This window comes from Acartia tonsa, chromosome 2 (genome assembly GCF_053477335.1).
Source record: "Acartia tonsa isolate MP-2025a chromosome 2, ASM5347733v1, whole genome shotgun sequence".
NCBI classification, from domain to species: domain Eukaryota; kingdom Metazoa; phylum Arthropoda; class Copepoda; order Calanoida; family Acartiidae; genus Acartia; species Acartia tonsa.
Genome location: NC_137261.1, coordinates 23,322,689 through 23,611,046, shown reverse-complemented (window position 1 = coordinate 23,611,046; position 288,358 = coordinate 23,322,689). Strand labels below are relative to the sequence as shown.

At 33.4% G+C, this 288,358-nt stretch overlaps 9 protein-coding genes across 17 annotated transcripts; 5 read left to right on the top strand and 4 right to left on the bottom strand.

Moving 5' to 3' along the window:
• Window positions 1-89,367: 89,367 nt before the first annotated feature.
• On the bottom strand, window positions 89,368-139,209 carry LOC145306941 (uncharacterized). 4 transcript variants are annotated; one of them, XM_080149295.1, is made up of 15 exons: window positions 139,009-139,209; window positions 133,770-133,919; window positions 132,941-133,045; window positions 131,953-132,049; window positions 126,889-126,953; window positions 116,273-116,347; window positions 115,758-115,844; window positions 114,902-115,032; window positions 113,977-114,067; window positions 111,734-111,772; window positions 98,251-98,337; window positions 92,432-92,571; window positions 91,615-91,670; window positions 91,048-91,159; window positions 89,368-89,927 (listed from the first exon to the last, which is right to left on the bottom strand). In XM_080149295.1, the coding sequence occupies exons 2-15, from the start codon at window positions 133,911-133,913 to the stop codon at window positions 89,786-89,788; spliced, it is 1,371 nt and encodes a 456-aa protein (XP_080005421.1). In that variant the 5' UTR covers window positions 133,914-133,919; window positions 139,009-139,209; the 3' UTR covers window positions 89,368-89,785. The 4 variants fall into 4 exon arrangements, with proteins under 4 accessions (XP_080005421.1, XP_080005429.1, XP_080005407.1 ...); XM_080149303.1 differs by lacking the exon at window positions 139,009-139,209 and adding an exon at window positions 138,594-138,975; XM_080149281.1 differs by having other exon boundaries at window positions 89,686-89,927; window positions 111,734-111,785; window positions 113,978-114,067.
• A 2,514-nt stretch (window positions 139,210-141,723) lies between these two features.
• CysRS (cysteine--tRNA ligase, cytoplasmic) lies at window positions 141,724-150,068 on the top strand. Of its 3 annotated transcripts, none has more exons than XR_013875257.1 (15): window positions 141,732-142,430; window positions 142,781-142,870; window positions 143,181-143,276; window positions 143,578-143,710; window positions 143,991-144,107; window positions 144,556-144,746; window positions 145,077-145,199; window positions 145,478-145,949; window positions 146,257-146,361; window positions 146,896-146,994; window positions 147,298-147,556; window positions 147,846-147,949; window positions 148,443-148,700; window positions 149,209-149,446; window positions 149,786-149,914. XR_013875257.1 is itself a non-coding variant. In XM_080149266.1 (14 exons), exons 1-14 carry the CDS (start codon window positions 142,348-142,350, stop codon window positions 149,371-149,373), a joined length of 2,295 nt encoding a protein of 764 aa, XP_080005392.1. In that variant the 5' UTR covers window positions 141,724-142,347; the 3' UTR covers window positions 149,374-150,068. The 3 variants fall into 3 exon arrangements, 1 of the variants encoding a protein (XP_080005392.1); XR_013875258.1 differs by having other exon boundaries at window positions 141,733-142,430; window positions 149,697-149,914; XM_080149266.1 differs by having other exon boundaries at window positions 141,724-142,430; window positions 149,209-150,068.
• A 694-nt stretch (window positions 150,069-150,762) lies between these two features.
• Window positions 150,763-164,854, top strand: Tmem214 (Transmembrane protein 214). Its single transcript, XM_080149256.1, has 19 exons — window positions 150,763-150,894; window positions 151,739-151,833; window positions 152,221-152,329; window positions 152,606-152,728; window positions 153,294-153,380; window positions 153,778-153,885; window positions 154,256-154,370; window positions 154,923-155,011; window positions 155,223-155,327; window positions 155,727-155,797; window positions 156,223-156,313; window positions 156,513-156,570; window positions 157,014-157,135; window positions 157,293-157,384; window positions 159,565-159,701; window positions 161,235-161,419; window positions 163,091-163,144; window positions 163,403-163,489; window positions 164,073-164,854. Exons 1-19 carry the CDS (start codon window positions 150,805-150,807, stop codon window positions 164,244-164,246), a joined length of 1,992 nt encoding a protein of 663 aa, XP_080005382.1. The 5' UTR covers window positions 150,763-150,804; the 3' UTR covers window positions 164,247-164,854.
• A 303-nt stretch (window positions 164,855-165,157) lies between these two features.
• LOC145306903 (uncharacterized) lies at window positions 165,158-168,420 on the top strand. Its single transcript, XM_080149246.1, has 5 exons — window positions 165,158-165,398; window positions 165,777-166,062; window positions 166,499-166,562; window positions 166,948-167,057; window positions 167,497-168,420. The coding sequence occupies exons 1-5, from the start codon at window positions 165,245-165,247 to the stop codon at window positions 168,305-168,307; spliced, it is 1,425 nt and encodes a 474-aa protein (XP_080005372.1). The 5' UTR covers window positions 165,158-165,244; the 3' UTR covers window positions 168,308-168,420.
• Window positions 168,421-171,096: 2,676 nt separating this feature from the next.
• On the top strand, window positions 171,097-194,627 carry LOC145306893 (twitchin-like). Its single transcript, XM_080149238.1, has 12 exons — window positions 171,097-171,598; window positions 171,961-172,070; window positions 173,470-173,521; window positions 173,987-174,137; window positions 187,033-187,106; window positions 187,511-190,639; window positions 191,071-191,167; window positions 191,697-191,791; window positions 192,423-192,594; window positions 193,024-193,131; window positions 193,455-193,551; window positions 194,122-194,627. The coding sequence occupies exons 2-12, from the start codon at window positions 171,981-171,983 to the stop codon at window positions 194,227-194,229; spliced, it is 4,173 nt and encodes a 1,390-aa protein (XP_080005364.1). The 5' UTR covers window positions 171,097-171,598; window positions 171,961-171,980; the 3' UTR covers window positions 194,230-194,627.
• A 10,451-nt stretch (window positions 194,628-205,078) lies between these two features.
• LOC145306882 (uncharacterized) lies at window positions 205,079-221,783 on the bottom strand. The gene is made up of 4 exons (XM_080149228.1): window positions 221,459-221,783; window positions 209,533-210,775; window positions 207,705-207,839; window positions 205,079-207,403 (listed from the first exon to the last, which is right to left on the bottom strand). Exons 2-4 carry the CDS (start codon window positions 210,529-210,531, stop codon window positions 207,281-207,283), a joined length of 1,257 nt encoding a protein of 418 aa, XP_080005354.1. The 5' UTR covers window positions 210,532-210,775; window positions 221,459-221,783; the 3' UTR covers window positions 205,079-207,280.
• Window positions 221,784-231,872: 10,089 nt separating this feature from the next.
• cyst (rho guanine nucleotide exchange factor 18 cysts) lies at window positions 231,873-271,232 on the bottom strand. 4 transcript variants are annotated; one of them, XM_080149193.1, is made up of 26 exons: window positions 271,095-271,232; window positions 270,314-270,383; window positions 267,446-267,536; window positions 266,910-267,095; window positions 265,592-265,693; window positions 264,682-265,179; window positions 264,343-264,405; window positions 258,398-258,577; window positions 257,037-257,200; window positions 255,642-255,798; window positions 254,669-254,773; window positions 252,884-252,969; window positions 252,420-252,490; window positions 251,534-251,668; window positions 250,958-251,095; window positions 250,401-250,514; window positions 245,608-245,735; window positions 245,134-245,260; window positions 244,546-244,787; window positions 244,153-244,252; window positions 243,334-243,531; window positions 242,849-242,931; window positions 242,264-242,336; window positions 236,016-236,324; window positions 235,657-235,842; window positions 231,873-233,934 (listed from the first exon to the last, which is right to left on the bottom strand). In XM_080149193.1, exons 2-26 carry the CDS (start codon window positions 270,372-270,374, stop codon window positions 232,870-232,872), a joined length of 4,662 nt encoding a protein of 1,553 aa, XP_080005319.1. In that variant the 5' UTR covers window positions 270,375-270,383; window positions 271,095-271,232; the 3' UTR covers window positions 231,873-232,869. The 4 variants fall into 4 exon arrangements, with proteins under 4 accessions (XP_080005319.1, XP_080005330.1, XP_080005339.1 ...); XM_080149204.1 differs by having other exon boundaries at window positions 267,467-267,536; XM_080149213.1 differs by lacking the exon at window positions 254,669-254,773.
• A 1,953-nt stretch (window positions 271,233-273,185) lies between these two features.
• Window positions 273,186-285,557, top strand: LOC145306855 (uncharacterized). The gene is made up of 18 exons (XM_080149180.1): window positions 273,186-273,343; window positions 273,961-274,115; window positions 274,213-274,438; window positions 274,717-274,881; window positions 276,098-276,196; window positions 276,547-276,628; window positions 276,809-276,890; window positions 277,070-277,175; window positions 277,551-277,670; window positions 278,015-278,154; window positions 278,433-278,529; window positions 278,677-278,723; window positions 283,162-283,269; window positions 283,470-283,566; window positions 283,848-284,018; window positions 284,363-284,458; window positions 284,705-284,835; window positions 285,290-285,557. The coding sequence occupies exons 1-17, from the start codon at window positions 273,299-273,301 to the stop codon at window positions 284,804-284,806; spliced, it is 1,938 nt and encodes a 645-aa protein (XP_080005306.1). The 5' UTR covers window positions 273,186-273,298; the 3' UTR covers window positions 284,807-284,835; window positions 285,290-285,557.
• Window positions 285,558-286,122: 565 nt separating this feature from the next.
• LOC145312755 (histone H4) lies at window positions 286,123-286,480 on the bottom strand. The gene has a single exon (XM_080152000.1). It carries the CDS (start codon window positions 286,466-286,468, stop codon window positions 286,157-286,159), a length of 312 nt encoding a protein of 103 aa, XP_080008126.1. The 5' UTR covers window positions 286,469-286,480; the 3' UTR covers window positions 286,123-286,156.
• Window positions 286,481-288,358: the final 1,878 nt, after the last annotated feature.

Genomic DNA, 288,358 nt, shown 5'->3' with positions numbered 1-288,358 from the left:
GGTGGCATTTAAACTTTAGAAATATGGGTTGAATGAGTTCCAGGGAGATTTTTCTAGTAATTAATTACAGAATGTAGAAAATTTATTCCAATCATACCTTTTTTTAAAATAATGGTAAGAGAGAATTTGTTGGCCCTGAGCCTGTCATTAAAAAACATTAGTACGAGTCACAGATAATAATTGAAGGGATTTAGCATTTACATTTACAGTAGTGGGACAAAGTGTCTGAAAAGTCAGCCATGTGACGTCATATGACGTTACATGGCTGATTTTTTCCACAACAAGTTGTAGTTAAGAATGATATTATTTGACAGCATACCCATTATATTTATTGTAAAACACTCTAAGATTCTCTATTCGTTTTATTGTGATGAATCGAATGTTAATATTATTTTATATGGTATCTATTATATTTGGTTTCAAACACTCTACTAATCTCTACTAGTTATATTGTGTAGAATGTTAATATTATTTGACAGGCTGTGATTTCTTTACTTTTTTATTGACAAAATAAAGATGCAACAGTTAAAAGATTTCTTTATTTTTTTAATATTTCAAAAACAAATGCAATGTCTGTGTGTTTGTCAGCTTATATGTTACAATAATGATTGTTTGTTATTAATAAGGGCTGGTTTTAAGCTATTTAATCTTTCCCTCCAGATATTAATTTTCAACTGTATAAATGTTTTTTATAACCTAAACTGTTAAAATCAATATAATTCATTATGAAGATTACTTTTATGTATTGAAATTTTATAAAGTTTCTATATAAGCCATAAGTGTTTGTCTGAAAAATAACCTCCTAAGAAAAATAGCCTTAACTGTTAATAATGATAAACACATAGGTGGGTTAGAATTTAGTGGATTTTACAAAAAGTGGTTGGAAGATTGTTTATAATTATATAAACTTTTAAGGCTATTTTGTCCTAGATGCTTTTTTGTCAATGGCTTGTTCATCCATAAGGCTTTTTTTATACATAATGTTTAATACTTCCTACTTTTGGACACAATCCTTCTTGTTTTAATTCTCTCTCCGAAGGTGAGAAAAGTTTTTAGCTTAGTAAAAGTGAAATTGTTGAAAATAGTGAATTAAATGGAATTATCTAAATGCAATTGTGTGTGGATAAGTATATGTGTATTTAGCCAAAAGTTGGGCTTCACAGTGGAAAAATAATTTAAATTTCTTGAATTTTGGTAAAAAGTTCTTAATTTTGAAATAAGATGTGTTATACAAATTTTCAGATTACCATATCCAAATATCCTACTATAGTAATTTTTGTGTTTTCATTGTACTGAATATCAAAATCTTCAATTGAAATAAAATTATTTTTTTTTGCTCATTTGAACATCAGGAAAATTAAATAGCTTAAATTAAGAAACCAATATAGATAAAAATTAAAAAATTGACCAATTTTGAGAAGAATAGCTACTATTATACAAGGGTCTGTCATTATGTACGCCCTCATATATCCTTTAAAACGTCCGTAAATCTGCAAAATTAAATTAACCAAGATAGAGGAGAATTTTTTTTAGTTTAGGTTATTTTGGATGATTCTAAAATGGTTATAAAATTGTATGCCAATAGCTTCCTATTTGCTTATTAGCTGTTTTTATCCATTATTTACTACTAAGCACAGGGGCGTCCAAGCTTTTTTATTTGGGGGGGGTAAAATTTTTTTAAGGGGGGGGGGGTAATTTGCTTTTGGGGGGTGGGTAAAATAGCGCGCCGCAAATTTTTTTTACCCCCCCAAAAAAAATTTTACCCCAGGGGTAAAATTTGCTTGGGGGGGGGGGGGTAATTACCCCCCGTGAAATCTGTTGGCAGGGGTAAATTTTGTTTATCTCCCCCCAAAATTTACCCGGCCCCGGGGTAAAATTTTTGGGGGTGGTAATTTGATAATGTAAAATTGTTTGGGGGGGGTAAATACCCCTTCCTAAATGGTTGGGGGTGCCTACGGCACCCCTAAATTTGTTTCAGGGGGGGGGGGTAATCACCCCTTTACCCCCCTCCTTGGACGTCTATGACTAAGCATGTACTAATTACAACCAAATATTATTTTTGTGTATATTCTTCTAATTTTGGCGACACTAATTTTTTCCCTGCTCTTTTTTTTATCTTAATCTTATATCTATGTATATTTTTCTATTTTTTCCACTGTTGGACTAAACCATGTACAGATAAAAAAACAGTTGAATAGTAGGGAATTAGGGATAAAGTAAGGGGAGGTGGGTGAGGTGGAGAAAAAATGCACTTTTTTAACCTTTGCAACTTATCTGCAAAAAAACTTAGTAAAATCTATTTCTAGTTATATTCTCTTTCTGTGAGTTTTTAAAGATATAACCCGATAGTGTGAAATTGATTCAAGAAGAACAAACTTTCACAACAAAAAATAGTTTTTAAGTGCATGGCTTTGGAAAATCTAAAGAAATCTTCACATAAAATGCATAATATATCATGAATACCAACCTTTTTCCCTGTTTAATAGGCTTTTATAAAATGGCATATATTTTTGTTGGGATCTCTTAAACAGCTAAATCATTTATAGTTCCTGATAGCGGTCAAAGGTATGACATATTTTATTATTAGCTTTTTTATGTTCGCTCTTAATAATAGCTCCATCCTTGCTTTATTATTAGTAGAAATAGACAGTGTAATAAAGTATTCTTAGTATCTTTGGTATAATATAAAAATGATAAGAAAAAGGGTTGCAGGGCTTAATAGCCGCAGTTGGAAGGCCTTGAAAATATCTTTATCAACCCTGTGATAAAAAAGGGTATCGTTTTTTTTTTGCGTATTTTGCGAATAGATGGGTGTTTTAAGACTTGAAAAAAGGAGTAGAACTCTAAAATTTGGTCTCATGTAGATAAACCTATCTTATGTCTTTTTGAAAACACCTAAAAATTCTGTTCTCCTTACCAATTAAGTGCTGTGATAGACTATAGTGATAGCGAATTTACACCAAAATGAAAAATATGTAGTCCCAAACTTTAAAACCTTTATTGTATTTCTTTTTTACTTAGGTAACTTTTGGTTAATCTGCTATGTTATTAAAGTATATTTTTCTAAACGATTGAACAAAATTTTCAAGAGAATGTTTATGTGGTATTTTAATTTGTAAAATTTATTCTCTTTTCGCTTAAGTATTATTTCTTTTAGCTAAAACAATTTTAAAACTAGTTGATTCGTTGCTTGATTAGCTATAGTGTCCCAATGGGGTTGTAGAAGGTTGTATTCTTCCCCATACAAAAATTAAGTGGGAGAATACACCTCCTTTATCCATCTACACCGCAATTTATCATGGCTTAAAATACTTAGGAATGCGGCTGAGTGTCTCTACCCCTTGGTATATATATTGTGAAAATCTTACTGGTAGTTGGCGATGCAGGAAGAATTATGATCAGAATTACAACTTCGCACCCAATACTCTTCCTTAACAACATTTTCTCTGAAACAGTTGGAAAACAGTTAGGTTCATGAATAGATGTTGGTTACAACAACAAAACTATATTCACATGCAGCGTACAGAAAATTAAAAAAAAAAGAAAATACTATAAAAATATTTCACTGTCAAAATTTCTAGTAGGTTGTAAAAAATAGATAGTTAATCATTTATATCATCTCATTTTTATAATGCCATACAAATAATATCATGATATCACAAATAATGTCTTAGTTATTGTTTTTTGTAATGAACCAGCGGCTACGCCCGTAGACACTTTTAGGACCACTGCGATTAAAAATTCCGGGGGATCGACTCTCCACCTAACCTTTTAGTTTTAAAAGGAAGACAAAATATTTTTGAAGGGGGTGGGGATGTAGGATAGAAGTACCCCCCCCCCAAAAAAAAAAAAACCTTTTTCTGTTATAAATCACAGAAGTTTATTTATGTTACTGACCAAATAAAATACAATACAAATAGTTATATATTGATCACGAATTTAGGGATTAGTACATGAAATTGAAGATATTGAGATAATAATATTTGTGTTTCAAATATAGCCTTCAGGGACATAGCTCTACGAGGGAGGGGGTGGGGGTATTTATATAGAAAGAAGGTTTCCTTAAGTTTAATGCAGACTTTACAAAATCTCTTTGAAAAGCTAACCAAGCACTTTTAACAGTTATAAATCTATCTGAACTATAACATTTAAATTAGTAATTACTGCTGCTTTATAAAGAAACTAGACACTATGCGGCGGGTATATTTCAATTGTTTTTCTATTTTATTGTGATTTCTCTTTGGAGGATGGTGGTACCTTCCCCTAAAATAGTTATACACCTTCCCAGGACCTATGAGAATCTACCCTGTTAAGGAGAACCCGATCGGTTCAGTGGTTAGCGAGATCCTTCAGTACAGACACACAGACAAACATCCTGTTACTTAAGTATCCTTATACTAAAGTAACAGGATGTGTATTTGTCTGTGTGTCTGTGTATCTGTGTGTCTGTACCGAGGGATCTCGCTAACCTCTGAACCATCGATTATAGCTTGGTCAGTTTAGAACATGATAACAGGATTTATTTTTTTTCTGGATGGCGCGACATTAGCACCAGATATATCTCTCTCACTGTCTTTCCAATCCTCTTTTTCTCTCTTTCATTTTTCTTTTTCTTTGTTTTTTTTTGTTTCTTTCTTATTCTATAAGTTTTTCCCTTTTTTTTCTTTCAACTTCGTATTTATTCACTTTCTCTTGAAGTATGTCCTATAATGTTAAGCTTATAATTTCAGACAGCTTCGCTAACTGGATGTTTTCATCCTTATTTTCCAAAAAATATTATTAAGTGGTTACTTTTTATGTGACCCAATGTTCTGTATGATCTACAATTATTTTAATATTATTTTCTATCTTGACCCCAACCTCATGATATGTTTTCTTTTTACTAAATCTAATCCTATTTACCAGATTTTCCTCTAAGAAAAAATAATGGAACAATAGATCACTTGTTATAGAAAAGGGTTAATATTAAAGCATCACAACGTCCTCTATGGTATCAAAATGCAAAGTTTGAAATCGATAGGACAATTCTAACACGCCTTAATTAACGATGAGACCTATCCATTATGGACAGATGGTTGGACTGACGTACTGACGGACGAATCAACCTTAATTGTAGAAATGCTATGCTTTAAATAATGTATAAAATAACATTCTTGATTTAACTTCTACTTAAATATTCCTTACATCATACTTTAACCAATTCTATTTTGTTTTTAAACTTAAATTTATATAGTTTAGTTTTAAAAACAATTTTCTTGGTTGCAAAAAAACTTAATATTTTTTGTAGATTCTTTATCTGTCCATCACTAAATAATATTTTCATTTAATAGCTGAAACTTTCCAAAGGTTTATGTTTAAAAAAAAAATATAAGATGATAAAAAGAGACTGACCAACTTATTGAGAATTAAAGGATATTAATGTACTCAATTTAGAATATTGGTACTCTAATACTCTATTGGATTATAGATATTAGGACATCAGCTTCTGTTCCATGTACTCAATTTAGAATATTGGTACTCTAATACTTTATGGGAATCTATATATTAGGACATTAGCTTCTGCTTCATGTACTCAATTTAGAATATTGGTACTCTAATACTCTATGGGAATCTATATATTAGGACATTAGCTTCTGCTTCATGTTCTCAATTTAGAATATTGGTACTCTAATACTCTATAAGAATCTATATATTAGGACATTTGCTTCTGCTTCATGTTCTCAATTTAGAATATTGGTACTTTAATACTCTATGGGAATCTATATATTAGGACATTGGCTTCTGCTTCATGTACTCAATTTAGAATATTGGTACCCTGATACTCTATTAGAATCTAGATTTAGGACATTAGCTTCTGCTCAATGTACTAATTTTAGAATATTGGTACTCTACTACTCTATTGGAATATAGATATTAGAACATTAGCTGCTGCTTCATGAACTCCATTTAGAATATTAGTACTCTACTACTCTATTGGAATATAGATATTAGAACATTAGCTGCTGCTTCATGAACTCCATTTAGAATATTAGTACTCTACTACTCTATTGGAATATAGATATTAGAACATTAGCTGCTGCTCCATAAACTCCATTTAGAATATTGGTACTCTAATACTCTATTGGAATATAGATATTAGAACATTAGCTGCTGCTTCATGAACTCCATTTAGAATATTAGTACTCTACTACTCTATTGGAATATAGATATTAGAACATTAGCTGCTGCTCCATAAACTCCATTTAGAATATTGGTACTCTAATACTCTATTGGAATATAGATATTAGAACATTAGCTGCTGCTTCATGAACTCCATTTAGAATATTGGTACTCTAATACTCTATTGGAATATAGATATTAGAACATTAGCTGCTGCTTCATGAACTCCATTTAGAATATTAGTAATCGAACACTCTATTAGAATCTAGATATGAGGACATTAGCTGCTGCTCCATGAACTCCATATAAAATATTAGTACTCTACTATTTTTTTGTAATTTAGACAAGGAAAAAGAGAGACATTCAGAAATTTTGTTTATTTAAAAAAATAAGAATTTAGAGAAAGAATAATTACTTATCAGTTATCGCATTGTATTAGAAACGGATTTCCAAAAAGAAAATAAAGTCAACTTTAACATTACATCAAAAAATATCAATTCGTAATGTTAATTTCTTTCCCTATTTCTACAGCGGAAATCAATACAGGATTAGAAAACAAGGAAAACAGAGTTTAAGTTATTTTTATACTTTGAGTTATTCTTTAGTTTGACTTTTGACTTCGCCCTCACCTATTTCTCACTTAAGTCTTTAACCTGCCCTAGGCCAAACCTATACATTCTTTAAAATTTTAAGACAATCAGTAAAATAGATTAAATTATGCTTCTTCACATTATATGCAGTTTAATTATTCTATTAAAGTGTAAGTGTGTAAAATTTTTAAGCTGTTTTCGTGTAACATTATAGTTATTTCTCGCATCGTATTATAAACAGCTTTCCGCGGATATAAAATGTAATTGTACAATTATAAGATTAAAACCATTTTTTAGCCCCGAGATGCTGAAGGCACGGGCTAAAAAACTGGTTTTAATCTTATGATTGTACATTATTATATTCGTAGAAAAATGGATATAATACGATGCTAGACCTAGTTTTTTCGTATGCATGAGAACAGGTTCTAATCCACCGGATACTAATCGGTTTCGAACGAATATAAGAAAAAGTGTTCCAATTTAAATTGTTTGTTCCAATTCATTCCATATTTATATATCGCAAAAATAACAAATGATATCCAACTTTTTGGTAATGTTCCTTTAATAGTTCTGGGACCACACTCTACCCCTAAAGCTTATTAAACAACAAATTGAATTTCTAAGAGGGTTCAGCCAAATGCAAAGACTTAGTTTAGGTTGATTGGAATGTTCTGGTTAGCCATGCTTAAACAATGAATATAACATACGTGGATATTATGACAGAGGTAAAATTGTCGTCTATTTAAGTTGCTAACATGGACATCAGTTATTGGTTAGTTCATTCATCCAGTAAGAGGGGAGGGGATGGGGAAAAGTAGGTTTTTTAGCCGGTGCCTTCGGCACCTCGGGGCTTAAAAACTAGTTTTAATCTCATAATTGTACATTCTATATCCGCGAAAAGCCGTTTATAATACGATGAAAGAAATAACTATTCTTTTATTAAGTTTCTTCCACTAACCTCTCATCACAACACAAAAAAGGGGGTTGATTCCTGTGTGTGATCTAGTGATGGTTGAGGGGGAAAGTTCTCACTTTTCTAAATACACAAAAATAAAAAGGAAATGTGGGAAGTAAGTTAGTGTGAAGGTATTACCAAATTACCATAGGATTATGTGAAAATAAAGTCCAATAGTAGCGAAGCTGATTGAAATTTTAAGCACAATATAGGTCAACCATTAGGGGAAAAAGAGAAAGAAGAAGAATTTTTTAAAAAGAATGAGAATATTCTAGTCAAAACTAGAATTCTTATTTTTCATGTAACAAGGATGACAACATCCATAAAATCGAAGCACTGAAACGATAGGACAAACGGACATTAACACTTGTATAGTGTCAGAACTGAATAAGCATAATATATATGTATAAGAGTCAAAGCAAAATTGTAAGTTAATTTGTTGAAAAACTGCTTGATTCAGGATAATGTTTATGGACATACTTACATTTTTAGGACTTGATTATAGAGTTGCTTCGCTTATTACATTATGCTTTGTTGTCCCAGGAATCAATATACCAAAAATCAGATCAATCGGATGATTAGATCACAAAAAATTTGTTGTTAAAAAAGTTAAAAATCAACATGTTTAAAATGGACGTACGGACATTTTGGTGATGATTATAGAGTTGCTACGCTTTCTAAATCGTACCTAACTATTAAAGGAATCACCATGCAAAATTTGAAATCGATAGGACAATTCTAACATGCCTAAATTAACGAAAAAAGCTATCCGTTACGGACGTACGGACGGACCGACCCTAATTATAGAAAAGCTTCGCTTTTAACGACCCTAATTATAGAAAAGCTTCGCTTTTCATAAAAATAAGACCACCATAATATTTAAAACAGAGGAACAGACAGACACAAACACTTATACAATAGCTTCGCTACTAATAAAAACAAAATAGGACGATTTCTAGGTTATTTAATGCTGTTTATCTGGCTAAAACGGATTAAGTTACTTTCATGGTAAATACAAGTAAACATCCACTACAAAAATACATTATTACACTACTAATTTTATGTAATAAAATTCATTTACTGTACATATCATATTTTTAACTTTTTTCCTATCGTGGAAAATATACAAATTATAACAGTGTCTTTAGAAAAGAATTGGGTATTAATGGTATCACAATGATAATTAAACCCCGAACCACTTCATTATGCAATCTACATTTTCCTTGATATTTTGTCTACGGTAGTCCATAAGTGTACAGCTTTACAGTACATTGTTTCTATTTGTTAAAGCAACACGTATGATAAAAGAAAAAGATTCTTTTTAAAGTAAAATGCTTATATTTCAATCAAAATCTATATTTTTTTATTTTTTACCGATCCACGTCTTTATGCAAATCAAAAGAAAATCAATGAGAAAACGTTTTTTTTGCACTTTTCTCCAATTTTAAAAATTATTCTGATAAAATAGCAATATTTTAAGGGATTTATGCATTAATTATAATGAAAAACAGTTTAAGGTAGATTTTAATGATTTTTCTAAATAAGAAATAATTGAAAAAAAGAAATTCTATCCTTATCACTTTAGAGGACAGCTGCTGACCCCCAGTCTTATGGATGAAGCTAAATACATGTTAAAGATAAAAATTACCTGAAAAGTATACAAAAATGTTTTTTGATGTGTTCAAAAAATCCATTTTAAAATCTTGATTTTGAGGATGATGGCCTTTAAGATGCTCTTACTGGTGGTGAAGGTGAGCTAAATGTTATCTAAGTACATGACCATTACAACAACTTGTCTATTAACCTATGTACCATTTTTTGTAGTCATAGCAGCCTCCAGTGGAGCCTCTCGACATGAAATAGAACCATTATCTAAAAACTACATTATTTACTTTATGAATTTTAGTAATTAAAGTTGCAATTTTTTTCTTTTTTAATATTGCTGGGCTGGAGGCTGCTATGACTACAAAAATTGGACCATAGTTCAATATATAAGTTTTCTTCAAGGGCATGCACATTTAGCTCACCATCACCACCAGTAAGAGCATCTTAAAGGCCATCATCCTCAAAATCAAGATTTTAAAATGGATTTTTTTAACACATCAAAAAACATTTTTGTATACTTTTCAGGCAAATTTATATTTTTTACATGTATTTAGCTTCATCCATAAGACTGGGGGTCGGCAGCTGTCCTCTAAAGTGATAGGGATAGAATTTCTTTTTTTCAATTATTTCTTATTTAGAAAAATCAATAAAATCTACCTTAAACTGTTTTTCATTATAATTAATGCATAAATCCCTTAAAAAATTGTTATTTTATCAGAATCATTTTTTAAAAGTGGAGAAAAGGGCAAAACAAACGTTTTCTCATTGATTTTCTTTTGATTTGCATAATGAAGTGGATCGGTAAAAAATACAAAAATATAGATTTTGATTGAAATATAAGCATTTTACTTTAAACAGAATCTTTTTCTTTTATCATACATGTTGCTTTAACAAATAGAAACAATGTACTGTAAAGCTGTACACTTATGGTCTACCGTAGACAAAATATCCAGGAAAATGTAGATTGCATAATGAAGTGGTTCGGGGTTTATAAATATCTGTAATTCTGTAGCAAGAAAATTGTATCTAGTAAAGTTCATGGTAAAATGTTCCTGGTAACGATTATTTCCAAAATCTATGAATTTTAAAGACTGCTAGCTGTCAAACGGCTGAACACACATGTCATGACCGTACACCTCGTTAAGCGGCTTAAGAATAATCTGAAATAGCCAAGATCAATGATGCACAGGAAAGAATTCGCTGAAAAAAAGGCGTAAAATAAGTCTTTTTCGCGCATTTATATGCACTGCGAGACTGTGCATAATTGAGTTATGGCTATTCTAGATTTTTTGCAGGCCTTCTTTTGTCGGTTATATTTTTAAACATTCAACTTTTTTTAGTTGTTAAAGTTAAATGTTGTGCTACCATTAATAAATAGTTATAAGTTGATTGAAACATACAATATTCTCCAAGAATATAAAAATACACATTAAAAAGCCAGTTATTAAGAGATAAGTATTTAATATATATTCATTTCATTTCACTTATGAAAAAAAAATAACTATTTAATTTGTATTCCAGTATGGCTTCGAAACCGATTAATATCCGCTGGATTAGTACAGATTATCAGCCATACTAAAAAATCATCTAAATAAATTTTTCACAAATATTAAAATGAATATAATAAAATTAATACCAGTTTTATTAGCTCGGGCTTTCGCAACTCGGGTCAAACAAAACTAGTTTTAATCTTGTAATTTTTCATTATAATATCCGCGGAGAGTTGTCTATAATAAATTGCGATAAATAACTATTTTATCATTGATGAAACTTCTCTATATTGCGTCCATCCGCCCGTAATAAAAGCTCACCTAACGGAGGATATCTTAATTTATTTTCGCTCCTTATGAAAAATGTCATTATTGTATTTTATAAACAGCTAATTTGGCATTTTTTTTTAGGTTTCCAGAAAAATCTTGTAAAAAATACACATTTGATAATTCTTTTATCTCCTACGAAATGTAAGTAGGACGAGTGGAAAGATACAAGGATGGAGGGAGGAGACATTAGACTGTACATTATATTGATACCCAAAATCTTATAAAACTTTAAATTTTGGGTACCTTATCATGTCTTGTATTGTGTCTTACTATCAGTATCAAAACTTTTTAACCATTTAATTCAAACCGTAGAGAGGGTAATTTTGTGGGTGTTTATTAATTTCTCGCCAATTGACTTATCCCATACGATCCCTGGGAAAGATATCGTTGGTCTTTCTATTTATCCCGAGGCTACAGTAACATATAGAATGATAAATGGAAAAACTTTGATTATCTCGAGATTAAATGATATCTATTTTTGATGTGTGTGTGTGTAACTAAGTTGAGCAACAATATGATTATGCATGTATTATGTATAAACTTATCCATATATTAATAATTTATTTATACTTTATTAAATCATATATCTTCAAAAATCTATTATAGAATCCGATTTGACAGATTTACAAATGAACATTAAACCACATTTTTAAGGTTTAATGGCTGAGCCACTTGCCTATACGGGTATTACGAGTCTGACCAACCTTCTTTTTATATTTATTGTTCATAAGAAAAATTACCTCTATTTAGCTCTATAACTAAATGCTCCCAGAAAATTTTTATAATAGATTAATATAAATGATAAATATCTATAAAACTAATAAATTTCAGACAAGATAAACTTTTAAGAAAGTGAAAAGCTAAAATACAAAATTAGTATTAATGATATTAAAACTCTTCTCTCTATCTTTAATTAACTGGGGGTTAACTAAAATTAACTTAAATCTAACTTTCTTTCTAACAATATTTGGATTAAGAAGAAAAGTAAAAGCTGATATGGAATAGATAAATGTATTTATTTAAGGAAGGATAATTACGGACAATGATAGTTTATTACATAAGTTCCCAAAGTTTTATAGTAAATTTTCATAGGTCGATTCCTTAAGTTCAGTGTTCAAACATTTCAACCACTAATATTAATCTCCAGAAGTGGTAATTTGGTGTATCATAATTGGGGATGTACAACAATTTATTGGCCATTGTCTTATCCCTGTAATTTCTACTATAATGCTAAATCTTATTCCTGAATATGATTTTTTCTTTACATTAATTTATCTCCTTCCCTACCATACTAGACTCTGTATTTGTAAGGTATAAACCATAAGAATATCATATCATATGCATAAAAATATCATACATATTATTTACACAATAAAAGGGCTTGCTAGCCGCATAATTTATAGAGTTGTGGGCTTGTATATAGCTGAGGATTGCTATAAAAAAAGTACCCTTTTCTGACTGATAAGTTTAATTCTAAATTTTTAATATCGACGGATTACCTGATGAGCACTAACCCCCGACACCAGGGGCGTCCAAGCTTTTTTATTTTTTTTTTTTGGGGGGGGGTAAAATTTTAAAGAAAAAAAAGCTCATTTGGGGGGGGGGGGTAATCTTGATTTCATAGAGGCATTTTTTTTATTTGAGGGGGGGTAAAAATTGAAAATCCTAATTTTTTTTTTGGGGGGGGGACTAATCGCCCCTTTACCTTTAGGGGGGGGGGCCCTTGGACGTCTATGCCCGACACATTAAGTTTTTGAATAAATCAAAAAGAAGGGGTGTATAGTTTTTTGTTTGTTGAATTATCGCTTTAAGTTATATGATATACTAGCTAGTCCTGCTGGGTTAAGGCACTGTAGATATAGCTCCCCCCCCCCCTCACCATCAAAGCTATTTAGAATAGGAAAAAAAGTAACAAGGTACATTAAGGGAAAGCACCTTATTTAATCCTTAACAGTCGGGCCCCTTGCCGCACCTTAATCAGTCGGGGGGGGGGGGGGGGGGTTGGCTTTCAACAACAACCCCTCCCCCCCGACCGTTAAGGGCTAAATAAGCAAATATCAAAGACACTCAACTGCGAAAAAATTATAAAAAAAACTGCATGAACGCGGCTGACGATTCCGGGATAATTATTACAGACTCTTGACAATATTATTTTTTCTCAACAAGAAAAGCAAGCACAATTCTACATCATCTGGAATTAAAGGATACATAAATCTTAGAAATACTGAAAAATCATGTGTAGCATCGTATTACAGACAATATAAAACTCGAAGCTATCAAAACTAATCACAAAATGACTATAACGAAAAACATTAGAATATACAAAGGAATAATTTCTTTGTCTCATTCAAAGGCAGACAGTACATTTTTAAGACTTGCTAACAAGGGTCGTGCAATAGTTGTAAAAAATGTAATAAGAAAAGCTTAAAATAAATATTTCTTGTATTATTCTAAAGTCAGAAATAGTGTACGAAAATTTAAAGGATTAATACTTTTTAAAAGCGAAGCTTTTCTATAATTAGGGTCGGTCCGTCCGTCCGTCCGTAACGGATAGCTTTTTTTGCTAATTTAGGCATGTTAGAATTGTCCTATCGATTTCAAATTTTGCATGGTGATTCCTTTAGTAGTTAGGCACAATTTAGAAAGCGTAGCAACTCTATAATCATTACCGAAATGTCCGTACGTCCATTTTAAACATGTTGATTTTTTTACTTTTTTAACATCAAATTTTTATTTGATCTTATCATCAGATTGATCTGATTTTTGGTATATTGATTCCTGGGTAAACAAAGTATAATGTTATAAGCGAGGCAACTCTATAATCAAGTCCTAAAAGTGTAAGTATGTCCATAAACATTATCCTGTATAAAGCAGTTTTTCAACAAATTTACCTAAAATTTGGCATCGACTCTTACACATTTATATTCTGATTATTCAGTTCTGCCACTATGTAAGTGTTAATGTCCGTTTGTCCTACCGTTTCAGTGCTTCGCTTTTATGGATGTTGTCATCCTTGTTTAGACCAGCAATAAATGAATAATATTACATTCTCATTTTGAAAGATAAACTTTTTAAAGTTTTAATATATTTTGAAAAAAGCAAAACAATCCAATTTTTTGAAAACATTTGATTCTACCTTTGTCTCTGGATAATATGAATAACAAATTAATGTTAGAATAGGACAATAACATTATACACAGGTAGAAATACATTTTTTATCCTATCCTCCTGTTTTTTTTTATACCACTCTTGAATAATCATGTACATATGGTAATATAAAAAAGCATATAAAAAACAAGGATGACATTATCTTAAAAGTTACTTTTCCCATTTAAAAATCAAATCATCCTGGCAACATTGTATTGCAAACGAACAGACAGACAGGTGACAAATTGAATCATAGAATAGAAGCTCAACAAGCAGAAGAATTTTCAAAAACATTTTATCTATCGTTAATAAAAGCCGATTCATTTCTCATATCGAAAAAAGTATCAAAAGACTAAAATGACAAATGATTTATAGAGTAGATGTTAAAAAATGGGAACTACAAGAGCAATACATATTAATTTTATGAGAAAAAAAATATTTTAAATTCGCATACTTTGCATAATGCACTATAATTGTACTACTTTAAGCCTAAATTTTCTTTGAAATCTGTCTACATTTTTTGCTTTTTTTATTTTTTTTTATGTAAATTTAACATCAATCTTATCATTTAATGCAAAAATATTTTAATTTTTTTTATGTATTTGCAATATTTAATGTTTAGCTTATTGTAGCATAAATAAAATAAACAAACTTGGCAAATTTTCTTTCAATTTTGCAAACTAAAACCACTTTAAAAGTTTAAATTGAAAATCATTCAAGTAGGAAATCAGTAAAATCATTTTATTTTTAACTTAATTTATGCTTAGTCCCAGAAACGTCCAATGAGGTAGGGTAAAGGGGTATTTACTCCCCCTGAAAAGGGTAATTAAGATTTACCCACCAAAAGGTTTAGGGGTGTGGGATTACCCCTAGGATTATACAAATTAGGTAAATTTTGTACATTTCAAATTTAAGTTATTACCCTTACCAAAAAAATTACAATTAAAAAAAATTAACGCGTGATTTTACTTTAAACTTAAATTACCCCTCCCCCCCCCCGTATTGAGAAGTTGTTGTCATGCAGAATTCTTAATTTTTGGATGATAAACTAATTTAATTCACCAATGATGACAAACAAAATTATCACTCCTTTAGATTAAAAATTATGGTTGGAATGTTTGGAAACTTCTAGTTTAAATCAACCAATTGAGATCAAATAAAAAATGCCTAAAATTTTTAACCCATGAAAATTGTCCCCACCCACCTTCAGTTTTTGTCTACCTCATACAATATAAAAATAAAAGTGGTCATAGCTGATTTTTCCCCCTAATCCTTTGTTGATAAATTTGCAGAAGCAAAGTTTAACAAGGGATGTATTTGGTTAGTATCGGAAAATTGTATGAAAAATAATGTTTCAAATTATCTCTGCACAAAGTGCACTCCAGTTTCAGTGTTCAAACATTTCAATCAAAAATCCTTTTTTAAAAGCGAAGCTTTTCTATAATTAGAGTCGGTCAATAACGGTTAGGACGCGGTTAGTTCTTTTCGTTAATTTAGACATCTTAGAATCGCCTTATCGATTTCAAACTTTAATGCATGATGATTCCTATAACAGTTAGGTATGATTTAGAAAGCGTAGAAAACCTATAATCGTTACCAAAATGTCATTTAAACTATGTAGACTTTAAACTTTTTTGACAATAATCTAACAATTTTGCAACAAATTTACGTACAATTTTGCCAAAACGTATACATTCATATTTTGCTTATTCAGTTCTAATACTCTACAAGAGTTAATATTCATTTGTTTTAACGTTTAAGAGCTTCAATTTTGTAGATGTTGCCATTCTTGTATGAGAGATATTGATTTAGAAATAAATTAGATAAAGAAATAGATGATCAATGTATCTCATTCTCACAGGCTAAGGACGCAGTCAATTTCCAGATTGAAATTTTTTCAGTTGTTTGAAATTACTAGTGGTTTATTCCCTAGTCTTTAGAGTCTTCTCCACAATATTAAGGGGCAAGGATTTAATCTTGTATAATAGTAAAAATCCAAAACTTTATGCTAAAATGAATGAACATCTGATTTTCTATGTATGACTTGATTTTTATCTACAAGAAGTAATTTTTAGAGAGTTACAAATTTACCAATTTATCAAGGTATTTATTATTTAGAATTACACAGATTGAATAGAGGTAAAAGATAAAGTCTAAAATTGTTAGCTTAATTCCAGGTAGGGAGGGGACAATAGACTGTAAATTACATTGGTCACCAAAGTTTTACAACCAGTTATCGAGTCTGAAAAACTTTAAGTACTTTTATGGAATTTGGATTGGTTGGTTTCAAACTAATAGTGTCAAAACTTTTCAACTAACAATTTTAATCTACAGATGATGTAAACTTGTTAAAGTAGAATTCTAGGAAAATACACTGTATTGAAAATATCACTGGTACCCAAAGTTTGATAACATAGTAATCTTAATCGTTGGCTAAAAAATTTGAGAACATTAGGCACTTTTAATGAATACTAATTAGTTATTATTAAACTAGTAATGTCCAAACTTTTAAACCAATAATTTTAATCTACATAATGGGTAATATTTTTAAACATAATTTATTGTATATATATTTATCATTGTCTAATTCCTAACTGAAATATCATGTGCAGAGAGCGAGTAGTGGGATTTGAACATATTTATTTAAGATATATAAAAATAGATAATTTAAACAAACATGTAGGTAATAGTCAACCTTCTATTTATGTAACATATTTAATTTTTTCAATGTTTTATAAATAATGTTATTTGAGAAAAGTTAGATTCAACACATTTATGATAGGAACCATTTTATATTTAGTTAAATAAAAAAATCAAACTAAATTTTTGTACAGAAAGAACCAAGAACAATAATAAACTTCCTTGAAAAATCTGTCCAATAGCTTTTAATTGTTAGACAGTCACTGACTTATAGGTACAGGCTTCAAAATTTTATTATATCAATATTATATTTATATTCTTGTTTGTCTGAGTTGCCTTTTTGGAGATAAACTTTTTCTGTTGCATTATTATATTTCATAGTTCCATTATATTTAATTCTAACCATGGAAGAAAGGGACAATAGTACTGACAATGATCTATCTATATCCAGGGAATAAGGGGACAATAGGCTCTTTATTACACTAGTACCCAAAGTTTTTAATGACGTTTTCTTATTTGTTGGCTTATCAACTTTAGGGTCTTTAACTGAATTTTGATTTGCTTGTTTATTAAATTCAGTGTCTAAATGTTTCAAACACCAATTTTAATTTACTTTTAATCTAGAGAAGGAATAATTTTCTACATCAATTGATTGGCCATTGATTATGCCTTTAGATGGATGACCTATACACAATCTTAAAATAATGAAAAGTCATAATTCCATGCAGTAGAAATTTGGGTAAGATTAATCGTATCCTCCCTCTACATTTCAAACAAGGATGATAGTATCCAAAACAAGAGGCAAAAATTGACAAACGTAATGTAATAGACACATTCAAACATAGGGAATATTATTGCTTAATATGGACTTAATTTGTTTGAAAACAAAATTATTGAGACAAGAAAGGGGGGCTGGAGGTAAATTTTAGGAATAGTAATTTATTGCATCGTATTACAGGCAGCTTTTCGCGTATATTAAATTTAAAAAATTTAAGATTAAAACAATAATTCTTAGAACCAAGGTAACGAAGGCCCAGGCTAACCAAACTATAATTAATTGCCTATAATTCGATTATATATGATTTTTAGCAAGGCTGAAAACCGGTTCTATTCCAGCGGAAAACAATTGGTTTCAAACCCATACTGTATATATCTGACAACCTTAGCATTACTGATAGAAAGACAGACAGACAAAAAGACACCAAAACTTAAAGAGTATCCTCCCACCAAAGAAAAACTTGTCTCACACTTAAGGTAAACTGTATCTCTCATGTTAATGAATACTAATGGCTCTTTTTACGCGCAATTTTATGCAGTATGAATTATTAACAAGCATAAAGATAAAGAGAGATAGATAGATAGATAGATAGATAGATAGATAGATAGATAGATAGATAGATAGATAGATAGATAGATAGATAGATAGATAGATAGATAGATAGATAGAGAGAGAGAGAGAGAGAGAGAGAGAGAGAGAGAGAGAGAGAGAGAGAGAGAGAGAGAGAGAGAGAGAGAGAGAGAGAGAGAGAGAGAGAGATAGGGAGAGGATACACACAGAAAGAAAGAGATAGAGAGGACAGAGTTAGGAGTATCTTAAAAAAAGAAAAATTACCCAACTTAAAAATTTATTTTCCCACTCGCGGCGAGAACTCAATTTTTAAAACTTTGTACTTAACTATGAAGAAAAGGACAAAAATGCTTTTTATTTTTTATAACCTTTTACCTAGTAAGGGCGTGGACCTGGATCCAAATTGTAGTCGTTCATATTTTCTAAACATGTTGCTCTATCACCCTCTGAAATATTATTAAATAACAACCAAACGACAAACAACACTTTGATTGTACATCCTTTGTCTGGAAATCTGGAAAACTGTGCATGGCAATAAAATGAACCTGATTATGGGTAAAATCATTTTCCCTACTCTCACCATTTGTTTTCAGAACTAGAGCTATCTGCAGTTGGTATAATTTTAAAGTCTTTAGCATGACTCGAACCCGACACCTTTTCGACAGCAAGCTTGCACGCTGCAGCTAGACCTAATGTTATATTCGACAATGCTTCTTTAAATTTACATCACTTTCTTCACTCCAAAAACTACAAAATGGTTCGATTTAACACAGAAGAATTGGTGGGTAAAATATAACTTCCATGTACCTGTCATCCTACATAACACATTTTTATGAGATTTTATTATGATTGTCATTTATATAAATAAGAAAATAAAGCAGGCTTTGTGAAACATTGTTTCATTTTACATAGAAAATTTTCGGTACAATAAGCGTTTATTTTTTTGTGTTAAGAATTAACAACCCTTAAAAAAGACTTTGAAAGGTTTGTGGTCTTTTATAGTTAATGATAACATTCGATTCAATATCATGTGCTTTCCCTGAAAGTGCATAGCGAACTTAAAACCCCTAACCTTAAAAAAATCATAATGGGGCAGTTTTTTCTTTATGTCCAACCCTTGCGGAAGTCCCTTAACCTGTGTGACTTATGTCTGAGGTTCTTTTTCCCTTCGGGGCTACCCTGAACCTAACCTGATGTAATGTAAAAGAAAAAACAGAAACCTCCACCGCCCTTCCTATATTTTCCATTTATTTCATCAAACGAAGGTGTGGGGGGGGAGTTGTTCTGTGCTCGACTAAGCAATTTGAGGTAAACAACGCAAAATCTTAAAGAATATATTTCTTAAGTTTAAATAGGGTATTCCTGTCCAGTTTTTTGTTTAGGAATAAATATTTTTATATTTATATATGAATAAATGATGGACCGATAGGTCATCATTTATTCACGAGGGTAAAAAATATTCATTCCTAAACAAAAAACTGGACATGAATATTATTCTCATTTAAACAAAAACTCATTTTTATGCTAATTATATATATTGAAAATAAGTGTTCTTTTCAAAAAATATTATAAATATGAAAAAAAGGAGATTATTTTCTTTCTTTTAGTAATTAATAAAAATTCTAAAATCTTCCAAAAAAAGTTAAAAATCTTCTAAAAATGATACCCGGGATATAAATGATCATTCCCATATAAACAACACCTTAAATAGTGGATGTAAATAATTATTTATTTCCCGGAGGTAATCATTTATTTCCCGGAGGTAGTCATTTTTAGAAGATTTTAAATTTTTTTTGGAAGATTTTTTAATTTTAATTAATTATTAAAAGAAACTTGATATCAGGGATATAAATGATCATAGCCGGGAAATAAATGAAAATTAAAAACCAAAATTAAACCACATTTTAGCATAAAAAAATTAGTTTTTTGTTTAAATGAGAATGATATTCCTGTCCAGTTTTTTGTTTAGGAATGAATACTAAGATATATAAGTTTTCCGGAATTTTAATGTTAGGGGGAGATTTGAAATCTGCATCAAATTTTAAGGATTTTTTTTATAAAATTCGTTTTTTGTATAATTCTTTATCTAAAAGCGGAAATGCATTTTAAGTTAATTAATTTTGACCAATAGGATAGGTGGATTGTAAACTACCTGCGCTCTAATTGGTTGAATGATGTACGCCATCCAATCAGAGCGCAGATTTTTGAAATCCACCAATCACAGATGCCAAAATTAATTAACTTAATTTGCATTTCCGCTTTTAGATAAAGAATTATAGAAAAAACGAATTTTATAAAAAATCCTCAAAATTTGATGCAGATTTCAAATATCCCCCTAACTTTAAAATTCCGGAAAACTTATATATCTTAATGAATACCCCATACCCGGGAAATAAATGAATATTTACATCCACTTTTTAAGGGGTTGTTTATATGGGAATAAAGGTTTTAAGGGTCAATAAAAAATCAATGTTCAATTTAAAATAGATCTTAAACATAAAAATAAGTACATAAATAACGTGATTCGAAAACAATTAATAGTTATTTCTCGCATCGTATTATAAATAGTTTTCCGCGGATATAGAATGTTCAATTATAATATTTAATCTTATGATTGTACATTTTTATATTCATAGAAAGCTGGATATAATACGATGATAGACATAGTTTTTTCGTATGGATGAGAACCGGTTCCTATCCACCGGATTCGAATAAATACGAGAAAATAATTGACACACTTAGTATACCCAAGAACTTAAAGAACCATTCAGTCGCACAATTTTATATGATAATTAATATTTTTGTACTATAAATTAACAAAAAATCTGCTTTTAATAAATTTATATGTTCCATTAAATGGATTGAGACTTGAATAACCAAATATTTCCAATTTCAGAGATTAAGGGAAAGTGCAATATTTAAAAATTTAATATTTTTGTTATCATAAGAATTTTATGAAAAGGACAGATGAACAGATGGACGAGCGGACAAATCCTGATAAAAAGCTGCACTGCTAACAAGGACGATTACGTGAATGATAAGCAAAGCTATCTAATAATTGTAAAAAGGTGAAGGGAAGAAGGGCCTGGTTAGTGCCTGGAGGCGTTGATTTAACAGAAACATAACAAACATTTATTCAGTGACAGATTACGAAGCAGTACATACAATAGTACACCAAGCTACTGCTTAGTACCAGGTGTACTTTACAATTTTTCATAATAAATTTGCATGACTAACACTGGATGTTATGTGTGGCACTAAGTAGGCTTCCCTAAAATTAGGAATATGCGTATCCGAGATGTCTGCATTGCCTGTTTTAGGTTGGCATGAAGTTAACAAGAAATAAAAAATAATAATGTCAAAATAAAAGTAGGTAATATTATTATAGACAGGAGAAAAGGAAAAGGAAAGAAGGGTTACAACAAATTTCAAGGCTAATTTTTCTTCAATTTTAAAACCATTTCTGTAATTAAAAATGTAAGGGTTTCATTACATTCTTCAATATTACATATAGATTTAAAAAGTTCATATTTAAGATTTAATGCAAATGTTTTTTTAGGAAATGAAAATAATGGAAACCTTTCAGTTATCTGTTGATTGATTTGATAATATTCAAAAATAAGATGTATTAATTCTAAGTTAATTTGAAAAATCAATCTAAACAGTTTGTTATTAAAAGTTGAAACTTAAACTATTTTTATTTCAAGATTTATTTTTGCCTTCATTAGATATATTATAATAATATCCGATTGTCCTTTCCGTGTATCCCTGTTCCAATATTGAATTGCATACAAGTGGACAAAGATGCAGGTATGAAGGTGTTCTATCAGTTCCACATATCAAAATTAGTAAACTTTTACACATGACAATGTAATTATTAAATCCGAGAAGAGACCCTCACCAATTGCAAAAGTCTATGCGTGAAATTTTCCATTGGTATTTTTTAAAATTAATTGTTGTATATAAATATAGATTATTATATATATAACTCTATTTCCTCCCTGGATTTAAAAGTTTTAATTTTTTTTTGTAAATACCCATTTCTTCATAATATAATCCAAGTTTAACCCCTTTATATGGCCTATCTTCTTTGGTTTATACCTAACCCTAACCTTAATTGAATTGTCTATTTAAAATTTCGTAATTTTAAACTGTTTCATAAAAATTTATGAAGGATAACCAGTAGTTCAAGAATGTACATTAGTTTTAAAAAGTACAGCGTGTTTTTTTTAATAAGACAAAAATATTACTTAATTTAACCCACTTGCCATTGACAGAAGTTAATGATCTATATCTTAATTTCTTCATTGGGTTAGGGAGTTTTGTATAAGAAATAAATACTTAGAGATTTTCAACAAATTATGCCTTAAAAACCGTTTTTTCCAAAGTACCTATTTTTGGAAGATTTTTGGATCATGACAAATTTAAAGGGTGTGCAAAAATGCATACTTTTTAAAAATTTAAATTGCGCAGCATGTGTTAATAGTAGAAAAATGTTATGCACAACGTTAGAATTGTCATAAACTCAGGTTTTTAGATATTAAAGAACTATTCATGTACTACGCATAGTTCAGGAGCTACGAGGTAAAATGTCCCAACTGACTTAAAACTTTTCAACCTTTCTCACATTTTCCAACGTAGCTTCTATACTACAAATAGCATAAGTATGAAACATATATTTCCAAAAACTAGAGTTAATGACGATTCTTACGGTATGCATAGCATTCTAACACAAGCTGCGCAATTTAATTTTTAAAAATGTATGCATTTTTGCACACGCTTTAAATTTGTCATGATCCAAAAATCTTCCAAAAATAGGTACTTTGGAAAAACCGATTTTAAGGCATAATTTGTTGAAAATCTCTAAGTATTTATTTCTTATACAAAACTCCTCAACCCAATGAAGAAATTAAGATATAGATCATTAACTTTTGTCAATGGCAAGTGGGTTAAATTAAGTAATATTTTTGTCTTATTAAAAAAAACACCCTGTACAAGGGCATGTAAACTGTACAATAAGTGCAGTCAATATTCCATAAAATGGCTATAACATTTGGAAAAATAGTGCAGCTATTACCTTTTATGATACAAATATGGATTTTAATTACCAATTATCTGAAAAGTTTATATCCTTGATATGACATTTTTTTGAAATTTTATAACTCTGCAAACTGGAAATCTTCATGCGGTTTTCAATATCTTTGTTATGATTCAATCCACGCATATAAAGATTGCTTTAATCGTTTTCCAGATCCCATAACTGTGCTGCTAGACCTTTCTTTTTTAAAAATCGGTTCAGAAATAAGGATTTTAGAAGCTATAATATTAGAATATTAGTTGTTTGATCCTTATCCTATTGGGGAGTCTGATGGAGGTCAGGAACAAAGCCTAAAACCAACCCTAAGACATTTATAAACCTTCCCTTAAAAGTGTAACCAAATTGGAACAGTATTAGCAAGCTGTTTTCGTTATCGGCCAGCCGGAAATCGGCCGGATTTGGCATATTAAAATAATCGGCCCACATTTTCTTCATGTTAAATTTAAAAATATCGTATTTGGCTATTCCTCGGCTGATTTAGTTGTTTAAGGTGGCAAAAAAATAGTCCTGGTCGTAATAAATTCAAATCCGTTGACCAATCTAAAATCGGTCCACTGGTTGTTGCGTAATGATGATTTTAAAGTTGTAGACATGATAATAATTGCATAAAATAGAAGTAAAATTTAAAAATACCGTAGCCGGCTATTCCTTGGCCGATTTAGTCGTCCAAGGTGGCAAAAAAATAGTCCTGGTCGTAATAAATTCAAATCCGTTGACCAATCAAAAATCCGTCCACTGGTTGTCACGTAACGATGATTTTAAATTTGTTATAAATGCTGCGTATATTATAAATATAATAATGTCGTCTTCGAAATGAAAATTTTACTCTAAGAAAATTTTTGAACTTCAAATGTGATTTAGATGGATCTTTTAAAATAAAATTACTTTTTCATAAACTAATTATTATTTAACTACCTTTTTTAAAGTAGCTGCACTAATTTTCCACCCAAAAAAAATTATTGACTGCACTTACTGTACAATTTTGCTTCTAAAATATTAATTATCATTGGTTTTGAAATCTCTTTGTTTTATACATTTTAGTTTGTAGACCTTTTTAACATAATAAAACTAATGTGTACAAAATACACATGTATAAAATCGGACCCTCAATTTTCCTATCATTTCTAAGTCACCATAATGTTAATTTCTGTGGGAGGTATAAAACACCACGCTTATTCAGTATTCTGTTATATTCGTTTCTGGTTCTTGGGAATCTTTAAAGTTTTGCAGACGTCGTGGGGGGTTAAAGTTTGTGCTCGAAATTAAAACATTTCTGCAATTAGTCCAAGTAACAAGCAGAGTTAGTGGACAGTTATTCAATGTTTCAAATCTTCAGATGTTTTCTTAGTCATAAAGTTTCTTCAATAATAATGTTTTGGTGCTATTACACAAACCTTCTCTTGATCAGCAAAACCTCCATCCCTTATTTAATGTGATGCCCAAACCCTGCAAGACCCTATTCCTACAGGACTCGTTCAACCTTAACCTATCCTACCTTTTTGTAATTCATATAATGTAATGTATCATACAATAACATAATTAAAAGTTCCTGTCCAGATTTAGAACAATCTAATGCTACAAAAATGTTTATTCTTATGTAATTGTTGAAAATGAAGATTAGATTTATTAATAAAAACATAAGCCTTTTATTAGTTTCAGATATTTAATTCTTATTTTTTGAAATTTTATCTCTATTGGTAACTAATTTTATTGCATAATAAATATTTTAATCTATTTGCAAGGGTAGGCAGCTTTTCTTCAGCCGCACGGATGCCGCTGAATTCAAATTTGCAATTGAAGCCAATTACAAAAAATAAGTTTTCTGCATTTAATTTTCAAAGCAAAAGGCCATCTTACACTTAACATATAGCGATGTCACTATAAGCATATTTAATGAGTTTACTGCAAGTTACTAATCAAAACAGTCCCCTTTTTACAAAATAAAATTAAGATATCTTGGCACTGCCAAACAGGTATTTTCTGTTTTTTTGCTTAAACAATCATAACCTTGTTTAATATTTAATAATTGCATTTCAATCCAAGTTCTTTACAGTCTACACATACAAAAAAATGCTTTACGAAACAAAAAAACTTCACTTTAAAATTACTTTCCGCTTAGCAAAAGCTAACTGCCAAATTGTGGGATTTAAGTGGTGGAAATGTCAAATAAACCTGGTTAATATAAGCCAATATAATTAATCAATGTATAATCTGTTCAATAAAATGTACACAGTTTAGCGTCGCAAATCATTTCTTGAATGAAATCATAGACATACTATTGCAGATTATCACTAACTTAATTAATAGTTTATGTGCTGAACGTTTTAGTATTTATTGATTTATATTTTGAATATTTCGGCCATTATGTAAAACTATATATTTTTTGAGTAATAAAAAAATCTGAAAAATCATGCATACCAGTGTCTTACAGACAATTTTCCACAAATGTCAAAATGAAAATTATAAATCTTATAATAATCTTTATCTTAATATCAGCGAAAAGCTGTCTTTAATACGATGTGATGAAAATCTATTCAAAACACAACCTTCAATTTTTTTAATTATATACCTATGTTCTGGTATTTAAACCTAACTTAGATTTGAATTGTATTAATGTACTGTACAATAATCTAATCATAACTTGCTTTAAAAATTGGGATTTAAACCGCTATAAAACATACATATTAAAATCAAATTTATCATGAATAAGCTTAATAAACAGTTTAGGAATAGTATGTGTAACATTTTTGTTTATTTAAACTTCCTTTCAGTGGAAAATGATCTTAAAAATACAGATTTGCGGAGTTATCAAAATAAAAACAGAATAATACTGCTTCAAGTATATAAACGTTGGTTTCTAATTTTGTTATTTCATATAGTAAAACAACGTTTTTTTACTTCTTTTTTTATCTTTAAATAAAAGTTTCATGTTTTTGCAACTTTCAGAATAAAAAAATTAGATGATTTTTTCCAGGTTTTTAGGGGATTTTCTCAACATATTTAATTTTTTATATGTGTACATAATACATATATTAGAAAAGTAAATAAAAGTAACGCAATCATAAAAATGACAATATGAACGACCCAAGGTGTTTCAAGCTCATAGAACTTATTTCCTTATAGCTACCCATAATACATGCAAGAACAACAATGTATCTAACAGGAAAACTTGAAAGAGAATTGCTGAAATTAATTGAATCTGCGCGAACATCTTTTAATTATATACAAATCACATCACATATAAAGCAAGTAATATGAACATTGCTAAAAATCATATACATATATTTCCCTTGCGAAAATTCCAAATCTAAAAGTTTGACTGAAGTCTTACTTTTACAGAGTGCAAGTCCCCCTCTCATCCCTACCACCCCCCCCCCCCCCTTAATTTTGGTCCGAGAAATTCAGAAAATCTCTCAGAGAAAATGTTTCTATCTTCCGGAGATTCCGAACACACCTCTGATACCCTCATCCCCCGTACCCCAGATCAAATCCCTTTACTTCCTCACGTCCCTTTTCTAAAATTATTGCTGCATCCTGGCATTAAATACCCCCCCCCCCCTCTTCCCAACCCCGGCAACTTATATTTGTGCTATTCTGGCAAGATTCTTGCAAATTTTCATCATTAATTTCCAACTTAAGTGGTGGACAGTTGGTCCAAAGTTTAAGCTTCCTAGTTGTCCTGTTTAGCAATTAGGCCAGCCAACGTGCGGCTACAATAAAGCTTTGTTTTATAGACAATTATTCATTAGAATTCTGGATGTTTGATAAAGTTTGATGCTTACGACCCCCCTGTTACTTGCTATTAAGAAGTTAATGGACATTAACCATCCCTTCCCTTGTAAACAACTTAGAATTTCTGTTTTGACTTTTAATTTATTAGATTTAAGAAGGATGTAAACTTTCTAATTTAATTAGTGGCGCTTCTTTTCAAATATGCCTTTTCTTTAAATATATCATTTGATTCGCCAATGGGCTCCAACCGTGTCGACTTTTATTACTCAAGTAAATGCTAACTACAAGGTTTCGATTTTACGTCCTTTTTTGAAATATTATACTAATTAAACAATGAAAGGGAAATTGACTATAGTTAAACAAGGATGACAACTTCCATAAAAGCGAAGGACTGAAACAGTATGACAGACGAACATTAACTCTTGTAGAGTGTCAGAACTGAATATACAAAATATGAACCTAGTAATACATAGTATCTAACTTTTTATCTTTGTGACGTAACAAAAATCCATCTCTTTTTTAGGGGTTTCCTTTCCCACCTCCCCTCTCATCCTTCGATTTTAGTTACGTCACAAAGATAAAAAGTTAGCCACTATTACTAGGTTCCAAAATATGAATATATAAGTTGACAAAATTATACGTAAATTTGTTGCAAAACTTATTAAATACAGGATTCTGTTTAAGGACATACTGACATTTTTAGGACTTGATTATAGAGATGCGTCGATCAAAATATTGTACCTTATTGTAATAGGAATCAGTAATAAAAAAATCAGATCAATCAGATGATTTTATCACATAAAAACTTGTTGTTAAAAAAGTAAAAAAATCAACATGTTTCAAATGGACGTACGGACATTCTGGTATCGATTATAGAGTTGCTGCGCTTTCTAAAGCGTACCTAACTACTACAGGAATCACCATGTATAGTTTAAAATCAATAGGACAATTCTAACATGTCTAAATAAAAGAAAAAAACTATCCGTTACGGACTGACAGACTGACGAAGGACGGACGGACTGACGGACGGACTGACCGACCCTAATTATAGAAAAGCTTCGCTTTAAAAAAAAAAAACTTGATCCTTGGACTGATATATTGGGGTGTACATAATTTCCCCTGCATCCCGCTAGATCCCGACAAAAAAAAACTATATTTGAGCAAAATTAACAGAATTGCGTGCGGAAAAGGGATACATGATAAATTTGATATTAAAATTGGGTAGAAATGCCATCACCTTCTAAAGTTTTACATCCTATTGAAAAAAACGCAGTTCCCCACACTGATTTGAGTCTTTGAGATGGCTAAATTTCTTCTTTGTTTAAAAAAACTTTATTAAAGAGTAGCTGCATTTCCCAAAATGTAGAGATCTAAATGAGAATGAAGTTGGTGTTCAGCTTTTCTATATAGTTGCAAGTTGTTGATATCCAATAAAAAACAAGGATGACAACACCTATAAAAGCAAATCTCTGAAATTGTAGGACAACCGAACATTAACACTTGTAGAGTGTCAGAACTGAATAGTCAGAATATAAATGTACCACTCGAAACAAAATTGTGAGTAAATTTGTAGCAAAACATACAGGATAAGTTTAAGGACATCCATACATTTTTAGAAGTTAAATATAGAGATACTTTGTTTTTATCATTGTACTTTATTGTCCAGGGAATTAGTATTCAAGACCGAATCATTAGAATAATTATATGAAATAAAAATTTGTTGATAAAAATTAAAAATCAACATGTGTTAGGGACGTACGAACATTCTGGTAAAGATTAAATAGTTACTAAGATTTTAAAAAGTCTAAAATTGATAAGATAATTCTAACCTGCCTAAATTAACGACAAAAGCTATACGTTCCGGACGGCGTACGTAATGACAGAACGAACCTAATTATCGAAAAGCTTTGCTTTTAATAAGGAAATATAAATATGTGGCTTTGGGGTATTTGAACACCACAAATTTTTTATTTATCTCCAATTTTATATTTTCTTGTAATATACTAGACAGATTATTACATAGTTGCTTTACTAATATTTACAGGCAGGGAGACCAAATTGGACCGCAAACTACATTTGTATAAATAGTTTTATAACAATTTTATCTTATTCGTTAGCATAAAAACTTTTGGTTGGCACTTTTTATCGAATTTGATTAGTTTGTTCTAAATCAATACCGCCGAACTTTTCAACCATTAATTTACGGAGAGGGTATTTTGTTTATCATCATTAGGAACCTAAACCAATTTATATTCCATTATCCTAAAAAGATAACTTTTTTTCTAATATTAAATTAACATCTTTTAAACAAGTTTGTTTTGTATATTTCAGTAAATTTAACCTGTTAAAGATATTTACAAAAATTTTGAAAATCCTTATGTTTAAAAAAATAAACTGTACAAAATCGGACCTTAGTTTGGTACAAATTAGTAAAGTATGTATGCTTCAAAATCTGCTAAAGAGGGATAGAGTAAAAATCTTATTTGAAACATTCTTGGAAAAGAATTTATAGTTTTGTGATTCCTGTCCTATCCTGTATTCTAGTAAAAAGGTTTTGTTAATAATTACTTATTTTGCTAGTGATGTACCCTAAGCAGTAAACACCCCTCTCCAACATTTCAACTATTTAATTTCCATCTCTAAAGGAAATTTAAGCCCTGCGGGCTCTTTTTATACTACTAAACCTAGCCACTAAAGATAAAATCAAGATAAATTTCTGAGATCTTAAAGGATAAGACAATTAACGATAAGTAAATACATGTAAATTTAAATTATTTATTGTAAGGTTTAGGCTTAACTACATATAGTTTACAAACAAAAATCATATCCAATAAAACGGGTGAGGAACTAGCAGTTGCAGGATTTTGACAAAATTAATTTCTAGAAATATATCATCATTGATAATCCTCAAGAAAAAGTATGACATTATCCATGAAAGCGAAGCTCAATTGAAAAATAAAAATAAACAAACTGTAGCAATTTTAATGCTTGAGCTCTTTAGAAACATAATATTTTTTAAAAGAATACCTACTGTATATTTTTGAGTTATTTTGACACTTTTTTACAATATGTAAATATTCTATCTCGATTTTTAATGATAATACTTAGAAAGATTGGGCATCAAAGAGGTGACATTATAATACATCCTGTAATCAATGTTAAGAATTCTAAATAAAATTATCCCAAACTTTGAACTCGCTTAAAGTGTTAATGTTCGTTTGTTGGTCCATCCCTTTGTCCATCTATTATAAAGAATAGCTTTTATTATTATTTTCAATCGCCATGTTAGAATCGTTCCATCGATTTCAGCTTTTGCATGATAATTTCTAGTTAAGCCAACAAAAAGCTTAGACGCAGTATTCCTTATCAAATCGCAAGTAAAAAAATAAATCAAAATACAACATTTTTATCAATTCTCCATTGAATAGAAAGTTTAAAAGTTGATATTTTTTAGGACTATATCTAACGTCGTTAGTCAGACAAAATCACACTTAAAATTCTGTGTATTGAGGTCTGAAAATCATATGTGGTAAGACGTGATTATGTGTCACCAGAATCCAGGTTTCATCCTTCCAGGTGTCCAGATGTGAATCTTCTTAAACTCAGTTATCAGTTTTCCATAATGCACAAATGGTAAAAAGGTTTCAATTTAGTGGCGTGCCTTTTTTAACAGGGGAGGGGTGTTACTTACTAGAATAACTTTTATGCTTTTATATTGAACATGTGGGCTTTTTTAACACATAATAGGCTTATCAATGATTAATGATAAAAAAGTTCTCTCATAAGGTGCTAGAATTCTTATAAACATAAGGGGGGTTCTATTGCTGATAAACAGAAAATTAAATAATCTACTCTAGATAAAAATTCTTTGCAAGATTCATATTTACAAAAGGTTTATTGTCAACTATTCCACACATAGAAAATACTTTTGGGGGCGAAGTCATCAATTTAGCTTGCTAACATGAAAGTTATTTATTGGTCAGTTCGTTCATCCAGTAGAAGGGGAGGGGGTAAAGGTAGAATTGTTATTTTGACCCACTACAAGTTTCACTTTATTGGAGTACATGAAAATATAGAAGATCCAAGTAATAACATATCCATTTAATTATATTGAACCATTGCATTGTATGTTACAAGGAAAGGGGTCTTTTGTTGTCTATTAAATCTCACATGATCCCCCTACAAAAAATGCAATCACGCCTAGGTTAAAATTCGAGGATAAATCATTTATATAAAGTTTTTTTTTTTAATAATACCTGAATTTTAAGTATCATACTGTACGTAAGTTTTAGCAATGGTTAAATTAGGCTATTATAAATCCAATATATAGAGGTGCTACGCTTACAATACAATACCTATATCAAGTAATTGATTCTAATACATAAAAAATCATTATAAATTTTTGGGGGTGTAGTCCCTTTCATGGAAACGCCTCTTAAGAGGCGTTTTGACGTTTTTCACAGTAGCTTTTCCCCTATTACTAGCCACTTCGGGGGGCTCTAACCCTTAGGGCCAATTGCCTAACCTATGAAATGAAATATTTTGAAATGAAATATTTATTTTATGACACATACAAAAAAATATATATACATTACATGGTATAATCACAAACAAACAATAAAATTGATCATGATTACTTACAGTTTAATAATAAAGATAATAGTATTCACATTCAAAATTCGTGTCAAAGGACTAAGTAATCTCTCTCGAGGTAATATTAAGTAGCCTTTGCAGATAAGAAAAAAATGATAAAAAAAATATAATAGATAACATGAAACTTAATTATTTAAAATAAGAACTTACACATTATATATGATGGGGATTATAATGTGGAATTGAAAGGAAGGGAATTGGAGGGGAAAGTAACATGATGTGTGTTTGTAATATTGACTATAAACATTTATAATTAATATGAAGGGTAAATCAGTGAAGACTTGTAGAACAGACAGAATAAATGTTTTACATTCTTAGGTGGCAAGAACGGCAAAGAAGTCTATAACATGTTATGTCTATTTTTGCTAGAAGGCATTTTTTTAGCTTACTCTTAAATTGATTTAGGTTTAAGGCATTTTATATATTATCACGGTCGTCAAAACTGTTCCATATCTTTGGAAATGAACAAATAGGAAGCCTCTCTACTAAGTTAATTCGAGAAAAGGGGACAGTTAAATTATTATTGTTTCTCAAAACGAAGTTACCATTTAATTCACCTCGTCTAGGCCACATATTATTAAAAGACCTTGGCAACAAATTATTTTTGTACTCATACATAAATTTTAGTTTGAAGTAATGTGCTAGAGTTTCAAAGGGTAAAATATTGAGATTTTTAAATAAAGGACTAGAATGGCTATAGTAAGTTGCTTGCTTAATACATCTCACAGCCATTTTTTGTTTAGTGATTATGCCAGTAAGATTTGTGGGTGATGCACATGAGTAGATAAGGATTCCATAAACTAAATGACAATGAAAAATAGAGTAATATAGAGCTTTGAGAGCTTTTTCAGTGAGTAGACCTTGACATTTTCGGAGACAAAATAATGATTTAGAGAGCTTTTTGTTTAATTCATTTATATGAACCTTAAAATTCAAGGCTGGATCCAAATAAATACCCAAGAATTTTATAGCTGGAATATCACTTTCATGGTTGACAAAGTCAATTCTATGTCTAAGTAAAGGGTTAGGGTTAAGGGTATTTGGATCATTATCATCAAAATAGAGATTGATTTCATTCCACGGAATAAGGGAGGGAGTAGGATAAAATATAGTGAATTTTGTTTTGTTGGGATGTAAAGACATTTGATTAGCCCTAAACCACTGGGAAATATTTTTGAGTTCTGCATTAACAAATTCAACAAGCTTATTTAGGTTTTTACCAGAGGCTAATATAGTAGTGTCATCACAAAAAAGTAGGACTTTTAAAAGTGTTGACTTAGGCAAGTCATTAAAAAATATAAGAAACAAAATAGGACCTAATATGCTACCTTGAGGCACTCCACTATCTATCTCTAATGGATCAGAGTCAAAAAGGCCAAATTTAACAAATTGATTTCTATCTGTTAAATATGATTCAAACCAATTAAGCAAGTTCCCATTAATACCAAATTTCTGTAGCTTCATAAGAAGAGTATTTTTAGGCACACAATCAAATGCTTTGCGAATATCACAAAAAATTCCAATAGTATACTCCTTATTATTCATAGCTTTACTTACATGATTGAGTAAATGAATCATAGGATGATATGTTGAATTATTTGCCTGGAATCCAAATTGAAGTTCATCAATAAGATTATTATCAGAAAGATAAGCTTGCAAATTAATGGCAATGAACTTTTCTAGAATTTTTGAAATAATAAGAAGAAGAGAAATTGGCCTGTAATCATTAAGATTGAAAGGATCTCCGCCTTTTTTGAAGACAGCTGTTACTTTAGCCATTTTGAATTGTTCAGGTACAGAGCCAAGTTCAATTGATTTATTGAAAATATGACATAAAGGATCTAGAATTTGTGAAACGACTTTTTTCAATAAAAAAGATGATATTCCAAGGTAGTCACAGGATTTTTTTAGGTCAAAATTATTAACAATTTCAGTTATAATTGCAGGTGTGATTGGGGGAATGTTAAATAGGTTGCCAGATTCTTCAAGATAAGAGTTAGGGGATCTCTCAGTAGGGGGTATAGCCTGTCGAATGTTAAAAGCAATGCTAGAAAAATGCCTATTAAATGCCTCTCCTATGTTCTTATCACCAATGATCTCATTACCATCAACAATAATCTTATTAGTTGAAAATTTTCTTTTTGAATTCAAACCAGCGACATCTTTAATAATTTGCCAACTCTTTTTAAGATTGTTTTGGTTGGAGACAAGTAGATTACTATAATATAACTTTTTTGCAGTTTTCAGAACTTTGTTATACACGTTTTTATATTTAGTATACAATTCCTTATTTTCAGTTGTTGGAACTTTTGCTAATCTAGATTGTAATTCAAATTTCTTATTCCTAGACCTTAATATGCCTTTGGTCATCCAATTTTGGATCATGTGGTAGTTTTTATTAAATCGAATTTCCTTAACAGGAATATTTCTCTCAAAAGAAGCTTGAAATAAGTTTTGGAAGATAGCATAGCTTTCTGTGGGGTTATTTTTGGCATAGACTTCATTAAAAGACAAATTACTTAAGTCATCTTTAAAGCTTTCAATATTAACGTCAGAAAAATCTCTAGTGGAAATTACTTTTGGGTTTGTCTTATGTTTATTAGTGCTAATAAAATGAAAAGTTGAGAAATGGTCGCTCAAATAAGTAGTTATTACTCCAGAAACCATTTGATCCTTAATATCATTTGTCCAGATGTGGTCAATAAGCGTAGCTGTATTGTTATGGGCTGAGACTCTTGTAGGGTTAGAGATCAGCTGCAGGAAGCCAGCGCTAAAAAGCATGCTGACAAAATCAGCTGTATAATTATGTACATTGTAAGCAAACAAATCTAAATTAAAGTCTCCACAAAGAATTGCTTTACATTTTCGCTCCGTGATAGAGTCTAAAATGCCTTGAAAATGTTCCAAAAATAACTCTATTTGCATATTAGGTGTAAGATTGTTTAACTCAGTGCTAGGGGGTCTGTAGAAATTACCAATAACAAGTTTTTTCCTGTTGCTAAACTCCAATTCTATGAACAAACTTTCAATAATTTTTTCATGAAAAATAGAATACTCATTTAGAACAGAAAAATTTAAAGATTTGTTAATATAGAAAGCTACGCCTCCACCCACAAAAGTTGTTCTTGTTTTAAATAGAATAGGGTGGTATGATGACGGGTAATAAAAATCTGAAATAGAAATGACGCAAATGACGCAAATTCTGACGCAAATTCTGACGTTTATCTAAAAATGCAACATATAATAGCTATTAAAACAATTTTCAAGCATAACTTTTATCTTATTAGGATAACAATTAAATAAGAAAAATATTTTTACCATATGAAATTCGTGATCAAACACCTAATTGAAAAAAAATGCAAGACATAGCTTTTATTTTAAGAAAGACTGGGGGCAACGGACGCCCCCAAGAAGCCTCTAGGTGTTCTTAAGGTGGGAGGGGGATAAGTCAACCGCCCTTCTACTTTTTAATTTGAGTTTTAATAAGAAATATTTAGAAAAAAAAATTGGGGGTGTGATTTTAAATTGGGAGGGTGGAGATACGCTCTCCCAAAATAGTTAAAAACCTTCCCTGTACCTAAAAAAAAGCTTAATTGCAAAGGAAAACCAAACAGATGTCATTTTTTAACAATTTTATAAAAAAAAACATTGGCGCACTTGTATAAACACCTTATCGCTAACAAGTTTTGGAATAAATAATCCAGAACCATCCAGTTCAAAGGGAATGGAGAAAGAGAGGGGGTGAATCTATCCGAAAATAGTTATGATCGAGATCTTCCTTCATCGGGTGGTATAATAAAGATATTTCAAAAATGGATGGAATAACAATGGAATAACATTCTTGTAAACAAATAATGTCAAAAATAACCCCTTTCTCTTTCCAAAAATGAATTAGATCAGAAAGGCTAGAAAATTTAGAATTAATAGATTGAATATTTAAACTGAGGATAGAAATGTTTTTTGAATTTTTAAATTTTTCACAAAATTTATCAGGAGAATAGTATGAGCTCTGTATGTCTAATTCTCGATAAATATCAACCTCTTCATTTTCTTCAAAAAGCAATCTGTGAAAATTGTTGTTACTTAGATTGTCTGTCCCAAATCTATGAAATGATTCATTCATTTATAATAAATCCAATGTATGAAGAAACAATATACAAACACACAAACCAAAAGTAAGAAAGGATAGAGAGGGGGTGCAGGGAAAGGAGGGACTGGATAGGGGTGGGAAAAAGGGGGGGGGTTGAAAGTCATAAATACATACAGGTGTACAAGGGGTGTAGGGGTTGTAAGAAGGGTAGGAGAATGGGAGGGGGTAGGTATAGATCTTACACTTCCGGTAATACGGACAATTTTTACTATTTTTCATATCCTATATTTGGGGTGTCCAACAAATTTTAAAATATTAAAATCATTAAAGAAAAACAAATGTTTTTTAGAAGAGGTATAAAAGATAGTTTGTATGGTACTGAATAAAATCCTAATTATTATAATAAAATATTTTTTTTATCTAGAGCTAAAATTATTGTATATTGAGAAAAAAAAACAGAGGAATCAGATAAGAATTAATGCTAAATTTAGGAGAAAAAAATAGGGTTTTTTTATTTAAAAGAAGATTCTTGTAGGAATATGTTGATATATCTAATCTTTAAATGAATTTACATTAAAGGTAGAGCAGGCAAGATCATTATCATTTGGCAATAGACCTTCACCTTTTTCAATTTCACCTTTTGTAGCTCCATTCTTTACCTCCTGCCAGCTGCTTTCCCCTGAATCCTTATGTTCTCCTAGGGCTCCACCAGCATGCTGTCCATCCCGACCAGAAAACTGTCCACCACGCCCTCTACCACGTCCTCCAGGAACACCTCCACGTCCACCAGGAACACCTCCACGTCCAGCTGGCACTCCACTACGTCCACCATGTCCAGATGATTGGCTCCAAGGCCCTCCATTGCCTCTAACTGGGCCCTTAGATCTCAGTTGGCGATTATTTGTAGGAAGATCTGCTCTACTTTTTCTGGAGGGTGATGAGTCATTGTGGGAGGCAACAGCTTTGTCAACCTCTGCTGTGGGATCTGTCCTTATATCCTCAACAAAGAATACCTCTGAGAACCCAGCTCCAGTTTCATTAGACTCCTCACCTTTGCTGTCAGCCAGAGAGAATCTCAGGTTCCCATCAAATGCCCAAGCAGCCCTAACCCTAGGGTCTTGTTTCAGGGCCATCAGATATTTATGGTTCATTGCTGTAAGATCAGGAAATGCAAATAAAATTTAACACCCATTGTTGTCTCTGCTGCCGTTGGATTTGGCATAAATTTTCTCTTATATTTGAGAAACAGATTTCTCATATACCTTGACATGAATCTTATGATGATAGTTCTCGGAAGATTATCTCGTTTTTTACCAACAAAATGACCATTTGAAAGGAGATCAAAAACTTTAGGAACAGAGTCAATCTTTGTAGGGCCCCATTCTGTGTTCACATCAGTGTCTTCAGGCTTTGGGGTAAGCTTCCTCAGCACAGGCTCAATGATAGCATTGTAGGCAGTAGTTATGCATGCCTCATCAGCTCCCACTTTCTTAACTAGCTCAGAAGAGACAGATAGCCCATGAATTCTAATGGTCCAATTGCGATTATACTGCTCATTACTGTTGCAGTATAACTTTAAATCACTGCAACATTTTTTGAGGTTTGACTTATCCAGAGATATTTTTGAATCACTTTTGTTAGCATTGCATAACAGTTCTTTTAGTTTTTCTGGCGTCACTTTATTGTCAATGAGAATTTTAGTTAAATCCCCAATATTACTATCACTTTGTTGTTGTTCAACTTGATTTGTAGCCATTGTTAAAATAGAAAATTGTTGGACACCCTGTCACCAATAATTTCTATTTATAGGTCATACGGGATATGTTTATTACACGTCCGTTCAGTCTGGCGGTCAACTATGGGGCAATCACCTAACCCAACTTAACATAACCAAACCTAAAATAACCTATAAAAAAAATGTGAAAATAAAAGGCGTTGCCACGAAAGGGACTATACCCATTTTTTCTAGTATTGCACTTAGAAGGGGGGTTTAAGAGTTTATCAATATACTCCTGGAAACTAATCTTGGAAAGGCGTACCTTACCCTCTGGTTCATCCCCTTAAAGTAACTGGTTGCAACGCTTCCTTGATTATACCTTATCATCACAAAACTATTTATTTTAGGTTGCCACAGTTTGCGGTACTGTTGTTATGATAGCTTACAAACACAACTCAAACTTCTATTCATACAGTGGCGGGCACATAGATTCACCAGGGGATGTGCAGGCTAGTAAAAGTGAAAAGAGATAATGATAGGCCTTCCCTATTTGAATTTGAGACCCCTCCTGCAAGCTTACGGATTTTTATATTTTCTTCTTAAAAATATTTAATTTCTGAAAGTTGCTAAAATATAAAATACTAGCGGCTTTGCCTTTAGCCTCTAGGGGCGTTGCACAAAGAGGTAATTGAAAAAAAAACGAACGAAGTACCTCTGGTGCTGCAACCACCTCATTTCAAATTAACTGCCTAAAAAAAATTGAGGTGAAATTTTTTTTTTTTTGGGGGGGGGGTTCCAACCCTAAAAGAAAATAGCATAAAACCACCAAAAGACCAGATATATTCCATGAACAGTTATAAGATGGTCTAAAATAGGTTTGGTTAGGTTAAGTGTCCACTCCGACGTTTGTCCACTCTGACGTTTGGGACTCCTGCGTTTGTCGTAGGACCGTAGAATCCAATCGGTTCAGCGGTTGCTGAGATCTCAAGGGACGGATAGACGAACATACATCATTCTACTTTGTATTATAGATAAATATGTTTAGCCCAAATCCGTGTCTCATCTGTTCCTAGGATATATTTCCTTGAAAAAACAGTCAAGGGGGATTTCAGTAAAAAGGACATTTTGTTTAAAAATAATACAGCCACAAATCTAACCTTAAGTCATGCTAAGAAAAATTGCAAAATTCATTAAAAATTAAGACTCTTTTAATCTTATTTTTACTAAATTATCTTTTGGTAAGCCCCAAGCTGAAATAGTAGGTGTAAGTTAGGGGGTAAAGGGTTACTTTGAATCTTTACTTAAAATGGTAAATATATTTTTGAAAGTTATGAAATAAGCCCCCTGCAGGGGTTAGGCATGTAAAAACCTATAGGATATTTTAAAATAGGTTAGGTTAAGTTACCACTCCGACGTTTGGCCACTCCGAATTTTGGGACTTCTGCGTTTGTCCTAGGACGCTTTTAGAGTGTCTAGCACTTCCCTCCACCCCCCCCCCCCCACAAGCAATTGAAACTTTAAAATCAAATCAAAGTCTTATGTATTGTCCTTTTGAATTGACAGTTAAATTTCTGTGAATTTTGTAATTATGTAAATGTTTTGTTGGAATTATCACTCTGTTTCATTTTATTCATTCAAATAGAAACATTTGATTTTTATATTAATAGCTTTTGGCGGATTTTCAGAATATTACTTTTTATCAGAGAGAGGGGACAATGGGATGTTTATTACACTAGTCCCCAAAGTTTTATTATAACATTTTCTTATTTGTTTGCATAACAACGTTACAGACTTGATTGAATTTTGATTGGTTGGTTTATAAAGTTCATACGTTTTAACCACTAATTTTAATCTACAGAAGTGGTAAAGTTGTGTGTAATCATTATAAAGATTACATCAATTTATCGGACCTTGTCTTATCTCTTTAGATCCCTAAATAATAATAATATTTTTTATCTGTTGCAGACTTGATTGAATTTTAATTGGTAGGTTTATTAAGTTGAGTTTTATACGTTTCAGCCACTTAATCTAATCTTCAGAATCTGTAATATATGTATTGGGGATTACATAAATTTATCAGCCTTTGTCTCATCCCTTTAGATCCCTGACTTTTCACAATAGGGCAAAAGTTTAGAAATAGGCTGTTTAAGGATGAATAATTTCTCTATAATTTGAAAATTTATTTCTTACTGTGTGATAAAGATTTGATAGTTAACACATCTAACACTATTTTTTACTAGCGGCTACGCCCCCTAGAGGCCTCTAGGGGCACTTGAGAAAAGGGGAGTCGAATTTGATAACCCAATTTCTTATTTTAGATTTAAAAGAAAAAGTGAGAAAAAAATATTTTGGGGAGTAGAAATTTTTAATTTTTTTTTTGGGGGGGGGTATTTTTCATTTTAGGTGGGTTTGAGGTGTCCCATCCTCAAAAAAAAAATAGTTATAAACCTTCCCTTTTAAGGAGAACCCGATCGGATCAGCGGTTAGCGAGATCCTTCGGTACAGACACACAGACAAACAGACAAACATCCTGTTACTTTAGTATAAGGATTTTGTATTCACCATTTCAAAAACGTATTCTATTATATAAAGTAGTAAAGTTTTTTTTTGTCTGTAGCTTCAGATTTCGATAACTACTGATTGAGTTCTTAATTTTATGAAAGCTTCTCATAGGTATCTGGAGGGTATTAGGTTTTTATTAAGTTTGGTTTTAGTCTATTTTCCTACGTTCCTTACTCCTGAGAATACAGAGCTCCTAAATGCTAAAAAGAGTAGCTTGTAGTTAACTAAAATAGCAACAGGAGTGGAATGTTAATCAAAATATCCCAAAAAATGGTGGAACAATTTTCTCTTATTCATTGCCGCAAAACTTTGGATAATATTGCATTTTAATTGGCATGTTCCAAACTTTTAATAAGAAGGGGCAATTTTATTTTTCTTCAATATAGATGTTTTGTTGTCTTGTCACATAAGACCCCTTGTAAACAATTTGAATTTGTGATGTTATGTAGATTTTTTTCCTTGTTTATACTTCTTTAACTAGAACTAAGGAGTTAATGAACTTTAACTAACATTGCTTGAAAACTTTGTAAAGTTTGGCAAATTTGATGCACGGTAAAAAGTCCCTCCGGCTAAATTAAGCTTGTTATATTTTTCAATTTTTACTCTTTTGTTATTTTTTTTATATAAATACTTAACAATGGATGGCATTTAGTATAAAATAAAGGTTTTTCTCAAATCCTTGAAGCAGCTTAAAGTGCTTAATAAAAACTGACGTCATTGAAATACAAATGACCAATGATAGGCCAGTACACATTTCACCATTGCTCAAATACAATGTATACTGGCCTATCAATGTTCATTTGTAATGTATGACGTCATTTTTTATTAGGCACAATAAGCTGCTTCCAAATTTTCTATAGTTTATGTGTTTTATTGTTTTTTATAAGTTTAAAGTTTTTAGATTGTGCATTTTTACAGTGCCTTAGTGAATGTAATATTATAATCATGTTGTTATATTCATGGTAAAATTTAGGTATATAATGCCAAGTTTACTTTACTTTTATAAAAATCTTTCTATCTATCTATTATTTTCTTCATTTTTTTTAAAAAAAAGTACCCCCCCCCCCCCCGAAATAAAAAAGCTTGGACGCCCCTGCAAGCACTGTTTCTTTTCCTCTCATTGTATTCTCTCTTTTGTAAGCGAGTTTTATCCGTTGGACCGTCTATCCATCTGTTTATCTAATTCATAGAAATTTTTTAAAACATTTATCTTATCCTATTATATAAAGTAGTAAGCGTTTTTTGTCTGTCCCGAAAGATCTCGATAACCGCTGAACCGATATTGTTCTCCTTTACAGTGAAGCTTCCTATAGGTCCTGGGAAGGTTTTAAACTATTTTTGGGGAGGGTGTCTTCACCCCCCCCCCAAAAAAAAATATTTTTTACTCTTTTGAAACTCAAATTTAAAATGGGACGACTTTTCCCCTTCCTACATTGAGTGCCCCTAGAGGCTTCTAGGGGCGTAGCCGCTAGTTTATTACAATGTAAATAGTTTGAATTTTATAGAAGTGTAGTTTCTGTATAATTATACCTATATTCAATTGTCCGACCGTTTTCCTCCTTCATATAAATGGCTTAATTTCTGATTTATGACAATTTTACTACCTTTCTTTTTTTATTTTTAAATACCTATTGACATTAATGTCCTTGTTGTTATATAGTATCCATAAACTATGTCCCAAGTTCATTAAGTTTATATCCGGATATGCAGTGAATGTTATTTTACATGCATTTTATTCAAGCAATTGGATCTAGTACAGTTTACAAACATATGTATACTGGATTCAAACGTTCAAATTAATACTTTATAATACTAGCGGCTTTGCATATGTAGGACCTTTAAGTTCGGGGAATAAGGTATCTTTTTCTTTTGGTAGGATGGAGCTGTTATCCCCCAAAATAGTTATTAACCTTCATAAATTTGCAAGTCAAAATTCAATAAAGCACATTTTTTCGCAGCGCGCTTACATGAACTGAAAAGGTCTATTTGCGCGTTTTCTCAAGTCATGCACTTACCATGTATAATTATTAGTAGATATGTTTAGATTATATCAATTTTTGTAAATCATATGTATATTTAGTTGTCAGTCTATAATGTTTCTAGTATATAGAAAAGGTTCGATTCCAGAAACATTTTATCGTGAACTCTACTAGATTTAAGGAATTATTGCATTCATTATTAAATAGTTGTATAAGCATAAGTTAATCCTATTTTGTATTCCGTTTAACCTGTCACCTAATTATAGTTAAAACTTTAATAACAGCATTTACATTGCAATACTTTCAAAAATTAAAGAATATAAATGTAATAATTGTAACGTTGACTTTAAAATGGTGTTTGATATATTTTGATAATTTTTATGCATTTCATGCTGTTTTCGTACAAGTGAATCTTCGGCCGCGGATCAACACGTTGAGCATCCACTCGTCGTCGGGGATGTGATAGGTTCGACTCTTGGCTTAAACCCGCATAACAACTAAAGACGTTAAAAACAGTGACTGCTAATATGTCAGGTGCGCCACATCAATAATAAGAGTAGGGTGAATGCGCAACTTATTACCATGCAAATTTGGAACTTACAAACGAAGGCCGTGCAATCAAAGAGTTGGTTGTCCGTTGTGTGTTACTTAACCTAATAGTATAACTATAAAGAGGGAATAAAAGACATAAAAGGTACAAAAGTCACAAGACCTTAAGATTTAAAACATTAGACCTAATACTAATAGACATAAGACCTAACATTTTTTGTGTTATTTTTATACATTAGGGTAAGGCCCCGCATGTTAGGCCTTCCTGCAGGTTTTATGTATAAAGTTAAAAAATAGGTTTTTGTCCATTGTCCACCGCCGAATGCTATCCTTATAAAAAGTAACAGGATGTGTTTTTGTCTGTCTGTTTGTCTGTCAGTTTGTTTGTACCGAAGGAACTCGATAACCGCAGAACCGATCAGGTTCTCCTTAACAGGGTACCTTCTCATAGGTCCCGAGAAGGTTTATAATTATTTTTTGTGAGGGTACCGCCACCCTCCCAAGAGAAATCACAAACGATTTTTTTACGTAGAGACTTGAACGCAACATAGAAAGGTTACGTATTATTATTTTTTAAAAACATTTAAAGTGCCACTAGAGGCCTCTAGGGGCGTAGCCGCTAGTATATAAAAAAGTACAAAAGACAATTCTAATATAATTTATATGAAAGAGATACACCGATATAAATCGTAAAATAAATCCTTTGCACACGTTTATAAAACATCGACTTTCTTGTCCTGTTAACTACAGTTCAGTTTCTTGGACCTGTAACAAGAACAACAACAAAAATTACACATTAGTTGCGAAGCTTTTTGAGAAAATAGGCTGAAAATTACATTATCCTAATCAAATATTATTTGGGTATTTGCAAAGTGTTAAGTATCAGGGATCTAAAGGGATAAGACAATGGCCGATAAATTGATGTACATCCCAAATGTTAATACATAAAATTACCCCTTCTCTTTATTACAATATATTAGTGGATGAAACGTGATGACACTTTAATTAAATAAACTAATAAAACAACCACTAAAAATTCAATAAAACTCTTCAAAGTTATTAAGGCAACAAATAAGGAAACGTTTGGGGACTAGTGTAATAACAGCCCATTGCCCCCCCCCCCCCCCCAATCTCTCCCTCTCTCTGGGTAAGTCTGGGTAAGTGTAGAGGATGTTAAGAGACGGAGGTGGGGATGGGGGTAAAAAGGGAGGGATGATAAAAAAGAAATAAATATATGAAGGAGTTCTGCAAACTGACCGACAAATGTAAATTAAAAAGTAGCTGCACAGCTAACAAAGTTTTGAAACAAAAAGTTGAAATAAAACTAAACACTTGAACTAATCTAACCATCTCTCTAATCAGGTTCAATCATGGTAGCCAACACATTTTCATAAATATCGTCAATTTTTACATTATTTCCCTCACAGTGACTAGCGATCACAGAAACCCTCCAATCCCTTTATTGTAGTTAGAGGTAAGGGTAATAACAGATCTATAGTATAGATGTATATACAGACAGTTACCTCCCTTTTTTTCAATGACTTTTTTGTCTGCGTCTAAATTATTTTTCTGCTACTTTGCTGTGTTAATATAAGCGACACCATTTGTCGATTTTCAATGACCCAATAGAAAGGTTGCACAAGGTTGATGCGGTGGGGTAATACAGATATTTAACCCTTTCTCCCTCTAGTAATTTACTCTAATAGGGTAGTAGTTCTATTACTATATCCTTCCCACCCATTTTTTCGTATTTATTGATAAGGTATTTTTGTGCTTGACTAGGCACTCTAAGGGTAAAGCCAAAATTCCAAAACAAGGACAGAAATGTAGCAAGAAATACAGAAACAAACATAACTCTCATTAAACAATCTTTTTATTCTGTATTAAAAAGGAGTAACGTTTAAAGATTAAGTTCTCCTTTTTGTGGAAGTTTCACAGAGCTCCTGAGATATCTTTCTGAACCAGTTTCCTGGCCTCTAGGGGCATAGCAGTAAGTAGTAAAATTATTTGAACAAAATGTAATTAAAAGTGTCGATGCATCAAATATTACGACAACCCTGACTAGAATGAAAAAGATTTAATCAGGAGTTTGTTAACCAATCTGGAAAGTCAGTGTAAACACTACAAACAAATTACAAATTAACACGAGATTTCTTAATCGTCTTCTATTATATTAAATAACATTTATGTAATATCAGAAATAAGCCGCCCCCCCCCCCCTCAAAAAAATAATATGGTTTAAAAAAATAAAGGGAAAAATATTTCTTCTCTTTAGTATCAACCATTATGAATATCAAAAAGTGTTTTTAAAAATTTCCATTTCATAATTCAAACCCTACGGAAGCATTCACTTTAAGAGTTAAATTGAAGACTGGCCTTTAAAGAAACTCCCTTTCCATTACTATTCCATTTCATCAATTATCAGTTTGAAAGTAAAATTATTTATTTATAACCTAAATCAAGGCAATTTTTTTTGTAATATCAAAATAAAAAGGTTAAACCTAAAAGTAACTGTATGTATATCTGTCTGTGTGTGTGGTAAAGGATCTCACTAGCTTCTTAACTGATATGGTTTTCCTTTACACTGAAGCCTCCAGTAGGACCAGGAAAAATTTATAATTACTCTAAGGGAGGGTAAGGGAGGGTACCGCCACCTTCCCAAGAGAAATAAATCAGATACGAACCCCTAAGATGTGAACCCCTAAGAAGTTTTTTTTTACTTTCTTCTTTGGCTAAAATAAAAAAAAATGGAGATTCGACTTCCCCCTTTCCTCCCCTTGCCCTCATAGCCGCTAGTTTTAAAAAGTACATTCAAACAACCCTGAAATAGTACAATTCAATGGATATGGTGTAATAAAATGTAATTAAGCCCTGTTGAACCTATCATTCAATGATATATGCCGACTCTTTAACATTATTTATAAGTAAACATTAATATTTTATGTTTTATAGCTGTTTTTCACCCAGCATTGCTACTGAAAACCAAAATATCTACTAATACTTCAACATTGTATAATTTTAATATTGTGTTGATAAAACAACAACACCATGGTTAAACATGGTAGAGTGTTGCTGACAGATAACCCATCCAAACCAGAGCCATTATTATAGTCTAATTCTCATTTAACACAAATGAGCTACATTATTCCAATATTATCTAAATTTAAAAAGATATTTTTTTGTGTTTCAACATATATTTTAAGCAAAACAAGGATGACAACATCCATAAAAGCGAAGCACTGAAACGGAGGACAAACGGACATTAACACTTGTCTAGTGTCTGAACTGAATAATCAGAATATAAAAGTATCGAAAGAGTCGAATCAAAATTGTAAGTAAATTTTTTAAAAACTGCTTGATACAGAATAATGTTTTGGACATACTTACATTTTTATGACTTGATTAGGGAGTTGCTTCGCTTATACTATTGTTCTTTGTTGTCCCAGGAATCAATATACCAAAAATCAGATCAAACGGATAATTAGATCACATAAAAATTAGTTGTTAAAAAAGTAAAAAAATCAACTACATCCCGTAGCATCAAACTTCCACTATCTCTCTCGTATTACAGACAATTTTCCACGTAAACTAAAATAAGATTAAAACCAGTTTGCCCACGAAGGCTGAAGCGGAAAGCTGTCTATAATAATACGATGCGATAAATAACTATTATAAACTTAATATTCTAAAATTAGCTTGTGTACGAAACCAGCCTGATTTTGATTTTAAAATGTTGATGTTTTACATATTTATATAGTAATAATTTGAATCCAAGGTTAATGAATAAATTATTTGCAACAAAATAACCCATTAGGGAAAACTATAGTTTGATGAATTAACCCAGCCGTTATTTCATTAATTATGCTTAAATAAACGAGAAATAGATAAATTGAACTAGATACTCAAACAAATCAATTAATCAATAGAGTGAAACATGTAAGGTAAGTCTTTCCTAGTTTCGATATTTGTAGATTTTCAATTGATTTTAAAATAATTGCATATTCTTGCAACAATAATAATGTATCGCCTAGAAAGCGTTACATTTTTGAATAGAAGATCACTATCTCCATATTAAACACTAGCGAATTCGCCCCTAGCCTCTAGGTTCAGCGGTTACTGATATCTTAAGCTTCAGACAGACAGACAGACGGGCAGACATTATTCTACTTTGTATTATACTATGAATGTAACCCACCCCCCTCCTCCCACACTAATTTAGAAAAAAATAAACCTTTAGGCCCTCATTCTTAAAATAACCAGAAATAAACTTTAATAAAGTATGGAGGTGGCGGATGGGTGTGTAGGGTAGATCTTTTCATGAAAATACCCTTTCTCGAATTTCATTCGGCTCAATACCAGCTGAGTATCCACAAATTCCCCAATAGTAGCTGAGTATCCACGCATATTTCCCAAGAGTAGTTGAATATCCACACTTTTTCCCTATGGTAGTTGAATATCCACAATAGTTTTCTATTGGTATTTTCATTATATCCTTTCATAATGCTGATTCCCATGACAATAAAGCACATTAATGCAAGCAATTCACAGCTATCATATAACTTTAATACAGATTTAGGAACCAAATATTGAAAATCCATAAAAGCAAAGCTCTGAAATGAAAGGACAAACTAACATTAACAGGATAATAATACATAAGCCTATATAAAATTATTGTAATTATAGTAAATTTGTTGCAAATTTGCTTAAGTATATGCTACTGTTTAAGGACATTCTGACATTTTTAGGACTTGATTATTGTACCTTATCGTAATAAGAATCAGTATTCCATAAATTAGATATCCTCAAACTTATAAATAATAAATACCATTTAGATATAAATCAATCCACGTATGTTTTTGTCTTGAATTTAAGTTGTACAAAGAAGCCGAAAAATCTCCACTCACTTATTGCACCTTGAACTTTAAAACATGGATGACAAAATCATTAAAAGCGTAGTTGGGCATACAATAATCAATTTGATTTGTTGGTAATTACATTCTTTATAATGTGCTTTACAGGAATCATAACGCCAAGTTTGATATCGAAGGACGGACAGACGCAGAGACCCTTATTTTTTTAAATGATCAATCTACAGGGCTAATAATCCAATATTTTTTTTTGGACCAAAAATCACTAAAGTCACGATTTTATAGAGTTGATATAATTTCGTAGCAATGTAGAAAAACTTTGCTTTCATTTATTACATTATATGAAAAAAAATTGTTAAAAAGGTTAAAAAGCAACATGTTTAAAATTGACATACGGACTTTCTATTATAGAGTTGCTACGCTTCCTAAATCGTACCTTTTGTATTAATTAAATCGATAGGACAATTCTAACATGTATAAATTAACAAAAAGTCTAACCAAAATAATTGTTTAAAAACTTTTTTTCCCCCAATGGTAGTTAAATATCCACACATTTTCCCAATGGTAGCTGAGTATCCAAAAATGACCCCAATAGTAGCTGAATATCCACGTGGATACTCAGCTGGAATTGAGCCTTTCATTCTTCTGCTAACCTAAAAAGTTACTTTAGGGGCCTAGAAATACATGTACAAAATTTCAGCTCTTTATCTCTACTGGCGACCTAGCGCCAGGCATGTAAAATATCAACAGATAACGGTAGAACGGCGGTTTTAACAATATCTCAGTAATGTGCAGGTTTTAAGCTCTTTTGCATATTTCAATTTAAACACATAAGGCCAAAGATATTATATCCAAAAAATCTTTTGTCAAAGTCTACTCTACACCTAGCGCCAGTCAGTTTTCTAAAATAATGCATTTTATACCTGTGAAAAATGAAATCGCCAGCACTAGGTGTAGAGTAGACTTTGACAAAAGATTTTTGGGATATCATATCTTAGGCCTTATGTGTTTAAGTTGAAATATGCAGAACACCTAAATTTACCTTCCAAGCCATTCTCTAAGCATTTTAAATTTTTTAATGAAATAACGGGATTTCAAAACTGCCCTTTGAAAAGGCCTAAAAAATATCTTTTTTTTGTCCCTTTTTTCACTGTTTATAGTTACAACTTATTAAGATATAATTCTCAGTTAAAAAAAATTGGTGCTTCCAGCACCAAAACCGGCAAAAACAGGCAGTTAAACTTCTGTACCCCTACTTAACCCCCTAACAGACCCCCCCTCTATCTCGGCTCCTGTTACTGATAGAGACATAAAACTTTTTTCTGGTGGTTCATGTGTATTTTTAGAGAAAATTACTTTTTCTAGTCATAGCAGTCAGACCGCTCCTTATCCCCTTTTTAGTGGCCAGCTGCTAAATATTTAAACAGCTGTAGAGCAGCCAATTTTAAAGCTAAGAAAACCAAATTTTATGACAAACTATTATTTTTTATAACAAAATAATATGTTTTCTGATCATCGCCAAAAAACGACAAATAACGGAAACTACCAATTTTGGCGGTAAAACGGCGGTTGGCGGCGCTAAATGATATTTTTATCTGTTTATAGTTAAAACTTATTAAGATATTATTCTCAGTTAAAAAAAAATAAAATTGGCGCTTCCAGCACCCAAACCGGCAAAAACAGGCAGTTAAACTTCTGTACCCCTACTTAACCCCCTAACAGACCCCCCCTCTATCTCGGCTTCTGTTACAGATAGAGACGTAAAACTTATTTCTGGTGGTTCATGTGAATTTATAGAGAAAATTACTTTTTCTAGTCATAGCAATCAAACCGCTCCATATCCGCTTTTTAGCAGCCAGCCGCTAAATATTAAAAAAGCTGTAAAGCGGCCAATTTTAAAGCTAGGAAAACCAAATTTTATGACGATCTATTATTTTTCCTATAAAAAAAAATCCTTTTTCTGACCATCTCCAAAAATCGACAAATAACTGAAACCGCTAATTTTGGCAGTAAAATGGCGGTTGGCGGCACTAAATAATATTTTTATCTGTTTATAGTTGCAACTTTTTAAGATATTATTCTCAGTTAAAAAAAAATTGGCGCCTCCAGCACCAAATCGGCAAAAACCGGCAGTTAAACTTTTGTACCCCTACTTAACCTCCTAACAGACCTCCCTCTATCTCGGCTCCTTTTACAGATAGAGATGTAAAACTTTTTTCTGTTGGTTCATGTGTGTTTTTAGAGAAAATTACTTTTTCTAGTCATAGCTGTTCAGACTACTCCTTATCCGCTTTTTAGCAGCCAGCCGCTAAATATTAAAAAAGCTGTAGAGCAGCCAATTTTAAAGCTAGGAAAACCAAATTTTATGACAATCTATTATTTTTCCTATAAAAAAAAATACTTTTTCTGACCATCTCGAAAAAACGACAAATAACGGAAACCGCCAATTTTGGTAGTAAAACGGTTGGCCGCAGCTGGCCACTAAAAAGTGGATAAGGAGCGGTCTGACCGCTATGACTAGAAAAAGTAATTTTCTCTAAAAATACAAATGAACCACCAGAAAAAAGTTTTACGTCTCTATCTGTAACAGGAGCCGAGATAGAGAGGGGGGGTCTGTTAGGGGGTTAAGTAGGGGTACAAAAGTTTAACTGCCGGTTTTTGCCGATTTGGTTTATAGTTGTAACTATAAACAGATAAAAATATTATTTAGCGCCGCCAACCGCCATTTTACCGCCAAAATTGGCGGTTTCTGTTATTTGTTGTATTTCGGGGATGGTCAGAAAAGGTATTTTTTTGGTTATAAAAAATAATAGTTTGTCGTAAAATTTGGTTTTCTTAGCTTTAAAATTGGCTGCTCTACAGCAGTTTTAATATTTAGCGGCTGGCCGCTAAAAAGCGGATAAGGAGTGGTCTGACCACTATGACTAGAAAAAGTAATTTTCTCTAAAACACACATGAACCACCTGAAAAAAGTTTTACGTCTCTATCTGTAACAGAGGCCGAGAGGGAGGGGGGTGGGTCTGTTAAGTAGTTAAGTAGGGGTACAGAAGTTTAACTGCCTGTTTTTGCCGGTTTTGGTGCTGGAAGCGCCATTTTTTTTTTAACTGAGAATAATATCTTAATAAGTTGTAACTATAAACAGATAAAAATATTATTTAGCGCCGCCAACCGCCGTTTTACTGCCAATTTTGGCGGTTTCTGTTATTTGCCGTTTTTTGGCGATGGTCAGAATTGGTATTTTTTTTGTTATAAAAAATAACAGTTTGTCATAAAATTTGGTTTTCTTAGCTTTAAAATTGGCTGCTCTACAGCTGTTTAAAAATTTAGCGGCTGGCCGCTAAAAAGCGGATAAGGAGCGGTCTGATTGCTATGACTAGAAAAAGCAATTTTCTCTAAAAATACACATGAACCACCAAAAAAAGTTTTATGTCTCTATCTGTAACAGGAGCCGAGATAGAGGGGGGGTCTGTTAGGGGGTTAAGTAGGGGGTACAGAAGTTTAACTGCCTGTTTTTGCCGGTTTTGGTGCTGGAAGCGCCAATTCTTTTTTAACTGAGAATTATATCTTAATAAGTTGTAACTATAAACAGTGAAAAAAGGGACAAAAAAAGATATTTTTTAGGCCTTTTCAAATGGCAGTTTTGAAATCCCGTTATTTCATAAAAAAAAATTAAAATGCTTAGAGAATGGCTTGGAAGGTGAATTTAGGTGTTCTGCATATTTTAACTTAAACACATAAGGCCTAAGATATGATATCCCAAAAATCTTTTGTCAAAGTCTACTCTACACCTAGCGCTGGCGATTTCATTTTTCACAGGTATAAAATGCATTATTTTAGAAAACTGACTGGCGCTAGGTGTAGAGTAGACTTTGACAAAAGATTTTTTGGATATAATATCTTTGGCCTTATGTGTTTAAATTGAAATATGCAGAAGAGCTTAAACCCTGCACATTACTGAGATATTGTTAAAACCGCCGTTCTACCGTTATCTGTTGATATTTTACATGCCTGGCGCTAGGTCGCCAGTAGAGATAAAGAGCTGAAATTTTGTACATGTATTTCTAGGCCCCTAAAGTAACTTTTTAGGTTAGCAGAAGAATGAAATTCGAGAAAGGGTATTTTCATGAAAAGATCTAGTGTAGGGGAATAACAACACCCCTTATTCTATCTTTTTAATTTATCAAATATTTTAAGTCAAAGTTTATCTAAAGCTTCATACATCTATAAAATGAACCAAAGCCCGACCACCCGCTGTGTAACCTCTTTCTTTACAAATTGGACAGCGTCCGGAATTTTAAATCATTTGCTCTTTAGCTCCATTTAAATCATCAACAGAGCTGCCAAATGTACACTGTGGTATATAAACAAAAAACATAAAGTTACATACAAAATCATTCAAGGACAGACGGATAAAGTGAGATATAGAGCAGATGTTTTTGGTCATAAAAAAGAGAGATTGAGATTATGATGTGGTAAATAATAAAACCTTTTAACATTGAATACATGTTATGACAGACAGGACCAAGTAATTTAAATACTGGATGATCTTGATGAAAATCAAAAGGATATTGTAAAATTCAGCCGAGGGAATTCCATTTAACCCATAGCGTTAGGACTGGCGTATGTATTGACATACAACGTGAACTATAGAGTAGATTCGGTGCTATAAATCTAATTTAAACTTAAATGAACTTTTTGTGTCATTTATTAAAAATAATGGAGCCAAACTTGTAAATACATAATTGTAATTTTTAATGTAATTAAAGATATCACAACTAACAAAAATAGTTTAATATTGTTCTAATGTCTATGTATTAGATAGGGCTGTAATTCAACAGTAACCTATAGTTCAGCTTAAAATTGTAAAGGTAAAGAAGGGACAACCTAGGGAGTGGTAGATTTTTTTAGGGTAAGTCAATTGAGAAAAGATTAGTCTTAAGCTAAGCTTCTTCATATTGATTGAAATTTCCAAAACAATTGTATACTGTTTATCAGAATCATATTTCCTTGATATTGGGTATTGACATATGCTTTAATCAATTTGTATTGGATTCTCCTCCTGTCCTTTTTTAGTCGTTCATGGATGACAATCCCCACCCCCATCGCCCTTATATCAAAGGGTCTTCAAGACGACATTCCGTCGGAGTCCAGTGTTGGATGCGGCATCTCGAATGCATTGCGCTTTCTCCGGAAAGTTACAGAAGTTGCTATCTCTTCCGGAACGTGAACGTGGAAAGATGTGAGAATAGTAAACAGAATTTCACATGTCTGTCATCAAAGATCTCCCGTATGGCTGTTCTGTTACATAAATTCAAACCAGGTTCGATAATTTGTTGACTAACGTAAAATTAATTATAGAGTAGATTCTATCACTGTAAAAAAACAAATATCAAGATTTAACGTTTATTGAGAATAAATTATGATTTACATCGATAATGATGTTATTGTACTGTGTTAATAACTTTGGCATTAATCGTATTAATTACATTAAGTATTGTTTGGTTGTGATCCTTCTGGAATATCAATTAATGTGTATTTCGCTGTATTATTTACTTTGTGTAATGTGTTCTTTTTTTGTTTAGACAACGGTTTTCATCACAATAGATTGGTAACCCGCTGGCTTATTCAATAACAGAAAAGTACGTGAATGATTGTCTTGCACCGATCGAACGCACGATAAGATCTCGTAGGAATCAAACACAATTAATATGATAATATATTGAAATATAGGTTAATCTTAATGATAATTATATTTGACATTTAAAGGTCACTGAAATATGTATAAATTAAAGGTACTCCAATTCTTTGTCAAAATAGACTTCTTTTCTTATTGTTTTAAACAATAAAATTAACTTTTTATTTATATTCTATTCATTATTACCTAATAGAGGCGGGATTCTCCTTCGATTTCAAGTGATCATCTAGAGAACCTAAGGGCATCATCCGCTAGTAATTTATATGCAATACTTTAACGCCCATTGGTGGAATTAGGTTAATATCTACTATATTGGAATATTTTATCAGCAGATTGCTTCTTTACTTTTTAGCAATAGGAGAATCATCATAATTTAAAACATTATTTGCAGAATAAAAAAATCAGTCTGACTTCTCATTAATTGCATTTAAAACATATAAGTATATTGAAAAAAATATTGCTTTGTTGTTTCGTGAAAAAAAACAAGGATGGCAACATCAATAAAAGTGAAGCTCTGAAACGGTATGACAGACGAACATTAACTCTATTTGAGTGTTAGAACTGAATTTACTAAATAAAAATAAAAAAGTTTTGACAAAATTCTACGTATATTTGTTGCAAAACTTCTTGAAATACAGAATTCTGTTTAAGGACATCCTGATATTTTTAGGACTTGATTATAAAGATGCTTCGCCTGTAATCTTGCACCTTAATGCAATAGGAATAAGTACTCCAAAAATCAGATCAATCGGATGATTATATCGCATAAAAATTGTTGTTAAAAAGTTAAAAATCAACATGTTTAAAATGGACGTACGGACATTCTGGTAACGATTATAAAGTTTAAACGCTTTCTAAATTGTACCTAAATACTGCAGGAATCACCATGCAAAGTTTGAAATCTATAGTGCAATTCTAACCTGCCTTATTTAACGATTAGTGTAGGTACGTACGTACGGACCTACACTAATTATAAAAAAGCTTTGCTTCTTAAAAAATCTTTGTTTTACATTAAAAAGAGCGTCCCTTTAAGGAAATATCCTACTAACTAACCAGCATTTATACTCAGACATGTAAGGAATGATTTAATTAATTAACCAATACATTGATCAGGGATCAATGGATATGTTTAAGAAGGATAAAGTTACTCTACCCCAAAAAATTACATCTTTATATAGCTTATAAAAATAAAATATACTTAATTTTGTATGCATTCTAAAAGATGATGTCATAAGCTAGGTTAGGTTAGGTTAAAACAAGTTGGGTTACTTTAAGTTTATTATAATCAAGTAAAGATAGCCCCAATTCATTATCATGGTACAGCAAGATTTTGGCTCCCGCAGGGGCTAGAGGCTTGGGTTCAATATTACTTTTTGTAGGTGCTATTCCATTTAAACCTAAAATTTCAATGTACTTTAAAACCTAAATCATTGACTTATCCCTTCAATCCTGCCATTTACTTAATCAACATTAGGTTATAGACATAAATCAAATAATCCCTTTTGATGTTTATACTAATATGATTTATTACGCCTATTGACCATCTGAAGAATGTATGTAAATTACTTTATTCATTGATTATCACCAGTATAGATTACTTCGTTTTTTTCTACATTTTTCCTTTATTTTAGTAGCGAAGCATTTCATAGCTTAATTTTTTTTTGTATGTTCGTCTGTACGACTTCGAAGAAACATTGTTTGGCGCCTGCATGTGCATAACGACGAACGTACAGTCCAATAGTTATTTTGGGAGACTGCCATTTTCACATCTAGCAAATGGATCTACAGTGGATGTATTTTCGCCAGTGTAATTAAAAAAGTATGGATGTTTTTAAGGCAAACTGAGTTTTTACTGTATAAATGAAAATAAAATCGATCCCGTTAGGAACATTGTAGAAGTCATGATTTTATGTTGGGTAATTAGATTTGTTTGATGTTATTTAACAGTTAGGGAGTTGAATCCATTTTTATAGAAGCAGAAACATAATCTATGATTATGGTTTGGACCCTCTAAAACTGTAATCTACCCTTCCACTTTTCCCTCTCTTGGTGAAGATATCTTCAACGCCGATATGATTTTTGAAATGTAAGATTCCACTTTCAATAGAGGCGAAACTGAAATCATACATTCATGTTTACATATCAGCGTATTCATAAACATTGATTTCCTTATTTATATCGACATAATAGTAATGTATCATTCTACTTTCAATAGAGACAAAACTGGAATGATACATTCTAGATAACATATCATATATTTAAAGCGACATAGTAGAAATGGTACATATTAGTTAGTTTTTATTTTTCTATTTTTATTAGTTTGAAGTTTTTAAGAAAAAAAGGACCTAAAAAAAAGGTTGCTAATACTTAACAAGCAGGCCCATTTCCGGACCTTAATCATTCAACGCCCCCCTGTTCCCTGTTAAATAATAAATTTCTGACTTTAAGTGAGACAAAGTCATTTTTCACTTACTTCACCCTTTCATTTAACAACTTTATTTTTTAAGGTTAATTTGTTTTAAAGATATGTATTTCATAAAGAAAAGACATATACATACAGAATTACATATTATAGTACGAGACTTTTATTTACATCAACATAGCTTAGTAGCTAGAAATTAATCAGAAAAAAAGGAATCACTATGTTATTAAAAAATCAAGAAAATCAGAGATAAAATTACTTTCTTGCCCTGCATTTTGTAACAGTTTGAAGGAAAATTGGGTTAGGAGAATTGTATGGGCATGCAGGTTGTTTTTATTCCAATTTGAAATACAGTCTTCTTTGCTTAATTTGAGTGATTTGTCTTTAGCAGCTAAAAAAAGATTGGATAGTTGAGTATATACATTTAACGAGAAATCATCATAATACATATTAAATAGGTAAAAGCTTTCTTTTAGAAAATTAAATTGAGGTTGTCCATTATTATTCTATACCTATATGAGCGATTACTTTTTCTGTTTTTTACCTTATGAATTATTTTCGACATATTTTTTATAAAACGGCTTGCTTTATTGCATCAAGATCCATGACAGATCTATATAGGAAATAAACGTCTATATATGAGCTCGAGTCTTCCAATAGTAGAATGTTTAATACTCATAGTGATCCAAAATTCCATAATAAATTCTCATTGACCAGAACTATAATACCCATTATTTTACTCTATAAACAAAAAATTCTTTTTTTAAATTTCATGTTGCTATTTGAATTATACTAAAGTATTAAATTTCTATTCATAAAATAGAAAATTTAAATTTATAAAATAGTAACTCAAAGAAAACTTAGTTTTAAAATAATTTGATACTAGCGCTGCGTCTGTAATGTGTTCAGATATTAAACTAAAATTTAACATTTAACAAATATTTTAACCCTTTGAGGATGATAATTTGAAACAAAAAAATTCTAGGATCCTAAAATATTTTAAAGAAAGAGAGAAAAAATTATAAATAAGGTTTTAAATAAAAATATTGAAATTTTAAAAAGATGGAAGGAAAGGGAAGTGAGAGAGAGGGACATATAAACTCTAAATAATGATGAAAAAACGAAACTAAAGTCGTAGTATCTTTTTTAAAAATCTTTAAGTGTAGTAACTTTTTTGTAGTTGGGTTGATATTCAGTGATTGAACAATGGAAGAAAAAGATTAATATTCAGAGATAGGCCAATGGAAGAAAAAGATTAAGATTCAATCTAGCGGTATATTCCTCTTAGTATTATTTTTAGCGATTTCGAAAATTTGAGTACCCCCCCCCCCCCAACAAAATAATAATTTAAGTAAACTATTATTAGGTTGGACAGGAGGAAGGGAGGGAGGGTATATAAGGCGAGACACGAGCCTTGCCTTGCCTCCTTAGTCAACCATGCCAACCAGTTTAGGATCTCAGTCCCTCGCTACAAGGCAATCTGTAGTCGACTAACAAACAGCTTCAAGCTTTCAGTCTATTTATATACAGAATTCTTACTGTATTGTTTACCCCTTTCCCCTCCCATCTGACCAACAACCCCCTTATCCCCGCCCCCTTTATGTTCTCCCTCTCGTCCGCTCCGTGTCCGCGTTTTTTAACTGTATTGTTTACCCCTTTCCTCTCCCATCTGACCAACAACCCCCTTTTCCCAGTCCCCTTTATGTTCTCCCTCTCGTCCGCGTATTTTTAGCAAGAACAATTTTATTTGTGGGTTGCGTAGCAATATTTAAAAGAAATAGCCTAACCTAAAATAGTTTTTTGAAATTTAGAAAATTAAAGTACCCCCGACAACGAACATCTGTGGCCGCAGCGCTCGGCTCCCTAGCCTTTAACCTAACCTAACCTAACCTAAAATAGTTTTTTGAAATTTAGAAAATTAAAGTACCCCAGACAATGAACATCCGTGGCCGCAGCGCTCGGCTCCCTAGCCTATAACCTAACCTAACCTAACCTAAAATAGTTTTTTGAAATTTAGAAAATTAAAGTACCCCAGACAAAGAACATCCGTGGCCGCAGCGCTCGGCTCCCTAGCCTATAACCTAACCTAACCTAACCTAAAATAGTTTTTGAAATTTAGAAAATTAGAGTACCCCGACATCAAGTTGTGGACAAGGGAAAAAGGCAAGCTTCAATTTAATTCAATAACGTGTCCATGCTGTGGAGCACGGACACATTATTGAATTAAATTGAAGCTTGCCTTTTTCCGGTGTCCAAATCTTTTCCTCCTCCCGCAGACTATCCAGACTGTCGGGGGGGGGGGGGGGGGAGGTACTCAAATTTTCAAATTGATAAAAAATTTTGTAACAGGATAACGCCAATAAAATAAGAGGGAAATATACAAAAGGTTAATTAAAATGTTAAATGGATGTAATTTCCTTATTTTTGAAGCTAGAAAAATTTTTTTCAGAAAATGTTTATCTTAAGTAAATCTAATATTAGAAATTTCAAAACATAAATTTTCTTATTCGTTGGCTTAACAACTTTGAGGACTTTTACTGAATTTTGATTGGTTGGTTTAACCACTACTATCTATAATACAAAGTAGAACGATGTCTGTCTGTTTGTCTGTCCGTCCATCCGTCTGTCCCTTATGATCTCGGTAACAACTGAACCGATCGGATTCTACTCTTCATGGTATATACCTATTGGTCCTGTTGTGGTTTTAAGCTATTTTCTTGGGGGGTGGGACAACCCCAACCCCCCAAAAAATGAAAATTCCCCCCCCCCAAAAAAAGTTTTGGTGATGCCCATAAATTATGAGCGCAGTACCAGAATTTTTTTTTTTAATTACCTTATGAGGCAAAGCCCCTAGAGGCTAGGGGCGAAGCCGCTAGTACTTAATAACCTAACCATTAAAAATCCAATAAAAGTCCCCAAAGTTTTTAAGCCAGCCAATAAGAAAACGTTATCATAAAACTTTGGGGACTAGTGTAATTAACAGTCCATTATCCACCTCTCTCTCTGCTAGTTTCCAAAGTTTTATAATAACGTTTTCATTCTTGTTTGTTTGGGGACTTTTACTGAATTTTAATTGGTTAGTTTATTTAGTATAGTGTCGAAACATTTCAACCACTGATGGCAAATTACAGTGGGGGTATTTTTGGGAATGTACATCCATTTATCGGCTATTGTCTTATCCCTTTAGATCCCTGGTGGCGATAAACTTGAATTAAAGTACCTAGAGGTTTTAAACCAGCCAAGAAGATAATTTTAGTCCAATGTTCCCTACCTCCCTGGGTACAATAAAGTTGTCTACAGGGAGGGAAAAATGGACGAAAAATTAAATAAATCATGTCTAAAATAACATGAGAAGACAGAATGAGAAGGACAGTAGCACCCTGTAATCGTTATCAGAAAGTCCTGAATGTCCATTTAAAACATTTGACGAAGCTTTTTATATTAAGAGTTATATTATCTATAATACAAAGTAGAACGATGTCTCTCTGTCTGTCTGTTTGTTTGTCTGTCTGTTCGTCTGTCTGTTTGTAGCGAAGGATCTCGCTAACCGCTGAACCGATTGGGTTCTCCTTTACAGGGTAGTTTCTCATACAAAATACATACAAAATGTTATTGCTTCTAAACGACGATTTTTACAAAAAGGGTTGGTAGAAGTCTGTATGTCTAAAATAATCACTCTTATGGTTTGCAGGTTTCTATAACTATGTATTTTTAATTCACTCTCAGCAAAATAAGGGAGGGTTCAAATTTCAGTAGTACCCAAAGTTTTATAAACATTTGTTGGATTTATAAAAGGGGAGGGTTTTAATGCAACCATCTCGTAATCAGTGAGCAAATGGCACTTAGAATTCGAATTTCGAGCTGAAATTTTGCATGGGTAATCCTTGGTAGGTCTATTTTCCCTAAATTGAACAAAAAGTTGGAAAAGTAACGGCTGGCGGCTGCAGCTCAGCCGTTTAGCCGTTTTTGGCCTATTTTTAGCCTATTTTTAGGGCAAATTCATCATTATTTACGTAGGAATCAACTTTTTAAAACATAGTTTTGGTTTATTTCATATTAAATGATAGCAATAACCATTTTTAAAATTTCTAGTACCAGCTGCTAAACGGCTAGAACCGGCTGAAAACAGCTGGGAGCGGCCAAGAGTATGAAGAGTAGATAGGGCTTGTGACATGTCTAGGGGTAGGTTTTTATGGGTGCTGAGCTCAAAAATACTACTAAAAATAGTGACAGCCAATCCATATGGAAGCTGGGTAACAGCTGCAGCTCAGCTGCGAGCAACCAAGAGTAGAATGAGTAGATAGGGCTTGTGACGTGTCTAGGGGTAGGTTTTTATGGGTGCTGAGCTCAAAAATGCTACCAAAAAAAATGGCAGCCCATCCATGTGGCAGCTGGGTAATGGCGGCAGCTCAGCTTGAAGAGGCCAAGAGTAAAATGAGTACATAGGGCATGTGACATGTCCAGGGTTAGGTTTTTATGGGTGCTGAGCTCAAAAATACTACCAAAAATAGTAATGGCCAATCCATGTGGCAGTTGAGTAATAGCTGCTGCTCAGCTGCGAGCGGCCAAGAGTAGAATGAGTAGATAGGGCTTGTGATGTGTCTAGGGGTAGGTTTTTATGGGTGCTGAGCTCAAAAATGGTATCAAAAATAGTGGTGGCCAATACATATGGCAGCTGGGTAACAGCTGCTGCACAGCTGCGAGCGGACAAGAGTAGAATGAGTAGATGGGGCTTATGACGTGTCTAGGGGTAGGTTTTTATGGGTGCTGAGCTCAAAAATACTACCAAAAATAGTGGCAGTCCATCCATGTGGAAGTTGAGTAATAGCTGCTGCTCAGCTGCGAGCGGCCAAGAGTAGAATGAGTAGATAGGGCTTGTGACGTGTCCAGGGGTAGGTATTTATGAGTGCTGAGCTCAAAAATACTACCAAAAATAGTGGCGGTCCATCCATATGGCAGCTGGGTAACGGCCGCATCTCAGCTGTGAGAGGCCAATAGTAGAATGAGTAGATAAGGCTTATGACGTGTCTAGGGGTAAATGGGTGCTGAGCTCAAAAATGGTACCAAAAATAGTGGCAGCCAATCTATACGGCATCTGAGCAACAGCTGCAGCTCAGATGGGAGCGGCCAAGAGTAAAATGAGTACATAGGGCTTGTGACGTGTCTTGGGGTAAGTTTTTATGGGTACTGAGCTCAAAAATGCTCCTAAAAACAGTGGCGACCCTTCCATATGGCAGCTGCAGCTCAGCTGGGGGAGGCTAAGAGTAGAATGAGTAGATAGGGCTTGTGGGCTGTAGCTGTTACCCAGCTGCCATATGGATGAGCCGCCACTATTATTGGTAGTATTTTTGAGCTCAGCACTCATAAATACCTACCCCTGGACACGTCACAAGCCCTATGTACTCATTCTACTTTCGGCCGCTCCCAGCTGAGCTGCCGCCGTTACCCAGCTGCCACATGGATGGGTCACCACTATTTTTGGTAGCATATTTGAGAGTAGAATGAGTAGATAGGGCTTGTGGGCTGTAGCTGTTACCTAGCTGCCATATGGATGAGCCGCCACTATTATTGGTAGTATTTTTGAGCTCATAACTCATAAAAACCTACCCTAAGACACATCACAAGCCCTATCTACTCATTCTACTCTTGGCCGCTCCTAGCAGAGCTGTAGCTGTTACTCAGCTGCCATATATGGATTGGTCGCCACTATTTTTAGTAGCATATTTGAGCTCAACACCCATAAAAACCTACCCCGTGACACGTCACAAACTCTATCTACTCATTATACTCTTGGTGGTGCGCAGCTGAGCTGCAGCTGTTACCCAGCTGCAATGTGGATGGGTCGCCACTATTTATGGTACCATTTTTGAGCTCAGTACCCATGAAAACCTACCCCTAGACACATCACAAGCCTTATCTACTCATTCTACTCTTGGCCACTCGCAGCTGAGCTGCAGCTGTTACTCAGCTGCCATATGGATGGGTCGCCACTATTTTTGGTAGCATTTTTGAGCTCAGCACCCATTAAAACCTAACCCTAGACATGTCACATGCCCTATGTACTCATTCAACTCTTGGCCTCTACCAGCTGAACTTCGGCTGTTACCCAGCTGCCATATGGATGGGCTGCCACTATTTTTGATACCATTTTTAAGCTCAGCACCCATAAAAACCTACCTCTAGACACGTCACAAGCCCTATCTAATCATTCTACTCTTAGCCTCTCGCAGCTGAGCAGCAGCTATTACTTAACTGCCATAGGGATTGGCCGAAACTATTTTTAGAAGCATTTTTGAGTTCAGCACCCATAAAAACCTAATCCTGGACACGTCACATGCCTCATGTACTCATTCTACTCTTGGCCTATCTCGTCTGAGCTGCCTCCACTTTTTTCTTTTTTTGGTAGCATTTTTTTGCTCACCACCTATAAAAACCTACCCCTAGACACGTCACAAGCCCTATCTACTCATTCTACTCTTGGCCGCTCGCAGCTGAGCTGCAGCTGTTACCCAGCTGCCATATGGATTGACCGTCACTATTTTTAGTAGCATTTTTGAGCTCAGCACCCATAGAAACCTACCCTTTATACTCTTGGCGGCTCCCAGCCGTTTTCAGCTGGTTCTACCCATTTAGCAGCTGGTACTAAAAATTTTAAAAAATGGTTATGTTATCATTTAACATAAATTAAACCAGAAATATGTTTTAAAAAGTTGATTCCTACGTAATTAATGATGAATTTGCCCTAAAAATAGGCAAAAAACGGCTAAACGGCTGAGCTGCCAGCCGCCAGCCGTTACTTTTCCAACTTTTCCTATCAAGGATTACTCATGCAAAATTTCAGCTCGAAATTCGAATTCTAAGTGCCATTTGCTCACTGATTACGAGATGGTTGCATTAAAAACCCCCTCTTTGTTTACTTTTATTTAATCTTAATTGGTTGATGAAAACTGGCATTGTCAAAACTAAACAGCCAAGATTAGTTGTTTATTGCATCTGTTTTTCCAGTTTTGTTAGTCCCGAAGGTGCGAAGGCCCAGTCTAACAAAACTGGTGTTTATATTACAACTTTTTACTTTACTATTTGAAGAAAAATGTCTATAATACAATACATTATATGGTTTCAAGTATGGATTAGACGGGTCTGATTCAGCGGATATTAATTGGTTTTGTAGCCATACTGGAAAATCATAAAAAATCATGAAAAGAATGACGGACAGGCAGAAAAGTGAATTACAGAGTACCATCGCATTTTATTCTTTATTAGTTAGTATTTGTATCCAGAGAGGGAGGAGACAATTGACTGCTTATTAAAAAAGTCCCCAAAGTTTTACAATAACGTTTTCTTATTCGTTGGCTTTGATTGGTTGATTAAATTGTGTTTATAAACATTTGAACCACTAATTTTAATCTACAGAAGGGGTTATTTAGTGAGTCATCATTATGGATGTGCATTAATTTATCGGCCATTGTCTTATCTCTTTAGATCCCTGATATGTTTCATAATTTTATTTGTTAGCTTTGCTTAAGTGAAAGCTTTTTATTACATTAAGTTTTAAGTTTTAAGTATGTGTTATAACATATAACATAGGCCAAAGTTAAACTTTATCTGATAGTGATAGGACAATGGCAGATTGGTTGTCATACCTTTTTACATAAAAATGAAATGGTGTGGCAAGGATAATTAATATTCCATTGTCCTTTGCCATTATCCCAAAGTTAATTTAATCTATAAGGCCTTTGAATCTCATTTATTAAGCTATATGAAATATATTTAAATCTATTTTTACAGTTTTAAAGAATCCTGAGATAAGAATTACTTTTACATAAATTCAATCCACCTACAATGAAAGCCAAAATAGATAGGCAAAATTTCTGGATTCTATTTTGTACTTCAGTTTGAATTTTCATTGGTTTGAAATAAATGCACATTTAAAATAGTCTTTGCCTAAGAAAAGATAAATATACCATGCATGATTTTATTTTATAGTATTTTTAAAAAAAAAAAAAAACATCTTTTATATACGCTCTTTGTATGTTTTGTTTATTTAATTAAGAATATACAACAATGTTTTAATTATATATAAAATCTATGCTTTTTTCACAATTGACATAATTTAAAAATAGTATGGTACATTTCTATTATGTCGATGTTAAAACAGTAATGGAAGATTACAGAAACATAGATATGAAAAATGTAAACCATGATTCCAGTTTCGCCTCTATTGAAAGTGGAATCTTACATTTCAAAAATCATATCAGCGTTAAAGATATCTTCACCAAGAGAGGCAAAAGTGGAATCTTATATTTCAAAAATCGTATCGGCGTTGAAGATATCTTCACCAAGAGAGGGGAAAGTGGAAGGGTAGATTACAGTTTTAGAGGGTCCAAACCATAATCATAGATTATGTTTCTGCTTCTATAAAAATGGATTCAACTCCCTAACTGTTTAATACACTTTTTGAGGTTTAAGATATGTTAAGTAGATTATGTAAGCTTGTTATCTACAATTTACTTTTCATATGTGATAATGTGATTATGAGGAAAAAATATTTGATATATCTATAATCAAAGTACAAAGTAGAATGATGTCTGTCCGTCCGTCCGTCCCTTTAGAACTCGGTAACCACTGAACTGATCGGATTCTACTTTTCAAGGAATATACCTACTGGTCGATCCTGTGGGGGTTTTAGTATATTTTCTTGGAGGGTGGCACCCCCAAAATTTTGTGAACAATACCCCCCCCAAAAAAAAATTACCCCTACCTTGGGGGTGCCGTAGGCACCCCCAACGATTTTGGGGGGGGTATTTACCCCCCCCAAACCATTTTGGGGGGGTAAATACTCCCCCCAAAATAGAAAATCTTTAACAAAAAAAATTTTTGCGCGCTTCGCGCGCATTTTTAATACTAAATTTTTTTTTAAAATTTAAATTCCCCCCCCCAAAAATTTTACCCCGGGGGTAAATTTTGGGGGGGGTAAACAAATTTTACCCCTGCCAACAGATTTCAGGGGGGGTAATTACCCCCCCCAAGCAAATTTTACCCCCGGGGTAAAAATTTTGGGGGGGGTAAAAAAAATTTGCGGCGCGCTTCGCGCGCCATTTTACCCCCCCCAAAACCAAATTACCCCCCCCTTAAAAAAATTTTACCCCCCCCAAAATAAAAAGCTTGGACGCCCCTGGTCTGACTGATTATGACGTAACAAAAAAAATAGCCAATGAGAGGACGTTATTGACCAACGGTAAAATTTATAGTGGCCTCTCATTGGCTATTTTTTTTTGTTACGTCATAATCAGTCAGACACTATTACTGTGTTCTAGAACAAGATCGAAAATAGTCAAATATGCTGATATGTATATAGAAGGAGTAAGAGGCGTTACCTACCATATTTGTACGCTAATATAATCTAATAGAATTGACTCAAAAATTTTGATAAATAACACAAATTTTGTTTTGGAAGGAGTGAGTAAATTAGTGAGGAAAACTTATACTTATAGATATGCAACGCTTCTAAAAAGTTATATAAAGTAAGGAAAAGGGTAAAGATATAAAATAGGCAGTACGGTGTAAAAAAGGGAAAATATACAGACAAAAAGAATTCAAGATGCCATTGGAAAATATATAATTTGATTTTGCAGCTATAAAGTCGGCATTTGAATTGCAAACCTGTGTAAAATGGGGATTTGTATTCATGAAAAATGAGAATACAAAATACATGAGATACATTCACAAACATCTATTTTTATTCCAGCTTACACAAGTACATATACATGTTGTATATTTATATGTATTATGCATACATGTATGTATCTTGTTCAAAACAGATTTCTATGTTGCAATTTATTTAAATACTAGCAGTTTTGCCTTTAGCATCTAAAAGGGAAGGATAAAAAAATAAATCTCAAAAAACGCGCGGCTAGAGCTAACTACACATGGAAGAACACACTTCTTTGTAGAAAATATATTTCGCTTTATTCAAGCCTTCTCAATTCTAATTGTTTGAGAGTTTATGTACAACTAATAATCTAAAAAATCTAAAAAAATAATCTAAAACCATTTAAAGACTAGAATTCTTAAATACAAGTTAGCCTTAAACCATCCCAGGACCTAAGTTTTGCAATGAAAGGTTTCAAATGCTATGCTAAAGTCTAACTAACATAAATCAACTCGAAATCATCAAATTTTTGACATAACCACGTTTTTTTTAAATAAAGCGATAGGACAATGGCCGATAGATTGATGTATATCCCCAATATCAAAACACAAAATTACACCTTTTGTAGATTACAATTTGTGGTTGAAATGTTTGGACGAATAAGAAAACGTTATTATTAGACTTTGGGGACTAGTTTAATAAACAGCCCATTGTCCCCTTTCTCTATGGTATTAATCATAAAAAATGTCAGACATATAAAGATTTTAAAGACTTACTATATACTAATGAAATCGTTATAGTATAAAGTACAAAGATGTTATCTTAATTACAAAATTAAATTAAAATTTAACCTTGCACCAATGTTGCATGGAATCTTTCATTAAATCTTGATTTTGGCAGCGCGGATTTTCTAAAACCAGGGTCTTTAAGGCTTATCCAACCATATCGGTTCAGTGGTTAGCAAGATACGTCGGTATAATACACACACATACATACTGTTACTTTTATACAGAGATATCATAAATACTATTTAAGTTATAAATCAAATCTCTTTAATGGCCAGCCATGTAAAAACTATTTTTAGACTGGTTGAGCAAAGTTTGAAATAATAATGGTTCAGTAAACTAATATTTATTTTTAATTATTGCAAATCTTAGATTCTTCTGAATAAGCTATGCTACACATGATATTGCCATCCTTATTTATAATTAAACACATGTAAAGAAAGCAACCTTAGTTGTCGGACAGGGACTTGATTCAACCTAATACTCGCCCCCAGTAGTATCATTAACGAACGGATTAAAAAAGTTGTGCACACTCTAAAGTGCACTATGTAACGGTTGCCAAAGTTTTCACAAGAAATTTGCAAATCTCTGCATTATTAATACAGAATATTTAAAACTTTGTTCTTCTCAAAAATTGGACTGTAGACGTAGGAATAATAGAATATTTTTTAATTAGTTAATTGCACCTTTTTGCACAAAAAAACTTTTATATCTGTATATTGTGTTGTCTATATATCCTGAGTTGCAAAACTACTCTATATTATCAATTATTAAACCTACCGTATGTCTGTAAGCTAGGTTACAGAAAAACGTGAACTTCTTAACTTGCATTAAGATAAAAATCAGATAATATTTAGATTTTCATAACCACTTGGCAATGAACATCCACTATTTAAAACTGCGACTGTAAATCTCTTTTGTTATTCTGAATTTGTTTTATTAAAAGAAACTTCGCTACCTATGAATGTTAATATTCTTGTTTCGAAGAAAAAAATCACCATTTTATTCGATAATAGTTAGTTTCCACACATGCCCTAAATTTTAAATTTTATTGTCAAATTTCCACTGTTTGTGTTGGCAACACTGTTAGTATCCACACATGCCCTAAACATTTCATTTTATTGTAAAATTTACACTGTTTGTGTTGGCAACACTGTTAGTATCCACACATACCCTAAATTTTAAATTTTACTGTCAAATTTCCACTGTTTGTGTTGGCAACACTGTTAGTATCCACACATGCCCTAAACATTTCATTTTTTTTGTAAAATTTCCACTGTTTGTGTTGGCAACACTGTTAGTATCCACACATGCCCTAAATATTTTATTTTATTGTCAAATTTCCACTGTTTGTGTTGGCAACACTGTCAGTATCAACACATGTCCTAGATATTTTATTTTATTGTCAAATTTCCACTGTTTGTGTTGGCAACACTGTTAGTATCCACACATGCCCTAAATATTTTATTGTGTTGTCAAATTTCCACTGTTTGTGTTGGCAACACTGTTAGTATCCACACATTCCCTAAATATTTGATTTTATTGTAAAATTTCCACTGTTTATGTTGGCAACACTGTTAGTATCCACACATGCCCTAAATATTTTATTGTGTTGTCAAATTTCCACCTGCTTTTCATCATTTACACCATATATATATATATATGTATATGCAATGCATTGATTTTAAATAGATGATACTATTTATGATTATCCTATTATGTAAAGTATTACGGTTTTGTTTGTATAAATCTTAAGATTTTAATGACTACTACGTTTGAATACATTTCAGCATGGTTTTAGGCTTTTTATGTATAATTTTGTGCTTTTGAATGGTTTTAGGCTATTTCCTGCACCCTTCTTAATTTACATCCTTATAATACAGAGTCGATTGAATAATGTATACTTCTGATAGAAATTATTTTAAAACTTTAGAGGGCCAAATTGATTTGTTTGTTGAAAAATTAAATTGGAATATCAATAAAGATCTAGCCGTATGCATCAGTGAAGCATATTGATTTGAAATTAGTTTTAGAGATCAAATACTTGTGTAGGTAATAAAAAATTCAAAACTCACAATTCATTAATTGTAATTGTCAGGGGCTGCTATTCAGCCAATTACTTCCATTTGTAAATACCGAAAATTAAATATTTTGTTGGAGTAAAGTTGGAGTAAAACCATTTTTATGTAACTGAAATGGAAGTGGGTAAGAAGAGTAAAAAAAAGGGAAGGGGGTTGAGGGGAAATTTCACTTAGAATTGTTTTTCAGAATCACATTCCCTTTTCCCTATTAATTGTATTATAAGGGAAAGAAAAAGTTTTTTTTTTAATTAATAAATTCATCAGGCAGAATGTAAGAAGACCCGGCAACAGGTCTTGTAAAGGAAATTGACTTCTGAAGGAAGATAATTTAAGTAGAATTTATGAAATCATAACTTTATATACATCTATTATATTCTACTCAATATTATTGCTTGGACTAACCTAAACATAAGATCTTATAAAATGGAAAAAAATTTAGATGATTTGATTTGATGCAAGGTTGAGTAATTTAGTTTTGCATTAAACCTATTAGTATTAAACCAGCGGCTTCGCCCCTAGCCTCTTGGGACTTCGCCCAATGATGAAGTTGGGGTTCCATATCTATAATACAAAGTAGAACGATGTCTGTCTGTTTGTCTGCGTGTCTGTTTGTCTGTGTGTCTGTTTGTTTGTAGTGAAGGATCTCGCTAACCGCTGAACCGATCGGGTTTTCCTTTACAGGGTAGCTTCTTATAGGTCCCGGGAAGGATTATAACTATTTTCTTGGGGGGTGGGACACCCCCAACACCCCAAAAAATGAAAAATATCCCTCCCAAAAAAAAAAAATTCTGTTAAAACTAAAATTTAAATATTGGGGTCGACTACCCCCCCGCCCCCCCCCCCCCAAAAAAAAAAAAAAAAAATTTTTCTTTTCTTTTTTATTTTAAATCTAAAATACGAAAAATTGGTTTGATCAAAGAGGCTAGGGGCGAAGCCGCTAGTATATCAAATATCTATCCCAAAATGAAATTTAACAAATCAGATAGGGGTAAAATTCGTAAAATGAATATAGACAACAGGGGCGTCCAAGCTTTTTATTTTGGGGGGGGTAAAATTTTTTTAAGGGGGGGTAATTCGGTTTTGGGGGGGGGGTAAAAAGGCGCGCGAAGCGCGCTGCAAATTTTTTTTTAGCCCCCCCAAAATTTTTACCCCGGGGGTAAAATTTGCTTGGGGGGGGGGTAAAAATTGGCAGGGTTAAAAATTTGTTTACCCCCCCCCAAAAAATTTACCACCGGGGTAAAATTTTTGGGGGGGGTAATTTAAATTTTATCAAAAATTTAGTATTAATAATGCGCGCAAAGCACGCAAAAATTTTTTTTGTTAGAGATTTTCTATTTTGGGGGGGGTATTTACCCCCCCAAACAGGGTAGGGGTAAATTTTAAATGGGGTGGGTAAAATGAAAAAATTTTTGGGCGTAAAATTCGTTTGGTGGGGGTAATCGCCCCATTACCCCCCCCCTTTGGACGCCTATGATAGACAACCCAATTATCCCCAAATCCAAAAACCTTTATTTAGGGGATAAAAATAACATATCATTATTATTTTATATAATATTATTATTATAGATATGATTCAAATATATAAGAGTAAAAAAAATCATAAGTAAATATTATTAAACTTGGGTCTGAGTATATCCTCATTAAGTTGTTTTTGAATGTTGAAATGTTGTTATTTAGATTAATTTAATAAATCAACAGTTTTGTAGAGTTTTAAAGGGCCAAAATAGGAGAAATTACTTTATTTTCAAAGCTCAAAACATAGAATACAATACCTTGATTTTTGCTTTGTGGCTTCGCTTTTGCAGTTGTTGTCGTCCTTGTTACAATGAATAAATTGCATATTTTCTACTTTTTGTCCATACTGACAGTAGGATGATATTGGTTTTGGAAAGAAAATTTCCTCCTGTAAAATTGAAGTAATATGTTGTAAAGTTGAAGATTGCATTGGGCATACTGATGCTATACAGTTAGGTAAACAAAGGTATTGGGCATACTGATGCTATACAGTTAGGTAAACAAAGGAATTGGGCATAATGATGCAAAACAGTTAGGTAAACATAATGATTCTATACAGTTATTTAAACAAAGGAACTGCGCATACTTATGCCATACAGGTAGGTAAACAAATTGATTGTTATGTAATTTCAATAAATAAAAATCTTATCTGTAAATTTAAATTTATGGTTATTCCATTTACCAAACTTTATAATTAATGCCATACACTAATATTCATTTTTATAGTTATTTATCTTAAATTCTTTTATTTGTCTGTTTTATTGAAATATATAATTTATATCTTTGTGTACAGTCCTGCAGACTGACGAACATCCTATTACCTTTACAGAGTTGTATAACATTCGATGTATATTGTTATATGTATTGATATAGATTATGAAACTTTTACGGTCAAGTTTTGGTATCTTTTCTCTCTCTACATGCACAGATGTAAAATCTACTACAAAATTGCAATAATAATTTGCATTCTTACTTCTTATAAATATGCCAGAAATATATTATGCATGAAGTTTGTTGTTTAATATCTCTAAAACGACAGGGAAGCTTTGTGTTGGCCAAATGATAATTAGTAACTCAATATTAAAAGCAATAATTTGAGTTCCACACTTGTTAAATCTATCTAAATGTCTGTGTGTTTGTCACGAATGATCTCGCTAACCGCTGGGCCGATATTGTTATCCTTTACAGTGAAGCTTCTCATACTTCCAGGGAAGGTTTTCAACTATTTTGGGAGTACCACCACTCTGTAAATGTAAATTGTAAAGTAGAAGGTTAACACCCCCTCTTTCTTAAAGTGCCCGTAGTGGCATCTAGATGATAATAAAACATTTAAAAAATTCTGTAAAAGTTTGGTGTAAACTTTAATTCCGTAAACCACTGAAAAGTATGACAATCAGATACATGAATAGATAACTGTGTAGTTGATGACCTGATGGTATGATACTTGTTTTTTTAGCGGGATTGAAATATTGATGTGTTGATAGATAGCGCGAACGAGGCATTACAGAACTTTGTTTTAAGCCTAGATTTAATCTTGTTGTTAGTAAAAATGTTTCTCTTCAAAATTATAAAAATATTGTTATTGGTGCTTTCCATTAAAGTGCCTAGCGAGCATAGAATTCCACCATCCCCGCTTCCCATTCCATCCACCTAACTTATTTGAAAATAATTTTTGCGAGGGTGGGGCTAACCCTTTTGGGCTACCCTGTACCTCACCAAACCTAAAATTACACACAAAAGTATGATGATATGACTATGTTATCGACTAGGCACATTGAAGGAAACCCCCGTAATATTCGCTTCATTTGACACTATTATGTTTGGTTCACTAAAAGTAACCAAAAATTCCCAATTTTGTTCTTCATATGACTCTGTTCTCGACTTTAAAGGGAACCGTCTAAATATTCGCTTCTTTGGACACTAATGTTTGTTTAACTGAAAGTAACCAAAAAATCCGAATTTTGTTCTTGATTCATGAAAATTCTAATTCTAAAATTAATTTCAAGTTCCTCTTTACAATGCAAATGTACAAAAATTATACATCCGCGCACAGCTCCATAATTTGATGAATACATTTAATTCTCCACACAATGCTTAATATTCCGTTAGTTACGATACATTAGTTTCTTGTGAAATATAAATCTCCTGCTATCAACTTAATCTGGCAAATTTGAATATTTTCATAATTCAACAAAAAAATGGTTGGCTGTATAAAAATGTAGGTTTTGGTTACAACTTTCCTCCAATGTTTGGCTTGTTACGGGTATTTGTATTTTTTTTAGAATTTTACTTTCTAACAACGTAGCTACTATTTAGCTGACTATGGCTGTTTTTCTACCATTCTGTAAGGAAAATTTGATTTACTTTGCTGTTAGGTGCAGTATGATGAAATAAAATCAGCTTTTTAAACTAAGTGTAATTAGTAGGTACGTAGGTACTAGCTTTTAGATTTTTCATAAAATATTTTTGTCTATAGAAAATGTATCAATTAAATTAAATGATATAAAAACGAAATAAATCTAAATTTCATTTATTAAAAAAGTGTGAAGAAAGACTAGATCCAGTCCAAATGCTAAATTAATACTAAATTAGTGGACAATTTCTCACTTTTATAACTAATACAGAAAATAGGGGTGGACCTACCAGTGTTTTGGATGGTTATAAAATGTATTTTATACTAAATAAATTCTTTATGTCTAAATATATGGTATTCAATTATTTAATTAGTTAAACCAGTGCCAAAATTCAACCCCACATTTCAAAATTCTAATAGCCCTAACCATCAAACAAGAATGATTATGTCCCATAATAGTTAAGCTTTCTCTGCAGTAGGGTAAAAGTTTGAATAAATGTGAATTTTTACAAGAATGTCCGTACTTTTATTGAAAAATGTTGATTTTTAAACTTTTTGACAACATTTTGTATGTGATATCATAATCCTATTCATGTGAATTTAACAATATTGATTCCTATTACAACAAGGTACAATCCTAGAAATATTATTATGTCCTTAGACAGTTTCCTGCATTTCAGCAGTTTTGCAACAAATTTACTTACAATTTTGTTTAGACTTATACATTTACATTCTGCTTATTCAGATCTGACACTTTATAAGAGATAATGTTCGTTCTTTCTTCCTACAGTTTCAAAACTTTTATGGATGTTGTCTTCCTTGTTTTTAAATACAGCTTGATATTCCTATTCCAATTTTTAAAGCAGATCCTAAATTATTCTATTGGGACAAACCAACAGACAACTCATAACTTATAAGGCAGCTTCGCTACAAAGAATATTCCCCACTTTGAATTGAAACAAAATAAAGATAATTTTTATCCATTTAGTTTCACTAAACTTATCTCCCCACATTTGTTTTTAAATCCGAATCTTTTCTACAATGATATGGATTTAAATTCAACCTGTCTTTCTGAAATATAAAATTGGTGCTTGAGGGAATAATGTCATGAAATATGACTGATACTTTCTTAGACATTAACTAAGCCATTATTTATTAAAACTAAAAACCCATATTATGAATAATGAAGGTCATTTCAAGTAGATCCATTTTACTATACAATTCTTTTTAAGAAGTTGAATACGTAATTACATATTATAATTATAATTAGTATAGTATAATAGTATAATTAGAAAACTACAAGATAAAAAATGTTTTTCTCTCTATTTAACAAAATATAGCATGCCATGATTATCATGAACATAATTACATATAGTAGTTTTTGTCACATCGTATTATAAACAGCTTTCCGCGGATACAAAAATGTACACTTATAAGATTAAAACCAATTTTTTATCACCGAGATGCCGAAGGCACGGGCAAAAAAACTGATTTTAATCTTATGATTGTACATTTTATATATTGGTAGAATATAATTTGATGCTATATATAATTTTTAGTATGGCTAAGAACCGGTTCTAATCCACCGGATATTAATAGGTTTCGAAGCCATATTGGTATTGTTATTCATTCTTTTGTATTGATTAACATGACATATTATATTTTAATGGAATAGCCAAATTCTTTTATGTAACTTTCCTTTAAAAATATATAGACTATGATTGTTATGGATGATTTGATACTTGTAATTATACATATTCATGTGTGTAGACTAATTTCCATATTCAAAATCAACAGGGATTCAGGGATATGTTACTGACAGAAGAATTATTCCTATTCTTAATTTTCCTGAATTGCTCCTGGGTACAAGTTGTGAAGCATCCGTAGGTTACAGGAAGGCGACAGATTCAAACCTGCGTTTTTAAAAATGTTATAATTTACTGGCTACTATGCATCAGACGGATAATAAGAAAGGTTGACGAACTGGAAAGTATCATGTGTGACGTCATAAAAATAAGTCTATTATCCATCTCTTTTTTAGGAATTTCCTTTCCCACTTCTCTCATTCCTCTTTTTAAGACGTTCTGCAATCAAGGTTAATGTCAATAATAAGCCATGATAAATTTAATCTTTTAATTACTTTCATATACTTGCCCATTTATTGCTCCCTGAAAATCACAGAAAAACATTAAACTTTCCTCCAAATATTTTTGTGTAGAATTGAACAAAGTTTTTAGTTCCAGAGCCAGCAAGGTTAATAGTTAAAACTATTTCAACGGATAAGTAAATTAATAATTTAATCGAAATAATTTTTTTTGTTTATTACTCTCATTTCAGAAAATCTGAAACTTTAACGTCTAATGCAAGGTTTTTTTTAATCATTAGCTATAAATCAGGTCAAGCATTCAGAGAAAGAGTATAATGGAAAAGTATCTTTAATTTTTTTTTTTTTGGGGGGGGGGGCTAGGGTCGATTTCACGGGTATTCTGTTGTAAACCTTCCCTGGATTTTTATATAATGATATACAGCATGACCCTCGAAAAAGTATTTTTAAGCATCTGCAGCCTATATTTCTCAATAAAATATTAAAAGATTCATATGTACTTGTTCTCTATAATTTTCTACATCAAAGGATATCAAAATATTTTTTTTACATCAATTAACAGCCGAGATTTTTAAAGCCAAAGTTTGGAAAAAGTGCTTGAGAAACTGGATATTGCTAAATATTTTTTAGTTTTTTATTAGTATATTACTTTTTATCAACCAGTTAAAAAACAAATAAGAAAGAAGAGCAAGTTTACAATTTTTATTGCATTAAAAAACGTTACTTTTACATATAAAAAACTACTTTTCAAATTTTACTAAATACATTTTTCTTATAACCATTTTCCCTCAAATCTTATAATATCTCCCACTTATTAATATCACCTTAACCCTTAACGGTCGGGGGGGGGGCGTTGAACGCCCCCCCTTCCGGTTTTTTCTATCTCATTTTCTGTGTGTGAAAGATAAAGAGCCCAAACTGCTTGACTTTTTAAGTATGGGTATGACACATAACTGAGAGTTGGAATTTTTTGAATATCTCCATCCTGGCGGGCACAGGATGCCAGCAAACCTGGCAGGGTCATCCAGTTAAAGAGCAAAAATATTTTTTTGACTAAAACAAAGCATTTTATCATACCAATATACTAAAAAATCCACTAGTAGTACATCCTTATATAAAATACAGGTGTTCAAGTAACTTTCAGGTTCCAGGTATGATCCTGCAGGTCCTGATCCTCCAGGTCTCCAGAAATCTTTAAAAGGCTCCTGTGGCCGCAATTTTTGACTTAGAGACTTCAAATTTTAAACTTAAGCTTTTCTTACATGTCTACATAACGTATTAAAATTTCATAAAGATCCGCCGCCGTTTTCCCGCCGACCGCCGACTGCGGCGGCTGGCAGCTGCCAAGTACAGCTGCGGCCGCTGAAATTTATATTTTGATATTTCTAATGTAAAATTTACACAAAAATAAACATTTTCTGCAAAAAAAATTTCTTCTAGCTTCAAAATAAAAAAAATTACAGCCGTTTGAAATTTTTAAGTAAAAAAGGACCTAAAAACAAAGGTTGTTAAATAAAAGGGTGAAGGAAGCGAAAATTAACTTAGACTTATAAAAGGTCGGAAATTCATTATCAAACAGGGGACTTGCACAAAAAAATTTAGCCCTCTAGCTCTAATAGGAACTGAGATAATAAGGGGGGGCGTTGAACGCCCCCCCCCCCCCCCCCGACTGATTAAGGTGCGGCAAGGGGCCCGACTGTAAAGGGTTAAATAAACCCCTCCCCAATTTATGCTCATTACCGGAAGTATTAGCGCAACCTTTACCAATAAATTCACGCCCACTCATCAAATTAATCTAAGACACATAAAAATCATTTAAATTGTTAAATGTTCAATAAAAGTTTGTAGCTGTAACTTTTTGTTTTTTTAACTTATTTTGATAAAATAAAAAGTGTTTGATTTCTGTTTATGTAAACTTTCAATTTGCTACTATTTTTTATAGGATTTCTTTCTGTAAGGGTGTTTCTGCAATTTACACTAATCTAAAAATGCCTTTTGGAGCAAGTGAAAAAAGTGCTTTCAGCATGAAATAAATTTCTTGGAAACATCTTTATATAAGTTTTATAAAAAGTATTGAAATTATGAGGAAAACACGTCATTTCACTTTAAAAAAACATATTTCTTGAAAAGTTACATTTTCCTCAGCCACTTTTTCAAAACTTTGGCTCTAAAAATCTCAGCTGTTAATTGATGTAAAAAAAATATTTTTATATCTACTTATGTGGAAATCTACAGAGAACAAGGACATATACATTTTTTGATAATTCATTGAGAAATATGGGCTGCAGATGCTTAAAAATACTTTTTCGAGAATCATGCTGTACAATATTGAAAAGAATCTTAATTTTTTTAATTTTCGCTTGTTTTATGTATCTATCTGTTTAGCAACCCGCCACCTAGTGCATCTGCCGTCGTTGGGGAGGTGTTTGAATCTCGGCCCGACACCGTGCCTAACTAAAGACGTTAAAAATGATTCCTTGGCCCATAAACAAGTTCAACTCATTATCATGCACAGAGAGGACTTCTTAGACAAATGTCCAACATCTTAGAGTTGGTTGTCTGTTGGATGTTACTTACCCTTATATCCACCAGTAGGCGTTAGAGTATTGCATCCCATTACAAGCGGATGATGCTTTTCTAGATGATCACTAAATCTATCTGTTTCATAAATGATATTAAATTTTTCAATTTGTTTGTAGAGTAAAATAGTTTTTGACTCACTGTGGGCTAGAATTGAATCAAGACAAAAGTAAGTGCCGAGCCCTGGGACCTATGTATGGTGAAAATAGACATAAAACCATGATGATTCCAGGTAAAACCAAAATATTTCAGCGGGGTCTTTTTGTTTTATTTCAATTTTAAGTTCTGAAAAAAAAATGAAAAAAATATGAAAATCTTTAATAAAAAACAAACAAAAACTGTTTTTCAAAATTTTTTTTCACTAAAAGATACAAACAACTTATATACATACTATAAGCTTTACAAAAATCAAAATTTTCAAATTTAGGACTGCCTTTCCAAGGTTAGAAGAAAAATCCTAACAACGAATTCTAACATATTTCTGATCAACATAGCAATAAAACGTCTTTTGCTAAATCTTTAACATCAAAATTAAATAGCACTTACTAAAGACTTTTTTTCATTTAAACTTATACTTTTTACATTATTTAACTTTTAAGATTGTGTTTTTTTTAAAGAAAGGTTGCGTGATTTTTTTCCTCATAATTAATTTATCTTAATATGCTGCATTATAAGTGACTGACATTGTAGGCTGTGATGGCTTAGAAAACTCAATACCAGTTTTGTTAGCCCAGGCCATCGGCCCCTCGGGGCCTACAAAACTAGTTTTAATCTTTTTATTTTTATTTTACTATCTGCTAAAAGCTGTCTATAATCCCATACAATAAATAACTATTAAACATACCAATTAAAGTGAAACAGGGATCTTAAGGGATAAGACAAAGGATGATAAATTGATTACTCCTTCTGTAGATTAATATTATTGGTTAAAAAGTTTGGACTTTGCATGTTTGAACCATCAAATCATTAATCAATTCATAAATTATCAATAAAACATACCAAGACTAATAGTATAAACCAAACAATCAAGATGAAAAATAAAGTTCCCAGAGTTTTTGAACCAATGAATGAGAAAATATTTATAAAGAACTTTGGGTACCAGCAAATTTTACATTCCAATGTCCCCTTGATCCATATTAAATCTACCATTTCATAAATTGAAGGATTTATTTATCAGTATAATATAATTGTAAACAACAAAACAACAGGGAAGAAGGGGACATAAGAACTGTAAAGATTCTTAGAAATAGGAAAAGTTTTCTTTTGTGTGGACACTGCTAGTTTGAACCATCCAATTAAGATTTAATAAAAGACCAGTTAACTAATTAGATAACGTGTCTATAAAAACTTTTGGTACCAGTATAATTTATAGTCACATGCCATACTCGGCGAGGGTGAGGTAATAAAGAGTAGCTCACTTAAGACAGCGGGTCAAGGTATAATATACTTGAGCGTGGAGCTTGATAGCCCTAGTGGCTAAACAAAAGTGTTTCATCCTTCTTCATTACTACTTAGGTCCAAACAATGGCTACACAAACAAATAAACAGTCACATTTTTCCTCCCTTCTTGCCGATTTGCATGTATTTATCATGTATAAAATCAATTATTTATCATACATTGCACACTGGTCCGGAGGGGTCAACAATTCAATTTTTCCTACCCATCAATTTAGACAAAAGTTGACCTGCCAGCCTTCAAAGACATCCTGGGCCACCTATATTTTAAATATCAACCCATGTTGATAATATGTTTTTTGAAATAATTTGGGGCCAAAGCTGCAGAACTCTAAAATCTAAGAACGTATTATTGACATTGTTAAATTGGCTATACTTGCTTAAATCTGATAAAATCAAATATCCGCAAGTTGGAAATTGTCCAACTAAAATAAGTCCTATATAAGTTCAAAAATTATTTATAACACAAAAAATGGTACAAAATGCAAAAATGTGGTTTTTTTTCTTAGTTTTTAAGATAAGGGTAAGTTTGGCAAAATTTTCTTTTTGAGTACTCTCTGAGCTTTTCGCATGTTTATTAAAGAGAATTCGTTGATATTGTAATTGACTTCATATTTCACGATATATATGGCATCCGATTTTGTTCGTTTTGTGCAATATCTTAAAAACTATTAGATCGATTAAATTTCATCGATGTTATAATTTAAAATTATTCCGAACGCGTAGAGGGGGGAAGGATCTATTTTTGCGGAGTAATATCTGAGAAACAAAATGAAAACATACGAAATAGCTAAATAGTATAAAAATCTGTTATATTTCATGTAGATTAGTTAAAATAAATTTCTAAATGTCAATTTTATTGTTTTATATTCATATAATTGATATTATTCTTTCAGCCTACTCTTTATGTGTCTTCGTAAGTCTGTCTGCTACGCTATGCGATTACTTGTGTGTGTGTGTGTGTGTACTTAGACTGAGGTAATACAATACATAGTAATAACCGAGAATACATACACAAATTCAAAACATAAACGATTAACAAACGCATTCATTGGCGCGCTATAGCCTTTACTGCTGCAGGAATAACAATTGATTAAAATGATTTTTAAATGGATTAAATCAAGACAATATAGATAAAATGATCAAGATATTAAAAAAATCGCGCAAATTTGAAATTTGCAGCTAGTGAAAAACTGGTTATACTTACAAAAATTTTTACTTCACATGATAATTAGCCAATGCAATTGTCTACAAAAAAGTATTTCAGAGTCTTCTTGATTTAACAACTCCTTCCCGCCCTAAATGTCCAATAAAACCTCGGGAACGGCAAAAATTAGACTTTAAAGGTCATTTTAACGGTCTTTGACCTTTGAGGTCATGTATTTTTTTTCTCATAAATGGACTCCCTGACCCCTAAAACCCCCAATTTGCTGTATTGGGCATTAAAATCGGCCAAGAGACGGCTGAAAACGAATTGTTGACCCAAAACTGCGTTTTCAGACCAGTGTGCATTGGGAGGTAAGGGGCTTTGGACTGTTTATAACACTAGTCTAAAAAGTTCTATAATAATAATTTATTATTCGTTGGCTTATATTTTAGTAAAAATATTTTGTTTTGTTTATTCTAGGTTTTTTTAAAATGAAACTTATATGGAATGTGTCCCAGAAATAGAGAGGACAATTGACTGTTTAATACACTAGTCTCCAAACTTTATAAAGACATTTCTTATTCTTTGACTTAACAATTATGGGTACTTTTGAATAGTTTTGTTTTTGTTTGTTTTCAGGGGAAATTTAATTTGTATAGCAGCTATTCAAGACAGACGGTTGCATTTTTTGTGAAGATTCCCTAAACAATTTACTTTGTATATCAGTCAAGGTCTATAAATATTAAAATTATAAAATACGCAAGAAAGGTTTCAGGATTTAAAGAAATTCTTTTTAAAACTGCTTGTCCATATTCCCATCTCATCCATGTTATTGATGTTGTCATCCTTGTTTCTTTCTTTTAGGGATCTTAAGGGATAAGACAAAGGACAATAAAGTGATACATGTAGATTTACACAAATTATGACAAGGAAACTAACCATTTCTTATGTAAAATTATTGTTTGATTATATGTTTGTAAAATATTAGTTTGAAACCATTCCATTAATTTTAGTAAAAGTACACAATTTTTTTGAGCTAACGTGGGTACTGGTGTGATTTACATCCCAATGTCCCCTCCCTCTTATAATTAGCAAAATAAATTTTAAAACGGCATTCTGCTTTTCAAAACAGGATATTTAAATAATTTGTATGATAGAACAAAAGATCCTAAAACTCTAGACAAAAAGTAACAGGATGTCTTTCTGTCTATATATAAGTGTATGTTTAACGAAGGAGGGAGGGAGTGAACTGGACATAGAATTGTAAATCATATCCAAAGTTTTATAAACACATTTTCTCATCCTTTTGATAATTTATGAATTGATTAATGATTTGATGGTTCAAACTTGCAAAGTCCAAACTTTTTAACCAATAATATTAATCTACAGAAGGAGTAATCAATTTATCATCCTTTGTCTTATCCCTTAAGATCCCTGTTTCACTTTAATTGGTATGTTTAATAGTTATTTATTGTATGGGATTATAGACAACTTTTAGCAGATAGTAAAATAAAAATAAAAAGATTAAAACTAGTTTTGTAGGCCCCGAGGGGCCGATGGCCTGGGCTAACAAAACTGGTATTGAGTTTTCTAAGCCATCACAGCCTACAATGTCAGTCACTTATAATGCAGCATATTAAGATAAATTAATTATGAGGAAAAAAATCACGCAACCTTTCTTTAAAAAAAACACAATCTTAAAAGTTAAATAATGTAAAAAGTATAAGTTTAAATGAAAAAAAGTCTTTAGTAAGTGCTATTTAATTTTGATGTTAAAGATTTAGCAAAAGACGTTTTATTGCTATGTTGATCAGAAATATGTTAGAATTCGTTGTTAGGATTTTTCTTCTAACCTTGGAAAGGCAGTCCTAAATTTGAAAATTTTGATTTTTGTAAAGCTTATAGTATGTATATAAGTTGTTTGTATCTTTTAGTGAAAAAAAATTTTGAAAAACAGTTTTTGTTTGTTTTTTATTAAAGATTTTCATATTTTTTTCATTTTTTTTTCAGAACTTAAAATTGAAATAAAACAAAAAGACCCCGCTGAAATATTTTGGTTTTACCTGGAATCATCATGGTTTTATGTCTATTTTCACCATACATAGGTCCCAGGGCTCGGCACTTACTTTTGTCTTGATTCAATTCTAGCCCACAGTGGACTCCTACATTTTGGACAACTTATATCTTGCTTTCGCTCTGATACCAATAGAATAGGAGAGATATTTATATTTTAGTTGGGTTATATGTGGATATTAAAAAAATGCTCCTGTAGGGAAAATTTGCTTTTTAGAAATTTAGTTTTTCAAAACATGGTATTTCCTTTTCTCGTATTCATTTGAATCCGGTGGATAGGAACCGGTTCTCATGAATACGAAAAAAACTATGTCTAGCATCGTATTATATCCAGTTTTCTACGAATATAGAAATGTACAATCATAATATTACATTCTATATCCGCGGAAAGCCGTTTATAATACGATACGAGAAATAACTATTAAAGTTTCGTTGTACGTCATAGAAAATTTAAACTAATTATCAATCATTTTTCTATTGTTTTGAGAAATATTAAATCAAAATTTTGAAATGTTATGACGTAATGAAACTGTTAAATTATGGCTTTTGTTAAAAGCGAAGCTTTTCTATAATTAGGGTCAGTCCGTCCGTCCGTACGTAACGAATAGCTATTTTCGTTAATTTAGGCATGTTAGAATTGTCCTATCTATTTCATCGAGTTAGGTACGAGTTAGAAAGCAAAGCAACTCTATAATCGTTACCAGAAAGTCCGTACGTCCATTTTAAACATGTTGATTTTCAACTTTTTTAATATCAAATTTTTATGTGATAAAGTTATACGATAGGTCTGATTTTCGGAATACTGATTCCTAGGACAACAAAGTACATTGTTTTATGCGAATCATCTCTATAATTAAGTCCTAAAAATGTAAGTATGTCCTTAAACAATATCCTATATTTAAGCCGTTTTTCATCAGATTTACTTACAATTTTGTTTGGTTTGACTTTTATATATTTATAGCCTGATTATTCAGTTCTGATATTATACAAGTGTTAATGTTCGTTTGTCCTAACGTTTTAGAGCTTCGCTTTTATGGATGTTGTCATCCTTGTTTACTTATAAATATGAACAAGTTAGATATGCCCATAAAAGCTAAGCTCAAAAATTCAGACAGTCAAACCAACGCTGTTAGACTTGATGTGTGTATTATTTAATGCTATCCTAATTTTACCTAACAGTTACAGGAATATTCATTTAACTAAATTTACGTTTAGAGGTTTCAGTTACGGACGAACTGGCCGACCCTAATTGTATAAAAGCTTCATTTTTAACCTAAACTAGAAATAAAATACACATATGACTTACTGAAGAAAAGTTTCGTTATTAAAAAAAGGAATTTTAATGATTTTATTATGAAAAGTTTGCATTTAATATTATAATGGACGGTGTTTTAGGAGAAAAAGCTGTGCACGCCCTTGTATCCATAGTTGGATTAGTGACATAAAGTAATTAAAACTTTTTCTACTCTTCATTTAGATTCAAATTGGTGGGAGGAAGGTTGGAATAGTATTTTTGGGACACAAACCAGTTGGGAGGTTGAAGATATATTATTTTCTTTAAAAAATATTCCTTATACCTATTAAAGTTAAATGATGTCTGAATGCTTCTGTGTGTGTAGTAAACGATCTAACTGATGAGCCTATGTGGTACTTCCTTTTATTGAAGAATATCAGTGGTCCAGGGATGTTTTATAACAATATTGGGGGCGAGGGCACCGCAACCCTCCCAGACTTTGTTTGGAATTCTTAGTGACTTAAATTGAGTTATTACAACAGAACATTGATGAAAATTGTTATCGTTCTTTGCAAATTAGAGGGAAAAAGGAGAATCTTCAGGGATTTAAAGGGATGAGGCAATGGACGATAAATTGATATTCATCCCCAATGATGATACTCAAGATTACCCAATCAATAGATTACAATTTGTGGAAACAATTGAACACTCACAATTAAAAAATCAACCAATTAAAAATCATTAAAAGTCCCCAAAGTTGTTGAGTCACCAAATAAGAAAAAGTTATTATAAAACTTTGGGGACCTGTATAATAAATAGCCCAATGTCCCCTCCCTCCTTGATTGTCTTTCTAAAGAGAGAAGGATAACTCTCATCCTTTCAACGGGAAATAGCATTATTGTGTGTTGTGTAATAAGTTTGTAATTAGTCATGTTGCATAAAAACATTTTATCAGACTTTTCTAATTTTGCTTTATATGCTATTTGTACTTATATAAAATAATATGATCTAACAAAAATTATAGAGCGCTATAGCTTGAAAAAAACTGCTTAATATCCCTTATTTTTGAAGCATTTTGGTAGAATTATTTAAGGTTTAATTTAAGTAGCGATGCTGCTTTAAAATTAATGAGAAATGTTCGCCTGCCCGTAGGTAAGTTTATTCAAAAAGTTTAACTATAAGAATAAAAAAATTATAAAAATTTACTGTTCCTACTGGGCTCAACTAATCTTTACTTAATTTAAAATAATCATTAAAAAATCAATTTTTGTACATATGCAGCAACATGAGAGAAACCATATCTTATTGAAGGCAGGTTCAACCATAAAATGGGAAGAAGATTTTAGTTTTTAAACATTTTGGTAGAAATATAATAGATTGTTTTACATCATGATCAATATTACATTTTTCAAATTAAAAGAATAATAATATGCATATTTACTTTTATTGAATTATTAGTTTTAGACATGTATGATGAAAAGCTTTAAATGTTTCTGATATTTCCTAATGTATAAACTGCAATAACACAATGCATAAATAGATAAGATAACTTTATTTTGCAAACATAATATTTGTATAAGGTAATATTACAACAGCTTTGTGGATGAAAAAAATATACTTTCATACTTTCCATTGGTATTAGTTTTGGGCCTTTATTGAAAGAAAACAAAAAGTCCAATGACTTTCAGTTGAGAATAGGTATAAAATTTCCTAATATGTAAAATCAACATAGTTCATTTTAACATGTTATTTTTATTTGATGAGTCCAATATACAATGTTTTTTGCTTAAATTTAACAATTTCTCAGTTGGTTTATAAAAAGAACAAGGATGACAACATCCATAAAAGCAAAGCACTGAAACGGTAGGACAAACGGGCATTAACACTTGTATAGTGTCAGAACTGAATAGAGTCAAAGCAAAATTGTAAGTAAAGTTGTTGAAAAACAGCTTGATACAGAATACTGTTTATGGACATACTTACATTTTTAGGACTTGATTATAGAGTTGCTTTGCTTACAATATTGTACTTTGTTGTCCCAGGAATCAGTATACCAAAAATCAGATCAATCGAATTATTAGATCACATAAATTTTTTTGTTAAAACAGTAAAAAAATCAACATGTTTAAAATGGACATACAGACATTCTGGTAATGATTATAGAGTTGCTACGCTTTCTAAATCGTACCAAACTACTATAGGAATCACCATGCAAAGTTTGAAATCAATAGGACAATTCTAACATGCCTAAATAAGTGAAAAAAGCTATCCATTACGGACGGTCATACGGACGGACCGACCCTAATTATAGAAAAGCTTCGCTTTTAAAGATATTGACAATATCTATGGATGGAACATACTATAAATAAAAAATCATTACCTCTCATAATTCTTATTAAACCTATTAAAAATTAAACATTACTTTAAACATGCATGGAAGTTCTATGTATATGTGCATGACAAGTGGAGGTTTTAAGCAATGGCATGCACAAAAAATATTTTTCGTTTTATAAACTTTGAAATTTTGTAATTAAATTAATTTTTTATTTGATACATATGATAATTTTATAATATTCAATTTACACTTTAAAACGGGCTTTTAAAAAAATAGGTTAAAGCATTTTTAAAATCACCGTGTGCTCGGAATGGGTAATTTCTGGATCATGCAATTTCTTTTTGGACTAAACTGGTTACAGCATTAGTACAACGTGATTTTTCCAGTGCTCATTCAAAACAAACATATAAGAGTATAAAGATAAAGTTAGTTTCAAGGGAGAAATTCTTTCTCATCTGCCCAATTTTCTCTTGCAATATAAATTTTATAGACATTAATAAAGTTGCATATTTCTCTTTGCCTTTTATAAAATCGGCAGTTTAAATCTGATTTTTCCACATTGAAAATGTTTAATACACCACTATAATCCGAAAAAAATAATGCTAATTAATTTTAAAAGGAGGTTTTTGTCAGTGAGGGAGGGAAGATTTCATTCTAGACACCAAAGTCTTATAATAAAGGATGATAGCTTTTATTGAATTTTGGTTGGTTGGGTCATTTAGTTGAGTGTTCAAACGATTAAACCACTAATTATAATCTACAGAAGGGGTAATTTTGTGTATCACCATTGGGGATATAAATCAATTTATCGGTTATTGTCTTATCATGTTGATCCTTGGGCTTTTCCATAATTATGGTTTGTAAGTTTCAACAAGAGAAACAATTATAAGAATTGTATTTTTAGGCATGAAAAATTACATGATTGTGCAAAATTTTTCTTTGTAATTATTGTTTGCTTTTAATTGTTATTTTTTGTTGTTAGTGTTAGCTTGACTTCAGCAAAGCTTTTGATACGTACATTTTATGACATAAATAGGAATCGCTGAAAACATGCAAGGCTAATGTCTACAACACTCAGCTGCAGTGTTGCGGAGCCGGAGCCGCAATATTTTGCTGGAGCCGGAGTCGGAATTGTCGTTAAAAAACGGCTTCGGGTCCGGACTATATAAATAAAGAGATTTTTTATAAATTATAATTTGTTGACTCTGTTTTGTCATGTGCAAATGCCCCTATTAAGTTTTTCAAGTCTATTTTTACCAAAAATGGAACTTTTAAAACCTTCAAAAGTCAAAAATAGACGTGGGAAAAAATATGTCGATGTTTTTTCTTGATTTTAGGTCGGAGCCGGAGCCGGAGCCGCACCAAAATCAAACGGCTCCACAACGCTGCTCAGCTGTTATATCCAACACCCAAGGATAAATAAAATAAACATTAAAATCAACAACCAGACAACAAACCCTTTAATTGCAATACCTTTGCCTAATTGTACATGGTAATGAGTTGCGTATGTGTCATGCCAGTCTCAATTTTCTTACATTCTGTTGTCATTATGTCGTTTTATTTTATTTTCTCGTATTCATTCGAATCCGGTGGATTCCTGGAATAAAATTAATCTGAATTTTATCCTAGGGATAATGAACTTGACTTGTGAAAACTTAGATTATTCCCCAGGAAATATTAACTCAAATCTTGTCGGCTTCCTCCCCTCCTCCTCACATAAAATGGGCAAATTATATCTCCCCCTCCCCCATCCAAAGAAACCCTTGATTAACTTTTCATCGGAATTATATTTCAATCCATCATTAACAAAGAACATTAGTTGAAGTAGTATAATTTTTACAACCGTCTGACCATACCATTTTAAAAATGTATTTTTTGGCAATTGTTCAAGGTTTAGATATTCAGCTGAAATTTGCAATCGAGACTATATCTCACTATGTCTAAGCATATTGTCATATTTCTCGTTTTGTCTATCAAAAGTTTACGACTTTTGCATAAATTCTTTGATTTTTGACAGCATTTAAGTCCTGGACAGAAGTCAGATAAAAGTTTTTCATTTTAATGAATAATAGTTTTCTGGAATTTCAGACATATTCGCAAATTAGAATATTAGCAAATAAATGATTCCACTTGTAATGCATCGGCAATTTGTTACATATATTCTATCCATAAAAGAAAAGTAAAATAGAATAATTATGATAAACAAAATTGCCCCTTTTGTGGATTAAGATTATTAGTTGACAAGTTAAGATATTGTTAGTTTAAATCAACCGATTAAGATTTGATAAAAAATATTATTTATTATACTTTTGCTTTAAGTATAATTTCAGTTAAAGTACGTAAAAACAATGGCTGCTATTGTAATAACTTTTTTGGCTTTAAATAATTCGTTTTTCGAGTCTGATTTTGTTGTTTTAATTGTGTGTAGAAAAAAAAATTCAGAAGTGTTTAAACACTTTTTAGAGTCGAGTGTTAAGTCACAACTTAGTCTGAGAAGCGTAGCTTTTTTACAAACTTGGTATGCTTTTCTTCTAGGGACTTGATTTTACCAACCAGGTGAAAAATCCACCAAAACCACATTAAAAATCTACAAAAATTAAACAAAATCATAGAAGGGTTATTAACATAAGATTTTATTTCATTTTTGTAGATTTTTTATGTGATTTTGGAGGATTTTTCACGTAAACAATTTTGCCCCACTAAGCGATTAGTGGGGCAAATTTTATTTAATAATCCACCTCTGATATCAAAGTTCATAAACACTTTTTCACACTCGTTAGCTTTAAAATTTTGGGCTTTTTAATTTAATTCTGATTGGATAGTACAAACTAGACTTATCCACCATTATTCATTATTTAACACAAGAACTGCACTTTCTTTTTTCATATTTAGGGTTGAACATCAATTTATCGTCCATTGTCTTATCCCTTAAGATCTGTTAATATCACAATGTTTATCTGGAAATAATTACTAAATGAAAGAAAACCTTCTGACATATTTAGCAAATGTGAAGTTGAAAAAACACACCAAACAAAAGAGGTTATGTTCTTTTACATTCCACTGTATGGTTTTCAGATAATTCGTCACTTTCATAACTTTCTTGGACGGGCAGACATATTTAGGTTATATCGTAGTTGCGCTGAATGATAAAAATATATGAATTTATTTTACATTTATTAAATATATTTTGCGCGGTAGCAAATTTATTATTAAAGTATGAATTTTTGTCTTTTACAAGATGGTAGTTTTGGTATATATACATAACATAATATTTTTATACACCTGTACATAAACATAAATTCTGAGTATTTGGAAAAAATTCCTTTTTTCGCCAGTGGACAAAACTATACCTCCCCCAATCTAATTTCAAAAATGTATTCTAGATCTTTTCTTTTAGTAAATATGGGTCAAGTAAGGTTACGGTAGGTTTTAAACTACCCGATACAAAAAAAAATTCTAAAGAAAAAAAAGTGAATTTTAGAAGGATATCACACTGGCAAAAATTCTATCGAGTATTTTAGTAAACAAATGGAATAGGATATTTTTATAAAAATTTTAAAAGTATTGCCTATTTTATCACTAACTATTTAACTAAAATACTTAAAATTTGATTCATTATTATTAAACAGATATTTCATTCAGCTAAAGTAAAAACAAATAATTTCGGTTCTAAAAATGTGAGTTATTTAATTTTTTCAAAAACCCATCATACGGATATTTTTTTTGGTTTAGTCTTAAAAATAGTTCTTATTTCTGATTTCAGACTTAAGCTTTTTTAAAATTTTAAAAACTACTTTCCTATTTGATTTTCAAAATGCATTGAAAGTTTACAAAACTCATATTTTTAAGTTATAATTATATTATTTAATTGATTGACAGTTACAGATTTAATTCACACTTATCCCAGAGATAGGTAAATTGGAGTTAAAATAATCTTCAAGCCTTGTTCAAGGACGACCAGAATTCTGACAAATAATTTTAAGTGAAAATCTTCCCACAACCCACTTCATTCTTCCACATCCTTCCTACCCACTTCCCTTAAGTTTCACCACAAATCATTACGCCAGAAGTAAATTAAAATTTTCAGCAATTTTAAGTGGAATTAGTTACTGAATCACAACCCCTGGCCTTTTAAAAGATATTTTATATTTTCTAACTCTGTATTCGAATGAAAGGAAGATTAATTTATCTCCTAATGACCTTTCCCTATATTGCTAGTGTATTGGTAATTATAGGAATGAGAACAAGCGAAATAAATCTAATGTAATATTTTTTTGGGGGAGGGGGCAGATAGAAACATCGTTTTTACTACGATGTATTGCTCCCCAAAATCACGAAACCTTTACGAATTAAAAAATATATTTAGTTGATGGTTACAGATGTGGTGGTTATTTCACAATGACTAGATTCATATGCTAGAAGAGTTTCTTTCATTTGATCGTTTTAAAAATTTTCTAAATGATTTATACTTTTTGTGAACGGTTTTAATTGTATCAATGTCTGTATTGTTTAGTTCTAAGCTCTAGTACAATAATTACGAAACAAGGATGACAACATCCATAAGTAGCGAAGCACAAAGAATAACTAGATGTAGAAACGGACAAAGTGAGTTACAGAACAGGTATTTAGTTGTCATACATAAGGTAGTTTATTTAATTATTAAAAAATGAACAAATTAATTGTATTTTTTGTAGCATAACCGACAGACTGACGGACAAAGTAGATTAATTGCTGGGTACTCTTTGGTAAGGGGTATCTTCATCGAAAAATGAGCATTCTATCTTAAATAGCAACCGAAAAAAAATTTCCTCCATAGCGATATGGACGCACATACTAAGTAAATTATAGAATAGCGGTAGCTTCGCTACTAACAATAGATTTTGTTTTCTTGTTATTGTGTGGGACTTCATTTTGGACGAGATCATGATTCTTGACATGAACTTCATATGTATTCATCTGGCCTTGTAAACCTCGGTCAGGATTTCTGAAATTAAATGGTGATTATTATTTTGTGACAGAGATCACACATATCTGTACACCTCCCCCCCCCCCCCCTCCCTACAAGTATTTACCTGATAAGAACACAGCCATGCCCCTCCACCCAGATCTTGTCACAGAGATGACACATATCTGTGCACCCTCCCCCCCCCCCCCTCCTTGCAAGTATTTACCTGATAAGAACACAGCCAGCCCCCCCCCCCCCAAATCTTGTCACAGAGATCATATCTGTGCACACTACCCCCCCCCCCCCTCCCTGCAAGTATTTACCTGATAAGAATACAGCCAGGCCCCTCCCCGCAGATCTTGTCACAGAGATCGCACATATCTGTACACCCCCCCCCCCCCTGCAAGTATTTACTTGATAAGAACACAGCCAGGCCCCTCCCCCCAGATCTTGTCACAGAGATCACACATATCTGTGCATCCCCCCCCCCCCTCCCTGCAAGTATTTACCTGATAAGAACACAGTCAGGCCCCTCCCCCCCCCCCCCCCCAGATATTGTCACAGAGATCATATCTGTGAACCCCTCCCCCTCCCTGCAAGTATTTACCTGTTAACACAGCCAGGTCCCTCCCCCCAGACCTTGTTACAGAGATCATATCTGTGAACCCCCCCCCCCCCCCTCCCTGCAAGTATTTACCTGTTAAGAACACAGCCAGGCCCCTCCCCCCAGATCTTGTCACAGAGATCATATCTGTGCACCCCCCCCCCCCCTCCCTGCAAGTATTTACCTGATAAGAACACAGTCAGGCCCCTCCCCCCCCCCCCCCAGATATTGTCACAGAGATCATATCTGTGAACCCCTCCCCCTCCCTGCAAGTATTTACCTGTTAAGAACACAGCCAGGCCCCTCCCCCCCAGATCTTGTCACAGAGATCATATCTGTGCACCCTCCCCCCCCTTCCTGCAAGTATTTACCTGATAAGAACACAGCCAGGCCCCTCCCCCCGTATCTTGTCACAGAGATGACACATATCTGTACACTCCTCCCCCTCCAAGTATTTACCTAATAAAAACACAACCAGTCCCCTCCCCCCAAATCTTGTCAAAGAGATCTCACATATCTGGGCACCGCCCCCCCCCCCTTCCTGCAAGTATTTACCTGATAAGAACACAGCCAGGCCCCTCTCCCCAGATCTTGTCGCAGAGATCACACATATCTGTACACCCCTTCCCCCCAACCTCAGGCTGACCGCAACAGTTCCATCGCATGTCTGAAAATAAATGAAAATAGAAATTAAATAGAAAATTTATCTCTCCTTCTAACATATATGGGAACTGAATAATATATTTAGACCTAGCAGCTACGCCCCTAGAGACCTCTTTGTTTCCTTGTTGGAGAGAAAGGGGAAGTGAGCATTCTCTTACAATTTAAGTTCAATCGAAACTTTTTTTCCAGGTTAAAGTTACCCTCACCTTAATTAGTTATCAACCTTCTCTGTAAAGAAGAGCAATGTCAGTTTCATGGTTAGCGAGACCTTTCACTACAGTTACAAACATTTTTTTTATATGCAGATTATAATAATGATTTAAATATATTTTTGTTGTCTAATTTTAGTTCATTATGCTACGCAATTGGAATGCATGATCTTTTAGTATGCCCAAGAATAGGTTCTAATTCAGCAGAAATTAGCCGGATTCGAATCCATACCGGTAGATAGTTTCTTACCATTTATTCTGACTGGTCCACAAGGTGGTGGATTCGTAGAAGATGTGTTGAAAAACCTACAAATATTATATAACATTAGACAGAGTATCTTTATTGTACCTAAAATTGTTGGGTATAACCATTTTTCCAGTATGGCTTCTAAACCCATCAATATCCACTGGTTTAGAACCGATTCACAGCCATACGGAAAAATTAATGTACATCATCATATTATTGACAATTTTTTACGAATATTAAAATTAGTAAAAGTTGTTTAATCTTCATTTTTTCTAATATCCGCGAAGCTGTCTATAATAAGATGCGAAATAACTGTCATCATGATGTCTACAAATATACCAATAAATTACTTCAAATTAGATCCTTAAAATTGTACAATTCACTTCTGTTTTAGTAAATACAAGATTTATTTTGTCACAGAGTATAATACGAATTTAAAACCTTCTAGTGGCGTGCACAAGAATTCACCAGGGGGTGTGAAAACTTAAGAGGCTGAAAAAGGGGAAGGCGGCTATTCCTATTTTGGGAAGTGTAGACACACCCCATCCTCACTCACTCTGCTGGTGCCTTACCCAAGGATGGAGGGGATATATTTATGACACTAATCCCAAAAGTTGTATTATAATATTTTCTTATTCGTTGTCGTAATCACTTTGGGGACTTTTATTAAATTATGATTGGTTTGTTAATTAAGTTAAGTATCCAAACGTTTCAAACACAAATTGTTATCTACAGAAGGGTTTTATTTTGCTTATCATCATTGGGAATGTACACAAATTTAACGGCCATTGGCTTATCCATTTAAATCCCTGTGGCCTACCTGTGACCAGCCAGAATACTGCTTGGAGCTACGAATATAGGAAGAGCTGCCAGCGCCTCAGCGCCGCCAGTGGCTATGGAAATAGCTGTCAGAGCTCCGACTCCGACGGCTCCACCCGCAACTGCTACTCCAACTTCTTTCTGCAAAAAAAAATACTTTTTGAAAGCGAAGCTTTTCTATGATGAGAGTCGGCTCGTCCGTACGTCTGGAACGATTAGTGCGTTAATTTAAACATGTCAGAATTGGCCCATTGATTCAAACTTAGCATGGTGATTCTTGTAGTAGTTAGTTTAGAAAAAGCGTAGCAACTCTATAATTACCAGAAAGTCCGTATGTCAATTTTAAAAATGCTGACAACTGCAAATTTTGGCATTATATAATTACCCTATTCATCTGATTTTTGGAATAATTATTCCAATTACCCTACAAGGTACAATGTTATAAGCGAAGCATCTCTATAATCAAGTCTTAAAAATTTAAGTATGTCAATAAATATTATTATGGAATTTGTCATCCTTGTTAATTAAAAATGAAATCAATTGTCCATATATCCTTATACTAAAGTAACAGGATGTCTGTTTGTCTGTGTGTTTGTACCGAAGGATCTCGCTAACCACTGAGCCGATCGGGTTCTCCTTAACAGGGTAGCGTCTCAAAGGTCCCGAGAAGGTTTATAACTATTTTGGGGAAGGGTACCACCACCCTCCCAAGAAAAATCGCCCCTAGAAAAATATCCCCCCCCCAAAAAAAAAAATTTTAATAATAAATTAGGTTATAAAATTCGGCTATACTCAAAAAACGCCCATCTCAGAAAACGCCTATCTCAAAAAACGCCCATCTCAAAAAACGCCTATCTCAAAAAACGCCTTTTTCATAAAATGCCTACTACATTTTAAAAAAAAAATTAAGCCTAATTCATAATTAGTATTCAATAGAATAATAAAATACTTGTCATTCATGATCTCTTATCTAAAACACAAATAAACAGTTACTAAATCAACCAGTCAATAAACTATGTACAAAGATGGATAAAATGGTAAACTAAAGAGTAGCTTCTATATTAAGAGAATGGGGATACTTTAGATAAATGGAAAATAGGGGAAAGGAGAAAATTATTGGATAGAGAACTCATTAGAGGAAAGGGTTTAATTGTTAAACCTTATTCAAAAGTACATAATTTTTAATCTGATAAAAATAAAGAGGAATATAGGGATTTGTACTTCACCCAACCCAAATTCCACAACATCTTTATGAATGGTTGAGAATAGAAAAATTCTAAAATGTGTTGTAAGTAAAATAACCGGTTTATGATAATAACAATAATAAAAGGGAAATCTCATTATTCACTCTTTTTTTAAGTGCAATTACAAATCCTAGCGATTTTAAAAGACCAAAAAAGGATAAAAAGATTTTAGAATAAAATAAGCATAATATTTGTTTTATCAAATTCAAAAAGATTGTGAAACCTTCCTTCTCCTGTAGGGGTGAAGCCCCAAAAAGGCTAATGGCAAAGAAATTTAAAAAAACAATAAAAAAAGAAAAAAATTTGAATAATATAAATCACTATAAATAAATATAAAAAGTTATAATGAGTTATAAAATAAAGAAAATATCTAAAAACAAAAATGTAAACAAAATTTTCAAAATTCTCCCCTGAAACTTCAGAAAAAAAGCCTCTAGAGGCTAGGGGCAAAGCCGCTAGTATGAAATAGAGAAACTTAAAACATGAATTCATTAGGTAAAAGTTTTTGTTATTCAATTGTGATCAATTTTCAAAAAGCAAACCTTTAGGTAGTATATTATTGCTCAAAATGATTAAAAGAATAAAAAGTGCCTAAGGAATGTACAAGAGTGACTTCAGAGATAGATATTTCAATAAGAAGATTTATAATGTACATATTGTGCAAAATGTAGTAGGCATTTTATGAAAAAGGCGTTTTTTGAGATAGGCGTTTTTTGAGATGGACGTTTTTTGAGATAGGCGTTTTCTGAGATGGGCGTTTTTTGAGATAGGCGTTTTCTGAGATAGGCGTTTTTTGAGATGACCCTAAAATTCGACTCTCCTTAAGTGCCCCTAGAGGCCTCTAGGGGCGTAGCAACAAATTGATAAACCAATTCTTTCATTGACTAAAAAATAATTGCAAATATCTTTAAGATCCATATTGCAAAAGTTAAGTAACAAAGGTTTTGAAATATTAAATTTAAAATTCTGATTCAATTTTAAATTTGTATGCATAATATTTAGAATGTACTGGGTGTCCTTAACACTATATGTACATGCAAATATGTAGTGTAGAGGCTAAAGCATCAATGCAAAAACTAATAATTTATATCAAAGAACATTTGCACATATAGAAACATTGGGAAGATTCGCATTAATTCCTATTTTTATAGTAGAATACTTAACCCTCCCCTCTCCTATCCCCCCTCCCCATTCTACAACCCTTTATGACATACTTCTGATAATTAATGTGTTAGTATAGGTGTATAACCAAGACAACTACCAGGACCCATTGTTGGGGATCTTTTTCGTATGCTAGCATACTGATTTCTGCTCTTTTGTAGCGACTTGACTGTGTTAACATTTTCGACCTTATTGACTGATATGCGAAGACCCAATTGAAAGCCGGCACAGATTCCACAGGGATGAGGACATACAGTTATTTAACCCCTTCCCCCTCTATTTTTTACTCAAATCATCTGATTATTGTTAATATTAAAGATCTTTGGTTTTGATTAAATAGGTCACCTCTATAGAAACTGTTTTATTACTGTTGATTTTAACATTTAATCGCAAATAAAATATAATAAAGCCAGCTTATCAAGGCCTAATAAACAAATTTACAATTGTTTAAAATGTAAATGTAGGGTAATAATTTCACGAAGTACAGTTGGTGCAATGAAAAAGAATAAAACTTCTCTAATTTTGGGTTATATTTACTAAGGTCCTGTGATGGTTTTAGGCTACTTTACTTTCAGATTTAAGTCTTGAGATGGTTTTAAGCCTTTACATGTTAGGGGCGTTACCTCTAGTAATAAATAAATTTACCAAACTAAATGTATTATTTGTAGATCGATTAGTTTTTCTTTTTTTCATGGGTAAAAAAAATTACTTTTAAATATTAATAACCCCCTTAATTCTTTTAAGTTGCAACTATAAAAACGTAAAATTTATCTTTATAATATAGTCTTACAGATTGTACAACAATACTAGTTTTCATGAAATCTAATGCCTTTGAAAAAGGTGGCGAAAGGAAAAAAAACTATATGTCTTATTATCAAATAGTTATAGTTTTTACAGTCGCGTCTCAAGATTCTTTAACTTTCCAAACTTGTTTCAATTCAGCAATCAAAAAATATTTTATAAAACTTTCAAAGAGAGGCAGTGGAGGGAGGGAGGGGGGTGTCAATCAGAGATAAAAGGAAACTGCCCTAAATATCAAGTTCAGAGAGACCTGACATTTCAATTTTATTCATTTAGATTTTTATAATTAGATTGCAACAACCAAAAATGTAGGAAAATTTGGGGAAGTGAGCTGTGCAGTGCATTCCAGATTTTCAATATTTTAAATTTACCCAGTATTTTATACCATGGACATATACATATTTCAAACCATTTATATCAATATAATTCTGTGTATTTAAAGTGAAGCTTTTTTTAGGTTCTGAGATGGTTTTAGGCTATTTATTTAAATAAATAAGTCTGGGTAATGTGTATGGCTTTAGGCTAGTATTATATAAAGTAGTAAGGTTGTGTTTTTGTCTATAGCTTAAGATATCCTAGAATATATAGATGTATTTTTTTGTCTGAAGCTTGTACTTGCTGGTACAAATGGGTTGTACTCTTCAGGATAGCTTTACAAATGTTACTTGGTTGTTTTAGGCTATATTTCCCACCACAGAACTCCCCCCTTCCTCCAATAGGTGCATGTTATACAAAGTAGTAAGCTTTTTTTGTCTGAAGCTTAAGATTTCGATATCTACTAGATGATTGAGTCCCCATTTTTATGGAAGCTTCAAATAGGTTCCGGGATGGTTTTAGGCTATTCTATTTTTAGATTATAAAAATTTTTATTGTTTGAATTGTTCATAAGTACCAATTACTTTAACCCGAATGGTAAGTTTATCAAATAACACATCATCTTTTCAAGTTTTATAAATGTGGCCAAATCTAAAACATTTAAAACTAAAAGAATTTTCTAAATATATTCATTATTTATTACGCCATATTTCACGGCCAATAAATTTTATCTTCAATTTTCCCAGAGAAATCAATTATATTACCAGTGAACCAACCAAATGCTAATTTTTAGTGGTGGGGGGGTTATTTATTTAATTCTTTGAATTATCTTTTGAGTTCTAAAGGGTTAAATATCAGATTATATGAAGAAAGGAGGAGGGGGGGGGGGTCCACTGTCGTAGTATGCGATTCTACCAATTTTTCTAGAAAATGTGCCTAGAAAATCAATCTTTTTATATTAAAATGTAAAAGTATAAAATTTTCTATTGATATGCTTGTCATAAATCCAATGTTATATCCTTTAGAGACATGGATTTCAGGGACAGAGGGTTGTTAAGTCATTTTTACACTAATTTAAAACCTTTAAACAAAAAAAAATTTTCATTCTTAAATTCATGGTAATTTAAGAAAAAGAAATAATTCTAAGTTTAAGAACTTTTCGCCCCTTGCCTGTAAGGACTTCGCTCCAAAAGGGGAGGGAACCTCCGTAACTGTATTCTTTATTATACAAAATATTTATTTTATAGGGGGAAGGAGTAAAAACCACATAGGGGGTTGTTGTACCCCTTTCCAAATAACACAAAACCTTGGATCAGTGTCAAAACTCCTGAAAAATATGTTTAAAACTATATCTTAGCAGAAATACATACAGGCATCCTGTTAGTTTAGTAGTGTAAAGGAGGAAAATCTATTTGGTTTAAAAAATTTTCTTCAACCTGTCCCTTATCTATACGGAAAGATATAAATTTTACATTCTAACTTTTACATAGACTCACACACTTACACACACACACACACACACACACACACTTTTTCTTATACCAACACGCCCACTTACTCATACACACACACAGACAAATAATTCTTGACTAAAGAGATAGGTCAATTGCACATTCAACTATCTTTACCCTAAGTTTCAATTTAAGAATTCTAATGAACATTTAATCGTGCAGATTAGTATTAAAAATTCGACTGCATCTGCCGAGCCCATTTAGTTTTGTAATACATTTCGCTTAATATCGGATGCGCCCCTGGTCTCCCGGAGCTCTAAATTCAAGGGGGAGTGATGGGACAGAAAACTAGTCAACAACCATCCTAAGACTTGAATCTAAAAAATGAATACCATCTAACCTATGTGAAGCTTTCCTAAAATAGAGAACTAAATCGGCTCAGTGGTTTTCGAGATATTAACGGGCAAACAATCAATACTCTACTTTATCAAATACAATTTTAAGATACATGTATTTTCGAATTTTGTAGATGTTTCTTAAATAATCTTTCATTTTCCTATTCCTGTATACCAGACACTACTATTGAAATAAAATGTTATAGTTGTCAGATTACTTTTAATAAATCATTGTGAAAAAGATTTAAAGTCTTCTTTTGTGATCTGGGTAAGAAAACAAGAATGTAATATTTCTAATTAGCGAAAGTTTTTTTAGTACATTGTTGTTGAAAGCTAAAAGACTTGAATTTTGGGGTTTACACTAAGAATACGAGTTTATATGCGGTCAGCAAGATTTTAAGCTTCATACGGACGGTCAGACAGAGTTCTACGTTGAATTATAGATTATTTTACCTTTGAAAACCTTTGTTCTAGTGTACCCGTGTGTCCTTGTTTCTTCCCTCTGTGGCATTTGTCCTCCATCAAGCGCGGGTCACCAGTCTACAAATATTACAAGGATGAAAACAAGGACATCCAATTACGTTAAAAGATGCTGAATTAGTGTACATTAGAAGTATGAATCATACTTATTAGAGGGTTATCAGGCAGGGAATGAGGGGAAAATGGGTTGTTTATTACACTAGTCCCCAAAGTTGTAAAATAACGTGATGGGTTAACACTTTGGGGACTATTGTGAATTTTGATTTGTTAGTTATTTAACTTGAATGTTAAAACGTTTGAACCACTAATCTTCATCTAAAGAAAGGGTATTTTTGTGTATCATCATTGGGGATATAAATCAAATTAGCTGCCATTGTCAGGAAGGAAAGGAAAGGAAAGTAAAAGGAAAAGGAAGGGAAAAGGAAGGGAAGTGAATTTAGTGAAGTAATGGGGGAGACTGGATGATTTATCATTCTAAATTTTTTAAGTTTATTTAAAGTGAAACGTTTCCATTTAGGGTCGTTACGTTCGTCCGATTTAGGAATGTTAGAATTGTCCTATCGATTTAGAAAGCGTAGCAACTCTATAGTCGTCAACAAAAAGTCCGTACGTCAATTTAAAGCACGTTCTGACACTCTTAATGATAAAGTTCGTTTGTACTACCGTTCCAGAGCTTCGATTATATGAATATTGTCATCCTTGTCATTCTAAATTTTTAAAGCTTATTGAAATTATAATTCCATCTCAGCTTCATTGATGGCAAAACTCTGATCCACAGAAAATATCAACATCATTAAACAGCCTATCTTTTGTTCATATAAATCCCTTATTGAACTATAGAGTACTATTGAATGTTACAGGAATCGCCATTTAAGGAGATAGAGGGATTAACGGGTTAACAGAATTTTAGAAATATAGGGTAAATTTGCCAACTCAATTTAATTGTTTATTTTATTTGTAAACATTTCAAATAATCATTAAAATTATATAAAATAACTTAGTGTACAAAATTTGATTAATTATTTCACACAATAATTAATTATGAAAAAGAGATAAAAATGGTGCAAAAAACTTTGGATTTTTTTTTGCAATTTTTAAGAAATTTGTCAAAGTTCACTTTCATTAAAGGTTAATTAATGTTTACCCATTCTCTTTAATAAATAGAAGCGTGGTTACGATTAAATCAGTCAGTCGGTATGCCCTTTCTTGTCTCTTGGAAAATCAACAACAAAAAATAAATTGCAAGAGTTCTTATGATTTAAGCCAATGGCAAATAAATTGATAATCACCCCCAATTGTGATAAGCATAATTAAACCTTCCATTGATTAAAATCATTATTGGAAATATTTGCACGCGGCAAGTTTGTAACAACCAATCATTGTTTAATTTAGAAACATATAGTTATTATTATTATTAGGTCAGCGAATTATAGAAAGTGGTTTGAAATATTTTGTTAAGTATAATTTATATTCCAATGACCGCTCCCTACCAAGTATCCCTACATTATGATATTTTATGTCAATTCTAAAGTGAGTTGACAATTTTCAGGAAAGTTTAGTATTTTTTAGGAAGAAGATAACCACTAAATGACAGCAAGAGTAATACCTCCCCCCCCCCCCCTCCCACCCTAAAAAATTAATTTGATAATTACTCACTCTTGAGAACAGTTTTGAGTAGCCCATTTTTATTATTTTTTTTTTCATTTTATATCCTATCCTATTAAATATATTAATTAGTAAGCTTTTTAGTCTTGGTTTAATGGCTATTTTTCATACCTTCCATATCCTATAAGGGCGCAGCCGCTAGTTAATTTTAAAGCAACGTTTAAAATAAAATTAGGTCAAGATTTATTTTACATCGTTGCACTATAGCGCATTCGAATTCTTTGTTTAGAATTAGAATTATATAAATGTAAAGGAATCAATGATTTTGGCTCCAAAATTTCCTTTCCCTATGTGGTATGCGGCAGCTCTGGACCATGCAGAAACCAAGACATTATAGTGATGCTACGCACCTAGCTAAATCCTGTTATTCTACAATTATAAAGCCACCTGAAAATATGTCAGATAACGGTACTGATTTCATCTCTCAGTTGTCCTGCAAATGGAGGGAGGGGTGTTACCCCTCCCTCTCCCATCTTAAGCACCGGAACCTTCCCCTTCAACCACCAAGTTATCAGCACCACCTCAACCCTGAGGATAAAGGATCTAAACCTGCCCTCACCTGATAGAATCACCCCCACACAGACTGTTGTTGTCACAAGTAATCATCAAACCTTCCCTCTTTAGGACCCAGACCTACCACTCAACCCCTCTATGCTTATCTACCTATTGTGCTGCTCCATGGGCTATCCTGCCTGCCCCAGACAGGGATAGCCATCTACCTAACCATTGCAATTATCTATGTTTTACTGTATGATTTATCTTTAACTATCTTTATTCCTAATCCATATGTATTTATATTATGGTTAACTGTATTCTTAATTCCCCCCACCCTTTCCAGGGATGGGGAATCATGATTGCCCAAACTGACTATTGTATATGTATTATAATGCTTTTATGTTATGATCATTTATTCCTATCCATGTAGTTATTGTTTGTTGTATATAGCTTTAGTATCCTTTAACCCTTCAATAAAGTGACAACTGAAATAGATGTTGATTCTTGTCTAGTGAATGCTAGAGAAGTGTAGCTTCTCTATAGTAAGGTGTCCACGTCTGTTCACACTGCCGTAGTCTTTATTCGAACTCTGGTGTCTGCCATTTACCCTAGGCGGATACCACAACTTTTGGTGACAGCTGTGTGAGATTACGGCGAACCACAAGTGTAGAGCAGACGCGCATCTGAGGCTAAGGTACTCCCAGCAGTGAAACTGGCAAAACTGACACAAGCAACCTGAATTACCCACCCTGGACAGCAAGTCTAACTCTGCATCCGGCAGTTGTGGAAGTGAAACTTGACGAAGAACCGCGAGAAGCGCCGACATCTAACGGAGAATTGAGCGCTCAAAAGGCTGAAACAGGCCTGCGGACCGGCTGAAACAAGCCAAATAAGTGTAAACGGCTGAAAATAGGCCAATTTTACTGCAAGAGATAGCAGGATCCGAACCAGTGGCGCTAGCAGGACGGGACATTCCCTGCCGCCATCAGCTGGATTTGGATAAGCGGCGCTAGCAGGACGGGACATTCCCTGCCGCCGATAGGCTGAAACACGCCACATAGCTGCAAGCGGCGCTAGCAGGACGGGACATTCCCTGCCGCCGATAGGCTGAAACACGCCACATAGCTGCAAGCTGCGAGCCAACATACGAGTGTAGTGCACCAGAACAGAGAAAAACTACGTCAACTCCAAGTATCCTGAGAGGCTACAACGCAGCCACCCATCTAGAAAAACAGATATTAGGTCACATTGCAGGGATTACCACCCTGGTGTGATGGCTAAACAATAGATTTATGAGCAAAGCTTGGCAAACAAATTGTTGTGTTGTGATAAATCTAAAAATAGAACAGGCTTGGATTTATTGTGTATTGTGATAACAGCTAAAAATAGAACAGGGTTAGTAAACAAATCTGTTATGCAATTGTGATAAGGACAAAAATAGAAGCTAGATGTAATATAATAAAGACCCTGATATACAATCAAATCACCTCAAGCCTATAGCACAACAACAATACACCCCTTATTCCAAGGGAAAGGGAGGAGCCCCTCTCCATTGAAGGCAAATACAATCAGGGTGATATAATAGATAAGCCTAGGATTAAGAAGAAAAGGCACTATCACACCAGCACACAGTTACCCCCCTCCCTCACAGGGGGAACGGACGGAGTTACCCCCGTCCCCTCACGCGCTCCCCCCCTACCCACACTAGACTAAGTCCGTCTGTAGTGTGGGGCTAGCGACCGGGAACACAAAGCGCCATTCACGGGTAGCGCAACAGAGTGCGGAAAATATCATAAGTCCAACGGACAAAGCGGACCAACGAGAGAGCGAGTTGAGGGACAAGTGCGCGTTTTATCTGTGTGCGCGGATTGACGGTGCGTAAGCGCGCTGCACGGAAAGGAGATTTCACGCACACACACACACACACACACCCACACAGGAGAGGGGCCACTCTATAGCATACAACAGAGATATTTTTTTAGGAGAAAAACTTGCAAGCTCCTCCCTCCCTGTCTACAGTGTGATAAGGAAAACTAAACCAGTTCCTTAAACCCGCTCAGACCCTCAACATCTCCTAGCCCTGCCAACCCTACTTCAAAGCTGAGTGGTTAGTGAAACAAATATATGTATATATAAATACCCAAGTGATAAATAATGTTGTTTTTTTGTATCATGGGTACAAGCAAGTGAATACTAACCTCACCAAACAACACTGGAAACTGATATGGTAACTGAACGAAAGTACGCCCACCCTGTGGACATAGCCTGACTTGCTGCCCCACACTGGGCAGTGGTGGTGTGTACCTGGACCATCGACCCTCATAGTTGTGAACTATATACAGAGGAAGCGTGATTTTTTTTGGAGCAAGGAGGAAAAGCTAGCTAGCTCTGGGGATATCCCTATACACGTATATATATATATATGGGCGTGTAGCCATGTATATATATAGATAGCCTACCTATCCATATATCTACTAGCGGATACGCTCCTAGAGACATCTGTGGATGCCTAACATATTCCCTGTTACCTTTAAGCTAAGATCCGCTGGTTACCACAGAAATCAAGAGCTATACTGGAAAGGAGAACCACTCAGGCTCAACAGTTAAACAAGACGCTGGCACCAACAGACCAACCCCCTGCTACTTATCATGGGGGCGCGCCAGCCACAGAAACTCTTGAGCCAGGAGGACCGAGCCTACGGCTACGTGGACTACCACCCTAATTACACAGCTATAGTATTTATACTAGGGGTGAGCCGGCTCGAACCTCCTTGCGGCGCGGCTACTCTACTCTGCTTCTATATCTACAAGATACTACTTCTGTTATTACTTTGGCCTACTGTGTTGAGTACAGTGAACATCAAACACATGCCAGGTCACAGACCCCTGGTCCCTGAGATGCCCTTGTCTGGAAGGGTGACTGAATGTCCGCTGCACAGCTCCTGTTCAGTTGGTGCTCAACGTACGAGAAATAGCAATACTGGACTGGGGATTGCTGAACCTGTAGGTGTCCTCCTGGGGGTGTTGAACGATGCAACTGAGCCTAATGAGAAGGTGACAAGCTTCAGAGACTTAGTGGCCAGCCCCAAGATGGACACTACCACCAGAACTGAGACTCCAACGGGGCCCAGCCCCAGGGCCAGTACCACCTGTTTCTGGGGTGGAAAGGTCCTCCCTGGCGCTGGCCTCACCAAGCTGGAGGATGGGGAGCTGTCCCAGGGGAATAGGCTCTTCACCCAGATGCCCGACGCGTACCTGGGGGTGGGGGAGCCGCCACCCAAGCCTCCCTGGGAGCCCCCAGGCATGGAACGACTGGGGACCGGCCTAAGGATGGGGACTGGTGACCTGCTGCAGTGGAAGACTTTACCCAGCACGGAGGGAGCAGGGTTGACCAGCAGCAGTGAGGCTGTTCCCCCACACTCCAAGACCAGATGCCGCTACTCTGTTGAACCACTGCACATGTCCCAGCCAAGTTCCCCCATGCTGCTGAAGATGGAGGCCCACCAGGATGCAGAGCTCCAACCAGGGAAGTCAATAAGAAGGCCACCCCTTGCCAAAACCAGAACCACCGCAGGGGCTCCCCACCAGCAGCTGACGGAGCCTGGCAGGGACGCAATACCAGCTGGCAACTCTGGCCCAACTCAGGTGGCTACCAACAGTCTGCTGACAGTCCGGAATACAGTTCAGGCTACCATCAGTATGGCATCTTCTGGGCCTTGCTGGTCCACCTGTGGGTACCTGTCCACACACTGGCCACAGGTACCCCCCAGAGATCATAGCCCCCTTTCCGACTGGCACCATCAACGGCCTTTGCTACCAACCACCTGGCATACCCAGAGGCAGGATCCCTCATGTGGAGAAGCACCTGCAGAAGCTAAGGCCGAGGCTGGCCTCGCCACCCAGGGGAGGAGAGCCGCTGTTGGATGGAAGGAACCTGTGTGTATGGGGAGGAGGCTGAATGTAACCAAGGAGCCACCACAAGCAGCCCAGCACCGCCTGACCCCTAGTAGGGGAGACCCTGTTTGTCAGCTGGTGCCCCAACTGGAGGAGGAGAGACCTGGCAGGTTGATACACCCTGAGGAAGCCGGCCTGATGGGACCCAGCTGGACGAAGGGGCGCTGCCGCTTCAACGGCCACACAGCCGCCAAGTGTAGAACCGGTTGGGACCGGGCAATGAAGAAACACCAGGCCGCCCAACAACCTGCATGCAACCAGTCTGCCACCCAGGTCCACCTGGAGGGAGATGCCCAGCCGTCACCCCAACTAGCTGCCGCCGCTGGGGCCGCGGCTACCCAGGAGTCTGTGTCTCAGATTGGGACCATGGTGGCCAGGATCAACGTGCTGGGAGGAGCGGCTGAACCCAACCGGGTTGGCCTGGACCTCAGCCGCAACCACAGGGGACCGGTGTCCGTAACCCCTGTCACCCCCAGCAAGAGCCGAGGGGCGCTACCCAGCGCCACCGGGACGGTGTACGAGGAGGCCCTGGCGGCCGCCGAGTGGGAGAGGCAAGAGGCGCTAGCCAGCGAGTCTGAGTCGATGTATGGGACGCCAACCGGCGTCGCCACCTGGAAGGAACGAGAGGTGCTTCCCTGCACCACCAAGCTGATGTCTGGGGCGACAACCGTCGCCGCCACCTGTGAAGACTGGGGGGTGCTATCCAGCGCCCCACGCTGGTGCCTGGGGCGACAACCGTCGCCGCCACCGAGAGACCTGGACCCCTGTGAAGACTGGGGGGTGCTATCCAGCGCCCCCACACTGGTGCCTGGGGCGACAACCGTCGCCGCCACCGAGATACCTGGACCCCGGAATGAGCCCGCAGCCCCAGAGGAAGGGGTGACACCCGTCACCCCCAGCCAGCCAGAGCCCCCAGCCAGCAGGGAGAGTCCAGCTGTCCCTCACCCTCAACTGCATCCAGCTGTCTACCTCCCTCAACCAAGCCAGGGTAATTGCATTGCACTGGTGTACCAGGAAGTTTGGGCTGGGCCAAACTTGCCTGCGCCCCCTGCATCTGCCCCAGGAGCCAGGGTATCAGCCATTACCAGCCAAACTGAAGAAGCTTTGACCGCTGCCTGGGGAGTAACACAACTAGATGCGCCAAGTGCCGAGCCTAACCATAGAAGTAGAGGATCCCCAACAATTATGTCTACCCAAGATGGAGAAAATGTGCCTGGACCCCTTCAGGCTAGGGGAGGAAATCCGGAGCCTTGTGCCTCCAGTCCACCAGCAGCAGTGTCCGTGGATGGGCCTGTCTCCCAGCCAACTAGAGCGGAGCCACCCTTGCAGATCCAAGACAGCCTCCGGCATAAAGGATGGACTGTTACCTTTCCCTACCCCGCAGGTCGGACTGCCATGCACCACCCTGCCAATGTCCAGAATGAGCCTGAAGGAGGCAACGCTCCTACAGTATGGCAACCACCACCTGCCCGCGTTGACAGAGACCCTGGAAGCCGAATGAACCTGACCAGCCCCGAGGGCGAAGAAACTGCGCCTGCATCCAGAAGCCAGCCTGCCAGCAGCAAGGTGACCAACACGATGGAGACCACCAGCCCAGTGGAGAAACCTGAAGAGGTGTATACCAGGCGGCTGTTGGTCCAAGCCCCCTCATGTGCTGTGCCACCCCTGGAGGTTGCCAGGGTGGCCTCAGAGGTACACATCCAACGGCCAGAATATCCAACAGGACCAGCTACTCCAGCAGATATAGCCGATTCCGTTAGACCTGGGGAGGGCTGGAGTCCACCACCGTCCAGCAACTGGTATCCTGGCGGACCCATTCCACAAGGACAACAAACTGAAGGCCGCAACCACTGTCGGAAGTCTGGCGGTGCAGACAACCCCTCCAGCCTTCCGAGGGGAGAGTTGTGGTATGCGGCAGCTCTGGACCATGCAGAAACCAAGACATTATAGTGATGCTACGCACCTAGCTAAATCCTGTTATTCTACAATTATAAAGCCACCTGAAAATATGTCAGATAACGGTACTGATTTCATCTCTCAGTTGTCCTGCAAATGGAGGGAGGGGTGTTACCCCTCCCTCTCCCATCTTAAGCACCGGAACCTTCCCCTTCAACCACCAAGTTATCAGCACCACCTCAACCCTGAGGATAAAGGATCTAAACCTGCCCTCACCTGATAGAATCACCCCCACACAGACTGTTGTTGTCACAAGTAATCATCAAACCTTCCCTCTTTAGGACCCAGACCTACCACTCAACCCCTCTATGCTTATCTACCTATTGTGCTGCTCCATGGGCTATCCTGCCTGCCCCAGACAGGGATAGCCATCTACCTAACCATTGCAATTATCTATGTTTTACTGTATGATTTATCTTTAACTATCTTTATTCCTAATCCATATGTATTTATATTATGGTTAACTGTATTCTTAATTCCCCCCACCCTTTCCAGGGATGGGGAATCATGATTGCCCAAACTGACTATTGTATATGTATTATAATGCTTTTATGTTATGATCATTTATTCCTATCCATGTAGTTATTGTTTGTTGTATATAGCTTTAGTATCCTTTAACCCTTCAATAAAGTGACAACTGAAATAGATGTTGATTCTTGTCTAGTGAATGCTAGAGAAGTGTAGCTTCTCTATAGTAAGGTGTCCACGTCTGTTCACACTGCCGTAGTCTTTATTCGAACTCTGGTGTCTGCCATTTACCCTAGGCGGATACCACACCTACACATTACATGTTAACTATGGTAGATTATTTCTTCTTGGTTGCATTGCACATTAGAAAACAAAGAGTTACTATTGTTCTGAATAATTAGTAGTTGGATGTGTGTCTTTCTGTGTCCAGAATGATCTCTGAAATTGATGGACAGCTAATTCTTTAATTTTTATATTAGGCCTAAGTAAGTAAACCAACTAAAAACAATTATTTTCTCAATGTATAAGATTAGTTTTTTTTTATTATAACACAATAAACTACCTGGCTTTATATCTATGGTTGATAATATATGGAAGTAACATAAGTATAGAATTTAAATAAGCTACCTGGCTCTATATCTACAGGTAATATATGGAAGTAACAGAGGTATAGAACCTAAATAAGCTACCTGGCTCTATATCTATGGTAATACATGGAAGTAACATAGGTATAGAACCTAAATAAGCTACCTGGCTCTATATCTATAGTAATATATGGAGGTAACAGAGGTATAGAACCTAAATAAGCTACCTGGCTCTATATCTATAGTAATATATGGAAGTAACAGAGGTATAGAACCTAAATAAGCTACCTGGCTCTATATCTATAGTAATATATGGAAGTAACAGAGGTATAGAACCTAAATAAGCTACCTGGCTCTATATCTATAGTAATATATGAAAGTAATATAAGTAAAGAACCTAAATAAGCTACCTGGCTCTATATCTATAGTAATACATGGAGGTAACAGATGTATATAACCTAAATAAGCTACCTGGCTCTATATCTATGGTAATATATGGAAGTAACAGAGGTATAGAACCTAAATAAGCTACCTGGCTCTATATTTATAGTAATATATGGAAGTAACAGATGTATATAACCTAAATTGATCTGATCAAATTCTAACAATTCTAAATGTATTTCCATTCAGGATAAAGGAATAGGTTAACAAAAAATAGTTAAACTTTTTTGCAATATTTTTAATATGAATTAGTTCCTTGGAATAATAGACAATGGATCTAGAATGAACGTGGATACTATAACAGAAGGGGAAATTGTCTTCAATTTAGCTTGCACTCATTTAGTGGTCACTTCGTTCATCCAGTGGGAAGGGAAGGTTAAAGGTGGTGAAAGTAGGGAATCGTTTTTTAACAAGTTTCACTTTATTAGAGAACTAGCGACTACGCCCCTAGGGGAGAGTCGAATTTGATAACCTAATTTATTATTTTAGATTTAAAATGAATAAGTAAAGAAAAAAAAATTTAGGGGGGGGGGGTGCCCCGACTATTTTTATCTTTACTTTAAAAAATTTAATTTTTTTATTTTTGGGGGGGGGTTTCTAGGGGCGATATATCTTGGGAGGGTGGTGGTACCTTCCCCCAAAACAGTTATAAACCTTCCCGGGACCTATGAGAAGCTACCCTGTTAAGGAGAATCCGATTGGTTCACCGGTTAGCGAGATACTTCAGAACAAACACAGACAAACAGACATCCTGTCACTTTAGTATAAGGATATGAAAAATCTGGCGTAAGGTCCAAGTAATAATATATCCATTTTAGGACGCAAAAAAGTTCTTCTCATTTACTTATTTGTAAAGCTTGAAATATATTATGGGTAAAATTTCATAAAATGTCATTTGTCTAACCATATATCACTGTTTTACATTGAAATGGTGAATTTGTGCTTCTAGATATATGTTGTTGCTAAATCTTTACTTCATGGTGGACAAATTTTAAACGAAATTAGTTTTACTATTAAACTATTTATACCAACAACGAAATTAATTCAAAAAAAGTCACGAAACCTATTCGTGATTTTCAGCTAGAAATTTGCAGATAGAGATGGGACAATGGGCTGTTTATTACACAAGTCCCCAACGTTTTATAATAACGTTTTCTTATTCGTTGGTTTAAAAACTTTAGAGACTTTAATGAATTTTGATTGGTTTGTTCATTAAGACAAGTGTTCGAACGTTCCAATCACTAATTTTAATCTACAGAATGGAAAAAAGGAATCCAACCTAACTGCTAAAATATCTTTTTATATTTTGAGTTTGGAACCCTGATGAGTAAAGCAAATTTGTTGTGAATGGTTTGGTCTGTAATGGGGAAGTATTGTACAGGGACAAAGACATGGATACCACAACAGAAGATAAAACTGGTCTGTAATGGGGAAGTATTGTACAGGGACAAAGACATGGATATCACAAAAGAAGATCAAACTGGTCTGTAATGGGGAAGTATTGTACAGGGACAAAGACATGGATATCACAACAGAAGATAAAACTGGTCTGTAATGGGGAAGTATTGTACAGGGACAAAGACATGGATATCACAAAAGAAGATCAAACTGGTCTGTAATGGGGAAGTATTGTACAGGGACAAAGACATGGATATCACAACAGAAGATAAAACTGGTCTGTAATGGGGAAGTATTGTAAAGGGACAATGACATGAATATCACAACAGAAGATAAAACTGGTCTGTAATGGGGAAGTATTGTAAAGGGACAATGACATGAATATCACAACAGAAGATAAAACTGGTCTGTAATATGAAAGTATTGTAAAGGGACAATGGCATGAATATCACAACAGAAGATAAAACTGGTCTGTAATGGGGAAGTATTGTACAGGGACAAAGACATGGATATCACAAAAGAAGATCAAACTGGTCTGTAATGGGGAAGTATTGTAAAGGGACAATGACATGAATATCACAACAGAAGATAAAACTGGTCTGTAATGGGGAAGTATTGTAAAGGGACAATGACATGAATATCACAACAGAAGATAAAACTGGTCTGTAATATGAAAGTATTGTAAAGGGACAATGACATGGATATCACAACAGAAGATAAATCTGTTGCTATAACTTTTCCTCCAATTAAAAATCACAATCACGCATTTTATCGCTTTCTCTATTACTAGCAGATACTACCCTAGAGACAGACAAACATCATGTTGTCCTCTCTAAACCCCGTTTAATAGAAATACAAGTTGATACCAATTTAAAATTATCAAAATTGTAGAATGTTTATTCCAGTATCCTTGGTATTGATGAACTGAATTTAGTTTCCGAAAGTGTGCGTAGCTTCCGCGTCCTATCTCAATATTTGCTACTAGCTAAAAAAGCTTCAAACTTCAAAAAAATCAAAATTTGAAAAATTAAAATTTTTGAATGTATAATGTATAAATCGTTTATACATTAAATCGCTTTTCCATTTGACCGGAGTCGCTGAAAATAGGGTCTGCAATAATTGGGTTATCTGCTGAACACTTTAGGAAACTAGGGCTCGAATAGGAAATTTATTTCAGCTGATCTTGGTATTATGTAAATCCATTCTATTTCTCCCAGATTCGCAAATTACAAATTGTCCTAATCTCTAATTTTATTCTTCAATTAATGGGATTAATGTTGTACTTCAAGTACTGATGGAAGTATGTCATATACTTTTAATGGATTTTCTTCTAAAAAAACATATTTTAAATTTCTTTTTCCTATTAGAATCAAATACAAATTTCTTTGAGTTAGATATAAAATAAAACATAAAACAACAAATAGCATTGGATTGTAATTTGATAGCACACAAGTTTTGTAAGTATAAAATTTTGAGAAGATTTAAGAAAAAAAAATGTGTTGTTAGCTCAGAGAAAAGTCAGAACAAGTAAACTTTAAAAATAAAATACCAAACATAACAGAGAACAATTATATTATTCAAATTGAAATAATACTTAAATCTCTAAAAAAAATCATAAATGTTTGAAGAAAGTTTAATTTTACTTTTACTCTTTACAATTATTAAAAGCGAAGCTTTCTATAATTAGGGTTGGTCCGTACGTCCGTCCGTCCGAGATAGATAGCTTTTATTCGTTGATTTAGGCATGTTAGAATTGTCCTATCGATTTCAAACTTTGCATGATGATTCCTGTAATAGTTAGGTACGATTTAGAAAGCGTTACCAGAATGTCCGTACGTCCATTTTAAACATGTTGATTTTCTACTTTTTTAACAACAAATTTTTATGTGATCTAATTATCCGTTTGATCTGATTTTTTGTATACTGATTACTGGGACAACAAAGTACAATATTATACACGAAGCAACTTTATAATAAAGTCCTAAAAATGTAAGTATGTCCATAAACATTATTCGGTACAAGCAGTTTTTAAACAAATTTACTTACAATTTTGCTTCGAATCTTATACATTTATATTCTGATTATTCAGTTCTGACACAATACAAGTGTTAATGTCTGTTTGTCCTACCATTTCAGTGCTTCGCTTTTATGGATGTTGTCATCCTTGTGTTTATCTAGCTTTTAATGAGTGTATCTATAGGATTTTGCCTTTTTTTGATATATTAAGCATCAGAGAGAGAGAGGGGGGGACAATGGGCTGCTGTTTATCAATCTAGTCCCCAAAGTTTTAGAATAACATTTTCTTATTCGTTGGCTTACTGAATTTTAATGGTTGGTGTATCAAGTTGAGTGTTTCAACCACCAATTTTAATCTACAGAAGGAGTATTTTTGTGTGTAATCATTGGGAATGTATATCAATTTATCGGCCATTGTCTTATCCCTTTAGATCCCTGATTAATCATTCTATTGTGGACGTTGCTTGAAAAATATTTACCTGTCCGCAGGAAAGGCACTTCTGGTTGGCAAATACAACCTGTTCAAACACCAACATACATACATCTTACACTATTATAGTGTAGCAACGCAGCTACTCACGGAGGGAGGGGACAATGGACTATCCCCAAAGTTTTATAATAACGTTTTCTTATTCGTTGGCTTTACAACTTTGGGGACTTCCGTGAATTTTGATTAGTTGGTTTACTGAGTTGAGTGTTCATACGTTTAAACCAACTTTACGCTACAGAAGGGGTAATTTTGTACGTCATCATTGGGGAAGTACATAAATTAACGGCCAATGTCTTATCCCTTTAATTCCCTGGCAGCTACATTCTACATTATATGTGAAAATTCTAAAAAAATAGAATGGCAACATCCATAATAGCTGAGCTAAGACGACTAAATTTGCTTAAATGTAGAATATGAACGGAGCTGGATCCTTAAATCATTTTAGTGGTGAGCCAGATTAGGGTGAGCCGAATTTCAGCCAATCACAGCGCGGCATTTCATAAAATGCTGTGCTCTCATTGGTGGAACGTTGGCTCACCACGATCTGGCTCACCACTAAAATGATTTAAAGATCCAGCTCGGGCTAAAATTTAGAGACGTTCCTATGAAGATGCTACGCCTAAAACATTGTTCTTAATCGCCATAGACATCCATATTTCATAATAAAGTTGATGTCACAATTATTTCATATAAATATTTGTTGAAAAATGAGCGGAAGGGAGTGAAACGGTAGGACAAACACGGACATAAACATTTGTATAGTGTCAGAACTGAATAATCAGAATATAAATGTATAAGAGTCGAACCAAAATTATAAGTGAATTTGTTGAAAAGCTGCTTGATACAGGATAATGTTTATGGACATACTTACATTTTTAGGACTTGATTACAGAGTTGCTTCGCTTATAACATTATACTTTGTTGTCCCAGGAATTAATATACCAAAAATAAGACCAATCGGATGATTAGATCACATGAAAATTTGTTGTTAAAAAAGTAAAAAAATCGACGTGTTTAAAATGGACGTACGTACATTTTGGTAATGATTATAGAATTTCTAAATCGTACCTAACTACTAAAGGAATCACCATGCAAAGTTTGAAATCGATAGGACAATTCTAACATGCCTAAATTAACGAAAAAAGCTATCCGTTACGGACGGACGGACGTACGGACGGACCGACCCTAATTATAGAAAAGCTTCGCTTTTAAAAATTACGATTTACTAAATATACTTACCTTTATGTACAATAAAAAAATCTTAAGAAAATTTATTATTTACATTCTATATGTATAAAAAGTTCGGAAAATGTTATTTTTATATTAATGTATTAAAATCTTTTTGAATAATTGATTGTTTAGATATAAATATATGCATATAAATATTTTTGATTTTCTTTTCTTTTCTTATAATATAAGATACTAGCGGCTACGCCCCCTAGAGGCCTCTAGGGGCACTTGAGGCGGAGAGAGTCGAATTTAGTAATTCAATTTCTTATTTTAGATTTTAAAAGAAAAAGTAAAAAAAATTTACGTTTGATGTTTGTTTTTCGTTGAACTCTCTTTCTAAAATTGAGAAATTTTAAAAAAAATTTAATTTCTCTAGGGAGGGTGGTGGTACCCTCCCCCAAAATAGTTATAAACCTTCCAGGGACATATGAGAATCTACCCTGTTAAGGAGAACCCGATCGGTTCAGTGGTTAGCGAGATCCTTCGCTACAAACAGACAGACAGACAAACAAACAAACAAACAGACAGACATCGTTCTACTTTGTATTATAGATTAAAATAGTTTGTTTTCTCACTCGAAATAAAATTTTCCGTGAGTTAAATAAAATCTCTTTTCTGTAAAGTTGTGGCTTTTTTTATTTTAAGAAATGGTATAGTACGATTACAAAAGTAGCCATCTAATATTTTTTATTGCTACAAAAAATTTTAAATTAGAAAAATCCGTGCCTGTACCAATCTTTAAACTTATAAAGTACAAACACATGGGGTATTAGGTTAAGTAACACCCATCTGACAACCAACTCTTTGATTACACGCCCATTATTTGATAGGCCCTGTGCAAGGTTGCGCACCTGACATAGCAGCAGTAGGAACCAGTTTTTACTTGTTTTTTCGACGCGGCGTGAAGCCGAGGTTGAACCTATGACCTTCCCGACGATGAGCAGATGCACTACGTGTTGATCAACGATCGTAGGTTCAATGTTGTGCATGTATGTTGTGTGCCTGTATTGGGGGAGGTAAAGAGTCAATAGCAACTTCCATAGCTCCTCTTATTTCTTCCTCCGTGTATATTCGCAGTATTTCTCTACGCAGTCTACAATTATATAAAAAAAAAACATGAAGCTGGTCAATTTTACAGTGCCTAATAAAAAATGATGTCATACAATACAAATGATAGGCCAGTATACATTTTACCATTGGTCAATTACAGTGTATGACGTTATTTTTATTAGGCACTATATTCTGCTTTGGAAACATGGACAACAACATCCATAAAAAGCAAAGCTCTTAATTTAGAATATAAGAAAAGGTGACATTTACAGGAAGACAGACGGATGTTTTGAGTTGTATAGCAACCTTACACAAAATTTTTTATAAAAGTTTTAAAATCGATGTGTTATCAAGAGTAGATGCTTGGTCATTGGTCAAAATAATCTTTTCAAAAAAACGGCTGTCTATCTCTAATGTCAGGTGAGTAAATTTTTAAGAAATTGTTATGTCCGCAAAAGCCTTAAAGATAGATATACAGACCCGAAAAATAATATACTTATTATGCTAATTAGAATGTTGATTCTTCACACACAAAAAAAAACAGGCGAAAGTCTTAAATAGCAGCCAAGAAAATCGAACAGACATTTGAAATTATAGAGAAGCTTGGCTACAAAGAATCAATTTTAAATAATTAGTAAGAATATCAAAATTTGTCATGTGTCATGTGTGATGTCATAAAAATACGTCTAAAAAGAAAAGATGAGAGAAGAAATGAGTAAGGAAACCCCTAAAAAAGATATGGATAATAGACGTATTTTTATGACGTCACACAAGACACTTTCGCTGTACCAAACAAGCCTATTGACTTTTTTTGAGAGCTTTACACTTATAGTACATCTTTTTGCAGGTCTAGTCTATAAATCATTAAATTACTTACTTAGGTTCTGTGCCTTGGACAATTTCAGGGGTGGCGAGTTCCCAGCCCAGACAAATGGGTTGTGCGTGTACCCAGAGGCTTGTGGCTGCGGTGCGCGCCCCCTGACAATCCTCTTCCAAATTCTTGTGCACCTTGGAAAAAGCAATTGTTTACTGGGGAGGGTCATTACCATCCTCCTAAATTGTTCTTTTTTTCTTTTCGAGGCGGGAGGTAAAAACTCACATTTTAACGATTTAATTCCCTCCCCACCACTAAAAAAATGTCAATTTCCCAGCAATCGAATTAAACTTAGATAAATATATAATATGTAATCTCTTATCGAAAAAGAAAAATATATTTTTCAAAGAATAGCAACGTGTTTTATTGTTATGAAAAAAAAGGAGAAAAGGATAAAGACATCCATAAAAGCAAAGTTCAACAAGTAAGACAGTAGGAGAAGGAACTTTTAACATTTATAGAGTTTCATCAATTGAAAGAAGCAGAATATTAATTTAGAAGTCAAACAAAATTATTTGTAAACATGTTGTATAACTGTTTCATATTTGATTTTATTGGGACTTGATTAAGATATTGCATCTTGTCGGCCTAAGAATCACAATGAAAAAACACGATGATTGGATTATTCATTTTTTAGAAAAAAAGGACTTTCTGGTGATGATTATAGAGTTGCTATGCTTTCTAAATTGTACAATATAGCTTTAAGAATTTATAATTTAAGTTTGAAGGCAAAACGACGATTTTTAAAGGTCTAAAATGGCGGACGGACTAACCAAAAATGTAGAAAAGTTTCTATTTCAAAAAATACATTACATAAAATTTTGTATTGTAAGATAATTTGAATAATTGATATATTTACCTTTCCTTTGCTCACTATAATCACATTATTCCAAATCTTTTTCTTTTCGTTTTCTTCAGTAAACTCATGAATAAATCGTGCCTGGGCCTGACAAAATTTTAAAGATTTACACCTTTTTACTTTTTATGAAATTTTAATTTTAGGGAGGAATTTTTCATTTAAAAAAATAACTTTAACCAAGTAAGGAGGGGACATAGGAATGTTAATTGCGCTAGTGCCCAACGTCTATAAACCACGATGGCTAAATAACTTTGGATACTGTACAACCAATAAATTTTATCTACAGAAGTGTTTATTTTGTTTTTCATCATTGGGGACATTATTTCACCCATTGTTTTTTACCCGTAATATCCCTACTTTTACCCCAAACTGTTCTTAAGTCAGTCTACCTACAAAAATTGTTTTGCCAAAGATTATTTTTGACTAGCAAAAATTGCAAAAAGCAAAAGAATGATGCTTAAGATCTAAAAGACTTACCTGATTTGTTTATTAAAAGATGATCGAATTTAAATTACCTGTAAATTTGCGTCCATTCTAGGTTGGGGCGTCACACACCAAATCACAGCTTGTAAATTATAAATTCCAAGATCCTGTAAAAATAATTTTAATTATTATTTAAGTTTTTAGAGAAGAAGCTATAATATAATTCCATTTCAAATGATTGTCTGTATTTCAGAAAAGTGTTAGGGAAAATGTTTTATTTTCTCGGCTGCTTTAAGGCTTCTAAGACCAGTAGATAACTCTATAACTATTTTTGTCCGTCCGATGTACTGTGGTGAAAATTCTGCAGAAACTCAAGACTTGTGACTTTCTAAGATGCTCTAAAATATTAATCAAAGAGATGGTTGTAGTTTAACATTATTATTAAAGTAACATTTGAAATAAAATTTTATGTTGATGGAGTATTTACTTATCTCATAATCCCTGGAAATATGGAGAGTTATCAGTTTTCCTGGAAGTAATATTTCTTGTCCAGAATATTTTATTTTACAATTGCGGAGAACATATTTTATTTGGTTTCTTTTATTAAACTTATTTTTATTTCATTCATGTTCACAATCAAAATTACAATTTAAATTTTAAAACAAGGATGACAACATCCATACGTAGCGAAGCACAAAATTTTGTGGATGGGACTGACCGTCATGGTTGTTTCTTCAAACGACGTGAAATTTAATTTTGATATCTTTAACTGAAAAAATTTTGAAAATCGAACTAAAAACACCAAAGATATGTGGGAAAATGTAAAAAATATAAAAATAGCCAGAAACCTGCAAAAAGGCAGTCTGACCGTCATTATTGTTTTCTCCAAATGACGGAAAATTTAATTTTGATATTTTTAACTGAAAAAATTTTGAAAATCGGACTAAAAACACCAAAGATATGGGGGAAAATGTAAAAATTATAAAATAGCCAAAAACCTGCAAAAAGGCAGTCTGACTGTCATAGTTGTTTTCTTCAAACAATGTGAAATTTGATTTTGATATGTATAACTGAAAAAATTTTGAAAATCGGATCATAAACACCAAAGATATGGGAGAAAATGTAAAAAATATAAAAATAGCCAAAAACCTGCAAAAAGGCAGTCTGACCGTCATTATTGTTTTCTCCAAACGACGGAAAATTTAATTTTGATATCTTTAACTGAAAAAATTTTGAAAATCGGACCATAAACACCAAAGATATGGGGGAAAATGTGCAAAATTAAAAAAATAGCCTAAAACCTGCTAAAAAGCCGTCCGACCGCCTTTGATGTTTTGTAGTTAATTGTGCTCCTTAATGATGGGAATGTTGTCAAAAAATTTCAGAATCCTATCTTTTATAGGAGCTGAGTAAATCCCATTTCCCCCATAGCGTTACGGACGGACTGACTGACGGACTGACTGACGGACGGACGGACGGACGGACATAGTGAATTATAGAGTAGCTTCGCTACTAAAAATAAGAACACAATTCAACATATTGAAATACAAATAAAAAGAACAATGCCAAAGGCAAAGTTTAGTAGATCGTTTTTTAGTCGGATTAAAGAATGGACTACAAAGCAGCTTATAGTGCCTAAACAAAAATGACGTCATATAATATAAATTGTATTGTATGACGTCAATTTTGATGGGCCTATAAGCTGCTTTATGGACTACTCTTTGTACCCTTTAAAATATTTATTGCTCAAACTTTTTGAAGCAAAGCTTTCCTATAAAAATTTATCGTTATTATTTATATGTACTGTCCAATTTTGTTACTTTTATAGTGCAAGGGTTGCGATCTTTTTAATACTGTCATCCTCGTTATTTTTTATTAAATATGGTGACGTTTATTGACCGAAAGTCATTTTCTAAATATCAAATACTGCCTTTTATTGAATTTTACTAATCTATGTTATGTTAATGTGTCATAAAAAATATCTAGATATTCTTCTAAAAAATCATTATGTAACATTTTTTAACAATAAAGGAATGCATTTCTTAAAAAACGTGGAGCTGAATGTAAAAATGTACAAAGTATATGTAGCTCGGTCACATAACCGAAAGTGGTTGAGTGCCGGAGCCGTGAAGATTTTTATAGTGCATATAGAAAATTACGTCATACTGGCCTACCATTGGTCAATTAAAATTTATACTAGCCTGCCATTAACCTATCATTGATCATTTGTATTGTATGACGTCATTTTTACAGGCACTATAAAGAGCTTCCGGAGCCATTCTTTTACTTGGAGCTGCAACATTTTAAAAAAAGATCTAGCTTTATCATTTTAGCCCCTCAAGTTGGAACGAATTAGTTTCAGTTTTCAAAACGAACTGTTTTCTAAGATATATAAGTTTTCCGGAATTTTAATGTTAGGGGGAGATTTGAAATCTGCATCAAATATTAAGGATTTTTTATAAAATTTGTTTTTTGTATCATTATCTAAAAGCGGAAATGCATTTTAAGTTAATTAATTTTGACCAATAGGATAGGTGGATTTTAAACTACCTGCGCTCTAATTGGTTGAATGATGTACGCCATCCAATCAGAGCGCAGATTTTTTAAATCCACCAATCACAGATGCCAAAATTAATTAACTTAAATTGCATTTCCGCTTTTAGATAAAGAATTATAGAAAAATCGAATTTTATAAAAAATCCTCAAAATTTGATGCAGATTTCAAATCTCCCCCTAACTTTAAAATTCCGGACCTTATACATTTATAGGTTGTTTCAGAAAAAAAGATTTCTGGTTTAGAAATATGAAATAAAATGCGCCGTGTTGTAGCGAACACAGGGTTTTTACCAGGGTTTGCTCCAAATTTATCAAAATATTTTTTTAACCCCCCTTAGTTTTTCCATGGGGTCGATACACCTCCCTTTCTGCACGACCATGATATGGAACTATAATTATCACATTCACATTCTATTTCTTATTGTTGCTTCCCGCAAAAAAAATCCGCTAAATTTGCGGCTCCAAACCCCTGGTGAATGACAGATCAAATTATTCTTACATTTATACATATTCAAATTTTTGTGTAAGGACCATTTATTACACGTACATACTTGGGTGTGCAATAGTTTCCGCACATCCAAATTGTTTCATATAATTGGTAAGCACAATCATGTTATAATTGCAACAGAAACAATTATGTCTATACTAGCTAACCACTTAACTAATATGTTTCTCCTTTACAGGGTATCTTCAGAAATCGCCCCTATAAAAATTGAGTTATCGATTTTAACTCCAATCTTAAGTGCTCTGAAGGCCTTTGGGGGCGTAGCCGCTTGTAATCTAATACAGTAATTGACAAAAATACATCTACATTTTATCAAAAACGCAGTAGCTTAACTTTTACTTAAGGTTAAAATGACAGGATCCCTTGAAGTTTGAACTAAGGTCAGACAGTCTGTACGTCTTTAATTGAATATTAGGTTTTATTATTAGCTAAGAAAGTGGCCTGATTTTACTAGTAAATATTCCCTTGTCAAATTGGCATGATTCTTAGCATTTAATAAAGTTGAGAGCCAAAACGTTCTATGTTTGTTCTTAGGTTGTGGGGAAAAAGGTGGGTCCGGCTTTCTGGCATATCTCAAATTTGGCGAACTTAAAACTTTGCAACGCCTAGATAGAAATAATTTTTTTCTATTTAGAATATTTACATTCTATATTTAATTGCACTAAAAATTATTAAAGGATTATTATTTTGATAACAAAAACATTAATTTGATTTTAAAAATTAGCGGTTGTATCGGAGACAACTTCGCAGGAAACTAAATAACATTCGTGTTACATCTAGGATGACTTTAGAGTTTAAGTTTTAGTAGCGAATTTACTCTATGTTTAACCCTAAACAGTCGGTACCCTTTCTGGACCTTAATAGGTTTGGGGGGGGGGGGCGTTGAAGTTCCCCCCTATTAAACAAACATCCTGTTATTTTCTTATGAGGATTGCTAAATATTCTTTTTAAAAGCGAAGCTTTTCTATAATTAGGGTCGGTCCGTCCGTCCGTCGGTCCGTCCGTCCGTCCGTAACAGATAGCTTTTTTCGTTAATTTAGGCATGTTAGAATTGTCCTATCGATTTCAAATTTTGAATGGTGATTCCTTTAATAGTTAGGTACGACTTAGAAAGCGTAGCAACTCTATAACCATTACCAAAATGTCCCTACGTCCATTTTAAACATGTTGATTTTTTTACTTTTTTAACAACAAATTTTTTGTGATCTAATCATCCGATTGATCTGATTTTTGGTGTATTAATTCCTGGGACAACAAACTATAATGTTATAAGCGAAGCAACTCTATAATCAAGTCCTAAAAATGTAAGTATGTCCATAAACATTATCCTGTATTAAGCAGTTTTTCAACAAATTAAATGTTGACAAAGAATTTTAGCCTTCTATCTTAAATGGCAGCTTAGAAAATCACATTTTCCCAAAAGTATTATTGACTGACAGACTGATGGACTGATGGACAGACTGACAGACAGATGGACAGACATCTCAATATCTCTAAAATTAAGCTCAGAGCCTAAATTTTTAATGTTTGTGGGGTCTTTTGCTCAACTAGCTCCTAAAAGGAAATTCCCAATATGAATTCTGTATTGATTACTTAGTACGGTAATGTTAAGAAAGATTTCTGGAAAAAATCATCTCAATATTTCTAAAAATAAGCTCAGAACTTAATTTTTTAGTGTTTGGGGGTCTTATGCTCCACTAGCCCCTAGAAAGAAAGTCTCAAAATGAAATCTGTAATGATTACTTAATTGGTTATGTTAAGAAAGTTTTCTGGAAAAAAAATCATCTCAATATCTTTAAAAATAAGCTCAGATTTAAAATGTTAGTGTTTGGGGGGTCTTTTGCTCCAATAGCCTCTAGAGGGAAAGTTCCAAAATGAAATCTATAATGATTACTTAGTACGGTTATGTTAAAAGGTTTACTACAAAAAAAATCATCTCAATATCTTTAAAAATAAGCTCAGAACCTAAATATCAGTGTTTTGGGGTCTTTTGCTCCACTAGCCCCTAGAAGGAATGTTCTAAAATGAAATCCGTAATGATTACTTAGTTTGGTTATGTTAAAAAAGTTTTCTGAAAAAAATCATCTCAATATCTTTAAAAATAAGCTTAGAACTAAAATTTCTACTGTTTGGGAGTCTTTTGCTCCACTAGCCCCTAGAGGGAAAGTCTCAAAATGAAATCTGTAATGTTTACTTAGTTTGGTTATGATAAAAAAGTTTTCTGGAAAAAAAAATCATCTCAATATCTCTAAAAATAAGCTCAGAACCTAAATTTATTGTGTTTGGGGGGTTATTTTGGCCCACTAGCCCCTAGAGGGAAAGTCACAAAATTAAATTTTTAAAGTTTTATGGGTAGATCCAGTCATGTAAGAGAGCTTACAAAAAGAATTAGGTTGATAACTAGAAAAACAAGCCAGGGCAAAATTTGCTATTGAATTTCATTTCCTATAAGTGTACTAACTTCCCCCCTCCCCCCTTATTTCATTTTTTTTGCCAGCCGCTAAATATAAAAACAGCTGTAGAGCGGCCAAATCTAAAGCTATGATAACCAAATTTTAGGACGAACTCTTAGTTTACATAACAAAAAAATATTTTTCTGACCATCGCCGAAAAACGGCAAATAACGGAAACCGCCATGTTCGGCGTTTACGGCGGTTGCCGACGCCAATTAAGTTTTTCATATGTTTATGATTACAGTAATAGACTACATACAAAATTGGCTGGTCTAGAGCTGTTTTGCTCCACTAGCCCCTAGAGGGAAAGTCCCAGGATGAAATCTGTAAGTGTACAAACTCCCACCTTAAATTTTTTTATGGAATATGGATATGATTATACATGAATTATAATAAAATTAACAAAATTTACCTATTATTGCCCTTTGGCGCATATCTTATTACAGACTTCCTCATTTGGCAACATCCATATAAGAAAACCTTTGAAATGCAGGACAAACGAACATAAACACTTGTAGCGTATCAGAACTTAATAAGAAGAATACTAAACACAGGTCTAAAAAAAATTTGAAGTAAAGTAAATTTGTTGCAATCTTCTTTAATACAGGAGAATTTTTAAGGACATTTTCAACTTATTTATAGAGATGATTTGCTTATAACAATGTACCTTGTTGTAATAGGAATCAGAATCCCAAAAATTAGCTGAATAAATAAAAAATCATCATGTTTTAGATGTACTTTCTATTTAGTAACAATTATAAAGTTGCTACAATTCAAAAACATACCTAATTATTATAGGAATCATTATACAAAGTTTGAAATTAATAGGACAATTCTAACCTGTTTAATTTAACCAGAAGAGCTAACTCTGCTAGAATAATAAACTTACATACAGACAGATAGACTTTAATTATATAAAAGCTTTGCTTTTAAAAAGCTGATATGAATTTACTCACTAACAGAATAATACTGATTAATTTTCCAATATTTTTCTCAACCAGAGTACACTTGAACAGAATATATTTGTTTTATTTTTGAATCTTTAACCATTTGAGGGTGAGGAGAAAGTTGAATGGCAGGAAAATGTTGGCAAATAAACTAATTTTTAAAAGCAAATCTACACTGCAACTCACTTTGTTTTTTCTCCCTGTTAATCTATCACTCTGTTTGAAATCCTATAAGGAAAATACCTAAAAAATATAAAAAATTAAAAATAAATGTAGTAAAAAAGTTACATTAACCCTTTACAGTCGGGCCCCTTGCCGCTCCTTAATCGGTTTTGGGATGGGGGGTGTTCAACGCCCCCCTTATTATCTCAGTTCCTGTCAGAGCTAGAGGGCTAATTTTTTTTGTGCAAGTCCCCTGTTTGATAATGAATTTCCGACCTTTATAAGTCTAAGTCAATTTTCGCTTCCTTCACCCTTTTATTTAACAACCTTTGTTTTTAGGTCTTTTTTTACTTAAAAATTTCAAACGGCTGTAATTTTCTTATTTTTGAAGCTAGAAGAAAAATTTTTTTCCAGAAAATGTTTATCTTTATGTAAATTTTACATTAGAAATATCAAAATATAAATTTCTGCGGCCGCAGCTGTACTTGGCAGCTGCAAGCCGCCGCAGTCGGCGGTCGGCGGGAAAACGGCGGCGGATCTTCATGAAATCTTAATATGTAATGTAGACATGTAAGAAAATCTTAAGTTTAAAATTTGAAGTCTCTAAGTCAAAAATTGCGGCCACAGGAGCCTTTTAAAGATTTCTGGAGACCTGGAGGATCAGGACCTGTTGGATCATACCTGGAACCTGAAAGTGACTTGAACACCTGTATTTTATATAAGGATGTACTACTAGAGGATTTTTTAGTATTTTGGCATGATAAAATGCTTTAGTCAAAAAAATATTTTTGCTCTTTACCTGGATGACCCTGCCAGGTTTGCTGGCATCCTGTGCCCTCCAGGATGGAGATATTCAAAAAATTCCAACTCTCAGTTATGTGTCACACCCATACTTAAAAAAGTCAAGCAGTTTGGGCTCTTTATCTTTCACACACAGAAAATGAGATAGAAAAAAACAGGATGGAAAAAATGGAAAATGAGATAGAAAAAACAGGATAGAAAAAAAAACGACCCCACCCCCCGACCGTTAAGGGTTGACAGACATCTAAATTATAGATAAAATTCGCCAACAATTTCAAGATCCATATTTCAACTCCATTTATCCCTGCAAACATAATTTACATTGATGCGAATACATTCAAACACATGCGACGCATGTGAATTAATTGATACTTTATCTAAAGTCGCTTGTAATAAAAGATTTAAATATATCTATGTATATAAAATACATTAATATACAGATTTTTATTTTTGTTTAAATTTTAATTATTGGTGGTGTTTAAACCACTTTTTTGAACAACGCCCCCATAAAACGTTTCCATGTATAAATTGAAGAAAAGTACATTAAGCTATTAAGTACATCGATAAAGTATTTTTTCTTCATAGTATTTAAATTAATTTTTGAAACAAACTTAGAAAAAAAGCTTTTGAGATTTTAATAATCATTAATTAATTCTTTTAAAAGAAATTAATCTAAATATCTGAAAATTTGCCGTTAGTTCTTAGTTGGTATAAAACAAAATAATTTAGAGTAGCGGGGCTACTCTATTACTATTAATATTACAGAAATTTTAAATGAGTAGTAAGTAAATATCATAATATTAGCACCAGTTTTGTTAGCTCAGGCATTTGGAACCTTGTTTTTACTTATTATACACGGAAAGATGTCTATAATACGATGTGGTAAATTACTCAGCTAAATCTATTTAGGATCTACAATATTTTGATATACATGATACAAATTATATATTTTTTTTATTTAATGAAAAAAATATATTTCTTTTATTTCATGAAAAAAAAACATTTTCTACTTTTCATCCCTTTTGTCCTTGTTAACACAGTATAAACTTTGTACAGCAGAGAAAGAGTGGGCAATGACAATAGTCCCCAAAGTTTTAAATAACGTTTTCTTATTTATTAGCTTAACAATTTTGGGGATTGAGTCAATTTGAATTGGTTGCATCAATAGGTTGAGTGTTCACACTTTTTAACCACAAATTTTAATCTACATAAGGGGTTATTCTAAGTATCATCATCGGGGATGTATATTGATTTATCAGCCATTGTCTTATCCCTTTAGATCCATTACACTCACTACTGTATACAACTTCTAATTTAATTTGCTTTTGTGTATTAGACTGGCCCAAAAAAACATGAATTTTTAAATCTTTACCATATTAATTTGCGGATACCTTGAAGTTGTTACCTGCTCAAAAGTAGACCTTTTAGTGAAAACTAGACCTCTCTACAATGAAAATTTATCTCGAAATTTCAATCTTAAGCTTTTTATCAAAATCTTCATATTTTCATGATTTTAACAAGAAATAATTAAAGAACTGCCAACCTAAAGTAATGTAACAAAAGTTCAAATGTGAAGCAATTATAAAAAGTAGGCAAAACCGCCATTCCCGCCGAATAATTCCGAAAAACGTCTAGAAACATTGTTTTATTTAAATTGATAATTTGTGTAAGAAATTGAACTAAAACAGTAGCTATTAATCTTATGAGAAGAGAAATGATGAAAAACTCTAAAAAATATACATTTTTAAGACATAAAATAGGAAAAAGTGTTTTTAATAAATTTCATGGCTCAACAGACATTGTCGCCAATAAATAGACAATTTACTTAAATAAAAAATTAAATGAAGGTAAAAAAATATGTAATATACTTATTCTCATATTCAACTTTTAAAAAAAGCATACTAATAAAAATATTAATATTGCAAAAAATAATTTCATTGTTTTTTTTATTAAACCAGGAATAAAGAGTAAGGCTTATCTTTAAATATTTTTCTTCAATGATTTTGCAGTATGAATTAGCTTTCCCAAATTATTGTTATTGTACATAAATAAATTTTTATACTTTTTTTCTTCATATGTTTATTCCTGGTGATTTTAATATTCTATTTCAATGTTTGTAAACAAACAGACAGAAAATTTGATGTTTTGCTTTATATCTGGTGTAAGGCATCTTAATTTGGGAAAGAAAGGGTGAAAATAAATATGCATTGGACGAGATAGCGATAGATTTTTTCTTAGAACCAATTATAGGACTAAAATCTACAAACAATACATAACCTATTTTTACATTCCGCACATTGAAAATCGATTTAGACCTTCATTTGGGCCACACTATTGTGTATTGATAAAACAATATGCTTATGTGATAATATGCGGAAATGACCGCACACCGTTGAATTGGTCTTTTCCCCCCCAACTAATTTGTTTCACTACGCCTCCCACTGTATAAAAGTAGTCAGTAATTAAGAACGATAAATCATGAGATATTTGATCATGCACGTAATGCATGGACCCACCATATTCCCCACAACCTGTTCTTAAGCGACGAAGTTAAATATTGTAATTTAAAGTGAAGTTGAGAAAAAGGAAACTTAAGTTGGAAAAAAAGACGTCACTGACTGACGGACCGACCACAAGGATGACTTTTAGAGTAAATTCGCATATAAACTAAGATTTTGTTTGGCTATGAGTGAACACCAATCCACACATTTATTGAGATATATATTCTAACATTGAAATATTTATCATGTTTCTATATTTTGTACTAACGGCTACGCCCCCTAGAGGCCTCTAGGGGCACTTAATGATTTTTAATCTATGTTAAGATCAGTTGTTTACCAAAATATCGGCTGGGAGGTGCTTTATTTTTTTTTTGATTTAGGCGATTCCTCTTTGGAGGGTGGTGGTACTCTCCACCCATATAGTTTTAAACCTTCCCAGGACCTATGAGAAGCTAAAGGATTAAGGTGCAGAGCAACTATATAACTCTATGCTAAAATAGTGTTGCGTAGCAGAGATGTTTGTGTTTTCCCCCTCCTTCTCCAGGATTTCGATGCTGTGAGTATTGGTGCAAAAAATATGACGTAACAAAAAAAATAGCCAATGAGAGGCCGTTATTGACCAATGGTAAAATTTATAGTGGACTCTCATTGGCTAATTTTTTTTGTTACGTCATATTTTTTGCACCAATACTCACAGCATCCAGGATTTCCTGTTGGGGGGGGGGGGGGTAGGGGTGATGGTAGAAAATTTGACCTACTATCCTAAACAAGTGAAAAATATACCTGCATTGTTTTAAGAAGATCTTTGAAAACATGGGAGTCTGATTTTCCACCTGGGTCCGACCAACCTAGATAAATATAATAAAACAAAATCTGTTATAGAGTAGCATCGCTGCTACTAAAAATTATTGATAAAGATGAAACTTGGTATAAAAGGAGAACAAAAATTCATGAAGTCACATTAGATTTAAAAATCTATAAAATAATAGCATTTTTTCCAGCATACGAATATTAAAATAAAAGTCATAAAACAAATACCAATTTTGTTAGACGGGCCTTCGGATCGCGGGGCTAACAAAACTTGTTTAACTCTTATAATTTATTATTTTAATATCCGCGGAAACCTGTCTATAATACGATGTAATAAATAACTATGATAGCATTTTTTTATGTAATCCTATTATATAAAGTAATAATGTTTTTATGTCTGAAGCTGTATATTTTAATAACTACTGAACCGATTGAGTTTTACATTTTAGAGAAACTTCACATAGGTCATGGGATGGTTTTATGCTGTTTTGATTTTCATTAAATCTTGAAATAGTTTTAGGCTTTCTTTCTTAATCTTTCAATGTAGAGCCGCTCGATGCTTGGGGTGTAGCCGCTAGTGTTTCTATACAACACTAAAGGGAATATTGAAAGTTTCCTTTTTATGTGTAAACATTTGTGGCTAATCTTGACAATCAGAGTAATTGATTGATTGAAATGTTTATTTTTTTAAAAGCATCCGTAAGTTAAAATTAGGTCAAATAAAAGGCATTTTCCCTCACAGTGTCATTTATGAACATACAGTTTTTTAGTTTGTCTATTATTTGAATAGGGCACTGGGTAGCCTACAGGGTTAAGGCACCAAAGGTATAGGCAAAGCAGGCGTTAGGTATAGAAAAAAACTCCCCCTCCCAATTATGTTCAATTTTGGGACTTTCAGTGCTAGAAAAGTGAGGGTCGGAGTGTAGGGAGTACTATTTCCTTGTTCACCCCCTAAAAGCTAATAACCCAAGAAAAATTTGGTCTCTTTGAGATTAAATTAATGTTATAACGCATTTAAAAGAAGATTTATAGAATTACTTTGACTATAACATTTCAAGTTTAGGTTTAAAAATACCAGGCCTAGCTGTGATTTATTAAAGAGTTTCTTTGCATGCAGATTCTTAATTATTTCCCCCTTAGAAAGGTTTAAAAGACGTGAGATTAATTGCACACAAACTTTGTTTAGAATAATGATGTTGTTTACTTGAAGTAATATTAAGTTGCACGAGATTCTATCTTTAATACCTACAAGTGTAAAGGAATAGATAAACTATATAAAATTTATATGTTTTCATTGAAAATTCTATATGGAATTTTTATTCTACAACCAATCAAAAAGAAAATAAACATTACAATTATTTTGGATTCTAGAATTTTGCCATTTAAACGAAAACTGCAGATGATTTTTTTAGCCTATTTAGGTTACAATTCCAGCATATTATAATGATAAAATTCTGTAAGAGAATAGGCCAAATCGTAAAAAAAATTAGGCTAGCCTTACTGCTAAGGTTTCTTTAACCTTACATAGATATAATGGAATAGGTAAACCTTAGGAATCTCCATCTTCTAGGCTAGCCTACGAACTTTTACAGGATTTGGACCATTTCATAAAAATAATCAAGAATGGATAATACTTTCTATTATAGCTAAGTTGCATATTCCTTTCTTACAAAAATTGCACTACAAGAAGGAGTGGCTAAGATTAGAAGAAAGTGAATTAAAGATATAAACAAGGATGACAACATCCATAAAAGCCATGCTCTGAACGGTAGGACAAACGAACATTAAAACTTATGGAGGGCCAGAACTTAATAAGATGTAAAATGTAAATGTAATGTAAAGTCCAATCGAAATTGTAATTAAATTTGCTACTTAAATATAGGATAGGACAAACTTACATTTTTAGCACTTGATTAAAGAGATGCTTTGCTTATAACAATGTTCTTTGTTGTCCTATGAATCAGTATTCCAAAAATCAGATGAAAATTGGATAATTTTATCACATGAGAAATTGTTGTCAAATAAGTTTTTAAAATTTTCTGGTAACAATTATAGAGTTGGTATGTTTCCTAAATCGTAGCTATTTGTTATAGGAATCATCAAGCAAAGTTTGAAATCGATTGGACAATTCTAACATGTCTAAATAAACGAACTGACCGTTCGGTACCCTAATTATAGAAAAGTATCGCTTTTAATAATAAGAATAATGAAATATAGTTGACAAGATATGTGTTTATGTTGACTGAAATATCAAAATTTATACAATAACAAAAACGAAAACGAAAACGAAACTCTCAACAATATAGCGAAGGAAGAAAAAAACATATAACGGTCTAACGAACAGATAGACAATGGAATATTAAAAAAAGAAAAAAAGAAAATAAGGATATACATCAATGAGATAGCTAAGAAGAAAAACAGATAAATTGCAAATTTGAACTGAATGGGCCAATTCATTTGTTTTGTTTTTAGATAGAATTAGCAAAATTAGAAGACACTCAGGATCTAGTTTTACTCTTAAAGTTGGGAGGTTGAAAATATTTTTCTTCAAAGTCTATACTTAGTTTTATAGTTGTATCTTAATTGAGACTTTTTAAATGTTATTTTTAGCGAAACGGTAGGACAAATGGAATTAACTCAATAAATTATAGAGATGCTTCGCTGATAATATTATACCTATGAATCATTATTTTTAAATTCAAAGGATTGGATAATTATATCATTCTAAAAATAGTACCTAACATTTACGGGAATAATCCTACAAAGTTTGAAATCAATAGAACAATTTAAATATGCCTAAATAAACGATAAGAGTTTCGCTTTGATAGATCTTAGTAGGAATCAGGAAACAGCGAATAATCTCCCATATCTCCAATATATAACATAACCTACAAACGTACAGACATGCCAGTTGAAGAGTTGCCTTGCTACTAAAATAAAGAAAATCAAGATGAATGAGGTAATGATTTATAGTTTGCATGTCGCTTAGTTATGTAAATATTGAATATCTTTAATCTGCATGGTTCACAGAGCAAAATTTTATCTTTCTGATTGTAAACATACAATATTAAAGGAACCCTCTCTGCATTATACTTTACTAGCGGATACGCCCCTAGAGACCTCTAATGGTATTTAAAATGTTTTGTTTTAAAATATCTAATTTGAGAAATAATTTGTTTATATTTAGATCAGCTGTTTCTTATAAATGTTTCTACGACACTGGCGCCGCCTAGCGGCACTTTTATCATTTTTTGGTATTCTTTAGCGATTTCTCTTGGAAGGGTGGTGGTAGAACACCCCCCCCCCCCCCAAAAAAAAAATGCTATAAATCTTTCAAGGACGTATGATAAGCCACCATGTAATGGAGAACCATATCGGTTCAGTGGTTCTCCTTTACAATGAAACTACTCATAGGTCCAGGACTCCAGATAAGGTATAACTATTTTAGAGGAGAGTGGCCTCAAGATTTAATAATTGTGAAATGCCGAGGTGTCCTTTTTAAAGTCTACACAATTGAAGCCAACAAATTTTGGGGGGAAAGAAGAACATGATGCATTTTTGCAATTCTTTATATAATAAAATATATTTCACATCCTTTCTAAATACAATTGTGATATTTGTACAATATCAAAAAATCTTTTTTTTTCTCACTTAGTTTGTTTTGTGTGTTGTGGTAAAAAAGGACTAATTTAATTATGATTCTCCTTTTAAATGTAGTTTCAAAAAAGGTTCTGGAAAGGTTTATAACTATTTTGTAAGAAGGTAACATAAACCTCCAAATTAAAATCTCCCCCAGAAACCCCCCCCCCCCCCCCCCCCCGCCAAAAAAAGATGATTTCTTTTCCAATTTGTCTATTTAAAACTTAAAAATGGGAAGCTTATGGCAACAAAGATGTTAAATATCTTGATCAGTCTGAGGGACTGTGTGAAAAATATATATACACATATAAAATATATATGTAGAACACAACATAAAAACTTTTTAATTCCTCTGATGAAGTAGAAGAAATACACTGTAAGAAAAAAATATTTTTTCATTACAAATTCCATAATATTTTAAAAGGCTAATAACAGCTTGTTTTGCTAGATGATGCGTTCATAGCATCTAGGATCTTTGATCATGAACGGCAGAAAAATAGCCTAAAACCACCCATTGACTTAGAATTGAATTACCCCTCAACAATCCCGGGGACCTATGTTGTATTGTAGCTATACAGACGACTTGCATAATATCTTGACCACTACAACAAGATTTTCTGAATATTATATTCAAATTTTTACAGTGTATAACTTCAGGGACATAAAAATTATGTAAACTTTGATTTCGACTCACAAAACTTTATTCTAAACTATTGAAAGAAATTTAAATGTTTATTTTCAACATTGGAATTAATAAATATGATTAAAATTGAATAATACATCATTATGAAAAAGTAATAAGATGTTTGTCTGTCTGAATGTATGTGTATGTGTCTGTAGTGAATGTTTCATGTACCACTGGATCGAAATGGTTCTTCTTTACAGTGTAGCTTCTGTTTTTCCAAAAGGATTATTATTTACTCTATGTGTTTTACGAAGGAAGGTTTTTTATCTGTTTTGGTGGAGGGTATCTTAACCACTCCAATTAAAGACTCTCTTAAAAAGATTAGAGGCATCAAAGGGCGTCGCCGCTTTTTGATTATAAATGAGGTAGGTGGAATTAAATGCAATCTAATATTGAAATTATCATTGTGGTATTGTACAAAACCAAGTTGTGACCTTGTCCTTTAATGTATATTCCAAATACCTTCTAACAATTTTCAAAAAAATATTATTGTTAAATTTTGTTAAGTTTTTAATTAAAATTTATTAGTTTTATCTATAATTGTCACTCACTCTCCATTTTTTTTAATAAGAAAATGACCTCTTAATTTCTCTTATTCAGGTTACTATTATCCAGGTAGAATTTTTTTTCTTTATAATCTGACATAAGAGGAGGTCTTATTCAAGTTTCTATGGAATCATTTTATTTAAATTAAACAAATTGTTAATTTTCACCTGGATTATCAATCCACTGTGGATAGTTGGAATGTATTGAATCTGGGACTACAACTGTTTCTGAAGTCACTCCTTGTGCACCACTACCCGTCACCTCCTGGAGAAAATTGCTTAAAACAATCACATGAATAGTAGGTAAAAGTTCAGTTGTAAATGATCCCACGCACGAATGGTTATCGTTCTACTTATTTTGAATGAATCTTTTATGTATCATGCATATGCATTGTATAAAAAATCAGTTTTTGTTTTTATAAATTCCTGTGATAAAAATAAGTCATTTATTTAGGGAAATAATAATAATAATCAAATATAATTATTTACTATAATGGTAAAATAATAATGCTTTGTTATTGAGACTCTTGACGAGTAAACTGGATTTGATTAAATGAGTAGTAAATATTTGTGATTTATGATGAATACTTTTGCATTTGAATAAGATTATTATTTATTGTGTTATTTAGCAGTTTGACTATGACAAAGCGTTTGATCCGAAATACATTTACTTACTTACATCCTTTTTAAATTAGTTTACTGTAACGGATTTTTTCTCATACTAAAGTTTTAATATTCCTTTAAAAATTACAAATGAATAATTAAAACTTTCTCAACGTAGGTCTCCCAAATTGTTACTAGATTATTAGTATGGGTAGTCTTTCTACATCATAAATTTACCTATCTAACAAGTTAAAGTAAGTGATCTTAAGGGACTAGATAATTGAGGAAAAATTGTATATACAATCCAATAATGTTAAACAAAATAAACCCGTCTTTTCATCCATTATTAAGAATGTTGGTTGAAAAGGATGAACACGTAAAGTTCAAACCAAGTAATCAGTACCCAAAGTTTTTAAGTTAATAAATTAGAGACTATATATTTTGAAAACTCAAGGTGCCAGTAGAATTTAAAGTCCAATATCACCTTCCTTTGTAAGTAAACCTAACTTTCATATATATGATTCAATATGCTGTATAAAAAAATTTAACTTACATTAGCCCCAGTAAAAATATTGAGTAAGGTAGTCTTTCCAGTTCCCGATGTTCCAACCACCAGTATACATCTGGAATCCAGCGGACTATTCTCTTGGTTTTTCATCTAAACATAAAAAAATTAGAAATCAAACATTCATAACAATTTTCCCAATGTCAAGATAGGTTCAAGTCTCGGCCCTTATAACATAATAAAGAGGGAAAGATGAACACAGTAATAGTGTCTGACTGATTATGACGTAACAAAAAAAATTAGCCAATGAGAGGCCGTTATTGACCAATGGTAAAATTTATAGTGGCCTCTCATTGGCTAATTTTTTTTTGTTACGTCATAATCAGTCAGACACTATTACTGTGTTCGGGAAAGATAGAATTGCTGGTGCTATATCAGAGGCGTGACAACTCAAATGCAAAGTTATGATATCCAAACTGTGGCGTGCACACAGCACAGGAATTCACAATGGACTGTGAAACCTAGAAAGGTATGAAATTAAATCAGGTTTTCGCAATTTCAATTCTAAGGAGGGTGTTGAGAACCCACTGCAGATATTCACCTCTTCTGCACGCTTTTGTTTCCAATTATTATACAATCAAGAAGTTAGTTGTCTGATGGGTATATTCACTAACTGCTAACAGGTCAAATAATTCAAACTCATTCATTGAAACCAAAACAATTTTGAAATTCGTCTTTATCTTATATTAGTTAATGTTCCTTAACTTTTTTCTTTTAGCTAACAATCTCAATGCTTTCCCATATGTTTTGCCTATAATTTCAAACAACTTCGCTACGTTGGGATGTAATTGTCCTAGTTTATAAAAATGGGACTTACTCTAATAGGCCTCATTGGTATGCTTTCAACTTTGATACGACCATTCTGATTTGGTTTACTCCTTGCTGAGCTACTTCGTGTCCCCCCTCCTCCGCCCCCTCCCCCAGAACCATTGTCATCTATACTACACACTCTTCTTGTCATCTAGACCTTAAAATAAAAGTTTTATTATTATATGTTTTTTTTATGTACAACACTTCTTATAAAAGCAAAGTTAGTTGAGTTTTAAACGCCGGGGATTAATTCATCCAGGAACCTTTAGGGATAGTACAAAAAAAAGATAGATTAATATACAACCGTTTTGTACAAAAAGAAATTTAAGCCTTATAAATATCAATCTATCTGCTACTTTTTCTAGACTAAATATAAATAAACATAGACCTTCAAAATATTAAAGATCACCAATGCAATGGAATCAAATTAAATCAATCGTCAATAAATCAAGTCAATTATTATTTACGTTCAAAGACCCCTCCCTACTTCCTTATTATAATGAGAAAAAAAAAATTACAAAAGTGTTTATTAATATATTTTTTTTTCGCACTCGTGTGGTATTTATACCAGGGAGGACGGACGGTAAATAGTTAGCTATAGAGTAGCAATACTTAATATAAATAACAAACACTTTGAATAATCACTTACTGTATTCCAACAATATCTATGTTTAAATCAGATTAGGTTAGGTATATTAAATAGACTCGGAGCTCTTTATAATGTCCGGCTCTACTCTTGGTGACAACCTGGCTAATAAATTCTATAGTAGTAACTAAATATATAGGACTTTGAAACGAAACTGAAGCTTAAACTTATTTTTATCAAACTTCTTGATTACTTTATTTATCATAGCTTTATATAAATATATATAAATCAAAGGTCATTATAACACACATTGGGTCAACTCTAAATTCTGTCATTACATTTAATAGCAATGGATGTTTTGTTGACGAATGATACACTTTAATAGAATCAAATTCTTGAATGTTCAGATATTTGTATACCATCAAAATATATTTAAATGATAGAATTTAATCTTGTAAATAGAATAAACACAACATGATAGCAAGCCTATCGTGTAGTTTCATTCCCAAATACTATAAAAAAAAACTGAAACAGGCTAATATTTTTATTTTTTCGCACTGCCTTGCCTATTATATGGCTAACAACTTGTTAAAAAGACATTTGACATTTTCCGAAAATATTTCTTTCAAAGTGCAACAAGATTTTTTTAAGGGACAAGGGATAATGTTCTTAGAAAATTTATAAGTATTGCAACCCCCAAAAAAAGTTATAATTCTGTCTTTTCTTCTTGTAATATAATTTGCAAAATGTTATCGTACAATTAGATGTTAAAATAAAAAAAGAAATCAATATTTTTATTATCTGATTCCCTCATAAACTTTCTGAAGAAAATAAAGCATATTTCTTAAATTCTTATGCATATTTTAGGTTAGGTTACGTACAGGTTAGATCCTCAGGATTAGAACCCCCCACAGGGGCTGAAATATGATTTTTTCTTCAAAAATTAAAATGTAATGGAGAGGTTGCTTTCGCTGAACAAGAAATAGGTTCAAGTGAAATCAGTTTTCTTAAAGTGCATTTGTCCTTGTTCCTGCATTTGTTGCCTTAAAAACATATCTACAAGTACAGAGACTGCAGTTGAGAAGCAAAGCAAACAAGGATGACAACATCAATAACAGCGAAGCTCTAAAATCGGATGCTAGGAAAAACGAACATTGACACTTGTAGAGTCAGAAGCAAAATATAGGTCGAAACAAAATAGTATGTAAATTTGTTGCAAAATTGACTAAATACAGGATACTATTTTTTAGGATATTCTTACACTTTTAGGACTTGATTGTAGACATATTTTGCTAATGATATTATGCCTTGTTGTCCAGGAATCTGTATTCCAAAAATTAGAAGAATAGGATATTTATATAATACAGTAAATTGTAATTAATTAAGTTTTGGAAATTGTTTTAAATAGACATACGGACTTTTGGAAACGATTATAGAATTTATACGCTGTACAAATCGTATCTAAATGTTACAGGAATCATCATGCAAAGTTTGAAATCAATATGAAAATTCTATGCCTAAATTATCGATAAAACATATCCGTTACGGACGAACTTACGGGGCTACCTAATAATAGAAAAGCCTCTCTTTTAAAATGCTAAACAATGCATAATATAATTGTATGCCAACAAATTAAAAATTTCTTCTGCACCATAATAAAATGATATAAAAACTGTACATATATCTCTACTCTGCATTGTCATATTATTCAATTATTTCAATTTTATGTCAGAAATTTTGATTTAAGCAATAAGCATGTATGAAAAGGCAAATTGCATCGCAATGAAAGTAATGAATATTGATTAATTATTTTTTTAAAAGCGAAGCTTTTCTATAATTAGGGTCGGTCCGTCCGTCCGTACGTCCGTCCATCCGTCCGTCATGGACAGCTTTTTTCGTAAATTTAGACATGTTAGAATTGTCCTATCGATTTCAAATTTTGCATGGTGGTTCCTTTAGTAGTTAGGTACGATGTAGAAAGCGTAGCAACTCTATAATCATTACCAAAATGTCCGTACGTCCATTTTAAACATGTTGATTTTTTTACTTTTTTAAATAGCTTTTTTTTGTTAATTTAGGCATGTTAGAATTGTCCTATCGATTTCAAATTTTGCATGGTGATTCCTGTAATAGTTAGGTACGAGTTAGAAAGCGTAGCAACTCTATAATCATTACCAGAATGTCCGTACGTCCATTTTAAACATGTTGATTTTTTTTACATTTTTAACAACAAATTTGTATGTGACCTAATTATCCGATTGGTCTGATTTTTGGTATACTGATTCCTGGGACAACAAAGTACAATATGATAAGCGAAGCAACTCTATAATCAAGTCCTAAAAATGTAAGTATGTTCATAATCATTATCCTGTATCAAGCAGTTTTTCAACAAATTTACTTACAATTTTGCTTTGAGATCTTATACATTCGCATTCTGATTATTCAGTTCTGACATTATACAAGTGTTAATGTCCGTGTGTCCTACCGTTTCAGAGCTTCGCTTTTATGGATGTTGCCATCCTTGTTTCTTATAATGTTTTAAAGTTTCTTTAATGAATAATGTTATTTATTATCTGCCTGCTTTACACTCTTGATAAAAGTTTTTTTTATAGTGGCGAAGCTACTCTATAATTCACTTTATCTGTCTGTCAGTTCGTAACGCTATGGGTTATATGCGATTTCCTCGGCTGCTAGTAAGGATAACCAGCTGAAATTTTTAGTGAAGATTCCTATGAAATATGCATATCTAATTTATACATTGTTTTGTCCGTCTGTCTGTCCGTCATGCTACAGATGGAAACGTTATTGTTTAAGGTTTAGTGATAAATTTATTTTTTTAAGTTTTTGCATATTCTCTCAGTTTTTTTCTATGTTATGAGAACTGAACTTCTGCTCTATAACACACTTTGTTTGTTTGTCCATTCTATGATATTTTTTGTGCTTTGATACTTGTTGATGTTGTTATCCTTGTTGGATCTTCATTTTATCATATTGAACTCACTAAGTTTTCATCTAAAGAACTTGACTAACCCGAGAAAAAATTAGAAAATAGTTTAATGTCAACAGATATTTAAGCTTCATTTTTTTAAATTCAAAATCATGATTAAGTTCTAAGTATGAGAAATTTCTAAATTTGTATGATGATATGGGTGAAGTTTTACAGCATTACATCAACTTTACTGCAAATAAAATTAGAGAAATTGTTTTTTTAACACAATATATATATACTGCTTTTGACATTGCGTCCAGGGAATATTATTGAATATCTATAATACAAAGTAGAACGATGTCTGTCCGTCTGTCTGTCCGTCTGTCCGTCTGTCTGTCCGTCTGAAGCTTAAGATCTCAGTAACCACTGAACCGATTGGGCTCTACTCTTCAGGGAATATACCTACTGGTCCTGTGATGGTTTTAAGCTATTTTCTTGGGGGGTGGGACACCCCCAACCCCCCAAAAAAATGAAAAATACCCCCCCCAAAAAAAATTTTTTTTTTTACTTTTTCTTTTTAAATCCAAAATACGAAAAATTAGGTTGATCAAACCTCTTGGGGCAAAGCCCCTAGAGGCTAGGGGCGAAGCCGCTAGTATAATATATAATAGAAGTGATGTTGAGATTTAGAGTAATTTGTGTTATCTACTATATTACAAAGTAGAATTATGTCTGTCCGTCCGTCTCTTAAGATCTCGGTAACCACTGAACCGATCAGATTCTACTCTTCAGGGAATATACCTACTGGTCCTGTGGTGGTTTTAGGCTATTTTCTTGAGTGGTAGAACAGCCCCAACCCCCCCCCCCCAAAAAAAAAAAATATCCCCCCTAATTTTTTTTATTATTACGAAATTTGCGATCCATTCGCATTTTTTTCGGCTGGGTATAGGAAATAGAAGATTTAATTGTAACTCTTGGGGAAAAGCCCCTAGACGCCAGGGGCGAAGCCGCTAGTTTTTTTTATATCACAATAGAATATAAATCCTAAACTGTGTGTCTGTTTGTTTATTTTAAATTTGAGATCTCTAAACGCTTCTTATACCTAGCATAAAATTTCAATAACTACAGAATTAATGAACACTTTCCCTTTTAGGACAGCTTAACATAGGGCCTGGGATGGTTTAAGGCTATTTTCTGTCCCCATCTTTACTAAATGCTTTTGTCCAGCCGCTATTATAATATTTAATAATATAAGGTCCTTTCAGATATATTTCATCATATATTACTCATACAAATAAAGAGAAAAAATATATTACCCTTTTTATTATTTTTTTTTCACTGAACAATTTTTACAAATCACATTATCTAACCTCTAGATATTAACATGCAAGATACATTACATATTCAATTCACTTTGTATTGTGCTAAATCATTCAAGTATGTTTCTTCTTATAATTCAAACTTTTTTGTGATGATAATTATATTGGCAGAAGCTACAAACATGTGTAGTTTCATTAAAAGCAGAAATAAGCATCATGAATTTACTTAAGCAAGAAATAATAAAAAAGACGATGTAGAAAATTTGATAAAATTTAATAATTTTGCCAGAAAAATTCCTTTATTATTGTGCAATCAATTATTAATGTACTTTACAATTAATTGCAGACAAAAATATTTTCACCGCTAAACTTTTGCACTAAATACTCATTCCATCCCTCACATGTCTTTTACCTTTCTCCTGAGGGTGTCACGATCATTTTGTTGCCTGAACAAGGATATTTCACAATTGAGCACAAGCACATACACACACACAAAATATTTAAACACCTCGTACAATTGTTTCATTCACTAATAGGTTAAGCTCTGTAAGCAGCTGGGAAGAATAAATAAGTTTATGAACCCAGCTATGTGAAGTGTATAGGTATATAGTGTATGTACATATATTTAAAGGCAGAACAGTTTAGTTCTCGGCTTTCTCTATTCCCTTTGGCAACTTTCCTTTAATATACATATATACACTCTTATAGTTATATCCTTCTCTTTTTTTCTCTGTTTACGTTATATTGCTAGGATATTTATATTATTAGGGCTAAGAGTTTGTATTCATTATATACACACTTTTTCTTGTTTAAAACTTTCTTTTTGTATTGTGTCTGGCCCTAAGTCTAGAGAGGTCATTTTCAACAATATTTGTTCTGCTCATATGTAATTGTTTACTCAAGTATTCACTTTTCCGTCAAGAAAAGGAACTTTAAAAGATATGGAATTTTTTAAAAATATTATTTAGAAAACACATTTTCTATTATTTAGATTACTAGCGGCTGCGCCCCTAGCATCTATATTGTAAGGGATATGCAGATAAATAGTCTAAAGTCATACTCAGACTTATCTGTAAAAATAAAAAAGCTTAAAACCATCCACAGGATCTATAAGAGGCCTTACTGTAAAGTAGAACTATATAGGTTCAGCATTTAAAAAATCCTTCGCTACAGACAAAAAAGCCTACAACTTTATATAATACCAGCGGCTACGCCCCTAGTGGCCTCTAGTGGCACTTTAAATGTTTTTTTATATCTAAAATATGTCTATCTTGCGTTTGACGTTTATGTTGGCGTTGAACTCTCTTTCTAAAATCGAGTACATAAAAAAAAATTTGTTTTTTTGTGATTTCTCTTGGGAGGGTGGCATGGTGGTACCCTCCCCCAAAATTGTTATAAACCTTCCCGGGACTTATGAGAATCTACCCTGTTAAGGAGAACCCAATAGGTTCAGCGGTTAGCAAGATCCTTCGGTACAGACACACAGATACACAGACAAACAAACAGACAAACATCATGTTACTTTAGTATAAGGACTAGCAACTTTGCCCTGGAAGCCTCTAGGGGAACTTAGGGCAGGAGGAGTAAAAAAACGACCCATACCATTTCTTTTTTTTGGGAGGGGGGGAGGGTGAGATACCCTCCCCCAAAATAGTTAAAAACCATCCCTGGACCTATGAAAAGCTTTACTAGCAGAGCCATATCGGTTCAGCGGTTAGCGAGATCCTTTGCTACAGACAAAAAAGCTTACAACTTTATATTATAGGACTAGCGTCTAGAGGCTTTTTCCCAAGAGGTAATTAAAGAAAAAAAATTAAGTAAGCACCTGTGGTGGTGCGACCACCAAAGTTTTAATTACCTGCCTAAAAAAAGGGAGGATTATTTTGTTTTTTTTTTGGGTCACCCCCCAAAGAAAAAAGGTTTAAATCACCACAGGACTATAAAACAAGCTACTTTGTATTATACATGATAAATGAATTATTATTTATTTTCATCAAGCGGCTACGCTTGTATCCTTTAGAGGCTTTGCACCAAAAAGGGTAGGGGATAAGGGTAGGGGATAAGGGTAGGAGAATCACAACATCCCAAAAAACCGTGTATGAGGCATTTCCTCGAAAAGCAAAGCCCAATTAAATCTGCCAGTTCTAAGATCCTTTGCTCCAAACGAAACAGATTACTATTATTTGTAATTTGCCCCTAGCCCCTAGCATCTAGAATCTATATGGTATAAAATCAGGGTGCAAGGGCTTATGTGAAGGTTCTCTAAAAAGTGTATACATCACCCTTGTATACGCTTCTTGAAAAACTATATGCACGAAGACATTTACTATGCCATAATTGTGATCTTTAATGTCAGATAAAAAAAACATTACTTCTTTTTTTTATGGGGTAGATTTAAGAAATATTAATATTTGAAGGTAAACTTTCCATATATTCTTATGAAATGGCCTTCCATACATAGCTTTGGTCGTAGATATAGACAATTTCTTTAATCGTCCTATCAAATTCAAACCTTGTATGAGCAATACATTTTGTGAGCAGCATAATAAATGACAAATATTTCCTATTTTATTGATTTTTGAAATAGTTATTTTTATGATGATTATACAAATAAAGAATGTCTATAATTACATCTCAATATAATGAATATGTACCAAATCAGCATATTTACTTAGTTTCTCCATCTGTCCATTAATATCCCTTATTTCCTTATTTAAATCATATAAATGTACGCGGCATAATGCGCAACTCTTGTTTATGCCAAGTTGAGGCACTAATGCCAACACAGTTATTTCAACGCTACTTTTTAAAAATTAAGTGTCTAATAAATTTTAGTGAAAAAAAACTTTGACCTTTCCTAGCGGATGTTAGGGAAGGAATAACATATTTTTAAGTAGTGAAATTTAATTTTTAACAATTAATAATCATTTTTTTAAAACTCGTTCGAAAAAATTGAAAACCAACATTGTAAATCCAAGTAATATGGCGTTCATTCATTTTTTCCTTTAGCTTTTTCTATGTTTTCTAAATTCCACTTTCTTTGTTTAAATAGCATGATTAATTTTAACAATAAGTCAAAAGTAGTGTTGGAATTTTTATGAATTTTGGCATCCCTGAGTCAAGATTGCAACAGCTAGTCGTGTTGGAACTTTTAGCAGACGTTATAAATAAATGAAAGGATTCAGGAAACGAATTAATTAATATTAATTGAAATGATTTATGTTTGCATTCATTAATGTAATATTTGTCGGCAATATTTTTATTTTTAGTTCAAATTTGTGAGAAAAAAAAACTGTATAGTTATTATATACTTAATGTGTATATGCCTGCCGGGTTTACTATTTCTTGTAACTGCATATATAGAATGCCAACTCCCCGGCTGCTATATTTAAAGATAGACTGCTGATTTGTATAAATTTGTCGGTCATGTTATTATAGAAAGTTTCCCTTTTGATAATTAAAGGCTTCCTGATTTTCTACATATAACGTGGTTGTTTTTATGGTACAAGTTCCTAAATTCTGTAGCTAATGACCAGATTGAGAGAACGTGCTTTGAAAACTTATGTTAGAAATACAATTTACAGGCCATTGTCTCCTACCTTCCTGAATTTTAGACTTTATTGCTTTGATTTGAAGCTATCAGTTGCATTTTCTAAATAAATGTTAACATTGTTTCAAAATCATCGATTATTTTGGAAATGACAGCTAGAAAATATTTCAGAATAATCTGAACCGAGTTATAAATACTTTCATGTCTTTTCAGTGTATTCTAAAATTGTATAGTTTCAAGACAAGTGGATTAGTTCATACCACCCTCAGATTAACGCATACTAGGTACGTGAACACAATCTACGTTTGAAAGCGAAGATTATTTTCTACGTTTAGTCTGTCTGTCCTTAACGGGTACTTTTATTTCGAAATGGGCATGATTTCTGATGTAATAGTTAGGTACAATTTAGACAGTGTAGCTTTTTTCATGATATTTTATGGTTTTTTTACTAGAAGCATTATAGTTTATATTATGTCTGTCTTTAGGAAATTGTAGTATATATTGGCAATTTTTTCAATTTTGCGTAAAATATCAGACAACATTTTTAATGCAGTGTTATGTCTAAAGGGCCGTAGGTAATCTGTTTTCATTTTAAAAAGTATTCAGGTATAGAAAGTAATCTTGTTTATTTTAGTGTAAGAATGGCCAAAAGAACACAACCATCATGGAGCCCTCCAACTCCAGAGAATACACCAACCCTTCATCTTTTTAACAGCCTTACGAGGTATGCATATATATTTTATTGTATCATTATAAACCTAACTTTTAAGAAAGGCAGTGCAGTGAAATAGCATAAAATCACCCCAAGACTTAAGTTTTACAATATAATAGCCGAAAACCAACCCGTGTTCTATAAAAAGCTTCCCTAGCCAAAAATAAGGAACTTTATCGGTTGAAAGGTTAGCAATAATATTACAAAGAATATACTACTTTTATTTTAGGTTAAATTGATTTTTCTTGTTTTTCTTTTTCATTAAAATCACAATTAAGATTTCAATATAAAAATAGATGCCATATCAAGAATACTTATTCAGGAAAAAGGAGAAGTTCATACCTCAGTCTGGAAAACGAGTGACATGGTATAATTGTGGACCAACTGTCTATGATGCATCACATATGGGCCATGCAAGGTAACATTGAATTCATCAGCGGCTGCCACTCTATCGTGTAACGGTCATAAAAGGAAGGAAATTGTAGAAAAATAATCCAGTTACCAATTGAGAACTAAATCGATTCACGGGTTAGTGTGATCTGAACGTACAATAGGGTGGATTTTATAACCCCCTTGCCCCATATAAGAAAAATCAATAGCAGTATAATAAAAGTTTGAAAGTAAGTTTGAAGTTCCAGAGATTAATTAAAAAAATAAAATTTATTCTTATAAAAGTTTTAATTTTATGTTAATAATTTAATTTAATTATATTTTTTCAGAACCTACCTATCCTTTGATATTTTACGGCGGGTGATGCAGAATTATTTTGGCTATGACATTTTCTATGTCATGAACATCACTGACATTGATGATAAAATCATTAAAAGAGCCAGACAAAACCATCTTTACGAGGTAACTAATAGTTATACTTAATTCTTTTGAAAAACAAACATATTTAATAAAAGACTTTTCAGTAACTATCATTAAAATCTGTGCCATCCACACAAAAAAATGCATGTGGAGCACTAAAATAGAATCTTAATTAAGGGGGAGGGAGGGGGGGGGGGGTGGTTCTCCTTATAAGTTCTCCTACCCTCCCTTATATTCAAATTTGTTTCAAAATAGAGTGGGGGGTTGTTACTTAATAATGCACTTTTAGGGATAACGCCTAAAATCAAACCAATCTTTTTAGAATTATGTAAAATCTGAGCCGAGTTTAGAGAAGGTTTTAGAAGATTGTAATACTGTTGTAACATATTTTGGTGGCAAAGTAGAGACTACTACGGATCCTGATAAGAAAGCAATGCAGGTCAGCTCTTAAAAAGTATTTCGAATTATATTCAATAAAAAAAATACATATTGATTGGATTTTTAAAGTGAATCATGATTAAGACAAAGGTGGGAAACTGTACAGAGAATTTTGTTTTCCAGTATTGCTACGAAATCGATTAATATCTGCTAATATCTAAAAATTGGTTCTCATCCATACTATAATTTCTAAAATGAAAATCATTAAATTAAAATAATGTTAGCCCAGGTCTTCTGCCCCTCGGGGCTAACTAAACTAATTTTATTATTTTTATTTTAATATCCGCGGAAATCTGTCAAAAATTATTACGACGCAATAAAAAAAAACTTTTATTATTCATTTTGGAGTAAAACAAACAATAGGTAAAAGCTGCAAACCCTATAATTTACCTTTTGATGGCCTGGCCATATATTTTAATATATGACTTCAATGTCTATTTCTCTCACAGGAAAAGATGTTTGAAAAGTTAAAGTTAGCCGTAGCCGCTGTAGAGGCTGCCGTAACAAGTGGAGACGCTGCTAAAATATCTGCTGAGAAAGAAAGTTTGCTGCGTGACGCTAAGGATGTGATGGCTGACTGGTTGGACAGCAGCCAAGGCAGCACTGTCAAAGACAACAGCATATTTGCTGACCTCCCCAGGTAGAATATTGACAGCAGCGCAGCTGCTCTACAATTAGGGTATGTTATTACGTCTTGTTTTTATAAAAAAAATCAAGTATCATTCTTATATTCAGATGATAGTAAATAACCAATAAACATCAGTGATTTTAAAATTTCTAATATCAAACTAATATGATGTTTTAGGGAAGGGTCAGAAAATTAGCCGTATATCATCCCAGGACCTATATGAAGTTTCCCTAAAATGGAACCATCAATCGTTTTATTGGTTAGGGAGATCTTAGCCTACAAACTAAAAAAATATGATACTCTTTGTTATAATCTATTTTTATTCAAAATTCATTTTGTTAGATTTTGGGAAGAAGAATTTCACAAAGACATGGAAGCTTTAAACGTGTTGCCAGCTGACTGCTTAACAAGAGTTAGTGAATATGTTCCAGAAATTGTGGATTATATTCAACAGATCATTGACAGGTACAAATATAAATAGGATATTTTAGGCTTTTTGTTTTGTTGTGTTGAGATACAACCTCTAATATCAGACCAGCTTTTATAACTGTAGCTTACTCATTGTGATGGATTTGACTCTCAGGCCAAAATAACTACCTAATAACTAAAAATTGTATCTACTGCTGCTAAGTCGGATGTGCGACATTCCTTGGCTAAAAACAGGTCTTGTAATCATTTGTCTGCAAGTTTGATATTAACAATGCTAATGTGTTTTTATCTTTATTCTGTTTTTTTTTCTTCAGGAAATATGCTTACGAGTCTAATGGATCAGTCTATTTTGATGTGAAACAATTTGATTCTTCACCATGCCATCATTATGCCAAGCTTGTACCTGAAGCTTTTGGCGATGCTAATGCTTTAGCTGAGGGAGAAGGTGATCTGTCTGCTGATGGATCAGAGAAAAGATCTCCTAATGATTTTGCCCTGTGGAAGGCTTCAAAGCCAGGAGAACCCGCCTGGCCTAGTCCATGGGGTGAAGGCCGGCCCGGATGGCATATTGAGTGCAGTGTCATGGCCTCAGCTATCCTCGGCGCCTCTATGGATATTCATTCTGGTGGGTATGATCTCAAGTTTCCCCACCATGACAATGAGTTGGCTCAGTCCGAGGCTTATTATGATAATGACGTGTGGATCAGATACTTCCTACACTCTGGACATCTCACAATTGCTGGATGCAAAATGTCCAAGTCTTTGAAAAATTTTATCACAATTCAGGTACAATCAATATGTTAGTGAGGGAAGGGACATTGTTGGACTGGGTATAGAAGTTATAATACTCAAGAACTTTTATTGACACGTTCTCTCATTCGTCGTCTTAAAAACTTAATTTTCTTTTACTAAATCTTGATCCTTGATTGAAAAGTTAAAACTAGCAGTGCAGTGTCCAAACTTACTACTATTAGGTAGATAATCTTAATAAGATTTTCTTGCAAATTCATAATTTGTTGGATAGGTATAAAACAAAAATGTGATTTATATTAAAGATTTAACTACCTACCTAAAATTCTTTATAAAAATTTAGGAAGTTATCCAGAAGTTTTCAGCAAGACAAGTTAGAATATTGTTCCTTCTGCACTCGTGGAAGGATACTCTTGACTACAACGAAAACACCATGGAGCTGGCTAAGGTTAGTAATTGCGTTCTTGATAGAAACAAAGATGACATTGATAACTTATATAAATGCGAAATTCGAAGCTTAACGCCAAAATAAATAATGACAAGTTTAAAATCGATAGAACAATTCCAACGATAAGAGCTATCAATTGCGGTCAGACGTCAGGACCTACCTTAAATTTTGATAACCTGCGCTTTTAAAAGTAGAAGTAAACAATAAAAATTAATTCAGGTAGGAAGGGGACATTGGACTGAAAATTATGCTGGTCAATAAAGTTTTAAAAAGGTTCTAACATGTGTTATGTGGCTTACAAACTTTTGGGACTTTTAAAATCTTGAATGGGTTGAAAAATAACATGATATACTTTCAGTGTACAAACTTTTCCACCATACATACCTATAGCTATAGTAGGGGTAATATTGTTAAATGTTTATCGATGGGGTATACATCAATTTCTCGTCTTATCCCTTAGGATCCCTGCAGATACAGCATTCTGTTTTATTCTGTATGCAGTTTTCAGAAATTGATGATTTGTTATTAATTTAGAGCTATGAGAAAACCGCTAGTGAATTTTTCCTGACAGTGAAGCACTACCTTCGCTCAACACCTGCCACAGGTGTCCAAGCTTTCTCCAAGTGGACACAGGTAAAGAAAAATATATTTTTAAAAATTAACACAGCCTACCTACCTAGGTAAAAAAAATACCTTTTGACTTTTCTTGGAGTGACTTTTCTTGGATAGCCTCACCAAAATATTTATAAAACTTCCCTTTACCTATGAGAAGCTTCATTGTAATGGAGAACCAAATCGGTCCAGTGGTTAAAGATACCTTAAGTTACATACATATCCACACTCAGACAGACAAACACCCTGTTGATTTTATAATAGGATTATTGGTTAGGTATTAAACTTTAGTGTTACATTAAAAATATTTTTTATATTTTACAGGAAGAGGTTGAACTAAACAACCGTTTGGACAAATGTAAAGCAGCTGTACACTCTGCCTTCTGTGATAACATTGACACCAGGACAGTTCTCGAGTCTATCAGAGAGTTAATAACCAGCACTAATGGCTACATAGAGAGGGTACGTGTGGCTGGGTCGGTCAACAGACAACTCTTGCGCAACATTGCTGTTTACATCACCAGGATTTTTGATGTGCTGGGTATGATTAAGGCGGATGAAACAGTTGGATTTCCTTCTGCAGGTTAGTCTCAGGTTTTTAACAGCAAAGCTTTTCTACATTTAAAGTTGTTGCGTCTCTATAACGGCTAGTTTTTATCGTTAACTTAGGCATGCCAGAATTGTCACATAACTTGACTAATTGGGTTCTTCTTTTTAGGGAGGCTTCACATATGTCCTGGGATGGTTTAAAGCTGTTTTATGCCTTAGGATGGTTTAGTCTATTTTTCTGTTAATACATACAGAGCCTCTAGATGCCTAGGGCACAGGCGCTAGTAGTTTAAAACCCAGTTTTTGTATCTTATATTTTTAAGGTAATGCTGGTGCCGGAGCCGATCTGGAGACCTTGGTCCTACCATACCTTACCAGTTTTGCAGAATTCAGAGACAATGTCAGAAAATCTGCTAGAGGAATTAAGGTTAACTTTTTAAAACATGACAATCCATACCTAAATTGCGAAGGCCATAAAAAAGTGATGAAGCAAATGTTCAGAAGCCATAAAAAAGAAAAGCCTTTATTACTAAATATGTAGATATTTATGTCTTTTGTATCATGACCGACAGATCAGCGGACAAAGTAAATAATATGCTGGATGTTTATTGCATTCATACCTATACAAATCTTTAAGGCGTTTATCTTAAATAGGAGTCGAGAAGATCCCATTTCCCCCATTTCAGGCAGATATACTTATACTGACATTTTGAGTTATAGAGTAGCTTCGCTATTGATATTAAAAATATTTAGCAATGCAAATCTTTATATTTTACTAGTACTTAAAACAATATCAAACAATTGGAATTGTTGAATGTATAGGTAGAAACGAAATGGCCCTAATTATTATATATCAACAAAAGGATTTTTGTCGTAACCTTTCCAATCAATATCTATCTATATCTATCCTAAAATTATAGGCAACAGAGATTTTAACTGAATGTGACAGACTTCGTGACGAAGTTCTTCCCAATCTTGGAGTACGTCTTGAGGACAAGGAGAATGAAGCCACTGTCATCAAGCTAGTTGACAGGGAGGAACTCATGAAGGAGAAGGCTGAAAAGAAGGCCATGGAGGAAAAAAAGCGGCTGGAAAAGGAGGCTAAAAAGGCGGAGGCAGCGGCTAAAGCTGCCGCTTTGGAAGCTGCTAAGAGATTGCCACCCTCGGAAATGTTTAAGGTACTTTAATTTCATGAATGGTATTTAAAAGAGTTAGAAACAGCTTTTTGTGAATCTATAATTCAAAATGAAAAAGAAAGTTAGAATATGATACACCGACTTTTGCAGAAACTAATATTGATACATAAACTAAACAAAACTTTGATTAGCTATAGAGGACTGGATACATCTAGATGTCTTTCCTGTATCTCAGAACCATATCATGCAAATGAAGGGCAAGTGTCCTGCAAACAACTAACTTTTTTTAATTACAAGTTTTGTTATAAAGTTCTTTGTGTGTTACTGAGTTGCACCTGTTTCTTTGACAAGGCATTCCCCTTACTCAAATTATTTTGTCGTACCTGGGATAGCATTAACTTAAACCATTTTTATTGTTGGTCATATATTTGATTTCAATTCCTACAACAAGCGGATGCGTGACAGATGCGTGTTTTACCTAACCAATTAGAAAAAATGTGTAGGCATCTAAATACAAAATGAACCTTCATGAAAAAAAATATTATTTAAGGCTGAAACGGACAAGTACAGTGCCTGGGATGACGCAGGATTCCCAACGCTGACCAAGGACGGACAGGAGATACCCAAGTCCCAGTTGAAGAAGCTCCAGAAGCTCTACGCGGCACAAGAAAAGAAGTACACGGAGTGGCTCAAGTCTCAAGATAAGGAGCCATAGTTTGGTTTTTGGGGATCAAACTGGAAAGCCTATATGTATTAAGAAATATGCCTATGATATGGAAAACATAAGGGTTAGTTTCACGAAGTGCATTTGAATTTAGAATAAGTAATTCAAATATTGTTTTTTTTTGCTATGATGAATAAACTTCAGTAGGTAAAAAATATCCTTTTTCTAAATTGAAGACTTTAAAATTACATTCGTGATTTACAGTTTTCATGAATTAAACTCTCAAAAACCACTTGGTGAGATTTTTTCTTCTAAATATCTGTATAAACATCTAGGTAGTACATATGCTGTAAAAATGTTTAAATGATCTTTAGTTCAAATACTTTTATCTCGTTATATGCACTTCATGTAACTATCCCTTTTGTTATTATTTGTTTCTATTGTTTTTGTTATCTTATTTTAGAAACAGTATTTACTATATACGTGATGCTTAAACTATTTATTTGGTTGTAATATCTTTACAAGTATGTCACTAGCTTATAGTCCATTTCATTTTTTTTTATTAATTTTATATTTATTACAGAAAACAAAATGCGGTTTAAAATGTTTGGAAAGGCCTGTATTAAATATTATTAATGAGATGATACATGTTCCAACGTATCTCATTAAGTTTTAGGGATTTTTTTATTTTCCTTATCAAAGTGATATTAGAAGATGCTTTCTCTCAGTGCTTAGCGAGTGTAGAATTTAGAAATAAATTAAAATAAGTGTGGGGTTTAATTTTTTCTTTCTTTGTGCCTTACCCTTTCAGGGCTACCCTGTACCCAATATAACCTAACCTAAAAATAAAATAAAAAACTATCCCTCATTATTTTCAATTTATTATAGTTTGTGCTGGACTTGGCACTTTGAGGGAAACCGCCGGTGAAAATGGCTGAAGCAAAAATATATATGAGAATTATTGTTGTGTTGGCTATAGTATTTTTTTATTGTATGTGGAATGTGAATGAGAAACAAGTAGTATACCTAGGTATATATTTTAGGAAGTTCAATTATAGCCTCTAAATAAAATTAGTCCATCCCGAAGAAAAGACATATCAATTGGGGAGGTTGATGTGGTAAAATAAAAGGGAAAAGGGAATGTAATTCTGACAAACAATTCTAAAGGAAAATTTCCCCACAAACCCCTTTTTTCCCCACTCCCCTTAAGTTACAAAAAAAAGTCATACACCAACTTTACCCCAACAAAGTAGGTATTAAATTTAGCGGCAATTTCTATTGGAATTAATTAACCGAAGGCACCGGCTAAAAAAACTAGTTTTAATCTTATGATTGTACATTTCTATATTCGTAGAAAACTGGATATGATACGATGCTAGACATAGTTTTTTCGTATGGATGAGAACCGGTTCCTATCCACCGGATTCGAATGAATACCTTATTGTCCGTTTGTTCATCCATGATTTGTTTCAGAAAGTGATAATGTCTGAGAAATGGGAAACAGTACCTGTAAGCCAAAGTTCTAAAAAGAACGGAAAAACTGGAAAAGCTAAACCTGCGCCAAAGCTTGAAGTAGGCTTATTATTATAAATTGAGTTAGGGTGGTTGTCTAATAATAAATATTTAGGGATACGGGGATAGGGCTGCTATTAGGGCACTGGATTTAAATTTCGAAACTACCAATTTTTCGCATGTTTTCTTAAGCTAGACGCTCGACCTGAGAGCAATTTTGGGTTCTGGCTATTCTAGATTATTTGTATGCATTCTGGCTCAGCTGTCTGTAATGTTTTCCGTTTTAACCAATATCGCACAAAACGAGTGAGCCTTAACACGAAGAAAATGTTTGATTGAAATATTATTTTGTTTTAAACTGTACTAGGTATATAATGTAGCTCAGTGGTAACGCACTGAGTTATGGTGATGAGAGTTCGAGTTCTAGTCTCCATGTGGCAACTTGAATTTCTCAGTTGAATACATTCACGCAACTTCCCCTGGTTGTGTAAGAAGGGGATTATTGAGTAAGTTTGGATACTCAATAGTCAAGTACATAATATCAGTACTACCCTTATCCCAAGCTCCTCTGCGGAGAGCGTCATTCATTACGGTGACTTAATTTGGGACACCTGCAATACTCGGCAAGGGTGAGGTAATAATGAGTAGCTCTCATGAGATAGCGGGTCAAGACATAATGTACTTGAACGTGGAGCTTGATAGCCCTAGTGGCTATACAAAAGTATCTCAGCCTACTCCATGACTACTTAGGTCCAAACCCTAAGAGACTATGGCTAATCAATCAATCAAAGGTATATAATGTTTGTGTTAGTCTATCTGTACAAAATGAAGTCAGTTTAGCGTTCAATTACTGCTTTAGTGTATTTTATTCCATAATGCTTTTTTATCAATCCTTACTATTTAGGATTTGTTGACAAAGAATGCTTTGTCCAGCGTTTACCTGGATCCAGCAATCCTAAATGCTGGACAACCACCTGCACCTGCACCAGCTAAGAAGGAAAGTTGAACAGATAGAATTTGATTTACATTAAATCAGAAATATTGAAAACAATTAATATATATATATCTAGAAACACTTAAGTAGCAATTACGCATTACGCAACCATTTAATACTTTGACTCTTTTGTTTAGTGGGAGACTTATTCTAAGCTTTTCATCGTTTTTTATGTCTAACCTATAAAGACAATTTTTATGTAACTAGTAACTATGCAGTAAAGTTGCACAAAAAAATACTTATTATAGGCTTTAGGAAGAATAATACGCATTTTGATGATAGGCTATGCTAGGTTAAGTTGTAGGAAGAGGGGGGTTATGATGTTTGTCATATTTGTGATAAAAAAGATGATAAAAATAAAAAAAAAATTTATACTCTGTTCAACTGAAGGAGGTTAAATCAGCTGATAAACCCAAGGTTGATGCTAAGAAGAAAAAGGAGGCTCCCCCCGCCCCTCCCCCCAAACCAAAGGTCCCTAAGGATATCACTGAAGCCGTTAAGGTAAAATGTTATTTTTGAAGTTGTTCTTAAGAATTTATTTTGTGATAAAAAATAGGATCATGGAAAGAAAACGAAGTAGCGTGTTTCGTCGTATTATAATAGTAGCTTTTGATAGGTTATTTATGTTAGGTTATGTAAATGTTAATGATTGCCCCACCTAGGCTAGAAACAGGTGAAAAGCAGCTGTGAAACCCGCTCCTGCGTTTTCTTTCCATGAACCAAAAAAAAATAAATTAAGGAAATAAATACAAGTCAACAAATTTTCTTTTTCTCCAGATGAATCTGCGCGTAGATGATTTGAAACAGCTGATTGATGTTTGTCAGACCAAGTTTCCAGACACTCCTATCTTGTGGTTGAGGGATCTAGCCTCATATCTCAATATTAAGCTGGTCAACAAGGTAGAAACAATACTTACTTTGTTAGTTGCTTAAAGAGTACCTAGCTTTTATTATTTACAAAACTGAGGTTTATACGATAAGCAAAAACTAAACATACTTAATAAGCAAATTAAAGTTTTGAAATGTAAAATAATTTACTAAAATAGAAAACAGGACGGACGAAGTGACTTAGAGAGTATTTGCTGTTATTTCGTAGAATCTTCATACGAAATTTCATTCATCTGTCTAAAATAGTTATTATATCACGGCAAAATAATCACTTGTAGCTTCGCCCCTAGCCTCTAGGGGCCGATGATGAGGGAGGTCACGTCAGGCAAATAGCTTAAACCTATCCAAAGATATATATTAAGCTTACCTGAAAAGTACATGTAATTCAGATTTGCAATATCCGAGATCTTTATCTTCATACAAATAAACCTTACTACCTAATATAGAATTACAGTCACGGAGACAGACTGATGAAGTAATTAAATTTAGTAGATACTCAATTAAAAGACCGTTCCACAACACAAAAAATTAACAGAAAAACTTTAAAACACTTTTTAATTTACTTAATCTTTTTCAGAGTTCTTCTGAGTTTGATATATTCTCTGGAGAACCTCTCTCTGCTCTGTCACCCAACATGAAACGAGCAATAGTTGGAATGGTGCAGGCAAGCATATTTTTAAAATATTAAGTGGGTCATTCATGAATAGTTTTGTAAGGTTAGTTAATAGTTATAGATTAGCGCATTATGTACAATAAGATTATAGACTAAGGAATTTTTGTGGGGGTTGAATTAAAAACTTTTCAGTATAGCTTCATAACAGATTAGGTAATATCTAAAGGATTAGAACTGTTTCTGAGCCATCAAAAATCATGTACCGTATCATAGTATACCTAGACACTTATCTACAGATAATAAAATAGAAATCATAAAATTAAAACCATTTTTTGCTGGACCGAGCCTTCGGCCCTTCGGAACTAACAAAAATAGAGATAATCTTTTTTTTACTATCAGCGGAAGCTGTCTATGATATGATGCGATAAATAACTATCATTTATTTTAGAGTGTAGACACGAGCACAGCAGAAATGTATTCAGAAATCGCTGTCTCAAATATTGCCCATGATATGGCGAAAAATCTTGACGTATTAGGATGGGTTATTTTGGCGCAGGTAACTTTTTTCTTAACTTTTATTTGTTAACAAAGAGGGTCATTTTTCGCGTATTTTCCGTAAAGTTGTGTGTTCTAAGACTTAAAAAACAGGATTAGAACGCTAATATTCACGACATTTCGTCCTTCTTTATTGAAAACAAATATTGACAAGAAAATAAATATATGAAATAAATTAACGATAGGTACCTGAACAGAAAAAAATCGCCAAATTTTCGTTAAATGCTCTTTTTAGTTTAAGTGAAAAAAATAAAATTCACTTATAACGTATTCTAGCAAAATAAGAGCATATTTTTGGGATATCACAGACATGAGCTATTGTTTAAGCAATAAGTATCACTCCAGTCCTTCTAATCTTAAATTGTTATCAGGTTATTGCTGAAGTCCACCCTCAAGTAGTAACATCCAAAGTTAGCAGGCTAATAGATTTGAGAAATTCTTACCAAAATAATTCAAAAATTTGCCTCACTGTCTTCAAGGCTTTAGGTAAGTTGTTTCTTCGTGAGAATCGGAATCAAATAAATCTGCATCTTAAGTTTTTATTTAACACCATGTATTTTAAAATGCATGGGATAAAAATTTAATCATCAACCTACAGACAATCTTACTTTTTGATTGCAACACCTTTGGCTTAATATCTTAAATGCAAACAGTAAGACGGAGGGTGTTAGGTGCCTTTTAAGCCTTTTTTGGTCTTTTTGATGTAGAAACTTACTTTTATTGTTTTTTCTCAAAAGTCTCAAAAATCGCGGTGGCATAGAGCTATACTATACAAACAAGAAAAGGCTTTTCTAGTTGAATATATATTTCGCTTTATTCAAGTTTTAACAATTCTATAAAATAATAATCATATTTGCAAAAATTCTTCAAAAAAAGCTAGGCAGATTTAAATTAGTTTGAATCGATATATATGTTTAACAAAAATTAGGTAAAAAATATAAACTTTTTGATAAAATAAGTTTTTATTGAAAGAAAATGCTAACTTTTTACTTTAAAATATGGTGTATCTAATCGTTTGAGAGTTTCTTTTTTGTTAAGGTGAAGCTGGATTACATGACCTGCAGGTTGGTATCAAGGTCTGGATGGAAGTCATGCTACCAGTTCTAAATATGAGAAATTACACCAAGGAATTTTAGATTATATGTTGCATTAATTTTTTTTACACATTTGTACTTGTACCTACTTTGTTTCATAGTCAAAAACTAATATTTGAAAGGACAATTTACAAGATTTTTTTGTCATCCCAAAACCATACTTCAATTTATCTTAACCTAAACAAATGAGCCAAAAAGATCGTAACATATCTAAACATATAAATCTAATAAATGTGTGAATTAGTTTGTTGTTGATTACATAACAAAATTGCTAGACCATCACAAAATCACAGAAACTAGTAAAGTTTGTAAACCTGTCATGGATCTGGCAAACTTTTTTACTCTCCAGGTTATTTATATTATTCATTCATTTAGAAAAAAAACTAACACATCAAACTATTTTTTTTCATGGTTAAAACATCACAAAGTAAGGGGGGATCACTTAGATTAAAACAATATTTTAGTACATTTACAATCCATCCGAACATTTCTTGTATAGTGTCTTCGACCGTTGAATATAACAATTTGTCAAAATAATAACATCGAAACGTATTGCAAATTGAAAAAAGACCCCTAGACATTTAAAAAAAAGAGATTGTGTTAATTCCAATTGATTTTTTTAACGCAGTAATTACAAACGTCGTGGTAGAAACTTAACCTAATATAACCTTTTTTAAGGACTTTTTTTCTGACTAAAAAGAATAACTTCTGTTCTTTAAATATTTTGTAATTTGATATTTTGTTCTAGGATACAGTGTTTGTAGTCGCAAGTCAGGTTAACAAAGAATGTGCCAGACAATTATTGGAACAGTATCCTAGGTATTAAACTTTTTAAGCCATAGAATAAGATAACCTGTTATAAAACTTTGCATTAGATTATGACAAAACTCACTTTCCTTGTCATTATAAAAAGATGATTTCTGAAAGCATGATTTGAATTAAGATCTCTATGATACAAAAAAAATTGAGAAAAAAAATTGGGGGGGAAGGGTAGTAGACCCAACTGTTTTAATTTTAGTTTTAATAAGAAAAAAAGAAAAAAATTTTGGGAGGGGGGAGGTATTTTTCATTTTTTGGGGGGTTGTAGTAAAAAAAAATATTCCTGGTAACGAATATCTAAAAAAATCTATAAACTTTAAAGGCTCCTATCTGCCAAATGGCTGAACGTAAATATCATGCTTGCACATAGTTTAAAGCGACATAAGAAGGCCTATATATATAAAATTGCATTTAATACATTTTAGATTGAAAAACCTTGCCCTGGCAGGATATGGAAACCATGAACTCTTCCCTGAGTTAATGATAAAATTGAAGTCACAAAATATGCCTAATCAGGTATATTATTTAGTAATGAAACCTTTAGCCTAGTCAAGAACAAATAAACCCACATCTTTAAAATAAATTGAAAATAAGGGGGGTGGATGTGCTTGTCTTTTACCTAATGTTATTTTAATCACTGGAGTTTTAAGAAAAGTACAACATGCATGTCTTCCTTTCTCAAAAATGATATTATTAAACTGGTTTTGCTTTTTAGGTTGTTGACAGTTTAGACATCCTTAGCCATTGTATGATTGCTACACCAGCTGCTATTGGTAAGTTTTTCTCAATCTGAAAATTACTATTTTTTTCCTTTTTTCCTATTTTTCACTTCTTCCAACAATTCAAAAAATCCATGCAAAAGTTGGTATTTGTTGGAGAAGGGATTGTTTGTGGAGCTAAAAAGGGAAATGTAGGTTGCGGGTAAAATCCGTAAAGGTGTGTGTTTTAAGGCTTAAAAACAGTATTAGAACGATAATATTCACTAAATATGTGTATTCCTTATTGAAAAAAAGTAATTCTATGAATTTTGATTAGTTGATTTATTAGGTTGAGTGTTTCAACCAATAATATTAATGCAAGTTCCACAGAAGAGGGAATTTTGTGTATCATCAGGGATAACATAAATTTATCAGCCATTGTCGTATCCTGGTTTTAGTTCAACCTTGCAAAAAAAAAAGAATGTTTCGATCCCTAAGTATTTGTTTGTTTATTATAGTTCACTGGCAACAGCAGTACATCAGCCAGCTGGCCCAGAGTGGATACCTCCTACAGTATATCAACTCAAAGTGGGACAACCTGAAACAAATTGATAGCGAACTCTTTAGAGATACAATCCAGGTTTGTTTTATTTGTTGAAGAGGGTTTAACTTTATTTCATTTTTTTATTTAAGTCTTGGAATGGTTTTATGCTATTTTTATGCCATTTATTGCAAAAAAATTTATTATTTTCTTTTGTTATAATTTGCTTCAAACTTTAAGCCAAATTATTGTTTAGGCCTTTCAAGAATACAACCTGTCTGTGTCCAGCAAGAAGGACGTAGCGCTATGCCAGGAAGGCTGTGACGCCATTCTAGACAAGATTTCCAGGTATAGATATGGCAGACACTAGCTCTTCAGCTATCTAATTACAATAAGTTAGCACATGTCAATGGATGTGGAATACACATGGATAGTATAACAGGGTATAAAATCAAAATTGTCGTTAATTTTGGTTGCTAACATGGACATCACTTATTCGTCAGTTCGTTCATCCATTAGGGTGGGGGGGATGGGATTAAGAGGGTTGATGGGGGGGGGGGGGGGTATCGTACCAGATAATCTGGTGTAAGATCCAAGTAATTATAAACTCATTTGCATGTACTCATTAAACAGTACCTATAATACACTTACCAAAAAGGAGGAGAGGGGGGGGGGACACGAGAATCGTTAGCTATCTTCTGATTTAAGCTTGAACAGGGCCACGGTTACTTTCAAAGATTTCACCGAAGTATAGCTCTAAGGGTTCTTGGGAACTCCCCCACCCCCCTAATCTTTCAAAACATTTAAACCACAAATTCCTCTTTACAAATAGAAATTAAGTTAATTACCAATCAACTTTGGATAAAATGACATTTTTACAATCATTATATATTTACCTACAACTATGTAAATATAAATAACTAAGTGTGAACTAATAATATACAAATGAATTGATAAGAAGGAATATATTTTCTGAATTAAATTAAACATAATTCTTTAGAGTTTAATCGCTCTTATCCTCAAGTGAAACAAAAATGACAACCCAGCTTCCATCTTATTATTGCTTTTTATATATTTTGATGTAGCAATAAACCTGCAGAATTCCATAACCTTACTTAACCTAACCTTAAAGAAGATTATAATTAAATTTCTTTAAGCTTTCACTCAAATATTTTCCTGACTACCAAAACCACTTCCCTCCTTTTAAAAATAAAGCTATCCATTGCGTGGGGTTCTTCTTAACCCTGTGGAGCCCTATCTTTGCGGGGCTCTCCTAACTTTGATATTACTTAATCTGAATTAATCATTCAAAATACGTTGCTTTTAAATAACTTGTAGTTCATATGCAATAGGGATCGGCGTTTTCAGTTTGTAAAGTAGGGAGTTTGTTATTTGTGGTCCACTGGCGACTTGTAGGATAATCCTTAACCAACTGGCCTCAGTCTGTTGTAAGTTTTCTTATCAGTTTTATTTCAATATTATATAGACATTTCATTTTATATACAGTTTATTTGAATAACACACACATGCATACAAAAATACAGTATTTTAAACTTTAAAATATAAACAAAAAGAATACTTCAAAGAGATGGATATTTTTAAACTAAGGTTTTGCTTAAATAAATGAAAACTCTTTTATTTTTCTTGTAGAGCATTATCACTATTGCAATACATTTAAAAATAAATGCATTCAATGTTGTAAGGTTAGGTAATTGAATTTTAAGAGCCCCGTTAAAAAAGGTATTTGTTAATAATTTGGTGCTTTTTATGCAATATATGATATGATATGATAAATTAAAGATATTTTAATCAATCAAGCTGTATTTTAAATGTAGCAGTTAAAATAACACCTTTCGAATTCGTCATGAAATTAATAAAATTAGCACAAGTAGGTATTTAATGAACAATTTTAAAATCTGTGTCATCATTAACTTACAGTGATATTTTAAAATGGAACCCTATTCCACAATTGTAATAGATTCAGAAGAGATTAGGTGAGAAACCATAATTAAAATTAAAATGCTAAGATAATCCATAATAGTTATTTTAGTATCGTGTTATCTTTATTTCATTTTACTTGGAAAATCGTCTCTAATACGATACCATCATTTGCAATGTGGCCTACGTTTTTATCAGCAGAGCTATACTGGTTTATTTTCTTCTTTATTAACTTCTTGTATATTTTTTTCTGTGTTGAGAGTGCGTTAATGTTAATTTAGAAGCGAACTTCTACCTTCGTAGATTATTGACAAATATTCTATTTTATTAATAGAGATTTTTTTATTGTTTTGATTTAAGCTTTTCATTATTTATTTACATCCTATTATACAAAGTAGCATGTTTTGTTTTGTCTAAAGCTTGAGCTCTCAATAAATACTTAACGGATTGAGCTCTCCTTATTATAAAAGCTTTGAATACAGAGCCCCTAGTTAACTTTAAAGTAATGTAGTTTGCTTGAGATTACTGATGTTCTTATTGACTTTCTAGATCTTGTTGTATTAGAACTTATCGTCGTTGTTTATTTTTAGACAGAATACTTCGCGATTCCCCTGGAAATCTGTTTCCTTGTTGTTACTGGTTGGTCTGGCTACTATTGTCAAGCTTGATGTTGATGCTAACAGTACCTTCGATAAATCTCATCTCGGCGCATTTCTCAAAGATGCGGGTAAGTTATTTGTCACTAGCAGCTACAATTCTTTGAAGACACTTCTAAGATTTTGTTTTTGTAATTTGGTTCATTCTTTCTATCTATTTGTGATTTCTTTTCAGAACCTACCAGCCAATGTATGTACAGGGTGGGGCAAATAAGACCGGACAAACTTTAAACGGCCATAGCGCCAAAACTACTTGACCAATCAGGACGTTTGACCCCACTATAAAAAGCTTAGGTGATTACCTTTCAGCATAAAAAAATCTTTGGACGAAGATGGGCTTGTATTCCGAGCTGGCCGCGCTTATGTTCAACAAGGCAGATTCGAAATGCGCCGGTGGAATAATCTGGATCCTCGACTAGGGCCCACTAAATCGGATCTCAGCCCATCTGTAGATGAGATAAAGTTATGCAACTTGCTGGGGATACTGTTAGATACATAAATAAGACACCAGAAAAGACTAGAGCTCTCTATCTAAAGTGGCTTGGCTGTAGTACTCCGGCAAAGTGAAACGTGGCAGATTTTAAGATGTCAAAAATTGTGTGAAATCGTGAAAATTTCTCGGTTCTCGACGTTAGAGACCCATATGGAACTTAAAACTCATTTTAGACTATGGATTGCGCTGACAACCCTAGCTGAATCTTCATGCCATTTCCAAAAAGGTAAAGAACGTCGTTCCAGCTCAACTGTGGTCCAAATAAGATCCTCCATGTCAAAGGGTAGCGTTAAAGTTGGGTGAATTTGGATCCTGCGGTTACTTACGTTCCTAAGGAAATGGGGCCTCCCAGCAGCCCGATCTTAATTCAATGGACTTTTGGGCCTGGGGCTACTTTGAAGCATGCACCAATAGATGTGCCTATACAACAAAGACCTCCCTCATTGCCACCATCAAGGAGAAATTCGCCAGCTTTGACAGGGACATGGTGACCAGGGCCTGCGGGCTGTTCAGGGGGCGGGTGAAGGCAGTGATTGAGGCTGGCGGCGATTTTATTGAATTATCTAATAGTTATATACCTATTTTGCTTGCCAGTTTTTAAAATTCAATAAAATCTTCAAAATTGACGATTTTATGTTTATTTGTTTAGAAGTTAGAATTTGTCCGGTCTTATTTGCCCCACCCTGTATGTATGTATTATTCATACTCAACTCATATACCTAATTATTTTTGTTGTTCAAAACCATGGGCTATTATTCAGCAAATTAATTCCATTTGAAATTGCTGCTTTATGTTTGGCTTAAAACCTGTAAGAAGGGGGGGGGGGTAAGAAGGAAGTGGTTGTGGGGGAAATTTTTACCTTTAATTGTTTGTTTTGTCAGAATCACTGTCTCTGAAAACCATGTAGTGTTAAAATCTTCACTTAATGGATATCCTAAACTCACATCAGTCTCAAAGCGGTGTTCGGCTATTTTATTTAAAATGAAAGTATTGGGATAGCTTTAGGCTATTTTTTCAATTTTCATAAACAGAGCCCCTAGATATTAGGGGTGCAGCCACTAGTGTATATAATAAATATCCCTCCAAAGTATTACTCAGTATGATATTGCAGGCCAGTATGAGCGAGTGTGTGCCATTAGAGACGAGACCCTGCTGAGATCTGGTCACCTCACTGAGTGGGGTAAGAAGAATCTACCAGTGTACTATGACGCTGCTAGCGCGTATGCCGCGGATACTTATGTAACTGTGAGCAAGTATGCCGGACCTGCTATGGAACAAGCTGGAGAGACTGTTAAGGTAGAAAATATTGATTCCATTTATCAACAAAGCACACTTACGAATAAGGTCTTATATATTTCAAACTGGTTTGAGATTTGCTATTAAAATGGTTATTATGAATAATCTGTTTTAATTAGGTATTTTTTATTTGATAAAAGCTTATCGCCTTATAAATTGGCTTAGCTTTTATTTTATTTTAAAAATTGTGCCTTTAAATGGTTTCAAGGAAATGTATTATATGTTAAATTTATACCTATTAAAATTGCATCCCAAGGATATTTGATCAGAAGAAAAATTATTGCTACCATCCTTCATCCAATTCAATAGTTAGAATTGATTTAATTTTTAACTTAATAGGTTTTCGGAGGCTGTGATTAAGCAAAATAATTCCATTTTAAATTTGGATATTTTAAATAATCACATGGCGTAAAACTTGTTTTGTTTTGTTACTATAGGGAAGTGGGTAAGAAGGGCGGATGGAAGAAGGAAGTGTGCTGTGCAAATTGTTTTTCAGAATCACTGAATTTTTCTTAAATGAATTTTATATATTTAATTTTGACAACAACAAGTCCCATTTTCTCTGAAATGAAAATAGATTGATGTCCTAGTGTGATGGAAAAACCAGATGGAAAAACAGATATAAATCATATCATATGTTTTATACAGATTTATTCTTATTACATTGAATTATGTGTGTTTTACATTATCATTACTCTGTAGCACAAATAAAACAAGGATGAATATGTTAAATATCAATAAGGCAATAATAAACAAGGATGACAACATCCATAAAAGTGAAACTTTGAAACAATAGGGCAAAATAACATTTACACTTGTATACTGTATAGTGTTACAACTGAAAAAGCAGAATATAAATGTATAGGTCTGAACAAAATGCAAGTAAATTTGTTGCAAAACTGCTTAATACAGAATGCTGTTTAAGGATATACTTTCATATTTAGGACTTCATTATAGAGACATTCTAAAAAACAGATGAATAGGATAATTATAGGTTTTAATCTTATCATTTTTTATTTAAATATCTGCGGAAAGCTGTCTTCTAATAGAATTATAATTAACTATTATTGATTCCTCAATCCTATGGCCAAAAGAGAGTGAGACCATTATATCATTTGAATTGAATTTATAAAGAATATAATAAAAATGTGAGAGTGTTATCCATAGGGTGTTCAATCATTTCAACACAGATTCAAATTGGCAAATTCGCATATTTATACAATTTAGAAGATATTTCCTTTTTAAAAAAATGCTTATTTGTTGTTTTTATGGAACACTTGGCCATAAATTAAAATTGTGAATGTTTTTATTCACTCCACAATAAATCCTTCTTTGTCTCAAGTAATACAAATCTTCTAACATTTTATATTAGTTTGTCTTAAAAGTGTTGATAATATGATAATTTTCTTGATTTTTGCTTGCCAGCTTCGATATGCTTGCGTCGGCGTCTCTAAAAGTGATATACTGACGTCACGATTTATAATAGAGCTGCCTAGGGCTACCCTTAGATAAAACCACAGTGTATAGGTTGAAATGAAATGTTTATTCAACAAAACATTAGGTAATTAAAAATTGAAAAACAAAAAAGACTCTTTTTAGCGCAAAAAATAAAATGCATTGCAAAATGAATTTTTTAAAGTTACTTAATACCTATCAAATATTTTTTTTTAGGTAGCTGCGGCCGCTGTACAAGAACAACTTAAGATGGTCTTTCAAATGATTATGGTGAGTTTCATTTTATGAATTATGTTTAAGAATATGCATAAATTATTCGGGTAGTTTCCCAGAAAGTGCCTACTTGAGCAAAAAACCTCCTCCACTCTTACTTTGAAATAAATTAAAACTAAGAGTTAGGGATAGTTTTTTTTTTACTTTATATTAGATAAGGTTAATATTTTACCTTACTAAGTGATGTATTGCCCGAAGTTGAACCTATACATAATACATATATTTTTAAAGCATAATTTATTTGTTTTCTCCAAGGTTTATGCTGAAGAAGGAAAAGTGTATGTAGAGCAGCAGGCTCCAGGAGTATTGACTGCAGCTCAGGATGTTTTCAACAAGGCTAAGGTATAGTTATTTATCGTAGCGTATTATGGACAGCTCTCCGCGGATATAAAAATGAAAAATTATAAGATTAGACCGGTTTTGTTAGCCTTGGGGAGACGAAGGCCCGATCTAACAAAACTGGTATTAACTGGGGAGGGCGGGATAAAAAAATGAATAAAATAAAGAGTACTAAAAACATTTTTGCTCCTCCTTGGGGAAAAAACGGAAGGTGGAGAAGAAATATTTTTTAGCAGATAAAATAGTTATTTCTTTCATCGTATTATAAACCGCTTTCCGCGGATATATAATGTACAATTATAAGATTAAAACCAGTTTTTTAGCCCCGAGGTGCCGAAGGCGCGAGCTAAAAAACTGGTTTTAATCTTATGATTGTACATTTCTATTTTCGTAGAAAGCGGTTTATAATACGATGCTAGACATAGTTTTTTCGTATTGATGAGAACCGGTTCCTGTCCACCGGATTCGAACGAATACGAGAAAAAATATTCTTGTGCAGAATATAATTATACACCCAGGATACGTTATTTTTTATTAAGTTTCCTTTGTGGTGCATATGCAATTTATTTATAAATATTTTGTTCAGACCCAGACTGTTGCGGCATATGAGATAGTAAAGGTGAAAACTGTCCAACTTGTTGGCGACACAGACTGGGCTCAGGTAAAGGACAAGGCCCTGGTCAACCTGGAGCTGGCCAGGACCATCTGCCTGCAGTACGTGGACAAGCTGATTCAACAGTTTAATCAGTTGGTCAAGTAAATATGATTGAAACAAAAAATCATATATTCGAAACTATTATTTCATTTGTATTATAATCATAGATTTTTCAAATTTTTGTTATCAGTTTATTTAAAACCAACTCTGCTGTATGGTTATTCAGTATTTGTTAATATGTTGATCATTTTTCTAAACTAGAATCTTCTATTTAAAAATAATTTCTGTGTTTTGATGCATTTTTATAAAGCATTTAATCATATGATAATGATTTAAGCCATAATCAGACTGAATAATAGTTTTATATAAAAAAAATATTTATATGATTAAAATAGATTTTTTAATTGAGATTACAGTGTTTATATATTAATTCTAATTACCAGTGTTTTATTTAAAATCATTATAAAAAATTATAAAATCTCAAAAATATTTTATTTTTTTATTTGGCCTTAATCATCAAATAGCCACTTTTATTGTTTTTATTTCTTAAGAATTTTGATGTCACTAAAAATATAAAAATTATTTAAAAACATCTGTTCATATCAAAATTTCTTTATGTTATTATTTATTTAATCTAAATTGTACATTTTTCAATTTTTATACAAATTAAATTTTTTATATAATCTCTTAAAAATAAATATTATTTTGCTATACAGATGTTACATTTATCAGTTTAAAATTGTTTGTATTAACTTTCAGATGCTTTAGATAGAATGTTGTGTGTGGTAGTTACTGCTGGGATGTCTTACTGTTGTTGTGTTGACTAGTAGTATAGTGTTCTTATCTATGACTCGACGGACAGACGTTACTTGGTTTCAATAGTAGAGAATCTTCGCTTCTAACCCCAATAACACAGATATTTTAGTACAATTTTACAATGAAATAGAAGCTATATAAAGAATTGAAATGACAAACTTTTCAAGAATATGTAGTTTTTATTATTATTTTTTAACTTTTCAGACATCGAAATTAAAGAAAAGAAAAAGTACCTACTAATGATTGCGCAAAGTAAACCATGAAAAGTACAAGAATCCTAAACCATAATGGACGCAGTGACAGTAGAAAAAGCTATGAATTTTCCTAGTAGTCCTAATAAAATGGATATGGAATTTGAAAATAATGCAGAAACATTAAAACAAGAAGAGATGAATTTAATTTCTGAAAAGAAAAATGAGAACATTCATTTTGACTTAACAGGTAAATACTATTATTTGATGTAGGATTTAATTGTAAATAAAATCTTGAAATAAAGAATTTAATCTTTTTTAGCCATTTCTTTCTTCAACATAATATCCAACTAAACGAACAGGAAAATTTGTATTTTAATCAAGTCCCCCTCCCTCACTGGGATGTGAAAGAAATTAAAGATAGGGATAAAAACGTCCTATCGAGAGGAGAAAAAAATTCAACTTGGTTGGAAAATATATCCCCCTGTTGTTAGTGTTACATCTATTTTTTTTAATTTCATAATATTTGAGTAGGTACCTGCTCTATTTTTGTAAGAAAAAAATCTTGTTAAATATGGCTACCCTACCTATTTACAGTATTATCTTTTTCATTTTTAATTTATTTCAGAAACTGAACAATTTTGGGAGGCAGACCTTCTTACCCTATTCATATACAAATGTGATATATGCCAAGAACATTTTACAGGAGAGAAAGACTTGTGGAGACACAGACAAGAGCTACACAGCCATTACATCATGAACGGGTTTATCACAGAAGTGTACAAATATATTGTAAAAGAGACCAGGTTGTTTATCAACTACAGATGTCAGTTGTGTGGTGAGAAGTTGTTGGGAAATGACAGACTGTGGCACCATAGAAAGAAAAGGCACGCGGATGTTGCGGTTTATTGTGGGTATGTATTTTTCCTTGCTTTCACTCATAATGCCAATTAAGCACTAAAAATAATCCTTATGTAAAAGTAATAGGATGTCTATTGTCTATTTGTATGTATCTTATGATCTTTTTAACCACTTAACTGATCTGATTCTCTTTTATCTTTCTATAGGTCCAGGGAAAGATTATAATTATGTTGGAGGAGGGTACCTCCATCATCCAAAAAAATCACTTGATAAAGATACCTCACCTCCTCCAAACCATCCCTAAAAAAAAACTACTTCATAAAACTAAAACTGAAAGATGGGGTTTCGACTTACCACGCCCTCTTCTCTTAAATGTCCCTAGAGACTATAGAAAAAAGGAGACAGGTTTTTAAAACTTCATCTTCCTAAAATCACTTAGCCGACGATTTTTATGTTTATTTTGTTATTAAAATATCTTTTAATAATCAGGAAATGTGAGTTTGTTGGAATAGAGGAAGATGGCTTGTTTGACCATAACAAAGAAGAACATCTAGTGAGATTTTTATATTTCTAAAGCAATGGGATGTTTGTCTTTGTGCCCGCTATGATATCCTTAAGGGGCTGGAGTGATCGTTCCACGATTTAGGAAATTTGAATATGGCCCAAGGCAAGATACTTGAAGTGGGGTTAGGTACCCCCCGTTGAAAATATGGCTCCTAAAAAAGTCGCTTACTCGATTGTTTAGCAAGGTTATATCAATCATCTCACTCTAAGCTAAAATCGACGTTTTTCTTTGTGTGTTTGGTATTATGTTTAGAACTTTTATATCTATAATTTACAGGGAAACCTTTTTAGAATTTTGATAAATGTTTTGGAGGGGAGGGGGAAGATAAGTCGACCTCACTAACCGCAAAAACCATTGAACTAATTTGATTAAGGTAGAAGAAAATGAAGCTAGCACTATAACAGACGATGCAATGGAAGACAATCCTACCACTGACAATCAAAATATTAGTACATTAAACACTGGAAGAAGGGATTTTTCCAGGTAAGTTTTTCTTGCAATAAAAATAATTCAAAATGAAATATTATTAATTTTAGTGGCGTTAAAAAAGATTTCTAACAAATTAAATAATCATTTTGATTATATGGAAAAATAAATGAGCTAAGGGACCTAACTAGCAATGTTATTTGCTACGCACGTGGATGCCAAGTTTCTACCCTATGGGTTAAAAATTATCAATGTTTTTTGAAAGTTTGATAGGTTTCTGATAACCTCAATATTTTTATTCATACAAGAATTAAAACTAAAAACAGTTTTATTTAACCACAAATCCCAGTTTTAAGGTAATCCAAAACTGTCTGTTTTACACATCCCAAATAAAGTATTTAAATGCCAATCACAAATAAAATGAAACTTTCATTTTAGCTGTTTATGATAATAATAATAGTAGCTAACATATACCTATTTATTTTACCTGTTTCAGAAAATCCGCGGGTATTCTGCATTCCTGTACCAAATGTGATTTTAATGGTACCATTAACAAACTTAAACGCCATTTACGACAAACCCACCAAGAGACATCGGAACATTCTTGCAGCATATGTGGCTTCACAGCTAAACGCAAACAAGTAATCCAAAACCACATGAAAGTTGAACACGAAGGAGTTCGCTTTCAATGCGACACGTGCTCCTTTCAGGCCAAGTCATCGTTGGCGCTAAAAACTCATAAAAATACGCGGCATGGTATCGGGGAATCGTTTCCTTGCGAACTCTGCGGCTATATTGCACCCAACAGGGGCCGCCTAAACTTTCATATAAAAACTGTGCACGAGGGTGCATCTTTTCCCTGTCCCGAATGTGATTTTACAACAAGATTAAAAGGCAGCCTTAAAAATCACATGGCATCGCAGCATGGCGAGAAAGTATTCCTTTGTGATATGTGTGACTATAGAGCTGCGTTAAAAGAAAACCTGCGAACACACATTGAGGCCAAACATAGGGGTATTAAATATCCATGCAAGTTATGCAATTTTGAAGCTTCCTATACCAATGATTTAAGAAAGCATGTGCGAACTGTCCACGAAGGTATAAAGTATCATTGCTCAATGTGTGACTTTTCTGCAACCCGTAGATTTGCTGTGACACGTCACACGCTGCGTGTACATGGTAAAGTTGAACCCAAGGAAGGAGCAGCTGAGATTGTTACTATTGTTGAAGGTTACGCTACTGCTGCTGGCAATGAGACAAGTCATAATTTAATCTATGACGGGACTAATGTCTATTTTGCTAAATAACAAGCAATAAAGTTTGCTCATAGAAGATCTATATATTTTAAAAACTGTTTTATTTGTTAATTATAGTGCATTTTTATATTAATTTTATAATATAAATAAATACCTAAATTTATTGTTTTTAGTTTATAATGTTTAGCATTTTTTAAAAATCCATCAAACGCGTTGTTAATGTTCAAGTAACAAAAACGAAATGATTTCCTTTAAAGAATTTACAAGTTTAATTGTATAACCCAGACAACTACCTGGCCTAAGTGGTGGACCTTTTTCGTCTGCTATAAAATTGCTTTCTGCTATATTTTGCGACTTTTTGCTGTCTTAATATTTCCGACGCTATTGGCTGATATTCAAAGACCCAATTGAAAGTCGGCACAGGGTGTTCACTCCGTCGGTAGAGTAATATATTGCCCGTGCCCCCTCTATTCTTCTAATTTTCCTTTTAATGTAAATAGATACGTGTATGTCGTCATAATTCTATAAATGTAATAAGATAAAAAGCATAAAATTTTACGTTACATTCCTTCAGTAAACATTTATAGAAAGTTTAGATGATTAAACACTGAAATAGACCAATGGGAACACAGATTAGGAACAATCACACCACATTATTGGTTAGAAATAAAAATTTTCAAAATTAAAAAAAAAATTTCTACGAGAATGTCCATTTTCTAATATTAGATTTAGAACAAGTTGCAAAATTTAAGTCAAAAAGGTAAGCATTTTTATTGTATACTTTGAAATAAACATTTACCCTATAAGCAGCACAAACGGTTCTCATATTTCAAAAAGCGGTATGCGCTACATTTTTACCATTAATACAAGCCGCTCAATTTGAATTCTAATAAAGTACTTTTTTTGCACATCTATGTGGCACTTTGTTTGCTTTAAATCACTTTAAGTTTGACATATTGTATCAGATTGACCATCTTTAGGTTATAAATCTACATTAGTCTTGGTGTAGTATTTCTATTTTGAAACTCGAGACGAATCAAATTTTCTAAAATTAGAAATGAGCCTAAAGAAAAAGTAGGTATATAACAAGAACAAGCTTTATCCCAAATAAACGTATTGATCCTATTATTATTTTTGTAACCAGATTTTTTGACATAATGAATTGTCGATGTCGATTGGTCAATCTGTTGCACTTATGATATAATAAATACTAAGCTCTTCAATGACCATAGAATTTAATGCCACCTTACCTATTTATATTTGTTAGCTTATTTTTATTGAAACCGATCAAAAACAACTATTGTATTCCAATTCCCATTCAATATAACAACGATCAAACAACAAGACTTTTTTCAAACAAGTTTCAAATATGTCTAAGTCAAACTTAAAATATATTAACTTTTCTTACAGGCTGAAAGTTATAATATTTTGATGAGTAGCTACATATAATGAAATGAATACGTGAATTTCATACATATATGACTTTTAGATATTAGAAAAGTGATTTTACGTAATCAATTTCTACGGCATATTTATGAAAAATGTTCTAGAATATTTCACCTGATTTGTTGTTTGTACTTAGTTGAGATTTCTTTCATTTATGATATTCTAATTATATAAAGTAGTAATGTTTTTGTTGTTAGTCAACCAATTAAATATGGAGTTTCAATTTTAGAGATGCTTCACATTGGCCTTTGGTTGGTTTTACACTTCATTTTTACACTTGAAGTCTGTTTGGTTTTAAACTGTTCTTATGCCCCCTCCATCCCCTTCGATTAGAAGATAAAGGTAATAATTCTTAAATTAGGTCATGTACTTATTCCATATAGTTTCTTTTGAATATCAAGAAACCTATAAATTACAAATTACATATTTTTACCAGTTCCAAATATTAAGCTTCCAATGCAATGCCTTATTCGGTATGGATGGAATCAAAATATTGTGTTTACCTGATTTTTGAGCATTTTTCACCTTCTTTGTAACTCTTCTGTGGTTCCCCTTAAAGTGAGTGCGCAAATACAGAACCCCCCACCCCGATGATTTTAAAAAATTGAAAATTAAGTGATGGGAGAGGTATTGTTTTTCATTTGTTAGTGTTTTACCTTAGGTTAGGTTAGGTTATATTTGGTACAGATTAGCCTTTTGGGAAGCTTGAGATGGTTTTAGTATTTCCTTTTTAATTTAAAGATTTAACGAAAATGTTTTAGGCTATTTTCTGCCCTGCCCTATCCCTTTAAATATAGATCTACTAGATGCTAGTGGGAGGGACGTCCAAGGGGGAAGGGTCGGTAAAGGGGTGAATACTTCTCACTAGGGTTGGGCCGGATATCCGGTGTGGCCGGATATGCGGCCATTTTCAATATCCGGCCGGATACCGGATATTGAAACTATCCGGCCGGATATCCGGCTTTAACTTTTTTTATATTATACACCAAAAATTTCTGCTTTTTAAAATTTTAAATGGCTATAATGTTCTTATTATTAAAGCTAGAAGAACATTTTTTTGAATATGTTTATCTTTATGTAAATTTTATATATGAAATCTCAAAAGTTTATTAATAAAGTTTTTTTGCTACTTTAATATCTGGTAATTTAGCCGGTTATCCGGCCGGATATCCGGTAATTTGGCCGGATAACCGGATATTTGCCGGATATCCGGCATTTGAAATCAGCCGGATATCCGGTATCCGGCCCAACCCTACTTCTCACCAAATGGATTTGTGGAATGTGGGTGCCTTAGTATTTTTCAGGCACCCCCAACCAATTTGAGGGGGTATTTATCCCCCTCAAACATTATTTTGGGAGGTAAATATAAATTTTATATTAACGTTTCTTATTCGTTGGCTAAATTTTGATTAGTTGGTTTATTAGGTTGATTGTCCAAACTTTTCAACCATTAATTGTAATACAAAGAATGGGTAATTTTGTGTATTATCATTGGGGATGTACATCAATTAATCGGCCATTGTCTTATCCCTTTATAGCTATGAGTAGAAGCTAAACTGCTTTAAATATAAAACCACGTTAAAGTGTCCACTCTAATGTATGTGCGCGTTGTTTGTATGTTGAGTTTACGTTTACGCGCGCTTATAAGTGTAAAATAGAGGCTGTATATAAAATACTATCTGGCTTGGAGGCTGCACATTAAACATTACAAGCAGATTTCTATAGTTGCTCCTCTTCAGTCATATCACAGTGCAATAACAGGCTGGTTCAGAACAGAATTTGTACTGTAATTCTAAGTATTTTAACATTCTGGAAAGCATTGTTAACCTGTATGAAAAGTGACTGAATTATTGGTCAGCAAATTATTCAGTACAATCTTCTACACCTTGCTGAAAGGTTATTAGGGACTAATTATATATTTATTAATTAAGATAAGCATTTTTATATGCAATAAATATAACTGTCATGTTTATAGCAGTCAAAAATTATTGGCTGTGTTAAAATTTGGGATATGGTAGCTAATTTTTTCGGATTTACAGTTATTTGGGGGAAGTTCATATATATGTAGAGTTTTAAGAGTTAATTTTAGTAAATGAAAGACTAAATAAAAAAATTTCTTAAGAATTATAAGTCTAGATAAATTCCTTTTAATATTTGAAAATTTTCTACAAGAACAAATTATTTAGTTCGGAAAAGTTTTTAAAGAACCCCAAACGCAAAATTTAATTAAGAATATATATTTAAATAATTGGTCTCAGTAGGAGAGAGAGAGATAGAGATGGTTAAAGATCTGATAAAGGAAATAGTAATCACTGACGATGATAAACCTGGCAAGAGGAAAGCTCTGGATGCTGGTGCTGCTCAAAAGGTTTTTTTTTCAGGGATAAGACAATGGACGATTAATTGATTTAAATCCACAAGCATGAAAAACAAAATTACCCCTTTGTATATTAATCTTGTTGTGGAAATGTTTTTTCATACTATTTAATTAAATTTTATAGCCAACGAATGAGAAAACATGTTCATTAAACTTTTGGTACCCCTCACTTCCTACTTTTTCCTAAAATTAATTTTTAAGTCCCTTGAAAATAGCCTAAGCTTTAATACATTCTTAAAAAGTTAAAATACACAATATTCACTAAAGATTGAAATAAGCTTCTCAATGACAACATCCTTAAGTAGCGGAGCAAAAAATTTAAACAATTTGCTATTTTCATAACTCATTTAATATACAGATGGACGAAGTTATTTTCGACTAAATGTTCAAAGCATAATTCAGCCATCTATCTGATGCAAGAGCCGAGAAAAAAAACCGCTTAACTAAAAAAGTTGTATGCTCTCCATCGAACTATAGAGCAGATACGCAAATGTTCAGCTGTAAATATTAAAAAGCAGCTTCCACGAAGGCATTAAGGACTGACGGACTATCAAACGCACAGACAAAGTAAGTTATTTAATAACTTTACATCTAAAATAAATCAGGGAGTAAGGGAGGGGGCAATGGGCAATTAATTCAATATAAGAGTTATCAAAGAAAGGGCATGAAATCCAGTTTAATCCAATAAATTTGTAGGAAATTATAAAGGGATTGCTAATTGAATAATAGATTTCCATAGCGTCATGTAAAGTGAAATCACAACTTGTTTTTGATGAAATATATTGAGGTTTTTTGGTGTGATTTTTATATTAAAAGATTATTGGACCCGGCCAGCTGCTAGCAAGAATATGACTGCCCCTTTTTATTCTGTTTATTTCCCTTGCCCCTTGCCCCCACCTCCCTTCTCCCCCCCGTCTGCTACAAACTAACACAACGAGTGTTTATTTCCCTTCCCCCCACTTCCCTTCTTCCTTACCCCGTCTGCTACATTCCAAACTAACACAACGAGTGTTTATTTCCCTTCCCCCCACTTCCCTTCTCCCCGTCTGCTACATTCCAAACTAACACAACGAGTGTTTATTTCCCTTCCCCCCACTTCCCTTATCCCTTCTCCCCGTCTGCAATATTCAAAACATACATAACGAGTAGCGGCATTCTATGCGCAAGTCCCCAAACTCAGTCAGAAACTGCTAAATTCTTGCACATTCCCTTTAAGCCAGTCCCCAAAGTCTGAGACTCCTAAAAATTGAATATTCGATCCATTGTCCCCTCCCTTACTCCCTGAAAATAAATACTGGGCTGCACAGTAGTTTTTGCTAATATTGTTTGTTTGATATAAGCAAGGCGTTTGATCGTAATTATTCTGTGGCAATATATTTTATTCTTTTAGGAAGAAGTTGCAATTGGATGGGATTTTGAATCTACACCTCTAAATGCTGTTGGTGAGATACTTTTTTATCTTTTCTATTTCGACAGTGATCCGGTAGTTGAGAAGCTCACAATTGAATTACAAAATTGCTAAAAATAACATTCCAACTTATGCACACATTAGTGAGTTGTTGAGTAAATGCCCAATAGATGATTAGCAGAATCTTCACACCAAAATTAAGCCATCCAACTTTAATAACTAGCGGCTGTGCCCCTGGCATCTGGGAGCTCTGTATTTAAAATAGTAGAGAAGAATAGAAAAAAAAACCATAACTTCAATATAAAAATAAAATAGCACCAAATCAATCCTCGGGACCTTGTTAAAGCTTCCCTAAAAGGGCAGCTTTATATAAAATTAAATATCCCTTTGAAAATTTTGATGTCTTCCAGCACATTGCAGATAGACGGTCTAATGGCTATCAAAAAGTTTATAAAATAGATTATCCAGGTACTTATTTTTAATTATTGGTTTATTTAAGGAGGAAAAAAGCCAAAGTTTCTAGCACCCTCAGACAAGCACAATGTCAACGAGGGCGAGACTGTGTTTGTCACCTTCAAGGTGGAGGGAGACCCCGCCCCCACCGCGGAGTGGTTCAAGGTTCCTGAGAAGGATATGAGCTGCAACCCTAGGTGAGCGTTAACCTTATTTTTGAAATATTTGCAGTTAAGGGGGGGGGGAGGAGTTCTGACACTTTTGCGTTAATAGGGAGAATAGGCTTGGTCTTAGGAGTTTGAGGATTGGTTATTTGGCAAAATAATAGAGGCCACCCGGAGGCCTGCAGCACCTGAACCTGGAGACCAAAAGTTTAAAATATAGGGAAATTACATCCAAAAAGAAAACTTTTTTTACCAAATAACCTATCCTCTCACTCCTAAGATAAATCCTATGCTCCCTGTTTACGCAAAAGTGTCAGAAGTTTCCCCACACTTGTCAGTTTTAACCAACAAGGGATTTACTAAAGTAATAAGTATTATTCTAAACTTAGATTTTTCATTCGTCAATTAAGATCCACCAGATAACATATTCTTTGATTGCACGGATTTTGTCTTGAATTTAAACAATAGCAAAACAAAACTCTCTCAAGACTATATTGATTTTATAAAACACTACCTGTTCTTTTAAAATCTAACTTGCAGTATGTTTTCTTTGATCATGATGATATCACTCTAATTTCTGACAACTTTAACCTAGATAAATAAGATTATGAGGACATTTATCTAGCATTAGTTGGAACTAGCGCGAACCTGTTAATAAATTATCCCCAAAATAAATAATTAAACACCCAGATGATCACGCAATTTATAAAGTTATGCAGAAAATTTATGATAGTTAAAGAAATTAGACATCTTGAATAAATGGAATGCTGTAAAATTTTGATTTGTGTCATAGCGATGGGAGTTTAAGTATGGTCTTATTTTGTATAGTACTTTGTATATTCTCAAGTTATACAAATTTGTTTTAAAATTACTAAAATGTAGGTACAAAACAAAGAATTTCATAACATTGAAAACCTATATTTAGATGTAGCATATAAATAATTTGCCTTTTTTTTAAACTTTCGGGGACTTTCGGCTGTTTATTACACTAGTCCCTAAAGTTTTATAATAACTTGTTCCTATTCGTTGGCTTTACAACGTTGGGGACTTTTAATGAATTGTAATTTGTTGGTTCATTAGATTAAGTGTCAAAGCGTTTTAACGTTTGTGTATCATTAACGGGGATGTAAATCTATTTATCTACCATTGTCTTATCCCTTCAACTCCCTGTACATTCTTGTTCTTTGGATTGTCTGTCATCGTCATGGCCAACTAAAGTTTAATCAGCCTAGAAATCATGTTCTTTACTTGTATCCCTTTACTTGGTTTATATAATACTTTATTACGCGCACTTTATGTTCTATAAGCCCAGAAGAAATAATCTTTTGAGTGTTGCTAATACCGCTTTGTTGTTAAGAAAAAAATGAACAAAACACCTCAATGGCTGAGAACAGTTTCTAATCCAGCGAATATTTATCGGTTTCGAAGCCATACTGGAAATAATTCATAGGAATTTTGTTTGGGACTAAATGTTTATAGTTTTTTTTAAGTTATCAATATATTTTGTTGTAGTAAAAAGAATAATAGTTATTTCTTGCATCGTATTATAATCAGCTTTCCGCGGATATAGAATGTAAAATTATAAGATTAAAACCAGTTATTTTAGCTCCGAGGTGCCGAAGGCACGGGCTTAAAAACTGGCTTTAATCTTATGATTGTACATTTTTATATTCGTAGAAAGCTGGATATAATTCGATGCTAGACATAGTTTTTTCGTATGGATAAGAACCAGTTCTTATTCGAATGAATACGAGAAATAGTTTTTTCGTATGGATGAGAACCGGTTCCTATCCACCGGATTCGAATAAATACGAGAAAAGCTTTTAATAACATAACGTCATTTGATAATAAAGATTTAGTTTTATAAATAGTTTAAATGTAATTAGGCTTATAAATACAAGCAAAATTCTGCCAAAAAAATGGAAAATATTTTAAAATGTGTGCATTCATAGAAAGTGTCTTAATGTATAAATTTACTATAAATCTTGTAAAATTGTGATGAGTTAGCAAATTCTTTAGCGGGTAAAAACTAGCTTCATCTTTATACCTGCTACAGGATCAGGGAAATCATATTTTTCGTTTTAATCATAATAGTTATTTATCGCTTCGTATTATAGACAGCTTCCGCGAATATTAAAATGCAAAATTTTCAGATTAAACCACCTAGGGGCTAAAAAAAACTTGCATCAATTTTATGATTTTTATTTTAATATTCGTTGAAACTTTTCTTTAATTCGATGCTATGCATGATATTTTAGTATGGTTGAGAACCGGTTCTAATCCAGCGGATATTAATCGGTTTCTAATATGATTTTACCACATTTTTTAGTATGCACACGCCCCCCCCCCCCCTCTACTGTAATAAAGGGTGACTTGAAACTGGGGGCAAATATGGTTTTATTTTGGGGTATTTATTCCATTTTTTATTTTTTTGCAAACGACTTGCTCCATTTGCAATATCTGAAATTGCAGAGAAACAACTCAATGGATGCTTTCATCCGAACCTGTTTTGGAAGAACGAACCCATCATCCCCTACTATTTTAGTTTTTTTTTAAATATTAAGGCTTTACCTTATATGAACCAATCTTAGCTCTTTGTAAATTTGGATCTTATCTTCTACATACTATGATGGGAGAAGAAGGGGACTTTGTAGTATCGTTATTATCTCCATTGTTTTATAAACACGTTCTCTCATTTGTTGGGTTAAAAACTATGGGGAAGACTATTAAACCTTTATTAGATTTTGCAAAGCAGTGTCTAATTTTATAGTTGTGCTTTGTAGCAGATGAATAGGATAAAAACAAACATCATATGTAATTTAAATAGCTGAACATAAATTCTTATTCCTTAGCTTTCAATGCTTTCTTACAGCTTAAAAAGAAGCAAAAAAGAAGTTTCTAAACTTCCGATATTTTTTCAAGTGTAGATTTTTAACTCATCCATTTCAAAGATTTTCCTTATACTCAATAAGATTGATTTTCAAAGGAAAAAAGTACAATTTGACTTAAAAATAGAAATGCTCTTTTAATGCAATGTTTTAATTTTTTTTACATTTCATCATCATTCTTCATGTTTATTTAAATATTTCCCAAACACTTTCTATTTAAATAATCAAAATTTTTAAATAAGGATTTTTTTTATTTTAAATTTTTTTTTATTTACTTAATAAATTGAATTAAATTTCGATGAATAAATAAAATACTCAGAGAATTTAGATGGAGGTAAGAAGAAAGAATTGCAGTTGAGATTTGCTTTAATAAATAAAATTAGATGTGGCCCTAGCATCTAGAGGCTCTGTGTTCATGAAAAAAGCCTAAACCAGCTGAAGACTTAAATCTAAAAATTATAATAGCTTAAATCCATCCTGGGACTTAAAGGAAGCTTTCCAAAAATGCAGAACTCAATCAGTATTTATTGAGATCTTAAGCTTCAGAAAGAAAATCCTTACTACTTTATATAAAAGAATAAATTTTGCTAAAAACGTCTATAAAAATTAAGAGGAACCTCGTAAAAGTGTCTAACTATGACGTCAGAAAAATTAACAATTAACCAATGAGAAGCCAGTATTCACTGTAATTGACCAATGGTAAAATATATAGCGGTCTCTCATTGGTTAATTGTTAATTTTTTCTGACGTCATAGTTCGACACTTTTACGAGGTTCAATTAAGAGCATTAAAATTGATACTCAAATACTAACTGTTACTATTAATTAAGATGTCCTTGTTCCAATCAAGTTGAAATATCTTATATGCAATTGAAGTCTAAAGGTCATATGTTTAACATTGTGTCATAATTGATCAAATCATCGATATAGCATCTCAAAAAACCTATTTTGCTTCTTCTTTTCTACCTGTGAAAAGTAACGGTGTATTTTTAAATAAAAAGTATAAAATACTGTTTTTAGTATTTCTATTGATCATGTTGAAAGATCAGATATAATAGTTATTTCTCGCATCGTATTATAAACGGCTTTCCGCGGATATAGAATGTACAATTATAAGATTAAAACCAGTTTTTTAGCCCCTAGGTGCCGTAGGCACGGGCTAAAAAAACTGCTTTTAATCTTATGATTGTACATTTTTATATTCGTAGAAAGCTGTATATAATACGATGCTAGACATAGTTTTTTCGTATGGATGAGAACCGGTTCCTATCCACCAGATTCGAATGAATACGAGAAATTGTTTTCACAACGTGGTAGAAAATTTAAATTTTCTCAAATATATGTCATATAAATGTAGTTTAACCATTTAATCAGGATTAAATATGCGGTTCACTAAATTAAGTTCAAATGCATTTCGTGAAACTACCCCATTAGAAAAAAAACAGTAGCTAATAAGTAGAATCATAGAAGTCTAATAAGATATGTCAGCATATAATGTGTAAAAAAGCATACCTATTATGGAATTCAGCCTTTTTCTCGTTATAATATTTTTAGTTGTGGAAAATTTGTAGGAGAATAAATTCTCATGTACCGTCCTTGCAAATTAACTGCAAGGTTAAATGTTCAGAGTATGTCATAATTGATCAATTCACCTGTCAATACCTAGCAGGATTATCTTTGCTGTGCAGTCGAGGTATTCGCAACTGAAGAAGGAAAACAAGTTTTTATAGATGCGTAAATCACTGTATCATTGTCCAACTGTTTCTTAATAGATAAAATAACTTGTCAATACCTAGATTATCTATGCTGTGCAATTAGAAAACTATTGCTATAGATACTCAAATTATTGAAAAATATTATGTTACTCTGGTAAGCCGAGCGTTCTCGGCCCACGGGGTAACGAGTTCGGATTCAACGAGCCCTAGCCTTTAAGTATTCTACCAAACAAACAAGCAGGATTCAATCATACAGAAATTATATATTTAAACTGAATAATATTTACAAGTTATGTTTACTATATATATACAACAAAATATAACAATGGTTAGGTTTGAAGGGGGTGTGGGGCGCTAGGGCTTAGCGCCCGACGGTAGACAGGCTGTGGGGGCAGCGGTGGTAAAAGGGGAGGCAGCGCCTCCCGATTATATAAGCGCGTGAGGGACTCGTGATAGTTGCATGTTCAAGTCCCCTCCCCACATTTAGGCAGGCTAGTTTGACCGCTGGGTGCGGGGTCAACAGCGGTCATGAGATGGATAGTGATATAATAGGATTAGTGCGGGGGGTTTGTTATCATAAGTCACAGCGAAGCAACTCTGTAAACGGCCTGTCCGTCGGGGTGTCGTATTACCACAACCTCCCCTTCAAGGGTTGCGTGGCTCCTGAGCCACCAGGCCTTGAACCTGGGGATACGACAGCCGGCTCCTGCGCCGGACAGGCAGTTCTTGGGGCACAGCTCGATGGAGGACAGCTCGGGCTACACAGGCTCCCTGGGACACTCGTTGCTCGGTCTGACTGTGGTTGGTGATCAGCATTGTCAGCTCCTGGTTGGCTTCTAGGCGTGGGTTGGCGACGGCCAGGCCTCGCCGCTGGAAATTTTGCCTCGTCTGCAGGATCAGTTCTGTCGCGGCTGGTAGCTGGACACGGAGGCCTAGGCAGACTCTGGTGGTTCCTAAGGGTGGAATGGTGATGGCAAAGGGTGCATAGAACTCCATGGGGGCGCCTGCTTGATTCAGGTTGCTGGGCCTCCTAGCTCCTACCCGGATGGGGATGGCTGTCATCAGCAGGGGGCACATGGCTTCTTCTTCTTCTTCTGGGGCGGCTTCTTCCATCGCAGTGGCTGGCTCTTCTCCTACAGGCTCGCTGCTGGCTGGCAGGTTCTCCATGTCCGCGTCAGGGTTCCAGATGGCATCTCTGAGTGGCTCTGGAGCGGGCGGCGGCGGCGGTGGTTCGTTGGGCTGCTCCTGCAGGTTTTCCTCCACTGGGTCACGGTCTTGGCCGCTAGGCTGTGGGGCGGCTGCAGCTGGCTGGTGCACTGGGAACTCTCCTGGGTTGCTAGCTGCGGGCGCCGCCGCTCCAACTGGCAGCTCGGTGGCATCCTCGTCGCCGTCCATGTCAACTTGGATGTCTTCTGGGATCTGGTGGGCAGTCACATCTCCGGTGTATTTGCGCAGTCGGCCTACATGCGCGGTAACTTCTGAGATCCTGGCTACTGGAGAGGCAGGTTTAATGACATAATGGACTTCTGTAGCTTTCCTCACTACTTTCCAGGGGCCAGTCCATCTCTTGGTAATCTTGGCTGCCTTCCCTGGCACCAGGCGGGGGGCCAGGTACCAGACCAAGTCTCCAACCTCATACTTGGCCGTGCCTTCGTAAGCTGCCGCGCTCCTCCTGATGGCTCCCTCCTCCTTCTGCTGGATGGCATCATACACTGCATAGTAGCGCTGCAAGAGAGCTTGGACGTTGGCTGGAACTGAAGCATATTCGGTCTCTGGCAGCCGTAGTACCATGTCCACCGGAAGTTTGGCCTCTCTCCCAAAGAAGGCCAGGAACGGGGTCACACCAGTGGATCTGCAGGCCTTGGTGTTGTAGGCAAAGGCGATGGCAGGCAGGTGTGGCTCCCAGTTGTTATCGTCTCTATCTAGGAACAGGCGCATGCCTGTGTTGAGCGTCCTATGAAACCTCTCCACTCGGTTGGACTGCGGGTTGTAGGGTGGTGGATGTGTCAGGCCAATCTCGAGCCTGGAGGCCAGTTCCTGGAATACCTGGCCGGTAAATTCCATTCCATTGTCGGAATGGATCTTCAGGGGGCATCCGAACGTGGCCAGGTGGCGGTGCAACAGGGCTTCAGCCACCGTGAGGGTGCGCTTGTTGGGGATGGCGTAGAGGCTGACAAACCGGCTGAATCCATCTTGGCAGGTGAGGATGTAGCGGTTCCCAGCTGGGGTCTCTGGCAGTGGCCCCACCAGGTCGATGAATAGGACTTGCTGTGGATACCCCTGGCGGGAGGGCACGTGGATCCCCTGCTTCAGCCTCTCCTTGGTAACTTTCTGGACACACTCAGGGCAGGTCTGTACCATCAGGCGGACGTCACGGGCCAGGTTGGGCCACCAGAAGTGCATGGCAACGCGGGCGATAGTTGCGTCCATCCCAAAGTGCCCAGCCATGGGGGTCCCATGGGCTAGAAAGAACGCGTCCTGCTGGAGGGCCGAAGGCAGCAGGTATCTTGTCCTCTCTCCTGTCAGAGTCTGGTCAGTGGTGGTGAGGCAGCCGTGCTCGTCAAGCCCCAGGGCTGGGAAGCGGCTGGCGTACTGCTGCTCGTCTCGTTCCTTGCCACGCAGCTCAGCCTTGGTTGGGGCCTTGCCATCAGCCACCCATTGGCGGACACGGAGCAGGAGGGGGTCTTGTGTCTGGGCTTCCAATACTCTAGCTGAATCCAGTCGGGCGGCAGGGGGCCGGCTAGCTGCGGCCTCCCCTAGCTGGCAAAGGTTGTGGATATACTCGGCCTGCTCTGCTAATTCTTCGGCGCTAGCCGTTGGCATGTTGGCATCTTCCCGGCGGCTGAGGGCGTCGGCGTTGGTATTCTGGGTGCCAGGCCTGTGGCAGACGGTAAAGTCTAAGGCCGCTAGCTCCTCCTGCCAGCGGGCCACCATCCCTGTGGATGTGTTCAGTGATTTCATCTGTAGCAGGGCAGAGGAATCAGTGTTGATCTGGAAGCTGCGGTAGGACAAGATGCCGTGGAATTTTCGGATCCCATAGATAATGGCGGCCATCTCTCCCTTCCAGGACGGGTAGCGCGTCTCAGGGTCGGTTGTCTTGCGCCCCACGGCGGCAATCAGCCTCTCCTTGCCCTCCTGGCATTGACTCAGTATGGCAGAGATGGCGCGGCTGCTGAAATCTGTGGTGAGCTGGAACACGGCTGGCAAATCAAACCTGGGCGGCGCTCGGATGGGGGCCTTGCGGAACTTGTCCTTGAGTTGCAGCAGCTGGGCTTCCATCTCAGGCGTCCAGGTTAGGGCCTTGGCCGTCTTCTGCCGATTCATCTCGTAGGTGAGGTCTGCATACTCTGGGATGAACAGGCGGTAGTATCCAAAGAAGCCCAGCAACGCCAGCAAATCCTTGGGGGTGCTAGGGGCTGGCCAGTCCAAGATGCGGTCAATATAGTCCTCTTGCATGGCTATCCCCTCACGGCTGAGGGTGTGACCCAGATAATCCACCTTGGACCGGAACAACTTGGTCTTGGCTGGCTTGAGGCGGATCCCTCCCCTACGGTGGGCTTCCAAGACCTCTCGGAGCCTGGCCAGGTGGGCCCAGGTATCCTGATGGAAGGTCAGGACGTCGTCAAGGTATGACTGGAGGTTGGCTGTGCCTAGTGGGTTTAGGACCCCTGCAATAAACCTGGAATAGACAGACGGTGCCGTAGCCAGGCCAAAGGGCATCCTTTTCCATTGATACAAGCCCCTGGGGGTGGTGAAGGCGGTGCAGGGCCGGCTATCCTCAGACACACGGATGGTGTAGTATGCGGCCACCGCGTCTAAAGCACTGTAGACACGGTGCCCGCCAGCTCGTTCCACCAACTGCTGGATCCTAGGCAGGGGGTAGCTGTCCAGCTCCAGACACTTGTTGAGGGCTCTGTAGTCGACGGCCCAGCGGGTGCTCCCGTCCTTCTTCTTGATGGGCACCAGGGGGCTGCTCCAGGCGGAGTCCGACGGCTCTATAACTCCTTCCTGTAGCCAGGTGTCCAGTTGTTTCTCCAGTTCAGCCTCTTGCCGCGGGTTCAGATCCCTAAATCTTGGCGGATCGGCTGGGTCCCTGGCTTGAGGCGCAGCTGCAACTCAACCACATCTGTGCAGCCGGGGGTAGAATTGGAGAAGACGTCCCTGTACTCTGACAACGTAGTCCAGACCTCCTTCTTGAGCAAGGGGTCCTTGCGTAGGAACTCATTGTCTTCCATCTCCAGGGCCTCCCACAACTCCTGCATGTCTATAGGCTCAGCAGGTTCTTGGAACGAGTGGAGACGCGGGGGAGGCGTATCAGAGACCTCTAAAATGTCAGGTTGGACCAGCTCCCCTGCCACTGGGAGGCCAGCATCCAGCAAGAGGGGCACCTCCCCCTCATTGACCACCAGTACTCTAAACACAGTGGCAGAGCCAGGCCTGTGGGCATACAGGCCCTCTGGAATAACAAGGTCCTCCCCAAACCTCTGTTCTGGGGCAGCTAGTTGAATGGCATCCTTGGTGCGATGGCCTACTAGCTCAACAGGGACCGCCATAACCCCGCGGCCAGGCAGGACCACCCGCTTGGCTGTGCGGAGCTGGGGTGGTTGACCGTCAGTTGGAGTGACAGCGCTTAGCCTATACGTGGCTGGTGCGGGGTCAGCCTTGGCTCCGGGACCCACCGGCCGCGACTTGACGGGCTCGGCTTCTGGAGGGGCTGACGTGTCGGAGCCAGGCGTGGCTCCAGGGGCGTCCGGCCACGATTTGACGGGCTCGGCGCTGGGAGAGGCCAAAGTGCTGGGTCCAGCTTTGGCTCCGTGGGCGTCCGGCCGCGACTTGACGGGCACGGCGCCGGGAGAGGCTGGGGCCTGAGAGTTGAGTGTGGCTCCGGGTACATCAGACCGCGACTTGACGGGTCTGGACTCGGGCTTGGCTGGTGGACTGGCTGGAGGTCCCAGGTAGAGGGGGCCAGGTGGACACGGCTGGCCGTTGATAAAAATGTCGGCGGAGAAGATTGGTTCTGGAGGGCTGGCAATCTCAGGAAACGTTGTTGGCAGGCTCTCCCTTGGCACCTTGGGCACTGGGGGCAACCCCATGGCTAGCAGGTTAGCTCCCTTGTGTGCGTTGAGCTCAGCGTCCACCCAGTGTGTGCCTTTCTCAACCACACGCGGCTGCTCAGGCAGGGGGCCTGGCAGAGGCCCCTCATAGCTTAGCTCTCTCTCGGCTGTCTCCCGGTCAATGGGGACGCCACGGAGTGGGATAAACTCCCCACGCACCCACAAGCAAGGTGGTTGCATGTCGAAACAGAGCCTAGTTCCGAACTCCTTGAGAAAATACCCTCCTAGGTTCAGAGGGTGTGAGAGATTCCGGACCACAGTCACGTGGTATAGATGGAGTATAAGAGTATGTGAAACTGCCATATATAACTCTTTTAATTTTCCGATTACCTGGAGGGGCTGGCCTTCCTCATTAGCAGTCAGGATCTGGGTGTTGTCCGGAATCAACATGCGTTGCACGCCCATCGCGTGCATGAGATGCTCAGAAATTACAGCAGACCCTGGTACACGGTTGCCAGAATCAATCATGGCATCAACCTGTACATGCTGGGCAGGGTCAGGAGTAGGAAACCTCACCCTGACATGGCAGGGGAAGTGGAGGTCCTGCCCTTGAGACAAGGGGGCCTCTCGTTCGGCTGGGGTTGGCAGAAACTTTGGTGGTGGCCGCACCGCAGCTATGGTGGTATCGCTTACCATGGTGGCTTAGACTGTAGCTTCGAATCACTAGAGCTTATTAATTATCACTTGGTCAACAATTTTATATTTATTTTTATCACTTGGTTGACATTTATACACAATGATGTGTTGTTATCACTAGGAGCTCTAGGTGTGACTCTGGAAGCACTGGCAGCAGGGAATGTCCGTCCTGCAAGGTTCAGAGGGGTGACGGCGGTAGGGAATGACCCGTCCTACAGCGCCGCTGGTTCGAATCCCGAAAAATGGCGGCAGGGAATGGCCCGTCCTGCAGCGCCTCGGGTTCGAATCCTGGGAGGCAGCGGCAGGGAATGTCCCGTCCTGCCGTGCCTGTGGCTCAAAATCTGCTATCCGTCGCAGTGGTAGGGCTTACTTGTGTGCTGAAGCTTCGCAGCCACACATTGCCTTCTTAGGGAGACCAGCACACAGCTGTCTGTCTCGTAGGTTTGGCCTGGGTGTCCTGGGGCTTGTCCCAGCTACACTTGCCAATTTAGACTCAGTTCTGTAGCCGTCTGAGCTAAATTATCCGATTGCCGTGGCTGCGCACCTAGCGCTACTCCTACACGACACGGAAAAAGCGTCTTAACTGGCGCTTTTAGCAGGCTAAATCTGCTTGCCGTAGGCCAGAGGCCCACATATTGCGTTCAAAATGATGGAAATTCGACCTAAAAAGGCCGTCTCACGGGTCAGTTGGCGGCTGATTGTCCCCTTACTTGCCAAAGGGTCCAATCAGAGGTAGAATAGGCTAGTTTCTGTAAGGCTCGATTGAAACACGCTGACACCAAGTTCTGGTAAGCCGAGCGTTCTCGGCCCACGGGGTAACGAGTTCGGATTCAACGAGCCCTAGCCTTTAAGTATTCTACCAAACAAACAAGCAGGATTCAATCATACAGAAATTATATATTTAAACTGAATAATATTTACAAGTTATGTTTACTATATATATACAACAAAATATAACAATGGTTAGGTTTGAAGGGGGTGTGGGGCGCTAGGGCTTAGCGCCCGACGGTAGACAGGCTGTGGGGGCAGCGGTGGTAAAAGGGGAGGCAGCGCCTCCCGATTATATAAGCGCGTGAGGGACTCGTGATAGTTGCATGTTCAAGTCCCCTCCCCACATTTAGGCAGGCTAGTTTGACCGCTGGGTGCGGGGTCAACAGCGGTCATGAGATGGATAGTGATATAATAGGATTAGTGCGGGGGGTTTGTTATCATAAGTCACAGCGAAGCAACTCTGTAAACGGCCTGTCCGTCGGGGTGTCGTATTACCACATTACATTTAAAATTCGAATGTGAATTGAATGTTAGTACATTAAAATGTGGAAAGCAAATTAGGCGACAAGTATTAAATATTAATTGAATTTTTCTAGGTATACCTATTATCTTTAAAAGCGAAGCTTTTCTATAATTAAGGGCGGTCCATACATATGTATTTGATTTAATTTTCCAATTGATCTGAGTTTTGGACTAATACTAATTCCTAGGACAACAAATTACAATGTTATAAAAGAAACATCTCTATAAGCAAGTCCTAAAAATATAAGTATGTCCTAACATTATCCTGTATTTATGCAGTTTTTCAATAAATTACTTACAATTTAGTTTCGACTTTTATACATATATATTTTGATTATTTATTTTTGCTACTCTACATGTGTTAATGTTCGTTTGTCCTATCATTTCAGAGCTTCGCTTTTATTGATGTTGTCATCCTTGTTATCATATAATTTGTCTAAATCAAAATATGTTAGAGAAGCGGATAATTATTTTTGTTTAGAGTTTAAGCTATGTACTTTAGGATAAGATCACATTTTAAATAAATCCAACTTTTTCATAATTTAAAGTGTCCCACACCCAAGTTACTAGGGACAAAGTCACTATTTAAAAAAACTTGCATTTAAAAAAATGAATAAACACTCAATGAAAGCATTAGAATAAATTTTTAGGAATTTAAATATATACATAAAATGTGCTGATACAGGAAAAATTAAAGATTTCCCTTGGTGTTACATTTATAATGGGCGTATAAAAAAACCTACTAAATAATCAAGCTATACTGGGAGGGGGGAAGGTGGTGTATATTTTTTGATAATTATAATTTATCGCGGACCTTTTCCTAATAAGAATCATTGAACATTTAATTACTTTTTATTAGAGTTTTTGACGTACGGACACTGGACAGACCCGGATTATATACGATACCCTAAAGTATATAATATAAAATTTGGGCCAACATGAAAAACGATTATTATAAATTTAGCTTGAAAATTTTGCAAATTGATTTATCGTCTGATTTTTCAAGCTTCTCGACATTTAGTCACAAAATGTCATCTTTTTTTATAATTTACTAATTTTCCGATTAAAAGTAAAAGTCATCTTGTTATGATCAAAAAAGGCCTAACATTATTAGGTATTTGTATAAAATTTTAGTTTTATAGATATTTTTGAAGGGTAATTAAATGAAATTACAAATGAAATGACTAAGTTTTTATAAAAGCCATTTAAAAAGGATATAGAAATAAAAAAAACATCACTAAAGCAATTTTTTTACATATCTTAATAGATTATTTTACTTGCAGGGGTCGAGTGTACACAAATGGAGCTGAGAATACAATCACTATGGGTCTCAGGAACTGCAAAGCAGAAGATGAAGGTAGGACTCACAAGCCTTTATTGTAGTAAAGCTACTCAACATATCTACTATGTTGCCTGTCTTTGATTGGCTTGAAGATCCCTTTTTTTAATCACTATCTTCCTGTATTATTTTTGTTTTTCTCTTTATTTCTTGTTGAGTTTATCTAGGAAGGAAGGGGATATTAGGCTATTTAGTACACTGGTCCCGAAAGTCTTATAATTAGTAATCACGTTTCTTATTTCAGTTACTTAAAAATGTTGAGGACTTTTATTGAATTTTGATTGGTTGCTTAATTGAGAGTCCAAACTTTTAAACCAATAATTGTCTACAGAAGGGTTAATTTTGTGTATCAAAAATTTATGAATTTAAAAGGCTGATAGCTGCCAAACGGCTGAACATATAAAATATGTTTACTTGTTTAGGTGATTTCCAATGTATCCTGACAAACAGCAATGGCACAGCCAAGTTCGACTTCAAGCTCTTTGTCACTGTTGAGGGTGGCATGGACTTCAGGGCTATGCTCATGAAAAAGAAAACCAAACAGAAAAAGATTGTGGTTGAAAGAACAGAGTGGATTGAGCCACTGTTTGACATTGAGGCACAGGAAAAGAAGGATAAACAGGTTGTACTCCAGGCAAAGTTATCTGTCAAGAATATGAAGGGTAAATGGTATCAACGCAATGAGAAGATCATGGCTGACATCAAGTCAGGTGAAAATGGTCGGGAGTTGATGAAAAGTGATAAATATGATTGGAAACAGGAGGAAGATGTTTATACTCTTTATATTAACAATCCTACAACTGAAGAAGATGGAACATATATTTTGTTGGTAAGAGAAGTTGATGCTAAAACAAGCTGCTATGTAACTGTCAAACGTCGTGATCCTGAGTATTGGTTTGTCAAACCTCTTCAGGAAAAGCAGTTAGGTTATACCAACAGACCATTCTCACTGGCGGTTGAAATTAGTGAACCTGGAGTAAATCTGAAATGGCTGAAAAATGGCGCTATCATCAACTGGGCTGAACAAACTAACATCATCAAGAAGGATGAGGGTTGCTACAGCTGTATTCACTTCCCCAATGTTACCATGGATGACAGCAGCTACTACAGTGCTCAGATTATGGAGTTCATGAAGAATGGCGAAGATGATCAGACTAATTGTTGGTTTGAGGTTGAGGAATATCCACACACCTTTACATCAAAGCTTGTTGATAAAAATGTTGTTGAAAAGGATACGGTTGAGTTTGAAATTACTACAGAAGCAGATGATGCTGAAGTTAAGTGGTACAAGGATAACAAAGTGATTGTTCCTGATGGCGACAGAATTACAATAGTTGAACAAGGAAAAGTTAGAAAATTAATATTGAAAAACTGTCAAGTCAAAGATTCTGGAGATATTACATGTAAAACAAACAAGGATAAGTCATCAGCAAAACTGAGAGTTGGAGTTCTGAATGAAATTACAAGTGACATAACTTCAGATGGATTTAGATCAGTTAAAGGCATGGTGTTTGCTGTGGAAAGAGAAGATGCAATGTTTTATGTTAGTGTTAAGGATCCAAATGCACCTGTCGAGTTTTATATCAATGGAGTAAAGATTAACAAAAGTGAATCCAGGTATAGATATACAGAGGATAGGAAGGGTAAGCATCAGCTATATATCAGACGTCTGGAGCTTAGTGATGCTGGTACAATTGAAGCAAGAACTCCACTTAATAAAGGTGATAAAATGTTAACAACTGAAACAGCATTAGATATCATGATGGGTGAGAGGAAGCCCGAGTTTAAGAGGATTGGCAAGGGTAAAAAAGGTTCCAGGGCTAAGGCTGAAGGTGTGGCTGGCAAATCTTGTGGATTTGAGATTGATTATCAAGTTGAGGGCAAGAAACAATCAGAGCTTGATTTTAAAATTTTGTCACCTGAGGGCAAGGAGTTGAAGAAGGGACAAGATGTCAACATAACAATGGCTGATGGTGTAGTCAAGGTTGACTTTCTTAATCCTAAGCATGACAAGTCTGGTGCTTACAAGGTTGTCATGTCTAATGCTCAAGGATCAGCTGAGGAAGACATTGATGTTAACATCATGGACAAGCCTGGCAGCCCAGACTCCTGTACCGTCAACCAGGTATTCAAGGACAACTGCATGGTCAACTGGAAACCCCCATCAGACAATGGCGGCTCAGAAATATTGGGATACATTATTGAGGAACAGAATGTAGAAAGTGGAGGTAATTGGTCAACTGTTGCTGAAGCAGGTGCCAGTGATACAAAAGCTAAAATAACTGGCCTTAAGCCTGGTGGCAAGTATAGATACAGAGTTAAGGCCATTAACAAACTTGGCCAGTCACTGCCATGTGACATGAATGGAAATGAAATTATTGCCAAGGATCCTTGGACTGAGCCTGGACCTCCTGGCAAGCCAAACATTCTAGACTGGGGGAAAACTCATGCTGATTTGTCCTGGAAAGTTCCTGAAAAAGATGGTGGGGCTAAAATTACCCATTATGTTCTGGAAGCTAAGGAAAATAACATGAAAGATTTTATTGCCTATAAAACCTACACCATTGCTGAGGTAATGGAGAAAGGTGGTGTTATTCAAGCCAAATGTGATGGACTTACAGAGGGTTATGAATATACATTCAGAGTAAAAGCTGTCAATCTTGCTTCTGATAAAAGCATGAACTATTCCCTCCCATCACCACCATCAGAATCCCTAATGATCAAGACAAGATACATCAGCGCTAAAGTCAAGGAGCCAGGATTACATGATCTTGAGGTTAAGGCAGGCAAAACTATCTGTTATGATGTATGGTTTAGTGGAGAACCAGCCCCCACTGCTGCTTGGATTAAGGATGATGTTGTCTTAGAAAAGGATGAACGCATCACTATTGAATCCATGTCAAAATCTGGAACTTATACTGAAATAAATAGCACTCTAACTATAATTAAAGCAAACAGAAAAGAAGACACTGGTAATTATAAGATCAGACTTACTTGTGGCGGTGGCAATGCTGAAGCAACTGCTTTTGTAAATGTTATTGATGTTCCAACAAAACCAACCAATCTTGTTGTATCTGATGTTAGAGCTGAGAACTGTAAGCTTACCTGGAGTCCACCAGAGGATGATGGTGGCACCCCATTAACAGGCTACAGTGTCCAGATTCTTGACCTGGAAAGTAATGTGTGGATGCCATGTGCTGAGACTAAATCTCCAGAATTATCAGTTGCTGGATTAAAACCTGGACATCTGTATAAGTTTGAAGTAACAGCTCTAAACAAAGAAGGTGTATCACCACCGATCCGCACCCTGGATCCAGTGAAAGCTGAAAATCCTTATGTTGCTCCCAGTGCTCCTACTGACCTTAACATTGTTGATTTTGATGAAGAATCTGTGACACTGCGCTGGGCCAAGCCACAGAATACTGGAGGAAGGGCCATTACTAATTATATCATTCAAAAGAAGGATGAGTTTGGTGGCTGGTTTGATGCTCTTGTCACTGATAATGATAATTGCTTTGCCACCATTGAACAACTTGAGTCAAGAGTTCCAGGTATGCATTTTAACTTATGAAATTTTTTATAGAAATTTAAATGAATTTAAATATTAGAGTAAACAATAGAGGGGGAGGGTTAAAAAAACTGTATTTCCCCACCCCAAGGTCCTTGTGCCGATTTGTATTAGGTCTTTTAAAATAAACCAATAGCGCCATGATTATTTACACAGCTAAGTCGCTACAAAAAAGCAGAAAGTAATTTGGTAGCAGAAGAAAAAGGTCCCCAGCAGAAGGAGACCCAAGTAGTTGTCTGGTTATACATCTATATTTATAGATTTATTATTTAAACTGAAACAATAGTTTTATTAGCTTGTGGTTCCTTCTAAATAATCTTTAATATGTGTTTCTTTAATGTACTTGTTCCTTTAAAAAATCAAAAAACTTCTATAGCAACAAAAATTTTAACCTAATGCAATGTTATGTTGTAGGTTTGAGTCTTGGTAAGAAATATTGTTTCCGTGTGTTGGCAGTATCCAAAGCTGGAGAATCTAGCCCAAGCAAGGAAACTAAACCCCATCTTTGCAGGTATAATTTTAAATTTTAACTATTTTTGAGAGGGATACTTCAACCCTCCAAAGAAAAATTACCCCCTGAAAAATAGTTTTCTACCTTTTATTTTTAAATTTATGATGGGTGCGGATCTCTAGGGGCGTAACTGCCAGTATTAAGATATAATAGGAATTTACTACAATATCATAATATGTTTCCTATTAAGAAAATCAGAGAAGTTATTTAAAACATTAAAAAAAGTTTTTGCATTTTCAATAGTTAATTATTTATTTTTCTTTTGATACAGAACAATTTTTCGTTAAATGAAATAATATGCCATTATACAACAAGTAATACAAAACCAATTCATTTATCCTATAATTGATTATTTTTATTTTTCTGGCTATTTATATCAGGTCATGCTAAAAAATTAATTGGTTAGTTCAAACTAGCATTGTCAAACCTTTATAAGCAATCTACCAGAAAGCTTAAATTTATTTATTATATATCGTCCATTGTCTTTTCCCTTCAATTTCCTGTAAAATTCATATCGATCTTAATTTAGGTATAAGAACTTAGCGCCATCAATAGAGAAAGGTTCCGGAAGATCAGTGATTGTGAAGAAGAATCGTCAAGTTTCACTGCTGGTCAAAATTAAAGGTACCAAAATTTTTGCTAAAAAATGTACTTACATAAATATTTCGGATATTAGGTGATTTAAATCTTGTAACTTAAAATTCTAGAATTTCAATAAAGTGAAAGGCACAGGTAAGTATTTCTTACTTTTAATAATTTTATGATATATTCATATTTACTAAAAGATAAAGATACAAATTATATGGAATAGCCAAGATACAATAATGCACATTAAGCGCCTGGTGTAAGAAAACACGAGTAAAATCAGTCAATGCCTGCTACGATATAACTTTACATCATTGATTATTGGCTATTTTAGATAGTATTACTTGTCAGTTACAATTATGTGCAAAAAGGATATGTACGTTTTCTGTAAATAATCGTTTCCAGCATCATTTTACCATGAACTTCAATTTATCCAATAATGTTGGTTAACAAAATTTTGATGAATTTGGCAAAATCAAATCTTTTCGCTCATTACCTACAAATATAAATTTTGAAGCGCTCGAAAGTGTCATATGTGACGTCATATTTAGATAAGTCTTAAAAGGGAAGATGAGAGGAGAAGTGGGAAAGAAACACCTTAAAAAGAGATGTATTTTTATGACGACACAAATGACACTTTCTAGCGCTTCATAAATTTTGATGTTTTTAGGTGAGCCACTACCATCCCTGTCTTGGAAGAAGGACGGAGCCGCCATACCCAATATTGACGAGGCCTTCACGTACGTGCACAATGAGGAGGACCAGAGTGTGTTGGCGAGATTGAGCATCCCCAGGGCCCAGCTGGCCGACAGTGGAACATACTCGCTCCTAGCAGAGAACAGGAAAAGAATAAACTTGATATTTGGCGCGTAGAAATCTTTTTTAACCCTTCCATCAAAAAATTACTCTGGAGGTTAAAAATTATATATAGAGGGGGGTACTTTCTAATTTTCCCAATTTTTTTGTTGTATGAAATATGAATGATTTACATTATTTAGTAAAAACTAATGGCTCAGATCTATGTGTCAAAAGTTTTTTTTCAAATAAATATAGAATTTGAAGCTTTTTTAGTGCTGATATTTCGCCCAAATTTTTTTTTATGTAGGTAGTGCATTTTAAAAAGGGGACAAATTTAAAATCTTTTTTCGAAAAATCCCAAATGGACTATTCTAATATGACGCTATTTTTTACAGGTACTATAAGAAGCTTCATTAGATTAAATTGAATTATTATCTGTAAAAAGTAACATGTTTATTTTTCCTTGAGTGTAGAAATGGAATTGATTCTGTTGACATTGACCTGATTGTTCTTGATGAGATGCACGCCAATGATTGTGAAATGTTTTCATCCGCCAGCCTACAATGTACCTGTAACTGTAGGTAAGTTCCAGCAATGGATATAGAATATACGTATATTATGACAGGGGGAAAATTGTCAGGAATGGATATAGAATATATATGGATATTGTGATAGGGGCAAAATTGTCATCAATTTAGGTTGTTAGCATGGAATTCATTTATTGGCCATTTCGTTCATCCAGTAGGATTATCATATATTCCCCTTCTCCTGACAAGATATCTAACAGTCAACACAATATTTTTTTTGTGGGGGGGGGGGAGGGGGACTAAGTCCAAAAAATGTCAGGGGTTATAATTACCCTCTTATCATATCCAACAAGGGGTAATATTTTTTTGTATTATAGGTACAGAGCAGAAATAGCAGATGAAAAGACATTGCAAGCTTCGGAATTAGAAAACAGTAATCCGAAGATGGTCTACCCTAAACAAGCCAAGCTACAGGTAAAGTGCTGCCTTTTTCTACTTTCTAGATATAATTGATTTTTCTAGGAAACATGATGACTATCTGTCTGTGTGTAGCGAAGGATCTGGCTAATAGCTGGACCAATAGCAAAGCTAGGGCGAAGCCAACAGTACTATTTAAAGTAGTAAGAGTTTAAGCTTGAAGCAAAAGATTTAGGGAATAGCAGGTTCAAGTGGTCTATGCTTTCCAGGGAAGCTTTATATTTTAAGCTAGGCTCTGCCTATCCCTCTTATGAAGCAAAGCTTTTACTGGCTAGGAGCGAAACCACTATTAAAAAGAGCCAACTTTATTTTAAACAAGCTTTTTGTGTTTTATAGATAGATGTAGAATATACGTTGATATTATGACAGGAGAAAAATTGTCGTCAATTTAGGTTGCTATTTCCCTTGTAATTTATTGGTCAATTGTTTTATCCAATAGGAGGGGAGGGGATGGGGTAAACGGGGGAAGCGAAGAAATCGTTATTTTAGCCCAATGTGTGTTTCACTTTACTAGAGAAAATGAAAATCTTGTGTACGTTTCAAGAAATAATAAATCCATTGTTTTAGGCCATATCAGACCAGCTAAACTATCATACCAACAGTCTCTCAATAAATGCCCAGAGAAACATCAACATTGACAACATCGATGCTTTGTTCAAGAGAACTGCAAGATAAATTATATTAGGATAAAAATAATTGTACAAAAACGAATAATTACAACGAAACGAAAAATTTTATCGAATATATAAAATTCGAATCATAAAAAGATCAAGCTTAATTCATAAAAAATATGTTTATGTTTAAAATCAAAATACTTAAAGATTATAATGTAATTTTATTTTTGAAGGAAAACTTGTTAAATTTTCTAATTTTATTTGATAAATGTTATTTACATGTGTATAAAAAAATCTGTCAAGCATTATTGTAAAATATATGTTTTAGAATTAAAAAATACTCATTTATAGTGTCTCTAAAGTTAGCTACGAATTCAGTCATCAAAGTAAAAATTCAAAAGGCAATATTACAGCATATTTCCATAAGATTTAAGACTTAAAATTATCATTAAAACCGATAAAATTACTCAAAATAAAACTATTTCTAGACTCTACAGTGTTTTATCCTTGCCGGACTCTGCTAACCTCTACTCAACCTAATCTAAAATAAAAATAGAAAATATAAAAAGTTTGTGTATGGTCTATTCACAAAGGAAAACGCCGCTAAAATGCCTCTTAAAAATTTCTTGTATGACTTTAAAAAAAAAACTTCTTTAAGTAGTATTTATTTCAACAAAGATCTATATTGATGTTCCCTTAATTCCTGGGAAGTAGGTGTGATATTAATGGATGTAGAATATACGTGGATTTTATGTCAGGGGGGAAGTTCTCGTCCATTTAGGTTGCTATTTCCCCTGTTACTTATTTATCAGTTGAAGGGGAGGTAATGGGGTGGAAAGGAGAATCGATATTTTAGCCCTCGACGTGTTTTTTGCTTTATTAGATTACAAGAAAATTTGGTGTAAGATCCACTAATAATATATCCATTGTGATATGTGTTATAGGAAGCCAGAGGCTAACCAATACACTTTTCATAGTAGTTTTTACAAAGGAGCATAGTCATCTTAAACTCGTTTTTTTTATGGATCTTTATGATTTGATTTTATTCTATATCTGTTGTTTTGAAACAAATTTTCCTATAAGATAACTATCAGGAAACGCATATATTATGTCATCTACATATATGCCATATCTAAAAGTAAGTAGGACTTGACTTACATATATTATTTATTTTTGTTATTTAAATGACATTATTGGCATAATTTATGTCGATTTAAGACCTTTTTGCTACAATGCTATGCTGACATGTGATATCGATGTACAATTTGAAGGGTTTACGTCGAATATATGGGTTTAATAAGAAGTATTGTCGTGGATGACATAAAATGTACATTCTTTATTTTAAAACATTTTAGGGGAAACATGAAAAAAACTGCAAAAGGGTTGAAACTTATTTTACGTGCACAGAGATTTGTCAGGGGTATTGAGAGGCTTATAAGGTGAAGGAACCCACCTCCATATTTTGTGAGGGCAGACACCTCCTCCCCAAACGCTTAAAAACAATAGTTATAACTCGACACATTTCCGGTTATGGAAATATTTATTCTTGTTTTAAGTATGAGAATTGTTAAATTATATAGGGCAAGCAACAATGGAATTATAATTAGGTTATTTTTTCCAACCGAGGAGCAAATCGTGCACAAAGGGCACAATATTTATTTTTTAGCACCTAATTTTGCTTTAAAATTGGTAGAACTTCTCTAGTTTAAAACATAAATATATCAAGTAAGGTGTGGGGGAGGGGGTTATGCACTATAAATTTTTTTTTTTTTGGGGGGGGGAGGGGTATTGGCAACCCAATATTGTTTTACCACTTCTTTGCATATCACATGATTTTTAATCATCCAGATAGCAATGCTACTTTATGGGTAAAAACAAAAGTTCCTAGGTCAGGGGCGTCCAAGCTTTTTAATTTGGGGGGGGGGGGGAATCACCCCTCCCCTCCCCCCTTGGCTGTCTATGTCATAGGTACATTTAAAATCTCTTTCTTTTTATACTCACAACGATATGTTGAAGATTACACTTATGTGAATATAATATACAGTGTTTTTTTTTTAAGAGAACTATTTTGAAAGCAATTTTACCCCACTTAATGTTATCAGAATTTAATGATTAATGGCTTATTTTCTTCGTTTTTAATGCAATTAATCGCACAATAAAAAAATATTTCAGTTTTTATTTTAAAAGTACAGTAAAATCTAAATTCAAAACTTAGGTGTCAACATCTAAAAATGGTTTTAGCGCATTTTTTTATGCTCAAATATTCAACCTTTTGCAAGAATGGCTGCTAAACACTTCAAAGTTGAGATATATCGCTAAAAATGTATACATATACTATGTACTAGAACATATCAAAGCTTGAAGGTCATATCTCAACCAGGGAGGGAGTTCTGGCCCCCAAAAGTCGACTACAGAAAATCCAATTTTTTTCTTGCAAAGGGTAGAAGATTTAGGCATAAGAAAAATGCGCTAAAACCATTTTTAGATGTTGACACCTAAGTTTTGAAATTTAGATTTTACTGTACTTGTTTAATAAAACAAAAATATTTTTTTTAATGTTCTATAAATTGCATTAAAAAACGAAGAAAGCCATTAATAAGCCATTAATCATTAAATTCTGATAACTATAAGTGGGGTAAAATTGCTTTCAAAACAGTTCTCATAAAAAAAACACTGTACTAGCGGCTACGCCCCTGGGGTATTCTAGTATCACTTGAGGGGGGGGGGGTTGAGTGTCGACCTATCCCTTTTTTAGTTTAGTTACCTTAACCCAAAATAGTTTTAAAATAAAACTAACCAGGACCTATGAGAAGCTTATTGAATAGGAGAACCATATCAGAAAGACACACACACACAGAAATCTTTGACATCAGTAATTTTCACAAATTTCTACCTTGAGAATGTTAGTTATCTGTAGATTACAATGTAAAACTAAAGTTAAAATAAAATATGATTTTTTTGGCAAATATCTTGGAAAATTTCTTCTGTAAATAATATTTTTGAAAAATATCCATAGATTTGAATATATTAATTAATAACTACTGTTACGAATAAGAATCGCTGGCAGTACAAAAAAAAAGTAGCAATTTCTCATAATAATCTCAAGATAATATCTAATTTCTGGATGAACTGAAATTAGTTTCCGAATGTGAACACATTTTCCTAGGTGTTTCCCAATCCTATCTCAATATTTGCTACTAGCTAAAAAACCTTCAAACTTCAAAAAAAATCAAAATTTGAATGTATTAACGATTTATACATTATACATTCAAAGTTTTAATTTTTCAAATTTAGATTTTTTTTGGAAGTTTGAAGGTTTTTTAGCTAGTAGCAAATATTGAGATAGGATTGGGAAACACCTAGGAAAATGTGTTCACATTCGGAAACTAATTTCAGTTCACCTAATTTCTGGCCGGAGGCCAATCATTAAAATATTAAAACTCAAGAAATTGTTAACTAGATTAATCTTTTTTTATGGAATTTAAATTATAATTTAAAAATTTGTAATTGTAAAGTAAATCGATTTTATTCTTTTCCTTTTAAACTTTTCATTGGTTTAGAATCTTTTAGCACGGTTTGAAGTATTAAGTAATAGTCTTCAATTATATTTAATGATCGAACCCTGTAACAACAAGCAACCACAAATTATGATTATTACTATTTTGATGAGCCTTTACAACATAAATACACTGTAAAATTTTTAGGTTTAAGTTTTTTTAAAAGTCTTTTAGTTAAAGGGCAGAAAAATAGCCTAAAACCATATAATGACGTAAATCTGAAAACAATATAGCCTAAAATCAATTTAAAGCTCCCTTAATAAAGTAAGCTTAAGAAGTTTAGTAGTTATTAAAATCTCTACTTTGAAAATATTTTTTTAAAGTTACATATTGAAGAAAAAAATATTTTCCTACCTTTTATGGTAATATCAAACAAAAACTATTTTTTTTAGACTTTATACGATTTGAAAAGAACCGTTACAATCGACGGTTTAAAAAATAACTTGAGTCAAAATCTTATTTAAAGACCATCAATTAAAATTTTAAATAATTCTGTTCTAAAGAAACTCGTTATGCTTAAAATATAGATTTATGGATTAACTCAAAAGTATATTTTTAATCCCTTTTAGATGTAAATCAATCGGATAATTCCCTGTCAAACCTGTTAAATATGCAATTTCAAAGATGTCGAATATATAGCTCAATATCTTAATAAGTGTTATACTGGCTAGCAAAATATCGTTAATAATATGCTATTTTCAAAGAGAAAAATATTTTTTATATTTAGCTTTAATAAAAAGTGGCCATGAGTGACATAATACCGACAGTTTAATTACAGTCTAATTAAAAAAATACATTTATGTTGACATAAAAACGACACTATTTGTTGAGAGGGTTCTTTACATGCAGGATAAAATAAAGTATTGAAAAGCTTGGATAAATCCCCAAAATGAAATATTTTCCGTTAAAAAAGGTAGTCTATCAATAAGGAAAGACATATTTTTCTATTCTATTTTAGCCTTTTATAGAATATCCATCTATTGAGAAAGAGACCTATCTCCCATCCAGCTATGTGAAATGGATTCCACTGCAATATCTATATCAGCTAGAGGCAAGGCTTTAAGATGAGGTAGGGGACGCAGTCACCCAGAATTTAATTTTGTTGAAAAAAAAGAAATACCTTTAATACAAAGTAGAACGATGTCTGTCTGTCCATCTGTCTGTCTGTCCGTCCGTCCGTCCCTTAAGATCTCGAAAACCACTGAACCGATCGGATTCTACTCTTCAGGGTATATACCTACTGGTCCTGTGGTGGTTTTAGGCTATTTTCTTGGGGGGTGGGACACCCCTAACCCCCCAAAAAACAAAAAAAAATCTCCCCCATTTTTTTTTCTAATAGAAAGTAGTGGGGGCACCTTGGTGGGGGTACTCCTACGAAATATAGTCTAAAACCTGCCCTGTATCAACATTAAACTTTATTGAAAATTGTTGAACGATCGGTCCGGCCGTATACAAGATCTTGGCGGACATACAACGACACCTATCTATCCAAACATAGTCCTATACGCCCCCAAAGTTTGATAGTAACGTTTTCTTATTCGTTGGCCTAACAACTTTGGGGATTTAATTGATTTTTAGGTATTATCCACCTAGAAATTTTGTTTTTAATTTTGAAAATTTGAGTACCCCTCCCTCCGACAACGGTCAACTCTGGCCGCAGCGCTCGGCTCCCTAGCCTGCCTAGCCGCAGCGCTCGGCCCCTTTGCCTGCCTAGCCGCAGCGCTCGGCTCCCTAGCCTATAACCTAACCTAAACTAAAATAGTTGTTCGTTGTTGTTGGGGGGGGGGGGGGGGTACTCAAATTTTCAAAATAGGAAAACGCCGATTTTTTATTTATTTTTGGTCTATTAAGTTGAGTGTTCAAACGTTTCCAGTACTAATTTTACGTCACAGAAGGGGAAATTTCGTTATCATCATTGAGGAAGTACATCAATTTATCGGCCATTGTCTTATCCCTTAAGATCCCTAAAAAATGCCTCTAGTATATATCTACCTATTGTATCTTTAAAAATAGATTTATTATTACTTGGATCTTACACCAGAGTTTCATGTTCTCTAATAAAGTGAAACAGGCAGCAGGCTAAAATTATACCCCACATCCAATCCTTTATCCCATCCTCGTACTGAATGAACGAACTGACCAATAAACGAGCTATATGACAGCAACCAAAATAGACGATATTTTTCCCCTGGCATAATATCAACGTATATTGTACATCCATTTTTGTAACAATGCCTAGACTTAAGTTCTATTGATTGATTAAGTAGGTAGGCCCTAGCTATATGTACAATATTTAGGCACTCTTAAAATTATAAATTTAAAAAATATTTTTAGTATTGCAGATATTCTATTAAATACAATCTAATTTTTAAAATTGATTTTTTGAAAATCATTCATAAATTAATTTGAATTCTGTCAACGTATTTTCTCAGCAACCCATAGTTATTAAACAATTAAGTCTATAAATTTTTAGCTTTACTGAAGTATTTTACCGTGCTTATTACACTGTACCTCTTCGCCGGAGTGGTGTTACAAAAATACAACTTTATAATCAATCTATAATTAAACTTTATTTATACACATTTTCTTGATATGTGATTCATATTCTTAGACCCGCCTGTTGATATATAAATGATTATAGGATTGCTTGAAAATTTAGGTCACAACTAATTTGGAACCATGCAATCTAAGTGCCCAAATTTTTTGAACCAACGAAAAGGATAATGTTGTTAAAAAAAACTTTGGGTACACGTCTAATTTACATTTATTTAACAGTAATGTTTTTTCCTTTTTGACTTTTGTTTTATAATTATATATATTTTTAATGGAAGTAGATTTTGTTAGTTTTGTATCCCTACTCCGACTACGCTGCCTCGCTATACTAGCACAACAGTCATTGAACTCCAGACACACTCGCACACACACACACAACCATCGAGAAATTTATATTCACGCAACCTCGGCACATTGAACCCCATGGTGGTGCGCTGTATAGGAAACCATCGAGAAATTAAGAAACTGCAATCACGCAACCTCGTTAATAAAAAATATAATATTCACACAACCTAGAGCCTCATAAAATACACTAATGATGATATAGCTACGAAGACACAGTACGTAAGAGCATTGAACTTTTATTTGTTCATAATATAATGTTGGAATATTGCAACAGCATTGCCCTCATAGACTTAGACGCTGCTATTATATCAACATCTCATTATTTTATTTTAAGGAATTAATTGAAAAATTAAGTATACTTATCTGCATACATCCATAAGTAGCGAAGCTAATACATTATGAAAGAGAAAAAAGAATTTTAATATCTAAGCATTTCTGACAGACAGACAGACCAATGGCACAAGTAAGGTATAATACACGCTGAATGATAGGAAATCCTTATAAAAATCACCAAATCAGGAGTCTGCCTTAAATATCAGCCAAGAAATTCATATATCCTCTCTTACAGACAGACGGACCATTCTTTACATGGCAAAATTAGGTTTCTTTTAGAAGTTTCTGATATTTGACATAATATCAATGTAAATATCAGGTGAATCAGCTCTTACAAAAGCAAATTTAAAAATGTGAATTCAAACAGTCGACAAAAAAAGAGATTTTTGTTAGTCGACCTAGTGTCAATCAAGAAGGTGCTACAACGTCGACATATTACATATGAATTGAATGTCATCAAAATTGTTACAGGTTTAACTGGGAAGAACAGACCACCGCCGCTAGTTTACATTATATCTGTAAAGAAAACGTGATTATCTCAGCCAAATCCATCTCTAATAGGGATAAGTTTTCTAAAAAACAATTAAATTGCTTGCTAGCTACAATTGAAAGTATTTTGTAAATTTTTACTAAAGAAAGATTAATTATCTGACATCAAATATAATTGCAAGTTTGCAAGCACTAAAATTTTAAACAAAAGTCACAATTGAAAAAGCAATTTATTTTTTAATGGTTTTGTCGTTTTTCTTAGATGCATAGCAACTCTATAAGTGTTCCCTCCAATAACTGACTGACTATTTACTCAAGAACGTGTGAAACTTTAGAAAAAGGGGAAGGCAGATTAACCCAATTTTGTAAATGTTGACGATTTAGGCTTTGAATTATATTTCTATAGCTTATTATTATTTTGTTCATAAAGAAAAATCTCAAAGTGTGGGTTGTATCCTCCCTCAAATAGCCTAAAACCTTCACTGGACCAATGAGATATACCCTGAAGATTTTCAAATCCCGTGAACAAGTTGTTTGTGAACATACATAAATACATACAGCCATCCTGTTACTTTATTGCATAGTATTGTCTTTTTCCTTAATTTTAAAGGCACTTTTTGGCTCAGAGATTTAGGTTTTAAATGTAATTTTTTTCTCGTGTGTAGATGGCTACACACAAAAAAATGGCAACGTGTTGATTTTAAAGAACCTTCTTACATGCAATTAAGTGATAAGGTATTACATTATACAGTGCCTTTAAACTTTAGCCGCTATAAATAGGTAAATTAATAGGTCTCAAAACTTAGCAAGTTGTATGTGTTTATGTGTTTCCAGTTAATATCTCAAAAACGAAAAATTGTTTATAAAACTTTTGGTACCAGAATACTTTACAGCCTAATTACTCCCTATATGCTGTGTATCCCTTAATTGAAAGAAAGCCGCGTGGCTGATGGTGGCTACGGCTGCTGAGCCGGGGAATTAAGGCCTAAAATAAAAAGTCATTACAGATAACCAACTTTAACTGGACACACCCTGTTGAACTGAGAGTCACGCTGTTGACAAGGATTTACGTGCTTTTAGGTCGACCTTAAGTACAGTAAAGATGTATAACCCAGACAACTACCTGGATCCAGTGTCGGGGACCTTTTTCGCCTGCCAGCAAGTTGCTTTTTGCTCGTTTGTAGCGACTTGGCTGTGTATGTTAATATTACCGACGCTATTGGCTGATTTTCAAATACTAAATTGAAAGTCGTCAAAGGGTCCACGGGGTTGGGACATTCTGTTATTTAACCCCTTTCCCATCTGTTGGTTTACCTTAACTTATGAAAGTTTATTAAAGTATACATTTGTCTAAAAAAATTATACATATATACATATACAGTGCCACATCCTTAAATAATTGCTAAGCAAGCCTAGGATGTAGTAGGGTTTCCTTAGTATTAGATATACAAGAATAAGATAAATTAAAAGATTCATACAGCTATGTAAGGGGGCTATACTGAACAAAATTGTCAAGTAAATCTGGGTGTAATTAAATTAATTGTATAGATGGTCTGTCATCTTTAATATCCACCATGTTTTAAATAATACAGAAGCAGCTCTTTAGAACATTTTATATCCTAAGCACAAAGCCAAACAACTAAAAAGTTTTTAGACATATTATTAACTTTTTTTGCGACCTCGACTATTTTAATTACTAGTGGCTCCGCCCCTAGAGGGCTCTAGGGGGGTGACTCCCCTTCGCCCACTTTCAATTTTATTTTTAAAAAGAAATAGTAAAAGTTTTTAGGAGGTCATGTTTTCTAGGGGCGAAATCTTTTTTCCCTCCCCCTTAATAAGTTAATAACCTTTACAGGACCAACGAGAATCTGTACTATAAAGGAGAGTCATATCGGTACAGCGGTTAGCAAGATCCTTCTGAACACACAGACAAATGACCTATTACTTTTATATAAGGATTAACAAACCGCAGTCGCATAAAAAAGCGGCTGTCAAGCCATTATTTTTATCCTGAATATAAATGTTACGGGTGTAATTTTCCTTAGTCATGTCGAGTGTATTGACTTTAGATGTTTATTTAAGATAGATAGTTGCAACTGTTATTGGAATTGATCTGTCACTTTAGTGGATTGAAATCCCTTTGCAAAAAATGCTTCCTCGTCATTTAATACTTATATTTGCGGGAACTTTTGTTTAATGAAATCTTCCAATTTTAACATTTACAAAACAGCCTACTTTACTGTATTAAGATCCATGACAGATCTATATAGGAAATAAATGTCTATATATGAGCTTAAGTTTTCCAAGCGATATATGTTTAAAGCTCATAGTGCTCCAATAATCCGTAATAAACTCTCATTGACCAAAACGATAAGACCCATTATTTTACTGTATGGAGAATAAATTTATTATTTCTATTTCATGTTGCTATTTAAATTATATTGAAGTATTAAATTTCTATCCATAAAACAGAAAATTTAAATTTATAAAATAGTAAATAAAAGAAAACTCTGTCTTAAAATAATTTGATACTAGCGATACGTGCGTAATGTGGTCAGATATTGAACTAAAATTTAACAGTTAACTAAACATTTTAACCCTTTCAGGACGATGATTTGAAATAAAACATATTAATATCCTAAAATAGTTTAAAGAAAGAAATCGTCAGGGAGAAGATAATGGAAGAAAAGGGTTAATAGTCAGAATTCAGATAACCAAAAGAAAGTAAATAAAACATTGAATAAACCTAGCCAATAGCGAGATAATTATATCGAGCCCAACTCTAGTTTGTATATATTTGCGACCTCTCAGGCTCTGAAAGCTATGGGTTTGATTTTTTAAGTCAGTTAGTTAAGTTTAGCATTTCTTACCAGATATTTTTTCGAATATTAGCATTACAAATGAATTTCTAGACGTTATCTGCAGTAGTTGAATGCTTATCTGTTTAAGTTATTGAGTGTATGTTTGCGTGCGTTTACTGAGTCTTAGTTATTTCAGATTATTTTTTTCCTAAATGATTATGGGTTAACTTAGGTTCTATCTTCAGCCGTTTGCCATTAAGGAACATAAAAAAATACCAAAATATTAACCAATTTTGTATATTTAACTTGGTCCAAGAAAGCTTGTTGCTTTGCCCCCTATCCAAAAGGGAATTCGAATATTCAACAATGGGGGAAGGTGAATACTATTCATATTTTATATTGTTACTTTAAAACAAGTAAAATAAAAATTAAAGAAAGATGACTTTTTCTGTCGTTATATATGTAAGGGTAATTGGCATTAAGATATTTTTAGCGTGCTCTCTAGTGGCACGTAAAATGTTTCCTTTTAAATCCATGTTAAGATCAGCTGTTTACCAAAAAGTATTCGTTAGGCTGCGCTTTATATTTTTTTTATTTATGACGATTTCTCTTGGGATGGGGGGGGGAGTTGTACCGTACCCCAAAATAGATATAAACCTTCCCAGGACCTATGAGAAGTTCCCTGTAAAGAAGAACCCAATCGGTTCAGCGGTTAGCGAGATCCTTCTGACCGACAGACAGAGATCATTTTCAATATCATTTTGAAAAACCAAAGTAATTTTTCTAGAGTAGCATCACTGAAGTTTGTATTAAATAATAGAAAAAATCGAAATTATAGTTTAACATTATATATTTCTCACAAATAACAGTGAAATTCAGATTTACATGGGTGGTTTACACTCGGCACAAGGATGATACGACAATTCTACCAAAATATAGACATTTTTAGAGGATTTTTTTACATAAATTTTTGTATAATTTTGATATTGTTTATATCTTCTCCTGTGAATTATGGTGTAAATATTTCTTATTATCATGAAATGAATGGAAGCACAGTAATAAGTTTCTACCTGGTAGTTTTCATATCATAGCTGCCAGCTAAGGTAGATATAATATGGTTAGCCAGGATTTTTCTAATAATATCTCTAAGTTAATATAAATAGAGCACTTTAAAGCATATGAGTAACACAAAAATTATCTTAAAATGATGCTTTATTCAAACTGGGGTATAATAATTTTCATATATATGCCAACGTTTATTAAACTGAGATGCCTATAAAGTAAATATATATTTCTAGCTCTATATAAATGAAATAAAACTTAACAGACTAAACTGCAAAAAATCTAAATTTAGAATTAGTATTTCTTCTAAAATTTTTTTTTCTTAAATTAAACAAACATTAAAGACAGTTAATATAAATTTATCTTTACTATTGCAACTATAAAATATAAAAAAAATACATAGGATAGGCCTGATAATGTATAGAATGAGCATGGATATAGTTTTTTTTGGTTTAAATAAATTGCATAGTCAAATCAACCTTTTTAAAAAATTCTACAACAAACATAAAATTACTGAAAGTTTAAGTATAATTAACTCCAAAAAATAATTACTTTAATGAGAAAAATACAGCTAAATTGTAAAATTGGTAACTTAAAATTGAGTTTAGAGTTCAGCTTTTCAATAAAAATGTCAAAGCCAATCTATCCTAAAGGCGGCAGTGAGTTACATTATTGAGATGATTATAGTTACAACTGAAAGAGGTTAACTTACAGAAATAGGAGTATAATAAAAATAAATTAAATACTATTATTATTATTGTAAATTTATAATTGCAAAAAAAATTGTAAAAAAAACTCTGTAGTTTCGCACTCTTTAGTTCCAAGCAAAAATTTTCTATTTAACTTATTTATTATAATAAAAATTACGCATAAATTTATTTTGTTTCTGGAAGACAATTAAATGCGCAGTGGCGCAGCTGCAATTTCATGTAAATGCTTCATAAAAACATCATTTGAATGAAATCTGGTAAACATTATTGACTTTAGAAAAAAATGGAATTTTTATCAAAACTCAAATGTTTGTTTTTTGATAAAATTAAGAAAATACTAATATATTTGCAACTGAAAGTACTTTAACTTAAACTATAAGTTACAGCACTTACAATAGCTTTTATGTCAATATTTTGTTAATTTTTAGCTGGCCGAGATACGAGATTCGACAATTAGACTATAATGAGATTCAGATATTAAATAAAAATATTCGTTACAACTAAAATGATTATTGTATATAAAAAATTACATATTATCATAATCAGAAAAAAATACTTTTATGTAAAAATATCACTTTCATCACAATTTGGAGTTCCCAGTCGTGGGGTGTGTATGTATGTTTGTATAGGCTCAATTATATAGTAGCTGTGGGCTTTTTTTAAATTGGTTAATTCATAAATTATTTTATCCTTTACATTAAAAAAAAAGTTTTTCTTTTACTTGACTCTTTAATACATTGACTTGGATAGTTTAATGATAGATTAAACATTTTTACATACAGAAAATTAAAATATGCACATTTTATTCTATTTTACTTAAATGTCTATAAATTCTTTTTTAATGATAGGTGTTTTTTTTATATAACTGGTTTTAATATCTTCTAAATTACATTAAAGTTTTTGTGCACAGTTGTGTACATCACACTAATCATGTACACTAATATTTGTGCACAATTATAATGTGCATAAATATGTGCACATGCACTAGATTGGAAGAACAAATTATAACAACATAACAACATATAACTATACACACACACAAGTGCACACAATATTTGTGCACAAAATGTACACAACGTGTATAATTGTACACTATATGTGTGTGTTTGCAACTTTTTGTGTGGGGGAAGACTGCTGACAATAAATTGACATTGTTGTTGTTTTCATTCATAATTAGAAAAAAAATAATGTATGTATATTTTTGTATTTAATTGAATTCTGGCGGGAGTAGGGCGCGCGTGCGCTTGGTTGTTTGGGTGCGCCTAATCCCTGGAGATTCTTTTATGTATTGACATGTGCTTGATGAGGTGAGCTTTTTGCCTGAATGCTTTGCTGCAGTGCTCACATCCGAATGGTTTCTCCCCGGTGTGTGTTCGCAAATGAACCTGAAAATTAAAACACAAAATTAGATTTTCAAAGTTAATTAGTAGTTAAATTTTAAATTAAAATTAAATTCAAGAAGCGACACACTGAAATAAAAATTTCCAATTATCAAGAAATTCAAGTATGGAGATAAAATTAGACTGTCAATTATACTGGTCCCTAAAGGTTATAAGCGCAATTTCTTATTCGTTGGCTTAAAAAACTTTGAGGTATTTTATCTTATCTTGATTAAGTTGTACGTACAAATATTTTTACCAATAAATTTCTATTACAAAAGGATTATATCTTATTAATTAAACATACCTTAATATTGGACTTGTTAAGGAATCCTCTGCTGCAAATATGGCAGTGGTGCATCATCTTCTTGCCATCCTGCCCGACACCTCCATTGTTTGACCCATTGCTCGCTGTTGACCCTGTACTACCCAACACTGACCTCTGAAAACAAAACTTCATTAACTTACTATTTTTTTTCAAAAATTTTACTGACTTAATAAATATAGGCAGGGAGGGAGGGATCGAGGGGACATTGAGATGTTTATTACACTAGTCCCTAAAGTTTTATATTAACGTTTTTTATTCATTGGCATAACAACTTTGGGGACTTATATTGAATTTGATTGGTTAAGTGTTTAAACGTATCAACTACTTATTGTAATATAAAGAAGGGATAATTTTTTTGTATCATTATTGGGGATGTAATTGTACATCAATTCATCGGCCATTATTTTAACCCTTTTGAATAAAAACAAGCCAATAAACTGGAAACAAACAAAAAGTGAAAAGAAAGTCCCTTCACAAGTGAAAAAAAAGGAATCCTTATTTGTATTTCATGAGCCTTAAATTTTCTTTATATGAAAACTTAGAATGAATATTCATGTTTCCCGTTATAAGAAAAATGTGTGTGTGTTTGTTTAGAGAACCTGTGAGTTCATGTAGAATAATATTATATATGGGTGTGGCCTCTCTTTTCATACATTAAGGTTTGGTCAGGAATACCAGGATAGAATAATAGGGGAAAAATTTATTTTTTACCCAACTTTTGGAGGTTTACCTCAAAGTGCTTATTGAGTACTGAACCCCCCTCACTTAACGAAAAACTGCCCAATTATTATTTTTAATTTTTATCACAATAAAGGGGGGGGGGGGGGCAGGTTTGTACTCATACAAAAATATAGTACTTTTTGGAGAGAAAAAAATATCTTCAATTGCCCTAAACCTGTATCCCTGAACAAAATAAAATTTCTTTTTAAATGCCACAAATATCTGAAATGTTTATGATTGTTTTCATTTTTTATTTTCACAAATATGAAAAGAAAAATATTTTTACATTTTTAAGGAATAAAATTATTTTTAAACGGTTTAGAATGTATTGGCATGAAACCATGATTTCCTATTCCATATTTGGTTTAAATGGTAAACCATTATCAGAACAGAGACAGGGATTTGGCATTCAAAGAAAAACCATTATGCCTCTAAATTTCCAACTTTGTAGTATCTCAAAACATTAATTGTGTATCCTTATAATAAAGTAAAGGATGTCTGTTGAACCGATATGGTTCTCTTTTACAGTGTCTTTACAGTGTTTATAGCAATTTTGGGAGAGGGTATCACCACCCTCCCAAAAGAAATTTTAAAAAAAACATAAACCTCAACTATCCCATCTAGAAGCGAAAAAATATTTTTTTGGTAAACATCTGATCTTTACATAAAACAATTTGCATGCCCCTATAGGCCTCTAGGGATGTAGCCGCTAGATATTAAGATAGAAATACATTATTCAAAAGAAACTTTAATGTAAAATTTGAAAACAGTATTTTTTCCAGTGTCCTATACCTATGGCTGTGCAGGGCAGTGTGTGGTAAAGATAAATATGTACACACTACACATATGTACACATGTTTAAACACAAACTTTTACATATAAGGTGATTTACCCCTATTAACTCTCAAGTATTTAAATAAATAAGCAAACTTTCTGAGTTTTTTAACATAACTGCTTTTTTTCATAGAATACTTGGATTTTTTAAAATTTCAAATGTAAAGAAAAACAGAATCTTGAACTCTACGGCTAAGTTTTTAAGAACACACTTTGAAAATCTGTAAAACAAAAAAGGAAAAATGTCGCTCACCTGTCTTGCTTTAGGTGCCTTTGGTTTGGTGAGAATTCCATGACCGGACAATCGTGGATGTGAGTGTTGGCTAGAGGTGGAGTGGGGCATCTGGTCGGGGTAGAAATCCTTCAGCATGTCTGACATTCCCCCCTCCACCTTGATCTGCGGGTAGCCGTTGGCGCCCAGCGGGTAGGTACCGGTGATGGCGCCCCGCAGGATGGGCGACAGGTTGGGCTGGAAGGTTTCTCGGGGCTCCACAATGGTCATGCGGGAGCCCTTGATCAGGGAGGACAGGGAGTTGATACTGTAGGGTTGCGTGTTGCTCAAACTCTGGTTCGTGATGGAGTTGTTGTCGGCCGAGGATGATTGCACGTCGAAGGAGTTGTCACCGTTAGCGGCGGCGGCCGCCGCGGCCGAATTTGGGCTGAGCAGGTGCAAGGGCTTGATGTCCTGGGCCGTGCTTTCGATCCATGCCTCAATGTCCAGGTCGTTTTCCAGGCTCGGCACTGTTGAGTCGGCGCCAGAGCCGGACATATCGACAATGTTGCCGAGGTCGTCGAACGCGTTCTGGTCGGTGGAAAAGTCGATTTTGGTCATGCCCTGCGGTGACATCGAGCCGCTGGACGTTACATCGGACGGCGACGCGTGGAAAGGAAAACTGTCACGGTTAAAGTCTGGACTAAGTGGTTTTATATTGATGTAAAGATCTGCCAATTTGTTATTATTACTTGTGCTAGAATTGTTATTGTTATTAAAGTTGTTATTAAGGATGGGGTCAGCGCCGGTCAGACTGGTGGCACTGTAGTCGAAGGGAATCGGCTTCAACTCCGTGAAGTCTGAGTGTGAGTTGACAATATCAAAGGGTTCAACGACCTCCTGTTTAATGGGACTGTCGGCAAAGTGGCAGCTGCTGGCAGTAAAGGCATTGCCCGCAGAGTCCCACACGGTGGTCGTTGTTGTGTCGGTTTCAGTCTTGATGTTGAGAAAGGTTGAAGTGGGCACAACGGTCTCCAACATTTTGGCGGCAAATTCAGGAAATCAGCTGTTCACCAGAATACAAAATGTCGTCTTGAGATTTTTTTTTTGAGAAGTTTTGGTTTACACCTATTTTTGTAAGTGTATTTTTTTATAAGGTCTTTGGTTAAGTGGCACTTTTTTGTGTTGGTAACTTTAACTGGGTTCGTTTAGGTAATTCTCTATACTTATTTGTTCCTCTTTTATTCCTCTTGGGTTGATCTGGTGATTAGAGCAAGCTTCATATCTGAAATAGAAACAAAATTATTAGTTTGAATTCAAAGTTCATTTTTTTAAAAGGCAAATACACTGAAGAATTATTTAATCCAGAAATTATTTGGTTGGAAATTTTTATTATTCTTTTTCTGAATCAAATCTATTGTTCTCTTTCCCCTTTTTTTGGGTTTGATCCTTAAAACTTTTCAAGTTGAAATTATAAAAAAAAATATTGGTTTGAGATTTGAATATAAATTGGAAGGGCATTGCTATATTATTCATTCTTATCAATATATTCTTAACGCCTAAAGTGTTAACACTGTTTCAAAATTACAAATATTTGAAGGATCGAACCTCATAGTTTATGTTGTGATTTTTCAATGAATTGAAGCAAGAAGATTTAAATGCAAAATATTGAATTTTACGGCGGAATATTGAATAAAAATCTTCAGCAATCATTCATGAAATCTATCAAGAATATAGAAAAGGTTTGTTCATTTAAAAGATTTTTTTGCTCTCCATTGATACTCATTTCCATTGTTTGTAACCTAAAACCAAGTTTGCTCAATTTACTCCGGCAAAATATAAAAAATTTTCAAATAAAAAATTAATTTGAATTGAAATAAAGAAATTTGATTTAAAAAAAACCTTATACACAACCTTGTACATTTGTATAGGTATGAAAAAAAAATTTGTGTGTAGAAAATCATTTGAATTTAAATGGCTGTTTTACCCATATAAAATAGTATGTGTGGTAAAATAATATATATTAAACTTCCCCCCTTGTCTTTACTTTCTTTACTTTCATTTAAACTAGTGGCTGTGCCCCTATCATTTAGGCGAGGGAGGGCTTTAAAATAGCCTAAAACATCTCAAACTTAAACACCCCAGGACAATTAACCTTACTACTTTAAATCATAGGATTTTCGTCTATATTTTATTTTTTCAGTAGCACAGTTATTTTACAATTCTAATGGTCTGTAATTCTGTCATTAATACAATTAATGAAGTAAATTGTAACAATCTTTTAATATCCTTTTCAGATTATTAATAAAAAGGCTTTATTTGAAACTCCCAAAAGATTCGATATTAATGGACGCTATTGTTCTTATTCAAATAAAATGTTGTTAATTAGCTTACAAATTTGTATTTAAATGGTATATTAGAGGCACAACTACTCTATGATTATTTTAATGTAATTATAAAGCCAAAATATAATTATAAATGGCCTAGTTTAACAACCAGAACTTTAACCTGACTTATCTATATAGGTGGAGAGAGGGGGGGGGGTGGTTAGATAAACATAGCAAATTATTAGAATCAACAGCGTAACTTATTTTTACCTAATTATAATCATAAAATAGAAAATATTCATCCTCTTTTGATATATTATCAAAATATTATATTTTGTGATTTATTAAGAATGTTTTATAGCAAATTTAAAATTGTTCTTATGTAAAAAAGTATTAAATTACGGGGCCTTTTTGTATGATTTTTTTTATTAAAATCATCTACATGCACAATACACATATGTTCTATGTGTATGTTTATTAAGCGTAAAAAACTTAACAGAGCATGCCATAGTCGGCCTTATACACAGTAGCTTTGTGTGTGTGTGTGTGGTTACTGTTAGTGTATAAGGAAGGAAAGGAAAATGGCTGTATCCCGTTTTCCCAAGAAACAGTTATGTACAAATTTCATTGTCAAATTCCACGCTATAACTTCCCTCTATATATATGAACAGTTTAGCTTATGAGAGTCATAATAATATGCTAGAGAGAATTATTTGGAAATATCTGTAACTACACTAGAACAGAGATACCTACATCTAAATAGACCTAACGACTTTGTACTATGACCTATCTTTAAAAATAGATATATCTAATTTTTGTTATTTTTTAGTGGTAAGATTTTACAGGCTACACTAATTTATAAATATGACTGTATAAATGTTGTATGTGGTAGAACCATTACTTTTTTTTGTCCAGCAAGGCATATTAAAAATAATAGGCATTTTTCTACGTGCAGGACAACATTTATTACTATCTTTTTATTGCTGGTAATTCCAGCTGAAATGACCATTTTTGAATGGCCATTAAATCAAGTAATAGCCAAGGTTTTTTGATGCCTGTTTTGATATTTAAACGGCTCCCAGCTTTTTCTTAAATTCAACCAAAAAAAAATTCAAAATACTCTCTACGTATTTCCAAAAGAAAACAAATGTGAAAAAGATTTTTAATAAGTTCAGATTCAACCCAGAAAAAGCGAATAGAAAATTAAAAGTTTTTTTACATTAGGCCTGACTTTAAAAATATGCCAAACATTTTCAATAGATTTGGCTAATCAGCTGAAAAATTTTACTTTATAAAGTTAATAGCTCTTATCTAAACATTTTTATTAAATTTGACAAAATAAGCTTAAAATTGATAGGGAGAATTTTAAGCCCTAAGTTCCATGTTTACTTAAAGAAACATTTTAATCTGTTTACATTAAATTTTAGCAAAATATACCAAATATTTTACAGGTTCAGAAGGGGAATATTACAGGTTTACCTAAACTAATACTCTACTCTATATTAAATCTTAAAAACTATTTGGGTTGGCTCTTAAAATCCACGATTAATCAAGATTATTTGTTGAAAAAGAAGGTTCAAATAAATTGTATTCATGCATCCACCCCCCCCCCCCCCCCACCCCCACCCTCTGGCTAAATATTCTATTATGAACACATTGGGTGGTCCCTCCCTCATACATACATGCATAACATAATCTAGGATAGGTTTTTGGCACTCGAGCATTCAACAGGGAAATTTATTTTAAAAATGGATGCTTCCAATGAAGGATTTATAATGAGTTTTGGCTACTTAACATACTCATACATCAAATTATTTAATATATTAGAATAAAATCAAGTAAAAGTTTTAAATAAAAACTTTAAATTTAACTACACTTTAAGTTTAACTTTTAAGAATTTTAGCTTTTAAATAGTTCTAATCAAATTTAAAAATTACTTGTGGTTTAAATTTGTAAGAAAGTTCAATTTGTTTTTTCAAATTAATTGTTACCTTTTGTAAGTTACAAATTCAAAACCTGAATATATTTAATTTAAAATTTAAGATCTTTTGGTAAGACTAATTTTGTTTTTGATTTTTTGGTAGATATTTCAAAGTTGAATATCAGCTTTTTTCTTTATTAATCTTTTTAAAATTGATTTTAAACTGTGTAAAGCAATTAATACATAGCTAAAGGAAACATAATAACATATGCAGAAACTATAAATCTTTAAGTATATGGGGAGCTTTTAGAATATTTTATAAAAATCTTTGTTATATCTTAATAAATGAATGCATATCGCCATATGAACTCTATAGGAGATGAAATAACAACCTTATCCCTTGAAAAGATAATCCCTTCACCTCCCTAAAAAAAAAAGTACAAGTCCCTAAATCCCCCCCCAGAATATTATACCTGCATTACTACACACACACACACACGCAACATATTTAAATGTAGATTGTACAACATACCAAAACTTTGAAATACCAATCTGACATATCTTCATTCTTATGATAGCCCCCCCCCCACTCTTCCAACAAATATCATATTCTCATCCCCCCTCCCTGCCTGAATCATGATAATGCATACACTTCCCCCCTCCCCTCATCTTACTAACAAGCCACCACCTGAACCAAAACGCATCCATCGGAGTGAGGCTTCAAAGTGTACATATAGATTTATATATATAGGTATAACTTATATCAGTCAGCTGTGATCGTATTATAACCTACTTTTAAGTTTCTTCTAGCTGCAGAGTAAGTTGTGTGTGTGTGTGTGTGTGCGTGTGGTTGGCTGCTTTGAAGAACAACAGCAGGGCTAGCCATTGTGTGTGTGTGTGTGGTTGGCTGTTCTAGGCCGTGGTGAAGAACCCCTACAAAATCTTACAAACCAGTTCTTGTAAGCGCTGCCGAACAGCCTAGCCGCTTGCGTGCGTGCGTGTTCATGTGTGTGTATCTGTGCGTGTGTGTAAAATTTACCGGTATACCAAGTTCCTCTTCCCATAACTCCCCCTTCCACCACCACCCCCCTCCCCTATATCGCCTGCCTATATGACTGCCTAAGTAGGCCTTCCCCTTTGTAAGGCATGACTACTTCCCAGTCCAGCCTTTCTTCCCCTTGGCCTATTTACTTAGAGTACTGGAACTGAAGAATAACACACACACACACACACACACACCACAGAAGGCTAACAATATAATCTGTAGAGGAACAAGTACACAGAAAAAAGGAGGATTCTTTGGCCGGGGGAAAAACTGTAAGAAATTAAGAAGGTAAAATGTATGAAACTGCACTTTTTTTCTCGCATTTCCCCTTCCCCTTCCTGGTTTAAAGTTCCCTCTGTGGGTGTGTATGTGTATGTGTGTGTTGTAAAAAGAACTGTTGTGTGTTAAAAAAAAAGTATTACGTTTATTTTTCTTGTCAAACAGTTACATAGTTAAGTCAACTTTATAACTGGATTTTTTTCTATTTTATGACAAGGAAACAAAAAACCTAAAGAAATTTTACGCAACAAGGAACAAAATGTCATTTTGAATAGAGCTATATCAAAATTTTGAACTTAAGGTTTTATAGGATATATCAAAGCTATTTTAAATCTTTAAAGCGTATACATTCTAAATTTGTTTAATTTATATATTTCATACACAATATTTGAATCACAAGCATAAAAGCATAAAAAAAAATTTGATAAAAGTAGAAAATTTGTGGTATAATGATTTATCAAATAAATTTTAAGGTTCATTTTATAAACTTTAAAAATATTTTTAAAAGATGGAATAAAAGCAGAAATATAATTTCTTATTAAATACCATTGCAAAATTATATTATTTCATCAATAAGATACATTTTACCTATAAGATCTGTAAAACAAGAATAATTATAAGCAAGTTTGTAATTTAATTTAAAAAGCCTCCCAAATAGTGACATTAAACTTTATATGCTCCAGTCCAATGTCAATGGCCACAGTGCAGGGAGAGGGGGATATAATTTTCATTGTACAATCCTATTAAACAAAGTAGTAATGATTATTTTTGTCTCAGGCTTAAGATTTTAATATCTTTGAAATCGATTGGATTCTACATTTTAGGTAAGCTAAAAGTTGGTCCCAGGATGGTTTTAGACTATTTTTGCCCACTCTCTACCTTTTTGAATACAGTCCCTAGATGCCAGGGGCTAGTATGATTCTAAAGAGGAATTTGGTACAACATATAATATTTGTTATAAGCTAAGTTTTGTACTTGTGACTAATCCCTAAATGCCTGTAACTATGCCCACTATAAACCAACACAACAGGTTTAAATAAATCAAATCTTGATAATTAATCATAAAAAGGAAAACCCAAGAGTGCTTATATAATATTTAGTTTAAATGCAATCTGGTTTAACTTCATTATGTCAAAGTTGTCATTTACAGAGATTTTAACCGACAAAAAAGCAAGTATCGTAAAAATATTTTGTTAAACAAAATCATAATAAAATGAAATCTTAATGTTTGAAAATCAAACCTTTGCTTATGAAATATATTGATAGCACTTTTTTGCATTAATACTAATTTTTGATAAAATATAATCTTTTTTGGTTTTTGTATTTAACAAATAAGGTTATAATTTTACAACAAAATAAAAATAAAATTTTACTTTTTAGTGATTTCAACCCAAAAGAAAAGAGGTATCGTAAAAGTTTAAATGTATTTTTCATCAAATTTAAATAAATTATGGAGATTCAAACTATTTTGAGTCAAGGTTCACGAAATTCAGAGCTTTCATAGAAAATTCAATTAACCTTAAATTTGTTTTTGCAACCCTTTTAAAGTTTTTTTACATGGATCTTAAGGGATAATTCAATATGATAAACAAAATTACCCCTTGTGTACATTAAAATTGTTTAATACTGCTAGTTTGTTCCACCAAATCATGTTTTGATAAATTTCCACAACGCTTTTAGGACAATCAATGAGAGAAGGATTTTTGTATATAACTTTGGAGACAAGAACAATTTACAGTTCAATGTCCCCTCCCTTTCTGGCTTTTGGCTAATAAAAATGCAAAAACAATTTAATATATAATATAAGAAAATAAATAAATATTTTTTTTACCATAATCTTGTCCTAAAAAGAACCGCTAAAAGTTACCTTTATCAAAATCATCATACCATTCATTGTAATATATTTTAGCGACTTAAATAATAGAATAAAGAGATATCGTAAATCTTTTATAAACATGAAGAAATAGGGTTTTATGTCTGAAGTAAAAGATGATCGTATTTGCTGTTTTTTCTTGAGTTTTTCTTTTCAGGGAAGCTTTACAAAATAAAAACAGTTTTATTGAAGAACCAAGTACAATTAAGTACAAAGAAATAAAGCTGTAGAAATTATAAATAAACATAAATTTTGAATTTTCAATTGATTAAAATATTGTTATATAAGAAAAATTAAAGCTTAAAAATAAGATTCAAACCCAAAGATTTTTATACAAGATAAAATAGCTTAATATTTTGGTAAGAAACTGATCTTCCAATCATAGAGATAAAATCTTGTTGTAATGTATTGTTTTACAGTTTTAAAATTCAACAGTTAAATAAGTACTTTCTGTCCCATTTATTTAGTTTTTTTGATCATGTACTTTGAATTTTAAAGCAAAGCTTTTTCATAGTTAAAGTCGGTTAGTTAGTATTTGATTCCTAGGACGAAAAGGTATAATAATATTATCAAATAATAAACTATGTGTTAATGTTCGTTTGTGTGAACCGTCTATTTCATTAATTTTTATGTAGCTTCTCTTTAATATGAGTTGTTCACATGTCTTGTCTTTCTTAATAAATATGCACAGATAATTAAAACCATTTTTATTTTGCAAGCTTTGCCTAAATTACATATATGTGAAAAATTATACAATGCTTTGAAAATTATGCTAAAATAAGATGTCATAAATTATAAATTTTCACAACAATAAATCAAAAATTATATCATTAGCTATGAACTTATTATACAAGCAAATAAAGATACTTTCATTGAATCTTTTTGATAATCAGGTAAAATGAGTACTACCCTGTTATCTTAAAAACTTTCAGTTGACATGCAATATAATAGCAAAATCTTTATTTCAACTATATAGAGCTATTTTCCTGACCTCCTCCGCCCCCCTCCGACTTAATGTAAAATTCTATTTACTAAACATTTAGGTCTGTATATCAGAAAACTAGAAATATATTAATATTCTAAATACCGTATTAAAACATATACATTCAAGATATGCTAAGAGGTAAAACATTAATTCCGCTAAAAATCTTTATTAAAACATATTGTCAAAAGTAATCGCACTAACTGCTCCCTCTTCCAATTTTATTAACTGTTGCGCCCCTAGAAGCTTCTAGGGAAGAATCCTTTTAATGAGGATGGAGAAGTATCAGCAAATAGACTAAAACCACCCCTAGGCATTTATTAGGGTTTCCAGAAAAGAAGAATCTGATCATACCAACCATTTTCGAGATATTTAGCTTCAGATAGAACATCATTAAATTCGTTTATAATGTTGCTATTGTGTCGTTTAACAAATATGAAGCAATTTGCAATAATAATTTTTTATCGGAAGTTATAGAACACCATAGTTACCTACTAAGGATACCGTAATTCCAGATATATTTGAATGATAGGACAAAGTTACAGTTAAACAAAAGAGTTTTACATCTGAGACTTGTTTATACTTTTACTTTTATGTTATTTTAGAACTCATTTATATTTTAAATTCTATTTTATAGATTTACAACTTTAACTAGTTTAATTACACATGAAAGAAAATACAGAACAATTTTTTTCATTGATTTTACTTAAAATAATCAAATTTATCTCCTAGAGTAGATTTACCTATGTATTAGATGCTATTTGAAAGAAAGGTATACCTATGTGTAAATATATCTTCTTACTAATGTATGAAATGATAAAATTAAGTTCAATAATAATAAATAATAATATCAAAATTAAAATACCTTTAAAATCTTCACTATTTAACTTACTAATTTTAAACAAAATATCAAATTTTTAACAATTATGTGTTAACCCTTTAAGAGTTGTGATTAAACTGATCAATAATTGTTAACCCTATCCCCACTGACACATTTAAATACGCAATTTCTCTAAATACGTTTGCTAAATGGAAATTTCTAAATATAGATTTTTACGCGAAGCGTATTTGATACACGTCATTTCTTAGGCCCGATCCTTTAAAAAATATATATTATTTCAAATTTGGTTGGTTTTAGGGGTTACTATTTGATATCGTTTATTTACTTTACAGATAAGTATACCTTTAAAAAGATATAATCATAAGTAACACGGCATTAAGTAAAAAAAAAAAAACGAAAAAACATTCACATTAGTTAAAGTAATGAATATTTAAGAACATTACCTATGTTAACATAATACATAACATCTTATATTTTTTGTGAATCAGACCCACATATTCGTCATAGGGAATCCAAATAACTTCCTAGGCATTAAATATAGGCCAAGGCCTTTGAATCAGGGATACGGGGATAGTGCAATGAAAATAAGTTTTATTCTTAAAACACAAAATTACAAAAACTTGGAGTTTGCAATTACAAATTCTTACTCGGAAAAAAATAGAATTTTTGTGTCATTGTACTATCCTTGTATTCATGCTATTCTTGACTTAATACAATTGAATGGGGTAATTGTATTACTATTAGTGTTCGAAACGTTTGGATACTCAACTTAATGAACTAATTAAAATTCAATAACAGCCCCCAAAGTTGTTGAGCCAAAGCATAAGAAAATATTATTGTAAAATTTTGGCAACTAGTGTAATTAACCCCCCCAATGTCCCCTCTCTCAATGGAATAAACACAATAGATTAGATAATAATAAAATATTTAAAATTATAATAAATTAAAAATTGCGTTTAAAGTAATTTCTTACTACAATTGAAAGAAATCATACCAAATTTTACGTAAATCAACTCTAAGGTTTTACCTTCTATGGTGTGTTATTAAATATACAGAATTAATTGTTTTGCCACATGTGTATGAAATAGATAAAATAAGGGATGTTTGATATAACTAATTATAGATGTATTATATTATTAAACTGTGGACAATAGTATATTTTTACAAATCCGGATATGTAAAATTATTTGCATCCTAAAGCAGGGCGTTTTCTTGCTGTTGTATATATAAAAATATACAATAATAAACATTTTAATCTTTCTGCAAAGTTATTAACCCTTTTTAAATGTATAATAAATAAAAAATAGATATACATAAAATAACTCTATTGCTATTTTTTTTATTCTTTTTGGTCTTTTTTTCTATAAAATGTTATTTCTTTAAGAGAACAATAAACAAACAAAAAAACATACATGAAAAAGGTTTGATTTTTAAGCAAAATAAATGGGTAGGATATTTGTTAAAATTCAATGATAATAATGTATTGATATTTGTTCTTAACAGCATAAATGATCTTAAAATTAGCACCCAAAATAATAAAAATTGTCTTGTCATCTTATTGCATTTAATTCTTTTAGATTTTTCCTTTTTTTTAAATTGCCGTAAGGTTGAAGTAGAATTTATAGATAATTATTGATGGGACTTTAAGCTTGAACTAATTATTGCATGGGTCATTAAACTTAAACACGGATTCAGGGATGGATACATAAAAGATAAATTAATTTTCCTTTTAATATATGCAAGGTACTATATAAAACAACTAGTTGCTTTGCCCCTAGTCTCTATAGGAAAGTAGGAAAATAGCCCTAAACCACACCAAAACAAATATATTTCAAGCTTCCCTCAAACCATTTCGGAACAGTATTCTTCGAGATCTTAATATTCAAACAAAAAAGACCTTACTACTTTATATAACAGAATAGGGAACATTTACTCTTTACTCTTTCAAATTTTTGAGGTCGGGAATATATTATATTACATTAATCTATCCCTGTATATCTTACAACCGAATGAAGATAATCACTTTATTATCATTGAGGTATAGACTGTACAAAAGAAACATATTTTGTAAAAAAAATTGTATGTAAAAGTCTAATAATTTTGCATCACGTTTTTAAACAGTTTGTTAAAATTTTTTATTGTCGATTTTTGTAAAATATCAAAAAATGTGGAATCTTTGATGTTTTTAAGAAAAGCCGCCTAAACTATGCTCATAATCCTTTAATCTAAGCCTTGCGGGATCACTATCTACTTATCTTTCAATCAACCTAACCTCCAAGGAGAAAAACCCTCTTTTTAGTAAAAAGTTTATTGGTCTAAAAAATAGTTTTTGAATAAAACTACCAGTTACCCAATGACATTCTTATAATTCAATAAATAATAATATATCAATTTATTTAATTAGAGGAAAAAGGGGGTCGGGGGAATTATTGACTTAAAGACCACACTTTACAGGAAGTCTGGTTGGTACCCACACACACACATATGTGGGTGTACCTGTGCATGTGTGTGTGTGTGTGTGTGTGTGTGTAAGTGGTTGTCTTAAGAACTGGTCTAAGAATTACTCGCCTGAGGCTAGGTTTACCGATATAATGTGTGTGTGTGTGTATTTTTTTAAAAGAAAATAATACAAGAAAAAATAATAAAATTTTGGCCGGAAATATGCTTTTTAGTAATGTCAATAATAAAGAAGTTTCTTACCTATATCTTCTTGTTGAAAAATAACAATTTCTTGAAGATATACTATACTACTGTTTCTCTTTTAAATCACCATCACTTTAGATTATAAATTTTTAACCATCAAAATCATCAAAGTTTGGGCGAGAGGATTGGCTTATTTTAATAATTTTAAATCCAGCAGAAATAAAAAGAATTCAGTAAGCCCTCGTCAGCTTCGCCCAGAACTATATATGGATGTTGTATTCACTTGTTGTTGGGAAGTGTGAGTGTGTGTGTACACATCCTCTGTGCTCTGACAGGAGGTGTGTGTCGGAGGTCTTGTAATGGTAAGAGGTGAACCAAAACTGAGGTATATTATCCCGCGAAAGGGAGGTGGGAGATACATGGGGAACCACAAACACACACCTTTAAGTTGGTCACGCCGCGCCACCACGCAGAAGGGGGGGGGGGGGGTTGAGTGTGGTTTTAAATGCCAACAAGTGGAAAGGAAGTATACTATGTATAATAATTAGATTTTTATATACAATTCAAAACTTGAAGATTTTTAAATTTTTTTAATGATTCTTTTTAAAGTTAGACTATTTAAAAACATTTGTAATGAAATAGAAAATATGTAAAAAAAAACATATGTTAAATTTAAATGTAGAAACATTTATATTGCAATTGGGAACAATATGATTTTCATTACAATTCAATTAATTATTTTTATAGAAGTACAATTGAAAAAGATTATTTTATATAAAAATTGTGCTTGAGTTTTTTTCTCATCCAATTTTTGATGTTATTTAATAATATTAATTTTACAACTAGTGAGCTAAAAGTTTAATCCTGACTTTAACTACTCATAGAGGTAATCAAAAAAGGCAGGGGATGGAATAGGTAATCCATGGTGGAGGAGGGGGGAGGGGGGGGTAACAGACGTGTGTGAGTGTGTGTACGTGTTGAGTGGAGGACGTGGGGGAAGAGATTCAGGCAGTTAAATGGACTTTAAAGTAGTTGGGGGGGGGGGGGGGGGTTAAAGAATTCAGGCAGTAAAATATACATTAGTGGGGTTGAGTGGAGAGGGGGGGGGATTCAGGCAGTTACAGGTGATTTGAACGCACGGACCGTATGTGGATGTGAGTTTGTATTTTGTTGGGTGGCATCACTTACGCAAACTGCCATATCAACACAAAATTTTTTATTCAAAATAGCAAATAAATTGGGGGCATAACAGTACCAAAAATGTGAATAAAACAAAGGATAAGTAATGCTGTAGTGATAGTTTTATAATTCTGTTTATCTTAAAATGGCGGAAGTGATGAAACACTACATTTTGTAGGGGGGAGGGTTCTCAAAAAAGGATGGCCAGTTAAAGCTGTAGTTCAAAGGTAATGCATTGTTAAGCTCAATAGAGGGGAGGTATAAAATACCCCTGAGGGTAGGGGTATGGAAAAACACAATTAGGGGTACGGAAGATAATTTTAATTTTAGGAGGGGGGGGGGGATTTTAGGGGAATATGACTTGAAGCATGGAGATAATACAATAATGGAGGGGGCTAGAGCAATTTGGGAGGCATTTTTCTGGCTTACTTGCTTGAAACTAGGACTTCATGCTATAACACAAACACACACACACATACATTTATATACTTACACACATGTATGGCTGTTTAGAACCGTATTTACCTACCTCTCTGGTTGCCAGGGGGGGGGGGGGCTGGTAGGGTGCACCACCCAGCTCTATGCTGCCATCTAAATTCCCCCTTAACTGCATATTTTGGAAGGCACACCTTGGTTCTTCAGCCGTGTTCGAGTCCTGGACATAAACTTTTGATATTTTTGTAATAATTCCCACCCCCCCACTAAAAAAACACTTTTTTAACAATAAGAAATTGAGTTACATATATAACACGTTTGGTGACACAGGGATTGATACACATCATATGGTACAAAACTTTGCTGGATGGATGTTGGTCACATCTTCAGAGGGTATCAACCTGTATATTCATGGATTTAGGGAAAGGTCAACTGTATCACAAGAAGATTAAGAAAATATATAAATTTTACCATGTATTAAATCATTCATACTTTTAAATGAACATGAAAGTCTCTAATGGGAAATAATCCTTATACTAAAGTAACAGGATGTCTGTGTGTCTGTCTGTCTGTGTGTCTGTCTGTGTGTACCGAAGGATCTCGCTAACCGCTGAACCGATTGGGTTCTCCTTAACAGGGTAGATTCTCATATGTCCCGGGAAGGTTTATAACTATTTTGGGGGAGGGTACCACCACCCTCCCTAGAGAAATTAAATTTTTTTAAAATTTACCAATTTTAGAAAGAGAGTTCAACGAAAAATAAGCGTCAAACGTAATTTTTTTTTTAACTTTTTCTTTTAAAATCTAAAATAAGAAATTGAATTATCAAATTCGACTCTCTCCTCCTCAAGTGCCCCTAGAGGCCTCTAGGGGCGTAGCCGCTAGTAAAGTATAAACTACATATTAACAATTAAGCGAATTGTATAAAAGAGAAAGAATTAACAAATGAGCGTTACAGACTGACAGACAGATCCAATGTTACGAAAACAAATAATTAAGCTAATTTACCTACTTCTTTACCTGTATTATTCTTTAGTCCCCTCCCCTCCCCTTCTTGAAGAGCATATACTCTATAGCAGATATGTATGTATATATTTATAAGAACCGTAATTAAAGCATCATTATCGTGTGTACGTATGTGTGTCCGTCCGTCTGTACGTACACTAATGTAGGAAATAATATCAAGCATGCGAGAAATCATTAGTAATTTCACACTAAATAGTAAAAGGATATTTTCATAAAAAAAGTTTCAAAAAAACTTTAAGCAAAAAAGTTCTCCACTCCTTAAATGCATGTTCTATGTTTATGCTTTAATTTCATGGATTAATATCTAGATTATAAGTAAGGTAGCTCGTAAAACTTCTGCCTTAAAAAAGTCCTTTTGTTGAGTTTTTAAAAACTTTTGTTGCTGGTATTGTGAAGCTTTATATATATATTTTTTCATACTGGCCTACTATTGGTCAATTAAAATGTATACTGGCCTGCCATTGGTAATTTAGTATGTGTATTGGCCTATAATTGGTCATTTTTATTGTATGGCGTCATTTTTCATAGGCACTATAAAGAGCTTCGATATTGCTGTTAACAGCCCTACATTTAAATTTATAATAAAACTGTACTTGTCGTTGTTATATCAGTTATGATTTCATTCGATTACAGGTCTGCAAAGTCTTTTAAAAATGTCAACATTCTATTTCTAAGTCAAATGAATTGCATTTCTCCTGTAGAATTATAATGTCTTCCTGAGCATGACCGACAAACAGACGCACCATATGATACTTTAACTGGCTATAAATGACAAGGGGAATCCTCTAAAAAAAGTTTCTAATAGAATTTGAGTTAATCCAATTTACTAATTGAGTTTTGGGCGGAATAACAAAGTATATAATGACATAATTTCAAAAAAATGTGTATGTAATAAACTTTAAATATTAAAGGCGGCATTTTTGAACTATACGTAAATGTCAGTACATATATACATTTACATATATAAATACATATATACTTAAAGAGTTAGAGAAGTTAAGCAATTTTCCCTTGTCATAATATCATAGAGAAAAAAATAAAAGAGAGGAATCGAAGCAACTAGAAGACGAAAATAGGCAGTGGGCCTAGAGGCCTACTCAGCGCTGTTGCCGCGCTAAAATTTATTGCTACTTCACTACTTTTCAAATGGGAGGATTAAAAATTATTTTAAAAAATATTTTTTTACTTTTTACTTTTTCCATATTTAGGGCAAGAATATTAGATTAGATATTTTCGTTTTAATGTTTTAATTAAAAATTACATAGAATTTTATTTTTATTTAAAAAAATTTGTTCATGAAAGATGAATCCTTCTATTTCTAAAAAGGGGGAAATTTTTTTTATAATGAACATTCAGCTGATTCTGACCGCCCACGGCTGTTTGCTAAATATCGCTTTTCTTTTTATTCACATTATTATTTATGATTGACTTACAAAAAGCCCTGGGCGGTTTTTGATTTTCGTCTGCTTCTAAATTTAGGGATGGGGAAGTAGTATTTTACCATGAAAAAGGGGTGAGTATTCATCCTCTTATCCTTTTTCCTTATGCATAATATCCACTTATATTTTAAATCCATTCCTATAACGTATCAATTTCTATACAATATTTTCCTATGGATAATCCGACACAAACCCAAAAATATAATCAGCCGTAAAAATCTTCCCCCAAAGCTTATCATCTCCCACTCCTATTTCCACCTCCTTTTTCTCCATACAAGGAAATGCATACATGTTAAAAAGACACTCTAACAGTTGAAAATATGTTGGATAAAAGTTTATAAGCTATTACAATTGATTGAATATAAAGACTATCATTGTTATTTATCGCATCTTATTATAGACAGATATCCGCGGATATTAAAAAAAATAAATTTAAAAATAAACCCAATCGAAGAGAACATGGCTAGCAAAACCAGGATTAATTTTATGATTTTTAATTTATTATTCGTGGGAAATTGTCTGTAATACGATGCTATGCATAATTTTCATTACACAATTGATGTGAACCGGTTCTAAACCAACGGATATTAACCGGTTTCGATGCCATACTGGAAATTCTATTCTTTCTTCTGCTTTCTCAGACGTGTGACAATTAAAAAATAATTAGAAAATATATGTTAGTCCCTAAACTAAGGATTTGTAAATTCTTTTGGCGTAACACCATTGAGAAAGAGAAATAAATTTTTCTACTAAAGGGTTGATTTTGATTATCATCATTGGTGATGTGCATCAATTATCTCCATTGTCTTTCCCATAAAAAAAGTAGGGATAATTTGAATTTACTAGAATGATATAGGTATTTTTAATACCCCTTCAAAAAACACAACTAAATATGAGCATTCATTCATGTTCTAAAAAGATGAAAGCGTCGTAGTATCCCTTGAAAAAAGGCGCATCCCCACCATGATAGGAAAGATGGGGGGGGGGGGAGATTGACACCCTCTTTAAGAAGAAAAAAAGTCAATGGCACTCAGAAATATAAATGTAAATACAGCTGATAATTACAACATTGCCCAAAAATGATCAACATTGCATTTTTGTGGTATAATCTGAAAAAAACGCCCTTAATAGATCATTTAAATATACTGGCATTAAGACGTTTATAACAAGGACCTTTTTCTTCCAAGTAACGCAGCTTTGGCAAGATATTAATAGTTTTAATTAAACAGAAGTGTAGCTTTACGGTAGAAATAGGTTTTTAGGCATGTACACTATCATAAATGTTATAATTTGATTGGGAAAGCTTTAGATAGATATAAGACTTATATTTTGGGCTTAATTTTACACAACTACATGATTACAAAAAGTTACGGGACAGTTTTCTTTATAATACCGACAATATTAGGCCAACTCCTTAAAAATAGCCTAGCCTAGGAAAATTCATAGCATTTTGCTTAATATTTTTATTTTCACCGAAAAATATATTTTTTAAGGCCACAGCTTACAAAACTCATAGGAAATAAAGGCCATTGCACATTGGGGCAAATCAAGCAAAAAGGGGATTTAATTATTTAGTACCCTTAAAATTCATCCCACAAAAATTTCATTTTATACTTTTTTGTAGGCAACTTAACAACGAACTTGTTTTTTGTTTTTATGTTTTTTCTGTCATTTGTAAGGAACATGGAGATAAAGGTCATTTAATGAAGGTAGATAGAAAATTACCGGAATAACCCCTCCCCGAAAATAGCCCCACTTTACCCTATCCATCTATCTATTAATCTCTCTATCCATCCGTCTATCTATTCATCTATCTATCTATCCGTCTATCTATCTATCTATCCGTCTATCTATCTATCTATCCATCTATCTTTCTATCTATCTGTCTATCTGCATATCCATCTATATATCCATCTAAATATCCATCTATCTAACCATCTATTTATCCAACTATCTATCCATTTATCTATCCATCTATTTATCCATTGATCTATCTATCTATCTATATATATATCTATCCATTTATCTATCCATCTATCTATATATATATATCTATCCATTTATCTATCCATCTATCTATCCATCTTTCTATCCATCTATCTATCCATCTATCTATCCATCCATCTATCTATCCATCTATCTATCCATCTATCTATCCATCTATCTATCCATCTATCTATCCATCTATCTATCCATCTATCTATCAATCTATCTATCCATCTATCTATCAATCTATCTATCCATCTATCTATCCATCTATCTATCCATCTATCTATCCATCTATCTATCCATCTATCTATCCATCTATCTATCCATCTATCTATCCATCTATCTATCCATCTTTCTATCCATCTTTCTATCTATCTATCTATCCATCTATCGATCCATCTATCTATCAATCAACTATTTATCTATCTATCCATCAACTATCCATCTATCCATCCATCTATCTATCCATCTATCTATCCATCCATCTATCCATCTATCTATCCATCTGTCTATCCATTTACTTATCCATTTATCTATCCATATAGCTATTCATCTACCTATCCATCTATCTATCCATCAAAGTGTTTAAAGTGTTAAATTTGGGGTCATGGAATTCAGTAGAAGGGGAGAGGATGGTGTAAAGGGGGTGGATGGGGATTCTTATTTTAGCAAGCTACAAGTTTCACTTAATAATAAATCCATTATAAATGTGGGCATTATTGACATAAATTTTAATTAGCTAATATCTATATTTATAATGATATTATGATTCTTGTTTACTGTTTATATGTATACTAGCGGCTTCGCCCATAGCCTCTATGGGCTTTGCTCCAAGAGGTAATTAAACAAGTATGACAACATCCATAGAATCAAATCTCTGAAATGGAAGGACAAACGAACATTAACACTTGTGAAGTGTCAGAACTGAATATTAATGCATGTCTATACAAAATTGTAATTAAAACTGATTAAATACATGTTTCTGTTTAAGGACATACTGACGTTTTTAGGGCTTCATTATAGAGATCCTTTGCTTATAACACTATACCTTATTGTACTAAGAATAAGTACTAAGTATTCCAAAAATCAGATGAATAGGATATTTTTAACATTCAAAACCATTATTTGTTACCATAAAAGTAAAAAATCAGCTTGTTATAAATAGATGTACGGACTTTCTGGTATCGATTATAGAGTTGCTGTGCTTTCTAAGTCGTACCTAACTGTTGTAGAAAAAGGCATGAAAAGTTTGAAATCGATAGAACAATTCTAGCCTGTTTAAATTAACTAAAAGAGCTAACTGTAACAGACAGACCGATCCTAATTATATAAATATGAAAAATTGAGAGGAATTTCTTTTTTGAAAAATAGCTTTAAACCACCACAGGACCGATATAATCCCTGAAGAGTAGAATCTAATCGGTTTTGTGGTTACCGAGATCTTTTGGTACGGACGGACAGACAAACATACATCAAGCTACTTTGTATTATAGATTAACATCCAGGGATCTAAGGAACAAAACAATAACCGATTAATGTATGTACATCCCCAATATAGATACATTAAATAATAAATTATATTACAAAATTGATTGTCTGTAGATGACAATTAGTGGTTACCCCGGGGGTAAAAATTGATTGGGGGGGGGGGGGTAATTACCCCCCTGAAATCAGTTGGCAGGGGTAAAATTTGTTTACCCCCCAAAAAATTTACCCCCGGGGTGAGGGAGTAATTTAAATTTTATTAAAAATTTAGTATTAAAAATGCGCGCGAAGCGCACAAAAATTTTTTTGTTAGAGATTTTTAATTTCGGGGGGGGGGGGGGTATTTACCCCCCAAAATTATTTAGGGGGGTAAATACCCCCTCCTAAATGGTTGGGGGTGCCTACGACACCCCCAGGGTAGGGTAAATTTTAAATGGGGGGGGGGGGGTAATGGGGCGATTACCCCTTTGGACGTCTCTGGCTGCGTATTTATTAATTTGCATGTTAGGGTTGATGGTCTTATTATTAAAAGCAAAGGTTTTCTATAATTAGGGTAGGTCCATTCGTACGTCCGTCCGAGATAGATAGCTTTTATTCGTTAATTTAAGCATGTTAGAATTGTCCTATCGATTTCAAACTTTGCATGGTGATTCCTGTAGTAGTTAAGTACGATTTAGAAAGCGTAGCAACTCTATAATCATTACCAGAATGTCCGTACGTTCATTTTAAACATGTTGATTTTTCTACTTTTTAAAAGCGAAGCTTTTCTATAATTAGGGTCGGTCCGTCCGTCCGAGATAGTTAGCTTTTATTCGTTAATTTAGGCATGTTAGAATTATCCTATTGATTTCAAACTTTGAGTGGCGATTCCTGTAGTAGTTAGGTACGATTTAGAAAGCGTTGCAACTCTATATTCGTTACCAGAATGTCCGTACGTTCATTTTAAACATGTTGATTTTTCTACTTTTTAAAGCGAAGCTTTTCTATAATTAGGGTCGGTTCGTCCGTCCGAGATAGTTAGCTTTTATTCGTTAATTTAGGCATGTTAGAATTATCCTATTGATTTCAAACTTTGAGTGGTGATTCCTGTAGTAGTTAGGTACGATTTAGAAAGCGTTGCAACTCTATATTCGTTACCAGAATGTCCGTACGTTCATTTTAAACATGTTGATTTTTTTTACTTTTTAAAAGCGAAGCTTTTCTATAATTAGGGTCGGTCCGTACGTCAGTCCGTCAGAGATAGTTAGCTTTTATTCGTTAATTTAGGCATGTTAGAATTGTCCTATCGTTTTCAAACTTTGCATGGTGATTCCTGTAGTAGTTAGGTACGATTTAGAAAGCTTAGCAACTCTATAATCGTTACCAGAATGTCCGTATGTCCATTTTAAACATGTTGATTTTTTTACTTTTTTAATAACAATTTTTTATGTGATAAAATCATCCGATTTTTTTATTACTGATTCCTATTACAACAAGGTACAATATTATGAGCGAAGCATCTCTATAATCAAGTATTAAAATGTCAGTATGTCCTTAAACAGAATTCTGTATTTAAGAAGTTTTGCAACAAATTTACGTATAATTTTGTCAAACCTTATATTTTCATATTTTGTATATTCAGTTCTGACACTCAACAAAAGTTAATGTTCGTCTGTCATATCGTTTCAGAGCTTCGCTTTTATGGATGTTGTCATCCTTGTTTAATAACAATTTTTTATGTGATAAAAACATCCGATTGATCTGATTTTTTTATTACTGATTACTATTACAATAAGGTACAATATTATGAGCAAAGCATCTCTATAATCAAGTATTAAAAATGTCAGTGTGTCCTTAATCAGAATTCAGTATTTAAGAAGTTTTGCAACAAATTTAAGTATAATTTTGTCAAACCTTATATTTTCATATTTTGTATATTCAGTTTCAGAGCTTCGCTTTTATGGATGCTGTCATCCTTGTTTAAAAACAAATTTTTATGATATCTAATTATCCGTTTGATCTGATTTTTGGCATATTGATTCCTGGGACAACAAAGTACAATATTATAAGCGAGGCAACTCTATAATCAAGTCCTAAAAATGTAAGTATGTACATACATAAACATTATCCTGTATCAAGCAGTTTTTCAACAAATTTACTTCGACTCTTCGGAGTTCTCGCTAACCACTGAACCGATACCAATGGATATACTATTATTTTATTTTATATCAGATTATCTAATTAAGTGAAACTTGCAGCTGGCTAAAAAAAAATCCCTTTCCATCCCCTCCCCTCCTACTGGAAGAACAAACAATAGAGGAGTTAGTGATAAAATTGACAACACTTTTTTTTTACATATCCTACTCCCATTCCGATATACTAAACAGTGAAGGTTTATATCTATCTTAGGAGGGTAGAGTCACCTTCCAAAAGAAATAGTCAATAGAAAAAAGATAACCGTCCAAAAATTTTAGGGCTTAAATACAACTCTAATCAGAGACTTTTACAAGAAATTTCATATAGAGTAGAGCAAATTATGAAATTTCCTAGAAGCATTACTGACATACACAAAGAGCCTTCAAAACAATCAGCCATCTATCCATATATAAAAGTAAGAGGATTTCTTTTTGTCTGTCTGTACCGAACCAATTCGCTAAATGGTTGTTCGTACAGTGCAATGTTCTCAAAGATCCTGGGAAGGTTTTTAACTTTTTTGAGGGCGAGGAGGGTACTACCACCTTTTAATTAGAAATCCCTAATTTTTAAAACGAAAAAAACTAAAATTGAAAATTGGGGAGAGTATGACTCCCCTCCAAGTCCACACGTCAAGTGCCACTATTAGAAAGATAAATTAAATAGAAGACGAATACCAAAATTGATGGACAAACAGGCGGACAAAGTTAGTTAAAGAATAGCTCGATAACAAATAAATAAACAAGTTTTAAGAATGGATAAGTTTGTATATTTACAAATTAATAAATACAATATTTGGCTTTAACAAGAGCAAAATATACTAAAGTACAACTACTATTTTAATTAAAATAACCAGTTAAAAATAAAAAGGAATGAAAAGTAAACGGTGATCTTTTTCAAATACATTGTGATTAATTGTAATAGAACATTTTATAAAATTGATCTAAATACAAAGATAGATGTATAATAAAATATTCTTCTATTTAAGTAGAAATGAAAGCGATGTAGCAACGAATATAAATATTCTGGCTCTTAAATTTCCACCATTATAATGTATTCTTTAGTGATACATTAAAAGCTTTTTAGATGGTGGAAAATGGGAGGCCATAAAAATTTTCATAAAATAGTGCTAAACGCCTGTTTCTTATAAATATTCCCTGTAAGCATTTTGGTTGCAATTAAATCATAATACATCGACAAATGTTTAAAGGGAATATCGACAATATTCATTGACGAAAAAAATGTTTGAAGATAATAGGGATTTGCCAATTTATTTATCTAGGCTTTTTGTAAAAAGGAAATATTTAATATATTTGTAAAATACACATACATAAAAATTGGGGTTGATTAATACAAAACCATAAATATTTCGAGAAAAGGGGGGATTGTATAGAAACACCAATCGAATGGTTTTTCAGCATATCCCCCCTTCATCTCAGAAACTATCATTGTCGAACATTAAGCAATTATTAGAATCTAAAATTTAAAACTAAGTGATATATTTTTTTTTATAATTTAAAATAGAATAACATTCAAGACTATAATTTTATAAAGGGAATAATAATAAATGCATATGTATAATATATATCAAAGAAAAAACAATAAAACAATCCCTTATTTAAGTATAACAAGTACAGAAAGATTCGTTATTTTTTCTCAAAAAGATTCGTCTAGTATTAATATTAATAATAATAATAATGTATATCACACTAAATCAGAAAATTAAAAATTTTTAAGTTTTTGTCAGAAAAAGAAAACTTCTTCGCCTGTATCTGAATAGTTGACCCTGTGAAGCATGGGTTGGTGGTGGGACTGATGGGGGTGCCCGTGATGGCTGTGCGGGCCGCCATGGTGCCCGCCAATCATGGCACCCGCCGATCTATCCCCGCCGTTACCGCCAAATCCATGTGAAGTCATATTGGGCGGCGGAGAGGCCTCAGCGCTCCCACTGCTTCCCGCGGTTGACATGACAACTCGCGGCTGTGATGATAATTTTGGCAGCGTATTGCTGCTCGACATTGGCCGCCCCGACATAGCGGCGGGTGAGCTGCCGGTGCGTGCGTGCGAGCTAGTGTCCTCGCCCCGGTAGGTTGGCCGACCCACACGATCCTCGGCAAAGCTAGAGCTCGACAGCTTTTGATATCCCTTTGGCGAGACACCTGTGCCCCCGCTAGCGGCTGCAACCACCGACAACGATGAAGTTGAATTTTTCTTGTCCGATTCAGAAAGTTTGTAAGGCAAGAGTTGTTGCGTGCCACCGACTCCGGCTGCCGCCGCCTGCTGTTGCAGACTCGTGACACTCGGCCGTGTCACGCTGCTATTCTTTTTCTCCCTGTTCTTGTTGCCGCCGGCGAGCGATAGCTTGGCCAACTTTGATGGAATTTGCTGTTTCACTTCCACAACTTCGCCCTTGGTCTGAATGGTGGCAGACAAGAGATTCTGATTGACAAGACTGGCGGATGAATTGCTGGCACTTACAACCGACACCCCGCCGCCGGCCAAGGAGGCACTACAGCTGCCGGTTCCTGCCAACGAATTCGCCGCCATCGGCTGTCCCGACGAGGTCACCATTTGAGCAGTGCCGCCTTTGCGGCCGGCAGAGTTGACGCCCGAGCCGTCAGCGGCCGGGGAGACTGCTTTGCGCACCTCCATGATAAAGTGGGGCTGGTCCTGCTGTTGTGTTTGGCTGGCGCCTATCACAGTCATGTTCGGCGATATATCGATGCCCTGCGCCTTGAGCGCCTCCAGCTTTCTGTACAGCTTGTCGCGCTGCTGCTCCACGTCCTTCTTCTCCTGTTCAAGGCTTGCCTGAAAAGTTAAACAAATGAATAATTAAGGACAATCATTTGCAAAATAATACCTAACTTTGACAGACTGAAAAGTTAAAGGAAAAATATATGGAGGTAGATTTTAAACTTAAGGGTGGTCAAAGTTGATTTATCTGATAATTGTAAACAGAAGAACACTTGTACACTCGTAACAGTACAAAATTGATAAATAAGCACAGCTTCGTTTTCAGTTGGAATCTAAAAATCATCTTATTTATATAAAAATAACAGGATGTCTAGAGTTTGTCAGGCTTTGTGTGTGTAGTGAAAAATCCCATGAATCTCTGAACCTATATGGTTCTCCTTTCCAGGGAAGTTTCAGTGAGAGTACCACAACCCTCACAATAGAAACCACCCTAGAAAAAAATGAACCCTAGGTTCAGTACTAGTGGCTGCGCCCTAGCTTCTAGGGACTCTATGTATTCGAAGATTAAAATAGCCAAAAACAATGCCAAGACTTAAATATTAGATTGAAATAGCCTAAAACCACTCTGAGATGTGAAGCTATACAAAAATAGTAAACTATAATAAAAATCTTACGGTTCAGACGAAGAAAATTGACTGATTTATTTCATAGGATAAGTTTAATTCTAAAGTTGGCTAAAATATATCTTAAACTTTTAATTAAACTTATAATAAACTTTACAAAAATATTGTTCTTAACACTTTAAGAGTAAAAAAAGGCAAAATTATAGACACCAATTTCCTGTTAATTTATATATATTTATCTGACTGTCTCAAGAAATGCAATGCAAGTTTGTTATTAAATACAGGAATAAGAGAATGGTCATGCATTGAATGGTGTAAGTTCGAGTCCCGACCGCACAGCGTTATGCTGCTATGTCTGGCGCGTGACACTAACTTTTACCCGTAAATATGCGCAGACATAGTTAGGTCTTGATTGACCATTAGATTGCACAACCATTGTTTAACGACCTCTATTGAGCAAATTTTGACTATTTTTTCCGCCATAAGTCCTGTATTGTTGCATTTGGGTCTTTTTTTACCATCTTCATTATGACATGGCTTAAGATAATAAAACTTGTAAGAATATAATTTAGTATAATATAGAGACAGTTCTTCCATTCCTGGAATGAAACTCATTAATTTTATTGAGATAAAAATGTCACAATAAAAATGTTCAATGTGTCTAATGATGGGAGTGCAAAAAGAATGGAGACACATTATTTTGCCTTGCCAGAGAAAGTGAGAAAATTGATCAATGTTTAGATAAAATGTAATTTGTCCTAACATGCATGTTGTATAATGCATGCTGTAATTGTTGTCACCGAAGTTATAAATTCAGATTTGAAATAAACGGTAGTTTTAACCGAAGGAACATATTTAATTTTCAAGAACAATGTCTCTGTCCCTAGCCTAATGACAAGAGTGCAAAAAGAACAGTGATAACCATTATTTTGCAGAAACCCTGCAGTCATTTAATTTCAAAGTGAAAAAAAAGCTTTTTCTTTTGTAGTAAAATGACCATATCGAGTTCAACAGCTTACAAAAAAAGTGTTGCTGTTTGCAAAAAAAAGGGTAGGTAATCCCAACGTTTTCGAACATAAAATTTTTTAAAAATTTACATTGTGTAAAATCCTACACAGGGAAAGGTAGACGCCAGTACTGCAACAATTCGAACCCGCAGCCAGATGCCATAAAATAGCTGTAACATAAGTCAAGACAGTCATCATTGTGTTACCTGTAATTTTGCAAGAGCCTCCTGTTTTGTCCTGAACTCTCGCTCCTGTTCCTGCTTCACAATTGCCCATGTCCGCCTGTCTTCAGCCAGCTCGTCCTGCTGTGTGCGCAGATGCTCCAGCTGCTGGTTCTGTTTGTACCTGCCAAGTCCTAGGGCAGCTTTCTCCTTCCATTCACATACCTCTACCTGCAAATATTATAGAATTGATAAATCAAAGTCTAAATTTTCTTTATTTCAGTACTATATGAGGTAAAACATGCAAATTTGCCTTTAAAGAAATAAAATATTTTTTTAAGTAAGATTCCAATTTCATAACTTTAGGTTTCACCTCTTGATTTTCAGTATAAATTGTGCCTTACCTTTAAACTGCCGTGACTTGTAAACTTCTCCGACACTATGCACAAAATATTATTCAGGTGATGTGTGAGCTGAGTCACAGCCGGGACGTCAGCCTCGGAAACACTTGCCTCACTGCCCGCAGGATCAGATTCCCCGCTAGCACCGCCATTAATGTCGTCTTCGATGCTGACCAGCTGGTCCGAGTCCACGGATTTTTGCGCGCCACCCGGCAGAGTGGAGGCAATTTGTAACGCGGCATTGATCTCTCTGAGCACGTCGTCTGATGTGTACTCGCTCTTCTGCTCTTGTACAAGCTTCGTGTATTCAATCTGAAATAAACCATAATTAAATCAAAATACAATCTATAGGATTTTAATCAATAAACTGTTGTTTACATAGAACAAAACAGACTATATTAAATACTTAAAACCGGGCCCAATTTTATTTTAAAAATGCTATTTGAGGATTACTGTATCACTCGTGCAAATATTTTTTATGAGGTCATCTTCTAACTTTATTAACCGAATCAAAGTTAAAAAAATATATTTCTTCTAATTTAAAAGTCATCAAATGTAGATGAATAAATAGTAAAAAACCGTTACCAGTTTATCATGACAAATACTTTTCTGCTTTAATATACCCGTTGCACGATTTTTAAAATTTGAAAAAAGTTGCGACACTACTCTATAAGTCACTGAAGTCAGTACTTCTAAATTGTTCAGTGTTCACGTTCTAATTTGCATTCCAAATAAAATAAGTGTTCAGGGATAAGACAATGAGAAAAAATTTATATACAATATCAATGATGATAAATTTGAATTATTCCATTCAAAAGATAAAAATTATTAGTTGAAAAGTTTGGACACTACTTGTTCGGAACCAACCATATTATATCATTAAAAGTACCCAAAGTTACTAAGCCAGTAAACAAGATAACGTGATATCAAAACTTTGGTTACCATTACAATTTTGCTTATTTAGGAACAATTAGATTTTAGCTAATACTTATTTTATTGTTAAAATAAGCTTGGATGTTATTGAACAAAATCATCCTTGCTTAAAACTTAATAACATTTGTATTAAAAGAAGGAAAATATAACAAGTTGACATATGTTATTAAAGTATAATCTCACAATACACTTCATATTTTTACAGTAACAAAATATAATAATGGATAATTAACAGTTTCTTATGTTGTACTTTTACACATACGAAAGTAGTTCAACTGTATAATGGCAAATATGCTATGTTGAAAATATTTATCCAAATCAAAAATTGGCAGGGATCTACGGGGATAAGACAATGATCGATACATCCCCAATGATGGTACACAAAATTTCCCCTTCTGTAGATTAAAATTTGTATTTAAAACATTTGAATACTCAACTCAATTAAGAAACCAGTCATAAATTCACTAAAGTCTCCGAAGTTGTTTAAGTTAACAAATAGGAAACCGTTTTTATAAAACTTTGGGGACTAATGTAATAAACAGCTATTGTCCCCTCTCTATCTGCTAAATTAGTCATATCAAAAATTGATATTCTATGTACTAAAGTAACAGGATGTGTGTCTGCTTGTATGTGCTTATGTAAGTTTTAAATATTATTATTTCTACTCAAATTGAATTTCTATATATTTTTAAAGAAAATATTGATTAGCGGCTATACGATAATTTCAATGGTATAAACAATCTCTATTTACAATTTTTTACTGTAAAGGTAAAAAACAACCAATATTGTGAATTGTTTATTCGAAGAATTAGATTGAAATTCCTTTAGTCTTTAATATTTATATATTTAGTTCATTAAATAGGTATAAGCTTAAACCCTTCCAAAAAATATTATTTGTCGAACATTAGATTTAAAACACTTTTTAATGTAATCTAAAGAAAAAAAGTTAAAAAATGAACAAAATTGAAATAAAATTTGAGCCCCCAAGAAGTTGTGTATTATATTATTAGAACATCTGTTCTATCTGTTCTAGTCTGGCACAGATAAACACAATGCTTACGTAGCACAGTTAAATCAAATATATTTTATGGGACAAAAAAATGATGCTTGCATCTTTCCCTTTAAGTGCCTAGCGAGCAAGAAAACCCTACTATTTGAAATGATTTTAAGATAAGTAGGGTAAGGGGGGGGGGAAATTTCGGTTTTTTTCCGGTTTTTTTGAAAAAAAAATGGGGTAAATATTAATATTTTCAAATGAAACCAAGACCAGTAGAAAGCTTACGGAAAGGACTATCAGGTCCTAAAAGGACATTATCCTAGGACTTTTAGAAGTTGGCCGTAATTGACCGCAAAAAAGTTACCGATATTTCCCCACCACCGGGGGAAATATCGGTAATTTTTTTCAACCTAAAAAAAATCGATGAAAAACGGCCAAACGGCCAGTCGAACATAAATAATCATAATTAGTATAGGTTATAGGGATTATCCACAAAAAGTTTCATAATGATCGGACTATTCCTTCTATGTTAAAAATGAATTTTTTTGAAAGACGCGAATTTTCGATTTTTTTTTTCGAAAATTTTTTTTTTTAAAAACTTAAAATTAATATAAGAAAAAAACGTATTTTATTACTTTTTAGGCCTGATCCTAAAAAAGCTCACATTGAACTATAGATTTAGCCCTAAAAACATGAAAATTGATTAAAAATTGACCCAAAAATTTAATTTGAAGCATAAGTGTCATCTTTGCAAAAAATCTTGACTACACTTTAACCTTAAAAAAATCGATGAAAAAAGGCCAAACGACCAAACAAGCGTAAAAAATCATAATTAGTATAGGTGATTGGGATTAACCACAAAAAAATTCATAAAGATCGGACTATTCCTCCTATGTCAAAAATATTTTTTTTTCAAAGGACCAGAAATTTTGATTTTTTCCTCGCAAAATTTTGATTCAAAAAATAAAATTATTTTTTTTTTTTGTTTTTTATCTGTTCTATTCATTTTTAGGCCTAATTCTTAAAAAGTCCATATGGAATAATAGATTTGACAAAAGAAAACATGAAAACATGACCTTAAAAGTTGAATTTTAATTTCTTTTGAAATTACCGATTTTTCCCCCGGCGCCAACTTTGGTCATTTTTGAAAAAAATATTAACCCGATTTTAAAGCTCTCAACGGATTTGGAAAAAGCGGGCAATTTCTAGTTCAAAAAAATTTTCAGATCAGCTCTAGGTCTTACCAATTTTTGTGTAGGTCGATCTTTACACACCTACTAAAAAATTTTTGGAAAAAAAAATTTTTCGTCCGACTTTGAGACCCAATAAGTACCCTTAATATTCATCTCACAAAAAATTCATTTTATACTTTTTTGTAGGCAATTTAATAAGGAACAAATTTGCTTTTATGTTTTTTTCTGTCATTTGAAAGGAACATGGAGAAAAAGGTCATTTAATGAAGGTAGGTCGAAATTACCGAGAATAGCCCCTTACCGAAACTTCCCCCCCCTTACCCTAGGGAGTAGTTTATTTTCTTTATGCTTAACTATTGAGCTGCGTAGGGCCCTAACCCCAAGGGACTTTACTGCCCTAACTCTACAGGGCTACCCTCTACCAAATTCAACCTAACCTGATATAAAGAGAAAAAAACATGAAATCACATCAAAAGAGGGGCCGGGGGGCGAGGTTTCCTATGATCGCTAGGCACTTAATGGGAAATCACAAAAAAAATAATACGAGTGGTTCATAATTAAATCAAAATAAACCAATCTAATCGTATGATTTGATTTACTGCATAATGATTAAGAAAAGAGATATAATACAGTTTGTCTTATTACTATCCTATTATATAGAGTAGCAAAGATTTAATTGTTTGTCCGATAAGATAACGGTAACTACTGAAAAAATTAAGTTGTCTATTTATAGAAGCTTCTTGAGTTGTAAATTATTTTATTTTTGCACTCCATTTATTATATGCTAGTGACTCAACCTCTAGTTTCTTAATGGAACATATTTCAAATTTATTTAATATCGGCCAATAAAAGAAGCAAATAATCCAAAGTGTCTATTACTAGCAAAGAAGAGACGAGTTTATCGCTTAGAGCATTTTTTTCAGTCTCATTTCAATTCTATGTGTTGATCTATCATTTATTCAGTGTTTTGTCATATCCACCAAAGAACCGTTTTTTTCAAATAAACAAAAGCTAATATCATCTAATGAAAGAAGCGTAGATACTCAAAAATAAGGTCAATCCATACGCAACAAGATTATAGTAAGATAATAACAATTACGCATTTGTTTGACGAATTTTAATATTGAACACATACGAAATTATGTTATATAATATTTTCATTTCACATACTTTATTTTAAATCTCTATTTTTAATTTGTTTAAATCATATTGCTGCGCTACATTTAGATATAATTTTGCTAGTTAAGTTAATCATTAACATTTAAAGTAACAGAAAAAAAGAAACTTGCAATTATAGTATTTCTATAAAATGTTAATTGCTATATATGTATAAAACTTGGTGGATTTGAAAAAACACCAATTTATTGTTGTCTTATGGTTCCACGGAGTTCAACGACTTTTTCAAACGTACACTGCAATTAGTAGTAGTCGATTTTTTTGATAAATTATCCAAAAATAAATTTGATTTTTTTTATAACTATGTAGCGTCGCTTTTGTACAATTATTTGGATTCGTGCTTACTTTTCTATAATTTTTGTTTATTTTTTGTACTATCTAAAAGTTTTAATCTTGTAAATTGCAGAGATATTTTAGGTAGGGAGGGGGGGGGGGGCATTATACGTCCGTCTGTACTTCTATCTAATATATTGGTGTTTTGGACTAATATTGCTTGTGTGCATGTAATTATTTTTCAAATAAGTGTACGAAGTTGGGTGATTATTCAAAGTAAGAATGCAATTAGCAAGCAATAAGTCATTATTACAAATAAGAAATAAAACGTCTAGTATTAGATAGATAAAACTATTGATATTTAATCGAAGTATTTGTACTAGGGACGGCAATCCGTCAAATTTTTGGACCGGATTCGGATTCTTACAAGAATCCGTCCAAAAAATGGCGGATTCCCGCAGATTCCGGATTCTAGCAATATTTTAAAAGGCTTGTTTAAAAATTTAAGTGCTACATATGTCCTAAAAATTAATGTTCTTGGTGTTCTCTATAATTCATTCGAGAATCTAAAAGATTTTATATATAATGATGATAATCTTTGCCTTAAAAAAGGAGAAGATAAAAGAAAAAAATCAAGACGCTAATTTTAGCCTACCAATTAAGATTCCGAATACGCTATTAAAAAACGGATTCCGGACTCGGATTCCAAAATTGACCTAAATTTGGGCGGATTCCGGATTCGGATTGCCAACCCTAATTTGGACATTTTTATAATCAAGAACAAAGAAACGATGCACCCTAACGTCAACATACGTTACTAAAACTGCCTTTTTAAAAAAATCCACAGTTTAAATAGTAATGACTTTACTTTAGTTTTATTTAGCACTTAAATAAAGTTTATTGGCCTCAGGGAACATTAGGAGACATAAGCACGAAAGTGGCTTATTTGACACAAAAAAAGGTATTTTGAGAATTTTCTCCTATAGGCATTCCTATTGTGTAAAGCAGTAATGTTTTTTGTCTGAAGCTTAAAATCTACTGAATTAATCGAGTTGTACTTTTCAGAGAAGCTTCACTTAGATCAGGGGATGTTTTAGATTTAAGGCTTGGGATGGGATGGATTCAGACCATTTATCATTGTTTTAATACAGATCTCTATAATTAGATGCTAAGGACGTAACCGCTATTAATGAAGCTAAATATCTCGGAAATAGCTCAACTAAACGGGTTTTACTCTCTGGGTTTTAGGCTATTTTCCCGACTTACCTTTCTCTAAAGGCAACTATTTTAATTTATGTTGATTAAGCAAAGCATAATAATTGTACTTTTAAAATTTCTGAACATATATTTCAAATCTGGGCCAAATCTTTGGTTAAAGACAGAATTTGTACTTTTAAACAAGGACTATTAAATACAATAGTTACTTAGCTGTTTGAAATGTTTGAAACATATGGACATATAAAACAGAGATAGGGAGTTCACAATTAAAGAATTAATTCACAGAATTATCGGACAACCAAATATTTTAAAGCATAAATTTAGCAAAATTTTGGGGAGAGTTATGCTATTGCTTTTTTTTGAGTTTAATCTTAGTAACAATAAATAATAATACTTACATTAGTACATATTGATTAAAATCGAAATTTATGTCTAAACTTAATAAAATGAAAAAAGTTTACCTCTGGAAGTTTATGTTGTATGCCAAGTTCTTCAAAAATATCTGCAAAAACTTGCATCTTTGCCTCCATTGTCCTAATAATATAACATTTTTAATCAGAGAAAGAGGAGACATTGGGCTCTTTATTACACTAGTACCCAAAGTTTTTATAATATTCTATTTCTCAAGTCACACCAGATTATGGGCAGAGGCATTCTTCTTAATATTCTCTGGTTAAGCAGCAGTAGAAACAATTTTAGCCTTGATTTATCAATGCGCAGGGCATGCATTGATTAAAATTCTTTAATAACCAGGGATCGCAAGAGATAAGACAATGAATGAAAAATAGAAGTAAACTCTAAGTTATTATGATTAACCCTTCTTAAAATCATCGGTGGACAAGTTTTAACATTGTAAATTTTTGCAATTAAATTAAGATTTTATTTCAGTCCACAAAATGTTTACGCCATCAAAAAGGAGGGCGCTATAAAAGTTAAATGCCTTCTCTCTCCTTGATTAAAATCATGATTTCCAAAAACAATCCAAAGAATGCTTGAAACTGCCTAAACAAGGTTGGCTGTTACAGATATCCTAACTTAAACTATACCTGGCAAGGTCCATATCTCTTTCCCTGAGCTCGCCAACCTTCTGCTGCATGCGCATGTACTTAGTAGACAGGTGACGTCGACCCTGAAAAAAAAAGCTTTTAAAAACCTGTAGGTATTTGGTTCTGTCTCTTTCAATAATCTTATGAATTAATATAAGGCTATAAAAAGGTTATTTCTGTATATATTATTGTGCCCACTTTGATTAGTTTTCAGGCTTTCTCTCCTCTTTTTTAACTGTTTGGTTTTACCGCATAAGGTTTTTATTCTAACCATTAAATTGTTCTGAACCTTCAAATTTTTTTCTCAATATACATTTGGTCATCATTTCTCTTTACTTTGTTTTAAACAGTCTTCCTTAGTAGCTTCTCTTTATTCTTTTCTTTTTTCATCCCCTTTTTAGTTTTCCTATTCTCATCTCACTATCATTTCCCTTTTTCTTAGGATTTGAATTATTAGGTAACGTATGAGGCCTTTATATAAATACCTTTTCCATCTCAATCTCCAGACTGGACTCTGCCAGTGACCCGCCGCCACTCAAGTCTACCGCCCGCCGGATCCCATTGATCCAGTCCTGGCGGTCGCGCGGCTGTACGACGGCCAACTCGTACACGTCGGGTTCCGACTCTGTGTCACCGGTGGTGCTGATTATCTGCAGCGCTTTGTTGTCACTTCCTGGCTTCTCCTACAAAGTAAAATATTAATAACAATAGGAAAGGCAATCATAATCCAGCGATTTTTTACACCAAAAGTAATGTAAAAGTCCGGATTTTAGCATAGGTTTGTCCGGAATCCGAATATGTTTTTTTTAACAATCCGAATCCGAGTTTATGAAAAGTGACATTATTTTTCTTTTGTATATAGGCCTGGAAAGGTAATATAATATCTGAATTTGATAACAAGCAAATTCAGTGTCTGCTTAACTTTTTAAAGGATTACTGGTTAACTACTGTCAAACAAAATTCAATATTAAAAAGTTACTGATAAACGCCCGATATTCTACACACTCCGTTTTATTATTATCAAGTTAAAACAATAGAGGAGGAAGGGGTTAAATAACTGAATGTCCACATCCCGTTGAACCTATGCCGACTTTCAATTAGGTCTTTGAAAATCAGCCAATAGCGTCTCAAATATTAACACAGCCAAGTGGCTACAAAAGAGCAGAAAGAAATTTGCTAGTAACCAAAATAATATGTATATCCCCACCACTGGATCCAGGTAGATATCTAGATTATGAATCTATACTTATATGTACATTTATTGAATCATTGAGTAATTTTAAACTTGAAAAAAACTATTTTACCTTTGCTAACAAGGTGTGTACTGGGACAATGCCAGTCCTGTTTTCCGGAGATACAAACACATACTTCTGACTTGATTCTTGTAAAAATACCAGAACATCACTAAAATTAGGAAATAATATTTGATAAATATTCTTTTAAATAAACTATGTAAAGAAAAAAATGAAGGATATTTTGCAAATTTTCAAAATAAGCATTTAGGCATAAGTATTTGGCCCCTATCAAAGACAAAGTTTAAAAAGATTCAATTTTTGTACATTGCAAACAAAAAAGTTTATCAAGCATAAAATACATTTAAGATTTAACATTTTTGTACCTATTGAAATTATTTAAAATATATAACAACTTAAGCATTACATTTACAACTAAATACAGCAAAAAAATAATTTTATTACCTTAAAACAACAATATTAACAGGTGTGGGTGCGGGGCTCCTGTTCCCCCGACTGGCACTGACGGGGCCCGACCCCGAGATCTGGGGGTGGGTCAGGGTGCACACACCCTCAAACAGCAGTTTGCGATTTTCCATGAGGAAGTCAGACTTTTTAAATTTTCTTCCGTCAATTTGAATGTAGCTTTTAGCGTCCAGCTTGTTGTAAATTTCTATCAGACGTTGTGCTCTCTCTTTTTCAGCAACCTAAAAAATTTAGAATTAAAAATTAAAATCAATTTTATTGAATCTAAAAAGGTTTATAACTTATCAAACATCTTTCTGAGTTATGTGAAATCAAGTAAAACACACATATATGAGGATAGTCAATAAAACTTCCCTAAACCTTATTTAGAATGAGTAAAATAACAAAATAACCCTGGATATGAATTACCTAATTTAAATCAAATTAATTGCAATAAAAAATGAGTTTCTTAGTTCTAATAAAGGAATTGCAGGAAAGCAAAACACAATTTTGGAAGATTTTCATTCTATTCGAACAGAAGTGAAAAATGTGTATAGCATCATCCTAATGCAATGAAAACTAATTCACCTGTCCATTAACATCAACAAGAATAGATTTGACAAGTCTATGACAAATCTCCAACTTTTTCCTTTCTTCTGGTCGGTCCTTGGCCGTCTTGATCAAGGGCTCAATCAACAAAGGGTATTTGGTTATCCTAGAATAATAAACATTTTTTAATTCTATCCTTAAAAGTACAAACAAATCAAATATTCATCTAAAAAGACTTCATTTTCCTCTAAAATATCATTGTGATTAAGAAATATTTATTTCTATTTTCTAAAATTTATAGCTCTAAAAATATCAGTTATTGATTTATGTAAAACCTTTTTTATATTCTGGTGTGGAAATGTATATAAAACAATGACGTGTGCATCTTTAAATAATAAACGAATATAAAATAAGGGCTGCAAAGAATATAAATCATCTTTTTTTAAAGAACAAAACTTTACATTTTTTAATCTTTTCATTATTTTTTAAAGAGATAATGATAAATCTTCTTACCTAGTAGAAATAGTAAGAATACACTCTGGAATCCCCATCTTTCGTAGCATGGGGTTCTGACTAGATTGCTGTACAAACTCGTGGAAGCGACGGTCAGTCTTCAGCAGGTCCTTGTACAGGTTGACCGCCTGAAAGCAAATAAAATATTATTAAAATGACGACAACATTGAGTAGATGCAGTGTGGCCACAACCAAAAAAATACTGATACTGAAGAAAAAAAAGGAAATACTGAAAATACTGAATCCTAAAATAAGAAAAAATACTGAAATACTGAACAAAAAATACAAATACTGAATAAGTATTTTTTTTATATGATTCCTCATTTCAAAATTTCATATATCATAGCTTTATTATTAGGGGGATTTTTTAAAGATCTTTTAATTTTGCCTCTTAGATTTTCTTGCACCAATTAAGCAGAAAATATCAAATATCTTAAAAATTTATATTTGAGATGAAATTGAAAAAAAAATGTATATTACCATCATAGACGTCCAAGCTTTTTATTTTGGGGGGGGGGGGGGTAAAATGGCGCGCGAAGCGCGCCGCAATTTGTTTTTACCCCCCCCCCAAAAAAAATTTTACCCCGGGGGTAAAATTTGCTTGGGGGAGGGGGGGGGGGGGGTAATTAGTTACCCCCCCTAAAATCTGCTGGCAGGGGTAAATTTTGTTTACTCCCTCCAAAATTTACCCCCCGGGGTAAAATTTTTTTGGGGGTAATTTAAGTTTTATTAAATATTTAGTATTAAAATTTTTTTTGTTAAATTTTAAATGGGGTGGGTAAAATGAAAATAAAATTCGTTTGGGGGGGGGGGGGGTAATCGCCACTTTACCCCCCCCCCCTTGGACGTCTATGAATACCATAAAAAAAGCAAAATTAATGTACAAAGTTATAGGGTAATTTAAAGTAAAGTGAGGCGCGAAGCGCCGAAAAAAATCTGACATCAACTACTTGAAAAAACATCTTATTTATGCAAAAAAATTTGGAATTTAGGAAATAATGAAAATACTGAATCATGAAAATTTCCAAAAACTGAAAAATACTGAATAAAATTTTCAAATACTGAATATTCAGTATTTAAGATAAGATAAGATAAGATTTATTTTCCTCAAAGGTACAACATATTTTATTAGATATATACAGGGTGGCCACAAGGTTTTTTAAAAAAATCCGTACATTTCCGTGCATGCTAAAAAAAAAATCCGTACATTTTTCCGTACATTTCCGTACATTTTTCTACTATGTACCTAGTAAATATATTATTTAGTAAAATTGGTTTCATACTAGGTACTGATCAAGATCAATTTTTCTATTAAAGTTAGAACAAAACTTATTTAACAAAAGTTGATACTTTATGGATGGTATTAACTAATCTAAAGAAAATTTAGAAATTGGGCTCCAGGTTCAGGTACTGCAGGCCTCCAGGTAGATCCTAGACAGGTAAAAATTGAAATTTTTTACTTAAAAAGTTAGAACAAAACCTATTTAACTAAAGTAGCTTCTTTATAGATAGTATTAACTAATTTGAAGAAAATTTTGAAATCGGGCTCCAGGTTCAGGTACTACAGGCCTCCAGAACAAAACTTATTTAACAAAAGTGGTTTCTTTATGGATGGTAGGAACAAATTTGGAGAAAATTTTGAAATAGGGCTCCAGGTCCAGGTACTGCAGGTCTCCAGGTGGATCCCAGACAGGTAAAAACTAAAAAAATTTTCTATTAGAGTTAGAACAAAACTTATTAACCAAAAGTTGATACTTCATAGATGGTATTAACTAATTTAAAGAAAATTTTGAAAATGGGCTCCAGGTTCAGGTACTGCAGGCCTCCAGGTGGATCCTGGACAGGTAAAAATTGAATTTTTTTACTTTTAAAGTTAGAACAAAACCTATTTAACAAAAGTTGATACTTTATGGATGGTATTAACTAATTTAAAGCAAATTTTGAAGTTGGGCTCCAGGTTTAGGTACTACAGGCCTCCAGGTAGATCCTGGACAGGTAAAAATTGAAATTTTTTAGTTTAAAAGTTAGAACAAAACTTATTTAACAAAAGTTGATACTTTATGGATGGTAGGAACTAATTTGAAGAAAATTTTAAAATCGGGCTTCAGGTTCAGGTACTGCAGGCCTCCAGGTGGATCCTGGACAGATAAAAACTGAAAATTTTTCCTAATAAAGTTAGAACAAAACTTGATTTCGTCTTTTTCTTCAAATTAGGTAATACTAGCTATAAAGTAACAACTTTTGTTAAATAAATTTTTTCCTAACTTAAATAGTAAATAATTTCCGTTTTTACCTGTTCCTTGATCCTACCTTGATCCTACTGTACCTTGACCTGGGGCCCGATTTTAAAATTTTCTTCAAATTAGTTAATACCATCTATAAAGAAACCACTTTTGTTAAATAAGTTTTGTTCTAACTTTTAAAGTAAAAAATTCAATTTTTACCTGTCCTGGATTTACCTGGAGGCCTGCAGAACCTGAACCTGGAGCCCGATTTCAAAATTTTCTTTAAATTAGATAATACCATCTATAAAGAAGCTACTTTTGTTTAATAAGTTTTGTTCTAACTTTTAAAGTAAAAAATTTCAATTTTTACCCGTCCAGGATCTACCTGGATGCCTGCAGTACCTGAACCTGGAGCCAAATTTCAAAATTTTCTTTAAATTAGTTAATACCATCCATAAAGTATCAACTTTTGTTAAATAAGTTTTGTTCTAACTTTAACAGAAAAAAATGTCAGTTTTTACCTGTCCAGGATCCATCTGGAGGCCTGCAGTACCTTGACCTGGAGCCCGATTTCAAAATTTTCTTCAAATAGTTCCTACCATCCATAAAGAAGCCACTTTTATTAAATAAGTTTTGTTCTAACTTTTAAAGTAAAAAAATTCAATTTTTACCTGTCCAGGATCTACCTGGAGGCCTGCAGCACCTGAACCTGGAGCCCGATTTCAAATTTTTTTAAAAATTAGTCAATACCATCTATAAAGAAGCTACTTTTGTTAAATAAGTTTTGTTCTAACTTTTAAAGTAAAAATTTTCAATTTTTACCTGTCCAGGATCCACCTGGAGGCCTGCAGTACCTGAACCTGGAGCCCGATTTCAAAATTTTCTTCAAATTAGTTAATACCATCTATAAAGAAGCTACTTTTGTTAAATAAGTTTTGTTCTTACTTGAATTTTTTTTTTACTTGTCCAGAATCCACCTAAAGGCCTGGAGTACCGGAACCTGGAGGCCGAATCCAAATTTTTTTTAAAAATAGGAAAACTACATCCCAAAAGGAAACTTTTTTGTCAAATAACCTATCCTCTCACTCCAAAGACAAAGCCTATAATCACTGTTTACGCAAAAGTGTCAGAACTTCCCCCCCCCCCCTTGAATAGAAACTTTGAAGACAAATCTTGAATAGTTTGAATAATTCAAGTTCTGGTACACCATTCTTGTCCAAATCTAAATGTAACTTACAAATATTATAATGATACAGAACAAAAAATGGATCATGGAAAGAAAACGAAGTTGCCGGTTTCATCGTATTTTTTCACAGCAGCTTTTGAAGGGTTATTTTAGGTTAGGTTAGGTTAATTAAATGTCAATGATTGTCCCGCAGGGTTAGAAAATATGCCCCGCAGGGCTAGAGCCCCCCACAGGGGCTAGAAATAGGAGAAAGGATACTATGAAAAAAACGACGAAACCGGAAACTTCGTTTTCTTTTCATGATCCCAAAAAATGATACATTTTACTTAATTTTTAAAGATAATACACTAATTATAACACCATGCTCGGAAATTCCGTACACCAAAATGAAAAATCCGTACAATCCGTACATTTTTTTAGCACTTTTTTAAAAATCCGTACATTTCCGTACATTTCCGTACATCCGTACATTGTGGCCACCCTGTATATATCATATATTAAGGTTACTATGCTTTGATTGGTTTGATTCTTCTGATTTGTTATGTTTGATACAGGTTTGAGAACAATTTACATAATAACTATTATTAAGTACCTAGCATGGAATTGGCCGAACTTCGTCTCCACCTAGTTGCCAGGCCAGTTCGAATAGGATGAAGATAACATTTTACAAGAAAAATTCCATGCAACATTGTACCAGATAGTTGGCATAACCCTTTAAGTACTGAACCCCCAATTTCCAAATACTGAAGAATACTGAATATTTTCAGTATACTGAAAAATGTGGCCACGCTGTAGATGTTTGGTTGTCAAAATTCAGCTATTTATCTTTGATAACAGCAGAGAAAAAAAAACCCAGAGAGCATTACTGATAAACCGACGGACTTAGAAAGTCAAGTCCGCCGTATAACTTTGAAAAAGTATTTCATTTAAAGCAATACCGATAGACCACCGGTCTTTAAATCATATTTCTCTTATAGCGTTACTGACTGGGAGACAAAGTATGCTGAGTAAGTAAGCTGTAATTAGTGAACCATATTCAGCATTGTAGTCTTTTAGTAGGATAGGTTTACTACAAGATGATAAAGATCATATTTAGGACTTGAAGAAAATTAAGTTGTTGAAGGAGAATCTTGAGTCATCCATATGATATCATTTCAAATGAATCTGGCTTTAGAGGGATTAAAGGGTAGGTAGTTTCTTTTTTAGAATAGACGAAAAATATAATTTTCCAAGGAATAATTGTGTAAAAAATGTTGTGTCAATTTAAAAAATGTTTTTTTTCTCATGTATAAGGTTTAAATTGTTTTACACTTTAACTATACCGCTAGCACTAGCGAGCACTTATTGTTTAATGGAATATAATTTTCTAATCATATCATCACCTGTGTATGTTGTGAGCAGAAGGCGCCATATGCTGACTGCCAGTGGACGGCGGCCTCCGCGTTAAACTGGTTCAACAGCACGTCTGCAATGCTCGGTATCACGGTACCACAATCCTGAAATAACCAACCAGGTAAATTTTTATTGAATTGAATGAGTTGTTATTTTTCTTTACTTTAGCGGCAAAAATATAGTATTGTACTCCTGTTTTTTCAGGGATGAGACAATGGCCGATAAATTTATGAGCATCACCAATGATGATAAACAAATTACCTCTTCTTTAGATTACATTTAGTGGTTGGAAAATTTGAACACTCAACTTAATGAACCAACCAATCAAATTCAAGAAAAGTCCCAAAAGTTTTTATCCAACTAAAACATTATTTTAAAACTTTGGGGACTACAACCCAATGTCACTGCTTCACTGCTTTTTCCCCTCTTTATCAAGTATCATTCCTCCTTATCTTATGTAGAATATTAGGCCTTTACAGAAAAAAGAATAAATGCCTAGGTACCCAACCAACTTTCTACCATGTAGTAATCAACATATTGTACGTACCTGTACAGTTCTCAGCTGTCGGAGGAAGTGGAAATGTAAATTGATGAGATTCTCAAGCTGTGGAAATAATTTATCTAATAGTTCAGGCTTCATATCAAGACAGGATACCATGCCCTCACAGAATACTCGCTGTATCACCTAATTACACAAAAACATAAGGCACATGATTAATTTCGATTAAAATTAGTTTCTGCCAATGCATTTCTGCCAATGCATCACCTAAACTTTTAATGATGATTTTTTACAAAAAAAAAACTTTTTAGATTTTATATAGGCCTGGATTTGAAGGAATACGATAATGAAAGATTTATTTACATCCCAAATGATAATAAACAAAATTACCCTACAGTAATATAAAATTATTGATTAGGTATAAAGTTTGGACACTATGTTTTTGAAACCAACACAAAATTCAATAAGAGTAACCAAAGTTGTTTAGCTAACGAATAAGATAACCAAAGCAATTTTAAGCACTAAATCCCTTCCCCTCCTAGAAAATTGGACTATCACACAAATAGGGGCGTTCATTGGGATGGGGAAAGTTCCCCCACCCCCAAAAAAATATTATTTTGTTACCTTTAATAGTTGACAATGATGTTTCTCTGTCATGATGAACTCATAGATGTGTTCTTGACGTTTGGCCTCGTGGGGTTTCAGGGCTGAATGGACACCAGGGGGAATTGAATTGGCCCAAGTATCTGCTTCTTCCTTCTATAAATTAATAATGGATGTAGAATATGCGTTGATATTATGACAGAAGAAAAATTGTCGACAGTTTAGGTTGCAATAACCCATAGCATTTATTGGTCGGCCGTTTATCTAGTAGGAGGGAAGGGTATGGGGTTAAGTAAAGGGTAGGGGGTAAAGGAGAGGGATGGGGTAGATCGTTATTTTAGCCCACTAAAGAGTTCACTTTATTATAGAACATGAAAATCTGGTGTAAGATCCGAGTAATAATAAATCAATTAAATTAATACAAAGGTTAGTCATACACAAGCGAATGATTACATGTAACTATTTAACGTTTAAGTATTTAAAATACTTTGGCTCAACATCTCACATCAAGGCTCACAACTAACTTTGCACTTAATTCACAAATGCTGACGCAATTTGTCAGAATATAATAACGCAACTTTCCAAAACATGCTCTTATTTTGTGAGGATAGAGATTTGTAGAAGTTAAGACAGATGTGTCACAATATTAGAGTAAAACAATAGAGGGGAAAGGGGTTAAATAACTGTATGTCTCCTTCCCGAGGACACATGAAAATCAACGAATAGCATTGGGAATATTAACACATCCAAGTCAAAACAAAAGAGCAGAAAGCAATAGGCAAGCAGACGAAAAAGGTCCCCAAAAGGGGGAACCAGGTAGATATGTCTGGATAAACATTTATACTTTAGATTTATTGTCACAATTGCATATTAGCTGCTTTCATAATTAAAGATTTATTGACAATACCTGAAGTCTAAGAAAAGGGTCGACGTCCAGATTCTTGAGGTGTAGAGAAAAGGCTTGTGGAAGTTCCTCGCCTGAAATATTTTAATACAATTTGAAAAAAAAATGGTTTGTAATCTAGTTCTATAAAAAAAAATTTATGATCATTTTAATGTTTTTCTTTGTTATTTCTTATCTTATCTTATAAGAGAATAAAATACTAACAAGTTGGTTGTGCGGTCATCCAAAAACTGCTGATTTTTTATTTTATTTCTGTGTTATTTTAAGTCATAGGACAATGGCTTTAACACTCATTCACGTTTCTTTTTTGAAATATTAGGAAAAAATTTAAATGAAGCATGACATTAGTCAAACTCATTTCAGTAATAGGTAATAAGAAGCATATTGCGGTTGTGTCTTCTAATGTTACATCCAACCTTCTATGGTTAGTTATATCACAATACACATCACAACAAATAACACTATACCTGGAGGAACCTCAGCCTCCAGAAGGTGGTCCTCGTCCCCATCCAGTTCCTCCTTACCAACCCCATCCTCTGTCCAGGAAGGTTTACTGAAAAATAATTCATATTAGTTTTTTGCTTCCATAAAAAAATCTAGGTAGGTATTTTTTTGTGAACACAAAAATATATTTAACCTCAAACTTTTTAAAAGTATTATACAGTAATTATCATCAACAAAGAAGGTTGAAGGCGGAAATGTAAGAAGAGTAAACTAACCTCCCTCGAGGATGAAATAATTCTTTAAGAATAAAACACATAATAATTTTCTTTTCCTTAGTTTTACCCCTGCGGTGTCCTAACCCTGCGGGGCTATCCAGTACCCAATACAAACTAACTTATCCTAACCTAAAGTTATAAATAAAAATAAACGAATCCTTTACTACCCTCCCCATAATTTTAAAAGAGAAAAAAATACTTTTGTGTGCTTTAATAAATTGTTTAAAGCTTAGCATCCTTACCATTAATAAAAAATTAAAAACATAGAAATAGAATAATTTTTTTCAATATTAAAAAATACCATGCAATTAAAAAAAAGATTAAAATAATCAATCAATGTTTTTACCATTTCCAACAAAAAAAAAATACCTAAGTAATAAAGAAACATAAAACCAAACAAAATTTTTAAGAATAGTAGGAATAAAATGCTTATTTTAAAAATAACAAGGATGACAACATCCATAAAAGCGAAGCACTGAAACGGTAGGACAAACGGACGTTAACACTTGTATAGTTTCAGAACTGAATAATCCTAATATAAATGTATAAGAGTCAAAGCAAAATTGTGAGTAAATGTGTTAAAAAACTGCTTGATACAGGATAATGTTTATGGACATACTTACATTTTTAGGACTTGATTATAGAGTTGCTTCGTTTATTACATTATACTTTGTTGTCCAAGGAATGAATATACCAAAAATCAGATCAATCGGATAATTAGATCACATAAAAGTTTGATGTTAAAAAAGTAAAAAAATCATCATGTTTAAAATGGACGTACGGACATTTTGGTAATGATTATAGAGTTGCTACGCTTTTTAAATCGTACCTAACTTCTACAGGAATCACCATGCAAAATTTGAAATCGATAGGACAATTCTAACATGCCTAAATTAACGAAAAAGCTATCCGTTACGGACGGATGGACGGACCGACCCTAATTATAGAAAAGCTTCGCTTTTAAAAATTGATTAATAGATGTGGCATATTTTTTGTATTAAATATATCAACATTTTATTGCATTGAAAAAATCCACGAATGAAATTTAAAACAACATAAACATGCCATTTAAATAATTCTTCAAGTAAAATAAAAACCGTACACCAAAATCAACGCACAAAAATTATTAAGTTAAAAATCTAAAATAATGATTAAAATATGAATAAAATAATGTAATTTGTATTTATCAATGTATGTTTAAGTGTATAATCTAATTCAATTTATTAAAAAACGAGGACAAAACAAATCTAAACATTAACAATAAAAAATCTAAATAAGAAATGCAAAAATATCTTAAAATTGCATTTTTATGTATAATGTACCAAATCACATCCTAAAATTGACTTTGAGATCAACATAATGAAGCATTATCACTTAAATTTGACTAATAATTGGACGAATTATAGTTATTATAGAGATGCCTCACTTCCAAAACTTGTTATGAAACCAATATATAATGATAAATTATGCATGCATAGTGATAAATCAAACATAGACAAACAAAACAACAAAAACTAGCACAGGCAGACTTACATCACCCCCAGTTTCCTGCCCACTCGTCTCCACCGGTTGCTGGGCGACGGGGAGGGCGAGGGCGAAGGGGGCGGACCCCTCCTACCCTCTCCTCGCTTAGGGGAGCTAAAGGATTTATATGTACATATAATATATAGAACAAATTCTGTCTTAATTTTTAAACTTGTAAAACTTTTGCTTTAAAAAGATTGGTTTTAGTTTTATGAAACCAATTAAAATATTAAACATTGCCACAACATTTAACTACAAGGGTTTATTTTAGCACTAAAACATTGATTTTGCTTGAAACAAATTTAATATTTTTGTCCCATATGAAATGAATTAGTGCTAAAACCTCTACAGGTGAACGATTGTCAATTTTAATAAATTAAACTAATAAAAATAGTCCAATAAAATTACATTTCTTTAAAAATTACAACATTAAAGTATTTATAATTTAAACCCCCAATTTTAAACACTACAATATGCCCTAGTTTAAGGAAAATAAAGATATTAAAAAGATTATTCCCTATATCAAAAGTAAAAATTCGGCTAAAATTATTCTTGAAAATTAATACCTATTAAAGTGTTTTCCCCCTTAAAATCTTTCAAATATCTTTACATCTAAATCCATATGATATTGAACAGTAAATATATATCAATTTTAAGCTTTGCAAAGCAAAACCTATACTTAAAATTTAAACGAAAACAAAACTTAAATTTAACCCCAATAAGAAAATATCCTCCCCGTATAAATTGTAATTGCTAATTTTTTTCAAAGGACAAAATATTATGTTTTGTAGAAATGTTATAAGAACATCTATAAGTGTATGACTGACCATATAATAAAGGCATATAAAAAGAAACTAATTAAATCGATGGCTATTAGAGGATGCCCCAAACTCATTATTTGTCCACAACAGACTTTATTCTTTTAGTGATCGAATTCGTTACGATCTACATTGCAAAAATAATAAAAAAAGAGCAAAATTACCTGTTACCATCCTGTTTGTTGATGTGTGTGTGCCACTGTGCGCTGGAAGGTTGGTGCGGGTACCTCTTGATGCTGGACATACTGTAGCTGTGCTGGGGCACCCGTGGCACCGACACAGGTCGGGACAGAGAGGCCGCGCTACCGGCCTTCGTCAGACCTGTATAACATTTTTTACTGTAAATATACTCATCAGTATAGTCAACTTAAGTCAAGAATAAAGTATAACCAACAGGCAAATTAAATCGATAACAAATTAAATGGTTGATTTGGGGTATTGTTATTTATTAGGAAAATATTTCATTCTTGAGGTTCCTGATGACATTCTTATATATTAATCCAAATTTGAAAAAAAAACAAATTATTTTCTTGTTACTTATTTTGTGCAATAAATTAAAACGCCTGTATTGCCAAGTCTTTACCTAAAAAGAAGCTTTGTCTTGATTCTTGTACCTATGGATTTTCACCCCCCTCCCTGTCCTAAAAAAAACACCCACCCCAAATAAAACCATTTTAACATATTTCCCGCATTAAAAAATATTGATCAAAGATAAAAATCGAGGTATCGTTTTCATAATAAATAAATATTAATACAATTGAGTGTTTCATATTCCTTCTCTTGACAAACTAAAACAATAAGTTTACAAAACTTTACTTGTATTAATACCATAACTTGGTAATAATATCCTATTACATTCAATTGTGTAAAAATTCCAACCACTACTCAGGGGTGTATATTCTGCAAATTTGACCCGGATGAGGGGGGAATGTAAAAAAAAAAAAAATATGTTGTTGGGGGAAAAATAAATGTAAAAATTAAGAGGACTAAAAGCATTTTTTTTATTTTTCTCCCCTCTTTGGTGAAAAAAAACCCAAAATATGTGGAAGGGGGCATAATATGAATAAAATAAAGAGTTCTGAAAATATTTTTCCATTTTATCCCCTTCCTTGCTGGAAAAAACTAGGAGGGAAAAAAATATAAAAATTTGCAGCCGAGAAAAAAAAGGAATCTTGTGCAGAATTAACACCCCTGCCACTCCTATACCCTGGTGAAAAAACGAACATTTTATAATGTGTAATGTCACGTTGATATTATCGAGTGAGCGAAAGACCAACAGGTGACTTTTGTAGTAATAGGTAGACTAGCTTTGCTACTGTATAACGTAACTTACGGTTGCGCCCCTTGCATCTAGGGGCTCTTTAATCAAAGAGAATAAGAGGAAGCAGAAAAAACGCAAATCATCATAAAAAATACAATAGGCTTAAACTATCCCAGGATATATATGAGGCTTTCCTAAAATGGAGAACACAATCGGTCCAGTGGTTAGAAATTTACGAACCCCCCCCCCCCAAAAAAAAAAAAATTACTTCTTTAAAATATGATTTTTTATGATTTACCTTTAGCCCCAACAGCACTGGAAGTTATAGGAGGATTGTTATTATTATTTCCTCCCTCTTTCTTCTCCTTCTTCTTTCTCAGTGAGAACAAGCTCCCTCCTCTTTCTTTCTTGTTTCTCCGACGTTTCCTCTGGTCCTCTTCCGATGCTCCGGCAGCTGTTGTGCTAAAATATACCAGAATGTTAGGTGGATGTCTCAAGAAAAGTGTCATGTTAATTAAGCCATTAATGTAGTAAAGGCAAGCATCAAATCTTTTGTTAGATTAGGTAGGTAGTATTTTTATGGGACCAACAATCGAAATAAACCGACATAAAAATTACGTGATTTCAGCTATTTTTGAAAGTATGCCTTAGTAATTACCAATTTAGTCCTCCAAAATTAATGCAGTTGGTTGAGGTGGTTTTGGACAATAGATAAGTTCGAGAAACTTTTGTTTGGCCACTCCAGGCCTGCTAAAGCTACACATTAAAGTTCATCACGATTGACCCGCTAGGTCTTATTCAAATTTTTTTTTTATAATTTTTGAGATTATTTCTTATTTATTTTCCTACCAATTATGAATCATAACATAAAAATATTATTTTTAAAAATATTGTATGAGTAGTGCCAAAATGTGTACAATAACTTTAATAAAAAAACTTGTAATTGTAGAAAAAGTTGTACAAGAAAACTTTGCATATAGTTATGTCTAGGTTCATGTAGCAGGGATGGATATATATTTTATTTGTTAAAAACTGTTTTGCATTACACCTCTCGTATTAAAACGTTATCGGGAAGAAAAAAGTACTACAGAGACTATTTTTTGATTTTGATGTACATTCTAAGAAAGAAAGATTTTCTTTAAATTATATATTCCTTCCTGAGACTGTAAAAAGTACATTATGAAATAATTTTTCCATTACACTTGTTTTTATTAAACAGTTCGATTTACATTCATATTCCAATACTAAAATAAACTGAAAATTGTTTGAAACATGGGCGGAAATGGGGGTTGACTGGGGTGTCAACACCACCCTAAAAATAGATCTAGCATCCCTTTTTTCAGCCTCTCAAGATACTTCACACCCCTCTGGAAAAAAAAACTAGTGCACGCAAAATTTATTATTCAGATTCTGAACGATTAATCGAATATCTAAATAATTTTTATTGACCAAATTGAACCAGTTAAAAGTAAAAATAACTGTTAATCACATTTCCAATATGTATTAAACGACATAAAAAACTTTGTCAAATTATTGGCATAGTTTTTCAAATAAAAGATAACAATCACAGATTGATATTATCCTGGCCTTGTGCACCAAGGAGTTAATTTATCTTATATTATCCCATCCCTGTATCAACATTATCAAAATTTGACTTACTTTTGTAAAAACTCCGCAAGAGTCAGCTGTGGGGAAATATGTTGTTGTTGTAGGTGATGTTGTTGGGCCGCAGCCGCTCGTTGTGCTGCAGCTGCCGCCGCCGCGTAGTTGATGTTGGCTGCGGCAACGTCATCACCTTCGGTTTCGGAGTCGGTACCGCTGCCACCCTGTTTAGACCAACTGAAACATTATATGTAAATTAAAGCGTTGAAATCTCTTATATTCTGATATCTAATTCGAAAAACGACGTCTAATATATCACAAAAATCATGTAAAACCCTCCCCTTAAAACTTCAATAATAACAAAAAATAAAAAAATTACGTCTATGATTCGACCATTTGTAACTTTAAAAATAACTGTAATATTCCAAAACAAGTAAAATATTAAGGTTTTTTAAAAAAAATATTCGAGCAAAGCTTTTATGCACGTTGTCACCCTTGTTAAATTATTAATATAAAATATAATATGTTACACTACATAAACAGATGTTATTTCAATATAAAAGGGGCGTATTCTCGTTAAAAAAATTTCTTTCAATATTTAAATTAAATCAAGTGTAATATCAAAATATTATAATTATATTAAGAAAAACGAAGCTTTTGTACAAATACTGAAATCTTTGCTTGCTATTGCAAGGGGCTGTGATTCGGTCAATTAATCCCATTTGAAATTGCCTAAAAATTAAATATTTTGATGGCGTACAGTTGGCGTAAAACTTTTTTTTATGTAACTGAAGGGAAGTAGATAAGAAAGTGGAGATGTAAGGGAAGAGGGTTGTGGGGAAATTTTCACTTTGTTTGTCAGAATCACTTTCCCTTTGTTCCTGACTATTGCGAAATAGTTACTTATTTGAAACCTTAGATACTTCTATTTAATACACTTTGTGAAAATAATAGTTATTTCTCGTATCGTATTATAAACGGCTTTCCGCGGATATAGAATGTACAATTATAAAATTAAAACTAGTTTTTTTAGCCCCGAGGTGCCGGAGGCACCGCCTAAAAAAACTGGTTTTAATCTTATGATTGTACATTTCTATATTCGTAGAAAACTGGATATAATACGATGCTAGACATAGTTTTTTCGTATGGATGAGAACCGGTTCCTATCCACCGGATTCAAATGAATAAGAGAAAAGTTATTATTAGTAAATGTATGTTAATAAAAAATAATTAAGTCTTTAATTCTTCATATCCGTTTCCGCTGTCAAATCTCTGTAAAACCATTAGAAAATATATAAATATATATCTGTCTGTATAAATATAGGAGGGGATAAAATTCCTGGAGCAACGCTCCTTGAGGCTAGGTGCGAACCCACAGATAAGATAAGTTTACCTTAAATACTTTAACAAATGAGATCTTTAATACTAAGATAATTTTAGCAGCAATGTTTAAAATACACTGAACATTATTTCTCCTATGTAAACAATTTGAATTTGAAATAAATATACAACAATATTTGCAAACCTTTTTAAATTTCACACAGATAATGTAAATACATCAGATATTATATACAAACTAATACATACATCACAAAAAAAGAAAAATATAGAGAGAGATAAAAAGAATAGAAAAAAGAGAGAGAGAAAAGACAGAAAAGGGAAACCCAATTTAAATTATTTGTGATTGATACAAAATGTAGTAATGTACAAAAGCATTTGATTATTGTTAATAAGGAAGATGATAATATATTTAAAAAAAAATATAACTTAAATCCCCCATATCCATGGGAAAAGATAGATAGATATAATTGAGATATGTGAGATGACTTGATAAGGTTAACACTTATACACACACACACATACCTATTTAATATGCAAGTTGATAGGAAAATGATACAAAGCAGTTATGTTTACATTTTACACATAAACAAGGATGATAACATTCATAGGTAGCGAAGATTTTAAATGTAAAAGTAAGAACAGCTAATCAAATGGAAGGAAATAACGGAAATAAAACAGATATATGGACTACATAAGTAACTATGCTGATTGTGAGTGGTCGTACGCAAGGACAAGAGACCAGGATTCTGACGAACAATTCCCACTCAACCCACTTCCCTTTAGTTACAGCACTAACCAAGTTTTACGCCAACATTACGCCACATAAATATCCTAATTTTCATCAATTTCAAATGGAACTAATTTGCTGTATCAAGGCCCCTGGGTCTTACGAATCTTCATATCATCATCATCGCCATTTATCTCTTCTTTCCAGAGCATAGGCCACGCACAATGGTTCTCCATTTATCTTTGAATTGGGCCTCAGTAGAGGCTTCACTGAAAGATGAAAAATTCTTTTTACTCAGTTCTTCAAGGAATTCCCTCCTCCAGGTTGTTTTTGGTCTACCTGGTTTCCTTTTTCCTGTGAAGGGGTCCCAAGTCAAGGCTTGATAGGTTAAATCATCATGCCCTTTCCTTAGAGTGTGCCCCAACCATCTCCATTTTCTCTGTTTTATTGTCAGTTTGATGTCTGACATATCACTGCGCTCTAAAAGCTCAGCATTTGTGATCTTGTTTGGCCAAAAGATCTTGTGGTTTCTCCTAAGACATTTGTTGACATATGTCTGAAGCTTGGAGACCACTGCTGTGTTTAGAAACCAAGTTTCGGCCCCATAAAGCAAAACAGACAGAACATTTGACTTGAAAAGTCTTAACTTGGTCTTTATGGAGATGTTGTTGGAATTCCAAATTTTGTTCAAGCTGGCAAAGGCTGTTCTAGATTTGTTAATTCTAGCTTTAACATCTGTCAAAGTGCCTCCAGCTTCATCAATTTTACTTCCAAGATACTCAAAGCAGTTAACATCCTCAAGAATTTGGTTTCCAATAGTTATTGGTTCTTGGGAGTTTGCATTTAATCTGAGTATTTTAGTTTTTGGAACATTTATTTCAAGTCCAACTTTCTTGGAAGTTTCAGCTATCATGTTAGTCCTTCTTTGCATTTGACTTCTATTGCTTGTTAACAAAGCAATATCATCAGCAAAGTCCAGATCTCCCAAATATTTGGGATTGCCAAATAACTGCCAGCGAATGCCATCATTGCTTTCACAGTTCTTCATGATCCAGTCAATGGCAAGGAGGAAAAGGAAGGGAGAGAGAAGGCATCCTTGTCTGACACCTGTTACAATCTCAAAAAAGGTTGATAGTTTACCTTTATACATAACATTTCCACCTCCTTTATGATAGATAGCTTTAATGATATTGATTATCTTTTCTGGAATGCCATAGTGTCGGCAGATTTTCCAGAGTGATTTCCTGTCTAAAGAATCAAATGCTTTTTTGTAGTCAATAAAGTTTACAAAAAGCTCAGAGTTCCATTCCTTGGATTGCTCTATGATGATTCTTAGAGAGGTTATCTGATCAATAGTGGAACGGCTAGGTTTAAATCCAGCCTGATTAGGTCTTAGCTTTTCATTAACCTTCTTCTTTATTCTATTAAGAAGAATCTTACTAAGGATACGGCCAGGTACTGAAAGAAGCATTATCCCTCTGTAGTTTCCACATTGGGTCAAGTCTCCTTTTTTGGCCAGTATTGAGATATGTCCATTTTTCCAGTCCTCTGGGCATAACTCATCATTCCATATCTTAGTGATCAAAGGTAAGAATGCCTCAGCAGATGTATCTAGGTCTGCTTTCATGACCTCAGCTAGCATGTTATCAGGTCCTGCGGCCTTGTTATTTTTCAAACTTTTAATGGCCTCTTTGATTTCCAATAGATTTGGCGCTCGACAGTCAATGTCAAGTGCATCTGAGGGTGGAATCTCAGTTTCTTCCTCTGGAACTGGAAGATTCAGCAGTTCAGTGAAATGTTCTGCCCATCTATTTAGAATATCCTCATCAGTTTTAAGGAGTGAACCATCCTTGTCCCTGATGTGTGATCCTGATTTGTGTACTTTGCCTGCAATGCTCTTAGTAATCTCATAGACATCTTTCATTCTATTTTGATTAGCAGCATTTTCTGCTTGCAAGGCAAGGTTTTCCAAGTGTTCTTTTTTGTCAATTCTGACACTTTTTTGGATTTCCCTGCTGAGCCTCTTATACAGGTCTTTATCTTCTGGAGAGTTTCTAGAGAGTGTCTTTTGTCTTACCTCTCTTCTTTGATCCATGAGATCAATGGATCTTTGAGTGATCCACGGCTTTTGGTTAGCCTTTTTGAAACCTAATTTTTCTTGGCTGGTATCATTATAAACTTTTTTGATACCTTGCCAAATATCTTCCACTCCATCTTCCTCTTGAAGAGTCAGCAACTCAAATCTATTCTTTAGAGTGAGCTTAAACTCTTGCAACTTTTCAGAGTTTTGGAGGGTTGTTAAATTATATTTCTTCCTGGGGTTAGGCTTTGTGTCCTGCTTTTTAAATCTAAGCCGAACTTTAGAAAATAGAAGATAATGGTCTGAATTAACATCAGGTCCTCTTTCAACCCTGACATCAAGGAGAGAGCCTTTAAAGCGTCTAGATATACATATGTGGTCTATCTGGTTAAAGGTTCTTTGATCTGGTGATCTCCAGGTGGCAGTATGAATCTTTTTGTGTTTAAAGATGGTTCCACCAATGACAAGTTTGTTTTCAGTACAAAAACTTACAGTCTATCACCATTGTCATTTTCCTTGCCATTACTTAAGCCTAGGCCATATCTGCCCATAACTTCTTCTAAATTCTCATTATTACTCCCCACTTGAGCATTGAAATCTCCTAGGAGCATGGTCAGATCCTTTTCTTTATGACCATTTTTAAATACAGAGTCAAGCTGGTCATAAAATTCGTTTTTGACCTCTGTATTTGCTTGTTCTGTAGAAGCATATGCTACTATAATTCTCAGTTTGATGTTTTTAACTGAGGATTTGAAATAAGCCTCCATAATTCTAGGACCATGGGGTTGCCAACTGATCATGGCCTGCTCTGCTTGCTTGGTCAGCATAAGAGCCACCCCTTGATTATGGCCTAGATCCTCATTCATATGACCTGAGTATAGTATTTTCAAGCCAGAATGATGTTTAAACTCTCCATTGTTTGTCCACCTTGATTCGGTGATAGCCAGGATGTCAACCTTGGCTTTTAGCATTTCTCGGCAAATGTTTTCTGTCTGGCCTGACTGAAACATTGTCCGAACATTCCAGGTGCAAATTTTTGCTGGTCTGCGGGAATTCAGAATCATCCGCCTGACTGGTCCGTTAGCGGTTTCCCAGCCAAACATCATATTGTTGTTTCCAACCTCTACTTCGTTCCCGAGCCCAAAGTTAAATTGGTCATTACTTTGTGCGGGTTGAACATAAGCAGGTTTTTTCTAGGGAGGGATTGTTAGCCCCACCCAAACCCCCTGGACTGGGGGGAAGTGACCAGAATTCAGTCTGGCATCTACCCTGGGACCTTTCCAGCACAGTAGGACTCTTCTGGTGTAGCTGCCAGGGTCATTGATATAATTTCAACATTTTATCTTGATTACATTTGAGAAAAATGTGTAGAATCCGATGGACAATGTGACTCATATAGTGACTTGTCTATAATAGGTAGCAGATGAGTAAATCAAATTTTTCTCATATAGGATTTTGATATCCCCTAGAGCCTTGTAGATAATCTGAAGGAAGAAGTGAGGCAATGCTAATTGACTGGAATGTTAACATAAATTTTCAGCTGCCTGTCTTGAATAGCAGCAGAGAAAATCACTTTTCCTAAAACATAGCTGGACAAACGAACGACGGACGCGCTAAGTATATAATAGAGTAGAGCTGCTACTTACAAGTTACAAGTATACATACGATCTAAATAAGTAACAAATCAAATGTTAAAATAAAATAACTAGACGGATAATACATATTTTAACCAATACGTTTCTAATTACAAACAAAACATTGGATTTGCTCTAAAATAAGTATAAAACTGTAAAATGTACCAAAAGATTGTTTTCTTTTAGATGTATCTATCCTAGTCCAAGTTAAAACACTTACCCGTGTTCTGCTATTAACTTTTGTATAAAAACATGTGTTGGTTCGGGAGTTCTTCGTCTACGCCTAAAATCAAAATCTTATGAAGGTAATGAAATGCAATAAAATAATTTCAATAGCATTTGATTTCTTATTGCCAAGTCTTATAATATATACGAAGGTCAACCCCAAATTTTTTAAAGTGTAAAGCCCCAAAAGGCAGAATTTTTTTCGTGTTATCATAGGGATGGCGTTATGATACATAAGCCCTTTCTTTTTCAACAAAAAAAAAATGTCTGCCTTTAGAAAGATTAACCAAGACACACATTTGTTCATCGCAAAATAATAAAAGAAGATACTTACGGAGATTTTCCGAATGTGTTGACTAAGTACTCCTCCCTACCACCCCCCGTCACCCCGGACATGCCATTCTCCATTCGCGGGATGTGAGGGGTGGACACAGACTTTGCCATAGAGTTGACCGCCTCCAAAGAGATGTGCTGGCTTGTTATACCGCCTGTGCTCACGCCGCCAACCATATTTCCGCCCACGCCAATTATCCCACCGCCAGACATTGGCGAACTACTGTATAAAGAAGGCCGCAATGAGCTTGACCGATCCCGACCCGGATGGCGGCTTTGATGCCCTCCGCTGCCTCCGTCCGGTGTATCCATTGAACCGCCGCCGCCGCCATAATAGCCACTGACACTGTTGGGCGAATCGTCTTGCAGCTGTGTGGTGTGGTGTTGCATGGAGGCAGACTTTAAGTTGGCGTTTGTTGCGCTGGCATGTCGACCGCCGCCGCTGCCGTTATTATCACGGTCCATGTCTTCATCGCTGTCTCCCGTTGACATCGATGGACTTTAAAAAAGTATAAGTTAAACGACATTAAAAATTCAAATATCTAGAAAACATTAAAAATAACATTGTTAAAGAAACATTTACAACAGTTTTATTTCCGTACAAATGAAGCATCTATTAACGAAAAATTTTTCGAGTTACGCGTGACTTTTGTACCTTTAAAGGAGGTAGTCGAATGTTCAACAAAGGACCTCAGCAAAGGGATTTTCCTTGATACTTTCACTATCTTCCTATTATAACATTCTACACTTTTTGTATGCAACGAAATCACAGAAATACAATGTTTTGCAGTTACTCTTTCTGCGTCTAAGTCTTAGAAATTGAAGAATCCAACCTCCCCATTTAAACAAGGATACCTAATTCGTTTCATATTGACCTACATTCTAGTATTTTGTCTTACTAAAACTAATACCTTCTATTTCTATCAGATCTGCGTCTGTATCGTTGTTGGGTGTTCCTTGTTTTCTTTCGTTTAACAGCCTCCACAGCCAGGGAAGGACACGAGGTAGATAGTCTACAAATAAGACAGGATCGATAATGGACGATTAATTTATTTATTGTACAATGATAATCTCCAAAGATGACAGCAAAAATTTAAGACTAGCTTGGAACTAACCAATCAAAATCCATAAAGGTATCCAAAGTTTTTAAGCCAACGAATAAGAAAGTATAATTTTGGGTACTCTTACCCTTACTCTTAAAAAATAACTTTTGGTATAATCACTTATAATTTAGCCTAATAGTTAATATACTTTAAGTATAACAATTTCTGCTAAAACTTAACCTTTAAAACAAGGTTCAAATCAAGCTTCACAGTGCCTTCGAAGGTGCTTTGACTTTAGTGTCAGAACCTAAATTGGGACATAGTGCATTTCATTACCCTAGGTTAGGTAACTTCATTTCACTTTTCAATAAAATCTAAAATGCAGCGGTTTTTAAGAAAATTAGATTTAAAAATTTCAAGTTCAATTTTCACCCACTAGGAGTTACCGCATAATCATGACAAGAAAAGCAAAGATTATTTATTTAAAATTTTGAACAACTTTGCTTTTATACAGTCAGTCATAAAACCTCTCTATATATGATTTATTTAAGGCTGAATTTCCGTGACTTTAGCAAAGCAATTGATAAAAATGGCCATTAATTAACTCACTTCAGGAGTGATTTTATGAAGAACTTTATAAAAGCAAAGTTGTTTAAAATTTAAATAAATAATCTTTGCTTTTCTTGTCATGATTATGCGGTAACTCCTAGTGGGTGAAAATTGAACTTGAAATTTTCAAATTTAATTTTCTCAAAAACCGCTGCATTATAGATTTTATTGAAAAGTGAAATGAAGTTACCTAACCTAGGGTAATGAAATGCACTATGTCCCAATTTAGGTTCTGACACTAAAGTCAAAGCACCTTCGAAGGCACTGTGGCTTATCTCCAGGAAAGGCTGGGACATTGGACTATAAATTATTTTAGGTTTCTACCAAAGTTTTGAACTATGTTCTTTGTATATATCTTAATTAAAACTAGAATTGTTCAAACTGTTCCTCCAAAAACTTTAATACCTACACAGAAAGAAAGTGAAATTGTATTAATTGTCATAATTGGGGGTATACATCAATTTATCATTCATTGCCATATCTCTTAAGATACCTACTAATATATACGTGACTAAAGCAGCCCCATAAGATAAAATTAAAACCATGCTGTGCTCAAGAGAACCTTTCTTAACCCTACCTGGAATCTATATTTTGATGCTCAAGGATGTCTCCCTCGCGCATGCGCTGTATGTTGTCCTGAATGTCGGCCAGCTGGCAGATCTCCGCCTCCAGCACGCGGTTCGCGTTCGGGGAGTGCAGGGTGATGTTGATGGCGGGAATGTCGTTCTTCTCGTACATTCTATCACCACACTGGTCGAATCCCCTGAAAGAAATATAATAAATCAGAACATTGTTTAAAAGTTGGACACCTGTCGCTATTTTATACATATCTACAGGTGCTCATAGCACAAACAAGAAAACCACCTAATTAACTAAGATGGCAGTATTTATGCAACTATCGCCAGAATTAAGTATTCAGATGACAGAAAAACACTTGAAAGTTAAAAATCCTTTAAAAAAAGTGTCTCTTATTATTAAGTAGTTAGATATTAATATTATATTTTTAGATAATCTAAGATATATAGATAGATTATCCCTATTTATTGCATAAATAACATCAAAGTTATAATTTAAATATTTTTTTTATAACATGGTTTTTTCCTTAAAGCTTACCTCTGGTGTATGAGTCCATACCTTGAATCATTGGGTAGATAACTGGTGACTAGATCATCCTCACTGTCCTCTCCCGTCTCGGGACCTTCATCTACAAAGTAACAAAACTTTAGGCTTTTTTATGTCTATAGCTTGAGATTTCTATCACCATTAAAAATCATTGAGATTTCCCTTTTAGGGAAGCATACTTAGGTCCCCCCCAGGCTGTTGGTTATCTTATTTTTAGATACTAGTCTTTGGGGGGATAGTTATAGCTATTTTTCAGCCCTTACATAACTCTACGAATAAAGAAGCTCATAATTCTAGAGGCACACCTAATATCATACACGAAAGCTAATATCAGTCAATATATATTTTTTCTTTCACAGCAAAATATTATTTAAAGATAGATGAAGGAAGAAAAAAATTGTTAGTTAATAAGTAGAATCTCATGTCAGTATAAATAGAGTTTTGAAGCATTTTTCGTTTTACATAAGAATGTTAAACGTTAGATATATTCACAAATCAATAAATGTGTAAAGGTTAAGGTATGGTAAGTAAAGACGTTAATGCTAAAAAAAACTGTCATTGCTACTTTATCAAGATACCTAGGATCAATTATAGAAAATGTTTGCTAGGTATCTAAAATCTAAATATATTTTTACGACAGCACGTACTTCTATGATTGGTCAAATTTTTCATAGATATAATTATACAGAGGCAGTTTTCCTCATATCGCCAATGGAACAAAATTAAGCTTTAGGTAAATAAGAGATAGACTAGTTCATAGGGATAGCATCACACTTAGGGCTAGTAGAAGGGGCTGGAAACGTGGTTTTTCTATCTTCAAAAATGATAGAGGGGGTGGTTGGCTTTCCATTTCATTTGTGAAAACACTATTAAACATAAATTTTGTTGAATCATAAAATATCTTATTAATTTCAATATAGACAAAAAGTTTCCAATGCTAACCAACATATGATTAACTTTAATAGCCTGAGCAGAGCATGAATGAATTTATGAGACCTATTAAATTTCCGGACCACTTATAAATATAATGCAATGTAATGTCGCTAAAGTTCGTTGTTACGGTCCACAGAATCATTGGTATTTACAATCAAGTAAAATCTAGTAAGTGGGGGAAAAATAGCATCCTTCACATTTAAATTCGTCCCGCATTTTTGGAGACGTAGCGGCTCTGTAATTAGGGTTAATTATATTTGTATTGATTCCCCGGATCGTACTTTTAAAATTAAACTTGCTTTTATGCAATTATATTAAAACTTTTTAGTATTTTTGTGGTATTTTCGGAAATAATCTCTTTCGTGGCAACGCCACTTAAGGGGCGATTCGTCGTATTTTTAAAATGGCTTTTTAGAGGTTATTTTAGGTTAGGTTATATTGGGTTAGGTGATTACCCCAGGAGGTTAGGCAATTGGCCCCGCAGGGTTAAAGCCCCCCAAAGGGGCTAGAAATAGGAAAAAAGCTACTGTAAAAAATACGAAGAATCGCCCGTTAAGGTGCGTTGCCACGAAAGGGGCTATACCCGTATTTTCTTTAGATAATAGATATAATATGATAAAAACAGATATTATCACCCTTGTTTTTTTTTCATTGACCTTAATTTAAATCAATAGAATAATAAGCATTCATAGAAGCGAAACATTCAATTATTTTTTTAAAAGTAATTTAAATAGAACCTACGTAAAACTAATACGAATGGTTGAAAAGAACGAATTTTTTTATGCAAAGATAGTTTTTCTTTAAGTACAGCACTTATCCAAAGCTTCTGTTTTTTCATTCATTACGTCGACTTGGAACACCTGTCATACTCGGCGACGTTGAGGTAATAATGAGTAGCTCTCATGATATAGCGGGACAAGTAATAATATGCTCAATCATGGACGTTGAGCTGACCCTACTGGCTATAAAAAAGTGTCAAACCTACTCTTTGACAACTTAGGACAAAACACTATGAAACTATGGCTAAGCTATCAATCAACCAATTTTTTTATTTAATACAAAGTCTTAAGGATGTGGGTCGAACTGGGGGATTTAAAGGGATAAGACAATGAGATAAATTGATGTATATCACCAATGATGATACACAAAGTTTGAAATTAGTTAGTGGTTAAAACGTTTGGACACTCAACTTAATGAGTCCCTGAAATTGTAGATCAAACAAATAAGAAACCGTTATCATAAAACTTTGACACATGTGTAAGGGGGGGGGGGGGGTTTAATGCAACCATCTCGTAATCAATGTATAAATGGCACTTAGAATTTGAATTTTGATCTGAAATTTTGCATGAGTGATCCTTGGTAGGTCTATTTTCCCTAAATCAAACAAAAAGTTGAAAAAGTAACAGCTAACGGCTCAGCCGTTTAGCCGTTTTTTGGCTATTTTTAGGGCAAATCTGTCATAAATTACGTAGGAATCAACTTTTTGAAACATATTTTTGCTTTAAATCATGTGAAATGATACAAATAAAAAATATTTTTGATTTCTAGTACCAGTAACTACCGGCTAGAACCGTTTGAAAAAGTTTTGGAGCAGCGAAGAATATTATGTGGAGATAGGTTTCGTGATGATTTGCTTTGAAAATAGGCCAAAAAATGGCTAAACGGCTGAGCCGCCAGCCGTTAGCCATTACTTTTCCAACTTTTTGTTCAATTTAGGGAAAATAGACCTACCAAGGATTACTCATGCAAAATTTCAGATCGAAATTCGAATTTTAAGTGCCATTTATACATTGATTACGAGATGGTTGCATTAACCCCCCCCCCCCTTAACAACTCCCTCCCTGGTTCGAACGACTTTCGTGTGTGCTTGAAAATACCTAGGGGCATATCAACTCAAACAAAACAATTAATGAAAAAAACTCAAACCTGAGGACACAAAATGTGGACTCAATCTGTGTGGGATTTTTTCCTTCATCTTATGGTCCATGGTTTACTGTTTAATAAAGTTATTCTATTAAATTACAATCATTATTTCATAGAAAATATGATAGATGGCAATCAAAATCCAACATCTAAATCCGTAAAGGACGATTCAAAGTCTGTGCAATTATGGATTTTAAAGCCGAGTTTCATTGAACATTAGGAATTTTAGATTACCTAATAGAACAAAAAGAAATGGTTTTAGAAATGGAGTTGTTTTATGGTTTCCAACACGTTTCCTCTCTGTTCCTAACATTTCCTTTTCAGTTTTTAGAATAAAAAAAAACCTCAAATATTTAGATGTAACAAACTAAAATTACAAATTTTAGTTTAAATAGTGTGGAAAATTAAGGCAAAATAACTTGATATCTATTAAAAATTTAAAGTACAGTAAGCAAATGGTACTTTATAGTTAATATCGCCTATGTGCTTGGTTTATAATCATGTAAAAAGATACCCCCATTAGTGAAACTATTCTTTTTGATGCATGGCTTTAATACCTAATCAGCTTCAACTAACAACTGAAATAATTCGAAAATATATTTGGTAATTTCGTGATTTTGGGAGGAAACGCTTCGTAGTAAGAAAAATTAATCTTTTTATCTGCCCCCTAAATGCTATTTTAGAATCATTTCGTATATTGTCTATTCCCTCTTCTGTTAAGTAAGATAATAAAAACTTATTTATGTAACAACTATTAAAGTTTAAAGCAGAATAACCTTTCCTGAGATACTGAACATAAATGCAAAAAAAAATATTCACTGATGTCAAAATGCTTTGATTTTTTTCTTGGTATTTTTATAACGGCAGTAAATTTAGAGATAAATAGTCACAGATATAAAGTATCACTTCGTTGTTATTAAATATAATGTACTTCTTTTCATATATAAATAATCACTTTTGTTTAATTATGTTTTCAAGTTAAATTGTTGTAGTAGATAAACACATCTCGTACGTAGAAGTTCGTACGTACGGGTTTGGTTGTACATTCCTTCTACATTTTAGATCTAAAATACATCCATTTTAATTAATTATTAAACATTTAATAATCATAAATATCTCTTTATTTGCATCAAAAATGTAACTATATAACATGATTCAAAGAAGAAACTAAATGTTTTTAAACAAGATTTCTCTTTCTATTCGCCTCACTTGTCTTCATGGTTCCTTAAACTCAAAAAACAATAACACATAAAAGCCAAAATACAGCTATTTTTACACAACTATAAATAAACAATAATATAAACTATAAATATCACAAATTTACACTAAAATTTATCACTTAAAAAGATAGGTAAGGATATATTTAAATAAAATTTAAGATCTGTGTCTGTCTATCTACTTTTTCCTCATTCTATTTCTTTCTCTCTCCCCTCTTTCTTATTCTCCTTTACCAAAATTGAAAGTTCCAATTAGAGAGGAGAAACCAGAGTTGCCAAATGGTTCTAAAATCTCAATAAACTAAATAATTAAGTTAATTTTAATCAAAAAAAAAGACATAAATCATAAATCTTCTTAGGATTTTTGTAATGAAATGTTTAAGCTAAATATTAAATCACTTTACATATGTTGTTATCACAGGAGCAATGTCCTTAAATTGGCAGAAAAGTTGTAATTTGGCAGCCACCTTTGGAGGAAGGATGAGAAATCCGCGAATTCTTTCACTTTTATCGTACACACCAGCCAATGGTAGGCTCTTATATCTATCTCAAGTTTCTCTAATACGAGATTTTTTCTTTTCACAAAAATATTTCATTTGCAAAAATGCACAATTATAATCTATACCATCTGATTTAAATGAAACAATTAGTTTACGTTTATGTTTCTTTTTTTAATTGTAAAGTAAGCTTATTAAAATATTTGATAAAATTCATGTTTCAGCCTTGTATGGTTTCCAATTTGGAATGAAGTGAGGGGAGAGGGCATGAACTGAGCTGTATGAACAAGTGTGTGTGTGTGTGTGTCCGTGTGTGCCACTATGCATTGGTTCCATATAGACAGGTAGTTGTTGTTGAAATATATCCTAAATACAAAGAGCATTGTCAAGCCATATTAGCGCTAGCTGAAAATAAAAAAATATTGGGAAATAAACAAAACATTTACAAATATGCGCTTAATCATAAATAAAGCAATTTTAATATTTAAAATTTTCAAGAAAAAAACTTGTCCAAATAGAATAGTCCTATGTTACCTGCCTGATTTGGCCTTACTGTTCCTCTCTCTCCCCTCCCATCCTCAAACAAATATCCAACCTTCATCATCCCAATAAGACCAGAATTTGATATAATTTGCCTTGAAAAATGAACAAGACCATAATATTTGTAAATTTTGGTCTAATAGTAGAATTTTAACAGTTTGTCCCAAAAACATCACAAAGCTTTGAAGAAATTCAAAAATTATTTTTGCTAGTTCTAAAATTATTTCAGTCGATTTCTTTGATTTATCATACTCTAAATTTGTTTTGTTTTGTGTTTGTTTTCTTGGCATTCTTTAAATTGTTTTGTGCTTCGCTACTTATCATTCTTGATTGTTTACTGTCTGACCTATTTTTAAATTTTAAATCATATTTTTAATTTTTAATCATATTTTGAGCAAACCCCACTAATTAATGAAATGCACTGACCCGTGGACCCATTTCCGGGCAAATTTTGAAGCCTCCACCTCTACTAACAAAAAAAGTTTTATGTGTATGTGCTACGTTTTATGCCAATAGTCTAGGGTTTGTGCAATTGTAAATAAAGTTCTGAGAACCAAATCTAAAAATCCTTATTCCAATAGGGCTTTAAAATCTAAGACGACATTTAAAGCGAGAATGCCGCGGCTTACTGTCAATATGTAAACAAACAAAAATATCCACAAAAACAAACAACTTTGCACATATAAAATGAACTTACATTTTTAATTTTTTTCTTAATTATACCTTAACTAACCATGGAAGATCGACAAGGATATGAGAATCTTTATGATTTTTCACAGGTAAATTATGTAAAAAGCAGGGAGGGAATGGACACGAAAACTAAAATTAATTTTGACTAAATTATCTTTTTCGTTAAGTTTCTAAAACTTTGGATACTTTTATAGGATATTGATAAGTTATTTCCAAAACTAGTGGCATCTAAACTTTTCAACCAATAATTTTTATCTACAGAACTGAGTTATATTTAGTATTATAACATAAGTAATTATATCAATATAACATGTAGTTCCATTGGCCTATCGATCCCATAAAATCCTCTACGTTAAAAGGCTAGTAGGTACATTTTAAGCGTGGCTGTCTGTCCCAATTTTATTTGGTAAATGTTTTCAGATTTTCAACGTTTTTTTTATACAGATTATTGAAGTATTAGAAAATAATTTCCAGTTAAAGCCCAAAATTTGGAAATTGACCAGGGAAATAATTTTGAGACGTTCTCTTTGTCGTTATTGTTTACTAAAGGACAGTTATATTTTTTCATTTTATAAATGCATCAGTTTAATTGAAACTAATCTTGCTTTATTAATGGAAGAGATTTTCATAAAGGAAAAATAGTAATTATTTTTATTACTAATATTCAAATAAACCATATGTAAAAAAATAAAAATTCATTTTCCAGGTTTATGCCGAAGAGCAAGTCAAGCTAGACTTCCATCCACTCTCCAGTCATGATCAGTACTTTCGCTGTGTGCAGGACAAATATGCTGGATACTCAAACCTGCAACCTCAACTTACACACAATGCAGCTCTTACTGTTCATAGGGATAATTTTGGGTAAGTTTTCTTCTCCGAAATGATTACAACTTTGAGAAGTTAATGTCTAAATTAGTAATTTGGTTCCTTGTAGATTATCTATACTCTTAAATTACAGGTGCCACTATTCAAGTCAAATACCCTCCTTACATGCTGGTATGCCACCACCTCCCACAATGCCTCCACCACCAACCCCCGGTATGCCCCCAGTACCCACACCAAGTATGCCTCCGCCCCCGGCAAGAAGTCCAGGGTTCTATCCTTTTCCCAATATTCACCAGACCAGTGGAGTTGTCAGCCACAGCATGGATTCTGGTTCAGATCTTCTAGTCGGTCACCATCAGGTTTTTTGGAATGATATATTTCTTAAAGTGTGATGGGACAATGACTCTTAAAATGATATGCATATCTTTCTTGTTCCAAAATTCACCTGTAATTGAGAAAATAATTTGCACTTAAGAATTGTACGGAAAGATGCTTTTGAATCTTTGTGTTATTTAGTCATCTATCTTTTTTATAACATTTTATCTAAAGAAAAAATAAAATGAATAATTTTCTTAATATGATTTCCATAAGAAAAAAATCTAATAACATTATTGCAACAAATTCCTTTTTTTTTCAGTTGCATCACAGCCAGACAGCTGTTGGCTCGGCACCAGTCTTACCACAGCAGCAACAACCCTCACAGCATTGTTGTGCTAAGTGTGGTCTGGACCTTCATACTAAAGCTGATCTACAGAAGCATTATTTTGATATCCATGGACTGACCAGAGTTTACTGCCACCAGGAATCATTTTCAAATGTTTTTTACTCAAAATATATTTTAATAGTCCAAATATAGTTAACAAGAAAGACAACATCTATAAGTAGCAAGGAATTCAATGTCATGATGAATCCTTATACTAAAGTAACAGGATGTCTGTGTGTCTGTCTGTGTGTACCGAAGGATCTCGCTAACCGCTAAACCGATCAGGTTCTCCTTAACAGGGTAGATTCTCATATGTCCTGGGAAGGTTTTTAACTATTTTGGGGGAGGGTACTACCACCCTCCCAAGAAAAATGACAAAAAATTGAAATTTTAAAAAAATTATGGGAGACTTCAACGTCAAATAAAGAGGTATCGTACGTAAAAAATTATCGTAGAAACTTTAACAAACAAAAACATTTAAAGTGCCACTAGAGGCCTCTAGGGGCGTAGCCGCTAGTAACAGAAAAAGTAGATTATACAGGAGATTTAATAAGTTATATAATGAGAGGGAGAAAAGAAAGAAAATAAGGTGATAATGAATAGAAAACCAATAAAGCATTGTATAGATGTCTCTTGTTGCATGACTGAAAGACCAACTAAAAGTAAAAATTGTATACTTGATGCTCATTTCTGTAGGACATCTTCACCAAAAAAAATCAGCTATCTTTCTTAGATTAATAGATATAGTAACGTTTCATCAAAAATGTTTCAGAAAAGCGGACATTTCTAATTATAAGTAGCTTCGTTATTGAAAACTAACTTGCATTTTATTTATTGCATGGCTTAAATCATTTTAATTTACTTTTATTATCTGTTCAAAACTTTTTTCGGCGTTATCCGCCTAGAAATTTTTTTTTCAATTTTGTACCCCTCCCCCCCCCTCCCCCCCCTCCGACTACCAACGAACAACTATTTTAGGTTAGGTTAGGTTTTAGGCTAGGGAGCCGAGCGCTGCGGCTAGGCAGGCAAGGGGGCCGAGCGCCGCGGCTTGGCAGGCAAGGGGGCCGAGCGCTGCGGCTAGGCAGGCTAGGGAGCCGAGCGCTGCGGCCAGAGTTCATAGTTCGCTGTCGGGGGGGGGGGGGGGGGGGGTACTCAAATTAATTTTTCAATGTTGAAAAAAAAATTCTAAGTTGATAATACCCTTTTTTCAATAGGTACCTAGACAGTTTTTAAAAATATTTTAAATGGTTACTTTATTTTTACTGATCTACCTATTTCTTTTTAACATTATAGATATTCGATCCATGATTGTTAGTGTGACTTTGTAACCAACTCTTACAATAATCTTGTTTACCATGAGAAAGTTGTCCATGTGATGCATCACTCCTCTTCATCTACCTCTCATCAACAAATGGTAAATTAATAGCAATCATCTAAAGGGATATTTGAAGAGATTTTAAGTAGAAAATAAATATGTTTATTCAATTTAGTTAAGGAGAAAATTCTTGAATAATATTAAGTGCTTTCCAACTTAAAGTATTAAATCTAAACTTTTTGATTCGTTCATCTCTCCATATTAAATGAATGATGTTACAAATATTCACAGAAGAAATATACCAACACCTTATTATTCATTTTATACTACATTTTAAATTTATTATTTAGGTCCAAACTATTTTGTTAAATAAGTAGGTATTATCTTTTTTTCGCTTCTATATTTATTAGGTATATCATTGTTGGGACTATAAACTCATATATTATTAGCACCATCTACACCAACAGCTGCACCAAGAACTTCAACACCATCATCCACTTGCACTTGGTCTAGGCATTCATACTCATACAGGTGAAAGTGACAAAATTTATATTTTTTAATAAGATGCAACAAATAAGATTAAGCAATTTTATTCAACTTGAAATTTGCGAAAAATGGTAGGTAAAGTATTTTCTTCAGTAGAAACCGGATGAAGGTATGAATAGTAGAAAAAAGTAATTTAGTTTGGCTAAAAAAAATTGTTTATTCAAGGGTCTGGAAGTGGATTAATGAGTGGAACTAGTCATCATTTGTTAGGCTCTGAAGATCATAGTCATCAAAACCAACTTCAAAGGCAGGGTTGTCAACTAAATTTCTTTGTTATTTTTGTTTTTGTATAGGATAAATCCCAAGTGCCAATTGCTCACTGTTTACGAGATGATAGCATTGTTAAAACCCTCCTTAAAGTTAAAACCATGTCAAAATTCATATTGGTTCAATTAAGTTGATTTTACAATCACGACGCGACTATAGGAACACACCCAACCTGTCCCCTGATCTAGAAGGAGACCTGGAGCTTGATGTTGCCACTCACCAGGACGAAGGTCTTGAGCTGGACGTAGCTACTCATCAGGATGAGGTAAAGTTTTTTAAAGAAACTACAATTTAAGAGCATTAGCCAAACTGTGTTTTCTCTGAAACTTATAAAAACGTAATAGGATTTATTAATGGTTAATATTGAATTTCCAAAGTCCAAGATAATAATATCTTCTTTTATATCAAAGTAAAAATAAATATCCAGTAGATTACTTGTGTTGTTATATACTTACATGAAATGACAGTTATTTTATTTTATATCAAAAGGCGATTTCAATATCCACTAGGTATACTTTTTTTTATCCTAAGGCGTAAGTAAAATTTCTGAATGTATTTTTATTAGAGGAGTAATTAAAAAAATAAATATATTTTACAGATTTTACTTCTTGAAAATAAATAATGACTTTTGTATTTACAGGAACAAGGAAATGCCAAAGAGAAAGAGAACGTTATTGGACCCTTTGACTGTGATCTTTGTACATACACAACTAACATTAGAAAAAATCTTCAAAATCATATCATACAAACTCATAGTCAGGTAAGATTTATTTATTAGCAACGGCCTAAATTTCTGACTAAACCATAGAATAGAAGGATAAATTTCCACTCCAAAAAAACACTGAAAGCAATTAGTCTTATGTTTGATTTAATCCCTTTCAATTTGCTAAAATATTCTATGATATGTATGTAGTAAGGTTTATTTGTCTGTCAATTAAGATCACTCTAACCACTAAACTGACTGATGTCTCCATTTTAAGAAAGGAGCTGTCCCTGCAAGGATTTAGGCTATTTTTCTACCCCATCCTCTTCCTTTGAATAAATAGCCCCTAAATATCAACTAAAAGCTAGTGTTTTTTTTCAATTCAAAGTAATTTTGTTTAGACTCGTCACGATTGCAAGGAGTGTGATTTCAAAGCTGCCTCCAAAGGTTCTCTGAACAAACACATGGATAGTAAACACAGTGGTAACCAGTTCACTTGTACTGATTGTGACTACGTCACAAATTCTAAGCAGTCATTAAAGTAAGCATAATTTAACAGTTTGTTTATAAAAATGTTTACTTTGTGTTTAAATCGGTGGCGTGCAGAGGGTTTTGCCACCCTCCAACAACCCCCTTCTGCACGACTCTGGTTTATACTTTAAATCATTACATTTTATTAATAAATATTTTAAAATTTTGTCAGAAAACAATTTAGAAATCGATTTAGAATTACTTGGATATGTTTTTACAGTAGGAGGGGAGTGGGTGGAGCAAAGGGAGTGTATGGTATATAATTAAAGTAATAATATTATATTTAAGGCTTCATACCCGAAGTAAACACCTGGGTGTTCGATATCCCTGTCCTCACTGTGATTACAAAGCAACCAGCGCCAGCTACATTAAAGTTCATATTCAGGAAAACATACATATTAAATATAGTAAATCTAGATAGCTGCTCAGTAAATTTATCAATTTGGATGGTTTTAAGCCGTTTTACTGGCCTAGATGTTAGGTGCGCAACCGCTAGTAGATAAAAAATAACTAAATGTATGTTTTGACTTAGTCTGTTCATGACAAGCTGAAACATCCATGTGATCAATGTGATTTCAGGTTGGTTACAATTTTGTATCAGCTTCCATCACTGACTGACTCACTTACTACTGACCGACTCAGAAGCAGCAAATAGTGTCTAATAAAAATGATATGCCAGTATACATTGTAAGTGGTCATTGGTAAAATATATAATGGCCTATTATTGGTTTATTTGTATTGTATTACGTAATTTTTATATGCACTATTTGCTGCTTCACTGATTGACTTCTTTAAACAGAAAAAGGGGGGGGGGGGGGGGCGTAATGACATAAGCTCTTAAACCGTGAGCAAAATGGTCTAAATATTGAGCTAGACCCTTCAAACTTGGTATATAAGCCTAGTCCTATAGGTATTACATCTAAATGGCAAAAAAATCCAAAAATTTTTATTTTTAGGTTAGGTTAGGTAAGAAAAACCCTGCGGAAATGGGGTTTTTAGGCTTTTTTTTTGTCTAATTTGATGTGGAAACTTGACTTAAATTGTTTTTTCTTAGGGTTTTAACTTAAATACACTGTATCTATTCATATGGACATTATTTAAGATGATTCAGCAAGTCGGGGACCGACCCCAGGGGGCTAGGTGGGTGGCCCGCAGGGGTTAAGTTCATTTTTTCCTAATATATTTGTTGTGATACATCAAATTATAGGTTTTTTAGGTCAAGGAACTCAAATTAAGAGCTAAAATAAGCATTAGACTAATCTGAAGCTAGCCCCAGCGGGCTAGGTTGGTGGCCCGCAGGGGTTAAGTGCATTTTTTCTAATATATATCTTGTTATTTATCAAACTATAGGTTTTTTATGTCAAGAAACTCAAATTCTGAGCGAAAATTAGCATTAGACTGACCTGAAGCTAACCCCCCGGGCTAGGTTGGTTTTCTGCAGGGCTTAAGAGCATTTACCTAACCTAACCTAACCTAGAAACTTACTTATATTTTTACAGGTTTTTTTTCTTGAATAAACTGTGTCTATTAATGAAGACTTTATTTAAGATGATCCAGCAAGTCGGGGACCGACCCCAGCGGGCTAGATGGGTGGCCCGCAGGGGTTAAGTGCATTTTCCCCAATATATATATGATGTGATACATCAAATGATATGTTTTTTAGGTCAATAAACTCAAATTCAGAGCTAAAATAAGCATTAGAATAATCTGAAGCTAACCCCAGCGGGCTAGCTGGGTTGCCCACAGGGCTTAAGTGCATTTTACCTAAGCTAACCTAGAAACTTACATTTATTATTTTTTTTAGGTTTTTTTTCTAGAATAAACTGTCCATTCATGAGGACCTTATTTCAGATGAGTCAACAAGTCGAAGACTATATATATGTTTTGATAAATCCAATTCAAATTCAGAGCTGAAATAAGCATTAGACTAATCTGAAGCTAACCCCAGCGGGCTAGAAAGGTAGCCCACAGGGCTTAAGTGCATTTTACCTAACCTAACCTAGAAACTTACATTTAATTTTTTTTTTAGGTTTTTTTTTCAAATAAACTGTCCATTCATGAGGACCTTATTCCAGATGATCCAGCAAGTCGAAGACCGACCCCAGCGGGCTAGGTGGGTGTCCCTCAGGGGTTAAATGCATTTTTTTTAAAAAGTATGTGTTGTCATACATCCAACTATAGGTTTTTAAGGTCAAGAAACTCAAATTTACAGCTAATAAAAGCATCAGACTAATCTGAAGCTAGCTCCAGCGGGCTAGGTGAGTTGCCTGAAAGTCGTAAAAGTATATTACCTAACCTATCCTAGAACCTTACTTTTCTGGAATTAACTGTGTCTATTTATTAGAACATTATTTAAGATTTAAGACCCCAGCAGGCTAGGTGCGTGGCCCGCAGGGGTTGAGTGCATTTTTAGTTGTCATACATAAAAATAGAGGTTTTTTAGGTCCAGAAATTCAAAGGGGTAGTTTCACGAAATGCATTTGAACTTAATTTAGTGAACTGCATATTTTTTCCTGGTTAATTGGTTAAACTACATTTATATGGCATATATTTGAAAGAATTTCAATTTTGATAGTACAATGTTAGCGGTGGAAGAATTTAATATGCTAATAGGATACAATTTTTTAATTTAATGTATACCACATACCACGAAAAAACTAGCATCAGGTTGCTATTGTGTTTTTTTTTAGCTCCAAATTGACTTTAAAAACCTATAATTTGAAAATTTACCCCTGCAGGCCACCCACCTAATCCGCGGGGGTTAGCCTTAGGTCAGTCTAATGCTTAAAATAGCTCTGAATTTGAGTTTCTTGACATAAAAAACCTATAATTTGATGTATGACAACACATACTTCAGAAAAAATGCACTTCACCCCTGTGAGCCACCCACCTAGCCCGCTGGGGTCGGTCCCCAACTTGCTGGATTATCTAAAATAATGTCCTCATTAATAGACACAGTTTATTCAAGGAAAAAACCAAAAAGAATAAGTAAGGTTTTAGGTTAGGTTAGGTAAAATGCACATAAGCCCTGTGGAAAATCTACCTAGTCCGCAGGGGTTAGCTTCAGGTAAGTCTTATGCCAATTTTAGCTCTGAATTTGAGTTTCTTGACCTTAAAAACCTTTATTTTGATATATAACAAGATCTATATTGGAAATAATGCATTTAACCCCTGCGGGCCACCAACCTAGCCCGCTGGGGCTAGTTTCAGATTAGTCTTATGCTAATTCTAGCTCTGAATTTGAGTTAACTGACCTAAAAAACTTATAATTTGATGTATCGCAACATATATATTGGGAAAAATGCACTTAACCCCTGCGGGCCACCCACCTAGCCCGCTGGGGTCGGTCCTTGACTTGCTGGATCATCTTAAATAAAGTCCCCATTAATAGACACAGTTTATTCAAGAAAAAAACCTGTGAAAATATAAGAAAGTTTCTAGGTTAGGTTAGGTAAATGCTCTTAAGCCCTGCAGAAAACCAACCTAGCCCAGGGGGGGGGGGGGTTAGCTTCAGGTCAGTCTAATACTAATTTTAGCTCAGAATTTGAGTTTCTTGACCTAAAAAACCTTTAGTTTGATATATAACAAGATATATATTAGAAAAAATGCACTTAACCCCTGCGGGCCACCAACCTAGCCCGCTGGGGCTAGCTTCAGATTAGTCTAATGCTTATTTTAGCTCTGAATTTGAGTTCCTTGACCTAAAAAACCTATAATTTGATGTATCACAACAAATATATTGGGAAAAATGAACTTAACCCCTGCGGGCAACCCACCTAGCCCCCTGGGGTCGGTTCCCGACTTGCTGAATCATCTTAAATAATGTCCATATGAATAGATACAGTGTATTTAAGTTAAAACCCTAAGAAAAAAAAAATTAAGGCAAGTTTCCACATCAAAATAGACCAAAAAAAGCCTAAAAACCCCATTTCCGCAGGGTTTTTCTTACCTAACCTAACCTAAAAATAAAAAATTTTGGATTTTTTTGCCATTTAGATGTAATACCTATAGGACTAAGCTTATATACCAAGTTTGAAGGGTCTAGCTCAATATTTAGACCATTTTGCTCACGGTTTAAGAGCTTATGTCATTACGCCCCCCCCCTTGTATACCGCTTTCAGGATATATCATATGCTATTGAAGTGCCCATATGAATATGAATATGCTAATACATTATTTTAGTGTATACGTGAAATAAACAAACATCCCCTTCTTTCCTACTTTAATCTTTTTATATTCTTCAAATTCTGGGAGGGAGAGGACAAAGAAAATTAAATCTGTATATAACCCCTATTTCTCTCTCTTTCTATATCTCTCTTCTCCTTTATCTATTTACTAGCGACGTCGCCCCGAGCCTCTAGGGGCTTTGCCCTATGATTTAAAAAAAAATTAAGGCGAAATTCGTAAAAGGAACAGAGAAATCTTAAGCAAATTCTTTTTAAAAAATGGGGGTGAAATTTTTTTGTTTTTTTTTTTTGGGGGGGGGGGGTGGGGTTGTCCCACCCCCTTAAGAAAATAGCTTAAAACCACCACAGGACCAATAGGTATATACCCTGAAGAGTAGAATCCGATCGGTTCAGTGGTTACCGAGATCTTAAGGGACAGAAGGACAGACAGACGGACGGACAGACAGACATCGTTCTACTTTGTATAATAGATAATAATTATGTTATTCATTCAACAATACAACTTCGAGTCTTTGACCGTTTACGTTCTTGTTACCACTTATATCGACTATGCCCCTGTCATTGTTCGAGCACGTTACTATAGTAGATCAATACCCAAAGAACATAAATTATTCTCGTAGCAAAATGTTAATTATTGAAAAAAATGTATTATTTTATAGCTGATTTTTGAGCGACCTTGCCTTATCTCATTCAAATCCTACTATGTTGATATTAATATGCGATATCGAACTGTATTACTTTAGATTTGTGAAGCAAAGAGATTGTCATTATCACCTAGATTCTTAACTCAAAATTAACAACGGCATAAACATCATATTGTTTACATTTAGGGGTTCATCACAGAGTACCTTGATGTCACACATAGCTTCCATACACAATAATACAAGATTTCCATGCAAACAATGTCATCATACTGCAAGCACGGCAGCTGCTTTAAGGTAATGATTATTTTCTTACACATAGGAGGATAACAAGCAAGTTTCAAGCAGACGATAATTTTAGATATTATTCCAGTTATATAGACTCTCAATATCTGATTATATATATAATGTAGGTATATATGTATTGTAAATGCATGCCGTTTTAAATTTAAATTCCGCGACTATTTAATAAAAAAAAAACACACTTTTTATTCTAGAATACATGAGAGAGTAGAACATGAAGGAGTAAGGTACCCCTGCCCACACTGTGATTATAAATCTAAAAACAGTAGCTACCTAAGAAAACATATCCAGGTAAAAAGTTTTACTCAGTTAATCTTTCCCCAGCATAAATTAAATAAACATAATTGATCAAAAAGTTTTATAAGCTAACATATTAACTTTATATCCTAATATATAATAGTTTTTTATCTATAGTTTAAAAATTCACTACTAAACTACTGAACAGATTGAGATTTTAATTTTAATTTTTAGCTTCACATGGTTCCTTTGATGGTTTTACGCTATCTAAATTCAATTGAACGAAAAAACATAATTCATTAGTTAAGCTAATCATATTTTAAAATTTATTTTAGTCAAAGCATGAAGGGTTGAAGCACCCATGTGATTCCTGTGACTTCCAGGGGTCCAGTGCTGTTTCACTGAACAGACATGTCGAGGCTTTCCACAGTGGCCTCCAGTTCAAGTGTAGGGAGTGTAACTATGTTACAAATACTCTGCAGAGCCTTAGAATACATAGGAAAAAGGTATTTGGAATTTTTAGCACCCAAACTAAGCTATTATATTACATAGTATGTTTGTACGTTCAACCTACCGTCCTTTTTAAAATTTAAAATTAAAACCATTGATTACATGATATCAAATAATCTCTTTACACATATTAATTCAATAAAAACACCTTTCAAATTTTTATCTGTCCCTAATAAAATAATCATTATTTTGTTAGGTTATATTTTTAGAAAAATCTTCTAACATTAGTTTTTAACTAGGTACCTATGCATTTTATTTAATTTTGGAGTTGAATTTTGAAAAGGAGTAAAAAAAGAATAACGTAATTTCTCGATTGACTGAATATTGAATATATATTTAGGATCATTTGGGTGTGAGATATCCATGTGAAGAATGTGATTATAAAGCAATTAGCAAGTCATATCTGAAAGTTCACATCGAAAGTGTTCATAAAAAGGTAAACAATTTAAATGATATCCTTATGATAAGATGTTTGTTTGTTTGTCATGTTGGAAGGGCGACGCAAATTTCCGATATCAGATTTCTTGATTTAAGAAAAATGTATCTTTATATTATACTTAGCGAATTAAATAATCTTGCAAGCATCGCTTTTTTCTTATAGATAAAAATAGTTAATCAAATAGCGAAAACTGTGATAAAAACTGTTGTCACTCATCCAACATATACGCATTAAACTATTTAGGTAAAGCACAAATGTGATTTATGCGACAAGCTTTGTTCTTCTCGAAGTTCTCTGACTGCACACAAAAGAAATGTCCACCAGGAAAACAAGGAGAAAACTTAAAAACATGCAATTTAGAGAATGAACTCGAGGTAAATTTTATATATTTTTAGTTTCTCAGCCTATATATAATTAGACTGTAATTGTTAATCCTTCGATCACTACGTCAAAATCATTCAACTAAAAAAAACTATTTCTTCTGATAGTTATTAATGAATAGTGTTGGTTTTTAGTTTTGCTTTAGTTTAATAACAACATTCTTCACGTAGAGAATAATTTAAGTTATTTTTAGTAGACTTTGATGTTCAATTACATTAAGTAGTACTATTTATTGTTTTCACGTTAAGATCTCACTAATTTTAGCTATCGGAAGTTTTTAGATTCATATTTTGAATATGTCTTTAGTTGATTGAGGGCTATTTTATTTGCAAACTCCTTCACTCCTTTAATTCAGTGCCCCTAGATATTAGGGTTGCAGCTACAAGTAATTAATGTAGCACTAATATTCTGTATTAAACAAATGACGTACTTACATATTATTTTTAGATTTATTAGCCAAATAGAGAAGAACGAATATGTGTATGAAAGAATACCAAAGAACTACATATAATCTACAAAGAAAAGTTAGATGGTGGAAATAAAAGATATGTATAACATTTGGGATCATTATAATTTACAGTCGAATGATGTCCCTTCTATTTAGAATTGTCTACAATTAATTCTGTTAAAACAGCTTTAAGATTGTTACCTGTCCAGTATTAATATGAAATGTATCAAATAGTTTTATTTATAAATAAATTTGCATCATCAGTTATATTTCAACTTTGTTTATCATTAATTTCACCTCTTCACCTAGTACTGTGTGATATTAGAAATATAAATACAATCATATGTTTAATTTATATCTTAAAAATCAAACTCTAAAATCATTAATTCTTGAAGCAGGATGTAAATGTGTAAGTCTAAACAAAGTTTTTCAAATTGCTTAAATAGAATATACTGTTTAAGGACACACTTAAAGATCTGTTTATTGAGATGTCTTATTTATGTACCTGGAAAATGTATGATTATTTTTTTTAACTTAAATACGTAACCGCTGCTGTTTCTAAGGATACACTTTTCTAGTCACAGATACATTTTAATCTATAGTTTTAGAGATCTTTAAAAACATATGCATACATACATTTGAAAGTAAAAAACTGTCCATTCTTGCTTAATAAGGTCAAATGTTTTTTTAAAATATTTTGTAGTATAAAATTTATTTTTGAATCTGTCTCTTTCCATAATAGGATTAACTGAGTTGGTTGATGGAATTAACATATTTGATGGTAACAAATCTCATATTGAATTATATGGTTGGTTCTATAAAGAACCGTTCATTTCCAGTTAGCAGATCAGTTATGCAGTGAGAATTTAACCTCCGAATCCATACAGAGTACGGCCTTGCCTCTTCAGGGCATATACAACATCCATAGCGGTGACAGTCTTCCTCTTGGCGTGTTCAGTGTAGGTGACAGCATCTCTGATAACATTCTCCAGGAAAACCTTAAGAACACCACGGGTCTCCTCGTAGATAAGACCAGAGATACGCTTGACACCACCACGACGAGCTAAACGCCTGATAGCGGGCTTTGTAATGCCCTGGATATTATCTCTCAGCACCTTCCTGTGCCTCTTGGCACCTCCTTTGCCGAGTCCCTTGCCACCTTTGCCTCTGCCGGTCATCTTGATAGTTGAAATTAAAAAATGAATCTAGTTTGATGAACATAATGATGCTATACTTATACCCAACTCATACGAATCCCTCGACCTCCTATTGGATGCACGTCTCGTCGATCCAGTACAATCAGTGCGTATAAGTAGTGGGGCTTCTCCACGGTAGGGTATATTAGTAAAACGGGGAAGAGAGGGAGGAGTAATGTCAGCTTGTATGTTAATAATTTATCGGGAACAAAGAAGTTTGGAGGCAAATTCACAAATCAAAACATTAGGTTTCTTAACTTCAAAATATACATTTATCTAAAGCTATTGTTATAAGATATTTTCAAAGATAATATATCTATATCATGATTTTCTAAACTTTTTAAAAGCAAAGTTTGTTTTATAATTAGGGTCTGTCCATCCGTATGTCCGCAACAGATAGCTAATTTAGGCGCTTTAGACTTTTCCTATCGATTTCAAACTTTTGCAGTTTTGTTTTTTATAACCTTTTTTGAATAATAAAATTATCCCGTTGATCTGTTTCCTAGAATAATGATTCTTGGGACAACATAGAACAAAATTATAGGCTAAGTTTAAAAATGTAATTATGTCTTTAAACAGTATATTGTATTTAATCAGTTTTGCAACAAATTCACATACAATGTTGACTACACTTCACATTTATATTCTGCTTAAAGGAAGCCTGCAAGAAATACCACGCTTTAACTGCTGAAAGACTGCCACAAGTAGACCAAATACCCCAAATTTGAAGTCTTCAGCTTCTATAACAAAAAAGTTCTAGTTTAAAATGACATTTTATGTACAATGGAAATTTTGAAAGAATTGCAATGCTCATGTTGAAAACTTTGAAATTTAACTACGTGGCCTAGAAACAAAATTATAAGCTTATTTTTGTCATAAATTTAGGTTTCCAGTAACTAATTATATTTTTACAATAAAAATACCCATTTTTATAGTCAAAATCATTAAAAAAAAATAAGTTTTACTTGCGTTGTACCGAATGTACTGTAGCCAATCAGAAGGCTGAATCAGCTTAACAACCAATCACAGCTATGCTTGTATTAGTTTACCCCTTTGTTTCCGCTATGATTTTCGTTTAAAAATGCAATTTAAATCGAATTTTTTTCATAGATTTTGACTATGAAATGTGGTGTTTTTATTGTGAAATGTAATCAGTTACAGGCAATCTAAGTTTCTGACAAAGATAAGGTTATAATTTTATGTCTAGGCAACGTAATTTAATATTGTTTTTTCTTTTATGAGCATTGGAAATCATTCAAAAATTCCATTGTACATAAAATACTATTTTGAAATGCCTAGAACTTTTTTGTTATTGAAGCTGAAGGCTTATAATTTGGGGTATTGGGTCTTCTTGTGGCAGTCTTTTAGCAGTTAGAGCGTGCTATTTCTTGCAGGCGTCCTTTAAGTTAAAGTGTCAATGCTCTTTTTTTCCCTTTAAAGCTCGAGCTTCGATTGTATTAGTGTTATAACCTTGTTAAAACTTAAAAGAAGGTGTATCAACTTTTTTTTATAGCTAGCCGGTTCTTTTAGTAAGTAGTAGATGTAAAATTTTTCATAGAATTCAGATATGCAATCGGTTTTTTTGTAGACCTCTTATTTTTTAAGTAATTTAAGTTTTAAAAAAAAAAAATTAAGTCGATTTTAAGGTACTAAAATGCAACAAAAAAAAGAAAGAAAAGGGCCATTATGAACAAAAATAGTAAGATCTTTAATTTGACACCTTACTTTTTCAATTCTGTCAGGTAATTATTGAAAAAATAGATTTTTTTAAACCCACGAGAATAAAAACTCTGAACTTAATTTTATCATTTCACAGGTAAAAAAATATGGGTTCATATATACCTTTAGAATCAGAAAAATATTACGAATCCA

Excerpts from the sequence above, each read along its gene's own strand:
- LOC145306893 (XM_080149238.1), top strand. The coding sequence starts at position 171,981 with ATGGTTAAAGATCTGATAAAGGAAATAGTAATCACTGACGATGATAAA. Across the intron at positions 174,138-187,032 it reads GATATGAGCTGCAACCCTAG|GGGTCGAGTGTACACAAATG; the intron begins GTGAGCGTTAAC and ends TTTTACTTGCAG. Across the intron at positions 191,168-191,696 it reads ACTAAACCCCATCTTTGCAG|GTATAAGAACTTAGCGCCAT; the intron begins GTATAATTTTAA and ends ATCTTAATTTAG.
- LOC145306903 (XM_080149246.1), top strand. The coding sequence starts at position 165,245 with ATGGACGCAGTGACAGTAGAAAAAGCTATGAATTTTCCTAGTAGTCCT. Across the intron at positions 166,063-166,498 it reads GATGTTGCGGTTTATTGTGG|GAAATGTGAGTTTGTTGGAA; the intron begins GTATGTATTTTT and ends TTTAATAATCAG. Across the intron at positions 166,563-166,947 it reads ATAACAAAGAAGAACATCTA|GTAGAAGAAAATGAAGCTAG; the intron begins GTGAGATTTTTA and ends AATTTGATTAAG.
- CysRS (XM_080149266.1), top strand. The coding sequence starts at position 142,348 with ATGTCTTTTCAGTGTATTCTAAAATTGTATAGTTTCAAGACAAGTGGA. Across the intron at positions 142,431-142,780 it reads CTCAGATTAACGCATACTAG|TGTAAGAATGGCCAAAAGAA; the intron begins GTACGTGAACAC and ends TGTTTATTTTAG. Across the intron at positions 147,950-148,442 it reads AATCTGCTAGAGGAATTAAG|GCAACAGAGATTTTAACTGA; the intron begins GTTAACTTTTTA and ends CTAAAATTATAG.
- LOC145306941 (XM_080149281.1), bottom strand. The coding sequence starts at position 133,913 with ATGACAAGAAGAGTGTGTAGTATAGATGACAATGGTTCTGGGGGAGGG. Across the intron at positions 98,338-111,733 it reads AGTGCCTTTCCTGCGGACAG|ACTGGTGACCCGCGCTTGAT; the intron begins GTAAATATTTTT and ends TAATATTTGTAG. Across the intron at positions 89,928-91,047 it reads CCTGGCTGTGTTCTTATCAG|AAATCCTGACCGAGGTTTAC; the intron begins GTAAATACTTGC and ends ATTTAATTTCAG.
- LOC145312755 (XM_080152000.1), bottom strand. The coding sequence starts at position 286,468 with ATGACCGGCAGAGGCAAAGGTGGCAAGGGACTCGGCAAAGGAGGTGCC.
- LOC145306855 (XM_080149180.1), top strand. The coding sequence starts at position 273,299 with ATGGAAGATCGACAAGGATATGAGAATCTTTATGATTTTTCACAG. Across the intron at positions 274,116-274,212 it reads GTTCATAGGGATAATTTTGG|GTGCCACTATTCAAGTCAAA; the intron begins GTAAGTTTTCTT and ends CTTAAATTACAG. Across the intron at positions 283,567-283,847 it reads ACCTAAGAAAACATATCCAG|TCAAAGCATGAAGGGTTGAA; the intron begins GTAAAAAGTTTT and ends AATTTATTTTAG.
- cyst (XM_080149193.1), bottom strand. The coding sequence starts at position 270,374 with ATGGACCATAAGATGAAGGAAAAAATCCCACACAGATTGAGTCCACAT. Across the intron at positions 254,774-255,641 it reads AACAAACAGGATGGTAACAG|CTCCCCTAAGCGAGGAGAGG; the intron begins GTAATTTTGCTC and ends TAAATCCTTTAG. Across the intron at positions 242,337-242,848 it reads AGAGATATGGACCTTGCCAG|GACAATGGAGGCAAAGATGC; the intron begins GTATAGTTTAAG and ends TTATATTATTAG.
- LOC145306882 (XM_080149228.1), bottom strand. The coding sequence starts at position 210,531 with ATGTTGGAGACCGTTGTGCCCACTTCAACCTTTCTCAACATCAAGACT. Across the intron at positions 207,840-209,532 it reads AGGCACCTAAAGCAAGACAG|AGGTCAGTGTTGGGTAGTAC; the intron begins GTGAGCGACATT and ends TTTTGTTTTCAG. Across the intron at positions 207,404-207,704 it reads TTAACAAGTCCAATATTAAG|GTTCATTTGCGAACACACAC; the intron begins GTATGTTTAATT and ends TTTAATTTTCAG.
- Tmem214 (XM_080149256.1), top strand. The coding sequence starts at position 150,805 with ATGTCTGAGAAATGGGAAACAGTACCTGTAAGCCAAAGTTCTAAAAAG. Across the intron at positions 155,798-156,222 it reads TTATTGGAACAGTATCCTAG|ATTGAAAAACCTTGCCCTGG; the intron begins GTATTAAACTTT and ends AATACATTTTAG. Across the intron at positions 156,314-156,512 it reads CACAAAATATGCCTAATCAG|GTTGTTGACAGTTTAGACAT; the intron begins GTATATTATTTA and ends TTTGCTTTTTAG.